Raw genomic sequence first — 264,545 nt, forward strand, 5'->3', positions numbered from 1 at the left:
CCTCATCTGGTACTAAACAAACATGATCTCAGAGTTCCAAAGGTTTCGTAATTTCTGTAATTCTAGCCTCCATCTAATATTGTTATATGCTTGTTTCTTTATTTCTAAATAAACCTAAACTCTGGTAACCCCCCAGCCCCACAAGATTCTAATCTCAAGTGTCCACCAATTACTGATGAATTTCTCCATAGCACTATCTATTTTCACTTTGGCATTTAAAACACATTTTGAGCTATATATTTCCTGCTTCCAGGGCAACTGGTGATAATCATATAATGTATAATAGGCAACAACAAAAGTTTGCATTATGAATTTAGCTTCCTTTGAGAGTTTTGAAGCTTGACCGAACAGATTACGAAGGGCTAAAATGATATGAAGTTACACAATAAGATAGTAGAATACTATAAGATATTTCAAGGCCAAACAGGAAGAAGGAAATCAATATTCAAACATCAAAATTCAGAGACAGGCATCAATACTGTTTATTACACGGCACTGTATAATACTGTAATTTAATATAACAATTTTCTCATGATATGTTGACTGGAAATGAATTCAGTGTCAGTTGATATGTATATGACTATTGATTGTGTCATTTATTAAACACTGCAGTATTTTTCACCTACCAAAACATTTCCTTTAAGACAAGAACCAAAATCCCTGCTAAATGTTTCTGTTCTCTGTAATTCTTAGAGTATAATAACTCTGTGAATGAGAGGCTATCAGCTCTACTGTACAAGGGAATGGAAAACAAGTGTGACTCGAATGTGTTCATTCCTGACACCATTAACTATGGGAGAAAGAGAAAGGACATTACATTGCCTGGTTCATGAAAATGCAAATTATTCTATCAGCCAGGTAAATGAAATGTGTAGACTGGCTGTCACCAAGAAATCAGAATGATTTTGTTCCAACCATTTGAAGGAATCTACTAGTACTTCTAAGAAGCCAATTACTAAAAAGAGAACATATTTTTAAAAGGTTTAATGATCGGAATCTATCTCCTAAAATTAAAAAACAACAACTCCATCATAATAATACTTGTATAGCACAGTAACTGTAAAATATTTTTGAGATAGACCTTCCTATCACGAAATCTAATTTCACAAATGAAAAGTTTTTTTATTTTACTTTCTCCTATACCAATCTCTGACAGTAAAATATTTTTTCTTAGCCTCTCTCTTCTCTTTCCCTATATTATGTTCATTCAATTTCTTTAAAATAAACCTCCCTTTATGAATGTACTGTTCCACTGCAGTAGATACCAAACATGATTTCCACCAATCACTTATCCGCTGACTTCTCATTTCTCCCTTTTAATTCTCTTTAACTGGTGCTGCTTGAAACAGAGGATGCTCGAAGAAAAGATGGACCACAAATAAATCAGCTAAGATCTCATCTGATCTGTGTGGAATGAAGATTGTCTGGATCAGATAAAGCAAATTGCTTATGCAAAGCAGTCACTACTTAAATTTAACTTAAGGTGTCCTCTTCTTAAGCACTGTTATTCTGCCATCTCCTTTTTCCCTTGGAATAGTTTGCTCTGTAAATATGAAGGCTTGTTTTGAATGAGGTACACATACCAGAAATCAAAACTGGAAGGATCTGGAATTCTGCAGAAGTTTAGCTCATTCCACAAGTGGATATAAAGTCCAGGATGTAATGTTCTGTGGACATAAGCCAAATAGATAACCAGGCACTCGAAGATACATTTTGTGAGCTGTAGCATTCTTATCACATGCTGACAGCAGATGTGTTGCTACTATATCTCTGTTGACAATTTACCAATGCCTGCTCAGGGCTCAACCTAATCTTGAAAACTGCCAGATAATTCAGCTGCTTTTCCTATTGCGTTTGGCCTATGTTCCTCAAAAGCAGAGTCCAAACAGCGACAAGGAGGCCAATCTCACTCGGCACCATTGTGATGCATAGGGTGTGTCCAAACCCTATAAATAATCACCGTCGTTGCTGGGCACAATACTAGTAAAGTCATGATGACAATGGTACCCAGAATGATTAAGACAATGGCCCAAATGTCCAGAATGTGCTTCGGAAGGGTGAGTTGGGTAGATTCCATGCTCTCCGAGCTACCCATCATCTTCTTGAGTTCTTCCCTAAGGCAAGGAAAAGGGAAGAAAAGTTATCAACTAGACAAAGAAACAAAGCAAAATCAAGTTAGGGTAAGTATGGTGCTCCACAGATTGCTGAGTTGCAACATCCACAATGCTCACCATTGACCGTGTTAATCCAAGGAAAGTTCAAATAAGCATATATTTATTTATTTAGCAATAGCGCTTAGACTTATATACCACTTCACAGTGCTTTACAGCCCTCTCTAAGTGGTTTGCAGAGTCAGCATATTGACCCCAACAATCTGGGTCCTCATTTTATCCACCCCGGAAAGATGGAAGGCCGAGTAAGCCTTGAGCCAGTGAGACTCAAACTACCAAACTGCTGGCAGTCGCCAGTCAGTGGAATTAGCCTGCAATCCTGCATTTTAACCACTGCCCCACCATGGCTCTTATAATCTAAATTTATATTTATATATCAAACTTCTTAACTGCCCATCTCCCTCATTGAGTCTTTTCTTTCCTCTACAGCAGATTCAGCAGTACTGGTGCTTCTTTTAAAGCAGAGAGAACATTTTCCAGAAATCTTACATACATTTTTCACCTCTATTTATATATCATGTAAGTGTTTATAGAAATAAATCATTAAAAGTAAAAAATATCCAGTTTGTGCCAGCAAGGTTATACGAGCCTAATGGAATAGATCACTTTGAGGATAGACACCTGCTCTTATACCATATGGAATTTGATGTAATTTGCTATTTGGCTTCCTAAAACATTTTTGTAAACCAGATGTTCTCAATATGTTGTTCTCCAAAAATGTTGGAATTCAAATTGCAGAATTTGGCCAGTATCACAGGTGGTATTCAGCAGGTTCTGACCAGTTCTGGAGAACTGGTTGCGGAAATTTTTAGTAGTTTGGAGAACCAGCAAATACCACCTCTGACGGGAGATTTTACAGTATCCTTCCCCTGTCAAGCCCACCAAGCCACGCCTACAGAACCGGTAGTAAAGTATGTTTGTTTGTTCATACCATTGGGAGATACAGTATTCAAGTCCAATGTATCCGGAAGTCAGAAGGTGAGCCTACATAAATATTAGAAGCTATACACAAATCCATGATCATCATTATCTTTCTGAACTACCTAACAAAGTTGTGTTCCTTGTATGGGGGATGGGATGCACATATGCTAAATAAACAATGAAATCCATTTGTACATTGTAAGATAAAACGGATGCTATTCATGTCAGAATGTCCACATTTTTCTCTTTTTATGGAGGCTGGCAATCATTTGTTGGATAGCATCAGGCAAGCTGACTGCGTAGAAGGATAGGATATATGACAGAATGACAGAAAACAGCCTTTAAAGTTGGATTGCTGTGTATATTCTCTTTTTTTTTTTCTTCCATTCAATTATGTCCCATTCTCAGAGACTGTCCAGACAAATCCAAGCAGGTTTTTCAGATGTGTTTGCCACTGCTTCCTTCTTAGGGCTGAGACAAAGTGACTGGTCTAAGGTCACCCAGTTGCCTTTATTCCTAAGGCAAGCCTAGAATTCCCGGTCCCCTGGTTTCTAGCATGATGCCTTAACCTGGCTCTCTATAGACTAAGCAACTAGTATATATATTCTCCTTTCAACAGGAGAATATTTGGGGGAGTGGAAAACCATGTACTCTGAATCTTTTCAATCAACTATGTTGTAAAAGTATTTATTATATGTAATTATCACTTTAATTAGCCCTTGGTTTTATAATCTAATAGAAGGAACATTGTCCTTTCAATCCACATACTGCTTTGTAACTAAGCAGCAAAGAGACAGCAGTTTTAACAATAAGGCCTTCAGGAACGGCTTAAACAGAGTTGTTGTTTGGGGGGGTGGAATAGGAGAAAAAAGGAATATTATGCAGGTTGACTCTTTTGAGTAATTTATAAAAATAACAAAGGCTGGATTAAAAAATAAATAAATTTAAAGAACATAGGAAAAGTGGAAATAGATAACTATCTACCCCTTCTTGCAGAGTTTCTCTTCCAATATTTTTTTTTGTGAACCAAGGAATGTTTACAAATACAGGCACAGTAATACATATACATCTTTTTTTGCATCTTTTTTTTTTTTGCTTGTGGTAGGGAGGATAAATATTTTTAGCCATGACCCACTGAAACAAAGGTTAATGCACAGCTATTAGTCAACTTGAAAGGATGAGAAGTGAGTACTGATTGGCTGGCGATCCTTTGGTTTCATCTGAGCTACAAAGGGCAAACTAGTGATCAGCAGTTTCATGTGACTCCTTGACTCAGAAACATATAGCTATGACTATGTCCATCTCCATATTTGAATAGATCTGCAAATTTTGCCTTAAACAGGCTTGAGAGGCACAGAAATGGTGGTCATCTTGAAAAGATCCACGAATAAGAAGCATTTTAGAACATCCAATCATTGTCTTATCAAGAGCCCAAACAATACTAGCCCTTCCTACTATCAGTCACCATATAGAAAATCGGCTTTGATCCTCTAGAATTGTAAACTGTGACACTACTCCTAGCTAGATGCAATAGTATGTGAGAATCACCTTGAGGGACAAAGGGAATAATCAGACAAGAGAAGAGGGATCCCCAGTGACTTAATATTCAGGGGATGAAATTCAGGAAGAAAATATCTCTCACCCATGGATCAAGCAGTTGAAAGTGGTGGAGATAAATTTGTATCTTCAGATTTGCAAGATTCTGTTAATGTAGCCTTACAAGAAAGTAGAATTAGCTCCTTTAGTCATGCTTCCTGTTTAGTTTACCTGGAAGGATTGACATTAAATCAGGGTGACATATCTTTGTAATACCTGGTTTATCTGTGTAAGGTCAGACCCTACAATTCTGAACAGCAAAACAAACACACAAACCCTTTAACTGATCTCAAACATATAAATGTAATTTTCTTGTCAACAATATAGAAATTTGTCATTTTCAGCTTCCAATATTTTCTTCCATTTCATAGATAATCTACAATTGTAGCCTTTCTAAGTCCTGACACTATTATTTATTTATTTAGGACCAGCCGGTGTTGGACAGAATGATACAGATAATCAGAGTTGGAAGGGACCTTGTAGGTCATCTAGTCCAGTGATCCCCAACCTTTTTTATGCCGCGGCCCGGTACCGGCATCAGCTGATGGTGCGCCCGGTACCCATCAGCTGGGCGCCACCATCTTTTTTGATGAAAAAGTGCTTCCGGTGACCTCACCGGAAGACTTTTCATCAAAAAAAAGATGGTGGCGCCAGCGCTCGGTGAGCTTTTCCGGGTAGAAATGGCTTTCTACCCGGAAAAGCTCACCGAAGCACTTTTTCATCAAAAAGATGGCGGCACCCAGCAACCAGCGGCCCGGTAGGACTTGTTCCACGGACCGGTACCGGTCCGCGGACCGGTGGTTGGGGACCCCTGATCTAGTCCAACCCCCCGCCCAAGTGGGAGACCCTATGAATGCACTCCAGTTTCCCTCAATAAAATATTGCTATCTTGAAGGGCCAAGGAAGTTGTCCCTGCCTCTGAAACACCATCTCTAAGATACCCATGGGGTTCCAAAAAGCCTGAAAGGTCAGCTTTGTTCCCAGGGCTGGGGTTACCGTATTTGTAGCCAACCGTCATAAATACGAACCAGTTGTCAAGCATCTGAATGTAAATCAACTGACCTTGGGGATGCTGCAACGGTCATAAGTATGAAAAATGGTCATAAGTCACTTTTTTCAATGCCATTGTAACTTTGAACAGTCACTAAATGAATTGTTTAAGTTGGCGACTACCTGTATGCAATGGACAGTTTCATGCTACATGATTAGTATTTAATGTTTTGCTTTGCTTTGCACTGGAATCTTCCATCAATTTAAATGGATTTAAATCTGATTGGCCCATAATTCCAACAAAAGGCATACAGTGAATAATTTTTGACTGAGATGTAATTGATTTAACAAATATGAAAGGAGACCTGGAGACAAATTCCTTTAAACCCCTCACTACTTTTAAGCTCTAAACTGATTAATTTGACACCACTTTTGCAATTTCTCCTCCAGACTCCGCAGGGGCCTGTTGTGACTTTGACGTCAGAATGAGCCGGTTAAGCTGGAGTCAGGATAAAGATTTTCTTAAGTAATCAAGATCAAAGATAACATTGTTACATCAAAGTTTGTGTGGATTCAAAGGCCAGCTATACCCATCTTCATGCCTCAAAAGGATGATTTGTTAAAACATAGGCATTTTGGAAGAAGCCTGTGAGCAACCCCCAAAATGAACAAACGTTCTACTTTACTTTCTCATGTTTAATAAGGAGCTATTTTTTCACATCTCAATTTATTAATTGACCATGTTAACAACCACCTAACCATTTGATATGATTTAACAAAGTCATTTTAACAACTATTAGGAATGCATAGATATTAGCATGTAAAGGCAGTTATGTTTAATCAGTTGCTCAGATTCATACATTTTGTAGTCCACCGCCCACAGTGTTTGCTACAGATTTGTCAAAAGTCACCCTGGAAATAAACTTAATTTGAATCCAAGTTTCTCTGCAAAGTCCTTGCAGGTGAAACAAGAGTATGGAAGCCTTGCTGCCCAATCTTTGTATATATGTGTATTTCTAGAACACACCTGTGCCCACTACTAGAATTTGAAAAGGGGGTGCACATGTGCTGAGTTATAGTTACAAAATTACTCAGAACTGGGAAAGTGGGTAAATTGATAGTAGCGAATCAGCAAGGAACAATAACTAAGTGGCAATTTGTTTAGTTATTTATTTAAGGAAATTTATATGACTGCCCAATTCACTCTCAGGACTTTGCGTGGCTTACAAAGATAAAAAACAACAAAAAGATACAAACAACAAAAAGCAACACCACCACCACCCCACACACACTGTCCTGGCAACATCAATCAAATAAGCCTCACTCAAATAAGTGTCAAATCTTATATCTTCAGGGAACGATGTTTCACAGGTAGGGAGCCACTATGGAGAACATCCTTCTTCTTGGTCCCAGTAGATATACCTTCTTAGGAGAGGGAAGCTGTAGCATTCCTTGCCTCCTTATTCTGGTGGGTTGGGTAGATGTGACCAGGAAAAGATGGTCCTTCAAATAACCTGGTCCCAAGCCATTTAGGGCTTTTAAAGATGGCAATCAACACTTTAACTGGACATTGAAACAGCCAGTTCAGCTCCTGCAGGAGAGATGACACAAGTGCACAGCTAGGCCTGCACAAAACCATACCAACGACTGCATTTTGAACCGAGTGAATTTTTCAGATACTTTGCAAAGGCAGTTGCATGTACAGTGGGTTGTAATCATCAAGGTGGGAGGTACTAAGGCGGGAATGGCTGTGAGCAGTGATTGTTCATCCAGGAAAGGGCATAACTGGTGCATAACCTACAGTTGCACAAAAGCCCTCTTGGACTCTCACCTGTTCCTTGAACAGGAGTCATGAATCCAGAAGAACCCCTAAAATATATATTGGATCTGTCTGCAATGGCATCCAAGACCAGAGATGGCAATTGTTCATGGACCAAAGAACCCCAAACCCAGAGCCATTTGACCTTGGGTTTAGTTTCAGTTTGTTGCTCCCGGTCCTGCCTTCAAGCATTACCTCTTCACTCCTGGGGGAAGGTTACAGCAAAATCCCATTGCCTCCCCACCCCACTAACCACCTTTCCAGCTCTGTTCTCCTGTGTAGGGCAACAAAAGAAGACCCAGCCAATCAGCTGACACCCGGGAGGCAGAGAATAGATGGGGGCAGAGCCAGCCAGAGATGGCATTTGCCGGTTCTCTGAACTACTCAAAATTTCCACTACCAGTTCTCCAGAACTGGTCAGAACCTGCCAAATACCACCTCTGCTCCTGAGCTGCTGCTACAATTTAGTGAGGGGTAAATGAATATAATCCAGTGCTAAAAAAAATTGGAACTACAAAATTAAAAATTCAAAAAAATAACCCATCGTTTCCTTCAAAGATATCTTGTTAATTGAATAGAAAAATGTGGGAGAGGATTGTAAAAGTTATAACTGTAGATACATGGATTTAAATTCCCTGAATTCTTCTAAATGGCCTTGTTGGGTGGGGAATTCCAAGAGGTCCAAGAAGAGCCTTGGTGGCGCAGTGGTTAGAGTGCTGTATGTATTCATCCACCTCTTTCTTTAGAGCTGACTATGCTACGGTTACTTGCTTTGACACAGGCAGCATGGTTGCCCAGTTCAGGTATTGTCCAAAGTAGCCCACTATATCTTAGAAAGAAGCAGCATAGAAGAAAGAGCAACAAACTCATACTGGAAGCTTCCAGTAGGAAATTAGAATCAAATTGCTGCCAAGCATCCTAATAATGAAGCAATTAGAAACACGTCTCTTTCTCTAGCAATTTTAACAAATGCTAGGAGAAAAAAAATGTCAATGCCAACACGACATTTAGCAGGAAGTAATTGCTATTTGTGCCTTAGCATATTTTAAACTAATGGATAGGGACATATTCCCGAATTTCTCTAATCACAAGGACAACACAATGCTACCATAAAGGTCCAAGTGAGAAAGGACCTTAAGGGCTTATCCTCATTATCAAAACTTCACAAAACAAATATTTTCTCCCCCTGCTTACCACTATAGCAATCCCTGGAAACTTATTCTCACCGTACAAATGAATAACCGAGACTGCAAAAGAATCCAAAATGGGCTGTGAAAGAAGTCAAAAGCTTAGATCTCCTTCCGAACCACGTAAAAAAAAATCATATAGCATGTTTTCTACAAATTTTATTTTGTCAAATCAATATATGTCCTCCAAGAGCACCAAGCATACACAAGATTAGAAGGGCCATTACATGTTCATCATTTTATGTGATACTTGTCATGCTCTTCCAGCCCTTACGTAAGACAAACTTTGGACAAAAGAATAAATGGGCACAAGTTTGACATCAGACTCAAAAGAAGGACAAAGAAATTTCAGAGTGATTCAACTCCCAGACCCTTCTATTGTGAATCTCAAAGTGACTATTTTGGGGGGGAAAGAGAGACTTTAACAGCATCACTGAAATTATTGAGCTTACATACATCAGAAGGTTTAAGGCTTCTCAAAGGCCTCATTGAACATGATGAGTTTTAATGTATTACAATAGATACTTATTCTGTAAGCCGCCTTGAGTCGCCATGGGCGAATAGGCGGCAATATAAATTCAATAAATAAATAAATGACATCTAAACTGATAAAGTACTTGTAATTTGTCTCACGTGTTATCTGCATAATCAACCTGTCCTTCCCTCTCTTCTCCTTCCCACACATCCTTCTAGTCACTGTATTTATCGGTATATAGGAAGTGAGGTGCAGCTCTCAAAAGTGTTTGTCCTGAATAAAATTTGTTAGTCAGAAAAATTGCGATCAGACTCCTCCTGATTTATGCTAACACAGCTCTCCTCCTTCAATGCCTCCCGAACCACATTTTCAATCATTCCACAGCTAAGTGCTATGAAGAGAGAGAGAAAAAGCACAGAATTGGCAAGTCATAACAAAAGACACCGAAGCAAAAATAACTGGATATATGTGTAGCGTGCACTAAGGGCTTTCAGGAAGAAGTCCCATCAAGAATGTTCTTTAGAAAGAGAAAACAAAGCAGCCGTAATGCAACATCCAAAGGGTGCATCAACATGTCATTTCACCTATATGCCTCAAGGCCTGTATGTGTCTCGAAGGATCCTGGAAATATAATAGCTTAGAAAGCTTGTTTAAAGGGAGCCAAATGAAATTACTGACAACCCTATCTGGGAAAACTGGTTGAAAACTCTCAAACCATAAAAGGGAACTTCTGAAAAGCGGACCAAATGGCAAAGATGGAGTTTCCCCTGGAACCGAAAAATAGAGAAATGGGTTCAATGGAAGAGAAATGTCAATAGTGCAAGCAGGAAAGGAAGTGCGAAAGCTGTAAAAACAAGAAATGGGGGTTGTTGTTTTTTAAGGATCCACCAAGCCGTCCAAAATTTACTGTAGTTCACCCTTAATGGCTAAGAACTACCATTCTCACACCAGTTCCTGCTTACCCCGACACTCCACAGCAATCCGAATCAAAGGGGAAAGAAAGCAATGCTCCCTACTGACTTACTTACCCAAGTTAGTAAACGGAGATAAACCGCCCGTGGGCTGCATCCACTTTCCTGGGAGGAAAACCCACGGACTTCGAGGGTAATATTCGCGCTCAGAACCGGCCTCTTCCCCCCCCACCTCCCTTCAAAAATCACCTGCCTGGCTCGTTGGGGTCAAAGGGGCAGGAAGCCCTTCGCGCACTTCAGCGGGAAGGTCGTTTTGCGTTCAGGCAGGAAGAGGCGACTTTCCAGGCGCTGGTAAAGTCTGCCGCCCGACGTGATGCTTCCCTTCTCAAGAAAGGAGTAAAAGAGCCGCAGAAGGGTTTTCTCGTCCGGCGTAAAAGTAGTAGAATAATTCTGTTTAGCTTGGCGGGCGGGCAGGCAGGCAGGCAGGCAGCCGTTCGTAGCCCTGGAAGAGCGAGCAGAATGAATTCCAAACCGCTCTCGCCCGTCCGTCTGTCTTCGTTTGTCTCATTGCCCACCAGGCCACCTAGTGGTGGATAAAGGCGTGAAGATGCCTCGACAGGCGCTTTAGTGGCAAAGGGAGGGAGCGGGGGCGGATTGGTGATGTGTCATCAAATTGGTGTCGACTCCTAGACAGATGTTTTTCAAAAGTGCACCCATCGCTACTGTAAATGAATCCGCCACCTTCTGCTGGCCGTCCGCTTTTTCCTTCCTTCCGCCTTTCCCAGCGTTAGACTCTCTTTTCCAGGGAGTCATGTCCTCAGTTAATTTCCTCAAGAAACAATGGAGGGAAACTGATCAAGGAGAGAAGCAACCTGGAATTAAGGAGATACTTTCTAACAGTGAGGACAATTAACCAGTGGAATAGCTTGCCTCCAGAAGTTGTAGGGCAGGGCGTCAAACTCGCAGCCCGTGGCCTGGATGCGTCACACTCTGGCCATGCCCGTGCCCAGATTAGCGAAGGGGGAAAAAGTGGTGATACATCACGTGATGATGCCGTGATGATGTGAGCTTGACATCCCTGTTGCAGGGGCTTCATCAATGGAGGTCTTTAAGAAGAGACTGGACAGCCTCCACTTGTCTGAAATTATTTAGGGTCTCCTGCTTGAGCAGGGGGTTGGACTAGATGACCTCTAAGGTTCCTTCCAACTTTATTCTGATGGGTCAGAAGTAGGATACTTTGGGCCTCAGATGGGAACTCTGGGTTGATTTGGTTAATGTTCTATACGTTGGGAGGTTTCAAATAAAAGCAAATTATTTATTAAATTAATATTTTGCATTCTGCTTCATTTTCTCTCTCTCTTCCTGACCGGTCATTATTTCCTATGACCTTCTTTAATGTAACTTTTATCAATTTAAAACACTAATGGTTAAGAAATAGCTTTTATTTAGATATTTATTCAATTAATTTGTGTATTGCTTCTCATATCAAAGCATAGTATGGGAAGCATTTCAAAGAAAAATATAATAACTGAACATGTTTACCAATAAAAGAGAATATTTGTAGTCTTTTGAATATTTGAACATCTTTAATACATTAAAAAACATCTTGAGAATCTTATTGCAAATTTCCCCAAAGGCTAATTTATTGATTTCTATTGAATTGCTTTAAAGAAACAGATTGTTTCACAATGAATGTATACATTTAACATCCAGTGACAACTTTGCTTACATAATTTAGAAAGTTCTCCATTTCCCACGTGACATATTTGTCTCATTACCATATTTTCAAAGACCTGTGTTTTGTCCATTGTTTTCCAATCATTAAGTTGTGTCCGATTCTTTGCAACCCCATGGACAACAGCATGCCTATCCTATCCTCCACTGTCTCCCGGAATCTGCTCAAACTCATGCCCAGTGTCGGTGATGCTATCTAACCATCTCATCCTCTGCCACCCCATTCTTATTTTCCCTTCAGGGTCTTTTGCAATGAGTCCTCTCTCCCATTAGGTGGCCAAAGTATTTGAATTTCAGCTTCAGTATTTGTTCTTCCAAAGAACACTCAGGGTTTATTTTCTTTAAGGTTTTTTTTTTTCCATAGAAAAGCAATTATCTGTATTGAATTGTACACTGCACATAGAAAGGCCCTGGAACCTGAGTATGTGTGGTGATTTTATTAAGACTGAAGTATGTTATCTGCTTGTAATGCCAGGAATCACTCCTACAACATATGAAAGAATAATAAAACGATTACAGGTTCTTTATCTGCAGGTTATTTAGCAACTTATCATAATAAAAGATCCCCCTCCTCCTCCTTTTACTGCCAAGGCTCTATGAAATTACATGCATAAAATGGAACAACTGAAAGGGGAAGCTTGTACTTTCCTGGAACCTGAAACTGCAGATGAAGTATAATGATTCATGCTTTCCAAAGCGTTTTGTTTGGCACCCAGAAAGCAAAAGAAAACCAAACATTCTGAAAAGATTATGCTTTTGCTATCATGATTTAATGTTTTATTCAAAACTTAGATCCCTGTATAGCAGTAAAGGTTTCAAATCATTATATTTAGTGGGCGTTCTTAAATAGCATTCTCTCAGATAGGGGAAGGTGGAAGATCCATGTTATAGCTTTATATTGCTCTTCTGTTACTGCCCTCATTAGAACAGCCTTTAAACAGTCTGGAAACTGGCTATTCCCCTGGCTAGAATGATGACAGAAACCCTTTGCTAGATTATCTGCCAATGGTTCTTCCTCCCAGCAAGAAAAATGAGTTTTCCTAAAGGGATTAAAGCGAAAAGCAGAAATAGCAACACCCAACTTTCACCCTGAGCCAAACATTGTCTCATCAGTAGATACTGGGATGAGACAAAGTTTAAAAGGAGCTTCTGAATTCATCTAGAAAGCATCACCCACCCACCCCAGCTCTGAGTCTTTGTTGAGAGGAACTTGCTTACGAACTCCAGAAACAATGAGTGAGTGACCCAGGAAAGATTGGCAACCAATATTATGTGGTTTGTTGTAAATAAGTCAAATAGTGGTTGGGTGGAAGATATCCTGTTCAGCCTCCACTCTATATCACACAGGCAGTAGAATATGATACTTGTCTTATTTCCTCGTCTATAGTGCAGTTTTTCAGAATAATCGTGATTTTTATTCAGTTTCTCCAAAGGGACGCTTTTAAAGCTTTCATCTCTTTGTTAGTTTCATAATCCCAAAAGACTAAGGAAGGCAGCCTTTCATTTAGTTCCAGTATGAGACAAATACATTGCAACAGCGTTTCTCACAACGTATTTTAAATTTGTACCAAATATGAATAGATTAGAAAAGGATAAATACTATTTAAATGCTTAGAACTCTGATGAGAAATTACTGGTTCTGACTGATAGCAAAAACAATTAAAACTCAGGAAGATAATGTATGTGTTTTTCTCAGAAATCAAGTCATATGGAAACCACTACAGTTACATCAACAAAAAGGAGATATACTAAACTGATTTCCAGTTATTCTTAAGCGAATTATTCTGAATAAAACTTTGGGACATGAATGAAACTGAAGTAATTATATATCGGATTCCCAGAAAGAAGATAAAAATCAACACTGAGCACTTTGCTAGAATGCGTCTATGATCTTAAACTGTTTATTTTGCTGAAATACCACAGAGGCACCATTCATTATGTCAAATAATAATAATAATAATGATTCAGTTGTGGGAAACTGGCTTTCTTTCTTATGGAATATTCCACCGTAACAACTACTTTCTCTTTGGAAAGTTCCATGAGATTAAAAGGTCCAAGAAAATTCTTTGATTTGGGGCTCTGTTGGGGAAAAAAATGTAACTATGGAACAATGGTAACAGTTCAGTTTTCAACAGCCCTGCTTACTATATACAAATTTGGGGAAGAGCAGCTGGGTCTGCAGGTGTGCAAAAAGAAAGAAAAGAAAAGAAAAGAAAAGAAAAGAGAAAGAAAAGAAAAGAAAAGAAAAGAAAAGAAAAGAGAAAGAAAGAAAGAAAGAAAGAAAGAAAGAAAGAAAGAAAGAAAGAAAGAAAGAAGAAAGAAAAGGTGCAATTCAGTGTCATTTGTGATTTCTCATATAGCAGGTATTATTTAAGAGGATAACATCAAATACAGCCTCTCTGGGTTATATGCTAAGCTGATTCTTTAGCAAATATTTTTTTCAGGAGATAATATTTTTTCTGATCAAACTCATACACTTTACTGTAGTTTCATGTAGAGTCCATCGTGTAGGAAAGAAGATGTCTTCGTATGGTTGCTTTTCTCTTTATAGGTGGCTAAAAAAAACCCACAACAAAAATAATTTATATTTGTTCCCTTGTAAAATATAACAACTACATTAAAAATATACACTGCTCAAAAAAATAAAGGGAACACTTAAACAACACAATGTAACTCCAAGTCAATCACACTTCTGTGAAATCAAACTGTCCATTTAGGTAGCAACACTGATTGACAATCAATTTCACATGCTGTTGTGCAAATGGAATAGACAACAGGTGGAAAGCAGAGGCAGTTAGCAAGACATCCCCAATAAAGGAGTGGTTCTGCAGGTGGTGACCACAGACCACTTCTCAGTTCCTATGCTTTCTGGCTGATGGTTTGGTCACTTTTGAATGCTGGCAGTGCTTTAACTCTAGTGGTAGCATGAGACGGAGTCTATAACCCACACAAGTGGCTCAGGTAGTGCAGCTCATCCAGGATGGCACATCAGTGCGAGCTGTGGCAAGGTTTGCTGTGTCTGTCAATGTAGTGTCCAGAGCATGGAGGCACTACCAGGAGACAGGCCAATACATCAGGAGATGTGGAGGAGGCCATAGGAGAGCAACAACCCAGCATCAGGACCATTACCTCTGTCTTTGTGCAAGGAGGGACAGGAGGAGCACTGCCAGAGCCCTGCAAAATGACCTCTAGCGGGCCACAAATGTGCATGTGGCTGCTCAAACAGTCAGAAACAGACTCCACGAGGGTGGTATGAGGGCCTGACGTCCACAGGTGGGAGTTGTGCTTACAGCCCAACACCGTGCAGGACGTTTGGCATTTGCCAGAGAACACCAAGATTGGCAAATTCGCCACTGGTGCCCTGTGCTCTTCACAGATGAAAGCAGGTTCACACTGAGCACATGTGACAGACGTGACAGGGTCTGGAGACGCCGTGGAGAACGTTCTGCTGCCTGCAACATCCCCCAGCATGACCGGTTTGGCAGTGGGTCAGTAATGGTGTGGGGTGACATTTCTTTAGGGGGCCGCACAGTCCTCCATGTGCTCGCCAGAGGTAGCCTGACTGCCATTAGGTATCAAGATGAGATCCTCAGACCCCTTGTGAGACCATATGCTGGTGCAGTTAGCCCTGGGTTCCTCCTAATGCAAGACAATGCTAGACCTCATATGGCTGGAATGTGTCAGCAGTTCCTGCAAGACGAAGGCATTGATGCTATGGACTGGCCCGCCTGTTCCCCAGACCTGAATCCAATTGAGCACATCTGGGACATCATGTCTCGCTCCATCCACCATGCACCACAGACTGTCCAGGAGTTGGGGGATGCTTTAGTCCAAGTGTGGGAGGAGATCCTTCAAGAGACCATCCGCCACCTCATCAGGAGCATGTCCAGGTGTTGTAGGGAGGTCATACAGGCAAGTGGAGGCCACACACACTACTGAGCCTCATTTTGATTTGTTGTAAGGACATTACATCAAAGTTGGATCAACCTGTAGTGTTTTTTTCCACTTTAATTTTGAGCGTAACTCCAAATCCAGACCTCCATGGGTTGCTAAATTTGATTTCCATTGATAATTTTTGTGTGATTTTGTCAGCACAGTCAACTATATAATGAACGAAGTATTTAATAAAAATATTTCATTCATTCAGATCTAGGATGTCTTATTTTTGTGTTCCCTTTATTTTTTTGAGCAGTGTGTTTTCCTGATGAAACTGAATCCTAAATTTCCTAATTTGGCAGTTTCCCAGAACTGTGGGTAGGGGTGGCTTGCCAGTGTTAGTGGGGGTGTATGCTGAATATAAGGTACTGACACAAACTACTATATACAAATAGGGACCAAAGGCCACATTCACTAGCACTGATATTACCTACAACTGCAATCAAGCAACCGAGCTCAGAAAACACCAAGAACACCACAGTTCATCCCTCAGCTACCTATGTTTTCTTCTGACAGCAGTGGAAGCCACAAGTCTTGAGCCACTGACAGCAGAGCATCAGGCTTATCCAGGGGTGGGTTTCTACTGGTTCTGTCCACTTCTTTAGAACCGGTAGCTCTGAAGAGTAGCAGACATAGAACCGGTTCTATGTCTGCTGATGTTTTTGCCCACCTGCCCACCTGGGCTCTTACCTGACTTTTATTTCCTGATTTTTTAAACTTCAGCTGCAGTTAAAAAAACAGGAAAAAAGGGCTTTTGGAAAGGCTGCTTCTCTGCACGCAGTATGCTGATGACGATTTACAGGCGGCAGCATGCAGGGAAGCACATCATAAATCACCAAACCTCGTAAATGACCGAACTGGTAGTTAACCCTGTCAGATCCCACCCCTGGGCTTATTCTAACCATTTTTTGGGTCGCTGTTGAAGAGAAGGTTAGATATATTTAATCCATTGATAGTAAAAGCAGGTTAGAGCATACATTTCTGGATTTCCCATTTAGCAATAGGAATGGTTAGGAATATGGCTGTGAATTAGTAAGTTATGTCTTAGGCAAACCATTTTTCTATTTTAATTCCTGGGCAAAATGGACATGATACAGAACTGTTATAACAACTAAAATATAGTAAATCTGTTTGAAAATATGAATATGATACTCTAGCATTGTTAAACAATTATTTTGCTATCAAATACATCAATTTCTGTTAGAAGAGAAATTGCTCTTAGAGATTATCTTCTTTTTTTGGAGGAAAAAAAGCAACACTTTTTAATTGGTTTGAAGCACAGCTTGCTTTTTATTTATTTTGCTTTTGAAAACATGAGTCAAAGACTATGGTAGACACACTACAGACGTTTTAATGTGACTTGTCAGGTAAGTCGTATGAAGGCAATATATTAATCTAACCACTGTGTAATGAAAAGGGCAACAATATTGCCTTTCTAATTTCCATTTCCTCAGCTTCCTCTCCTATATAATTTGAAACAAGACTACATCGTTGATCTAGTAATTGATGATATAATAAGCCAAGCAATTATCAAAACAGTTACACATTTTACTGTTATAAAACTATTTAAGAAATATATTTTCTGGCAGGGGCCTGATATTAACTTAAAGTCTTCTATTTGTACAGTTTTTAAAGAACTCTATCACTATAAAATAAGAATAGTGAACATTACAAATTACCATTAACCAATGCATTAACTGAGAGAGAAATACTACCAGGCTCAGCAAACAGCAGAAACACCGTAGAACCCCTCTTCTTTCAAATAATGCTTGCTGGGGATAGTTAGAACTTTTTAGAAAAAGTATTATTGGTAGTTTGATCAGACTCCACCCCCCCAAAAAAAACCCAGCATTAACTGTTAGTTCTATATGCTGTATAATTCTCACAGAGACAGTTCATTTAGTCTGTTGCTGTTGCTGTCTCCTGAAGATACTTCAAAATAATAATAATAATAATAATAATAATAATAATAATAATAATAATAATAATAATAATAATAATAATAATAATAATGACAAGAAGCACAAAACAAATGCAAACTGGATCAAACAGCTTGAGTCCTCAGTGAGAGTGCCCAAAATGGAAGATGTGAAAATAACAAAGGAAATGGTTCAAAGTCAGTCAAGAAGAATAAAGAACTGGAGCACACCTGGATCAGATGAGGGGCATGGCTTTTGGCTGGACACACTAACAAGCTTACATGAAAGACTTGCTGTCCAAATGAACCAAATTATAGAAATGAATTGGAAAGACTGTTAACAAGCCATTTTTAATTTAGATCTGCTCCGTGGAACAGAAAGGTGCTGCAAAAACTAATTCTAGAAAGAGAAAGACAAAGGAAATGATCAATGATATGTAAACGCAAATTACTGACAATAATTATGTCTGAATACTGACTCTGTGTTTCTTCCCAAACCCCAAAAACAATTGACTCACCTTTCCTAAGAGGTCTGAGGATGCAAGCATACTTCTTACTGGCATAATATCAAATCAAATTTATGGATACTTGAAAAGGAAAGATCTGCTCCCACTGGAACAGAAAGGGTGCTGCAAAAACTTAAGAGGAACAAAAGACCAGCTGCTGATTGACAAGCTAATTCTGAAGAATTTGAACAAAAGGCGAACCAACCTGTTCATGGCTTGGATAGACTACAAGAAAGTGTTCAATTCAGTCCCTCACAGCTGGATTAAGAAATGCCTGGAAATCTTTGGCATCAGCAGCAACATTAGAAAATTCATGAAAATTTCAATGAACCTCTGGAAAACAAAGCTAATGGAGAAGAACTGGGTGAAGTTGAAATTAAACGAGGCATCTTCCAGGGTGACTCCCTTTCACCCCTATTATTTATTCTAAACAATTTTATTTGGGTTTTCACAAAACAAAATGAAAAATAAAACATCTTTTTTAGTGAACAGCATGGTTCCAGGTTTTCACATCTCCATACAGATAAAATTTCAGTTAATATTCATCTTTCATATTCAATTTCTTATCTTATCATTACTTTATACATTCTCTATTTGTTTTTACTCAAATACCTCCCTCAAGCTTATTTTATAGTTTTCTCATTCATTTCCAAATCTATTTCATTTCCTTTTCAAAATTTCCATATCTTCACAACCATTGTACTTATACTTTTATCTGTCCTGTTTACAATTTCACTACATATCATTTCCCAAAAATTGCTGCCACATTTCAAATATTACAAAGCAAAACAAGGTCCCCTGTAATTACCATTTAAAGTGTGTCACCTACATATCTTATAATTTGTTCCATTTCAAATCCCACTAAACATTCTACTTTTAAATTGTCCCCTTAAACAATTATAACATTCATCGCCTAATAACTATATTATAACATAAATCCCTTTTCAATCAGATTCCGCATGGTACACCTATTATTTATTCTGTCAATGCTACCACTGACAACCATTTTTAAGAAGGTGAACTGTGGATACGAACTTGCAAAGAAAGGATTGGAAATTTCGCATTTGTTGTACGTGGATGATTTGAAGCTGTTTGGTAAAACAAAAAGTGAACTGAATTCACTAATTGAAAGCACAAAAGAATTTAGCCAGGACACTGGCATGCACTTTGGAATTGACAAATGTGCAACAATGGCAATCAAAGCAGGCAAGATCATAGAAGATGATGGAACAGAACTTGAAAAAGAAGAAATGATAAAGGCAGTGAAACCAGAAGGCCTACAAGTACTTAGGGATTTTAGAAGCCTCTGGTTTAATGCATAATAAAGTCAAGGAATCAACTTCAGCTAAGTCCATTTGAAGAATTCGCAAGATTTTAAAGTCCAAACTGAGTGGTGGAAACATCATAAAAGCACCTGGGCTATACCTGTGATTCGATACTCTGCAGGAATAATTGACAGGACCCAGATGGAGCTGGACAATTTGGACAGAAAAACAAGAAGCTTATGAGCAGGGGGCTGTAGTAGAAGACTTCTAAAGTGTCTTCCAGCTCTATTCTGATTGATTACAATAACCACCAGTCGGAAAATAGAATTTAGTCTGAGGTGTCTAGCACAGACTGGAGAAGATCAATTTATCAAATTGCCATAAGACGCGCTAATTTTAAATTTGGCAAGTCATTATCAAAGCGTTGATACAGGAAACACAACAGAACCTCAACGTTACATTTCTACACGTTCTCTTATTGACACCTGTCTGTCTGATCTCACTTTTGGAGAACTGGCGGAAATGACGACGCGCTGGTTACCGAGGCCCATGCCCGAGACGGAATGTTTCCGGGTCACGTGGCGGAAATCGGGAAAGTTGGGTGGGGCGGCGCGCCGGAGAGCTGGGGCCGGCTTCTGTTCTGCCAAGATGGCTTCTCTTCTTCAGTCGGACCGCGTCTCTTACCTGGTGCGCGGCGAAAAGGAGATCCGCATGCCGCTTTCGCAGCTGTATTTCTGTCGCTACTGCAGCGAGCTCCGTTCCCTCGAGTGTGTCTCGCATGAGGTAAATTGGCCGTGTTGGAGAGGCTGGGGAAATTTCATCGCAAGCCAGCGGTGTGGATTGGCTAACCCTTGCTGCCACTCTCAGTCCTAGCCCCACTTCATCCAATTGGCTAAGAGGGATTGTGTTGCCAACATTCCCCGTTTTTCTGGTTCCGAGCTCGAGAACGGAAGGCCGATTGGGGCGCGTGTCCCTCTGTCAGCGTCCCTTTGTGCTGCCTTGGCTGGGTTGAAAGGGAGTTAATTCTGGATAGGGAAGAGAGGAAGAGATTTTTAGGAAGGGTGGAGGGGAATCTTTTAGCATATGTATTTGAAATGACATTTCTTCCCATGAAGTTGCTGCTTTTCCTGTGTAAATTACCATCACTCCCTGTTCAGACATCATCATACTATGCTATGCCTCCCAGTTGGTTACTGTTGCATCTTGAAACAGTTTAAGCCACATCTTATTCTCTCCCACACCACGCAATATAATTTATATTTATATATTTATGTCCTGCCTGAGTCCAATTGGATTCCAGGTAATGTTGGTAATCAGGTACTGCTACCCATCTAACTATATGAAACTTGTATTTGCAAAAAATGCAATGGGCAGTTACGAGTGGACTACAGACTTGATTCATATTGTGGCGCCTGTAAGTTGCAACGTTCTTGGAGCCGTGTTTTGTTATATGCAGCAGAAAAAAAATGCCCCATTTCATTTTAATTTTAGATGTATTTATTTTTTAAAAAATGCAAAGCACAAAAAAGTATTTCGAAGAATTCTCCTGGCCCCCAGATATATTCTGGAGACATTTTTTTAAAATGAAAGTGATTGAGGACTCACTTCAGTTTTGAAGTATGCCCGCATGTCCAGAAAAGGATAGAAATACACAGAAACGATAGAATAGCCTGAAAGACTAGTAACATTGATTTTTGTGTGAGTATTCACAGTGGCTATCCTTTTGGAGGAATTCCCATGACATTTTCTCAGAATTCCAGATATGCTGTCCAGTTTGCCAAGCTAGGGGGCATTTGGAATTCAGCACTGTACTTTGTAATACTGAAAATCAATTTATTATACAACCTTATTCAATTACAATTTAGTATTAGTCTTTTGATCTGCAGAGAAGTGAGTGCACCAATAAAAACATGTAACTTTTGTTCAGATTTTATAGGGGGCTTCCAAATTTTAAACAAATTTTCCATTGATTAAAAAAAATAGTAAAGGAACTCTGTTGTTCGAATCATTCTAAAAATGTCCAAGGATGACACTTCTAGAATGTCATCTTCCTGAACCTAATTTTGACATTGTTTGGGTTGCAGTCCCAAGATTGTAAATAACTGTTTTTGACAGTTATTTTACTATTTACTAGTAAATAATATGATCATCCACGAGTAAATAATAATATTTACTCATGGATGATCACTTAAACATGAGCCAGCAGTGTGCAGCAGCAGCCAAAAAAGCTAATACAATCCTTGGTTGTATAAACAGAGGCATAGAAATCAAAATCATGTGAAGTATTACTTCCGTTTTATAAAGCCTTAGTAAGACGACACCTGGAATACTGTATCCAGTTTTGGTCGCCACATTACAAAAAAGATGTTGAGACTCTGGAAGAAGTGCAAAGAAGAGGAACTAAGATGATTAAAAGCCTGGAGATTAAAACATGAAGAACGGTTGCAGGATTTGGGTTTAACTAGTTTAGAGAAAAGAAGGACTAGGGCGATATGATAGCAGTATTCTAGCATTTGAGAGGTGGCCACAAAGAAGAGCGGGGTCACCTTATTTACCAAAACAGGACAAGGAACAATGGATGGAAACTAATCAAGGAGAGAGGCAAAACGGAATTAAGGAGAAACTTCCTAACAGTGAGGACAATTAACCAGTGGAACAGCTTGCCTCCAGAAGTTGTGGGTGCTTCATCATTGGAGGTTTTTAAGAAGCAGGGGGTTGGACTACAAGACCTCCAAGATCCTAGCTCTATTTTGATTGTTTGACCCAATTTTGTTCTGTATGAATATGAATGAAGAGGAATATTTTACTTTTTAAATAAAAAAGTAAAGAGGTTACTGTTACTGTATATGGCTTTGAATGTGAACCAATTTCCATTTTAAAACAGTCTACAACAGGGGTGTCGAACACACGGTCTGCGAGCCTGATGTAGCCTGCACAGGCCACACCTACCATGGTTCCGCAAGGGCATAAAACAATCATGATACAGCCCGCAATGTGATCGGGTTTGACACCCCTGGTCTATAAGCACTGAACAAGAAATATCTTAAGTCATTATGATTAAATGGTCTTAGTTTGAAGTATTCGTTTTTGAATGACTTACTTTACAGTTGTTCATTTCTGGAAAAAAAAACTAAAGAATAATTAAAAAAAACCCTAAAGAGTAATTAAAGAAGGTGACAAGCTATTGGAACCCAGTTGGATAGAAAATAAATTTTAAGAATTGGTTCATGACAGGACACATTCCAAATTTGGTCTTTGGCATCTCCTGTTCAAAATATTAATAGTTGAGAATGAGAAAAATATCTGCTAGAAAATTAATAGAATCGCTGCTGATTATAAGTTTCTTTTTCATCCCAGGTATAATGCCAATTTTAATTGTCGTTAATAATCTGGGGGATTGTAGTTTAATAAGGATGCTGAGTATTTTTCTGGTAGAGATCTAAATTTCCTCTCAATAATAATATCTAGAATAGAAAGAAATTATGCACAATTTTGGAGAACAATCTTTTCGTTTCATTTAATTGTAAGCCCTTCTGATTCACCTTATGTCTCCTGAGCATGACATTTGATGTTACATTTTAATATTTCATTTTAAAATGGGATAAATTTTCTCCACAAGCCTCAAGGTGTATATTTGGAAACTAGCCAGGAGAAGCAGAAGACTCACAACGTTTTTCTGATATTGGATCTTACCTCTACAATTAAAATGCCTATCTGATCTTTCAGAGCAAAATCTGAAGTAACGATCAATAATCAAATTAAAGTTTTATGTTTTATAAATCAGTTTTTAGGATATTGTCCTATCCCAGCTCCTAAAAATCCAAATGTCTTTTTTATTCCAAATATAAGAAGTAGCATTAGTTCAAGTATAGTGGTGAAGAATGATGACTTTTTAAAATTATTTTATAGGTGGATTCTCACTATTGTCCCAGCTGCTTGGAGAATATGCCTTCAGCTGAAGCCAAGCTCAAAAAAAATAGGTAAGGCTACATTCCATGTACACACCCTTTCTTTTCCTAAAGCTTTTCTTTTGTATTTTGCATAATCTCTTTATATTTAACCACATACTTATTAATTTGAAACCCTCTTTGAATTTAATAGTACAGGTAGTCCTTGATTTACAATCATAATTGAACCTAAAATTTCTGTTGCTAAGTGAGATATTTATTAAGTGAGTTTTGTCTTGTTTTACGACCTTTCTTGCCACAGTTGTTAAGTGAATCACTGCATTTGTTTAGCAACACAGTTGCCATACAGTTAATTGAATTTCAATTCCCCATTGACTTTGCTTGTCAGAAGATTACAAACTGTGATCACATGATGATGGGACACTGCAACTGTCATAAATACGAGTCAGTTACCAAGTGTCTGAATTTTGATCACGTGACCATGAGGATGCTGCAAAGGTCATAAGTGTGAAAAATTGACATAAATCACGTTTTTCAGTGTTGTTGAAACTTCAGAAGGTCACTAAATGAACTGTTGTAAGTTGAGGACTATCTGTATAGAATCTTAACAGATTGATTATTACAAAATCTGAAGATATATGCATGGCAAGGTTTTTGTATTTTTATAAAGGAAGAGATAACATTAATTTGCTTCCTGTTGATTGCTCCATGAATTTTTCTGAGCAAAAAATACTATTTTAAAACTTATTATTAGAAGCAATTTTTGAATTATATGTACATTTATAAATCAAGAAATTTGGCTCCAATTTATACACAGTTTTTAATTTCAAATCAATATGGTTTACATAACAATGAGCATTGTCTCTCTAAGAAGGAAAATATAATCAAATCCATTCAATTAAAAAGCTAATTACTGGTGTCTTCTTGCTTAGGTGTGCTAACTGTTTTGATTGTCCTTGCTGTATGCACACCCTTTCTACCCGAGCAACAAGCATTCCTGCTCCATTGCCTGATGATCCAGCTAAAACTACAATGAAAAAAGCTTATTATCTGGCCTGTGGATTTTGCCGCTGGACATCCAGGGATGTTGGCATGGCAGATAAATCAGTTGGTGAATATCATATCTAAAATAAATGGGACAAGGATGGCTTAAAAAACTCTACATGTTATGCAGAGTTATGGGTCAAAGGGGGAACACTGTTATATTATGCTAAAAACTGGTAATATACACAAAGGTTTACAGAATTTGAATGGAATTAAATTTATTGATTAATGGGGTCTTGTCACAAAAAGAATTGGGTTTTATAAATATGTGCTATGTCATTTCAGTTGATAATGGGGGTTCCCAGATATGTTGTTGAATAATTCTTATTGAAAATATTTAAACTTCATGTTGGATTGGATCAAAAGTTTATATTGTGCAATTTTTGCAGCAATTGGGAAATATTTTTCCTTGCAATGGACATTTAGAGATAGAACTATCCAGCATGAGTAATTGCTTTAAGAGCTTGATTATTATGGAAAAAAGTAATTCTCTTAGAAAATTTAGCATTATTTCATTCAGAAGATTGTAGAAGATATATATGTATAGTGTGAAGAGTGTGGACAAAACAGGCTTTTGTTGTCTCTCATAACACTAGAGCTTGATTCATCTGCTAACAATGAACAGTGGAAAATTTAGGACAAAAAAGCATGCAGTATAATTATGGACTTTATTTCTTCAAATATAATGACACTAATTTTGATGTCTTTTTTCATCTTTTCTTTTGAATGAAATAATGCTAAATTTTGTAAGAGAATTACTTTTTCCATAATAATTGTACCAAAGGAAGCAGAGGAATAGTAGAACAAAGCTAAAGAAAAACAATGGAGGTAGTTTCAATCATTTCAGCAATTATGTCTCTTAATGCTGGTCCTTTCCAATGGTTCCAAAATTAGCATATATCTCTAACATAAGAGATATAAGAATGGGAACCCTTATTAAAGGCAAGAAATTTGAAGGAAAAAAGAATTTGTCTGCCTTCCACTTTTATTTCAAGGTGGGTTGGTCTCCAATATGTGCAGAGAATATTATCAACTCAGAATCCCCTAGTTATCTGTATAGATGTCTGCGCCTTCTCCCCTCTCCCCACAGATATGTTTTGAAGATGAATATAAGAGAGTGGGATGTTTTGTAATGTTTCGTTCTGTAACATTGTACATTATTGTTACATACCATCTGCTGATTTTCCTTACGGAAGTCTTTTTCACTGTGTGCTATTTCCATAACAATAAAATTCCCTTGCAACAGGAAAATTTGCAAGGGAAAATGGAAGGTACAAAATAGATTTTTAGCACCTGTCTTTGGTTTGCTAACCGATCATTGATATTTTATATCCCTATGTTCAACAGTCAGTTACTAGACTAGAAACATAAGCTGCTTTCTGACTCATGATGTAGTGATGAAACACACAGTATTATGTCATTCTAAATAACAAATATTAGCCCCTTGATGGATTTAGCAAATGAGAGAAGCAGACAGTTGCTTTCTATATAGTTTATTTTTGACTAGAACATGTGTTTCATGATTATCTTCTTTTTAATTATGGATGTTATTTTTTGTTATATTGCAGCCAGTGGAGGTTGGCAGGAACCTGAAAATCCTTATACACAAAAGGTAACTAAAAAAAACATATCTAGTGATTAAGTTTGAGAGAATAAGTCTCAAGTGACTGAGAGTATTCACAGTCTTTCCCCAACTGATTTAGCAGTGCAATATAAATATTGGCCTCGGTATGAAGTGCACTGGTGGAAAAAGCATCAAGTCCATGTATTTTCCTATAGCTGCCCTGCTTTGAGACACTGCCTTCCTGCACTGATCTTATTAGCCCTGGAAATGCCAGCTATGATCTGTGCAGGGAAGATCACAGTCTTCCTGTATCATTTTTAGAAGAAGGAGGTTACCTTTTGTTTAGGTTAGTTTTTCTTCCCAGATCCATTGTCTTCCTACAAACAACTAGATAGCTTCTAGTCATCTAATATATGTAACGGGTTTTAGAAAGTAAAAGCTTATATCAGGGATGTCAAACTGCTGGCCTGCCGGCCGGATGCATCACACACAGATCATGCCCACTCCGGCTCTGCAAAGGGAAAAATCATTGCAATATGTCACATGACACGATTGAGTTTGACACCTGTGATTTAGATCAGCGGTCGCCAACTGGTAGGCCGTGAGAAAATTTTGGTGGGCCGCAGAGAAATCTCACCCCCAGAACCCCGCCAAAGCAATTAATCCAGGCTGCACAGAAACACAAGTCTGCTCAGCCCACATGGCCCACAGGAACCCTCCCCGCCTACTCATTCCTTACCCAGCAAACTTGCCTGCTAAATTGCTGTTTTTCCTTTTTCCGACCATTATCTGTTCTGATTTAGATTAGCTAGGAAGCAGGAAATGGTTGGATTTCTTGCTTTCTAGCTAGTCTTTAGATCTTTGGCTCTGCTTTTAAGTACAGCCGAACCTCCCTTAGGACTGAAGGTTTGCTTGCAAGCAAATTCAGTGCAGACTCATGGCAAGCAAATTTGAGAGACTGAGCTAGCTGATGGCAGATAGATAGATCACTGAATGATTCTGTGAGCAACTCAATCTGCCTGCTTTGCCTGATTTTGGGTAAAAGTTGCTCTTTTTTATAAATCAATATTTACATACATGGTGTGTTGTGAGTTAATTTTGTGAGTTTGCTTACAAGCAAATTTTATGTGACAGGCTGAGCTAGCCGATGGCAGATAGATAGATCACTGAACGATTCTGTGAGCAACTCAGTCTGCCTGCTTTGCCTGATTTTGGGTAAAAGTTGCTCTTTTTTATAAAAAATTCAATATATAAATATTTATAATATTTACATACAAGCCATGGCCAGCCAGTCACATGACCACCAAGCCACACCCACAAATTAGGCCATGCCCACAGAACCGGTTAGTGGTCCCTGGAATCTAAAATTATGAGTTTGGTGGTTCTTGAGGTCCAAAAGGTTGGCGACCCCTGACTTAGATGATTTCTGGTTTTCTCTGGTATGAGCCTGATTTGACTTTTGAGTACTGATTATCACTTAAGTAAAAGACCCATACAAAGGAAAGGCATCAGTAATTCAAAATTTTCTTTCAGTTTCTCTTTCTGATGCAGTTAGTAGGATGACCTTGGAATTAACAGATTAATTAAGCCAGACGACAAGGCTTGATACATAGAAACATGCTCCAGATCAGCTTAGTTCCTGTTCAGGCATAGACACAGCAGTAGTTAGTCCAAGAATGAAGACAAAACTGGTCTGTATGTAGCTTAGTCTATATAAGTATTGTGTGTGTGTGCACACACATGCGCATATCCTATTATTTCAATAAAATATTATGCATTTAAAAACAAAAACGTAAGCTACCACATGCCAGTGTTAAAATATATGTTGAAATATATATTTTGAGATTTTTTTTAACATGCAGAATTTTCACATGGATAGTTTTAACATTGCAGGTTTATTGAGGAATAAATGAATTTACTAGGAAATAATGAAAGTGAAATAAATCAGGAATGTATTGATTTGTCCCATTTCTCTATGTTCAGCCTTTACAAAAGAACAGTGATGTCCATTTAAATTGGTAAATATGTAGTAATATAGAGTAGTAGCGCAAATTAAACATAAAGAAAATAAATAGGGGAAGAAAGAGTTGCTACGGAAGAGAGAGAGTAAATTTTAAACTCCACTATGTTTATAAATGCAGTGAAAGGTTTTTTAAAAAATTTCAGAGTGAATTCAGGGTTAAAAAATCTTGTAAAGAATGTGCCTTCTCATGAATAGCTTAAAATGTTTTTTTTATATATATATATAGATTAATAAACTGGTGGAGTATTATCAACAGTTGGCTCAGAAGGAGAAGATGGAAAGAGATCGTAAAAAATTAGTTCGACGGCGACCGTACATGCCACTGGCTTTTTCGGTAAGCTAGAAAAACAGCATAGAAATTGTTGAGATCACACTTTAAAAATCAGATGTTTAACATTTTAAAATGCAGTGATACAATTGTTGTTGTAGCTGACATTTTTAAAACCGAAGCAAGAAAATTTAAAAAATAATAATTGGACCTTATCTGAAGTTTTCGTAGCTTATGTTTTACCTAGAGGTATCTGCAGGTAGTCCTCAACTTGCAATTCATTTAGTGGCTGTTTGACATTACAACGGCACTGAAAAATGTGACTTATGACCGCTTTTCACATTTATGACCATTGCACCATCCCCATGGTCTTGTGATCAAAATTAAGATGCTTGATAATTGACTGATATTTATGATAGTTGCAGTGTTCTGGAATCATGTGATTTGCTACCTTTTGACACGCAAAGTCAATGGGGAAGCCAGGTTCACTTAACAACTGTGGCAAGAAAGGTCATAAAACGGGGCAAAGTGTACTTAACTGTCTCACTTAGCAGCAGAAGTTGTGGCCTGAAATGTGGTCGTAAGTTGAAAACTATCTGTACGTGAAATAAATGTAGGCATTCATACTGTGAAATCGTAAAGTGACTTGGCTTGTATTTTACAGTGAAGGTTCAGATTTGGAAATGGGCCCCAATACCTTTGATTTTCAAATGCTGGATTACTATTATTCTGTATGCAACGATTTAGCTCATAGTCAGCACAAATGTAATGTCTGAGATATTTGTATTTAAATATGTATTTTGTTTTAATTTTCAGCTTTGCATTCAGTGTCAAATAAAAAGCTTATTTTTTTTTCTTGGCTAAATAATTTTGCATATGCTTTCTGCCTTTGGATAACTGTATAACCTGCTTGCCCTATGCATTGCTTTTGTCTTTATTGGTGCATTTTTTTTTATCTCCGTTGCTACCTGCCGCTAATTTGGGGGCCCTCCACAGCAACATACTATACATGTAGTGGTAAGTTCCTTTAGTTGGTTCCTTTAGCTGGATTCAGCTAGTCAAATTGTCATTGTTGCATTTGGGTGACTAACATGTTCATAATAGGAAAGTTCATATTCAGTCTGAATGAATTAATACACATTTGACTTTAGTAGTCATATAAATCAGTGTATTCCTTAATATTCTTTTTACATAAAACCAAAATTGTTCAGTGTAAGACCATATAAATGTACTGTGCGGTCACAGTACATTTGATGAACTTGAATGCTGTTAAGAACAGTTGGATAGATTTTGCTTGGACAAGTATGTTCTGGACTTCCACTGTCTATGATTCATTGACACATTTTAGTCCTCTTGAACTATAGACTGCCTATAAATACATTACTCCCTGTCTATAATTTTGCCACTTAAATATTTCTTTCCCTGTTAAAAATAATAAATCCTTTTAAATAGCAATCTTGTATAGAAATGTTAATATAAATTTTATCTGATATGCCATATAGATAAATGAAAATATTTTCCTTTCCTTTAAACTAAAATAATAAGCCACCCACCAAAAGTTTACAAAACAATAGGAGAGTTAGACAGGCAAAATAATATCCCAAAGTATTCAGCAATTTTATTTATGGTACAGGGCTAAACTTTCTATTCTTACCATGAAGATAACATGGACTGAACTATTAGGAGCAGCAGGGAGATAAGAGATAAGTTACCTGACTCAGTAACATTGCCATATAAACTGCTTTTAACATTGGATTCAGTGAACTATAGCAGTTACCATACTTCTCTGAGAAGTTGCCTGACCTCTTGTACATGTAGATATTTAGTTTCATTTTAGATTTCATTTTTTAGTACACTGGTCTGGCACTAATGGGAAAAGAACTATTTCAATTATTTTCTGTATGCAGAGGAATACTTTTGAATCTAGCCTACTTTTCCTTAGAAATTGGCAACCTTCAGTTTTGATATCTGTTGTCACAACTCAGAATGTCAATCAATTTGTTGGCAAGTACCTCAGCTAACTGTTGTTAACTCAAGTACAGTATAATGGTTTGATTTCATAACATTACAGTCATTATGTATTTTTCAACTCTAGATCTTCTTCAGGTCTATTGCAGTAGAACAGGGGTGTCAAACTCACATCGTCAAGGCATCATCACATAACACATCGGGACTGTTTCCCCCTTCGCTAAACCAGGTGGGGGCGGGGCCAGCACATGACGCATCTGGCCTGAGGGCTGCGAGTTTGACACCCCATGCAGTAGAGAGGGTATTTGGCCACAAAATACCCTCTGGAATTTCCTCCTAGAATTTAAACTATTTATGTTGTAAGTTTCCCAGTGTCATTGGATAGGAGATAGGCAGCAAATAAATTTAATAAATAAATATTTATGTTCTGAGCTAGAAGACTTAATCATCAAGTGGAACTTGAATGTAAGCACTAAATCAAAATACTTTTAAGTAGAATAAACGATGATTGAAAGGCTTGTTGCTTTTTTTTAGCTTTTGTGTGTTTGATTTCTGTTTATCAAATTATCAAAACTTTCTCTGAACAGAAAAAACTTCCAGATGTGCTTTTCTTGTAATTGATACATCTTGTTTTTAAGCTGCCCCAAACCCCAAGATTGTATGTTTTCATTTGCTGTCTCACCTCTTGTTATTGACAGGTAATCCTTGACTCATAACCATAATTGGAATCAGAATTTTGATTTTAAGTAATTGTGGTAGTAAGCTGAGGCACCACGTGATCAGATTCGTTTTTATTACTGTTTTTACAACAGTCATTGAATGAGTCACTGTGGTAGTTAAAGCAAACTCTGTGGTTGTAAGGGTGAAATCACTTTATCCAATGGACATATTTTTGCTGGAAAATGGCAAAAAGGTAGCAAAATGTGATAATATGACTGTGGGACACTGCAAGCTGATTGTAAATGTGAGCTGACTGCCAACCGCCTGAAATACATGACTGTGGAGATGGTGTGGCAATCAACTTCAAGGATGGGTCATACAGAACTTTTTTTTTCAGTTTCATTACTTTGAAGGGTTGTTAAGCAACCAGTTATAAATCAAGGATTACCTGTATCTCTTGTAGGACAAATATGGCCTTGGAACCAGGCTCCAACGTCAGAGGCCTGGGGCCCCTATCAGCGCCCTTACTGGACTTTCGTGAGTACTAGTTCTTTCATATCAGTGATTGATTAAAGTTACATTGCTTAATCCCGATTATAAAATGGAAATAGCCTCAGAATCAAGGATAATTCTGGGTCTTCCTTCTTTAGCTGATTAGTTAAATGCTGTATTTTCATTACCAGTGTGTGGACATCTAAGATGTACCTGCGATCTTGTCTAAAGTGTCATTTTATAAAAAAAAATACAACTCATGTTCTTACTTCTAAAATTTGCTATTATCTATATTAATTCAGTGTTAAAATGTAAATTAGGTTGAGTGCTACCGCTTGGTACTTCTATTCCAAGTGCTGCAATAAGATCTGAACATAAAGACTTGATCTCTAGCAGCTCTATACTGCTTCCTCTGAACCGACAATTTAGTACTGCTCAGGTTTTTATGGCTTCTTTTAAAAGCAATCGATCCATTCCCTTTGCCTTAGGCTGAAAGAAGGGGAAGACCACAAGGAGATAAAAATTGAACTAGCTCAGGCTGTGGAAGAAGTAGAACCTTTACCTGAGGATTATTACACAAGGCCAGTCAATCTAACAGAAGGTAACAGTTTAGCTTGTCTTTTCACATTTCTGTCCAAGATTATTGATTCAAATGGTCCCTGTTCTTATTATTCAAAATCATTAACTGAGATTGTGAATTTTCTGAACTTCCTGTGTTGTGAACAGTGACAACCTTAAAGCAGCGTCTCCTGCAGCCAGATTTTCAGCCCATTTGTGCTTCTCAACTTTACCCACGTCATAAGCACCTTCTGATCAAACGCTCACTGCGATGCAGGGTATGTAATCACTCTGAAAAACTATACAGCCATCACAGAAACTTTTTGACAAAATTAGAGATTATATGCAAATTCCAGAATTCCCTGTCCTGGAATTATTACAATTTTCTTTCAGCTTTGGCCCTTGGCTGATTTTGAATGTAATTGGTATGGGAATGCAGTTTTTGTGAATTCTTAGATTACAATAAATTTGTATTATTTCAATAGGAAAATATTGTTACTCTGTGTCTATACAATGAGGCAGTGTCCTTTATAAATGCATTTTATGAAACCCACTTGTAAATTTATACTGCCAAAAGTGATAACTGCATAGCTTCATCTTTCATGATATCAAATTCATCTTACTTTGTGTTGTGAGGTCACAAAGATGTAACTTTCCCTGTTTCATTTCAGTGGCTACTGATAATAGTGGTAAGGAGTAATGTGGAATACTGACAATTCCAGGCAATGCATGCTAAATAAATAGAATGAGATAGACACTAAGTGCTTTATAACTACAAGTATATTTATCATTGAGTTGAATTCTTTAGTTCTTATTTGAAGCATGAGAACTAATGACTTAAGGAAAGACTAAAAAAAAGACTTAAGTTCCAAAGATGTAAAGAATCTTACCCTGCAAGATACATTTAAAATATAATTTTGTATTATTTGTAGAATTTATTGCCAAAATGAATGTAAGTTTAAATGTTATGTTGGATACATTTGTGATGCAGAAGGCAATCTGTAGGTTTTCTGCATGGTGGTTATATTTCTATCAGTTCCTAGGCAAGGTATGTTTCCATCTCCCCCATATTATCTTGTCAAACGCTTGTGGCTAGCTGTGATAGGAAACAACATCCTGAACTAAATAAACTTCGACAGTTGTGTTGAAATGTGTCTATGAAGGGGGAGGTGATGTAGTGGATTACAATAATACAGCAGGTTCCCAGGAAGGAGGGACTACATTCCAATGGTTGAACAAGAGGGAGCACAGTTTGGAGCTGGATTGTGAGAAGAGGAAGAGATTTAGGATAGGGAATTCCTCCTTAAAATGTCCCAGGGTATTCCCATTAGATTGGAGTAACATAGGTTTGATTTGGCAAGATTCTGTCTATATGGTTATGCAAATAAAGAACTGAAGTTTGACTGCCTTTTTTTTACTTCATTCTTGGACTAGGTCTGACAAGAGAGCAGGTTCTTTTTAGGAAACAAAGTGTCTGAATAAAATCTTTCAGCATTTTTATAGGCTATTTCCATTGTTAAGGAAATGCTTTATGTTGATATGGATGAATGCCCTTGGTTTTTTTCTCCCGTGCTCATGTCCCTTCCTTCCTTCATATCCCTTCTGGAGAAACTGGGTTCTCTAGCAGTTTTGAGATAGGAGATAGGAGGAATCCATCCCAGTAGCAGTTTCCATTCTACTGTCAACAGCCACTCTTGGATACAGCCACTCTTGGCCCTTACCTTTTGGTTTAGTGAATTGAGTAAAATAAAATGATTCTGCAGTTACATTTATAATTCTTGAGCATAGCTTTACAAACTTCTTATTCTCTTTTTTTCTTTTGTTTGTAGAAATGTGAACACAATTTGAGTAAACCAGAGTTCAACCCCACATCAATAAAATTCAAAATTCAATTGGCTGCTGTGTAAGTATTTTGAAAACTGACTGCAAGAAAACAAAAGACTTCAAGCAAATTCTTGGGACAAATCTGTATCTAATGTATAAGGTTTCTTCTAGTAAATACAGGTTCTCACAATCCAAGTTCCAGCACACAGAAAAATAGTGTGCTAGTAGCAGACTTTCTATTTTAGCTTTTCTTGTGAATATAGACACAATAAATGTACGAAAATATAGTTTTTAAAATTCCAATTTTATTAAACAATGCAGTGCAATCAACTAGACATTATGTTAAATATTATGTTTTTCTTTGACAAAGGCTGTAATGTCCATATAATTTAAGTATGTGTGCTTCTAATAGTTTAGTTGGTTTCTGCTCTGGCAGATTGAAAATTAGTATTACTCATTGACAATACGAACTGGCAGGTAAGATTTATTCTACTTATCCTAGCCAGAAGATAAGATGACTTCTATCCCATGGAGGAAACTGCTTCCTTCAGTCTTTAACCTTGATTTCTAGAAAAAGCCAGCTTTCCTTTCAGCTCTACGGTAAGGGTTGAGAAAGAAAAAATAAATAAAAGGGATTGGGAAATGCCATACTTAGTTATTTTATTAGTGAGATGGGTGGCATATAAATTTAATAAATAGATTAATAAGTAGTGAAAAATTGGTGCTAACACCATGAAGTGTGGGTAATCAAGCTAAGTGATTCTGGCAAGAATAGCTGATCTGTGCTGAAAAGAGATCACACTTGAGATCAGTGATTGGGGGAAAGAGATTGGACAGAATTGTGGAGAATTCATCTCCAAAGCAGTGGAAGCAAGCACCGGTGTTAGTATTGAACACCTCTATAGTACAGCAAAATAATCTCCCCGTGTAGCCCATGATATCTATAGCTAGCACACACCTCCTATTGCCTGAGCAAGCCAGTCGTTAGATCTTAGTTGTACCCAATATTGAAACAGTTACTTGTAACACATCTTTCATGCCCAATGGAAAAGGGAAAAAGGATGACATAGGAAGACGCCATCCTGACATCATCAGATAAAGAATCTATAACAGCAAAGAGAGGGCTGCTTGTATGTTGAGATAAGTTCATGAAATGATGGAAGAATCCCCTATCCCACGAAGAGAGAGGCACATGTTTATTGATAGACTGAACAGTCTCCTCCTACAGGATATGCAAAGATAGAGAGGTTTAAGAAAGTGGTGGCTGATTTTGTTTATTATCCTATAAACTATCCAACATTGTTCTTCTATTTCATATGTGCTCATGTCAATAGCAAGGTTTTTCTGTTACTACAATGATTTACCTCAGAAAGAAGTTAAACTACCCTGCTGAAATAATTGTAGGAGACCCATGTTAAATATATGGTAGCGAAAAACCAGAAGGGAGAGGAAGATGCTTATTATTTGGAAAACAAGAAAACTCAAAACTTCTAATAGCACAATTGAGTGAAAGGTAGTTGAGCTCACATACATCAAAAGGTTTCATGGAACATAATGTTTTTTAACATCACAACACTGTATGTAAACCTGCATAAATGAACTGTCCCCCCCGCCCCTTCCCTCATCCTAATTTGAATCCTATATCACTTTACTAGCTCACATGTCATAAAACGTGTAAGTCTGAAAAGGTGCTACCAGACTTCTGATTTTCAGCTGAAATTAGTGCATGCTACTGAAGGGAGGGTATTTCTTTCATGGCGTAGGAAAATGTCTTCTAGTCCTGCCTACTAGTTGAAAGAAGTGAAATTAACTCTTTCCTGTGAGGTCCATATTTCTGTGAATAAAGAAAGGAAATTCACAGTAAGCCCAATTACTGTGTTGTATGAAAAAACAAACTGGAAGCTATACGTTACAACTTAAACAAGTTTAAAAAACTTGTTTCCCAATCATATATTTTGCCACTTTTAAAAATTCTTCAGTGTTGAGAATAATTTGAAAACTGCATAATTGAAAAATGAGGTATTTAAAATTATAAAGCATAGCAAAAAGACTAGAGACAATGCCATTCATATATTTCCTAATGGTGTTTTTATTTGTATTTATAGCAATTACATCCCAGAAGTGAGAATCATGTCTATTCCTAATCTGCGCTATATGAAGGTTAGTAATTGTTTACTTTAATCTTCTTTTGAGATGGACCTTCAAAGTATCATGAAGCCTGAATATGAGTGGCTGTTAAATCTTTTTTGTTCAAAATGTGAAAGAGGCCTGGAAAACTAACATGTTGTTTAGTAACATTGGTTCAGTGAAGGCATGACTCGTAACTCGTGGTTTCACAATCCACTGTTTTTAAATTGGATTCAAAAGTCTGTCAGGATGAAAAAATTGAAAAAGATGTCCATAAGGAATACATGACAACATAATGTTAGAAGTTTAATGTCTGCTTTTGAGAATTGTAAATCTTGAAGCATCTCCCTTTTTTTTTTTCCGTGTAGCAAAGATTAGGTATAGTGATAATGCCAAATCTTAAGGTGAAAACTTGGAGGTGTCAAACTTCTCTCCCAGAAGCCCTCTCGCTTTAGAAGCCATGGCCCCCTTTCCTAGCATCAGGGTAGTGCTTGTTAATTATTATGATCACCATGTGACTTCCTGAAATGCCTTTGCTTGATGCTCTTTTACTAATCTTGCAAGCTCTTTGGCTTCTGGTAAAAAGCAGAGAAAAAGATTGGGAGAAAAAATAGAAATAAAGGTGCTACTCTTTGGTAACATTGAGGTGTATAATTATGGAAAATAGCCATACCCTACTTTCCTTTGGAAAGCTAGATCATGATTATAAGTTATAATTTGAAAGGAAAATGGCTTTTTTAAAAAATAAAGTGAAACATTCAGTGGACAAGGATAGTAAACTATATAGTGCTGATATTATCATAAACACTATAGAAATCTCCCACTGGGGAAAAAATCCCTCAATATACATGTTTTTTAAAAAAAGAATCTACCAATATAAAAGCAACTGAGAGAAAGAGATGCCACTTTCTATCAGACAGGACTGTGTTTATAATAGAGACAATAACCAGAGATAGGAAATTAAAACCAGAATCCCCTCAAAATTTTTAATGCATTGATAACTAGGCATATACTTACGCTTCTTAAAGTAGTAATTCCTTGACTCAGATTCCTTCTTTTATCCTTACTGGAACTTTCAGTCTTAAATGTGAGGTTAGAAGTGAATCTTGACTTCCTCTAACCCAAGCCCACAATTTCTTGCTTCTTTCTCCCAGAGGTCTCTGGCAAAAAGACATTTTTTCTCTCTATCAAAGAGGAAAGAGTTTGTGGAGAGCAATTAGACTTTTGCTATTTGCTCCCAGTCCCAGCCATGACTCAGGAAGCACCTTCCATCAAGAAAAAGTCTGGTTGAAAAGTGTATGAACTGGTTGCCTGGGGTAATAAGATGAGTGAAGGTGAAACAGTAAATCTCCTAAAATTTTGTTATGCTGTAGGGTGGCTGCTTGCCATTTCTGATTTTTGTGTTTGATTTTAATTTGGTTGACTGAAAACCAATTTATAATTTTCCTTAATTCCAATATGAATTGAATATTTATAGTTTAGAAAAATGAGCGGGATAATGGCTCATGTTGCTATTTAGAAGGTTAGCACTCCCTAAAAGGGCATCATACAGGCAAAAATATAGAACCATATAGAACCTTCATGAATATTTTGTCTCATATATTTCATTCATAGGAAAGTCAAGTTCTTCTAACTCTAACCAATCCAGTGGAAAACCTTACCCATGTGACCTTAAAAGAATGTGAGGAAAATGATCCTGAGGATATTAACAGTACTGCAAAGGTACTATAGCTTCTTATCATCTTACATGTACAAGCTAATATATATACTCCAATACTATGCTAAAAATATATGAAATGAATATCTGCATAGTCCTTTTTCAGATTTAGAATGGCTTTCTGCCTTAACACAGCAATGTGTTATTTTTAAAAAAGGAGAGGAGGCTTTTGATACCCATGATTAGTATGTGAGAAGATCTTTTGGCTATGAGAAGTTTCCATGGTAGTTCAAATTTCATTAGCAGTTACAGTTGTTTTCATATTTGTTATGAAACCTTTGTTTTGGCTATATCTCTTTTCAGGTGGTGGTTCCTTCCAAGGAACTAATCTTGGCTGGCAAAGATGCAGCAGCAGAATATGACGACTTGGCAGAATCTCAAGATTTCCAGGATGACCCTGAGTAAGTTTGTTTGTCTGCTTTCATAGCTATAGACTTGCATTTACCAACTGTTGAAAATTGACCAATGCTTTCCTGACTTTTTCTAGCAGAAAATTAAAAAAAATATTGTTTCTCCTTGTAGCAGTAGATTCTAAATAGACTACATAAAATATTTCATAAAGTGCCAATGGCATGTTCTACACCCATCTGATACATATTCCGACATGTTCAGCAGGAAGGATGAACCTACTGCACCAGTGATTTCAGTTCTGGCAAACATCAGAATCAGATGCAGGCTTCATTTGAAATTAGTTTGGATACCTTCGAAAAGGAATTAAATAGATTTATGGAGGAGAGATCTATCACTGTTGACAATGCAGCTGAAAAACCTCCAGATTTAAATACAGGAGTGCCACTGGGTACTATCTGCCAGGGAGGTAGTATTTTGATAGAAGTTGCTAGGGAGCAAGTACTAAAGTTTTTTGTGAGCATCCCAAAGGCATTTGGGTGGCTACTGTTGGAAGCAAGATGATGGACTAAATTAATCTTTTCTCTAAGCCAGTCCCAGATTTGTTTTGTAGCCATTTCTTGAGTAATGTAACTACTTAGTCCCATTTCTCTCCCCCCCCTCCCCCCAATTTACTTACAATAACTCTTCTGGACAATTATTAGGTTAATTCTCTCTAAAGTAGCAAATGAAGTAAAACAATTAACTTGAGAAATTATGAATATTTTTAGAATTTTTATCTTTGGGAGTAAGGTGCCATGGTACAATAACTGCATTAATACATTTATTTACATATAAGTGTCAATGCTTTTGAACTTTGCAAGTTTATACTAAATATCCATCCCAAATAATTGAACTATTGAAACTAAAGAGAAATAACTAATGAATATTCTTTATATAACCTATGAGTTTTAAATTTGTTATAATAAAAAGCCTGTCAATTCATTGAAAATCAGTTACAATTTTTAAACATCTAGTAATTTCTTGTTAATTATCTGCACTGAAAGTTTGGATTTTTTTTCTCGTTCTAGAAAATACACAGGTAGTCCTCGATTTTCAGCAGTTTGTTTAGTGACCATTCAAAGTTAAAACAGCACTGGAAAAAGTTTACTTATGACTGTTTTGGCATCCCCATGGTCACATGATCAAAATTCAGATGCTTGGCAACTGACTCATATTTATGATTGCAGTGTCCCAAGGTCACCTTCTGCAATCTTCTGACAAGCAAAGTCAATGGGAAAACCAGATTCATTTTACAATTGTGTTGCTAACTTAACAACTGCAGTGATTCACTTAACAAATATGGCAAGAAAGGTCATAAAATGGGGCAAAATTCATTTAATGGAAATTTTGGGCTGAATTATGGTCATAAATCGAGGACCACCTGTATTATGTTCAGTAATCCTAACTGTGAGCACACTGGCAGATTAAAAATGAAAATATAAATCTACCCATACACATACTTAACACACATATTCACATACTATATACAAATACATACGCACATATATGTATAAATCATTGTCCATCTTGAATACATATCAGAAAGAGGAAGCTTGAGAGTTCACAGGGTTAATACTATATGGAACAAAACTGTGACTGAATCTGGATTCGGATACCACGAAGCCTCCTCCCAGAAGGTAATCAAACAGCTCATGAAGTGGATGTGTAGTATCCCAGACAATACTGTGGATCCCGGACAAGCATCGCTTATACTGTATGATGCTCATATATGAGGTTGAGAGTATTGCTAGGATTGTTCTTGCAGTATAAATTTGTACAGCTTTTATAGCTTTTAACTATTAAAGCAAGATATAGTATGTGGACTACATCTAGCTCTTCTTCCATTTATGGTAATTATTCTAGTGAAGGTTTTCCTGGTGAAAAGATGGGGGAGATGACATTATTTGCTCCTGAGAATTGAGAGATTCTGGAGCAGCATTGAAAGTTTGTAAGATCCAGGAAATTGAATTGGCAATTACTTACTTGAACAACAGACTATTTCAATATTATTGTTGTTGCTGTTACTATTGTTGTTATTATTATTATTTTCCCTGTTTTGTAGCATCATAGCTTTCCGGAAAGCTAACAAAGTTGGGATATTCATCAAAGTTACTCCACAGAAAGAAGAAGGGAAAGTTACTGTAAGCTTTAAGATGAGACATGAATTCAAAAATCTTGCCGCTCCAATCCGCCCCACAGAGGAAGGTGATCAAAGTTGTGAAGTCATTTGGCTCACCCATCATGTGGAGCTCAGCCTGGGCCCTCTGCTTCCCTGAAGTTTGTGTCTTAATTGGTTGCTAAATGATAGTTACCTGTTATACTGTGCTTTGAAAATGCATTCTGATAAAATGCTGGTTTTACAGAGATGCCTTGGAAAGTGAAATTTCAGTCAAAAAAGGTAGAGTTGAAACAGAAAAAAGACACTTTTTTTCTCCTTGCCTCCTCCTCTTCACATCCATTACATGAATTAGTGATTCTGTCACTATACCACATGCATAGTCAGTGACAGTACAGGCTTAGTGTGCATGTTTGTAGTTATCTTCTATCTTCCTTTAAAAAAAGTCACAACTAGTTCCTTGCAAAATCTTTTACTAGCTTTCCTTACACCAATTTAACCAAGCTAATATTGGACAAAATCTATTTCCTTCTCTGTACATTTTCTGATAACTGGATTACTACTTTTCTGAGTGTAGTAATTATTCAACTAGATTTTTCAGTAAAGCAATAATCAACACAGCAGCATGAAATGTCTTGCTTTCCCTATCTGTCAGGCATCTCAAATATTTACTGCTAAGGTTTTTTTGTACCATTTGTGGCATTTCATTGTCTTGTTATGGACAATTCCTGAAAGGAAGACATGAATCAATACGATATCATTGGAGGATTTAACTTCTTAGGTTGGAGAATGCTTATTTAAAGGAAATGCAATTTAGAATAGTTGTATTTGCTGATGTATTGCATTTATTGAAGCAAGAATCCAATTGGGACAAGCACAAGTGTTGTTGTTAAATTATTACTTTAGGAACAGGATACTGACCAAAGATAGCTCATTATGATTTTAATTACTTTTAATATATAAATTTGAACTTTTAAGACCTCTTGAAAAGTAGCGACCATCACTATTGTGCAATTTTGCACTGAAGGTGTAAAATCTTATTCTCCTGCTGAACAGATTTCATTAAGATTTATAATAGGCGGGTGAATAAATTATTATAAAGTATAATTTCCAAGTTTTGGGTTTTGAATTTTAATGATTTGAAATTTAATATTGTAGCACTGCATGCACATTGTATGTAATGGGAAAATGAAAAGATCTGATTGCAGACTGGTGGCCTTGGGCACTCATTACAGCGTGAATATTTATGTTTTAGTCCAAGATAGGAATGGAGAAGATGAATAGAAATGTATAATTGGAAGATGTACTTAAGGCCCCTGGAAATATATTTCTAATTTGTTAGAAAGTATATCTAAGTAGTTTTAATTTGTTTGGCACTATTTAAATAAAAGTTTCACCTTTGTATTTTGTGCAATTGATGTAAAAAGAAGTTTGATGTAGATACGTTGTGCAGCATGAATTTAAGACATCTAGGCAATATTTATTCAATGTGTAGAACAATATTAATGTCTGATGCTCTCAAATTTATACATTTAACTCCAATTAATCCATGATTTAACTCTCCACACTAATTAAAAGTCCAATAATAAGTTAATATTGTAATGAACTAATATATATTTAAGATTTCTTGTAAACACATATAAAGTTGGGACATACTTGAAAAATCTTTTCTCCTTTGAACCTCTCAGAATATAAGAATACTTGTACATATCTCACTTCACATATCTGTAAAAATATCTCACTGGAGGGATATTCTGCCTTTATCAGTATTAGGATAACTCTGTTGCCTTATTGTATAACTTAGTGAACTTCAAATAAATAAGCAGACAAAGCTGCTTTCGTGTATTTTACTTTATCATATTTAAGATTTTTCTGTCATATTTGTATGACTAGAAATAACCACGGTAACTTTTGGCAATGTTAGCATTACATGATTTGTAACACTGGACCAATAAATTACTTTTGCACATCTTTTACAAGGCATGCAAAAGTCCCAAATTTTGAATTAAAGATAGTCATCGACTTACGACTAGTTGAGCCTAAAATTTCTGTTGCAAAATGAAACATTTGTTAAGAGAGTTTTGCTCCATTTTATGACCTTTCTTGCCATAATTGTTAAGTGAATCACTGTTGTTAATTTAGTAACCAGGTTAAGTGACTCTGGCTTCCCCATTGACTTGGCTTTTTGGAAAGTCACAAAAGGGGATCACATGACCCTGAGACACTGCAGCCATCATAAATATAAACCAATTGCCAAGCATCTGAATTTTGATCACCTGACTATGGGAGTACTGCAATGGCTGTAAGTGTGAAAAACAGTCATAAGTCCCCTTTTCAGTGCCGTTATAATTTTGAACAATCACTAAATGAACTGTTGTAAGTTGAGGATTACCTGTACTCCATAAAAAGTGGGAACTTGTGCGTTTTTTAACATTCACAAATGTACATCTGATCAGTGCTTTTTCTATATAAAAGGTTAATTGAAACTATTATCTAACTTACATTACTATCTTTTAGTTTGTCACTTGTGAAACATTTATTGCACTCATGATGATTAGAGTAAGATTAGCTGAAAGCATTTAGCAAACACTATTTTAGTAAAATTATCTATGTTTCTCTGTGAAAATCTATTATGGTGATGTCTGTTGTGAAACACGTCTTGCAAGTAGAAATCCTTTAGCAAATTAGAACTGAAATTAAAATGCCATTCCAAATGCTTTATAGTGGCAGTCAGAAGGGTAAGACTGGCAATAGTGAGGAACTAAAAGATGCTATAGAACTAGAGTGTATGTACTATGAACACAAGGTAGCTGAGAATTGGGGCTCTATAACACAATGTGTTCTAGAGGGATAAGAGTCCCCTTAGAAGACCTAGCAAAGATCTTTAGAAGAGATGAGAGTCTTGGGAATGCTCTTAATTCAGAACCAACTAATATTCAGCAAACAGTACTATAGATAAATAAGCTCTCAACATATCCACGGTGGACTACAGAAACATTTAGAGTTCTTCCATAGAGTAATTTACAATATAAAACCATATATTTAAGACTCTATAACTAACTCCAAGATTCTCCAAATTGTTCATTTGCATTTGACATTTATTCTATTCCACCAAGATTATAGTTTTTTTTTAAACTTCAAAAATAGCTTCCTAATTATTTAAATTCATATCATTTCTCTTCCTGCCACCTGCCCATATGGTACAACGAAAAACCTTGAGATACTTGGCATACTGTCTGGTAACAAAAGTAGAATTCAAAATGCTGTGGATTGTGTTTTGTCCAAAAATTTTGTCTGCCAATATGTTATGTTCTAAATTTTAAAAGTGCCATTTATTTTAAAATGCTTAAATGTTCAACCTTAGAGCTGGAGGATAAATCAAGTTGTAAAAAATGATTAGTAAAAAATGGAGTACTGTAAAATGTTCTTTAATTGAAGAATTATACTAGGCAATAACATTGAAATCTAGTGTCTGATTCTAAGAAAACATTTGCTGAAAATAACATCTACAAAATATTTCTGAAAACCATTATGCACCTGGGCAGTGGAGGTGGGCAATCTGAGTAGAAATAAGTTGCCTGAATTGCCAAATCTGAATTTTATAGTTTTGTGCTTGGGACCATATTGATTTGTAATAGAATGTAATAGTTTCCATATACCAAGTAGACATTTTAAAAGAAAAATAATAGAAGTCATTTGATCTTTCACCACATTAACACATTATTCTTTTGTGAGAATATGATTACAGCTTTATAATGTTCAGGTAGACAGAGTACAAATGAAGAGCATCCATTAGGATTTCTGTCACAGGTTTTTTACACAGAAGTTGGTGTCTTGTGTTTTATGCATATTTTCAATTGGATCTCAAGTAAAAATCATAGAGATCTATACCTTGTTTCGCAATGAGTCAAGTATTTCATATGCTGCTTATTGTGCAGACAGCTGTGATTTCATGATTGGTTACTTGTGGGAGCAAAAATCGGGCAAAATCAAACAGATCTGTTCTGTATCCTAGATTTAACACAGCAGTGCCAAAAATTGTAGGCTCTAATCTGAATCCGTTTTTCTGCATTACAAGTTTGTCCAAAATATATTGAATTTGTGATTGTGATATTTTATTGCATGCAATTAAATGTCTTCCATGATACTATGGTATTTGAATGTTATATAAAAATATGAAATCAAAAGGATCTGTGTCTTGAATCCCCATTTCTGTGATACTAAATTTTACCAGGGATGTACTTCATGCTGGCAGACATTTCTTATTTGTGATTTCAGATAGATCCCTGATAAAATTGCTAGTAGGTAGTTCCTGACTTACAACCACAATTGAGCCCAACATTTCTGTTGCTAAGCGAAACATTTAAGTGAATTTTATGAGCTTTCTTGCCACAGTTATTAAGTGAATCACTGCACTTGTTAAGCTACTAACACAGTTAAATGAATCTGGCTTCCCCGTTGACTTTGCTTGTCAGGTTACAAAAGGTGATCACATGAACATGGGATACTGCAACCATCATAAATATGAGTCATTTGTAAAACTTCTGAATTTAGACCACGTGACCATGGGGATGCTGAAACAGGCATGTGAAAAATGGTCATGTCACTTTTTTCAGTGGCATTGTAACTTTGACTGATCACTAAATGAATTGTAAAGTTGAGGACTACCTATATTTAACTGCTTTCCATATTCTGGTTCTGATCAACTCTCTTCTACCTTCTTTCTCATATATCCATATTTTGAAGAGGAAATGTTTTAAGGGATGAAACTTATATTTAAAATAAATATTCTCCAAATGTTAGGAAAGAGAATGATACTGAAAGAGATTTAGAACTAGAGATTTGTAAAGAAAATATAGACCATGTTAATATGAACTGTTAAGCCAGCATTGTCACTGAAGACAAATGACCAAGCTGAAGTTACCTTACTGTGCAAAGACCTAGCTCTCTGGAAAAAGCTCTGGTTCTTGGAAATTGGAAGAGGACAACTAGCAGTGAAATGGATGGACTGTTACAGTGATGATAGCTGCACTGTTAGAAGACCTGAAAGACGAGAGATTAGGGACAGATTGTCATGCAGAAAATCTATGTGGTTTGTTGACTAAAAGTCAATACAAACTTGATGGCACAAAATCAATGTTAACATTCGAATGGTTGAGCACATTTACCCTACAGTATTCCATAATTTACTAAAACAACAACAAATTTGCTAAAAGGGAATAATAATAAAACAAGCAATGATTATTAGTCGTATTCAAACAATTTATATGCCTGTCCATCTTACAATAAGTGCCTTTGTGATTGGGTGGGGTGGTTTAAAACGAAAAAGACGAGTATGTTTTTTTCTGGAGTTTCACGCTCAGAAAAATATGAATAATAGACCCTTCGTATGAATTTACGCAGAAGCAAGCTGCACTTTACTCAGTGGGTCTTCTAGATAGCAGCCGAGTTATAATACTTGCGGAGTAGGCGGTGCTTTTTGAAGGCGAGCTGGGATTCACCCTGAAATACGATACTGCACTTACGTGTATCCTAACAGTCTAAGTTGTCACTAGTGCTGAAAAGTGCACCGGTCCTTTTTCTCTTTAAGTGTCTATTCCGATTCTCCCCCCCGTCCCACCCCAAGACCCTCTTAAAACCCTTGGTCTGCAACTACCATAAACTATAGTTAGCGAAAGTCGCCTCCTCTTCGCCCACGCTAACAGTTAAGTCAGCCCGCGCTTAGAGGTCAGGTCTGGGGAGGAACTTCCGTTTCAACCAGTCAAAAGGGAGCGGCCTCATCTAATAGGGCATGGAAAAAAAAAAGACACTCTCACCCGTTTCTTACAGTCATTGGTCAAGAAGCTTGGACTACGGAAAGGTACTTCCGGAGTGCGGAGCGTCTATTTCCGGGCCCGCTATTTTTTTTTTTTTTTTAATACTTTAAGCACAATAAAATGGCGACGTCTCTGGGATCCAACACGTACAATCGGCAGAACTGGGAGGATGCGGTAAAAACGTTGTCCTTTGTGTTTGGGTGCCTTGGCTTCGGTAGGAGGGAGAGGGTGGCTCTGAATCGGGCCGGTCCGTTGACATCGTCGTGCTTCGTAGCCGAAGAGGCTTCCATCCGTTGCTCGAGAAAGAGGGATGTTGGAAAGCGTGCCGAGGCCGGGGCTGCTGCCTGCTCTGAGCTTCCTGCGGCAGGATAGAGAAGCCAAAGGTGTCACACGGAGGGACGGAGGCGATTCCGTAACCTGATCAGTTTTCCCGGAGGAATGAAGCGTATGGCTTCCCTTTCTCTTAATTTAGGCAATCTTAGGGCATTTAGATCCTTCAGATCCTGTAGCTCTTCAACCGTGTATGATTGGAAGAGTTGTGTCATTTTCTGCTTGTTTGTTTTTTAATCCACAGCCCTTTTGGTGTACAACAGGGTTATGTTATCTTGGTCTTGGAATAATTACACTTTTTCCCTGTAGGATTTCCCTATTTTGTGCCAGACCTGTCTTGGAGAAAACCCCTATATCCGAATGGTATGTTGTTGTGAGGGAACGATATTTAAAATACACAATAAAGATAAAAGGAACTGAGCTGGGTGCATAAATGCAAGATCAAAGCAAGCAGAACTTCATTTCATAGTTCTTCATGTTTAGCTTGGCAAAAGATCTATATACTCACTATGTACTAGTGACCTTTTTCAAGTACATTAATGACGAGATATTGTGTATACAGTATATGTATCATTTTGGTACATTAAAAGCTAGCTCTAACTTTGAAAAGGATGACAAGCTAAAATTTATTGGAGATCAAGAAATAGATCTCTGAAAGGACCCTGATATCTAGACTCTTTTGGAAGATGAAGAGTGAAGATTTCTTGCATGTTATTATTTTGATTTTAGTAATGATTGGAGACTGGTATGCCTTGTCTTCTGTTCTTCCATCTGACAGATGGAAGTCATGTACAAAATACAAATGAGCTTCTTGGATAGTGAAAAAAAAACAAAGCTTGATTTTTGAAATATATTGTCTTGGAATAATTATCTATTGTAATATGTTCCTTCCTCCCTGTATTTTAGACCAAAGAAAAATATGGAAAAGAATGCAAGGTAGGTTTTCCATTTGAAAAAAACTTACATAATTGTAAAGAATGGCACACACAAAGTAGCTTGTGGCTCTGTAAATTGCAGTAATTTTGCTGTTATTTAGGAAATTGTATAAACTTGGACATCATCTTAAACTAACATTATTTGCTTGAACTTAGAATATCAAGTATAACTAGGATGTGTAAATCCAGCTACTTAGCACTATTATCAAACATAAATTAGCTGTTTTTCTTTAAACTTAAGTATCTTGGTTCTAAAGGTAAGCATTTAAATCATAAGGGTACTTATGGAATGTGGAATGTGTATGTGATTAAAAAAAAAACCCAGAGCAGCCTATCCAGAATCAATCTTTGAATAGTGTAAGTATGTTCTTTTTAGGAAAGGTGATATATCTTCAGTGTTTTATTTATCAAGTAAGACTGAATCTCTCAAAACAGATCTTTCAGACCACAGTATAATGGAAAATTAATAATGGAAAATTAGATCTATGTGAGTATGCCTAAATTGAGATACTGACTCAATCTAGGAATTTATTTGGGTGTGCAATATGTCAGCCAGCTAAAATTGCATAGAATATAGGCATAATAGAAATATTTTAAATAAAAATGCATTAAAATAGATTTTGGTTAGGATGATATACATTAATGTAATAATTGTTTCAGATCTGTGCCAGGCCGTTCACAGTTTTTCGTTGGTGCCCTGGTGTTCGTATGCGCTTTAAGAAGACTGAAGTGTGCCAAACATGCAGCAAGCTGAAGAATGTTTGTCAGACTTGCCTTCTTGACTTGGAATATGGTTTGTAGTTATCATTTTACATTGAATGAATGATTACAAAATTAGCACATTATTATTCCAGCGCACTAACAGTGAGTTGCTATTACTGGAGATCAGAGTCTGCATATCTGAAGTTCTGCAAGATGAAGAAGAATGACATAAGTAGCACTCATTTATCAGTTTAGAGAAATGAGTCTGGCATTCCCTGTCTTGAAATGACAGGCATTACTGATAGTACTTAATAGTGGAAATAAAAAAGGGTTTGTCATATAAAATACTAGGTAAAATCAATCCATATTCCACTGTTTTGAATAAATCAATACTGGAAGCTTTGACTGAAATCAGAAAAGGTAGCTTTAATGTTTTTCTCCCAACTTCAACCCACTAATAAAGGGTGGAGAGTCCAGAAAAATATGTAATAAATCTCCACATACAGTTCTTTTAATATCCTGGTCTCTGTATTCCTTTTCTCTTTGAAATACTACAATTAGTTTTGAAGTGCTGTTAGAAAATGGTTTAGGTTGAATATTTTTAGGGACATCTGTAACTGTAGATCGGATACATCAGTTTTGTTTTTCCAGTTTGCCCAAGGTTACTTTGTACAGTATTCCTGTCTGCTACAAAGCTTGACCATTTTTAAATGGTTATTACATCTTAAGGCATTTCTGTCTTAATACCATAGATATTTATGTGTGTTTCAGAATGATGTACAGCTGGTTCTCAACTTACAACCACAATTGAGCCCAAAATTTATGTTGCTAAATGAAAAATTTGTTAACTGAGTTTTGCTCTGTGTTACAACATTCCTTGTGATATTCGTTAAGTGAAACACCGTAGTTGTTAAATTAGTAACATGGTTGTTAAGTGAATCTGGCTTCCCCATTGACTTTGCTTGTCAGAAGGTTGTAAAAGGTGAACTTATGACCCTAGGACACTGCAACCGTCATAAATGTGAGTTAAATGTCAAGCAACCAAATGGAAATCACATGATCACGGGGATGCGGCAATGGACATAAGTGTGAAAATTGGTCATAAGCAATTTTTTTCACTGCCATTGTAACTTCCGTCCCTAAGTGAACTATTGTAAGTCGAGGACTACCTGTACTATGGTACCCATATTTGGCATCTTTTTCATCTTTGAATCTGAAGTTTTGCACAGCCCCAATATGATGTTACGTAGCTGAACATGAGTTAAAAGAGAATTGGAATATAGATATATTGAATAACATCTCAATGTCCCAGAGGGGAGAAATAATTTTGTAAAAAAATGGATGAAGGAAATTCATGTGATGGCTGTTATCTAAATATAGATATCCCTCATTTAACAATGCTAATTGGGACCAGAAACTCTATTATTAAGCAACACGATAATAAGTTGAAAAACCATGTGACTGTGCTGTTTTGTGACAGCAGTTTCAGCAATTCAGTGTTGTTGTTAAATGAGGATCATCCTTAAGTGAGGGTCTCATATGTGTGCAACTTCCAATTTTCTGTCAAATTCCTCATGCTTAGGAATCGCAATCATGTAACCATAGGGACTCTGCAACAGTTGTTAATATGGGGTCCAGTTATAACTACACTCATTCAGCATCATGATGTTAACTGTAGATTTCTACAGGACCTAAGATTTGAGTGCCATGGATATTTGTGGTACAGTAAAATCAAAGTTAATGTTGATTTTAAAAATAATTATGTTAGATAGGCCATATTGATAATATGGGATAGATACAAATCCAGGTTGTGTCAGAAAACACCTTTCTGGCTGTTAGCACAAGAATCTTATTGAAATTTGAAATAGAAAAAGAATGAGTGTAATAATGTATAATAAAGTAGACTAAATTTTGGCTATAAATGTACAGATTATGATTTATGGTGTCTGATTATTAGATTAGAGAACGAATAGTGTGATGTAACAGTGAAAGAGGTAAATTTATTATTTTGGAAAAATGTTTTTTGTTTTTGCTTTGTATCAATTGTGTGTTTTGTTCCTCAATATTAGGTTTACCTATTCAGGTTCGTGATGCTGGACTCTCACTTAAAGATGATATGCCCAAGTCTGATGTTAATAAAGAATATTACACCCAAAATATGGAAAGAGAGGTGAAGAAATTATTATTTTTTGTAGAGTAAATTAAATGAGCCCAATATTTGGACATGAACCTTCTTGGTATTATTGTATACCCCCCGAACCATGAGAGGGGTGGCATATAAATTGAATAAAGTAAATAACCACCCCTATCCGTCTGCTTTTCTAGATCATGAATTCAGATGGCACTCGACCTGTCGGCGCTCTTGGAAAGGCAACATCTACCAGTGACATGCTGCTAAAATTGGCTCGGACCACCCCTTACTACAAGCGCAATCGCCCTCATATTTGTTCATTCTGGGTGAAAGGAGAATGTAAAAGGGGAGAAGAGTGTCCTTACAGGTATAATTAAATGCAGAAATTCATTAATTTTACAATTTTAAGTTGCCTGACATGTGGGTGGCAAAAATGGAGGGATGGATGGATGAATGGATGGATGGAGGACAAATGGGAAGGAAGGAAGGTTTCAAGAGTTCAGGCAGTTACCTGAAAGAAAATAATGCGTATGCATCAACAAATCCAGAAATATCAAAATGGAAACATTGTTTATCGGATTTCTGTTCAAGGCAGAACATTCCCTTTTAATTTGCACTCACAACAATCTGTTGCAAAAGTGACTGTGGACTAAGGATCAAATAGAATCTGGGTTTCCTTGTTTCTATGGCAACACCATAATCATTCCACTGAGTCTCATGCTGTTACTGCTAAGACCGTAGTTGTAACATACTAAGTAATTGACTCTGATGACTGAGAAGCTCTTGAAATTGCAGCAATGGTGCTTTTTAAAAAAATCCAATAATTGCATATGATAAAATTTCCAATATTTGCATATTATGTAATAAATAATCTAGCTTCCTTTAAAATTATCTGGGTGTTATGTTGCCAAATTAGTGCCAAGGTTTAGAAGGCTAGATAAGTCAAATGAATTTAACCACTCTTAACCACATATCCTACCATATTGCTTTGGACTCTTTAGACATGAAAAACCTACAGATCCGGATGATCCCCTTGCAGATCAGAACATTAAAGATCGCTACTATGGTATAAATGATCCTGTGGCTGACAAGCTCCTCAAGCGAGCTTCTACCATGCCTCGTCTAGATCCCCCTGATGACAAGACCATTACAACCCTGTATGTCGGTGGTCTAGGCGATACTATCACGGAGTCTGATCTTAGGTATGTTTCTATTGTTTGCTTCATTTCTTGTCAGCATTGTAACTTTTTCTTTTTTGAGATTGTCAATAATAAGTGATTTTTCCAGGTTCAGTCAAAAATGTATCTACAGCAATATATATTAGCATCCATAATTTGCTTCTCAAGACTTGACTTTTAGCTTTATGTACATTTGACATCTATTATTATTATTTTAATGAAGTTCCACCCTTGACTTCTCCATATAATAAACTGGCACATCTCCGAGTCAACATAGAACATTGTTTTTTGAGAAGACATTTATCACGTTTATGTGTCTTGTTGCTCCAAAATAATTCAAGCCAACAGTGGCAATGAGAAGGGATGCCAAATGAAGGTTTTAAATAAGATAGCAGCTAAAGTTTTACCAGCATCTTACTATTTCGTTTACTAATGATTCTTTGGCAATATTAGCAAATTTTAAAGTATTCTTATTGATTCATCAGTATGTAATACTGTTTTATTAATCTGTTACTTTATGTTTACATTATATATGTATGGATGGATGGATGGATGGATGGATGGTATTCAGCTTTGTTCGGGTATTTTCCCACGTCATTATAGTTGTGCTTTTAAAGTTGTAGCAACGTTTCGGCAGAATCTCATCTGCCATCATCAGGCTTCTACAGAAGTTACAGAAGCCTGATGATGGCAGATGAGATTCTGCCGAAATGTTGCCACAACTTTAAAAGCACAACTATAATGACGTGGGAAAATACCCGAACAAAGCTGATTACCATACATACATACATACATACATACATACATACATACATATATATAAACAAATTATTTTAGATTGATTTTTTTCAGAATTTTAAATAGCATTAAATATATATAATTAATTGATGAACAATTTAGAGGCAAACTTTCTTTACTGGCTATATAAAAACCAATTTAGTTTTGTGTTACATCGTTGTGTGTGTGAGAGAGACCTTGTATTACAGTATCAGAATGTTTCTTCTTCAGGAATCACTTCTATCAGTTTGGTGAGATTCGGACAATAACAGTGGTCCAGAGGCAGCAGTGTGCATTTATCCAATTTGCTACCCGACAAGCCGCAGAAGTAGCAGCAGAAAAATCCTTCAACAAACTCATTGTGAACGGCCGCAGGCTTAATGTGAAGTGGGGCAGGTGAGTGAGTGGTCAGGAAAAAAGAGTGAAAGCAATACACATTTGTCTTCCACTCTTTCATCCAGTACAATTAACTTGGAAGTTAATTATTTGTAACTTATCAATTGATCATAATTATGGTATCTTTTCCTGGATTTCAGATCTCAAGCAGCCAGGGGGAAAGAAAAGGAACGAGAAGGGACTACAGAATCTGGTCTAAAACTGGAACCAGTTCCTGGTCTACCTGGAGGTAAGGCAATTCTCTTCTGCCGAAGCTGTTTATTATGACAGCCTTAGCAAAGGGAAAATACAGAGGTATTTGTTTTTCTTGATCTAACCTTGAAAGGCAGTTATGTCCCCAAAAGGGAATGAAACAAGTAGAACGTCTTGAGTTCTGTTTGATTGGCAATTGAATAATGAATTAGAACAAGTCTGTGAATGAAGGCCTGGATTATTATTTGAAGCCTATTAATTTAGTTCTTGGAAGGATAAAGAGCTAGAGTCATATTCAAATGCTTTTGACACCTCAATATTTAGTGCTTCTGAAACCTTTCAAGAGATACAGGTTGTTTATTCCAAATGGGCTTTCCATAACAACAGGTCTGTGAAGTAGTCTGTAAGGCTACAGTGCACTGCCTCTCCTATCTCCCAATCCATGTTGAATCTCTAGTAAATAATGAGGATGTTGTGAAGGTGTTCTCAAGGCTCTCTGAGTTTGGTTGTTTGCAGATATTTCATTACACAACCTCACACTGAGTGTGAGATTTCCTGGCAGGGCAAACTACTTATAAACAGACAGGAAAGCCCACATTTACTCACGCCGATGATGCTACGTAGTAGCAATAGCAGTTAGACTTATATACCACTTCGCAGAGCTTTACAGCCCTCTCTAAGTGATTTTAGTGTCAGCATATTGCCTCCCAACAATCTGGGTCCTCATTTTACCCACCTTGGAAGGGTGGAAGGCTGAGTCAACCCTGAACCTGGTGAGATTCGATCTGCCAAATTGCAGGCAGCCAGCAATCAGCAGGAGTAGCCTGCAGTACTGCATTCTAACCACTGCACCACTGTGGCTCTCAGGGTAGTAGGATACTGAAACATCTGCAACCAGCCAAGGCTCAGAGACTAGCAATAATTTCACAGTTCAACTCTGAGCTACAGCTATTCTCTTCTAGTGGAATGGAGACCCTGTTGTGAAAACAGATTGAAGTGACGCTTTCTCGACCTAATTTGTTCAGGCGTGTGGGTACTGTACTGTGGTCGCTGGGAAAAGTTTTACAACTAACTGAAATGTTATACCCTGCAGCTCTTCCACCTCCTCCTGCAGCAGAAGAGGAAGCGGCTTCTGCAAATTACTTCAATCTATCTCCCAGTGGCCCTCCAGCTGTTGTAAACATTGCCCTTCCGCCACCACCTGGCATCGCACCGCCACCACCACCAGGTAATTATTAATTCTGATCCTTGGAGAAGCAGATGCTTGATTACTGTTCTTTAAACAAATAGAATAGCATATTCCGTTGTCTGAACATCTCCAGAAATTGCGTGGGACAGTATTATCACTTTAAAAAGTCTTCGTTATTTCAGCGAGTTTTTGCTTTCTTCGTTTCCAGACTGCAAAAAGTCTCGTGATAAGAAAATAAGCCACCTGAATTATATATTTTCCTAGAAGATTTGTAGACTTTACTATATAAATCTATACAGGCTAGTCCTTGCTTTACAACCACTCATTTAGGGAGTGTTTAAACTTGCAGTAGCACTGAAAAAAGTGATTTGTGACCATTTTTCACAGTTACGACAGTTGCAGTATCCCCATGGTCACGTGATTAAAATTCAGATGCTGGGCAACTGATTCATACTTACGACGGCTGCACTGTCACGTGGCCATGCCATCACCTTTTGCAACTTTCTGACAAGTAAAGTCAAGCCGGATTCACTTAACAAACATGTCACTAACTTAAAAACTGCAGTGCTTCACTTAAACCAGGGGTGTCCAACCTTGGCAACTTTAAGACTTGTGGACTTCAACTCCCAGAATTCCTCAGCCAGCTTTCTGGGAGTTGAAGTCCACAAGTCTTAAAGTTGCCAAGGTTGGACACCCCTGACTTAAACTATGGCAAGAAAGGCCATAAAATGGGGCAAAACTCACTTAACAAATGTCACACTTAAGAACAGAAATTTGGGGCTCAATTGTGGTTGTAAGTCGAGGAGCCCCCCCTGTATATAATTGCCACCCTAATTCTTTTTTTTAAACAATACATTCGTGATACTTTGTTTTGAAATGACTATTATTTTGAATTTGCAAATTATAAACCATGAACAACTCTTCAGTGGTAGATTTGAAATAACGATAAAACTAAAAGTAAAAATGCAGCTAATTAACGATAGCTAAATCAAAATATATTAAGGGTAAATAAAAATATTAAGGCTCGGAATCCAATCATTCCTGTACATTCCAGAGAAACTGTTAAGTCTTGCCTTTATTTGCAAAAATCTTGCTTTTACATGGGAAACGAATCGTCCATAGATAATCTTTTTTGTTTTGTTTTATCCTGCAGGTTTTGGGCCACACATGTTTCATGCAATGGGACCTCCACCTCCTTTCATGAGGGCTCCGGGCCCCATACATTATCCTTCTCAAGATCCACAACGAATGGGTGCACATGCAGGAAAACACAACAATCCCTAACCCTGCTGACTCTCCTTTCTTATTTTTCTTTTGACAAAACATTTACATTTGTAGCATATCACACCCAATAAATCTCCCTTTTTTTCTGTGCACCCAGCACAGATTTAATCTTAATTGTGTTTTACAGCAACAAAAACCGATCCCTTGTATAATAACCAGAAATGTTAACTTTGGTGGTGGGGAGGGTGGTTTCTGTTAAAAAGAAAAAAGAAAAGAAGCAGCATAGCTATGAATTTTTTATTAAAAAAAACCACACAATTTTGCTCGAGTTACAAACACCATACATGTATTCCATTTTGCACACCCCTGGTAAGTCTTTTGGCTTATGGTTACTTTTAAGTCTGCCGATTGCCAGTCAGTCAACAGTAGAATTGACCCAAACCTGCTCAGGTCTTGGACACACCTTCACAGCTCAGTTACTCAATTATCACTGTTGAAATTAGATTCGGATTCCTCTTTGCACCGAGTTGGACTGGCATAATGGAGAAGACTCCTATGAAGATCATGCAGATGGTGTGCCACTTTGTATCAAAGCTGTTTCTGTCATTCATGATCTTGGCTGTAATGCCTGTCATCAAAATGTTGAGACAGCAGTTCTGCATGCTTGCTAATCCTCTGTTACAGAGGAAGCGACCCGGAGTGAAAGTTCCACGGCCTTCATTTGTTACTATAACTTGTCTGGTTTATTCCTGATTCAAATGTTTGATTACTGATGGTTGTTTTGGATACGTGTTTCATGATTTATTTTGTACCATCTTTCTTTGCCCTTGGTCTGTAACGTGTCTTAGTAAAGAAAACCATATTTTTTACCTATTCTCAAAGTTCATTGTTTTTGAAGAAAATATTCCTAATTGGTTTTCTCAGTGATGCTTAAACCTAGCCTTTAGTTTATTTATTTGTTAAATTAATTTGCTGCCCATCTTGCCACGGGGCTACTCTACCTGACTTACAATAATAAAAAGGAAGAAAATGAAAGGAATGTAAACAGAAGTAAAACAATAAAATAAACAAGAAACACAACTAGAATCATCATTTTAGCCATTGTCTTATCCACTGCAGGATGAAGGCCTCTTCTGCATGTTTCCAAGTAATACGGTCCTGAGCTTTCTTTTGCCAATTGGGCCCGCAATAATTGCTGATGTCGATCCATGAAAGCCAAAATGATGGATGGATGGAGAGCAGATTGCAAGGGGAGGAGAGGTGGAGTCTGCCATCAATCCAGCTCCACCTCCACTGTGGAAGGCCCCCATTGGGTTCCTAGACCAGCCGGCAGAGCCAGGCCTTCAGGCTCTTGCGGAAGGCTAACGGGAAGGGGTGTGTGTGCAAATGTTACTTTTTAAAAGTAAGATGTCCCAAAGACAGGTGCCGTAGCAGAGAAGGCTGTTCTGGATCTCGAGAGAGTTCTTTGCCCAACAGGATCTGAATAATACCTCTGCCAGCATGAGTAGGATAGGCTTTCCTAGTGGGACAATGCAGTTCAGGCATTAAGGCTTTAAAGCAGGGGTGTCCAACCTTGGCAAGTTTAAGACTTGTGGACTTCAACTCCCAGAGTTCCTCAGCCAGTGAGGAACTCTGGGAGTTGAAGTCCACAAGTCTTAAACTTGCCAAGGTTGGACACCCTGCTTTAAAGGCATAACACCTTGAACTGTATTCAGAAACAGTTTGATAGCCAGTGAAATTTGCAGAGCTGAGGTGTAATATGGGCCATCCTTAGGAGCCTCAAAGACTGCTTCCGCTGCTGTGCTTTGCATCAACTGGAGCTTCCGAATGGACTTCAATGCCTCTTACAGAGTGCGTTGTAATAGTCCAGGTGAGAAATGACCGCAGTTACATAATTGCAGCCGTCCAAAATGAATATATATTCTTCAGCGTTTGCTTCAAAATCCAGACTGGTGGAAAGATAGTAATAAACCTATCCCACCATGCATTTTGACTTTTAAGCCTGTTGACATAGCTGAAAGTCAAATTGTAGGGTTATAATATTCATGCTCTTTGGCAATTTCAGTTTCAAGGTTTTATAAAGGAGGTGAACATCGACAATTCAAAGAAATGAGTCTCAAGACAAGAAAAACAGTTGTAATAGGTGTGATTTTTTTTATTTTCTAGCAACTCTTACAACATTTGGCTTTGATCTAAAAAAAAATCTGGATATTTCATTAGACATAAACTAGATGTAAACATAAATCCACATTTGACCTATCATTTTTTCAAAACAACAATGTGAAATTCAGTTCATTTCAACCTGCTTTATTAAGTTTAATTTCAATTTAGATAGCTACCCATCTAATGAAATGGATCTGAGTGGCAATCAGCAGATCACAAAAGAAAAATAACACCTCAATAAATCTGTAAACAGCAGCAAGGTTAAAAAAAAAAACATTTTGCTATCATTAGAATCATTCTACAGGCTCTGTCACATATTCCAACCCTTATTCCTGATGGAATAGCCAAGACATGAAAGCTGTATGAAAGGCTACCAGTATTGAGGGCAAATCTAATTTCAAGCCACCATGAGAGAAAACCTCTTTTGTTGGATTTTGCCAGATGGCACTCTAAATGGGGGCCTGTAGCTTTGCCTCTTCTGCTGGATCTGATAGGACAGGTAAACACAATCAGAGAGAGGCTTTATATGCCCTGCATACTTTTATACTACGATACTATATTTTCTCATATATCCCTAGATATATGTTCGTTTTAAAAAGTTTTGGGTTTTTTGTTCTTTGGATTTAATGATTTTACTTTCTTGTTTTAAGCAATCATCCTACTATGAACTATATGGTTTATTACAGTTTGTAGTCAAAATGGCACCAGGCGGGAGCATTGAACAATAAGCAATAAGCCAAAGCTGCTATTTTTTACTTTCCTGATGTGAGAAGATTTGTTTTATTTTGTACTTAAAATTTTCTCTTCTGGTAATTATTTGTTAATAACTGGGCGTCAAGCAGGCATTGATCTTGGGATAAGAGATACAACTATGAGGCAGTCTCTACAGATCCTCTGATTCAGGCATAACCTGTATCCATCCTTGAGGTGCTCTGTTGAAGCTGGGTCTCTCGGAAAGTAGCATCACATCATTCATGGCATCTGCCAGAGGCACAACTACATCAAACCCAGGGAACGCGTCAATCAGTAATGGCCCACCAAATGGTGTAGGAGTCCTATAAGGAGGATGAGAAGTTCAAGACCGTTGGGAAACAAAGCATTAGGAAAACATAAGGGGGGGGGAATATTTGCTGCTGATATGACACAATCTGCAAGTGTCGAATGCAGATAGCCAGTAGCAAATTAAGCCACAATTTAGAAGTTCCTCATGATTTGCTAGTCAATATTTAAAATGTTCTGGCCGAGCAATTTTCATTGTACTGTTTTTGTATTACGGCTGCAAAAGTGATCAGGGGAATGTTCCATTTGAGTTTCTTTTCTTCAATAATTTTTAATGCCAGATTTGTTCTGTGAGCTTCTTATCAGCTTTGCAGATAAACCAGTGAACTGCTTGGTGTGAAATGCAAACACATTTCTTTCGAACTGTTTGTGTATACTGTATTACAGCCATTGTGTTTTCTGCAACGTACACTGGTGTGAAGGTATGGGTTTATGCACGTATGCTTGTATATGATCACAAAACAAATGAGGCGTTGTTCTCGACCAATAGTCAACCCAGAATAGTGAGTCTATTGTCAAAACCTTATTTTGACCCCATCCAGCGAAACAGTTATTTAATTCTGTAGTGAAATAACACAGGATGAACAATGGAGTATTTTCAATTCTGGGTTGAGTAAATACCATTTCAGGCATCTTTTGCTTCCTGATGTCATTTTTGCTACTCGAGGGATCTGACAGCTCACAAGATGCATTATCCTAAACTGCAGTAAATCATGGTTTATGCAGGTTGCTAACTTCTCAAATTGGTGACATTGGGCAGAAGATTTGTTTCCAAGCAAGCTCCAACCAATGAAACAGTTGCTGTAAAATTTCTAAGAAATATAAAGGCTGAAGCCATTTAAGCTATTTCCATTTTATATTACCAAATGCCTGCAAATGGAAGCTTGCAACTTTTGGCATCTTCTCACTTTCTGGAGAGTCTGAGCTTATTTTTCCTTTCTGTGAAATCTGTGGATTATTTTTGTTTTTACATTTTGTATAGGTAGGTGGATGCATCTGAGTGCAAAGAAAGGACATAGTAGAGCAGACCTGGGCATTTTATGGCCCTTGCATTATATCCAGTCCTTCAGCTGTCCCTATCCGGCCTGCGGTATTGGAGGAGGCAGCCTTATTGGGAGAGAGCAGGATATCCTCAGGGCAGATGGGGCAACAGTGGCAGCAGCCCTTCACAATAATCTCATTTCTTATGTGGTCCCTTGAGAAAATTAATTGCCCATCCTATGGTATAGATAAAGAAGACTATGGCCATCAAGTAATCTCCATTGTTTTTAAATTATGGTTCTGTGCATTTTACAGTGTTCTGCTCTGATTCAGGTTTAGAATGTGTCAGGTAGCCAGGATGATGCCTTCTTAGAAATCATAGCATAATAGCCCCGATGGAGTTTCCAAAATATTTGTTATTTACCATATATCTGGGTAATTTTGCGATAACATCAGAAAGGACTAATTAGGACAGCACAATATTCCATGTGCATATCCCAGGGTAAGCATTTCAAAATTTCACCTTGGTGTTCAGTGTGGTCTTCTAGAGCAGGGGTCTCCAACCTTGGCCACTTTAAGCCTGGTGGACTTCAACTCCCAGAATTCCCCAGCCAGCTGGCTGGGGAATTCTGGGAGTTGAAGTCCTCCAGGCTTAAAGTGGCCAAGGTTGGAGACCCCTATTCTAGAGTACTTCCTATCAGTCCAGGTCATGAATGTTCCTGAAAGCTCCTCTTCCTGCAAGGCTCACTGGCCATAAAGTCCTCTCAATGATTCAGAGCAGGGGAGGGATTCAAAAATCCCAGCAACCAGTTCACTGCCCGATTGCTGGGTGGGTGTGGCCATGGTAGGTGTGGCCTACTAGAACTTTCTATTTCCGCCTTCTGGTGGGCCTCCAGAGCCTGGGGGAGGCCATTTTCACCCTCCCAAAGGTCCAGAGGCCTCCCCTGGGCCTCTGGGAGGGCAAAAACAGCATTTCCCAGCCTCTGGAGGCCTACTGGAAGCCAGAAACAGGCCTGTTTTGCAACTTCCAGTTTCACCCTCTGAAGGGTCCAGAGGCCTCCCCTGAGCCTCTGGGAGGGGAAAAATGGCCTCCCCGTACTCTGGAGGCCCTCTGGAAGCCAGAAACAGGCCCGTTTCCGGACTTCCAAAAGGCCCATTTTTCCCCCTCAGAGCCTCCGTGCAGACCCTGCACTTACCTCCACTGAAAATGGGCCACATGGAGACTCCTGGGAAGGGAGGGGCAGGAGGGGCAGGGCCCGCTGGTCAGTTGAAATACCAGTTCAGCAAACCAGCTATAACTTTAACGTCCGGTTCGCATGAACCGGTCTGAACTGGTAGAATCCCATCCCTGATTCAGAGTGTTAATTGCTCTGGCTTCTGTGCTCAGCAGACTCTCAGAAAAACAAGGAATCTGCTCTTGTAAAATCCAGCAATCACAAAAAGTTAACATGTTGATGAGCTATACCCATAGCAGCCTTAACCAGTGTGGTCCATAGTAAAGGATACAAGTGAGTAGCTTCAGGAAGGATATCTTTTTTCTAACATGCTTTAAAGAGCTAATGTTTGAAAATATGCATATCAAGTCTTATAGGAAAGGGGTGAACAACCTGATTACCATCTATGGAGTTTATGCAAAAAACAAAAAACAAAAGAAACAGAGCAAGCCTTTTTACCTGTTGAAATTCCTAAGGTCCAAATTATTCACTTTTGTGGGCTCAGGCAAATGGTTTTCCACATCTACTTGATCAGCATTGCAGAAGAATCTCCCCCAGGGAGACTGATAACCTTTGGGGATTGCAGTTCGGTTAAATTTCTCTGGTGGAACTTCTTTTAGTGGTCCAGAATAGCCTGCAATATGGATTGTCCAATAAAACAACTGTTTTAAGTAATGTGACGCCAAAACTTCAATGAAGGGTTTCAATTTGCTTATTTCTGGAAAACGCTAGCACATGTGATCGAGAAAAATAGGTTTCATTGGTTTCAAGTTGTGGGAAATCTTCATCAGCAACATGTTCTGCTTCTAGAGTGCTTCTTCGGTTTCACTCTCCTTTAACCTTGTTATCAGTGACAGTTGTTGCAATTTGCAGTTTCTTGGGGACTTTGGCACTACAGTATGTATTTATGAATTCAACTTCAACTGCTACCAAAAAGTAGCTAATGGCTGTCATTCCTGTTGCACTTCTGCCCTTCATTCGTTGTCTCAAGTGGGTGAGTGTATCAGAAGGACAATCAGCCTTGGCTCCTTTATAATTAAAAGTAAGGCTTCATTTTTTAAAAAGTTACTCATCAATTTCCTAATCAATCACGATTTGTCAACTATGGATGGACAATCCTCTGCTCCATTTTGGTTTAAAAACACTCCCAGCTTATACTGGAGATGAATCAGAACAGGACTATGAGGATGATGAGGGCTATCCTTCAAAATTGTTGAGATAAAATGTTGGAAATGTAGTATCACTTTGTCAATCAAAGAAATTCTATGATGGGACAATAAGCAAGGAGTTGTTTGAGAACAGATGATAAGCAAAAACCGGGGACAATTTAGGAGTGTTTACAGTAGCCCTTATTGGGAGAAGGTGTGTGTGTGTGTATAAAATGACATTATTGGATCTTTCTCCATCAAAATCAACCTGCCTTCCTACTTATTCAGCAACAACGAGAACTGCATCAGATGAAAGTGTCAAGGAAATGGACAACTATCCGATCTGACTGGATGTTTTTGAGCACAGGTGACTGTCTATATTCCTTATCATCTACGATCAAGAGAAGGATGGTGTTCCATCAGTTGTCTTTCCAGGCTGATCACATTTAAGTAAGTCCCTTTTGCTGCTAATAAACAGTAGCTCATAATGTAAATAACACTGACCTCCCCATGATGGTACTATGAACAATGTGAACAATAAGGTAAAGATTATATACTTCAAGTGAGCCCTGTCATGAGTGTGTAGACATTTATGCTCCCTCCTCCACCACAGCTACTCACCTTTTATTTTTGATTTTATGGTGGACTAATCAATGTAGCATTTTCTAACATGCAGATATTATCAAGTTCTAAGTATTCTAAGTCAGCCAATGCGATATGTGGGAATTCCTATGAAAGCCTATGAACTAAGTCCAGCAAGCCTTTCTTCCTTGAGGCTAGGGACAGCTTGGAGTAGTGAAGAGCTTCTTACCTGGAGCAATTGCACTGGGGTTCAGGGCTTTGCTCATCCTCAAGACTTTGTCTGTTTTTTGTGGTACTTGGGGAGGCGCTCTCTTTCCAGAAGCCTCCATGTGATTTATGTCATTCTGATAGTTCTCTTTGCCCTCTGTGGAGTGAGCAAGCTAGCAGACAAAGGAGAACACGCATAAGAGGTAAATATTTTCTATTAGACAGAATACCCAATTAGGACCAGATTGTCTAGACCAGGGGTCTCCAACCTTGGCAACTTTAAGACTTGTGGAATTCAACTCACAGAATTCCCCAGAATGCCTTGAAGTCCACAAGTCTTAAAGTTGCCAAGGTTGGAGACCCCTGGTCTAGAAGCAACGGAAAAATGTAGGCAAGAGAAAAGAATTTTTCAGGCAATGTGATGAGTAAACTGCTTTTAAACCATTCTCCCCCATGTGGAAAGATAATTTCATCCATTGCCATTATACACAAACATTTCCCCTCCCAAAATCTGCTGTTAATCTTCCATTTATTATTCTCTTCCCATTGTCCCAGATTTGCCTTGAATTGCAAAAAATAAAAATGAAATGAAAAATCCCACAAGACTAACTCCACATACTTCCTGCTACTGAAACAATATTGCTAAAGGCTGAAAATATATTTATATATTGCAACCGTATGCTATCATGGCTTCTAGAGTGATTACATATTACCAAAACAAAAAAGTATGATCAAAAAGACACCGATTTGCATAAAATGTGCATATGTTTAAGTGTATAGACAGATGCAAATACAGACATAATTACTGTAATTTAAACATTTTGTATATCTCACCATACAGGAACATATGACTTGAATGCCTTGTGAGAATGCTATCCGTGTGCTTACAAATTTTCGAACTAACATAGAGTATTAAGAATGGGGAGGATGCCTAAAAATAGAGGACTGTCTATTGATAGCATTTGTAATAAAGGAGATTCATCTATGAAGTAGGTCAGGTAACACCATAATAGCTTCCTTCAAAGAGTCTTCCAGTGCATTATAGCCTGGTAATTGCTCAGCCTTACAAGAGTGGGCAATCCGAAGCACTCTTTTTTGGTATTTCTTCAAGCCCCTTGTGACTACAGTTGGTGAAATAAAAAGGTCTTGCTGTTCTGTGACAACTGTCACAAAAGCACTAAAATATATCAATTTTTTAAAAAGGGGAAATTACCAAAACTCCTTATTAAACCTATCGGTAGCCAGAGGGTTCATGTGACACCATGTTTCATGAAGCCACCATCCCCACGCCCAGTGATAAGTGTAGTCTTAGAAAGTTCTGCTACAACCATTGCCAGGGATTCCATAGGCAAAAAGAAATGCAGGAAATATAGGAGTGTATAACCCATGAAGTCTGACACCGTTAGAAGAAAGCTACAAACTAATTTCAGACAGTTGTTCGGTTTAACAAAATTTTCACCCGGGGAGTACTACATTCAGCATTTTATATTTATTTTTATAAAGGCAACTAAAAGACAGGACAATTAAGAAAAGGGATGATGGGTTAGAGTCAATTAGTTACTTATGCTAATGAAATTTTCTCCAGAAAGATGCTTCGGAACAAATCTGGAACAAGGCCTGGAATTTGCTACATATAAAAAATATACTCTGGTGTGAAATTGGGTTTTGCTTCAGGTATGTTCTAATGGATAAGTTTACACACGATTACTTTATTTCCATTAATACTGAAATACTACCTTGGAAAGTTCATTCAAACTCATTAGCTTTAAGCAAAAATGCCACCTATGCAAACAGAGAACTGCCACAGAGGGAAACTCTAAGGCTTCTAAGCCACTAAATTCCAGGCCAACTATATCAGTGGTCCCCAACCTTTTTTGTACCAGGGACCAGTTTCACGATTATTCATTCTTTGCAGCCCGGTACAAAATGATCCACGGACCGGTACCGGCATCAGCACGCACGACCAAGGCAAGGCGAGCTGAGCGACCGGCCAGCCAGCCGTCCCCCGCTTCTCCCCGCCACCTTCAACTCCTCCTTTGTACCTTCTCGTGGTTGATGGGCTTTTCGGGCTCTTTCTTAATCTCTTCCTGAGTAACGCGAGACTCTACCGCCATCGGGACGGCTCTTTGTTCGAAGCCACCCCCCTCTTCGACGAAACTAAGGCGCGAGGATTCCTTCAGCACCCAAACGCCGCTTTCCAACCGACGACCGACAAGCTCACCCGGAAGCACTTTCTCAAGCGCCGTCGAAACAAGATGGCAGTGCCCAAGCAAAGTAGGCCCTACTTTCATTCTTTGCGGCCCGGTACAAAATGATCCACAGACCGGTACTGGTCCAGGGCCCGGTGGTTGGGGACCCCTGAACTATATGATACTATCCCAGGTACAGATCAAATAACTAAACCTACCCTCCATCCTTTGGTTGTTTCCACTCCATTGTATTCTGGGTGTGAGCCTCCACTTGCCATGCAGGAGGCCTAGAAAGAGAAAGCAAAGAATTTCATATTTGGACAGGAAGAACCAGAGCGAAGACCTGAAAGCAGAAAGCATATGTCAGTTTGCTAATAATCTGAATAAAAGTTTGTCAATTAAACTTGCAAACTAGTAGAATGTATAATGCAGATATCTAAGTGGTCTGTGGGCATTCCCATAACATTAAGCTAATATTAATTTAGAATCCATATGGGAGATGGAATAATTTCTTCCAAGCATAGTATTTGTGTGCAGATGGATAGATGGATGGAGAATTAATCAGTAGCTAGTAATTTAAGCTTAATTATAATTCTTTATGCCAGAAGAATTTCTCAAGGAGTTTCTACTCTAATCTAATTGGATTTGCTCTATCTTAATAATCTATCAAGTAATTTTTTCTTCAAGCCAAGCAATGGTTATGGTTTGCGTTGGTCTGCCTCCTACAAATCTACTCCGGTTGCTTCAAGATGGGAAAGGTCCAAGCACTTGTGCTTAGAAACTTCACAATTATGATTAAATTACACTGTCTGAAGTGAAAATAAATGTTGATTTGTTCTGCTTTAAGTGGGACACCTGCATTGCCACTTCCTGTTTTTGTTCCCGACTGACATCCTGATAAGAATTTTTTCCTAGCATGCTAATATTTATTTATTTATTTTATTTTTATTTATTTGATTTGCCAATTGTTTACAAGATAATAAGTATAAGTGTATACATAGTTGTGAATACATGAAATGGGTACATATAAGAAAAATAAAAGAATAAGAGAAACAATAGGACAGGGACGGTAGGCACGTTGGTGCGCTTATGCACGCCCCCTATGACTTACAGCTCTGTAGCCTGTAGGATTCTCCAGCACAAAACGCTGCACTCTCTTCTGTCTTTGTTGATACAGCCTCGACCCCCTGTTTACGGACAGGGACAACTCCTCCATCATTAAGTCTTGAGGAGTGCTAACCTTCTTTCCCAAGTCTAACTCTGGAGCTGAAGACAAAAGAAATAATATATATTCAGATTAAGAAATATGGGTGCATTTGTTTCACCCGTTGCCATTCTTTGCACATTTAACAAAAAAAAATCCTGTAGTCAAAGTGTGTATAGGAATTAGACCTATCATAACTAGAGGGGGGAGTTGTTGCAACAAGAGACTTTCAACATAATTCTCTGCTTGTTTTCCTTGGTGTTTACTGGATGCTTGTTCTCTAGAAGGATCCTTGATTTTTGTAGCTGAGGATGTGGCCAACTAAAAACAAACACATGGGCACACCTCTTTCCAGATGAACAGGAACAAATATTCCTCAAGGCTCTCCTAGCGCTAGGCTTTGTAAAATCCAGGTAATCCTCGACTTACAACAGTTCATTCAGTGACAGTTCGAAGTTACAACAGCACTGAAAAAAAGTGACCGATGACCATTTTTCACACACATGACTGTGGCAGGTCATGTGATCAAAATGCTTGGCAACCGATTCATATTTATGATGGTTGGAGTGTCCTGGGGTCATGCGATCACCTCTTGTGACCCTCTGATAAGCAAAGACAATGGGGAAGCCAGATTCATCTAACAGCTGTGTTAGTTACTTAACCACTGCACTGACTCACTTAACAATTGTAGCAAGAAAGGTCGTAAAATGGGGCAAAGCTCATTTAACAAATTTCTCATTCAGCAATAGAAATTTTGGGCTCAGTTGTGGCGATAAGTCAAGGATTACCTGTAAAGGGATTATTGGAATCAGATATACGTTTCCCTGTATATCTGGCTGATACTCCATTTGTACTGGGGGCAATAGAAGAATGAGACAACAGAGAATGAGGTGGCTGGATGGAGTCACTGAAGCAGATGGTGTGAACTTAAATGGACTCCAGAAGATGGTAGAAGACAGAAAGGCCTGGACAAATATTGTCCATGGGGTCGTGATGAGTCAGACATGAACTAACATCAACAACAATAACAACTCCACTTGTTGACAGAGAAAGGACTTTTTATCGGCAGAAATGGCTTTGAAGGCACACTCTGGTGTGAACACATCTATCTCCACCCAATGTATATTGGCTAAGGCAGAACCATAACCAACAAGGGAAGAATCATCCTGTTTGTTGCTGGTAAGTACAAATCTCTCTTATCAACTGCCTTTTACAAGGGCATCTCTGAATATCTGCAATTAGGCCATCCTCAGGTCTATTGAAGATGGGCATTAATTCACAATTGCCTGAATTTCACAGCACATTCTACTCAGTAGAATATACTCATAAACAGGCATGTGATGTTAGGAAACCTTCACAGTTTCATCTGTGTTATTCACATCTTCAGCTTTGTAAAGGCCCACAGTGATCTAAAATGCTAGGGAAGCCTGTTATTTAGGAATAATCTAAAAAATTATGGCAGTCAAAGCTGATTTACCCTCTTCTCCATGAATCTCTTTCACAATGGCTTGAATTGGTTCATACTGCTCGCTTTTGAGGTACAAGCGCGGAAGGGGAAACATATTTCCAGCTGCAAGGAAAACAAGATTTGATCAGTCTTCACACACCCACTTACTTTTCCATTGCCTCCATTTGTTTCCAGTGCTAAAACTTACCAGCAAAAATTTAAATAGGTGTAGAAATTCGATAAATACATAAATAAAGCTTGCCAGCAAACTAATTCTACTGGGAAAAGAGATAACAGTTTCTAGGTGGAAATAAGGACTTTGCATATCTTTGGTATACTGTTTGATCTAATGCAGCTCAGAATTTAATTAGTCCTGCTAGCTGTTATCAGCTATCATTGTCAATGACATGTTTCTAATCTATCCTGGAAAATGAGCTACATTTTTTCTCTTTAAAGATAATATTTTACATTTTAACTTATTGAAAGACATCTACTTCTCAACCTGCTCTTCAACCTGCCCCACATAAATAGCTAATGGCCAGACCTCTCAACTTTGTGATCTGCACATTTGATAAGTAGCCCATCAATTCCATTACCCAGCTAATAAATCCAAATGTTGAATGATATATGGGCAAAAGTCAAATCTCTGCAGGACCAACTGTCCACCACTACCCAACCTGATATAGAACCATTAGTGCAGATTCTTTTACGGCAATTAGACAGCCAGTCATAGATACATTTTACTATAATGCCATGCAAACCACATTTTTAAAACTTATAAATGAGAGTATCAATGTCAAATGAAAAACAGAGTTTAAATCCCAGCGGAAAGCTAAATAATAATACAAAGTGATGCATTTAGCAATTGACCCTTTTCAAATTTCAAATGGAGAGACAAGGGACCAAAATGAGCCCACTATTAATGATATAATACCACAACTGGATTGTTACAATTGCCATAGTTCCTGGATTGTTCTTGGGTCAATAGCATCATAGTCACCAACAAAGACACTCTATTTCAAGCTGAGACTATTAAGAGAGAAGTAGCAGCATAATACTGCCTTGCATTCCAAGAAGGGTCTTATTGAAGTAGGTGATTGGCTCTCCTTGGCTTCCAGCTTCTGGGATCCTCCTATGGCAGCAGTCTGTTGCCAGGGCTATGAAAATACCGTATTTGCCGGCGTATAAGACGACTTTTTTGCCCTGAAAAACATGCCTCCAATTGGGGGGGTCGTCTTATATGCTGGGTCGTCTTATACGCCGGCAAATAGTAATTGGGAAGCACTGCGGCTGCCAGCGGCTGAGGCATTTTTGCACCGTGGAAGCGAATCCCGTGAAGCCGAAAGGAGCAGCCAGCCTTCTCCCAGCTCCCAAGGAAGCGAGGCTTGCACCGCCCGAGCTCCGCTGAGGTATCCGGCTGGGGATGTCAGGAGTTGTTACCGCTGGCGCGGCTCCGCGGCTCCAGTCCCGCGTTGCCTCGGGAAGGAAAGGCAAAACCAGGAGCCGCTGCTGCCATTGCAAAGCGCCGCCGCGGCTCTTCCTTTTTGCCTTTCCTTCCCGAGGCAACGGGACTGGAACCGCGCGGAGCTGCGCCAGCGGTAACAACTCCTGACAGCCCCAGCCGGATACCTCAGCGGAGCCCGGCGGTGCGAGCCTGTTTCCTTGGGAGCTGGGGAAAGGCTGGCTGCTCCTTTCGGCTTCACAGGATTCGTTTCCACGGTGCACAAAAGTGCCTCAAAAAAAAAAAAAAGTGCAAAAGTGGAAGGCGTGCGGAAGAGGGGGTGAGTATATAACAAACTATATTTTGAGTGGAAATGTTGGGGGGTCGTCTTATACGTCGGGTCGTCTTATACGCCGGCATATACGGTAGCTGTTATGCCAACAGGAGCTTGGAAGACAATAGAGGGATTCATTTTTAATTTCCCCCACAATTTCAATATTACCATAAGAACCAATCTCTAAGGCAGTTCACAAATCAAGTAATAAGATCAATAAGCATCAATAACATCACAATTCTAAGAAGAAGCAAAATTTAACATAGCCCACTGCTAATCAGAAAATAATACCATAGATGTTAATAGCTTGTCAAATAGCTTGTCAGAAAAAAATGATTTTGGGAGACAGTCAAATCTTGCGGAAGCTTATTTCACAGATTCAGTACAGCTTGCTTGCTTATTAATTAATTAATTAACTTTATTGGCTGCCTATCTTATCGCAGAATGAATCTGGGTGGCTTACAATCCTAAGCTAAAGAACAACATTGTTTTTAGTCTTTACCTCCACCTCCCAAATGAGAGTAGCAGCTTCTTGAAGAGAACAGCCAGATCAGTCAGAGTCAAATTGGAGGAGATGGTCTTTATAGTTTCACATTGAGTTATACTTGGGTACTACTCAAAGCCTCTGCAGAATTAGCAAAATAGATGTGATATTGCTGAACTTGTGTGTACCCTTAGGATTGTAAGCCACCCAGATTCATTCTGCGATAAGATAGGCAGCCAATAAAGTTAATTAATTAATTAATAAGCAAGCAAGCTGTACTGAATCTGTGAAATAAGCTTCCGCAAGATTTGACTGTCTCCCAAAATCATTTTTTTCTGACAAGCTATTTGACAAGCTATTAACATCTATGGTATTATTGGAATGTAGAGTGCTGCAGGTAAAGGTGAAGGTTTCCCTGTGCACTCATGACTGATACTAGGGCACGGTGCTCATCTCTGTTTCTTGGCCAAGGGAGCCAGCCAAGACATTTTCCGCAGTCATATGACCAGCATGTCCAAAGACATTTTGGAGATGCTGTCCAAAGACATTTTCCACAGTCATGTGGCCAGCATGGCTAAACACCAAAGACGCATGGAACACTGTTACCTTCCCAACGAAGTGATACCTATTAATCTACTCATGTTTGCATGCTTTAGAATTGCTAGGTGGGTAGGAGCTGGGGCAAGTAACAAGAGGTCACCCTGTTGTTCAGCACTTGGATTTCATATCCAGGCTGTCAGCTGTCCAAATGACAAGCTCAGCATCTTTAACCACCGAGAGCCTGCATTTTGCATCAATTTCAATTTCTGGGTGATCTTCAAAGGGTAGGCCTAGATATAAGTGATGAGAACTGCTATAGAGTAACTCCCACTCCCAAAAGGGCTGTTTCTGTGCACCAACAAAACTGAGCAAAGACCTTTTGGCTAGAGTTTCCACCTTCTGATGTAAGTGGAACTGCAAATCCAAGAGGACTTACAAATTGAAGACCTGCTGTCACAGAGCACACCAAAAATAGCAGAGTAGCCATAGAACCACCATATGGTTGCTAGGCAAATGTCAACTGCAAACTGATGAATGACTCTCTCAGTAGCCTCATGTAAGGGTTCAATTGTGTGGGAGAGATTACTTGAGGCCTGCAGCAAGCCTGAGTTGATTGATCGTTAGACTGATGGATTTTAAGCTGATACGCCACCAACTCTGCCATGATGGCTTATAGCAGGATTAAAAAATTCATGGTATGACAAACATAGCAACACTAAAACAAACATCCACAGTAAGTCTAAAATAACTTTAGCATTACAACCTTAAATTATCCAGGGTATGAATTTTAAAAACTCTAATCTCATAATAGATTAAAACAATTATAATCCTCTTCAGTAAATTTATCACACATATAACATAAAAGAAAAACCACACAATTAAGAATGAGCCAAGGAAGACAACATTAAACCATCCAAGGTCTTCTGGAGCGATACAGTTTTTAATACTTGTTTTGAGGCAAATCTGAAACAGAAAGGGAGGCTGTTCTATAATATTGGTGTCAACTCATAAAACATTTTGTATACATGTTTTATAGTTGACAGCAGAAAGAAGTGGGGGGGGGGTCAAAAAGCAGGCAGCAGTGTGGAATTGAAAGTACATTCCATTCATATTTTCTTCAAAGACTGATTAGATGACTGAAGCTTCTGTCACGCAAAAATCTAATTGGAGAGCATGATTGATGACTCTTAGCTATGGATGTTTTTCATTGGGTGATACACCCAGAGGGGTGGGGTGGGGGGAAAACAGGATCAAGGGTGACAATGAATTACATATCTCAGAGTTGGCTACACCCAGGTAAATGCTGGATGTAGAATGTTAACTTCAAATAAATCTTTTTTAGTTTTGGGAGTGTGGCTCGAGCCTCATGATTTAATTGGAGTAACTGCCGGAATCCTGACAATTGGACTGGTCAATTATAATTGGAGAATACAGTGTCAAGGTACCTTGGTGCCAAGTTATAAAGGGGCTTATAGGTCAAACTCAACATTCAAATTGCAGGTGATACCTATTACAGTGCTGGTCTTTAAGCACAAGGATCATATGCTTTAGGTGATTGACACCATCCACCACACAGTCTGCTCACTTTGTATCCATTGCAGTTTCCAATTGATCTTTAAAAGTAGCTCCACTTAGTGGTAGATGTATTTACTCCATTTAATCCACAACCATTGAAGGGGCCACTATGCAGTAGAATAGAATAGAATAACAGAGTTGGAAGGGACCTTGGAGGTCTTCTAGTCCGACCCGCTGCCTAGGCAGGAAACCCTACACCACTTCAGACAGATGGTTATCCAATCTCTTCTTAAAAACTTCCAGTGTTGGAGCTTTCACAACTTCTGGAGGCAAGTTGTTCCACTGATTAATTGTTCTGTCAGGAAATTTCTCCTTAATTCTAAGTTGCTTCTCTCCTTGATTAGTTTCCATCCATTGCTTCTTGTCTTGCCCTCTGGCGCTTTGGAGAATAGTTTGAGTCAGAGCTTTATCCCATATGCTTGGGCTTTTGCTTGAATCAGTCTTGACTCCTGACATTTGCCTGCACAAATCCATGTAGTTTTTTGGGAAGGCTTTTGGAGGTGATTTGCCTTTGCCTTCTTCCTAGGTCTGAGAAAGAGTAACTAGCCCCAAAACATCTAGTTCACTTAATGCCTAAGGTGGGACTCAAACCTACAGCCTTCTAGTTTGGTGCCTTCCCCACTACACCAAACTGGCTGCAATCCTATAGAATCTATTGAATATATAATTAAAAAGGAATAATTGTGTATTTTAATCAGTTTTCCCCATTCTAAATATATTTTCCTTAAAATAAATCCAGTTGACTTATTTCAGAAGAGTTCAGCCTTCTTGGGAATTTTCAATTCAATTTATATATAGAGAATCCCTTAACTGCAACATTAACGGCACATTAACTGAGCTACAGATGAAGCATTGGGATGAAATAAAATGCAAAATATTTCATTACATTTACTGACTAAATCTGTTATCTTCCCTCTTTGGATTTTCAATATAGAGTATAATTCATTAACTAACATCTCCCCGCCCCCCAGCTAACATATAACATAAGGCAAAGAATGCTAATTAACATTTCTTCAGTTGTTTAGTAAAATTACATCTTAATTGCCAATTAGAACAACTTAGTAAAAGCAGGGGTTGCACAAGGAGAATATGTAGAATTGCTGAACCAAATGTATTATTTCGTTTTCCATTCTCCCCAAATAATTCAGGACAATTTAGGCTGATTTTCTCTGGAGGTCAGAGCAGAACAGCATGTTTTCTTCTGAATTTAAAACAAAAGTTCTGAATCATGCATATTTGATCTGCAATTTGGCAAATCCAAACTGGTTTTTGTGAGAATAGAATGCTTTGAAGCCAGCTGATTCTATTAGTATTATCCAGAGGGGAAAAAGATTAAAGTGGACTTACAGTTATCCACTGACCAATATTGTTGCTATAGAATAACCTCTTCCTCCCAGAACTATAATGAAAGTTCAGTAATAACTGGCTTATATCCATAGGTTCTTCCTTAGACAAGAATGGAATTTGTGGTGATGGCCTTCAGCTGTAAACAAAGATACTTATTGTCAAAGCATAAGCTGAAGGTTAAGCTTTTTGAATGGGGCAGTTCTGTCAGGAACAGCTATACTTCTCAGCAAAAGGCTTCATATGGGACTCCATGTCTTCTTTCTGCCCAGAAAAGCCTTCCTTAAATCTGCCAGCACTATATTTAGCTGGTGACCTGAGAATATTGGAAATGCACTCCTGACCTTGGACTGTGAAGGATGCAGGCAACGTTTTCAGAAAGGATGAACTCACAGGGTTAGAAGAAGCAGGCAGGTTTAATCCTAAAATCACAAAAACTCTAGCTGAACTTCAGAAAAGTTGATCTTTCAATGAACAAAGGACTTTTCATCTACCTACCCACTTCAGCTGCTATTACTTGTGCACACACCGTCAGCCTAATCTAAAATATCACTCATGGGTGTCTATTCTTGGTCTTGTAGAATGCTTAGCAAAATTCTCTTGCACTTGTTTCTAGGTGTAGATTTTTGAGCCTGAATTTATGCCACCTATACTTCTTAACCTGTGTGTCAAAATTTACTAAGAATTGACATTCCTCATTGTGTTTTTTTTATTATTACTTTTTGAAATCCCCGTTAATTCTTTTTCTCCACTTGTTCCACTCTTCTTCCTTATTTATCCCATATTATTATCACCTATTATTATCAGATGGATGGTTTCTAAATTTTATATATGAATAAATAAATATTTATCTTTTATCTCATATGAATATTTGAACCATTTCCCAGTAGAAAGTAAGAAACAAAAGTCTTTGAATTTGCCTCATAGCTACCTAAATCCACGAGCCTGTTTTAAACAAAATAAAAAAATAGATATATTGGTTGGTTGGGGAAATTTTTTTTTTGTCTTGCAAGATCTCTAATTTTGAGAGTATAGTCTCACTCTGGCGTGTTTTGATTCAAGCCACACATTTCTTGCTTTGGTTAATCAAGCCAGTTTTTACCCTCAATTAAGAGCTAGAGTATCTGGTAGATTTCAATGGAAATAAATAAATGCATAATTGGGCAAGATTTTGGTCAGTCTGTATGTGTTTTGTTGCCACAAAAACCTGTATGGGTGTACCTGCAGGAGAGCTAAGAAACTACAAAACGTATTACTCTAAGCAAGCACTTCTGAGCTAAGCGAAGAACATAGTTCATAGTTTCAAATGACCATCAGCATGCTTCAAGCGCACACACTTCCCCTTCTGCTGCTTGGGGTGGGGGGCGTGCAACATTCTTCCAATAGCAACTGAAGTAATTTAATGCTGGAGTCAGAAAAGAACGCTAAGACTTCAAATACACACACACACACACACACACACACACACACACACCTATCTCGGAGGAAGTCTTCTGGAAAAATGGACTGCAGACGAAACTGAGCTATAATGGAGAACTGAGTTTTGTTTTTCCTTTCTTTAGTAATTTGAGTGAGAAACCATCAGTTTTAGATGAACGTAGGGAATCTTAATATAGACTCATCTGCTCTTTTGGACATGATATGTGTTTATCAATGGGGTCTCATCAAGATATGCCAGCAATCCCAAATTCTCTTCCTTACTGGCTTCTAGGTTTCAGATCATCTCCTAGCAGCCCTTTTCTAATGCTGGGTCTTACATTCTTAGAGTTGGGCAATTTGACATTCCCAGATCAAAGTCTTGCCGGCGGACAATTCTGCACCCAAAGGGTCACCCTTTGGCATGGAAAAGCAGACGTAATACATCTGCAGTAGGCTTTGGATAGGTCTTCCCATTCATGTACTGTGATAAATCCGGTCTTGTTCCCAGTACTAGCTGTTGAAATTCCTTGAATTGTTAAAGATCTACTTTTTAAACTCTACAAGAGTTTCTCTGTTCCCTCTGAGAGATACACCTGTTGGGCTGTCTAATCCTCAATAATATGTGTACTAAATAAAACTGGTTGTCCAAATGACTGGCATAATCTTCCACAGTTTTCTCATAGCAGCCACACCGCAAACAAATGCCTTGCAAAGCAAGGTGCAAGAGTTCTCCCTACCTGCTCAGGCTCTTATTCAGACCACAGCAGAGTCTCTGTTGTGAAGTCTTGACAGAGCGGAGGCTTCCCAGGTGAGGATTAGAGATTTTTCCCAGCACTTTTTCTCACCCAAGAGATTCTCCAAGTCAGTGCTTCCCAGCTGTCCCCAAGTCTTGCTCTTGTGACTTTTTTGATCTTGCCCCGCTGAGATGCCAAGTTTCTAATCCATGTTACATCAGACATTTATTTCTGGCTGAGAAAAGGGGTGTGTCCAGGCCAGAGCAGAACCTTTGGGAACTTAAATACCCGTAGTAGCAAGTGCTGAGGCCAAGTGAAGCACGGAGGGGAAAACCATCTGTCCTTTTATACAACTAATACCACTATGTTTCATCTGGCCGCAGGTTCTGTACCTTTCACAGTAAAGTGGCAGGTGCAGAAAGTATTAAGAAATTACCATGTTTCTCTCAAGATTTTTCTACTTGGCTTCCTAATGAGCCCAAAAGAAACACGATTTCATTCCTACCCTCAAATGCTTACCTCAGTTGAATATAGTTAAACATTTTAATACAAAAGGGTGCAGCCACAGAAGCATGTATAAATGCCACCAAATGTGGTTGGGCAGACAATGGCACAGAAAATTGGAGTTGCCACTTTCCTAACAAATACAGATCATTTTTTTTAAACTGCCTTTTTTCTTTTTGAATTTTCTTTTAAATAGAGATAATAAAGCACATATTCTTCTTCGTTTAGGTGAATTATAAACAAATATGAGAAAGTAGGAACAGCTCAGGAAAGCATGGATTCTGGCTTGTTTTCTTCTTTCCAAGCATTGGCTCCTCCCTTCTGGATATGAAGGTCTAAGAATTAATTGTATAGAGAGTTTTCTAAATTAAAGATGCTTCCTGTGTGCACGTGTGTGTGTGTGTGTGCAATTAGCTTCATGACATCTATTCCTCCTTATGTGAAATATCCTGGCAATAACTCTATATGTATTTGTGTATGCGCTTATCCATTTATGTGATGAGCCAAGCAAACTCAAGAAGGGGCAAACTAGAAAAACGATGAGATCCTGTTCCCAATTGGCTTTCCAAATAGATCTTTTTTAGAGGTTGTGTTTACTTGGTGTATTTTAAAATGCTTCACGGCCTTTGTAGGTCAGATTATTCCTAGGAGATGCTCCTACCAGAAGACATATTTTCTGCAAGCTGCATTGGTTACCAGAAGGCTCCAAGGGGCAATTCAAGGTGCTCATAACCATCTCCAGAGGCCTGAATGGCATAGGCCCACCAGACCTAGTAAAGAGGGATTGCAGTAATGGTGTGTGAGAAAAACCTTGGGAGATGGAGCAAAGAAATACTGCCTGAGGTACAGTCAGATGACATAAGATTTGTATATTCAGACTTGCAAGATTCTGTTAATGCAGCCTTACAGTAAAGTAAAATTAGCTCATCAGGTCATGTTTCTTGTCTGGTCTCCCTGGGAAGGTTGACACACGCTTAGGATCCCTTCTATTAAACAAGGCAATCTTGTTTAATAGAAGTCATGCCTTTCCAGTAGCATCACCTGCCTATGGAACAACATGTTCCCCTGTTAGCTTTTTGCAAGGCATTGAAGACCTGGCTGTTTCCTCAGACCTTTGGGTCAGTGGGAAGATGAGCTATGTGACTATTAATGGTGAGTAAGGTCAACTATTTATTCCTGGACGCTGAGGGGTTATGCTTGGTGGGTGTGCCTCAGTGGTGGGATTCAATTTTTTTTTACTACTGGTTCTGTGGGTGTGACAGGGGAAGGATACTATAAAATCTCCAGTCAGAGGTAGTATTTGCCGGTTCTCCAAACTACTCAAAATTTCCACTACCGATTCTCCAGAACTGGTCAGAACCTGTTGAATACCCACCTCTGGTCTGCCTGTTTTTAAAGGATGGTTTCTTTTCCCTTTGTGTGATTCCTGTTTTTCCATTTTCTTCTTATCATTTTGCTCTCACAGTCCAGGCAAGTAGGAACAGCTCAGGAAAGCATGGCTCTGGCCTATTTTCTTCTTTCCAAGCCTCAGCGCCCACCTTCTGGATATGAAGGTCTGAGAATTAATTGCATACAGAGTTTTCTAAATTAAAGATGCTTCCAGACTAGGCTTTGTGCCCCCCTCCCCCGTGTGTGTGTGTGTGTGTGTGTGTGTGTGCATGAGTGTGCAATTAGCTTCCATCATTCATGACATCTTAAGGAAGATCAAAGTGAGACGATCTTCCACTTTTATTCCTTCTATATGTTCCCATTGCTTCTTCCATTTTTATTTTTTACCACATAAAACTTGCTTGGAAGAAAAAATGTTTTGATTCATCCGATTGGAAGCTCTCCATCTGGAAAAAAACAACCATACTTTGAAAAAAAGTGTACAATTTTTATTCCCTACTTTGGAGCAGATTGCCAACATATGTTTTTACACCCTTCTCTTTGGAGATAATAACTACGAGATTGCACCAAATGCATTTGATTATTATTTTGTGCCAAAAATGAATGTGGGAAAGAAAAACTTTCAGCTGTTGTGAAGTACAGGCTTGCATATGGATTAGAGATAAACAGAGAGAATGTGTCTTTCGGGCTACATTCTCTGCTATTCCCATCACATGTTTGAACCCGACAGATCTGTTCTCCATTCTCTTCATAAGATTGATGTGGCTTCCGATCCTTAATCAGAAGCATTTGTACTATGCACTGTTAAAGTTGGTGCGAAATTACACAGTGAAAACATTTAGCTATTTATTATCTGAGTATTCTGTAGGTCAGGGTTTCTTAACCTTAGCCATGTTAAGATGTGGGACTTCAATTCCCGGAATTCCTCAGTGAGCTTCAAGTCCACACACCTCAAAATTACTAAAGTTGAGAAACTCTGCTATAGGATTAATTAAACCATGGCTTATTTGTTGCAATAGCTGGAACTCCATGATTCATCATAAAATGAGCGTACAGACTAGTTCTACAGAACTCAGTGCTTTAAAATACCATTTGTCAATTGTGGGTCAATACGTTATGTAAATACCACAATAGTATCAGATCTAAATCTAAATTCACACCATTTTAAAACATCTATCAGTGATTGTTCCCAAATCCAGGTTTAATCCAGGGAAAGGGAAAAAAAGAAAAAAGAAAACCAGCTAGATTCCAATTGGGAGTAGGGCTTGATCAGAGGTAGGGTCACTTTTCAAATTTCTGTGATTTTTCTATTATAAAAAAATACATTAAAAATACCTAAACTCTTCTGGGGATTAGATCGAAAATTTTCAATGCCTCTTATTTCTGCCAAATAGTGAAAGGGACATACACTATATGAAAAGTATTTCAGACTGATTGATTTACAGCTCAAACCCATTCCAAAGCCAATCCCACCTCCCCAGATTTATCTAGGTCTTGTTCTATAATGGATGCATTCAGGCGTGCAGTTTGCTTTTTTTACTGCTGCTCTTTGCATTATGTATTGCTTTCAGGAAGAGGTTTGGGGCCTGATTATAAATTCCCACCACAAACATCTATTTAAAAAATGCAAGCAAAGAGCAACAGGGGAAAAAAATATCAGCAGAAACAATAGAATATAAAAATTATGGAAACAACCATAGCTATCTGCTTAGAACGTAAAATAGAATAATAGGATTGCAAGAGACCTTGGAATCTTCTAGTCTAACCCTTTGCTCAATATATATCATTCTGGACAAATGGCTGTCCAGTATCTTCTTGAAAATGTCCAGTGATGAAGCACCTACAACTTCCAGAACAAAGTGTTCCACTGATTAATTGTTCTCATTGTTGTTTCTTCCTAGGCCTAGGTTGGATCTCTTTTTAATGATGTTGCACCTGTTATTTCTTGCTTTGCTCTCATGTGCTTTGGTGAATAAATCATTTCACACTGGTTTAAAAATACACCTAATGTTCTCCTGAAAGGCTACTAGGTAAAAATGTGTCCTATTTGACAAAAGTACATGTGGAAAAGGGCTGCAGGCTGAAGCAGGAGACATTCTCCTAATAGCTTTCACTCACTTCTTCCTGTGTTTCTCTACCTTGTGTGTAACCTGCCAGCTCATGCTAAACCCTTATCTAAGGTAAGGTAAAGGTTTCCCTTGTCCAGTCATGCCTGATTCTAGGGAGTAGTACTCATATCTGTTTCTTAGCTTAGCATCATTGTCTGAAAACTTTTTTGTGGTCATGTGGCCAGCATGACCTACCAAAGTGGTACCTATTTATCTACTCACACTTGCATGCTTTTGAACTGCTAGGTTGGCAGGAGCTGGACCAGGAATGGGAAATCACCCTGTCACATGGTACTTGGGTCTCAAACTGCCAAACTTCCCAGCATCTTAACTGTGCCCTCTTGTCTAAAAAAGCAGCCCAAATGACTGGTCACAGGCAGGGTGAAGGATTTGCAGGGAGCATGTGGACAGCCTGCAAGTTGGCTGTGGGTTGAAGCAGAAGGGAGCAATCAATAAGAGCTGAGAGCAAGTGGTAGCATTGGCAACAAGCCAGTTGCACCCAGAAGTACCCCATAGAGAACTCAAAAAGATATAGGAGCAGAAGAAATAACACTTGTCTTGCAGTACAACAAGGAGAATGTGTGACTACAGGATACTCCTGGATAGCAGAAAACCTGTCACTCATTCATTTGGAACAGGTTCAGCAACAAAATGTTAGAAGAATCTAGCTTTTATTTGTTGGTATATATTAATTGTAATTGCCACACATTAAATATATAAAATAATATGTCAAGGTTTTTTTTTAGATAGGTGTATTGTTCTTTTTAAAAAAATCTGCTAAAGATGGATGGAAAAACTACATTTTAAAAGAGCTCTACATTTGTGTCTAAAAAGAGCCCATGTAATGCTAATTTTACTTTTCCGAAGCTTTAACTAAAAACTATGTGGGCAGATGGGTGGACGTTTGAAACAATCAAGTTTTTATTTTGAGCTCTACCTTAGTAAAAGCACATAATATCTAATGCTAATTATTATTTTTATTTCATTACAGGGAATGATGATATTATAGGAAGTACGCAGAGACAAAAAAGAAACTTCCACGTTTCCATTTTATGGTTATGTTTGTGCAAGAAAATAGCAAGTATTAAATAAATAAATAAATAATAAATAATATATTTTATATATTATTCAGCTTAGTTTCCCAAGATGAGTGGTGATTACACTGTCTTCTCCTTAAGTTATATTGTGCTAAAATAATTATTGCCCAGTTAATTTTTTAAGCAAACCAAAGAGGGTTTTTGTGGTCTTGTTTGTTCTGTTGGAGGAAAGCAATATCTTGGAAAAATGGTCCTCCATTTAGTTTGGCAACAAAAGTAATAAAAATTGAGGTTCTCTTGTCACTGGTAGGTCAGCAGGAGAAGATGCTTAGTTAGCGTGTTTTTTCTCATCTGTGTTTCCTTTCTCATAATTAGGTCCCTTTCTTTCCATTTCTGTCATTCCTTGCAAATATGCAGCTATGGGTTATGTTGCCTTGGGTAGATGGCTCATTACTCAAACCAGTAGAGAGGCAATTATTTTTCAAAAGCTAAAGTACTTATATAAACAATGCAAACACACATTTAAAATTGTGATAATTTAAATAGAAGCTCAGTACAACTCACATTCTCTCTCTCTCTCTCTCTGTGTGTGTGTGTGTGTGTGTAAATCAGGACAAGATAACCTGTGTGTGTTCTGTTGTTGTTTAAAGGCTAATTGCATCTGATGGGTGATTTCAAGAGCTCTGTCCTTTCCTCATGGTCTAGGCAGTTCTTCAAAACCTTCTTGATCTTGGAATGGGCAGCCTTTCAAGTGATAATTTTTTCCAATGATGAGTGTCCTTTTCAAAGACAGGGCTGTCCTCTGTAAGGTTGAATCCAGGGAATCACAGTGATATCTAGTGACATCTTCTTCTTAGACATGTTATTCATCTATAGTAGACAAAAGATAAATAGCCAGTCCTAAAAGATGACTATTAGACCCCACAGCTACAGTTCTGGCATTGTTTTCCCAGCCCACCTTTTAAAGTGTGTGTGTGTGTGTGTGTGTGTGTGTGTCTAGATTAGTGGTGGGATTCAATTTTTTTTACTACTAGTTCTGTGGGTGTGGTGTGATGACCCAGGGTGGGATACAAAACAAACACAGTCACAGAAAACAGGTGAAGCCCCTTTTATTCCTTCACTTTGATTTCAAGCTCTGAATATTCTTGACAGAAGCCAAAAAAACTCCCACACAAACAGTTACAAGAAGAAGGGAAAAAGTAACACAAGCCAGGCAAGATAAGGGTTGGAGGACGTCCACAGATAACACACACTGGGAAGGATGCCAAACTCAGAGAGGAACCATAAACTAGAGATACTTCCACACTTTGTTTCCAGTGTTCACCCGTACACAGGTCCGTCCTCTTATCCATTTGTCACAACTGCAGCCCATGAAGAGGATCAAGGCTCTCTCCTCCCAAGGAGACCATATCTCTCCCTTATCCTCTCCTCCCTGCGTGCCCTAGGGTGGATAGGGGATGGGCCTGGGTACTCCTCTGACTGCTCAGCTGGCCTCTGCCCTTCCCCATCCTCCTCCACAACCTCCAGAGTCACACTTCCACTCCCTGTCACTGTTCCTCCTCTCCCTCAGAGTCAGTCTCCACCAGGGACATGACATGTGGCTTGGTGGGCATGGCAGGAGAAGGATATTGTAAAATGTCCAATCAAAGGTGGTATTTGCCGGTTCTTTGAACTACTCAAAATTTCCGCTACTGGTTCTCCAGATCTGGTCAGAACCTGCTGAATATCACCTCTGGTCTAGATACAAAGCAATGCAAGATTGCAAGTCAACCTGATGGTAGAAATATTCATATTGAGAACCCATGTTTTGAAAATGAATCTCAGTTCAATCTTCTCATCTGATTTTAAGTGGGTTAGAAAATACATACAGCACAACAATGCCATATAATTTTTCCCTTGCAGACTAAAATATCAGGGAAAACAATCACTTCAGAGTATTCTTATGTATTTCATGTTCAAACTCAATCACCAACTCCATTAGAGGAGCACAAGCAAGGCTATTCTATCATTTAGAATTGCTACCCTCTTGTTCTCATTGCTACCCTTTTGTTCTCATTTTCACTGAAGTTTCAGAGGCTGGGATAAAACCTACTAATTGGCATTTATCACCTAGTTTGATTGATCTGAACTTAAACAATTTTCCCACACAGAATACTATTGATGAATTGTACCTACTGAGTCATGTCTTAGACAATAAACCCAGCTGACAAATATTAAGCTTGGTAGATGCTACCCTCCATCCCCCTTCATCTGTAAAGCATTGCTGTCCCCACACACAGTTGTTGCATTGTGGTACTATGTGAATAAATATTGTGTAGCATTCACTTTATTTATATCACTATCAAATGTGTTCCTTCAGTGTTGAAACTGTGGGCGAAATTGGAGATGTTTGAGAGATCACTTGCGTTTATGATGTCTGTATGAGCCAAATGCCTAGTGGGAGGCCATGTCAACCTGTTCAGCTATTAAAATTAAATGTTTGTTGGTGATTCATTGCTCAGCTGTGTATGTGCATTGAAAATTAAGCAGCTCTGAACAGAATGCCTAATTAATTTTCCCTGTGGTCAGGGATATCAAGGGAGTCAAAAAAGTCAAGATGGTGACCCCAATTGTGCAATCAAAGTGCAACCCTCCCTTTTTCTATTTGCATTGTCCCTGAAGATGAATGGCAGGACAATCACAAATGTCCTGCTTTCTTTTTCCTATTATGTCAAGTGATGTGGACAGTAAATCTTTGAGAAATTGGCTATACGAATTCAGGGATGCTGCCTCTAGACTACCTGTGCCACTGCTGGGTTAGAACACACATAGCTCATTGGCACGGGGAAAAAATAATAGAAAAATATATTGATGGTAAAATAGGTTGTGTTGTGGCCATATGAGCAAATCATAGGACCCTCTTCCTACCTGGCTCCTTCCAGGTTTACATGGCTGCTAGAATGGAAGAATGTTTCATCAAGGGCTTCCTCCTTATAAATGAAGGGTCTCAGCAAGTCCTAAAGCCCGTTTCTTGAATATGTTCAATTACGAAGTTTGTGTAGTTATACTTTTCTTAATAGCAACGATACCAACAATGAGGAAAAAAAAAAGTGTGGGTGTCAGCTATTCAAGGTCCAAGTCACAAAACAGATTCCACAGTGATTACTGGAAGTTTATAGCAATAGCACTTAGATACCACTCTATAGTGCTTCACAGCACTCTCTAAGAGTGTCCCCAACAATCTGGGTCCTCGTTTCAGTGACCTTGAAAGAATGGAAGGCTGTGTTAACCTTGAGCCCTCAGGATTGAACTCCTGGCTGTGGGCAGAGTTAGCTTGCAATACAGCATTCTAACCACTGTGCCACTACGGCTCTTTTATTTTGTTGTTGCAGGCTTTATTTATAGAATTTGGAAGCCTGACAGAGATTTCCCCTCCCTCCCTATTTAAAACCAAGGTGAATCCAGGTAAGGCAATCTTGAGTTGCTTTCTCACTCCTTCGGTCTTTCCAGAACTAAGGTGGTGTTTTTGTAAGGGCTGTAGAATACCTTCCTCAAGGCCATCTCCCTACATCTCTACACTCTGTACATTATACAGAGGTCACCCCCACCTCTGGATGGCATTAGAGTACAAGACTGGATTAGCTGCATCTTCTGCCTGATCCGTTGGGGTTCTCCTTGTATTCTTATATGTACCATTATGATTTTACTGAGGGTTGGAAGATGGAAAGACAGAAACTCTGTAAAACAAAACTCCGTAGCGAATGATTTTGATTCAATTGCATTGAAAGGTCTCTGAACTGGACTTTATGATTCAAACATAAATTTTAAAAAGGGATATAAAGTTTGTTTAGTCCAGAAAAACACATGTGGCCGTCACAACGATATTTTGCACCTGATTTCTTTTTTCAGTTTTCTGGGGAGAGAAGAATTTGCTTTGGTACCAACTTTGGGATGGAAATGCTATTTATTTTAATTCAAATATTAAACTTGCTCGTGTAGAATCTTACTTGTCATGTATGGCCTAAGCATGTTGGGTTCCTGTAATTGCTTTGATTTGCTCCTTTCTTGCTTACTTGTTTTTCTTGCCTTCAAATCAATTTTGACTCCTGGCAATTGCCCTGAGAAATCTTTGCAATTTTCTTGACCAGGTGTTTCAGAAGTGGGTTGCCATTGTCTCCTTCTTAAGGCTGAGATACTGCAACTAGTCACCCAACCGGCTTTGTATCTAAGGCAGGACTAAAGCTCCTGGTCTCTCAGTTTCTAACCTGGTGCCTTGCCACTACATCAGATTGGCTATCTTATTTAGGGTTGAGTGTCTGACCTGCAAATCCCCAGATGATGCCAAGATAGCAGCAAAGCAATGTAGAAACTTCCAATTCATCCTGATTTTTGCAGCCGATCTATGTATTGCTATCATTACTATTTCTGTCTTCCACACGTTTAGTTGAATGACTGCCATTTTGAAGTTTCATTCTTGCCTTTCTTCGGAAGGGAATGGGTATGACTATGTGGGCAAACCCATAAAGACCACAACTAGACATAACAAAGGTGGGGGGTGTACTTCAGCATAACGAAGAGTTTAATTCCAAAATAATGCATGATTGATAACCAGGCTATATGGACTAATGTCTGATTTATTTTGGAGCTTTTATATAGGTGTATGGCATGGTGCTGATGCAAACAGTATCAGGTGAAGGGATACAGCAAGCCGTACATGTTCTCAGTGATACATTCAGAAATAAGATGACTCACAAGTTAAAAAAGAAGTGTGAATTTTCCCCAAAGTTCCTAAGTACATTGTTTTCGATATTTGTAGTACAATTTCACATTTGTCTCCTTGCACTAGGTCCTTTGGTTTTCAAAGGGTCTTCCTCCCAGCAAAGTGTATATAGGTAGACCTTGTTTACATACCACCACTGGGACTAGCAACTTGGCCATTAGGCAAAGTGAATAGTAAGTGGAACTGCAACTATGCTCACAACATCTTACTTTCTCTTTCTTTCGCTTTACAGATTTCCAAAGGTCAATCAATGCAAGGATTGATCATAAAGTTACTTTTTCATCACCGTCATTACTTGCGAAAGGTGGCTAAACAAGACAGTTTGCAAACTGAGGACTACCTATACATAATTGCAGTCTTAGTCAACTACATTTTTCCAACTGCTCATTTCTTCTGTGATCCTGGGGAATTTAGCCATGTCAGCATGTTATTATAAGGATAAAAATGCCTCCATCCCTTGGTGCATTGGTGCTGTGGAAGATAACCCTGGAAAAACTGTGGCATGAACTGAAACTGCATCTTTGCTGTATAGACAGATCTAAATCAAGAAACAATTCTTTTCGTGAAAACAGAGCGGTCAGTCCTGCCCTAGGGATTTCTAGCAGTTTCTTACAGCAGAAATTGAGTTCAGGTATGTGCAAGTAGGCATGGCCTTTTTCCTTTAGAGACATGAATATTGCAGAATAGAATCTTATATACCTATACGGGGGAGGGGGCTTCTGAGACAATATGTATAGGATTGCATGATAAATTAGCAGGGAAGGGAACATACAAATATTCAATGTGTCCTTAGCTTGCTTTGTAACGTACACGTGGGATATATTTCTGTGAAATAAGGCATGTCTGATAAATGAGCTGGTCCCATAATAGAAAATAAGCAAAGGGGTAAAGGTATACTATATACTATCAAACTGCATCGATCCACTTAACAATTTGGAAATAGTTATGGAGGTGCATTGTGTTGCAGAGTCATCGTAGCAAAAGTCACAGCTGCTATTTACACACAGAGTCTGAAGACGCAGAGAAAAATGTGACACTGTCAATATTTAGAAGCCTCGTGGCTGCCTTATCACCAATCCTTCACTTAAGGAAAAATGGGGCTTTGATCCTGGAATAAAATAGGAAGCTAGAATTCTTGAGGCTAGTTTCATGTTTTTCGTTTCCTGACCAAGCTTCGCTTTTCCTTCCATAAGCTGTGAACAGCAGCAGTGATTTCCTAGGTCAGGGAGAAAAAAACTGCCTTTATAGGTTCTCCATATCTCTTTTGAACACCTTCTCTAACACTTGACATGCAGCATTTCCTTCATCTTGCTTCCCAAGTGATGGGGACCAACCCTTCTCTCTGCCACAAGAGCTATAAAAAACAACGCTCAACTGTGTTGCTCTTATGCTTTGCATTCTAAGGGTCAGATTTATTTTCCTTGGGCTCTTAGGACAAAAACTTGCAATTGGCACCACAAAGCCCTAGAGGGCGCCATTGGCCTTTTTTTTATCGTCTTCCTTTCTGTTTCTCTAAACTAAGGACATGTTGGCTGATCTCCTAATGCTATCTGAGAATGACACCTTGATGTTCCATGTGTTCCCTGCCTTCTGGATGAAATAGATCACTTTGGCTTGACCATCGCAGCAGTGTCCCGGTGGCAGGGTTCAGTGTGCAATTCTCTCCTCTCCCATGCCATATCTCAGGAGAAAGTGCAGTAAGAGCAAAGTAAAAGAAACAAGCAGCGACAGAGTGCCAACTATTTTGTAGCGCTGGCTGCTTTTTGCATCTTTCTTTGAATTCTTCCACTCTGCTTAGTCAAGGTAGAAGATGGGTCTTTCCAGAACCTGCGTTTTGCTCTGTGATCACAATGCATCTGTTCTGTTGTCAGCAGTAATCTAAAAGATGATAGGAGGAAGTCTAAATGTGAGTTGGGCTGGCTGCTTCTACCATGGGCTGAGAAGAGTACGGGCACTAGGACTGAATGGCTTACATAAGACTTCCATGCAACAATGATATGTGCACATAAGAATCCTAGGCTTACCAAACCCCATGATTATTTACAAAAACCTTCCTCAACCATGTCCCTTTTAATATGAGGTGGCTGAGAACTGAAAGAGTTGAGATCTAACACGCCAGAAGGCAATATGATGCAGAAGAACCACAGAGATTGATGGTTGCTCTCTAGAACTTTCACAGCCTGACCTGGAAATGCCAGGACTGAATTTACTGCAAGATAAACATTTCTACTCTATCAATAATTCCTTCTCCTACATAGAATAGAATTCTATGTTGAATTAAAATTAAAATGGGTTTCTTTATTGGCCATGTGTGATTGGACACACATATTCATACTCCATATTTCTCAAAATGCTTGGCCTAGCAATTCCATTTTTTTTCCTGCTTCTTTTACTCTTTTACTTTCTTACTTTTACTCTGCATTTCATATAAACTTGAAGGGCCTTGAGTTTCAGAAGACTTCAGCAGCATGGCTAGGCCGGCTCAGTCCCAGTGTCCCACTTCTCCTCACCCCTAAAAGGAAAATGGCAAAATGTTCCTTATGGAGAAGTTATACTGCTGAAGCAGATGCAATACGAGGGCTATTTGGTAAGCTTGGCTGAGTTTATGCTGGTATGTTTCCAAGGTACCCACAGCTTGGAGCCTCCTCCATCTGATCTCCTACATAAGCTATGCATGATCAGAAGAAAACAAAGATGGGGGTGGCCCCGATTATTCATTTCTGGCTCAGCTTGAATTAATATCAAATAAATGTTCTCATCTTTAAAGGTTACAGGATAAAAATAGAAGGCGACTGCTGAATCGAGGGCAAGTTGGGGAAACACCCGATACAACCTGGTCCTTGCCAAGGCCAGCTGATGCTTTAGCTAGATGATACCCTATCACACAGCAGAGAAGCAAGAGAGAAAACGGGCAAGGCATAGGGAGTCAGAACTGAGAGGTAAGGGGAAACCATGGGAGGAGGATATTTTGCACACACACCGGGCTCACTTTACTCACATTGGCTAGACTCCAGATCACGGAATTCTTAAAGTTAACTCCATCTGAGACTATGGACACGAATACTGCAGAGCACCCTCCTATTCTATTCCTATGACTGGAGAAGGCAGGATAAGCAAGGGCCAAGCATGCGGTAAAATCTGTCTGAACTATTCTCTCCTTTGCCTTTTTCTCTTGACTTGTCCAAATTATTTTGTTCAATGGGAAGAGATCTATTCCCCCAGTCCCCTGGCTCTAGTCAGCCACTTCCATCCACACAAGGATGGGTGCTTCTACTCTGCAGGATTATGGTGAGGTGCAGCACAGAAATTGGGCACTCAAACTGGGCTCACACACCACACAACCACAAAGACACTGCTTTGTGGCTGAAAGTAATGAACGAAGCCAGTTATAGAGATTAATTGTAAGTCTGAAAAAAAGAAATGTGCATGTGTATGTATGTCCTACACTTCAGGAAGTCCTTCATTCTGGATGCCGAACAATAAAGGCAATGATGATATGAGGTGTGTTTTTCTTTGCTGCTTATCAGAGATAGATCAGAAGTTGCGTCGGGTCATACAGATGGTGTAAATAGATAGATGCTGATACCAGACACAGTACTATGCCTTGTAGATGTTGCTATGAGGCACAGACAGTACTGGGGGATAAAGCAAAGAGGAAAATTGGAAGGGAATTTAGCCTATTGGGTTTGTCTGCTTTTTACTCTGATAGGCAGTCCTTCTCGGTAGATTGCAAGGATAGGGACCTGAGATAGTTGATCCATATAGAACCGTCCACCTGCCTGGCTTATGTATATCTTGGTCCTTTTGTGTGTTTTAAAATAGATAACAGCCCCACACTTTTCCTTTCCTAGTGTGGAATGTTATTTTGAATGCAAATCTGTCCCGCCTAAGTAGGGATACTACTTCAGCCTTTGTTTCCTCACCTGTATGTCTAGGGGCTGAGACAGATATAGGTGAAAATACAAGTGACCCATGAAGTTTCTGATAGTGGCTGTGTTAGGGAATAATAGCTCTGTTGAGCTTCCCTACTCTTAGATAGAACTAACTTTGCTGGGATACTGCTCCTGACCCTTGTAGAGGTGGAGCTCACTTTTCCATCTATTGTTTCCAACCATTATGCAAGAAGCATCCAAAGGTAGCTTCCTCCAGGTGCTGAAAGAAGAGTTGGCAGAAGAGGCATTATTTGGGGCTTACAAACTAAGACATGCTGTGAATCTCCTCCCCAAAGGGAGATCTTGGATAGCTTGGATAGCGTCCCAGATACCTACTAAACTAGAAAGCAATAGAAGAGATCAGAAGACCTCTCTCCTGGTGACTTGCAGTACCAGAACCATTGCTCACTGGGCATTCGGAACCTGAAATCAGGGCAAGAGTTCTGAAGTCATTTGGGTACACTCTGGGAACAGGCCTCCATTGCTGCATGTTAACTGGAAACCCATGTGGATCCTCATTGTCACAATCCCAGACTGGCTGGCTTTGGTGGGGTTTCCAGAAGCCTTGGAAGTTTCTACATTTTATATTCCTACGTGGTGTCTTCTAATGTGGGTGCAGGAGTACTTGGGTTGTAGCTTGAATCAGTCCTTCATCCTCTTGTAATCCATCCTTCAATAGTCCAGAGAACAAAAAGGCCTTAAAAACAACCTTCTTTCATTTCATTTGGTTTATATAAAGTCAATCTGTATGTTTGGAGGAAAAGTATGCTGTGGAGATGAAGCACCAACAACAACTTCTGAATGGGCTTCTGGCTCGTATTTTTTTCTCCTGGTTTCTTCAAGCCTCAGGACGTTGGAATGGAAGCCAACTGAAGATTAGCTCTATCAAAGTAGAGCTAAATCCATTGTTTTATGTGAAACATGGGCTTAATTGTTTTAAGTAAAACATGGATTTAAGAGTCATCAAAGATTCTGTCAAGGGCTCTGTGTCCTCCTACAGGGTATTTCTCAGAGGGAACAAAAGCAGTCAGATGTGTCTTAATCTTCCCCAAGCAAAGAAATAATCATGTCTCCAGTCCAGCTGAGAAAGAGAAAGCAAAACCTGGGAAAGTCAAGCACGTCTCCCAAGAGAGAAGGAGGAAGCTAACAAAGATCCTGTGGAAACGGATGCCCTGCAGAAACAGAAGCTGAATCACACTTCTCCTTTGTATGAGAAATGTTTCTCATAAATTCTGTTCTTCGAAGTCTCCAAGAAGTGGCCAACTTGGAGAGAAGGTGTTATACATCTTCACAGATGAATGTCTTTCTTAATTAGGTTGGCAGGATTATGCATGTATGGACCTGCACAAAAATACTCTGGCAACAGTTTTCACAATCTTTTTTTGGTTCACATCTCTTGGCCCTTGCTTAAGAGGTACAGGATGCTTCTGATGGGAGGCTACCCCGTTTCAGCCTCAGGCTGCCATTCCAGCCTCGTGGACAAATATTGAAGCTGCGGATACTAGGTGACTTGACCCCAGAGCAGTCAGAGTCCACGGAGGCCTCTGAGTTGGTGGGGGACATGGAAGTGGAGCGCTTCACTGAGGACCATGTTGTCATCATGGGACTTTGGAGAGTGGGAGAAGAAGCATCCAGGTTTTTTGAACTGGTGTGTGAAATCCCACTGGTGTTTGCTGGCAATGAGAAGGCCTTGTGGCTATCCATGATTGTGGGTTCTGGATCCTTGCGTGATTCAAAATGAGTACCCATTATACTTGGGCCATTGTGGTTTGTTGAGACAACGAACTGGGGCGCTCCAGTTCTAGTAGGCAGCATGAAGCATTTGTTTCCATTCATCCTCCCTGCTTTTGGTGACTGTAGTGGGCTTGGAGATTTGATGCCTAGCAACCTGGGGCTATTGTTTGATGACGCACTGGCCTGTGGTGGGGCAGCTGAGACAGGGAGGGAGGCGCATCTGTAGCCATCCATTCTTGTCGGCTTGGGGGACTGAAGTGGGCTTGGAGAATGAGTACTCCTGTTCTTAGGGCTTCCACCAGTGGATGACACATTGGGGCAAGTGACAGGGGGCGTGAAGGGCCTGAAGTTTTCTACTCCAGAGAGTTTGGGAGAAGAGCTCTTTCTCCGGGCAGCATTTATGATATTTCTTGCCAACAGCACCTGCATCTGTCGGCTGGACTTTTGGTCAATCTCCTGTCGAAATGGGGACAGAGACCTTTCGCTCCAGGATGGAGACATGGGAGGAGGTGGAGTCATAACATGGGCTGCTCGAAAGGCTTCAACAAGTCCATCCTCAGATTCTGGAGTTTGAGCTGGGCTCATCCAGCCCTCTGTGCTGCTGGATGGTCGCCTTATCAGCTGTGGAGTCCATGTCGGGGAAGCAGGCAGGGATGCTTTTCTTTCCTGCAACAGGAAGAGGAATAATTTTTAGCATTATGTTCCTCTAGACCCTTCACATTGTGCTTACCTGCCGAAGGCAAGGTCTAGTGGTGCATCGTAAGAGGAACCGAGGTGCAGAGAACAGCATGCTCCCTGCATTTCTTTTCTGGCTATATCCATTCCTCCTCAGATGACTTTGGGTGATCTCCTTATACTCCCATTACTCCATAAAAATATCTTGATACCACTGCAAAAGTGCTCTTTATCTGAGAATAGTGTGATTGGAAAAGATTTTTCAACTCCTACCCTCAAAATGATGCTATAGAGCAAGGGTCGCCAACCTTTTGGACCTCAGGGACCACCAAACTCATAATTTTAGATCCCAGGGACCACTAACTGATTCTGTGGGTGTGGCCTAGTTTGTGGGTGTGGCTTGGTGGTCATGTGACTGGCTGGGCATGGCTTGTATGTAAATATTATAAATATTTATATAAATATTGAATTTTTTTATAAAAAAGAGCAACTTCTACCCAAAATCAGGCAAAGCAGGCAGATTGAGTTGCTCACAGAATCACAGATTCATTCAGAAACCTATCTATCTGCCATTGGCTAGCTCAGTCTGTCACATAAAATTTGCTTGCAAGCAAATTCATAAAATTTGCTAGCAAGCAAACTCACAAAATTAACTCACAACACACCACGTATGTAAATATTGATTTTTTTATATAAAAAAAGAGAGCAACTTTTATCCAAAATCAGGCAAAGTAGGCAGATTGAGTTGCTCACAGAATCATTCAGTGATCTATCTATCTGCCATCGGCTAACTCAGTCTCTCAAATTTGCTTGCCGTGAGTCTGAACTGAATTTGCTTGCAAGCAAACCTTCAGTCCTAAGGGAGCTTCGGCTGTGCTTAGCTAGAAAGCAAGAAATCCAACCATTTCCTGCTTCCTAGCTAATCTAAATCTCCCGGCACAGCAGAACAGATGATGGTTGGAAAAAGGAAAAATAGCAACTTAGCAGACAAGTTTGCCGGGTAAGGAGTAAGTGGGTGAGGAGGGTTCCCGCGGGCCATGTGGGCTGAGCAGCCTTGTATTTCTGCGCAGCCTGAATTAATAGCTTTGGGGGCGGGTGCTCTGGGGGTGAGATTTCTCTGCGGCCCACCAAAATTTTCTCACAGCCTCCAGTGGGCCGCGGCCCACCAGTTGGCGACCGCTGCTATAGAGCACTGGACACCAGAACACCTAGACACAAGAACAGTTTTTTCCTGAATGCCATCACTCTGCGAAACAAATAATTCCCTCAACACTGTCCAACTATTTACTAAGTCTGCATTACTATTATTATTAATCTTCTCATCATTCCTATTACCCATCTCCTCCCACTTGTGACTGCATGACTGTAACTTTATCGCTTGAATCCTTATGATTTATATGGATTGTTTCCTAGTATGATTTGATTGTTTATTGTACCCTATGATTATCATTAAGTGTTGTGCCTTATGATTCTTGACTCTTGACTTTCCGACTTCCTAACGGCTTCCCCATTGACTTTGCTTGTGGGAAGCTGGCAGGGAAGGTTGTGAATAGTGTTTAAGTGACAGTAGGACGGTGCAAAGGTCATAAGTACAACGTCTGGTAGTAATGCTACTTGTTCAGTGCTGTCATCAGTTCAAACATGTTTAATGTGAATGGTCATTAAACAAGGACCACTTGTATTTTATTTTATTTATTAAATTTTTATGCTGCCCATCTGCCCTATAAAGTGACGCTGGGTGCCAATACTTTGGAGGGGAGTTAAGTGATGCAGGATAGGGATCACAGCAATGGGGACAGCTAATTTCATGCTAATATAGTTTTCTGCCAGTTCAAAAATGGATGGATAGAAGTTCAACACAGAAGCCCCTCGTCTCTTTCTGCCTGTTTCCTCTCACTTGTCCTTTCTCTCTTAGATTTATACACCTTTTACACACATCTAGAGGGTCTGCAGCAGGAAAACCTCTGAACTTTGATCAGAGGCACTCATTGAAAATAAAGCCTCTTCATTGGAATCCAGCTAAAAAGAGCCCCATTAAGATTTATAGAAGTGTTACCTAATGAGCAGGGACAATGGTGGAAATAGGACACAGGAGCAGTTATGGCAAGATTTTTTCTGGAAGAAAGACCACTTTAGCCCTTCCTCAAGAACTGCCACTTTCCCTCCTTCCCTCTGGGAAACAACTTCTCTACTGGACCAAGATTTTAAGAGTTTCCATGGGCACCAGCACAAAGCAACTAAAAGTTCATCTCCACTCTGTTGCTGATAGCAACTGATCTCTTATCAGGTTAAAACTTACAGTTCCCTAATAGAATTTGCAAGAGGTGTTTGGTGAATGGGCAAAGCTGTATCCTGAATTCAATCCTGGGATTCCTTGCAGGGAAAATACAAAATTAAATCAAGAGTTTTAAAGAAAATCCTTGCCATTCAATTAACTGATATGGAACTAATAAAAGGCAGGGATAGTATTGGTTTACTGAAAGAGCTAGAAGTCCACCAAGGGTTGTTGGGCTTGTAGGAACATCTGAGATGTTGAGAAAACATTATAGGTGGACTTTTGCTAATTGCTGCTGTGTTGGCATTGTCAGTCACAATGCGGCTGCCCTTGGGAACATATATTTCAAAAGTTTGGCTTTATCAGCAATCTACTTGCCACTAACTGTACTTTGTCTTCTGTAAGATGCTCACTTTTTCCCGTGTATTTTTGCTGTTTTCTCTGGGTGAATGGGCACAGTTCCAAAGAAAGACTTGGGCTGAAATTATCAAAATTTTATTTTCTAGATTCCTAGGACATCTCATGAGATGCTTGGTCTCTTTGGAAATAAAGAAGGTGTGGGATCAAACTGCACCGAAGCATGTCATCCACCCACCTTTTTTTTTTTTTTTTGCAAAATAAAAATAATGCAGAAAATCAGCAGGGGAGATATCTATAGGTTCACTGGTGCTCTCAGATGTTGCTCTGTAGGGCAAGATTTACCGGTACTTCTGGAATCTAACCTGCCAACTCCTGTAAAGAATTTCGTGATTTTTCTGGAGGTTTTGTGGCTTCAAGTCAGGCCTGACAGCTGGCCACTGCCTGGACAAGTCCCTAAAGTTTCCTTTGCCATGCTTTGCAGAAGTCATTTGCTATTGCCTGTGAGTGAGAGAGACTGGCACACGGTCACCCAGGTGGCATTGGGTCTAAACCAGAGGTGGGATTCAAATAACTTAACAACCGGTTCTCTGCCCTAATGAATTCTTCCAACAACCAGTTCACCAAACTGCTCAGAAAGTTAACAACTGGTTTTCCCGAAGTGGTGCAAACTGGCTGAATCCCACCACTGGTCTAAACCCAAACTAGAACTCACAATTCCCTGAGGTAGTCCAGTGTCTTTAAGTGCTACACCAAACTGGTTCTGTTCTACAAGAGTGCTAATCTCTAAATCATGACATGTAATAATGTGGCTATGAAAACAAGAGGGCTTGTGTAAAAAAAAACTGAGCGTAGAAAGCAGGTGGAAGTAAGTAAATGAAACAGAATCTCTACAAAACACAGAATTTGCTATTGCCTGTGAGTGAGAGAGACTGGCACACGGTCGCCCAGGTGGCATTGGGTCAGAAAAAATAGAAAAAATTAGGATGTTCCACCCATTGCTTGAAATTTCTGAAGAAGTGAAATTCCTCTATCAGCAAAACAAGATGCTAAAAAGGATAGGAGAATGTAAGAAACAGAGGGGAAAGGAATGTCAGCAACTGATATTGAAAGCATGCTTCACTCAAACTCTGTGGTTTTCTAGTATTATTTCCTTCCTCTACAGTATCTTTCAACTCATGTTTTAGAATACAAAACCATGTCAATACAGGAATACATCCTGATGGTCTTCCTGAGTTACATGTTTCATCAATTTCCTGTCTTTCTCCCAAATGTGTATCTCATTGCTGAAATAGGCATGATAATAAAGACCGTAATGTATATATTAATGGGAAGGCTTAGCATAACAGTATTCTAGAAAAAGGATGCTGCCAGAAACAGAAGTAATTGAGATTCATTGAAGCATTCAAGCACAGGGGGCTGCAGCTACAGTAAGAAAAATAAAAACGTGCAGTACAGCACAGCACAAATCCCACTGTTGTGTAGCTGCAACTCAATTTCTGACAAAATGACTAGAAGTCATAGTATCTACATTTGACATGTTGCATGTTTTAATCAATCTTTCACCCTCACTGACTGCATCCGGGTTAGCATTAATGGAAGTGCTTCATGTTATCATTGGTGTTAAGCCAAGAGGTAGAGAGAGGGAACCTTTCTATTGACATTAATGCACAAAGGTAACCATCCACATACAACTTTTCTGAGGATAATTTCTCCAGCTATATTTCTATTGGTGGAATCCTAAAGTTGAAATTATATAGAGATTAACTGACTAGTTGGGCAATCTGGATTGCTCAGGGAAGGAAAATCTCTTGTATTAAATTCCTTCAATGGCTTGCTAATTCTTTTGTGCCAAGGATTATTGAACTTTAGTTCACTATTTGTACCTCCACACATACCCACATATACAGATACGTACAAACCCACACGCCTGAACTACTGTAAATCAGAAAATAACCATTAGGGGTGAATGCTGCTGTTTCCCTTGCTTCCAACATCCTATGGTCTAGGAAGCAAGCCTCTTCTCTGCCTCTCTCTCAACTGTTGCTGCAAAGTTTCAGGGGAGGAGAGGAAATTCAGTCCCTTGTTAAATGGAACATCCAGATAGGAAGCACCTGCCTCACAGAAAACATGCCTCTGTCAGTTTTCAGCAAAATATTTCATGTATTTTCAACGTTCAATATTATGTGAAATTCCTAAGCACTGGTTACACTGTAAAAACACACCATTAAAATTTCCCTTTCTACAGGGCAATTTGAATGGTCTTTGATTTAATTTGACGGCGATTAAACCAAAGAGAACCACTGTATGCTGCCTAAGGAGTATGAGAGTTGTAGTTTAACATATGTGGAGGGCTCCCCATTGAAGAAGACATCCATGTTGTTCTCAGCAGTACTAGTGATACATTTTTGAGTGCCGTTTTTAAGGCATAACTTGAACTCTATAATAAAAACCCCCGAAGTATCAATACTATACAGGTGGACCATTAAAAACGGGTGTCTAGTCCTGACACTCCATCATAACTATGATGTGGTATTTGATACAATGGGCACACTCTGAGTAGATCTATATCAGTTCTTTGTAAAATAGTTTTGTTTTCAGACTGAGAAGTTTCTTTCCTTAACCTTCCTCTTTATTATGTGTGAAGCCTACATACAAGAACTTATACCTTGTTTATTGATATCAAACTTCGTAGCCTTATAGGATATACCAGTTAAAGGATATTTGAGAATCTGGAGTTGGAAGGGACCTTATAGGTCATCTAGTCCAACCCCCCGCCCAAGCGGGAGATCCTACACCATTTCTGACAAATGGCAGTCCAATCTCTTCTTGAAGGTCTCAAGTGATGGCGCTCCCACAACTTTCGACAGCAAGCTGTTCCAGTAAGTGTAATTGAATATGTGGGTGATCTTGTGGGATAAAAGGAAGCGATGCTGCCTAGGAAACAATTATAAGAGAGACACAAGCCTCCAATGCAGGGGTCTCCAAACTTGGCAACTTTAAGACTTGTGGACTTCAACTCCCAGAAGTCTTAAAAGTTGCCAAGTTTGGAGACCTTTGCTCCAGTGGCTTAATGATCACAGGAAGAAAGGACCTGCAATAATTGTTCAGGCTGTTAAAAGTGAGGGTGTGAAGTTTGTACTTTCAGACTTGCAAGATTCTGATGATGTAGCCTTACAATAAAGTAGAATTTGCTCTGATTCTAGATTCAACATTTGTCCCTCCTTTCTTCTTTGAAGATATTTTGCTGAGTGAAGCAAAGAATAACTGGTGCCATTTCTCCCCTACTAAGTCTAAAATTTGATCACTTCAGGTGGATAAGCTTCCCTGCAGCTATTTCCCCATGTTCTCTTCCATAACTTGCCTAAAGCAAGCAATTCCCCTGGCTGCATCCTTCTCTTTAGTCTTTCATGGTTCCCCCCCTCCCTTGCTGCCTCTTTTGATGGCAAATAGCACTGATGGAATATCTAACCTGGCTTTCTTGAGCCTAGACACTCTAAAGATAAGTGGGTTTTCAACCTACATGATTTTCAACAGTGGCAGGGCTGGCTGGGAATTTGGAAAATGGTCAAGACATCTGGGCTGACGCCGAAAGTGAAACTGTCAAAGCGAGCCAAAGGACTTGAGTTTCCCAAACATTATTCTAGACCAACGTTTCTCAATCTTAGCAGCTTTGCAATGCAAACATGCTGGCTGGGGAATTCTGCAAATTAAATCCCACACTTCTTGAAGCTGCTGAGGTTGAGAAACATTGCTCTAGGCCTGTCTTCATGGGTTGAACTGTACCTTCCACATTCCTAGATATTATGGCCAAAATCTGTAAGGCATAAGCTTGAGGAAAACTACTAGACTTTATGATCTGGGAGGATGGGAATGAGAGTCCAAAAATTTTGGGAGGATTCACAATTGGTATTCAGTCCTCTAGGCATCCACCCTACATTTCCTAGGTAACTTCTCAATTCAACCTTTGTTCCACTACTTAAGTCAATAAGGTCATGAAGAAGATAAAAAAAAAATCTTCTTGGGTAAAGTGTTCACCTTAGAACTGTTCGCCAAGTTTGTTTTCCTTTGGTAGAGAGCTTTCCGCCAACTTTACATTTCAGTGAAGTAACACGTTTAATGCCCTCTCATTTTGAAATCTTTAGCTGTGGTGGAAAAACGTTCCTTTCCTTTCCTTTCCTTTCCTTTCCTTTCCTTTCCTTTCCTTTCCTTTCCTTTCCTTTCCTTCCCTTCCCTTCCCTTTCCCTTCCCTTTCCCTTCCCTTTCTCTCCCTTCCCCTCTCCTCTCCTCTCCTTCTCAAATAAATCATCTAAGTTCCATCCTCCTGGGGTCTGTTTTACCCATCTCCGCTTTGACTCTCAAGTTCAAAGGAGAAAAATTGCAGTTGCCAAGTTCCAGGCTTTCTTAGCCCTTTGATACTATTTCTCTAATATATGGTACATCGATGCTATTCATCAGCTTGCCCTGCATTAGCGCTTTACCGAGGCAGTTGTTTTATTTTTATTGCAGGGATAAATGAAGAAAAGGAAGAAAACCTGTTGCTACTCCTTGATTAACCAGGAGGTATATGGGATTCAATCAGGAATGCCTGCAAGGGAGAGTTGAAAAGGTCAAGACAGCAGCCATAACCACACAATCACATCCTGACCCTTTTGTGTGGATAGTATGATACACATAAAAAGGGCCAAGGCTGCAACCCTATAGTCATGGCTGTATTTTGATTATTTAAACCTACTTTTGACCATCTCTTAGCAAAGCCCCAGGACTCAGCATAACTATTTAAATAATATATAAGAACTGAAAGAAACCATTGTCCTGCAACACCTAGCTATTCCACTGCCTTTTCTGCAGTAATTCTCCTTCTACCTTTGGAACTATTCCACCTCTGAACATGTAGTGTGGAAGAGAACAGAAAATGCACTCAGTAATATTAGTTTCACATTTGGTAATGCCAATTTGTGTCTGATAAGACCCTTCACTGATCTTGCTTGCTTTACACAGGTAGTCCTCACCTTATGACAATTGATCCCCAAATTTCCATTTCCAATCAAGACAATTGTTAAGTGACTTTTGCCCCATTTTACAACCTTTCTTGTCAAATTGTTCAGTGAATCACTGCGGTTGTGAAGTGTATCTGGCTTCCCCATTGTCAGAAGTTTACAAAAGGTGATCACATGACCCCTGGGACACTGCAACCCTCATAAATTCATGACAGTTACCAAGAGCCTGAATTTTGATCAGATTTGATCATGGAAAGGTTGTAATGGTCGTTAAGTGAGAAAACCAGTCATAAGTCACTTTTCCCCCCAGTGCTGTTGTAACTTCAAACAGTCACTAAATAGATAGTGCTAAGTCGAAGACTATCTGTATTAGGCTTCTGCTAGAATTTGTCAAGCAGGAGAAAAAGGAAAAGAGGAAAAGTCAGAGACAGAATGTTAGGGATAACATGGTTACCTAACTTAGTTTGGGTAAAATAATATATATAGACTATGATTGTGTGTATCACTTTAAATGCAGACCATGTATTTTGGGTGCGGTTGTAAAATCACCATAAGAGGGAGCAAGAGAGCTCACTGTTTGCTGGCTTTTACTGGATTGCTGACAATGATGGATTAATGGTGATAACTGCGTGTTTTCCCTGCTATTGCTGAACAAAGAAAAGAGGTTTGATTTTCTTCATATCTCTACTGCAAAAAGAGATATATTACTGGACTGATTATTTGTAAGTTTACTGACCTCTTTTTCGACACTGGACTTTGCTAATGAATAATCCCCGGACGGACTGAACTTAGTGTATGATATATGGACTGTTTGACTATGCTAACAATCTTACTGGAATAAACTATTTAACTAGCACTGTGTATCTGTTTCACTGAGTGTAAACTACAACAATGTTTATCTCACATATCTGCCTGCCTGACTGACTACCATTGCATGTTCTGCTAGGGTGTATATCCCTAACACAGAGAATGAACTAGACTGGGAATCTCTGTAGGAGAAGAGAGCCAGTGTGGCAGTGGATTTAAGGTCTTGGACCAGGTTCTTGTTTTCCTTCAGCCACAAAAGCTTCCTGTGTGATTTTGGGCAAGTCTGTCAGAATATTCATGAAGTGGCAGAGACATGGTAACAAGATCAGCCAATGAGAGCTGAATTAGAAACTGAAACTTAAGGAGCCTGGGTGTGGCCCTGTAAGCTCAAAGTGCTGTGCTGAAAACTGAAACTACTACTATCTGCTCTGAGCTCTGAAGCTTGTGTTTTGCTTGTAACTCTCTACCATGTTGGAAGAAACTACTATTGGTATTGTACATTTTACTCATATATTATTATGTATATAAAGAAGTTAATGAATTCTGCTGAATCAGTCATCTGTATGTACTTTCTGGATTTGATTTGTGCAATAAACTCTAACAAAGTCTTCTTTCTTCACTCCAATCTACCTCATAGGACTGAAGTTATGGAGCAAAATGGGAGGAAGGAACACAGCCCAGGCTGCTTTATGCTCCTGACCAAAACGTAGGATAGGAATGTAAGAACAACTAGCATTATTTAGTGTGTTGTGTCAAGGCCTTGCAGTTTGCAACTTAATAAATCATGGAAGGAGGCTGATTGCAGAAATGAATTCTCAGTGCTGGATTTACTTAGAGACACCCATCACTCTTCAGGGTAACCCATCCTCTGCTCTGTAGAGTCAGCCTAAAAGGTCAGCCTGCAGTCAAAACAGGACTTTTGTTTTTATTGCAAACAAAATGCATAAATGCGGACTCACTCCACATAATTGCACAAAAATTTGAAGTTCTATATCCTTAAAAAAGGTTGAGAGATCCCACCCTCTTGGGCCCAGTTGTCTATCTGCCCTCAGAGATATTCTACATTGTGAAAATAGCCAGGCGTGCCACTTTGAAAAGACTGCAAGGGCTGATGTATCGACTTTGGATCTGTTGCACTGGACTACAGAGCTGTTCTGAAGGGTTCCCAGTGTGAGGAAATGAAGGAAAGATTGTGATGATAGTTGGAATTAAATATTAATTCCCTACATAACACAAGGGGATCTCTTACTTTTAAATAACAGAGGCATAACCTGATCACATTGTTCTGTGGTCTGCGTATCATCTCAGTGATACCAACAGCAATAGCACTTAGACTTCTATACTGCTTCACGGTGCTTTACAATCCTCTCTAAGTGGTTTACAGTCAACCTATTGCCCCCAACAATCTGGGTCCTCATTTTACCTACCATGGAAGGATGGAAGGCTGAGTCAACCTTGGGATACTTTTAGTCCCAAATATTCCATATTCAATTCAAATCCCAAAGAAAGATGAGTATGGATGTTAAATAAGAGATTAAGTGTTAAAATGTGAAAATCATTTTATTTGCCTTCTAGTTTCAATCTTTTTCAGGGAACAGCATGGTGTTCCTTTTCCCCTTCACTCCACAACAAGAAGGAAAATCAATCCTAATGACCAGGAAAAAAATGTCAGCATTGAAACCCCTTCCCTCCCACAAGACCTTAGTATTACTGGGAAATACTGTAGCACTGAGACTGTATAGAAGAAATACTGTACCACAGAGACTATATTTTACACATCCCTGATTTCTGTTAATAGCCATTGGTGCTGGAAAAAGGTTCTTCTGAGAGATAATTGCACTGTGAGTGGATTCTGCCAGTATAAAATGTTTCAAGCCAATTTATGAAACATCATTGTATTTCCCAGAGACTAAATCATGGTACTTGGCTACATGTATCTCTCGGCAGTTTAACTGCTTCGAGGCCTTTTGGGTCAGTGATAACAATGGTCTCTGTGTTCTCCTAAATCCCAGTATGAGGAGGATAAAATTGTCATCATGTTACTTATTGTAAGCTAATTGCAGCACATTTGCAGCCATTCCCTGATTTCATCAAAAGGATTTGGGGTGCGTGTGAGGAGGCTAAGGTGTGATTTTTGAAGTTGGTAAGCTGGGTTCTTCCACCAAGCACTTCTGTGCATTAAATGTTGTTATTAAATGCACCGTTGCGTATTAGGATGCTAAGAAATTAAAATGAGGTCTGTATTCTGGATTACGTTTATGATGCATGTATTTACCCCAAACATATTCAGTGTCCTGTTATCTAAGGGAGATAATGAAATTAGAGAGGAGAAATAAATGAAGCACAAAGGTAGCAGAGGCAGGAACAGGCATCAGGTAGAATTGTCTTTTGGCATCAGCAAAGAACAGAGAAGGTGAGCATGTCATATTGGAGGCTCTGGATGCAGAGAAGACAGAGGAAAAACACCCTTCAGAGCAAAGAAGTAAGGCAAAGAAGAAGCCAGAGATTGGATGTTCATAGAGTTTCTGAGCATGAGGGGAAAAAAGAAAGCATATCTTCCTGCTTCAGTCAAGCTTCTGCTAATAATCTTCTAAAGGCTCCTATCCTTGGACTATTTTTATATTCTTTTGTGGGCTAAATTCACGCACTGCCAAACAATTCCAATTGCACAAGTTCTATCAGCTTAGCCGAGATAAGCTGGCATTAGGCTAAATTGGTTTTTTTTCCAAAAAAAAAAAAAAAAGCCTGCTCACTTTTGTTAGTGGATAATGTAACTTGGCCTATTATGGTTTGAGAGGTGGTACTTTTATGCAAGATCTATTTGCACACACAACCCATGAAGCTGTCTTCATTTGGCTTTTTTTTCCTCCTCTTTTCTTTGCATACCACCAATCAGAAGCGAATGACGACGCATATCTTTTTGCCCAAACCCTGGCGCACTCTTTTAAAATCTATTTCTTATAGTAAAAAGAAGGTTTCCACACCTGAGGCTCAATCCCTGCATTCTTGGTGGAGTAAGATGGTCTTGGAGCTTGGAACACTCCTTTAGCTCTTGGAGACAAAATTTTGGAAGAGTAATCAAAAGGTGCCTCTGGGGATGTTTCAGCATTTGCTCTGATCTTCTGAAATGGAAACATGTTTCCAGGTAACGGAGCGAAGAGGCCAGGCAATGTTCTGCTTGGGCTGGGCTGGACAGGTGGGTACAACAGAGGAGAAGATGCCAAGGGCGAAGTAGAGGAAGAAGCCTGTCTCATATAACCCCCTTCAGGGACTACTGATCTCATGGGCTCTTTGACTGGGGAACGAACAAACAAGGGAGACTGAAGCTGGTAAGGCTGTTGCTTGGAGATGCCCTTTTTGGAGAGCTGGCTTTCTGTCAAATTGCTGTTGTAGAAAGATACAGGAGGACCTTTTGGAGATCTTGAGGGACTTTTGAGGGTAGGTTGGAATGCCACAGGGGAGAGATGAGTTTCTGAAGTATACTTCCAGGATGGAGGAAGAGACATAGTAGGTGAAGGTGATCTTGCTATATCTGGATGTGACGGGGCTTCAATGACGTACTTCTGCATTCTTGATTGCCTCTTGGCAAACAGTTCTGCCCCCTTTCCTTTTGCCTCTGATAGGCTCTGGTTGGAGCTTATTTTAGGTTTAGGCTGTATTTTTGGTGATCTTAAACACGAAGACCACTCTGGTGGAGGATTTCCAAGGGATTGAGTGGGTCCATGTGATGATCTATCTTCAGTTAGAAAGTTAGAGGCATCGGCACCCAATGCAAACGATTCGTCTTCAGGAACTGCTCCTCCTTGTCCTTTCTGCTTCTTTTTATTATCTGAGGTCTGTACTAAATTCAAAAGATCTGGATTAGGACCCACTTTTGGCTTCTCAACAAAGGTGAACATGGACTTCTTAGGTGTTCTGCGGGCTGCAGATTCCTCCAGAATGCCTGTTTTATCTGGAGGCGGTGCTTTGTCCTCTCTGAATTGAGGTCCTGGGCTGCTGTCTTTGGACCTAATTTCAGGCGGGACCAGGATTTTCTGTTCTTGACTAGGATACAGTGCTGAGTAAGCTGGAGGTGACCTGACCCTCGTCACCGGAGGAGGGCTGGAAAATGTTTCTGCATAGGTGGGCGGTGGAGGAATCTCCGCCACTGGACTCTTCTCTGCTGACGAGAGGATTTTAGCTAGTGATTGAGTGCCAAAAGGTCTTGCAGTTCGGTTCTTCACTGGCTGGGGCTTAGACAAAGTCAGGCGCACTTCACAGTACTGCCTATGGTTTTGTGCGCTGGCTTCATTAAAACATACATCGGTGGCTTTTCCGGTGTCAGCGGTGGGAAAAATGTTCTCATTTTCAGTGACTAACTCATCCTGTTCCATGTAGGGCACCTCTCCATTTTCCTTTCTGTCAATGACTGGTTCATTCAGTGTCTTGTTGAAGACAATATTATTCTCCCTATCAATGACAGCTGCGTACAGATCTTTGTCAGGGATATTGTTGTTTTTCTCACTACCTATGGGTAGATATGGTTCTTTATCGAGAACATTATTTTCCTGATCCATATGCAGAAGATACAGTTCTTTTTCAAGAATGGTATCTTTTTTCTCAATGTTAGGGGTAGCCTCATCCTCAGTCTTAGCTGGGATGTTTTCTGTATTGCCCATAATTGGTCCTTGCTCAACCATAGGCATTTTTCCAAACTCAGTGAGAGGCTCATGTATTCCATTGGTTGAAGTTGTCATATTCTCTTTAAGGTATACACTGAGTGGGATCTGCTGAAATTCTTCCTCTGGAATATCTTTGGAGGATGTTGTGTTTGTTGAATAAAGAATCATGTCACTCTTTTCCTTATTCCAAGGAAGGCTCTGTGCATTGTCTAGGGGATGTTCCACACCCAGTTCCTCCTCGTATTTTTCCATGGTGACTTTTTGCCCCCAGCGTCCAAAATTCTTGAGGCAGAATGAAGCGTTCAGCTTCTTGTTCGGTTTCGGAGTCTGCTTCAGATGCGATTCCTCCCCATGGCTCAGAGTGCAAGGTTGAGTGACAGCTTTGGGGTCTTTCTCCGCAGCTCCTCGTTCTGTGTTGGTTGGCTTTGGGGCTCCTAAGGTGAATGCATTCACTCGCTGCTTGCGTCTGTGAAACAGCAGGACTCCTTTGGAATTGGAACTTGGGGGATTGGTCAACTGAGCAACAATTCTTTGGCTCCTCTCTTTGGCTTCCTTCAGCTCTGTTTCAGACAAGCTTGCACTTCTTGAGATATCTGAGGAAGAAGAAACATACAGAGTACAAAGTTATACATGGGTATGGAATCCCGGAAGTGCACCCAAGCTCACTTTCCATCTATTTTTAAAAGAAAGAACTCTAACATGATTCATTAACATGATTAATATTTCCTCCTATTTGTGTGCTGCATTAGACATCTTATTTGTAATTCATTCAAAAGGCTGAACCATCCGAGAAGGCAGAAAACATACCAATGGATCAGTAGCCAGAGAACCTATGTTCAGATGCTAAACCAGAGAAGCACAGGTTGAAATCCTAACCCTTGCCAGTGTTTGCATGTTACTCTGTGAAAAGTCACTGGTGCTGATGCTACCTCTTCATATATAGGTTGCCCTCATGTACGACCACAACTGAGCCCAACATTTCTGTTTTTAAGTGAGACACTTATTAAGTGGGTTTTGCCCCATTTTATTATCTTTCTTGCCACTGCTGTTTAAGTCCATCATTGCAGTTGATAAGTTAGTAACCCAGTTGTTAAGTGAATCTGGCTTCCCCATTGACTTTGCTTGTCAGAAGGTCACAAAAGGGGATCCCATCAGTGGTGGGATTCAAAAATTTTTACTATCGGTTCTGTGGGCATGGCTTGGTGGGCATGGCAGGGGAAGGATACTGTAAAATCTCCAGTCAGAGGTGGTATTTGCCAGTTCTCCGAACTACTCAAAATTTCTGCAACTGGTTCTTCAGAATTGGTCAGAACCTGCTAAATACCACCTCTGGATCCCATGACCCTGAGATACTTCAACCATCATAAATATGAACCAGTTGCTAAGCACCTGAATTTTGATCATATAATCAGGGGGATGCTACAAAGGTTGTAATTGTGAAAAAGGTCACCAGTCACTTTTTTCTGTGCCATTGTAACTTTGAACGGTCACTAAACAAACTGTTGTAAGTCAAGGACTACCTGTATGAGTTACCTAGTTAGCAGCAATAAAATAATGTTAGCAGCAAAGCTATCCAGATGTATTGTTTTGTATCCTTCAAAAAAAACCAACAAGTTACACGCAAACTGGTAGCATCCTCATGCGCTAAAGGTCCTTCACAATCAACTGTCTTCTAGACAGATTCAGGTCCAGAATCCCTCAAATGTGCACCCTCGTGGGCATCAGGATTTGTAATGAGTACTTATAATTCCAACACATCTGTAGTGTATTAATTCAGAAAGGTAATTTTAATTCAGAAAGAATTAAAGGTACCTTTGATTCAGAAAGAATGCAGAGATAGATTGATTCAGAAGCCTGGTTTCCATGGTCAACCAGAAGTGAATGTGGAGTTTTGTCTATCAAGAAGTATGAAGGAAATTAAATCACTCTCTGTTTTGTTAACAAGCATTAGATAGGCTATCCCATGGTCTGTGTCTTATCCCAATAGTAAGTTGTTTTGTTTTTCTATTATTTATGGTATTTACTATTTCAGAGAAGTTGACTGAATAAATAGATATACTTGAAGTTAGGCCTTCTATAAATTTAATAAAAACTGATCTTTTGAACATTTCTCTCTTACACCTCCTACCTAAATATATCAATTCATATTTTAGCATGGTATATTATATATTGAAAGCTTTTACAAATCATACCAATAGTCTAAATAAAAATACACTGTATCTCTCTGCTCAGTTTATTATATAAGAACTAATACTGAATGGGCAACTGCAAATTTCTCTTCATCTATAGACTTGGACTGGAGAGTCCTTCAAATAGTGCAATAAAATAGTCACCCTAATATTGATACTGGTGTCATCCTTTCCCAAACAGGTGCCCTTCGGATATGTTGGGTCTGCAGATTTCATGACTTTGAATGGCAAAGCCTTCTTGGCTAAAGGTAAAGGAAGTTGATGCTCAAGACAGACAGAGGTCACCTGGTGGAAGGGAACTGATGTAGGTTGGAAAGGAAATCATATTGCTCACTTCCACCACCCTTTTAGTAAGCAAAGGCCAAACTAGTACTATCAAATTGGTATGTGTCAAATAGTTGGGCGCATCCCTACCCTTGGGTGAAGATGGTGAATTGCTAACAACAGGAAGCAAGAGAGTAGGTAAGCAACGAGAGACAACAGTTAGCAATAACAGTGAAAAGACATCAAGAGCTCTTCTTTCCTCCCTTCCATTTTCACAGGGATCAACTTAAAAGCAGGGTACTGCACATGTTTCACAGATTCCAAAAATATTTAATCACATAAAGCCTGCAAACTGTAATTAGAACAATTATATAAACATATTTGTGTATGGCATGAATAGAGTGCCTGAAATAGATTGCCTAAAATAAAACCAATGTACATTAGTCTTCCTCACTGAGGGTGTTTATCATAATCAAAGCAAATTGACATCAGTCTGGAGCTGAGATAGGAACCTATATCAGTGCTGCTCAGCCTCAGCAATTTAAAGATGTGTGAACTTGAGCTGCCAGAATTCCCCAGCCGGCATGCTAATCTATATCAATCACATCCCTACAGATTGTAAATTATACTGAACTGAAGGAATTTGCCACCTGTATGGCACCTTTTCAATTTGCCACCTGCACGGCACCTGATTTCATTTTCTACAACAATTTACATGGGCTTCAGTGCTCCTGCTCTAATGGAATGTGTATGTGATTGCTGTTAAAGGTTTTATAACACCTTGCTTTAGAATAGGAAAAAAAAAATCTAGACTTTCTACTCTTTTCTATACAGGACCTGTTTTTTTGCGAATGGAATACAAATGTCACAAGAGAAAGTTGTAGCCTTCTTTGTATGCCATTTTGCTTTGCAATTGTAAATGATTGCATGCAAAAGGAATTTATTGAAAGACTTCAAAGTTTCAAGTTGCAGTTCATTGGGTTTCAAACACCCTGTACAAACACGCTCTAAGCAGGAAATTGGCCCGCTCTAAACTGTCTCACAGAATTCCCTCTGCAGAGGCCAAACGAAGTACAAAGTGCTTGGTTATAATAAAAAAAAAATAGGAAAATAAACCATTGCTTCTACATTGCTAGAAGCTCACTTCTAATACAATTGATGCACAGGGCTGATCTAATAATTTTGCTTGAATTTAACACAAGATGGCAGCGCCTGAAAACAAATCTGTACAGATTGGGGCCTTTTAATGTACTTTCCTACAAGCACTGATTCAAACCCAATTAGTCAAGCCACTTCCTAGAATAGAGCCTACTTAGCATCTCCTAAAACCCTGATACTTAGGTCATTTGCCTGCCCTCCCTAAGCTAGGTACCTAGGGGAAGTGGGAAGTTGACAAGCTTTTCAAAAGATCTGTCTATGGGTCATGGCAAAAGTTGCTATTAACAAAGGATGTGAAAGGACACTGAATGCATTTTCTGTGGGTGAGCCATTTCCTATGAGCCGTTTTCCTAAAATGGCCATGATTTAGCACCACTTGCAAGAGGAAATATCAGAAACAAGGAATGGTTATAAAAAGCTTACCACCAAACTGCTGCCATTCTTGCTGGGGAAGATGGTCTCCCAAGCACACAATTCTCTTAAGTTCCTCATTCTGATCTCAGTTTCCCAAGTGGGTCAGGACCAGATCACCTCTTATTGTTTTTAAAAACCATTAAGAGTCCAATGAAGGTTCTTTGAACAAATCAAAGAGAGCCATGCACTTTAACTAATCACCATAATTAAGTAATCCATGTTACAACCTGCCTTCTGAAGTGATACTTAATTAAACGATTCTGGTTGTGGTTATGATAGTCCTAAACTTGAAGACTTAATAACAAGCCTTCCTAGCCAAATGATACTCCAACATTTACCCCATGCCTTCAGGTATATGAGTACATCTTACGTTCAATTTTCTACTTGGATATACTAGAACTATAAGAACCCAACTAAGAAACCATGAAAGATGATTAAGAAATCAGTCACAAAAGATGATGAAAAAGAGAAAAGAATTTTGGAAGTGAGAAGTAGGTGTGGTAGCAGAAGTAGGGTGAACAAAGAGGAATCAAAATGATGAAAAGGAAGCAGAGAAGGATCCTGGGAAGAAAGTCAGGTAAATAGCAGCTCACCTGTAGTTATTTTATGAGTCATAGGCTAGTTTGATTGTTTTTATCCCTGTTGGTTTGCATTGTTTTACTGGCTGTACACTGCCCAGAATTGTTTTAGATGGGCAGCTGTACAAATGTCTTAAATTAATAAATACATTTACCTCTTAATTATTAAAAGGATAACAAGGAGAGAATGCAGTAGAGATTGCCTGAAAATTGATGACACCTGTTCCAAGAAACTTGCCATTGATGAAAAATAAGGGGGTATCAAAGATGAGGATTCAAATGCAGGAAAGAAGGGTGGGATTAAGAAAGCTGTTCTAGACCCTATCAAGTGGAAGTTCTGCACTTTGGTTGTATTAGCTTGACTTCCAAATCTGCACAGGTATTTCAAAGGGCTACAGTCATATTCATACACAAAATGAACCTAAGAGGCATGGGAATGTGTTGTTGAGAGTAAAATACTTTTCATGTTGTTTTCACATGACTTTATGATCTTTCTGAATAAGATGCAGAAGCCAAGTGGTCTTGAATAACAGGCCTCCCTCTTACCAATGCTATGATGGAGGGGCAAGGACCTAGCTGTCTAACATGAGAAATCCTTCCGTGGCTGCTTTCCAAAGGCTTTTCCTGTTAGAATTGGCTTCCTCTTGTCCTTATTTCACCTACACTAAGACTAGAGGATGGCTGCCTTGTGGCTGGGATAATCGGTCCATGTTAAGGACTGCAAATATATTGTCCTTTCTTACTGATCATCATGTCTGTCCTTTTAGATTGTCCTTTTAGACTGTCCTTTTTAGATGGTCATTATCAGGAGAATTTGGGAGTCCATATGAAAGCTTGTAAGAAAGCGGTACAATTCTTACAGTAATCTCTTCTGTTATTTTGAATTGGTTAATGCAATTATTATTTTAGCACCCCTTCACAATAATTAAGATTAAATACGTTGTGAAGCATGATCATCTACTGTAAGAGCCTCGGTGGCGCATTGGTTAGAATGCAGTACTGCAGGCTACTTCTGCTATCTGCCGGCTGCCTGCAATTTGGCAGATCGAATCTCACCAGGCTCAAGGTTGACTCAGCCTTCCATCCTTCCAAGGTGGGTAAAATGAGGACCCAGATTGTTGGGGGCAATAGGCTGACTCTGTAAAACTGCTTTGAGAGGGCTGTATGACATCAATATAATATAATTCAGCTATTTCTGCCAATGTTTCCCTTCAGATCTGTTAATTCATATTATGTTCTCCCCCCTTCCCCCTCTCCGCTTAGCATTGCAATGACCAAGAAGCTGGCATTCAGGTCCCTTCCAGATCATGATTTTACTGTGTAATGGTCCTTTCCTAATTTACTGAATTTTACAGTAGGTCCAAAGAACTAACATCTTTTCATTTCTAACTTTTTCCAATCCTTCTTCCCCCCAATCCCAATCCAAAAATACTTGAGGAGGAAAAGAATGAGAAGCCTAATGCCTTTTAATAGGAAAGCACTAGGAGCTGTCTGCCAGGAAGCATTTTTACTTGGAAATATTTTTCTAAGGAAAAAGTAGCAGACTTCATGTTCCCCAAAAGGCCTTACAGAAGGAAAAGAAAATAACTTGTCCCTTGCAAAAGAGCCAAAATATTAGGTGGTCCTTTAGGGTCTTTCAATAGGGTTAACTTCAATGAGTGCCTCTGAGCTATTGGCAGTTTGAAATTAAGGACAAAGTGACAAATTCCCTTACCTATTTATTAATCCATTTTTAATTGTACTTTAATGACACATAGCAAAGAAAGCAACAAGGAATTAAACATACCATGCAAGGCTTATTATGAGTTATTAAGGGTTTTTTTCCAACTTAACCACAATTATGTATTAGGTCCTGACTGATTTTTAAAATGAACTAAGAGGAAATGTGTAAATAAAACTAAGTTATATGATCAAAACGAAGTCTACCCAAGTGCTCAAGAAGAGTTACATCTCTGCATCTCTGAGCTGTTTATATAGACCAAGATCAAACTATGTGGCTCTATTCCAGGGGATGCTGAACTTCCTGCTACTGTGTTTCTCACAAAATAAGGCCGGGCCTTATTTTTTTTTTGACCCCCCAAAAAATGGCTAGGCATCCTCAGGCGGGTGGGCAGCGCGACGGCTTGGATGTTGACCTCGGCGTTGGTGGGGCACTTTGTATCGGGAGATCTTCCACCACCATTGCTTTCCCTTCTCCCTGTGCTGCCGTGGTGTTTAGAGCAATGCCGCGGCATTTGGCACAGCCACGCGCGGCCAGCCAGGGCTCCTCCCTGCAACCGGAGCCCAGCGGAGACACTTGGCTTCAGGTGCTCCTGTCACCACCTTCCCTTTGCCTTCGAAGGCAAAGCCAATTCTTTTAAAAACGATGCCCTACTACCGGTATGACAAAACCTCCCCTGCCTGAGAGGGCAGCCCAACCCCATGTGGGGAGGCGAATCTCCCGGGGCCGCAGTGCAGGATCAGCCCACCCCAGAGAAGCGCCCAGCTGCCATCCCTGCCTGGCACTGGGCAGAGTGCGAAGAGCTTCACCTGGGGCGCCCAGTGCAGCTGACAGGCGGCCCCTCCTGCTCAGCAGCGGAGCTCTCGCCAAGGCAGTGAGTACCTTCCCGCTGGGCCTTCCATTCATCCTGCCAGGGCTGCGCCAGAGCTGTGTGGGCTGGGCAGAGCCGGGAAAGCGATCTGCGGGTGTGTGCCCGCCTGCCAAATGAAAGAGCTGGGCCGACCCGAGCTTGGCTTCCTTCCCAAGTCCCTCCAGCCCGAACCTGAAGGGGCCACCAGGAGAGGCTGCTTGAGGCAGTGATAGCGCCCACCCATCCATGGACAGGGAGGCAAGGCGACGGCCTGCACTGCGTCCTCCTCTGAGCTGAGCCCTGCTGAGCGAGCACCTCTGCCTGATGCCCGTGCCGCTGCAGCGTTTGGAGCTGCCAGTGCATTTGGAGATGTGTGGGAATGGGGACAGGCTGGGCGAGGGGTGGAAAGGACGGGTGGCTTCGGGCTCTCCCTGCTGGACCCGCCAGCCAGGGAAGCAATGCTGCCGTCGCCTCGCCTCCCTGTCCACGGATGGGTGGGTGCTATCACTGCCTCAGGTGGCCTTTCCCAGTGGCCCCTTTGGGGTCGGGCTGGAGGGACTTGGGAAGCCAAGCTCGGGGCGGCCCAGCTCTTTCGCTTGGCAGGTGGGTGCGCACCCGCAGCTCACTTTCCTGGCTCTGCCCAGCCCACATGGCTCTGGTGCGGCCCTGGCGGGATGAGCAGAGGGCCCGGCAGGGAGGCGCTTGCTGCCTTGCTGAGAGCTCCGCAGCCGGGCAGGAGGACCTGCCTGTCAGCTGCTTTGGGCGCCTCAGGCGAAGCTCTTCATGCTCTGCCTGGCGCCAGGCAGGGATGGCGGCTGGGCACTTCTCCCGAGGTGGGCCGATCCTGCACTGCGGCCCCGGGAGATTCGCCTCCCCACATGGGGGGAGGCAAAGGAAGGCGGCGACAGGAGCGCCTGAAGCCGAGTGTCTCCGCCGGGCTCCAGTTGCAGGGAGGAGCCCTGGCTGGCAGCATGTGGCTGTGCCAAACGCCGTGGCACTGCTCTAAACGCTGCGGCAGCACAGGGAGAAGGGAAAGCAACGGTGGCAGAAGGTCTCCCGATACGAAGTGCCCCACCAACACCAAAGTCAACGCAGGCAGAACCATATCCGGGTATGCAACAAAAGTACTTCCTAATGGCAAGCCCCCCCCCATTCCCCCCCATTTTGCATGTTTAATATAGGCCTTAATTTGGGGGGGGGGCTTAATTTGATTTTATGCCTATAAAACATGCTGGGACTTGCTATTGGGGGAGGCCGTATTGTTGGAGAAACACGGTAGGTCCCATAATATATTGCACTGCACCTTTTACGTTATTACAGTTCTGTCATTCACTCTTATTTCTGAAAATGGTGTTATTGTATTTTCATAAATGTGATATTCCAATATTGCTATTTCAATACATAACACAAAAGAACACAATAACAATAATTTTCCATATTTAAGGCCTCTGTTCAGAGGTTCAGCGGGTTCTGACCGGTTCTGGAGAACTGGTAGCGGAAATTTTGAGTAGTTCAGAGAACTGGCAAATCCCACCTCTTTTACAGTATCCTTCCCCTGCCATGCCCATCAAGCCACACCCACAGAACCAGTAGTAAAAAAATTTGAATCCCACCACTGCCTGTATTACATAAGAACTTCCCACATGCAGCAGGTAACATAAAGGAAAAAACCTGGAGTCACTTAGTTGACTTTTTCTTAATGTATGAGGCAATTATTTAGACTGGAGATAAGCATTCTTTTTGTTGCACACTGCAGTAACTCATGCCACTGGCATTTAATAATAATAAAAAATCCAATTCAATTATTATTAATCACCTTGATAGCAATGTATCATACATTGAGGCCAGAAGTGGTATTCAGTAGGTTCTGACCAGTTCTGGAGAACCGGTAGTGGAAATTTTGAGTAGTTCAGAGAACTGGCAAATCCCACCTCTGACTGGAGATTTTACAGTATCCTTCCCTTGCCACGCCCACCAAGCCACACCCACAGAACCTGTAGTAAAAAATTTTTGAATCCCACCACTGATTGAGGCCCTAAGTCATAGAGTTGATCACTGCCCAGAGAACGTCCTAGAGCAGGGGTGTCAAATTCGTGGCCTGCAGACCGGATGCATCACACACTGGCCATGCTCACCCTCAGTTTAGCAAAGGGGGGGGGAGTCATGATACGTCACGTGACGACAATGCCACGAGTTTGACACCCCTATCCTAGAGGGAGATGGGAAGTCTAGAAACACGAAATATAAATATAAAATAAACACATTTAGAAATATAAATAAATACATAAATTGTAAAACTGGGGATTTCCAAACGTTGAATGAGTTGGTAATGTTCCAATGTTGGTAACATTGAAATGTCTTTCCCTGGAGAACAGAGACACTTTGTGATGGCTCCCTTACTGTGGTTAACATCCACCCCCCTTGTTTTGTATGCTTTTTTATAGTAATCGTGATTGTTTTTTTATGCATTTGCTGTTTTTTAATTAAGTGTTGTACGCAGCAAGAATCATTTCATGTGAGATGGGTTATACAAATAGGGTAAGTAAAACAAATAGAAATAAATTGTTGCTGCAGTCTAGTAGCTGGAGCAGCTTCCCTGTGCCTGGCCTTCTCACCAGATATGGCGAGACTCTAGAATTCAACAATCCAGTCAGTATGCTAAGCATTATTATACTCCCATAACATCTGGCTGGCAACAAGCTGGGCAAGGGCTAAGCATAGCAAATTTCTACAGTGCTTTAACATTCAACTTAGCAAGTGTATTAAGAGGAAATACAACAGTTGAAATTAATAATAATAATAATATTATTATTATTATTATTATTATTATTATTATTATTATTATTATTATTATTATTATTATTATTATTATTTACCTTTTTTGTCAACTTGCTGGTAATTCCTATTATTATTTCACCACACATTTTCACATTAGTTCTTTCAGCAACCAGTAATGGAGGAGATAAAGGATTTGGGGAGACCTGGAAATCCTATTTCTAACAAGAATACAACCACACTTGAGTTGTATTATTTTTTTCATCCTGAGAGATTTCTTGAGTAAAACCCCAAGTGTGGGAGTATCAGCTCCCAATGGAAACTATTTACTGTTTCCTTTTCGTTCTTTTCCTGATTAAAAATCACCCAGTCCTTGTGGCGCTTTCTCATACACATAAGATAGCAAGGAATATTTTTTTTTTTTTTTTGGTCCCAAAGGAGAAAAAGAAAAATGGAAGCAATTCCACGCACATGGGTATTGATGCGTTGTTGTTCAAAGGGCAGATGAAGATCAGGAAACAATAAAAAAAAATTAAACAGCTTCCTGTTGTTCCTCCTTCCTCATCCCTGGTGCTCTTTTGTCCTACACGGCCACTTTACAAGGAAATAAACCTGAGAACAATAACCACTGAGTTTATTTTCTTTACTTATTAATCAAAGTTACATTTTACTGAAAGTGACTCTTGGAACAATCGGATAAAAAGCAACGAATAAAAACAAAAATATAACAATCCATATTTAATAAATCTCATAAAAGCAAAAGATACAAACCACAGGAGACAGAGGATAAAAATGGCTACCTCAGCAATGGAGCCAAATCTGAGCCAATCTTCTGTTCCCTGGGAGTCCCAGGCCTGATAACATAACCAGATCTTGATGGCCTTCCAGAATATCTAAAGGATGAGCTAATCTAATTTCAAGGGGAAGAATATTCCATAAGGCAGGTACCATGGCAGAAAAGGCACGTCTCCTGGGACCGATCAAGTGAAAGTCACTAGTTGATGGCACCCACAACATGCCTACTCTACTAGATCTAATGGGATGGGTTGCTATAACTGGGCAGTTACATTTTTGAAAGTTCTGTCTTAAGGTCCAGATTCCACAAGCAACCTGGTTCCCATCTGTATTGCAAAATACGTATAAAATAAGCTATAAATACATAAACATTTGGGCAATACCAAAACAAGCATGGGCATTATTTGTTGCTGATTTGCCAAGGCCATTGTTAGAGAAAAAGATAGTGAAAGGAAGGATGGCTTGTCAATCCATTTTATCTTTTTGAAACAGGAGAGAAAACCACAAAACACAATCAAAACAAGATTTTCAGGAGAGGGCTATATTATATTGGTTTTCTACAGAGTAGTCGTTTCCCATAAGTCTTCACTGCATTATGTTTTATGCAGCAGGAAACAGACTTATTGAATCCAGCATACTAGAGTAGCTTCTTCTGGAAGCATTAACATTTTGTAGCAAATTAGAAATTCAGTCGAAACAAATGATGATTGGCTGCACTTAAAAAGGTAGCTTGCTTCAATTATGGTCTTTTTTTTTGCAACTAACTTACATCTGGATACTACAACACAAGAGAGGGAGCTGAAAAGTTCCACGCCATAATAACTGAATGATTTATAGTAATGAATAAATGCCTATTTATGCATTCCACCAGATATTCATTTTTATTCACCCAAAGTACTGTTCAAAGTAGTTTGAGATGCTCTTACAAAAGTCAATTGACTTAGTATATGCATATTGGATAATTAGAGAAGAGCCAAAAGGTTGTTCAGTGCTGCATGTTGCTCCTTAAATCAACATTTCCCCACCAATTAGTTTATAAATAATGAAACATCATCATATAAGACATAAAAACAAACATGGATAATATAAAACCAAATGTGAAGATTCATGCACCTGAGATTCACTGTTACAATGTATATAATTGTATCAGATATACCTACTTATTTTCGTCATTACCAAAGGCCTTTAGAAACATTTGTCTGAAATATACAGGGTCTCCAGTTTGAGCAGAGGGTTAGACTAGAAGACCTTCAGGGTCCTTTCCAGCTCTGTAATTCTGTTAAAATCAAGAGTTCTCTTACATCGTTCAAGCTATACCATACTATCTTTTGCCTTGATTGGGCAAATGATTCATACGGTTTCATGAAGGTTTCCTCCCCCACTTCTGACATGGGTCCACAAACAAAAAAGAAAAGAAAAAGAAAACCACCCTAGAAACTTTTGCGAAGCATTCACCTACTATTGAACTACAGTATGCCTTTTCTTTTGCATCTTAGAAAGAGATTTGTCTCTTAAGACAATCAGTTCCCAAACATTTCAGTGACTAATGAAAATAGAGCCAATCCAAGGTTGTTGTGTTTTTTTCCAAAACAATCTAGTTTTACAGTAAATAGAACTCAAATACTTGTGGTCTACTAAGCTTACATTTCGATCTTCTGCTTATTCCGAGATTCATCAGGGCTCAAGACCTTAATCATACAGAACAAGGATCCCCAAACTTGGCAACTTTAAGACTTGTGGACTTCAATTCCCAGAATTCTCCAGCCAGCTGGGAGTTGAAGTCCACAAGTCTTAAAGTTGCCAAGTTTGGAGACTTCTGATACAGAAGAATAGCAGCATATATCAAGAAAATCCCTGGAAGAAAGCCACCATTTGAGCATAGAACAGTGGTAGGCAGACACTCAGACCTTATATCACGAACTCTTTTCAGAAGGACATATGAGCCATGGTGGCACAGTAGCTAGAATGTAGTATTGCAGGCTAAATCTGCATTCCCAGTGTCAGGAGTTTGATCCTGACCGACTCAAGGTTGACTCAGCCTTCCATCCTAAAGAGGTTAGTTAAAACAAGGACCCAGATTGTTGGGGGCAATATGCTGACTCTGTAAACTGCTCAGAGAGGGCTGTAGAGCACTATAAAGCTATATATAAGTCTAAGTGTTATTGCTATATAAAATGTTGCATATTTTCTATTGATTTATTTAAATCTTCATGGTTTTTAGATAAGACAAAATCCATTCTCTTTAATGAATACATATATCTGGAATTTAAATAAGTGCCTAAGAAAAGTCCACAGAGTTTTACCTATTATTCTGTGTGCTACAAAAAAAAAATACTCATCAGGGTAAATCTAGCAGTTTGAAAGCATGTAAAAATGCAAGTAGAATAATAGGGACCGCTTTGGTGGGAAGGTAACAGCATTCCATACACCTTTGGTGTTTAGTCATGTCATCCAAATGACCACGGAGACATCTTTGGACAGCACTGGCTCTTTGACTTTGTAACAGTGATGAGCACCACTCCCTACAGCTGGAAATGACTGCACGTATGTGCGAGAGGAACCTTTACTTTACTATTTCATTGGTTTTTGAGGAATCTGCATATATCACTCCTGTTGGATTAGATAGAATGGAAGAAGCTCTGGCAAGGTGAGGACCATGTGCAGAGATCTCGGCAGGGATAAATCTATGGTAGCTGGTGTTTCCAGTCAACATTAAGCATGTAATGGGACATTTTGGATGTGGGACAACAGCTGGAATATTGCCTTGAATCCTCTGGACACAGATGTGCTCCTTACTCAAGAGTCTCCAGGATTGACCCTTCAGGCTGGCAGACTTTGGAATTTGTGCAATATCTATCTCTTTATTCACCCCACCTCTAATTTAGGAATGCTTTCTAAATAAATAATATCCCTCAACACTATCCAACTATTTACAAGTCTGAATTACTATTAATCTTCTCATCACTCCTTATCACCCATTCCCTCCCACTTGTGACTGTATGGCTGTAACTTTGTCATTTGTATCCTTATGATTTATATTGACTGTTTCCTAGTATGATTTGATTGCTTATTGTACCCTATGACTATTATTAAGTGTTGTACCTGATGATTCTTGACTCTTGATGAATGTATCTTTTCTTTTATGTACACCGAAAAAAGCATTTGCACCAAGACAAATTCCTCCTGTGTCCAATCACACTTGGTCAATAAAGAATTCTATTTTATCTATTCTATCCAAAGAATCAACTAGTTAAAATATGGCCTCCTCACATTATTGAAACTTCAAAAAAGTTGTTTGTTAATTATTTTTTTAAGTGTACCAAGCAACAGAGAGAGCTAGGAACTTTTCCTCCCACAATATGTAACAATAATAGCCCCCAAATGCAAAGGAGTGGAAAACCTGATGACAACATACTGATGATGAAAATAAGCCCATGATGCTCAACTCACACTGCTGGCATTTTTGGAGGTCTTTAAACATCATAGTAGCAGGTAGGACTGCTCAGCTAATGAGGAATGGCACCTAAGCTGCTAAGGATAGTTACAGTGCAAATTATAATAATAAAATGGTAAATTCAGACTTGAATCAGCAAGGCAATGAAATACAAACTATTCTGTTTATTTTGAAATGTTTATTATTTCAGGTTTATTTTACTTGGCTACAGCACTAAAAAATGTTTTCTCATCTGACCAGAGAGGCTGACCTTGGCTTGAGAAGGGCCAGTGGAGGCCTGGATTCCATCCTCCAGTGGTTCATCCTTTAAAGTGCTTGTATTCTTAAAATGCAAAAGAATGTTCACTGCAGAATGCTGGAGTTGTTAAGAACCAAACCACAGGGGCCAAAAGATTGGGAATGTTATGCCTTGAAAGATAAACTGTTCTAAAAACACACCCGACATTTTTTCCCTCCAAAGTTCCTTGACAAATTATGCTCTTACAAGAACCATTTTCTGAATCTCTTGAAATTATTCTTACTTAGGAAAACTTATAACCTGTTACTATTCTTTTTTCTTTTTTTGTATGTCATGTGCTTCAGAACTTTTCTCATAACCATATGTAAGACACAGTAGGCTCTTTCCATGCAAGCTTCTGGAATGAATTAGAAGGAACTGAACTCAACACTTACTTAAAGAGACTCAATAAATTATGGGAGTCCTTCCTGATAGCTTTAAAAGACTCTTTTATTGGACTTTGAATTGTTTCTTACTCAGCCGAGTTACCATTCTTTGAAATCTATACCATCTCACTTGACATGGAAATACCTGGCCCATAGAATCGCCAAGAGTCAGATACAGCTGAATGAATATCATCATCATCACCACCACCACCACCACCACCTCACTTAGGTTGAGCAAGTTTTGAAAGTGACCAAACATATAAGAACACTTTTATAGGATTGAGCACTTTGATCTTCCATCTTTGTAGACAGTTACTTGATGCATTGATGGATATATCACTGATCTGATATAATTAGCTGTATTAATTTAATAAGAATACATATGTAGACAAAGCATTCTTATCAACGTGAATGAAAGTGGCTTTTCTTCTCCACTCCACAGAGTAGGAGCCTTTGTCTATGAAAGAGAACTGTGACGAAGGTTAAAATGAACTGCTTCCCCAAATATGTGCACAGCCTTTTTGTTGACATAGTGTAGTTCAGAAATTTTTGCAACTTGCTCCCAAGAAAGATTGTTCCCAAGCTATGTCACATCATGTAACACTGCTTTGTGTGCAGTAACAGAGATCCATAGATATATAGATATCAGCCATGATGGCACAATGGTTAGAATGCAGTACTGCAAATTACTTCTGCTGACTGCCAGCTGACTGCAATTTGGCAGTTCGATTCTCACTGGCTCAAGCATTCCATCCTTCTGAGGTGGGTAAATAAGGAATCTATCTAGAAGGACTCCCATAAACTACTGAGTCTCTTTAAAATGATTGTTGGGGTAATATGCTGACTCTAAACCACTTAGAGAGGGCTGGGAGGGGACATATGAAATAAAACCTTTCAGAAATGGAAAGTGCACATTCCTGATCACGTTATTAGGCAAGCAATAGATGTCCCTGCATACTGTGAATTGGTAGGTGACTTTATTTGAGGAAGAATTTTCAGGGGTAACCCTCCAACTATGAAATTCACCTACTTTGCTGAATTTCAGACATTTTTTTAATGCCAGGCATTTAACTTATTACCCAAACTTCATTTCCTTGTTACATCTCTAGGAGATGTCTCCTAAAGCTGCTTTTTTAAAGTATTGGTTGTTTCTAATACTTTTGTCTCTTTTTCTTTGCTTTTTAAAATTCCCTTGATTTTATGGATTTCTATTTATATATGCCAGCTATACAGCAGAATAATTTTCAAGCTGAACAAATGAATATCCTTGTATTTAGATCCATCTAAAACTCCTATGACTTTTTAATAGTTTGTGTTTCTAAGTAATCAAGCTTCATCTACACCTCTGCTCTGATCCCAATCATACCATAAATTTCAAACTGAAAGTTATATTTCTGTGACAAAGGAAACAGATCCAGACACTCATTCCCTCTTAGGAGTTGATAACTGATCTCCTGTTGGTAGCAGATAGAGAGCTGCATGTAATTCTCTCATAATTTTATTCCACACTATTATGTTTCATTAAGGTGCTGTTTGTGCTAATGACTTGCCTTAGAAGATTTTGCTTATCATACCTAATAAGCTCTGAATGCTCTGCTCATTATCTGTAACAACTTGGAAACAATTTATATGGGCTTGCATCTCTTCCATTTTAATTTCCCTCCTTCAGGTTTACTTCTGATTCACTGAATAGCATGTAGTTCAGGTATTCCTCAGGAGAAAGAAAGGAAAAGGAATGGATAAGGGAAGATGATACTGTATGTGGTGCAAAGAATGAATGAGTCCATTGATTTTTGGAAAATAAATGAGAGGGTGGAGATCTTTCATTTACGTAGTTTGGGTGATGATGTCTAAAAGTTGTAATCATGATTCTGTAATAGCTCCCACTCTGCTGACACACAGTATTGACTCAAAATAGGATCATAACTCCTACACCAAGCCACTTTTGAAGGGGCCCCCCATTTACTCCTATTAACTTAGTATAATTGGCCACTTAATCAGCCTGATTGGGATATGTATAGTAGGCAGACCTCCAAAACATCCAGTAGTTTTGAGTTTAATATTAATAGTTTAATATTCCTGTCCTCCTGTGCTCATTTTTCAGCACTATAAATAGAATGGAAAAATGCTGAGAAAATTGCTTATACAGGAATGTCCATTTTAGCACATTGTTTACTGCCTTCTTAATCCTGAGCTGCTTCACTTTGTTCATGCAAATGGAGAATGGTAGAGACTTGTCTCTTGGTTTTCCTGTGAACGGCAGAGCATCAGACTGTTTGCAATCACTAATTACCTGGAAGATAGTAACATCAATTTAAGAAGCTTTTTTTGTGCCTTCTCTGTTGAAGGTATAATTATGTTAGCAGGTCTGGGAAATGTTGTTGTTTCCACATGTGTTTTCTACCAGAAAAATAGAGTGAAAAGAAGGGATGTGGTTTTCTGTATCTGCTGGAGTTGAGAGTGGGGTTTCTCTTTTTTGTTATAAGGCTGAATTCCTGAATAGTTTCTTCTCCCAAAAAGCACTTTGCTGAAATATTGGTTAATGAATGGTGTTCCTCATTCCAATGTCACAGGCCGTACCATGTCACCACTCCAGAAGTAATGGATGGCTACAGATTGTAAGTAGTCCACACGTGCCTCTGCCATGGGCTCTTCTACTTTGACAAGTTTGTTAATATCTTTTCGTAGACATTTGACTTATAATGAGTCTTCAGGGAGGAGGTCAAATGTCCAAATCACCAAACTTCAGGCAATGATACAGGGTAATGTTGCAGTTCTGATTCCCCAGATATGTTGCTTTGTGGATTTGCTTCAGTGTTCTATCTGTTCAACATTTTGTTGGGTATGAACATGCCTTCTCTCTCCGAGCATTTAGAAACCACTGCTACTACTGACTTTAATATTAACCATCTCCCTTAGATGTGATATCAGCTTCTTTGCCAATGCAGGTGATATCTTGGGTTTGATTGGTTCCATCCATTCTTTCTGATTATTTCTGTATCAGGATTTTTGGCACCTTATTACGTATGCTCTTCAAGAAAGACCTGGAACTCAAAGTTATTTTGCCTATAGAGAGAATATGAAGATGATAGAGGATAGGATAGGATAGGATAGGATAGGATAGGATAGGATAGGATAGGATAGGATAAGATAGATAGATAGATAGATAGATAGATAGATAGATAGATAGATAGATAGATAGATAGATAGATAGATGATAGATCTTCATATTACTTCAGGGAGGAAGGAAATAGACTTCTACAACTTAAAAAAATTGTAGTTCAGGATTGAAATGAGTAGTCCTTGGTGCTCTCTAAGCTTGATTGTTTTCTTGCAGATGTTTCATTACCCAAACTAGGAAAAATCATAAGTAATACTAGCACTGATTCTAGATTCCACAAATTTACAGATAATGGTTAGCTCTGTGATGTGAATGAATGCTGTTAATATACCCTTTAGTCAAGTCAGATTAAATAAAGGCGAATGCATTGCTCAGGTTGTAAAAGAGGCGTATGATAAAAAATCTGCCATTGTCCAAGAATGAGTAATAAATGGAGAGTTCTATCATTTCTTCTGTATTCCCATTGTGAAGGGATATGTTTTGCCTGTAAATCAACAGACAAAACTGGTATTGCTGGCCTTCTGTCTCTTGTCAATGCAAAATAAATTTCTTCCTAAAATTAACTGACAACACAGGTGATTTTATTTCTTGTACCATCACACTGAGTTTTTACTATTAAAACAGGTTTTGTTTTTTTAAATAAGTGATATTTAAGTACCCTCTGCTCTGCATTCCTATTTTATTTTTAATTTCATTTTATACTGGTTCATCTTTTTCTCCAATCCTTTAAATATTTATTCACGTTTCCCAATTTTAGGATGACAATCACTTTAGCTTTTACCTCTTCTAAACAAAGGACAATGAATAACTGCATGTTACAATATCTATGACAGGGCACACAAAAAGGAGCTGCTAATAAAACGTGTCTGGAGGATTGTTTTGAAGCTGGGGTTAAGCAAGGTTAAGAAAGCTGCTTCTCTGTCTGAAGAGAAGGAAATTTGTGAGGTATTTGGGAAAAATAGCAGCAATTATTCATGCAATCTGTTACAGGAAGAAAGATAGAATAACTGAGGATCAATGGGCATTTTGTCTGGGGCTTTGTAATATATCTTTTGAATTAGATACTATATGTTATACTATGACACCAGGAAATAGGACAATGATCAGAGACAGGAAGTAGATTAAGGTTCAAAATGTGTAAGTCTCTGAAAGTGTTTTCACCACCAATCATGTTACAGAAGCTCTCTGTATCCTTGTCCAATCTTGCTGCTGCTTGTTCACTTCCTAAACCTCTACAAATGTTAAATTTCAATCTCTCTAGTCCTAGCAAGAATGTCCATTGGGAACAGAGGTTAAAACTTCTAACTCAGCTACAGTATACTTGGAATGCAATATAGATTGTGCACCCCTGGGTAAGCAATTCAATATGCATTGAACCGGGAGAACCTAAAAAAAACCCTACAACCTTTCTGTTTAGTTCTACATTATCCAGCCAGCAATTCAGAATTGTGTCAAATCACTCTGACAAATCTTCGTGGCACACATAAATGTGCACACACTTTTTACATGCTTTTAAAATAAAAAAAATGGATAGAAAACTGAAAAAAAATAGTAATGTGCACAGAGCGTTGTCAGATTATACATCCAGGGCATTCAAGAATAAATGCAAAAAATGTTGGAAATGTCATCAGACACCTGGCTCATATTACCATATGTGGTGGACTTGTGCGGATGCTAAAAAATACTGGACTAAAATCCACATGTGGTTGGAAAAAATGACAAAAAAACATACAGACTTGAAACCAGAGATATTTTTATTGGGAATTTTACCTGAAATATATAGTAAAGACTTGAAATATCTGATTGTAAATGTATTAACAGCGGCTAGGATTGTATTTGCCAAAAACTGGAAAAATGAGAAAACACCATCACAGGAGGAAATCATTAAGAAAATATTGGAATGTGCTGAAATGGGTAGATTGACATTTGAAATTAGAGAACAAGAGGATAAACAATTTTATAAAATTTGGGATCTATTCTACCAATGGTTAGACGATAAAATACAGTAATGAAATATGTAGACTTTTAGAAAATAATAAATATATAAAGATGTACTTCTTTTTTATTATATCTACAAAATGATTTTAGGATAGATTTGGGATGATAATATGAACTGTTATAAAACAAACTAAGTAAATTATAATTATCTTGTAAAACATGAATGAATAAAAGTATAGTCAAATGATTGATTAATAATGATACTAAGGTATTTAATTTTTGACTGAAAATACGAGATTATATGCAATGTAATTGTAATTGAAGACTACAAAATGGAAGCACAAAACAATTTGTAAACCAACCGGCACACTGTATGTATACATATGGAAGATGGCTTGATGTTTTTATGTTTTGTTTGTTTATGTTTGTTTTTAAAAACCAATAAAAACTTTTTTAAAAAAAGATTATACGTCCAGGGCTTATTCAAATAAAATGAGTGTTTGTTCACAGTTTCCTAAAAAGTAATGAAACCACTAAGAGCTAGTGGTTGCCTGCCTATAATATTTATCACTTGACAAGTTTCCTGGATCTCCAAATGTCACAATCACAGCTCCAGTAACATCCTGAAACATAGAGCTTAGCACTTTCTTTCTTATTTGCCAAAGTACTTTGTGACAAGGACACTTACTCCTCCGCCCCCGCCCCCCGAAGCCGAGTGGGAAGAGAAGGGATAACACTGTTGATATTCAAATAATTCAAAGATGAGTGTGTCTCTTGGTTTGTGTTTTTACTCAGCTCGAGGCAATCTTAGTCGGTTTTGTTTTAATGTAATTTTTGTTTGTGTTTGTCTACCAATAAGAGTTTCTCAGTCAGATGGGCAGCCATACAAATTGGTTAATATGGTGACTGAAAAGGTCATAAAAACATTACAGTTAATCTTCTATATACTATAAGTAGTCCTCACTGAACAATGACAATTGGGCCTGTAATTTTGGTCATTAGTCATTGTGACTGTTAAGTGGGTTGCTATGTGACTTGACTAGATTTTACAACCATTTTTATGTGATCATAAAGTGAGTTACCATGGTCATTAAGTGGATCACATGGCTGTTAAGCAAACCATGTGGTTGTTACATGACTCCAATTGATACATGATTCACCCAAATGGGCTCTTTTTTTGCCAGAAAATGGAAACCAGCAAAAGACCAGAAACCAGCAAAAAAAAAAACAAACATTGCAAATCATGGTGAACTGACTACTGAATGCTACAGCCAGTTATAAATGTGATCTGATTGCCAAACATCTGACATGTGATCATGTGATCATGGAGGCTAGGTACAGAAGCAATAACTCAGAAGACAGATCATAATTTTGTTTGAGTCTGATATACCTTTGGTCATTAAGCAAGGATTTCCTGTACATCAACACCTTCCAAACTAATAAGAGTTATTATTCCAAAACAATAAACTTTAGCTCTTGTTAATGCACCTTCCATCAGATATTTCAGACTTAAGCTCTCACTAACTCAGCTAGCATTGTGTACTTGTTGAAGATGAGCAGATTAGTAACTCAACACCTGTCAAGCTGTTGTTCTGAGCTATCTAGATTGTGTTGCACCTAAGTTAAAGAAATAAAAGAATGTACTGAACAAACACAATAGCCACAAGAAAACTCTATCTTAAATATTTTTGTGCTCTACAAGAAAACCCAACCTTACTACCAACTTATCTACAGTATACAAATATTCATTATGTAACAACATACCCATCTATATATATCTGAACTAGCTTGACATAGTTCTGTAGTATGTTCCAATTAATATTGTTGAGATGGTCAGACTACAACTTTAGAGTACCCTGGAGAAAACAGTTTATCTTGACCTTTTTCAGTCAGGTTTCAGGCCAAGACATTGTACTGAGATAGGATTGGTCATGCTCGTTGAGGATCTCTAGTGTTGGAACTAGAGAGAATGGAGATCGTGCAGCTGTCTTGGTGCTTCTTGATCTGTCAACAGCTTTTTATATCACTGATCATGGTACCCTTTTGCTTCACCCATGAGGACTAGTAATAATGATTTATGAGTTAGCATGCTTCAGGTCTCAACTATTCAACAATGCCATCTAATAGGATTCAAAAAAAAACAAAAACCTTGCTCTCTGGAATGGCTACTTCCCAGAACTCTTTATTGCCTTTGCCCTTACCTTACTTAAAAAAACTCTTAAAGTATCTTTTCCCCCAAGAAAGCTAGCTTGGCTTAGAGATCCCTCATGGGAATGTTGTTATATCAGGGAAAGTTTATTTTGCTATTCTAAATGTTAATTATTATTCTTTGCTGTATTTGTTTTGATTTGTTCTTAATATTGTACATCAACAAGATTTGTCATGGAGCTTGGTGCCTATACAAAATCTACCCATCTACCCATCTACTTATCTGTCTTATCTGCCTATCATCCATCCAGCCTGCCATCCAACAAGTAATAATTAATCACAATTAATCACAAAGGTATAGATAAAGTCAAGAAAACAGAATATGAAAACACTGCTTTTCATGTCTCGCTTAATCTGTACTTCAACTAACCCTTTTGAAGAATAACTTATTCTAATGGTGTTCAGTTGGTGATAACTGAAATCCAGTAAACAGCGGGATTATATGAAGAATCCTTTAAAAGCAAACAAGATGAGGAAACAGCCAACAGCCATGTGTCCTGGAGTGAAGTACTATACACATTATCTAAATAACAATTTATGATATTTTTTCTCTTTATATAAGGTTTCATGAGGATTCAAATAGTAATGTAAACAAGTGTTTCCACTTAACTGAACAAAGCCTTCAGATATTATCAAATATATCATTCCCTGAAAAATCATTTTCACTAAGACCACCAATGTAGCATTTATTACATCATATTGAACAAGGATTTTACCCAATGATTTTTAAGTACTGCAATTTAAACATCATTGTCTGAAATATAATTTTGAAACCATACAATTTTTTTAAAAAAGTTATTATCTTGTTTCTGTATCAACTGATAAGTATTATTCAGTTGGGCAAAACGTATTTCTTACTGAACCTGGCATCTGGACTTCAAAAGTCAGGACAAATGCTTGTTGTACATGGGGCTGGATGTAGACTTGAGATCCTTCTGGATTCAGCACTGAAGCTATACAGCATCTAACATTAATGGCAAGGAGTGTCTTTTATCAGCTAATGGCCCAACTGCACCCTTACTGTGAAAGTTAATCTCTACAACAGATAAAATAATCAACCCAATACTAGTTCAGACCATTTTCAAATCAAGGAACAGATGGAAACTGTATAACCCACTCAAAAGAGAACTGGTTTTTACTGTGTAAAATGAGTAGGGGAAAGATGTATAAGTCGTTTGAACAATGACTATATAATATAGTCCATGCAATTCTTGGTAATGCTGTCTTAATTTATATAATAATAAAATATAATAAATACATAATATACAATACATAATATAATAAATACATAATATAATATCAGTGGTGGGGTGCTACCGGTTCTGCCTGGCTCTATAGAACTGGTAGCTCTGAAGAGTAGCAAACACTGAACCGGTTCTGTGTTTGCTGCTGTTTGGCCCACCTGCCCACCCGGGCTCTTACCTGTCCTTTATTTCCTGCTTTTTCAACCTCAGCTGCTTTGCGTGGCACAGCTGCGGTTGAAAAAACAGGGAAAAAGTGGCTTTTCAAATGCTGCGCACCTGCACGCAGCGCTTTTCAGCTGTCCAGACGGCACAGCTTAAGGTTTTTTTAGATGCCTGTGCACACAAAATGCGCAAGCGTGTGCTAAACATAGTCACCGAACCGGTAGTAACACCGCTTGAATTCCACCCCTGTATAATATAATATAACTATGTGCCTGATTATTCTACTAAAATAAGCCTAATCCCTGAAGAAAAGAGACTTTAGTGATTCACCTGCTAACAATCTTAGGGTTAAATTATATTCACTTATTATAGTCCTTGAAAATGGCAGTTGCCTCAGAATGAGGCAACAAACATAGTTTGTTGGAAGATCTTACAGAAAGTTCATGCTGAAAAACTTCACTGGTTGCCAACTGCTTTATGAACCAAAATTCTATTGCTCCCAGTGATGGGGAAAGCCTTACATGACGTAGAGCACAATACTAATAGAAGCATCTATTTTTGCCTTCTTTACATTTTTAGCACATCAATGGGCCACTTTTTGTGGTTCTAATGCAGGTATACTTGACATCCATGATTAATTCTGTTTTCTCTGTGTGAAGGTCTATACTGGGGAACAGACTGTCTCTGGAGATGAGGCAAGCCCCCTCCATATCACACTTTAGAACAAGTTCAAAAAATATGTTTGTACCCCAAGCTTGTCCTTGTTTTAATGGTCATGACATATTCATTAGTAAAAAGTATGGTTTACACTGTGTTTAAGAGCTTGTTTTAACATTATATTTGCTATTTTATTATATTTCTATAAGCTGACTTGAATTGTTAAGGAGGCAAGTGCCACCCATGTACTTTAAGTAAAATAAAGAAATGAAAATGACATGTTTGAAATATATATTTCGAAATGTGAATGGTTATCTCAGATGCCAAATCTATCATACCCGTATTGACAATTTCCTGGTTATTTAGCCTGTAAATCAAGGCATGCCTCAAACTTAACTTTACTAATTATTAACTTCAATTATATAATGTGTCATTCCAGATCAACTTCCAGATGCAATAAAATATTAATAACCATGAACCAAAGGTGGACAATCTGATGTTGAGTGCTACTGTGTGATGTTGAGGAAAAAAAATCCTTAAACATTGTTAAAATCTCATAAAGAAAACTCATGAGATTTCAATGATTTTGCCTGTAATTTCTTCCAAAATCTAATGAGAAAGAAATTGAAATCATACTAGCCTGACAACCTCAAAAGTTTGTATGATTTCAACTTTCTTTGTTGAAATTATGCAAGCTCTCACACGAGAATCCTGAAACCATGTGAGGTTTGGTATCTTTTGTGAGATTTCAAGTGTTTTTTTTTTCTGGTCCTTTAAAAAGGCTATACAATAATTATGAACATCTCTAGGCATTTAGGAGTCTTTCAGATGTCTAAAAGCCTACAGGTGCCATATGAGTGATCTCTGATGTAAACTATCAACTATGGCACTTGGAAGTCAAAGCCACCGGTGAAAGACAAAAGCTAAGAGCCATAGATGGAGTTGTACAGACACAAGAGAACTGTTTCCTAAAGAGTACATCCTTCATTGTTACTGAGAGTTACCAAACCAGTTTGTTTTCAACATGGTCATACTGCCTTTCTCCTGAGAAATTCTTGATAATGCATGTTTATTGACTTTCAATTACATTTATATACCTTCCAGATTTCATAGTGGTATACGGAGGACTTTTTACTCATAACTATGTTAAACTCTTATGCATCCATCTTTGGGCTGGTATATTGATATGAAATTGTCAATCACTATCCTCGCTCTAATGCTTCTGTTCCTACCCATAGCCGGTTATCGGACTTATCTTCATGATGAAAGAGACAAAGATACTTGGAAGCTGTTCTTGGGCAGTGTCAGAATAAGAGGGAAAAACACTACTTTAATAATTGGTGCTACTGACATACTGTAATAGCCTGTCATCAGTGACAGATCAAATAATGTCAAATTAATGGAGACAAGGTAAGGAAAAGCTTGTTGTCTAAGAACACTCATGTTGTGGTTAGGTGCATACAATATAGGGATACTGTAGATTACAGCTGTAGTCATACCTTGCTGTCCCAATTTTACCTTAATAATTATCCTATGAAGTACTGTAGATTAAATGAGGGATAGGAATAGACTAAACTCAACTGGTTTGTCTCTGCCAGGGGAAGATTTGAACGTGAATCATCTCAGTTCCAACCAAGCCCAACACATAATCATGTCTATAATATTGTGCCTACTATTTTTTTAAAAAATTCCCTCAATTCTTTTTGGGACTTTCCAATTGCTCCCATGATAAAATCAAATGGAGCACTGAAATGGAGTTTAAGCAGGCTTCTCTATGTCTTGAATTTGGACTTCTTTATTTTCATTCCAGATACTGTGAGATTGAAAGGGAGAAAAAAATGGAGCTGGCAATATAAGTAGATCATTAATTGAAGCCTTTGATAAGAGGTGCTTAGAAGACAATTCTAGGCAAGACTGTTATCCAAATTCCATTCCAGTAACATGACTGTATCTGGTGTGAGTTACTGCTTTATTCAGGCTAGCTCTATTGTGTTAGAATGTTATCTAGTATGATTGAATGAGCTCATGGCAGAATGTCTGCACCTTAACAAACAAACAAAATTAGGTGGGTTGGTGTGGATTGAAACAGCTATGCAACCATGTTGTAGGTGAGACCCATCCATCTTGTCTTTTGACGTGCTTGCAAGGAGTTCATCAATCTGCCAAGGAATGTATTTAAATGACTTGATATAAAATAATAACACCTTCTAAAACTTGAGGAGGAGAGCATGACATTTTCTTTGAAATGTTTTGAGTTCTGACAATAAGAAATGAAAAGTGGGGGGCGGAGAATGGTGAGAGGAAGGTTGGCAAAACAACCCACTGGTTCTTTGCCTTAGCAACAGTTGAATAGTTGCTATCTCTCCCTCTCCCTGAGGCAAGGGATACATTTTCCTATGTTCTACTTTTATTTTATCTTGAATATCATAGAGTTTGACAATGGGCAGATGAAGGTTGTTTCCATTGAGATGAATGCTCATTGACTTACTTGAAAAAGAGGGGGGGAGGGAGGGAGAGGAGTGAGTGAGTGAGTGAGTGAGTGAAAAGAAAGAGAGAGAGAGGGAGAGAGAGAGGGAGAGAGAGAGGCCCAAATGTCATAGTTCGCTTGTTACAGAGACTGGGTTCAATAAATTTCAAATCGTACATAGCTCCAAAATATTAGCTGTTTTGGTACTTTGCTTTTATTCTCGGTTGCAGGAAACTATAGAGCAAGGAAGAAGAACTTGACCCAAATATGCAAGCACTGTTACAACTGAACAAAAAAGACCAAAACATTTTTAAATCCAAAGCAACAAGATAGCATTTGGAAGTGACTCAGGCACACACCTCCCTAATTCACAAGAGTATAAGAAGGGGGGGTGGGGGAGGAGGTACAGCACAATTAGGCTTGCAAGATTCTATTATTATAGCCCACCTCAATACAAGTAGTTTTAGTCTTCCTGTGGTTATTTGGTCTGCTATACTAGTACAGCTGATAGAAGCAGAACAATGAGTAATAGGAATAAAAAGCATATACTTTCATGATCCTTTTGCTTTTTGAGAAAGTCATGCCTTCGAGAAATTCAACAGATAACCAAGAACTACAAAGATGGGTAAAAAAAAAAAATACAATCATGCAACAGGAAAAAAACAACACGAAACACCTTCCATCACCAAGAAAGGAAAAGATTACAATATCTGTGGAACATTGGAATGAAATTGATTGCTAGGGTTGGCAAGGGAATATTCTTGTCATTTGGCCAAGGCCAATGTCAGTTCCTATAACCTCACAAAATAAGACATTACCTTAGCCTGAACAGATATGAATCATTAAAAACCATTCATTCTTTAAAAGGTTGGGTGAAACTACAGTATTGTAGGGCTGCAGATGATGCCATCAGCTAGTAAACCCCAGACATTCAGGCAACACAACCAGACAACCATTTAAGGTCCCAAAGATGCTTTTTCAAAAGGCAACTGGACTTTCAGAATCAGAATAGAGTTGGAACAGACCTTGGAGGTCTTCTAATCTAGCCCCCTGCCCAAGCAGGAGATTTCCTAAGGTCTTTCAAATGTCTTTCTTAAAGACCTTTGGGACAAGCATGACCTGGATGATTGAGAATCTCCATAAACATCCATTTAATTGTTTAATATGCTTTACACTCTCTTATCATGCAGCCCTGTTCTACTTTTTTAAAAAAATAAATTTTATTGATTTTACAATTAAAACAAACCAACAACACATACATAAATGAAAGAGAGAAAAAGAAGGGAGAAGAAAATAGAAAGAAAAAAATAGAAAACAATTAAAAACATTCTCATCTTCAACAGTTTATAAGACCTCTTTTCTATCCTTATTTTATGCCATATACACACACACCTAATCCTTACATATATCTGTGTATCACTACTATGGATTTATCCTATCCTCTTTTGCCTTTTAGTGTGAAGTCTATCTTTGGTCTATCCATTTGTACCAGCAGTTCCAGCTGTTGTAGTATATTGAAGTGTCTTTATTTTTTAATGCCAAAGTTAATTTGTCCATTTCTGCACAACTTGAAATTTTTTGAATGATCATCTCCTCTGATGGAACATGAGGCTGCTTCTAACATTGTGCAAAAGCCAATCTGGCCACTGTCAAAATGTGTTTTATTATATATTTCTCTTTTTTTGATATTTGTTTATCAAAGATCCCTAACAGAAAGGACTCTGGTTTGAATTCGATCCTTTCTCTTGTCATTTCTTCCAGCCAATTTCTAATTTTCTGCCAATATTTTTGAGCTTCTGTACAGGACCACCACATATGGAAAAAAGTTCCCTCTTTTTTTTTGCATTTCCAGCAATTCGGACTCATATTGGGGTGCATCTTCGCTAATCTCGAAGGAGGAAGATGCCATCTATAAAACATTTTATAGGCGTTTTCTTTGTATGCTACTGATTTTGTAATTTTATTATTTCTACCCCAGACCTTTTCCCATTCTGTTATGGTGATGCTACGTCCTATATTCCTACTCCAGGCTATAATGTTCCCTTTTAAAATTTCTTCTTCTAATTCTACTTCTAATAAATAATTATAAAATTTTGTTATATTTTTTTTTGCCTGATCCTAATAAAATTTTATCTAATTGCTGGAGTTTATTGTTAATTCCAAATTCTTTCTTGTCCTGTTTATATCTTTGAATTTGAAGATATGCCCACTGATCAATTTTTAGTCCCCGCTCTTGAAGTTCTTGCCGCAAATTCAAATTTCCTTGTGTATCCAATAGATCCTTATATTTAATCATTTTAGTGATATCCAGATTATTTGGGTGAATCATCGCCTCCATTGTTGAAATCCAAATTGGTATTTTTAAATAGTGTTTTTCCCGTATTTTCCAATTAGTTAATAATGAGTCTCTGATTAGGTGTCTGTGAAAATATTTCTGGCTAGTTTTCCCTAGCCCTGTTCTACTTTTGTAATGAGAGGTGTTATCCTTACAGATTCAAGGTTGTACAACTGCACCCACCAATCTATAATTGGTGGATTCCCTTCCTTCATTTCCCCTCCCTCTGACATCACCTGCCTGTGGGAAAGTGTCCACCAATGGGTTTTCTTCATGTGTGTGGAGAAATTGAGTAAGTGTAGAAAGATGCCTGGTGTAAAGGGTTTAGTTAATTTTCAAGATGTCTAATACTGAGATCCCCAAACTTGGCCACATTAAGACTTGTGGATAGCTGGCTGGACAATTCTGGGAGTTGAAGTCCACAAGTCTTAAAGTGGCCAAATTTGGGGACCTCTAGTCTAATACGTCAGAGGCCAAGAGAAGAGGGTTGTTGTGAGGAACATCAGGGGCACTCCTTCCTCCCATTTCTATCCTCCCTGCTAGGCTCATTGGGCTAGCAGGAATGGGCAGAGGAACAAGGTGAAATAGAGATCAGTAATAAGAAAACTCCACCCTAAATGAATGCGGCTACAGGTGTCGGTAGAGAGTGATCGCGGCTTATAGAACCCAGATGTAGGCTGTGGAGTAGGCAAAATGGGAGTGCTGCTATCCTCCACACCAAAGTAATAAAAAGAATAACTGTCCAACTAGTAGTAACTCTTGTTAGCAGAAGTGGCAGAAAATCTATAATGTGCCAATTGTGACAGAAGCACAATCACCGTCACGATGCTGGGAAAACCCTGCTCTCTTTCCTGGTTTAAGTCAGAACTTCTGAGTAGCACACTTTCAGGACTGCGCTATTGGGGGAAGTGGGAAAGCACCACTTTTAAACTGGACCATCTGAAGATGACTTTAAGTTGCCTCTGCTGGGAAGGGACAAAGGCAAAGGCCCTGAGGTTATGCGATATAAAACAGGTGTTCAGAGGTATGCTTATGCCATGTTTAGGAGATGTGAGCAAGAGCCCAACTGCTTGATCATCAGTGGTTACATAACTGTGTCAGCTCCTAAGGTTTCAGGTTGCTCAAAACCAGTAACTTTGCCCCCAAACATTTTGTTCCAAGCAAGCAGTGCATTTTTTTTTCAAGTGTAGTTTCTTCTATCAAAATGTTACAAGGTAAAGAAGCTATTCGTTAAATGTTAAACAGGAGAGTTTTATTTCCTCTTTTGGAAAATTCATTTCAGAACGAATTACACAGAATGGTGGCGAGTTCTCCTTCTACTGAAAGTCTTTAAGAGCAGGCCGGACAGCTGTCAGTCAGAGAGATGCTTTAAACTGGATCCCTACACTAAGCAGGGAGTGAGAACCCGAGAGTCTAAATAGCCCCTTTGAATGCTAGGATTCTGTGAAATTTGATGCTGTGGAAGACATTATCTCCGGAAGAACATTTCCCCACAGCCTGCCATTTGACGCTACACAGAGAATAGAACTTTTTTATTTAAAAAGGACACGAATAAAACAAATATCTTGTTTTAAAAATGGCAACTCTTCTTTTTGTCTATGATCAAAAGGCAGGTGCTCATGTCACTAGAGGAACAAGCACAAAGCATCTACTTGATAGCACACACACACACACTAGAGCAGAGATTTGAAATGTTCAGCTTTAAATGGTACTCATCCCCACCCTAAGACTGGATCACAGTCTCTCCCAAATGATTCTGATCTGCTTGTGGGACGACTGGGGACTGACACCTCCCAGTCATATTGCATTCACTCACCATGACTTAAGTGTAGCCTTAAAATGCACCTTTGACTCCTTGTAAACTCACAATCATAGCTCAGATTAAGAGGCATGGCTGTATTTGATAATTAATGTACGTCACAGGTCTTGCTGAGTTGGTACCATGATGAAAAGAATGCTTTGGAGCAGGGGTGTCAAACTCACCTTGTCGTCTTGTGACATATCATGACTTTTTCCCCCTTTGCTGAAATGGGGTGGGCGTGGCCAGCATGTGACGCATCCAGCCCATGGGCTGCGAATTTGACACCCCTGCTTTGGAGGCTGCTCTGCTTTTGGTAATATTTCCAAAACACTATTCTCACAATAGAACCATAAAAGCCAGAGGATTTTGCACTCTGGAGAATTTGCACATGAATGCACCAAAGAACATGTAAAAATTGACAATACTCTCATGTTTATATCAGAATGAAAGCCCTACTCATATATATTTGCATCCTAGTATTTGAGTTATGGCATCACGATGGATGCCTTTATCACTTACCCTCCCCCTGTGGATACTTATGTCACAAGTTCATTGGATGCTAGGAGGCACAGTAAAGTTAGCAACTGGCAAGCTTAAAGTAGACAACAGTGATAATGGCTGGCTTACTTTCTCTCTGTTTAGCTATTGGTTAGCTTGTGTATTAAGTAATGGTCTATTGAAGCTGTTTGGGAGCTCTGAACAAAACTCTGTTGAATATATTGTTGTTAAATTGTTGAAGAAAGAATGGTAAAAATTAGTGTTGAATTTCAAGGGCATCCACAATTATTTGCAAATCAGTGGTATTGCAGAACTTTATGTTTCCTGTCTTAAAATGGCAGGAAATCAGTCTGCCGATGTGGGTCAATTGTCCCACTGATATTTCATGGTGTGATTTAAAATTCTACTGCAAAGCAGTAGAAAATGATTTGGAGACTATATATTGTGTCCTGTTCCAGGATCACAGGGTGCTTTCGCTTACCACAGACAGTGAACAGGTGACCTCCCTATCCATTCTATTCCAATTTCAGAGGTACTATCATTTCTCAAAATAGACTCAATGAAACCAGCACATTTTATCTTCCACTGGAACATTCACGTCAATGCCAAAAAAGCAGGCCAGAACACCACAGGAGCCATTGTGGCGCAGTGGTTAAAATAGAATATTGCAGGCTAATTCTGCTGGCTGCCAGTGGTTCGGTAGTCTCACCGGCTCAAGGTTGACTCAGACTTCCATCCCTCCGAGGTCAGTCAAATGAGGACCCGGATTATTGAGGGGCAATATGCTGACTCTGGAAACCACTTAGAGAAGGTTGCAAAACACTGTGAAGGTTGTAAAAAACACTGTATTGCTACTGCTATTAATCTAAGCAAACCTTGTGACCCTATTTGTCTCAAACATTTATCCTATGGTGTTTTTTTTTTCTTTTTGGCGAGAAAATAAATCTGATTGTATTGACTTGTTATCTTAGAACTACTTTTATCATGCTTGGAAGTTGATACAAATAAGTACTCAATGCTCACTACTACTACAACTAGGTTTGGGGAAATGATAGAAATGGAAACAGTTCAAAAGACTGAAAATCAAGCCCACCAGGAACGTTTTCCATTTTGCTAAAGCTTCCACCGATTTATGTGGATGTGATTTATACTAGGACAAAGGCATTTCAGGTGCCATTTCCTTGGACTGTCAAGAACCCTACTAAGTTTTTAAACTTTTCAATAGGCCTTTCTCCAAACTGTTGTTATTCTGCTGGGTTTTGTGAGGTTTTGCCTCTGTCTTCTTTGACTTAATTTAGTCAATTGTCTCTCAACAATTAATTCAGTTAATTGTTTCTTAACATTCCCAAATGGCAGCAGAGCAAAAGTGCCTCAGAAACCTATAGAAAGCTACAGGGGTGGCTCAAAGATCCTCATGTTGTAGATAGTTTCTATTGAGAATCAAATCCAATAGTCATTTTAAACTGATACACAAAAGCTAGAAAACCCCCACAGCTCTTTAAAACTTTTGCAGACTGCAGCCTCTTTTGTGTTTATTTTTGGAGCAAATATTCAATATTCAATGTTGTGGTCCACACGGATCTAATTATTTACATATTCTTCTTGTTAGTTTCCCAATGCGGCACACAGTCTAGAATAGGAAGAGGACATTGTCGTCTCCCAGATGTTGCTGCACTACGACTTCCAGCATCCATCACTATTGCTCATTGCTATTGCTGGGCAATTAAAATTTGTGTTCAGACTTCCAAATGCTGGTCAGAAGGTCACCTTCTAATGGACTCTCATTCTGGCTGTGAATTTTCTGAGCAAATTCTGTGTTGTCAAAGCTACATCAGGAATTTCAAGCAGCCCTTTATGTGGAGGATTTCATGTTTGGTATATAAAAATCCTCAGAAAAAAATAAGTTGGATTGATTGATTTTCTTCAAATGGATAAATGGTGACAGAAAGTTTAAGGCTAAAGAATCTTCCTGTGAGTTTCTCGATGAAAAGACCAATGAGGCTCTCTCAATCTTTTCTCGCAGTGCTCAGCACTGGGACTGCCTTGAATATATTCTGGGCCTGGAAGGGACAGCAGGCTGATGCCCTTGGAAAAGTCAGAGGGGAAAAGACCCAGTTCAGTGTGAGCCAGTCGAGCACCTTGGAAGTTGTTTTTTTTTTACCTAAAGGGGTTTCTTTCTGGACAAGCAGACCTTTTTAGCACAGAAGGTGATGACGAAAGTAAGTATTCTGGAACAAGACAAATAACTAAGGGAGGGGAGGGATGTCAACAAGCTCTTGCCTATTAAGATTATACCTGCATTTCTCACATTTGTGTTAGCAGTACCCTTAGGCTAAAATAGGTGGCTGTGTGTAGGAAGGACACATGGCAAGAAGAGGTCCAAATAGCCTTCCTTTTAGACATTTATTTTCTAGTCAAAACTGAGTTAAATAATTTGATGGTGTTCTAATATTCCAATGGATCTAGGCATCACAGAATACTTTGGTCAAGTGAATCTAGCATCGTCGGGTATGGATTCATCAAGGTTTATTGACTGACATTTCCTACATATGCTCCTGTCTTTCTCTGCCAGAGGGAAGTTGAACTACAAGGGCAAAAGTAGCCCTGAATGACAAACCGAAGGAGAGGCAGCAAGATCACGGATGACCAAGGGCAACCCTAACTTATACGGCCAGTGATATGACTTGCAAGGCAAGATATTCTGATGGAATTAGAACGAGGCGCACAAAGGACACCAAATGCTGCAAACCTCGGTGTTTGAGACACTTGTTGGGGTGGCGGCACCCTCAACGACACTCAGCTGTGCTGGTTCCTTCCCCCTAAACTGCATTCACAAGACCTGGTGAATGTCATATGACTGACTGGGAACCACGATAGAGTTGATTCCTAAAGAGGGGGGTCAGGTTCCACAGAGGATCGTGCACACAAGGGGGTTATTTCTATTTAGGTGCCATGAATCTCCTCTCCCAGTCCAGAGAAGTCCGGGAAAAGCCTACTTGGTCCATGTTTCTCTGGCACCTTAAATCCGAGGTAGAACTGACAGTCTGAGATGGGCGTGCCCCGCAAGGGGTGGGGGGCTGCAGGGGAGATTTTCCTGCCCTGCGGGGGTTCCTTTGCGGTGCCCCACTGAAAATCCACGCAGGCCACACGCGAGGAGAGCCCCATGTTCCCGTTTCTCTCCCGAGAGAGAAAGCCACTTTCTCTCACCAGGTCTTGTGAAAGCCGCCGCTGCCTTTGGTTCGATTCCCCGCCCTCCCCTCACAACTTCTCTCAAGGAGGTGAGCGACTCTTCTTCCCTGGCGCGACCCCGCCAAGAATAATCCCGAAAAACCGCAAGGAAAACCGGCCCGGCCCAGCCCAGCCCGGCCTTCAGCTTCTGGCTATCCGTTTCCTCCTGTCTCTGGAAGGGTGGGGGCAGGCGAGGGGGCGGACGGACGCGGACGCCAACATCCCGAGCCGACAGGTTTCCCGCGCCAACAAAGTTCGGGTCGCTTGCTTTGCCCCGCCAGAAGTGGGAGCAAGAAAAGCCGCCGTGGCTGGGAGACCGGAAGGGTTCGGCTAGTAGGGGGGAGGACACGCCGCAGAGCCGGCGGCTGTCGGGGCAACAGGTAGCCCTGACTCGCCTCGGACTTTTTGTTTTTAGCCCAGTCCCCCCCGCGCCCTTTCTCTCTCCTGGCCAGGCTGTTGCCCCACAGGCACCAACCCCCCCGCTCCCCTCTTTCCCTCTTACCGTGTGTCTCCCCTTTCCACTGGTGGGCTTCTATCCTCGACCCCCTTTGCAAGCGTCGGGCTCCGATCCTTCACACACACTCTCTCTCTCGCCAAGGGAGCTGCTCTCCTCTCCAGCCTCTCTGCTGCGGGGTTTGCACGGCAGCGCGGTTTCTTTTTGCCTGCTCCCCGGCTGCTCCAAAAGCGGATCGGGTGTCCGTCCGGCTTTATGCAGAGCAACTGGCCGCGTCTGTCAAATCTGAGCTGAGGACCCGGGGTGCGAGGTGTGTGTGTGTGTGTGTGTGAGAGAGAGAGAGAGAGAGAGACAGCAACACCCCCAGCCTGGCGTTCCTTGGACGCCCCGGCGCGAGCCAGTGGGAGGCTTCGTTTTGCCTCAGCCGCCCTAAGAGCGGTGAGAACAGAGGCAGGACCAGCGCGCCTTGCTCAGCTTGGCTGACTCACCGAAGGCTGCCTGCGCTTTTCCTCCTCCCGCTCCCCCCCCCCCCACTTCTTCATTTATTTATTTGTTTCCTTTGACCCAGCAGGCTCGCCGTTGACGGATTTCTTTCCCATCCGAGAGTCGCCCGGGCATTCCCTTCTGCGGGATGGGATCCGAATGGGACCCCCTCGGCCAGCCGGTGGGCCGGTGAGCCTGTCCACGCGCGAGCGCTTGTACCCCGCGCTACCCTTCGCAGAGGCTCGGTAGATAGAGAGTCGAGCGTGCGTTTTGCAAGCCAAGCCATAAACGCGCCTCGGCTGTTAGGAAATCGAGGCACACCCTCCTCTACTTCTGGCCCGGCCGCGCCAACGTTTTACGGCGATCGGGGTTTTCACACAGAGCGCCAAGTCGTCCCTCTTCCGATTGACACTGCGTTTGAAAGGGGGGGGGAGCGGTATTGACCTGAGGAAGCAAGAAAGTTCACGTGGTGGGTTTTGGCTGATAAACAAACGGCTGTCCCGCTTTCACACGTTGCAAGGAATTTACCCGATTTGGACTATTTGGATACCAAATTCCAGCTTTCTCCCTAGTGGGGCTGAAACTTTATGGGGAGGAGCTAAGTTTCACACCCTTGGTGTCGTGCAGGAAATGTAAAATGTTTCTCACAAATTGTATTTTTGTGACATTTGTTAAGAATGATCTATAGTAATTCTTGAACGTGTTTAGTTAAATTTTATTATTTGGGGAAAACTACATGCAAAGGACCCACTTTCCATCTTCCGTTTTAAAACCTGTCATCTTGCATTGCCTATGGATCATATAGCATTTCTCCAGATATATCAGTCTGATATTTTCAATTTTGATATTTTTGATAAGTGATGAGGGGTTACCAAAATTATGTCCATGGCAAATCTGGAGCAGTTTCCTTTTTTAAACATACAAACAGCTCCCTAACAGTAATTTTTATCTTAACTTAAAGATAAGCTTCCCTTAACTTAGAAGAGCAAAATATCAGCCATCAGCTGGTAAAGGACACACCTTCTAGGAGAGTTATTTTTATCTCCCACAGTCATCCTCTCTTTATATTATCACCAATCCATTGATGTCTGGTTTTTTTTCCTGAGGTTTTTATCATATTCTCATCCTTAAAAAAAAAAAAAAAAAGTCCTGCAGCTTCTTTGCGCACTACCACCAAGAAGATATGCCATTCAAATAACAGTTCTCCAAAACACTAGACTACCAACACCCCTATATTCCTCAGCTAGTACAATTTGTGGCTGTTACGTGTATTGGGCTCTAATTTCCTGAACTGATCCAGTGGTAGCCATGGAGCTCTTTTAACTCGTCTCTCTCTTCTTGATTACCCATCTATTTCCAAATTAGTCTGTCTTATTTCAAAACCTAAATGGTCTCCAATTACAGGTCTTTTTTGAGAGTTGTACTGTATCTGTGTTTACCATTAATGATGTTGACTGTGCAAAGTTATTCTACAGGATTTTGCTTCACATGTCTCTCATTTCTATGTCTCTCTTTGCTCTGGTTTTTGGACTTCACTTGATTTTTTAAAAAGATTTGGGACAAGTTGTGTTTAATTTGGAAAACAGATCACTTTTTCTAGAAAGTCTGCCAACCTGCACTCTTAGACTTCGCCCAGAATCCTGGAGCAGATTTCCCTGCTTTTCTTGCTGATAGTCTAAACGGTCAAAACATAAAACATATGGACAATGACTAGAAAAACTGGTTTTTTTTTCCTTTTGTTTTTAAAAAGCTATAACTCAAGGGTGGGAAATTCAAGGCAACTGAAAAGAAATATTTTTTTCATGTAATGCATAACTCCCTAATAATATCATTCAGCTTTCCAGCTAGAGTTTTAAAAGGGAATTAACAAATGCATAAATGTTAAGATTATATACTGTATTATACCAATAGCACTTAATGAGAACACCAGGCAAAGGAGAAGGGAAAGAAAAGAAAAACGGAATAAAAGTAATCCCAGCGTTACCAATGACAGCTTTAAAATGATTCTACCAATTGGGGAAGTCCACTAATCGATGATCGGTTTAAAGTCCACTCACAACAATGTGTGAACCACTTCTTATTCAAGAGAAGGGATGGGAATATGGCTATTAGACTAGCTAAGGCCATTTTTAAGACCCCTTGAGAGGTGGAATATCCATTTTCTTTGCTAAGGTTTTCCATGCTACATTGGGGAGTATTACAGGAGCCCTACATTAGGATCCTGCCTTACCTTCAATATCTTACCTTATATCTCTTAGTATCACTTGTTAGCAACACAATTGGGATTATGCAAGTGGCATTGGTCTTGCTGATGGGCTGTTGTAAAGCTCATGGAAACAAAACGTTCAATTTGGTTGGCTTTTGGCTTTGTTCAGAGCTTTTTGTACTTGTTGTGTTCTAATAGTACTACTACAGAAATGTGTGGTTGTTGGGGTTTTTTTTGTATCTACGGCTTAGAATGTAGTTCTTTTCTTGGAATTAAATGCTCCTATCTCCTATAGTTCCATGGTACATTTGAGCAAATAGTTTATATCTTTGTACTCTAAAAGTAAATCAAAGAAAGCTGGGGAGGATCATCCAACACAAGAACAGATAATTACATCTTCATATAAAAGCCATGCTAGGTCTAATTTGTAAACTAATAAGGTGTCCAGGTGACTTTGACTTAACTTTGAAGATCATATTACACAGGCAAATTAATAGTATCAGATATTAATTTAACAATCCAAGGACAAAACAAATGTTCATGGTAATTCAGAACCCCTTTCAATTTCTGCATTTTAGAAACATGTGACCAAAATATGCCATATACTGTACACAACACAACACATTGAAAATAGTACCCTGAGTCTTATGTTATTTATCCTCTTAACATGAAGGATGTTAAGACACCAAACCCTTGTTGTGAGGTCAACATGTTTTTTTTATTTTTCACCTACCTCCCTTAAAGACAAATGTCTAGCTTTCTGCCTACTATCCACACCACAGGTTTCCAGTAGCCAAGATGTAGCTATACAAAACATAGTAACAATTTGTAAGCAACACTATATTTTATGGAGAAAGTGTAAGAATTTGCCTTGAGTTGCTGGTACAAAATAGCAATCTTGGAATCACTTTATATTCAACTATATTTCAGTTTTCTGGATAATAGCAAAAACCAATGATGATAATATAATCACTGTGTCCTTTTTTGTCACACTCACACTTTTCTACATTTCATTTCCTTCTGAACTTAATAATCACTTTTATCTGCAGATGATACCAGAAAATGATTCATGTATTTGATATTGTGGATTTCACTCCATAAAACCATATATATATATATTCAGGAGATCTCATAATTTGCTACTCTATTGTTTCCTTGTAACACTAGCAGCTCTTTCTGATACAGGAAGTTCTCAACTTATGACCACAACCAAGCCCCAAATTTCCACTGCTACGCAAGACATTAAGTGAGTTTTACCCCATTTTACAATCTTGCCACAGTTGTTAGGTGAATCTGGCTTTCCATTGGCTTCAGGACACTGCAACTGTCATTAATACATGCCAGTTTAGTGGTAGTGTTCTACCAGTTCGGCCCGGTTCAGGCGAACCTGTAGTAAAAAATGCTACCATTCAGCTGAACCAGTAGTGAAAAAACAGCAGGGACTTCCCTGAGGCCCAGAAGGCAAAAAGGGGTGCGCAGGGGGCGGTGCTACGTGACCCCCCCCCATGCCCCTTTTTGCCTCCTGGGCCTCAGGGAAGCCTGGGCGAAGCAGTAAGACAGTGAGGGGGGTCCCGGCACAGCTGATCATTGGAAGAGCTGATCGTAGCGAGGGGAAAAAAAAAGAAGCCATGCCCACCCAGTCACATGGCCACTCCCACCTAGCTACCTCCACAGAACCGGTAGTAAAAAATATTTGCATTCCACCCCTGTGCCAGTTGCCAAGCAGTCTAATTTTGATCATGTGACCGTGGGTATGCTGCAACAGTTATGTGAAAAACAGTCATAAGTCACTTTTTTCAGTGCCGCTGTAACTTTGAACGGTCACTGAATGGTTGTTAAGTCAAGAACTATTGATAACATGTTCAGGCCAAACCTGATATATTATTGACCAGATAGAATTAGAAACTGCAGCCCGTCCTTCCTTCGCTCCCCCTCTAATACAGCCATATGCAAATTCACAACACTAGTCACTTGTCTGTATTTTCAGTCATATTATAGAATTCACTTCCAGTAAATCCTGTGGGGACTTTTTTTTTAAAAAAAAATGTAATTGTTATTTAACCTATTAAAGTCCAAACAACCCAATACTTGCCTTCTCCCCAAGAAAGGAGAGTCCTTTTGATTTGAAGCTGCATTGAAAGTGGCAAGAACTTACAAATTAGTGGCAAAGGTTTCATAACGATTAGCTAATGATAGAAAATGATACTGAAGAGATCAGCTTAATTTGTCTGCCAAACTACCTTTGCAGATGGGTTCAAGAAAGTCTCATTGACTCCAATGGAACTGAGGGCTAGTTTTTTTCTTAATAAAGGTATTGAGGAACAGGGAGGGATAATAATAACAACAACAACAATAACAACAACAGAAATTGAGGGACAGTTTTTTTTCCAGCACCTGCCAAGAATGCATGGATGGAGAGAAAAAAGGGCTACATATCTTAGACCTGCCTCTAATATCCTTGCCTCTTTAGGCTGCACTTTTACTGATTACTGATCAGCAAATGTTTATCTTATCTCTCTTCTTGCAGGTGAAGCGGGATTAAATGATTAAAAAGTGAGCTCATACTTACTTGCTTTCCTAGGTTCATCAGCCAGAGAAAGCAGAACTCGTTTCACTTTCACCACTTTCCATTCTTGACTTTGATGGTCCCTGTTGTTAATCCCAGAATCCATCCCATCAGAAACAGGCCACGGCGAGTCTCCTTTCTCATTGGACCACGGCCTCTTGTCATTGCTTTTGTGGGGGAGGACATTCCCATTAGCTCTCCAAGGTTCCTTCTGGAGGTTTTCTCTGGCTGACTCTTTCCTTTCCTGCTCTCCATGGCTACTATCATTTCCCGTTCCTTGCAGCCTTGCCAAACAGCTTTTGCCTTCTGCAGGGTCAGCCTTGGAATTCTTAATAATGTGAGGATTTGGGTCAACTCTGCTGGGGCCTGCACAGTTGGGCTGAGGTTGGAGACAGGAGGGCCGTAGGGTTGTTTTTAGCATTTTGTCTCTTACTGGGTAATATTCAGTGCTTGGCAGAGCTTATTCTTCATCAGAAGAAATTCTCTTTCAACTCTTCTCGGGTATTGCCTGGGAAGGCAGAAAAGCAAATTATATCCTTCAGTCCAATAAGCCTTTGACAAGCCTGACCACAAAGCATTTCTTAAATGCAGGGACAGAGTAAGATGGCACCAAGAACACATGATGCATTTCTTCTTTTAAAAAGGAATTGTGGAATTAAAGTGATGGAAAACAGACTTTCATTCCTTTGCAGCATTTAAATTGTTCAGAGGAACAAAGGAGAGATTCTGATAGAACTTTCCTTGTCATGTTTAGGTTTAAGATAGTTTCCAAATAAATGCATTTTATAAGAAAAAAAGTTTTTTAAAAAATACTGTTTAATACACAGACACACAGATACCTCTCCCATCTTATTAATAACAAAAGATGTGTCTACATTATTTTACATAGTTATTCAATCTATGAATTTAAAGTAATATCTTATATTAGCAGGTGATTTTGCATTAAGGAAAATTTTGCTGATTTTCCTTTTTCACATCCATTCCTCCCCCATAAGCCCTAAAGAACAATAGGGCTTAAATTAATCATGGTTGATTGTTCTCAGGGAAATGAACTCCTAATTAAAATAATCTCAATCAATTCAGATGGTTGAAATCAGTGTCAACTTTTTAGTAGGAGAAACCACCCATGGTTCTATTTGCGAGTTATGAAATTTGTATATCCTTCACTGTACTGCAGTGTTTTCCATCTTCCAGATGGAAGCTATTTCAGTAAAGCTAAAGCATGACTAATTTAGTCTCAATCTAAGTCATTACATTATATTTACAAATATAAATATACACATACATTCATTTCACAATAACTGATTAGAAAAGAAAGGATTCAAAGATTTGATATCTCAGATTTGTCATAGTTATAGAAGCTTAGAATATTATTACCTAATGTTCTATAATCAGCTAGGTTAGCACTTTCTCAGTGATAGCATTTAGCTTGTTATATTCCAACTACTTCAAGATTTGGTGCAGAAGAACAGCAATATAAGAATGGAATGCCTATATGACTTGTCAATTTTTCCACTAGGGACAGAGGTGAGGGAGAATATGCCTAAAGCAGTTTGGATTATATTCTGTCTATGGTATTTTGCTGAACAGGACAGGAAATACCCTGGATCTTTTACTGTGTCCACTAAAAGACAAAAATGAAGAACATTCATGTTAAGGGTATGTTTTAACTAAACTCTCCTCTCTCTTTTGCAAAATAGCTACGCTGTACATGTAGTAAGAGCTTTGTAGACTTGCATCACATGTTAAGTTTATATAGAATGATATTGCCTTTTGAATAAGTGTGGCACCAAACTATATCATGTGGGAGTTGTCAAGTTCCTTGAGGTCAGTGTTACTCAACCTTGGCAACATTAAGATGTGTGGACTTTGATTCTCACAATTCCCCAGCCACACATCTTAAAGTTGCCAAGGTTGTCTTCTTTAGACTGCAGACTAAACCAATCAGGTATCTTCTATTAATTTGGGGAATAGAAATTCCAATGTCTTTAGCAGATATTGTAAGATATAACAAGTAATGGATGTAGTAAGAAAGATAAAGTGAGCATAGGACAGAATTCAAATCAATATCTGTAGTAATGCAGTGGTAACATTCTTTTACTGCAAATTGGAGAGAAAATGTCTAACTCTGCTTCTCCAAGACTTGTGAAATTTTTCTAAGAAGAAGAAAAATTGATAAAGTACTCAAAGGACCTCTATTGATGACTCATGTTTAATGCTAAATTCCATAGATTCTAAATTAGCAGCTTTAATTTCACTTAACTGGGAGCTCCTTCTGTTTCTTTGACAATTCACATCACTGAGTTTGTATTCAAAGAAGTTTAGATGCCAGAAAAAAAAATATGGGACTGACCTGATAAATTGTGCCAAGTCACTCTAGCAGGAGATTAAAAAAAAAACACAAAGCTAATAAAGCCAGTGCTGCAAACAAGGAAAGTTAATGATTAAAAATCCTAGGTATCTTATGAAAGCTGCTTTGATTTACTTTGGTCATATCATGTCTGCTAATTCATTGGAGAAGGCAATGATGTTGGTGGATCAAGAAGAAGGGGCAAGCAAAGAACTCGCTGGTTTGATACCATCAAAGCTGATACACCCAACAACTGAAAGAAGCTGCGTTTGACATGGTAGCATGGAGAGCACTTGCTCTTATAAAGAGTCAGACACGACTAAAAAGTTAAAATAACCACAATCTTCTAAAAGCTTCTTCTAAAGCAATCTTCTAAATGTTATACAAATTAAGTTGGGCTTTTACTAGTGTGGATAGAAATCACGTGATGGCCTTATGTAATATATGCATGGGAAAAAATAGGGTAGGGTAGTGGTGTTATCATAACAACCAGTAATTTATCAATAATTTTAGCTAACTTTTGGCTAATTGACAATTTTTCTGAGCATATTTGACCTCTAATCTTTTGAATAACCAGCCATTTTTATCCATTTCATTGTAAAACCTTACATGGGTATGTCTGTTTCTGTTTCTGAAGTTTATTTTTAAATATATTTGCAGAGTACCTTTTGCTTCCAAACTTGTAAAAAGATTGTTTTACAAGAAGCTGCTAGTTTTAAAATGTCATCTGATCAGGGTGCCCAGTGCCCAGAAAAAATATTGAAAAAAGAAAAAAATACTAGAAAAAATATTGATCGGTGACACTGGCAATATTCTAACATGGCAATCCCGAATAGTCAAACTATCTATGAGCTGCACTGAATATGAAGCTCTTTATCAATCAATCAATCAATCATCAATCACTCAACCAATCAACCAATCAGGATAGAGCTGGAAGGGACCTTGGACCTCCTCAAGCAGAAGACCCTATACCATGATACCTATACCCTATATACTATACTTATGACGGACCTCTGTATGTTATGTGTGTATTGTACCTTTGAGGTTCTAATTCATGGAGACTACTTGGACAAGTCCTCAGAGTTTTCTTGGCAAGATTTTTTTTTCAAAAGTGGTTTGCTATTACTTGCTTCCCAGACCTGAGACCTTGTGACTGGCCCAAGGTCACCCAGCTGGTGCTATGCTTAAAGTGGGACTAGAACACCTGGTCACCTGGTTTCTAGCCTGGTGCCTTAACCACAATGCCAAACTAGTTGCCACCAGCATATCATGGCTCCGTGGGAAATGATTTATGAATTACCTGGGCTGACCTTCCAATGGGAGACAACTTGTGGATTGTAATTTTTTGAAATTACATACTGAATTATAAATACCCTGAAAATGCTACAATATACACAATTTTAATTTTGAATTTTAATTATTTTACTCTTCTTTTTAACTATTTTTGTTGTAATCATTATATATAGCTTTTATGTTTTATGTATTTTTTGTTCACCACCCAGAATTGCTTTATGAGGGAGATGGATAGATAGATGATAGATAGGTAGATGGGTAGATAGATAGAGTTTTTATAAAATCTTATTTGCAATATAAGTTGTGTTAAATGCAAATACAAGTTTGGAGATGGGAGATATTAGTTTGCCTATTAACATCACCCTGTCACCAAATAAATTTATTAATCAATTAAATGTTTCATCTTTCCCTTTACTGTTAAATGATCCCAGGGTGATCACATATTTGTGCAATCATTTTAAAACCCAGCACAAAACGCAACAATTAGTCAATGTAAACATAAGCCAGCCAAAGCTGCTTTATAACTATTCAAGCTCTGTTGCCTAGGCCCAATGCTTAATTCAAGGCCTCTCTGTATTCCAGTTTTCCACTTAAAATTTGAACAAACATCACACAGATGTTTGCCCAGCAGGGATTTCTTCATCTGATTTAAAGCCTACAGGAAATCTGTTAGCGTTGAGCAGTTCCATTTTTCATCTTCAAGCAGAAGGCTATGCATCTTGATCTATTCATAAATGCTCACCCTAGCTTCTGTAATAGTGCTGTTCTATAGCCCAGAAAGTCTTCCAAAGCATTAAATTTCCTTCCCAGACTGCACATCTGCAATAACAAAGAGCAACTGCAAATCTTTAATCATGTCCCCACCTGTACCTCACCCTGGCACCCTGGAACACTCTTTTCCTGCCATGTCTGCATGACATTGCTTTTATCTTGTTCCCAGCCTATGAATGAAACACACTTAAACTATTCTTAACTATAGCTGTATTAAAGTAGCATTTTCCTCTTATTCTAATCCCACTCAAGTGCAATCTTAAAACACGTTCATGTCCTTAGACTTTGTCACCCATCTCTCTGGAGAGAAATCAGGTAACTGGCAGTGATTGGGAACGGACATCTTGGAGGAAGGATGAAGATTGACAACGAGGACAGTACAGTTCAGGCCAAGAGAGTTTTCTGTCAAGCCAGCTTTGCTGATCTTGTCGCTTTGAAAAGCAGAAGTGGGTTGAAATGGGGAAGCAGAAAGGTTCCCCCAAAGTCATTCATCTTAAGTTGAATGTCCCTATTGGCTGATCTCTCGTTTTTCCCAAAAAGAAACCCATGGAATAAACTCAATGCCAGTGGCAATTTGTGCCTCATGAACTTGCTTGATCACCGAGATTGAATTGGGAATCCTCTTTCCACTTAATTAAAAGCAGGGTTTCCAGCCACCTCATGCCCTATGTGACCATCAGAGGTGGTTCTGACCAGTTCTGGAGAACCAGTAAATTTTGAATAGTCCGGAGAACCGCCAAATACCACCTCTGACTGGAGATTTTACGGTATCCTTCCCCTGCCACATCCACCAAGCCACGCTCACAGAACCGGTAGTAAAAAAAATTGAATCCAACCACTGGTGACTATGTTCCAAGACAGAAAAATAATGTGAAAAGTATTGCTGTGCAAGTGTCCATATCATGCACATGCGCTGCTGAGTGATACACAGCACCTAAAGCGGCTACCATATGTCAGCTGTGTCAATGGTGTCCTCTATTCCTCTGAACTACTTATTGAGCATTTGCTTTGGCTTCTACAATAGCATCTCTCCTTTAAAAAGGTTCTATAGGCAAAGGTCTAAAGCAGGGGTGTCAAACTTGCATTATCACAGCGTCATCACGTGCTGTGTCATGACTTTTTCCTCCTTTGCTAAACCGGGCATGGGTGTGGCCAGCACGTGATACATCCAGCCCATGGGCCGTGAGTTTGACAACCCTGGTCTAAAGCATGACCTCTCATCGATGGGGTCCCCAGCTCTCTGCTAATAGTTTGGCACAAAATATGCAATTTCGTAGGTCAGTGGATACCAAGGAACTTTGAGAGCTTGTCATGGTGGTCTATAAGCTGGCTGCCATGAAGTAGATTAATATAACCATTTAATAGAAGGCAAATGGTGTTTTTGCCTCTTAGTGCTCCTAAGAGTCTTCTTACTACCTTAGCTTACTGTTGTCCTTATCCTTGGCAGAGGTGTGTGTGTGTGTGTGTGTGTGTGTGTGTGTGTGTGAGAGAGAGAGAGAGAGAGAGAGAGAGAGAGGTGGGGGAACTAAACAAGATCCACCTACTCTGGAGGCCAGAAGAATTCTGGAAAATGAAAATGTTATTAGAATTTGGGGTTGTTTTTTTTTGTGCTCTGCTAATTTCCCATTTAGAAATGCATAGAAAGGAGTAAGGCAAGGAACCAAAACAAGCATTGGGACTACAGAGGTGCCTACAAGCACCAAACTGTCTAATTCTAGATTACAAATTAGAACTGCAACAAGGACCTCAGGCAAGGGCACTTTCTTAATTCAGAGAATTGCAGGGCAATTACATACGTCCCTTTTTTTTTTTAAAACAAACTTTATTGATTACAAAACCAAAATATCAAACAAACACAACACACAGAAGAAGAAAGAAAAGAAACAGAAAAAAAGAAAATGATTAAAAAAATAACAATTCCACTATCGACAGTCTATGGTTCCTTGTTTGTTGTCAATATTGGTGATACATTTACAAATATATCTTATTGCGAATATATAATTATGATTTACATTTTACGTTATTTACTAATATATTTTCTATTTTTGTTTTATCCAGTCATACCAGCATTCCCAGCTTCTATAATATTCTGATGTTTCTTTTTCCTTAAGTGCTAAGGTTAACTTGTCCATCTCTGCACAGGCTGTTATCTTCTGTATAACCATCTCCTCTGTTGGAATATCTGCTTGTTTCCAACACTGTGCAAAGGTTATTCTGGCTGCAGTAAGAATATGCAGTATTATATATTTGACATTTTTAGGAATTTGTCTATTAAATATCCCCAATAGGAAGAATTCTGGTTTTAATTCAATTTGCTCCGCCGTTATTTCCTCTAACCACTTTTTTATTCTAGGCCAGTATCTTTGGGCTTCAGTGCAGGACCACCTCATGTGAAAGAATGTTCCCTGTTTCTTTTTACATTTCCAGCAATTCGGATTCATGTTAGGAGACATTTTCGCTATTCTCAAGGGTGAGAGATGCCACCTATAAAACATTTTATACATACATCCTTCTTTAATCTCCCGAGTTACTGCATATTGATGTTGCATTATATTCGGGCAAAGTATGAATAGATCCTCTTCCAAAAGGAATATGGAAGATATAACTTCTCACTTCCTACACATTCATTCCTTGGCAGGCACCAAATGGAAAGCAAAAGAGCTGTTGAAAAGTTTCTTATCTAGATATCTCCCTCTGATGGAGAAAGTGAGTGCTCCAGTAGATTGTTCACCCATAAATATTTAAACCCATAAAGGACAGGCTGTAATCCCAAAAATGGGCTTTAGCTTAAGGTACTACTAGTGCTTTCTGTGCTTTGCAGCTAAACCTTGTGGAAAAAAATGGCATTAAAAAGCAACTTTCTGTTATAGCTATTGATGTAGAAGAATCTAAGAGGCAATGGTTAGGGAGCAGCTCCTGGAGGAAAGTATTAAATGTACAAGGAGCTTTCACAGTACGCCAGGAACAACTTTCTTCCCCTCCTTAATTCCACGTCTCTCTTCAAAATGTCTGGAAGAAGGAGTAGGACATTTACGCTTGTTAAAGCTGCAAATGATCTAACCAAAGATGTAGGAGTTTAGGAAGACACCGTTTGCAATAGGAACAGATGGGCTAATTTTGCCTTCTCCCTGTATAGTCAAAATACAGGAAATAACAGAGAACAAATGCTGAAGTCTGAACTGTATCTCAGATCTACCTTTTAAACATAAAACCATAAAGTAAATACATTTTAAAAATAGGGAACATGATATCGTTGTCTGCAGCAAGAATTCTACCAGGCGGAAGACAATCCCAACCTATATGGTATTATGAAGGACAATTAATTAAAAAGGTGTCATGTACAGAAGTAATGGAAGTGGGAGAAACAGCAATGCTTCCTCTAAGCTTGTCACAGGGAAGAGGGTGTAGATTTATTTTCCATAACTTCTGAAGATAGGGCAAGAACTGGTGAGTGGAAGCCATCCAAACTTGAAATAAGGAGGAGTGTCCTGACCTTTGAAGCTATTAAGCAGTAGAACAGCTTGTTTCCTGGAGTTGTGTAGTATGTTTCACGATGAGAGGTGTTATGAACTAACATAAACGTATTTAATAAAGTTTAACAACCTTAATAGAAAAGCAGGCTCGTAATCCTGCACTTTTGATTGGTCCGTGAATAGCAAGCTGGGATTGGTCCTTACGGAGCAATCTGATTGGCTATTAGCGGAACGTCTCTCATTGGGTACAATTTAAACGTTTCAACGGAAGTCATTGGTTAATGGGACAGCAGCCAGCCCTATAAAAGAGGTGTTGCTGCCCAGGGTTTTTGCTCTGTTCCTGATCGTTAATAAAGAGTTGAAGTTCACTGTTCACAGCCTCGTCTCCGTTCCTTGCGCCCATGCTCAGAACTTAACACTGGCGACGAGGATGGGATGCGGAGACATCAGAGCTGACTGAGCACTACAGAGCAACGAACAGAGCACGTGGCTGAAGAAGCACCAACAACGGCAAGATGTCCGGCGGTGCCATACCACCCGCTCCATTTGACCCGGCTAACGAAGACTGGGACTCTTACATGGATCGGTTCCAGATGTTTCTGGAGACCAACAACTTAAAAGACGCTACGACCGGCAAGAAGCGAGCAATATTTCTAACCCATTGTGGGCCTGCCGTTTTTAAGATGGCAAAAGCACTCGCCAAACCGGCTGAGGTGAAGTCAATGGATTGGGATACCCTCGTGCCCATCCTACGAGCCCACTATGCACCCGCCGTGCCAACACTGGTTCGAAGACACAAATTTTACCAGAGGGACCAACGGAAAGGTGAGAGTGTAGCAGATTTCATCGCTGACCTCCGGAACCTGGGTGGCCTCTGTGGGTTTTCAAACCTCGAGGAAGCTTTGCGAGACCGCATAGTTCTGGGATTAGATGACGACACGGTGCAGAGCAAGATCATGGCAAAGGGGGACATCGATCTTGCCGATGCCATCACAGACGCTACTGCAGCAGAAGCAACCAGGAAGTCGGCCGCCCGAATGCGCCGCACCAACCCACCGCTCCGTAAACTCGCGAATGATACCTCGCCTCATCCAGAGAGGCCCTTAATGACGGCTCACCATGAGGACCTCGAATCCACATCAGATAGTGAAGAAGAAGAGGTCAACCGGCTCCGGTCCGAATGCGACCAACGAGAACAACGAACCCAAAGATTACCACGCCAATGTGCTGGTTGCGGGGCAAACCACCCGTGATCAGATTGCAAATTCCTCGACGCGCTCTGCCGTTCCTGTGGGAAAAGAGGCCACATCGCAAAGGTCTGTAGAAGCAAGCAAGGACCCAGCTCAATCCAGAGGGAGAATAACTACCGCCAGACCACAGGGAATCATCCTGTGAGCCGGGATCACCTGAACCACCAATGGAACAACCACTCCTACAGAAATAAAGCACCTGCCACTTCAACGAGACGAGAAGAGACACACCAAACCATTACCATCGGCCACGCTTCATCCTTAGATGCAAGAAAGATCCGAGTAAGGGTCACCATCGAGAACCAACCTTGCGTGATGGAAGTCGACTCAGGGTCGTCCCTCTCGATGGTTTCCTGGAAGACCCTCAAACAGCTAATCCCTTCCATCCGTCGTCAGGATCTCAGCCCCCAAAGAATCATACTCAAAGATTACCAGGGCAACAGAATTCCAGTCGTCGGCTCCAGCCTAGTCCAAGTCTTCTTCAAAAATCGTACCGCATCACTACCACTGACTGTCGTCGATCGCGACCGGCCTAGTTTGTTAGGCCTACAATGGTTCGCCCCGCTCGGAATAGAGGTAGCCGGCATTCACCGAGCCGAGACCGACAACTGGGAGGAGTCTCTCGTCCAAGAATTCCAGGACGTGTTTTCAGAAGAGCTAGGCAAGTACAAGGGGACCCCAATATCGTTTAGCCTTAATCCCGAAGTAACTCCCATCCGCCTTAAGCCTCATCGGGTGCCATTTGCACTCAAACCAAAGATCGATGAGCAGCTCGATAAATTAATAGCCCAGGGTGTTTTAGAACCAACTGACCACGCCCGTTGGGAAACCCCAATAGTAACACCCATCAAACCGGATGGGTCGTTAAGAATTTGTGGGGATTACCGGGCCACTTTGAACCACGCACTTCAGCAGAGTGCTTACCCGGTGCCGGTGGTTCAACATCTTCTCCACTCCCTGGGTGGCGGGAAGGTATTCGCCAAATTGGATTTAGCGCAGGCATACCAACAGTTACCCGTAGATGCGGAAACTGCGGAAGCACAAACTATCGTTACGCACAGAGGCGCCTTTAAGTGCAATAGACTCCAATTCAGAGTGAGTGTAGCCCCGCGAATTTTTCAAAGCCTGATGGAGAGACTTTTACAAGGCATAAAAGGAGTTGTGCCATATTTTGATGATGTGTTAATTGCCGCCCCGAATAGAGAAGTTTTAGAAAGGCGTCTAAGAATGGTTCTCCAAAAATTCAAAGACGCCGGCCTCAAGGTTAAAAAAAATAAATGTCAACTGTGTACTGAAAGGGTGGAGTTCCTTGGATACCTTATCGATAGTCAAGGAATCCATCCCTCTGATAACAAGCTAAAAGCAATAAAAAAAGCCCCGACACCTAAGAATAGAACAGACCTCCAAGCCTTCCTGGGGCTCATCAACTTTTACAACATCTTTTTGCCCCAGAAGGCGACCGTAGCTGAGCCCCTACACAGACTTCTCGACAAAGGAGCAACCTGGGTCTGGGGACATCGAGAGGAACGCGCTTTCCGACAAGTGAAAGACTTACTAACTTCTGACGCTGTATTAATGCAGTATAATGAGACTTTACCTTTGACTATTACATGTGACGCTTCACCGTTTGGAGTAGGAGCAGTTTTAAGTCATGTATTACCAAACGGAAATGAAGCACCTATTGCATTTTTCTCACATACATTATCAAGGGCCGAAAGGAACTATAGCCAACTTGATAAAGAGGCTCTTGTTGTTGTATCATCTGTAAAGCGTTTTCATGAATACGTGTATGGACGACCATTTACTATAATTACGGATCACAAGCCATTGCTTGGTATTATAGCGGGAGACAAACCAACCCCCTATATATTATCACCAAGAATGACTCGCTGGTCAGAGTTCCTAGCTGCCTACAATTATCTACTGCAACATCGCCCGGGGAAAGCCATTCCCCACGCTGACGCTTTAAGCCGTTCCCCACTTCCGGAAGCCGTCAACGACCCAGCTCCAACCCTCACAACACTCCAAATTGAAACGCTACACTCGCCGCCGCTCACGGCAAGAGACATCGCCATCGAGACTAAGCGGGATCCTGTCTTAGCACGAGTTCTCAGCTGGGTCGAACGAGATGGCCACTCGACCAACTCCACGACAACTTCGTGCCGTTCAAAAACCAGCAGACAGAACTTTTCTTCCAGAAGGGCTGCATTCTCTGGGGAGATAGAGTCGTCGTCCCAGAGAGGCTACAACAAACAGTTTTAGAAGTACTGCATGATGGACATCCGGGCATTGTGCGTATGAAGGCGCTCGCACGGAGCTACGCATGGTGGCCAGGCATCGACAAACAAATCGAAGCCTGGGTAACCACGTGCCGGAAGTGCCAAGACGTCAGCAATGCCCCACCTAAAGCGGCGCCAACCGAGTGGGAAACCCCTCGGGGTCCGTGGTCCCGCATCCACATTGATTTTGCGGGACCCACCAAAGGACACATTTTTCTACTAACAGTGGATGCCTATTCCAACTGGCTAGAAATACATAAAATGAAGACAACCACAACTGAGTCAGTCATTAACAAACTGAACAAATTGTTCGTAACGCATGGACTACCAGACGTTTTAGTTTCTGATAACGGGCCCCAGTTCACTGCTCTGCTTTTTGAACAGTACCTAGCAGACCGGGGCATCCGCCATGTGCTAACCTCGCCGGCACACCCTGCAGCCAACAGAAGGGCGGAGCAAATGGTACAATTCGTCAAAAAAAAAACCAAAACACTACAAAAAATGGATTCTGGAGACATCGACGACAAGCTGAACCGGATCCTGCTTCTTCAACACATCACCCCACACCGTCACGAATAAAATGCCTGCCGAACTGTTAATGGGATGAAAACTTCGCTCCCACCTCGACCGTCTACATCCTTCTTATTCACCAGAAAAACCCTTCGGGTCTAGCGGGAAGTGCCGCGAATTCAAGGTAGGCGACTTGGTGTTTGCTAAAAATTTCTCCGGCGACCCATTGTGGGTCCCTGCAACCATTACCCAACCCACCGGCCCCAGATCCTACCACCTACAGACTAATGACGGGAGAACTTGGAAACGCCATATAGATCAGCTTCGCTCCAGATTGCCACCCATTTCCCACGACTCCCCTTATTCGCAAACTGAGGGGGGAGGGGATATCGAGGGGCCCGAAAACGGAATAGATAATGATGTAATCAGGGAAACCCAGCATCCAACCCCACGAAGCGCGCCAACTGAAGAAGAGTCAGGGAGCAGGGTAGCTTCGCTGCGGGGAAATACCACGAGGGAGGCAAGCCCACGGAACCCGGAAGTAACTCTTGGGGACTGGGATAACAACAATGGCAGCCACGCCGAGTCCTCCCGTACCGAAATGGAACCAACTGTACCAGAAAGACTTGAAAGCGTTCCACCGGAATCAGACTGCAGACAGAAACCGGTGGAACAGTGAAAATCAAACAGGCAGGTGAAACAACCTGCATATCTACAGGTTGATATATCTACGACTATATCACCACATCCCTCAAACGGAACCTAGGGGGGAGGGGTGTTATGAACTAACATAAACGTATTTAATAAAGTTTAACAACCTTAATAGAAAAGCAGGCTCGTAATCCTGCACTTTTGATTGGTCCGTGAATAGCAAGCTGGGATTGGTCCTTACGGAGCAATCTGATTGTCTATTAGCGGAACGTCTCTCATTGGGTACAATTTAAACGTTTCAACGGAAGTCATTGGTTAATGGGACAGCAGCCAGCCCTATAAAAGAGCTGTTGCTGCCCAGGGTTTTTGCTCTGTTCCTGATCGTTAATAAAGAGTTGAAGTTCACTGTTCACAGCCTCATCTCCGTTCCTTGCGCCCATGCTCAGAACTTAACAAGAGGTTTTCAAGCCAAGGTTGGGCAACCATGTGTCTGGAATAGCCCAAGGGTTCCTGCTCTGGGCAGCTCTGAATTCAGCTAGAAGATCTCTAAGCTGCCTTCCAACTCTATGATTGAAATGCTCCACCTTAATTGTGAGTGATAACTTAAGGGAGACATTATGCTAAGCATTATTTTTATTTATTTGATTACTATAGCTGCCCATCTCAGACAAGTGACTCAACCAAGTGAATACAGATTTTTAGAGAATGGGTGGATTGTGGGTGCCGTTATTTTCTAATGATAAGTCACATTCTTGAAAAATGTGTCAGAATATTTTCTACAGGCAAATGCTGCTCCAATTATTAATAGGACTGTAATGTGTCAGCATTGCAGACAATGAAAGACAAGACAATGAAAGACTAAAAAGAAAAAGAAACGTTTACTGAACTTATTGCATCCTCCAATAATGTCAGCATAATATTAAAATAATATTAAAGTTATTTTCACTAATTATCCACCAGTCAAGGTTTATAAAATTGCTTAGATGGGAGATAGTTTGCTGAATATTATCCATAACAAGTGTGGGTATAGTCCCAAATCATGAAAAATATTATTTTATTGGAAAAATACCAGAAATGCATGGTCTACATTGCTCTTCTCCTACACTGAGCATTGACCAAAATTTAAAATGGCGAGGAAGATAGATAATTATGGCTTCTCATTATCTTGGGCTTCTAACTCATACCCCCCAAAAATCCCTGTCATGTCATCACATTTGTAGAAGTGGATTGATTCCTACTTGTAAAAGAAGGGCTAGAAAGATGGGAGGCCTTGTGTTATGTTATTGGTTTAATGACACAAGGGCTTAGTTTACTCCCTGCATGGAACTGTACCAGAGGTGGCATTCAGCAGGTTCTGACCAGTTCTGGAGAACCAGTAGCGGAAAATTTGAGTAGTTCAGAGAACTGGCAAATACCACCTCTGACTGGCCCCGTCCCCATCTATTCTCTGCCTTCCGAGTCCCAGCCGATCGGTTGGGTCTTCTTTTGTTGCCCTGCACAGAAGAATGGAGCTGGAAAGTGGGATGGGGGGTGAATGGGATTTTGCAGTAACCTTCCCCCAGAAGTGGGGAGGGAATGAGGATTTTACAGTATCCTTCCCCACTCCCACCAAGCTACACCCACCAAGCCACACCATGCCCACCAAGTCACACCCACAGAACCAGTAGTAAATTTTTTTGAATCCTACCACTGAACTGTACCAGTAGTGGGATTCAAATTTTTTTGACTACCAGTTCTGTGGGTGTGGCATGGCGGCCGTGGCAGGGGAAGGGTACTGTAAAATCTCCAGTCAGAGTTGGGATTTGCCGGTTCTCCAAACTCCTCAAAATTTCTGCCACCGGTTCTCCAGAACTGGTCAGAACCTGCTGAATACCCACCTCTGAACTGTACCCATATCTAAGAATACCCACAGGAAAATCTCCCCCAGCCAAAGATTTGATTGTTGTTAGATGAAGACTTAAGAAAATTAGAAGTTAAGTGGAAATGAAATGGGTGACATTTGACTATCTTTGTACGTGCCCGATGTCACTTCAAAAGGCAGAGTCATTTCAGCCATCATGTGAGTGACATGCGGCCAATGTGAAGTGATACAAGAACTGATCTCTGAGATGCCTTTTCAGGTGTAGCTTTGAAGGAGATCTGGAGGGCAGCCAGAGCTGACAGGCTTCCTTGTGCCTGATGTTTTCCATCTGGTGTAGCACAACAGCAGTTCCTCTATTGAGCCTTACTAAAAAATTCCTGACTTTCTGGTACAATCTCCCTTACATTAGATTTCGCTTTAAAAGAAATAAAGTATAGAAAGTTTCTACAATGAGAACTCTTGGGTAGAGGTAGTAAAAGTGTCAGCAGCATCCAGAAAACTGATCTATTCATTTCCTCAAGAACTTTCAGGAACTGCTTGGTAGCTTCTGTCCTAAGATTTGATGGGATTAACACACTTCATTGGAAAAAGAGAAAACGCATCACTGAAAATGAGAATGAAAGAGGGTGTATATGGCTATGCCAATTTATAGGTATAAATATAAGTCCAGGAATAATTACAATAGAAACACTATACGGTACACCTTCAAATTACTATTGTTGTCAGTTCCCAAAAATCTGGTTCCTTCAGTCCTTCTGATTTGGCAGCCTTAAAAATCTGATAAATTACTATATTATTGTTATTATTTTCCTAAGTTCTCCTTTGATGAAAGGACTTAAAATTGTCCTCTCTGCAACCCTTGAAGAGAATTGAGGTCAACCAGAGGCAATCAGCCCTCATTCATTTATTGACCATTTCCTAGTAATGGTCCTAGTATGATTTGATTGCTTATTGTACCCTATGACTATTATTAAGTGTTGTACCTTATGATTTTTGACTCTTGATGAAGGTATCTTTTCTTTTATGTACACTGAGTGAAAGTATTAAGCACCAAGACAAATTCCTTGCGTGTCCAATCATACTTGACCAATAAAGAATTCTATTCTATTCCAGCTGACTAAATAAGGGAGTCTCATATCAGAGTGCTGCCTCTCCAACCCTACCCTTGCCTTGCCACTATTTTGGTTTTGTGGCCGAAAAGTTTTTTTGGGGAAAAACATCCTGAAGTTTGGCAAAAATATCTGGCCTCTAGAGAAACTTAGAGGGAGAGACCCAAGGAGATTGGATTTCCTGTCCTGGAAACTGGCCTGGTTCGTATCTGGCTGAACTTCAACTCCTGAAAATGGCAAACTTAGAAGCTCTTCTACTTGAGTTGTGCTGCTAAGTTGAGAGAAAATTGCCTCAGCTGGGTGGGGTGCCAATGTAATGGCACCAATCTCTCTGCAGAGGGGTCTTCAAGTCAGGAGCTGAAAGTAATCCATGATTTCCTCACTCTTATAAACTTGTAATGCTGTGAACAATGTGAGAAAATTAGTGCTTGCTCCAAGGTGCTGCAGAACCTCTAGCAATAAAAAAAACCCTCATGCCATCTCAGCACCAAAGAGGGAAGAAAACAGAATAGAGACCTGCTTTTCAAGCATTGGAGGAGTTTTGTTCAGAGGGCTGTGATCATCAGCCTTGCAAGTCCTGAAGTTCAAAAACTGGGAGAAGAGATAAAAATTTTCTGTGATAGGAAAATAGAGCTCAATATTGAAATTCGCCACCAGCACCTAGCTAGACGGTGGTTGAACTACTGTACATTGCTGGCCATAATCAGCCCAGCTGCTGACATCATGGGAACAGGAAGTTCCAAAGTAGCTTTCGAACAATTGCAAAATCCTTGTGTGGAAGAATTTAAGGCGTGCCTATTGTCCAAGTATTACTTGTTGATGGGCAGGGGCAGGAGGACCCCCATCTTGCTTTCCATTGTACTTTGTCGTTTGGTCAGAATTGAACTGGGTTGCTCTTAAAATGGAGAGAAGTTCCAAATATAGCTCTGCCCTCTAACAGCCCTCCTGATGTTCAACTATTCTCTCTCAAGGAGCATACTTGGTCGTCTTTATGCTCGAAAGGAACCTACACTATAAAGCAGAAGTCTCTCAACTTGGCAACTTTAAGACTTGTAGACTTCAGCTCCCTATCTTCTTGGGTGTTAGCTATTCCTGCCAGCTTAGTATCATCTGCAAATTTGGTAAGTTCCCCTTCTATTCCTTCATATAAGTCATTAATGAAGATATTGAAGAGTACTGGGCCGAAGACGGAACCTTGTGGCACCCCACTCCATGTAGACTTAGACCCATTGAGTATGGTTTGCCAGCCAGTTCGAGTCCATCTAGTGGTGGTGCTATCTATTCCACTTTTTTCTAGCTTACTAAGAAGTAGGTTGTGGTCTACTTTGTCGAATACCTTGCTGAAATCTAAATATATTATGTCCACAGTATTTTGCTGGTCTACTAATTTAGTCACTGTGTTGAAGAATAAAATAAGATTGGTTTGGCATGATTTGTTTTTAACAAACCCATGCTGACTGCTAGTTATTACCTTACTTGTTTCTAGATGTTGGCAGATCTGTTTTTTAATTATCTTTTCCAGTATCTTCCCAGGTATTGATGTTAGGCTGATTGGTCTATAGTTTCCTGGGTCTGTTTTTTTTTTCCTTTTTTGAAGATAGGAACCACATCAGCTCTTTTCCAGTCCTCTAATAGTTCCCCGGTGCTCCAGGATTTTTGAAAGATATGGTGCAGTGGTTCTGAGACGACCTCTGCCAGCTCCTTTAAAACTCTGGGATGTAATCCATCAGGCCCCGGTGATTTGTTTTTATCAAGATCAGACAGGTATTCTCTTACTATTTTTTTGCTTATTTTAACTTTTATTTCTGATATGTCTTTTACAGTTATGTTTTTGGTGGGTTGAGCTATAGTTTCTTTTTGCGTGAAGATGGATGCAAAGAATGAGTTAAGCAGTTCTGCTTTCTCTCTGTTGCCTGTTACTTCCTTGCCATCTTCTCTCTTTAGTGGACCGACTGTTTCCTTGATTTTTTTCTTGTTATTTATATGTTGGAAGAAACTTTTTTTAATTATCTTTAACTTTTGTTGCAAGTCTTTGTTCGTTCTGAGCCTTTGCTATCCTGGCTTCGTCTTTGCAAATTCTGGCTATCTGCTGATATTCTGCCTTAGTTGTATGTCCTTCTTTCCATTTTTTGTACTTGTCCTTTTTTTCTTTCAATTTGCCAGAGAGATCTTTGTGCAGCCATGCTGGTTTCTTCTTGGATTTCTTGGAAACAACGTTGCTCAGGCTAAAGAGTAAAGTAGCAAGAGTAAATTCACATATGGGTTAGTCTTAAAGGCATCCTGGTTATCTTTTTATTTGCCAAATTTTAATCCTAACCCTTTCAGATGAGGAGAAGTCTTCAAGGAGCTGTAGCTTGTACTGCAAACCATTTCCCCCCCTCTCTGGGAAAAGAGACACAATCCCTTGATTTGGAGAAACCCCCTCTGCTTTTTTTTCCCCTTGTAAAAACGATGAGAGGAAATAAACTCATTCCAAGAAAATGGAAAAATGAATAAGCTATTTCTACCAAGTTTATGTACTTGTAGTAATAGTATTGTGGTTAATAGTTAGCTCATATGTGCCCAAGTTATGTTGTTCCCACTAAACTACTGGCCTAAGAAGTTAAAAAGATGAAAATGATTCTAGTTATCTTAATCAGATCCAGAACTAAGACTGAGTCAATTATATTTTTGATTGAATCTTCTACTTCCTCTACATAGATTGTGGTTTATTCAAGAAAGACTACATGGACAGTTCTACATCTGATCCTACTATCCCAGCTAAAACACCTCAGTGTTTCCCAATCACAAAGAAACCGGAATTCTTGTGGGCAAGATAGATTTAATGAGCTATTGTCTGTTTCACCCTAATTCTTCCTAGTCACCCGTTATTTAAACTTCAGCTGAGTGTCTCTGCCATATGGAGCTTTGTATCGCCTATAAAGGAGTAGGTTTAGCTGTCCCAAACCAATATGGTGGCATTGTGAATGGAACCCTCTGGAGTGGAAATATAAGCTCTCTGAATAACCTAAAATAGATAGCTGCTCAAAAGATTTTAATTATTTAAACATAAAGATATTTCCAATGGATTTTCTCTACAAGTGGATATTTATTCAGTTTTATTTATTGTTAGTGGAAAGGACCAAAAATAAAACCATGAATGCGGCCTATGTAAACCACTTAAATTGAAGTCATGGAAAGTAGGTATATAACTGTTGAACTGATATTACTTTAGTTTACCTCCCTCTTGTTAGTTGTTATGTTTCTTGGAGTCTCATAAATAATTAAGTATACGCACATATATACACACGCATACACACTGGGCATGGATTCATGCTCTATGGTTACTGGTTTTTTTTTAAAAAAAATAGAAAGCTCCAGATGTCATTCCAAAATCTACTCTTTCCAATCACACTGTCTCCAATTTGTTTATTGCTTTTGCATAGCCCCAGCTCAGCAACAGAGAAGATCAGGGGTGCCAGCAACAGCTGCAGGGGGACGGGGCAAAGGGTGCACCGTGAAAGGAAGTTGAGGGGACTGTGATGGTGTCTGGCTTGTGTTGCATTAGCCCTAAATGCCCTGGATTTCATTAAGCTTGCATGCTTATCCAGTAATGTGATCTGAGGAAGTATTCAGTGTTGCTTTTAAAACTTGGAGAAAGAGGGAACAGAACAGCAGAGATTATTTTAAAATGAAATATTACTTTTCTTCTCCTACACACGCTCTTATTGCCTCGCTCCAGGTGTCTTTCCAAACTTTCTGAACATTCGAGTCCCCTTTCTACTTGTCTACCCCATTTCTTTTCACTTTTTAACATAAGTTTAGCGTTACTGTAATTTCTTATAAAATCAGAAAATGCACTGGAAAGGAAAGGTCTCTGGAACACAACACAAAGGAAACCGTGGGTAAGAGAGTAAGATAGCTAGATTTATTAAATTCCACTTACAACCTCCAGCACCTTGCCAAACATGTGGTCCTCACACCCACTTCCAGAACGGACAAGCTAGCTGAGCCCAACCCTTGATTGGCTTTTTACCAATGGGTGGGTTAGCCAGAGAGTGGGAGAAAAATCCCCATCCACCAGAGAAGTCATGACATGGAGATTTGCAGGCCATAACTTTTTTTAAAATCAAAACATTAATCACCCAACCTGCTATTGCAAACTATATCAGCCTTCCAAAATTTGGTGCATTCTAGAGGCATTGGACTCTTGCTATCATGCTCCACACAAACTACCAGATCTGCTTCTTCTCTGGACATGCAACTAATTCCAAGATAAGAAAGTTGGAAATCTGGTAGAAATCAATTTGAAATGGGCTTTAATGCTATTATGATAAAAATATGTTTAGTGTTTAAGAAACAGGATACATAAACACATAAACTTAAACATTAACAACAACACTGTAATGATGGAAACACTATAACTATTGCCAAAATGAAGAGGTAAATTAATTAATTGAGAGAAATTAAATCCAATTCATCTGCCGAACACCAGATTGTGGAAGGCCAAAGAAAATATGAAGAGACAATGAAGTTTGCTTACCTGTTTTTGCTGGTCATTGTGAACAAATCTAAACATACAAGTTTAGCATTATCTTCAAAGCAATTAAATATATTCTGAAGATAATGCAAAACCTGGATGGCTTAAGGAACTTTATGGCTTGGTATATCTATCTTCTGATGGATTGGCTATAGTCTTAGGTTTTTTCTAGAAATCATATACGTATTTAGAATGGAAATAGGATAGTGTGAAATGCATTAATAGGGCCACAGAGTAGCATGACCTTTGTGGCTGTCCATAAGGAACATAAGCCTTGAAAGAAAGATCTCATCCAGTACTATTACATTTCAAAGAAGCGTGCTGGTTTTAAAATAATTACACATTGTTTCCTCTGACAGACAGATGCAGAGGTTGTGCCATTGGTGATGACTGATATGAAAATATTTATGCCTTCAGAAAAAAAAGCTTGGGAAATGCCTGAACATGTTCTTCACTTTGGGGAAAAACAGGAAAAGCTCATTGTAATTTGTCCAGGCCATTTAGTCTCTAGGAACATTTCTGAAATGGGTAGTAGATATCACTCCACAAACGTTCACTGAATGGATAGGCAAGATTTTGGTGAAGGCCTCATTGTACCCATGTGACTCAACTCTTGCATTGGGTAGAGTACAATGTCTGAGTCACTAAATCAACAAAGTTATTGCTGCCCATATCAACCTTGCTGGTGGATGGACTATGGAATTGAACAAACTAATTCTTTTGATGGACAACTATGCAAGGATGAAATTTCCTCTTAAGTACACACAACCCTATTGATTGCACCAGACCTAAAAAATCCATTAACATAGTATTCTGAAATATTATCAACCTGCATTAAAGATGGAAACACCATAGTATGATGTTATTGCTCTTTTTTAAAAGACAAGTTCTAGAATTGTGTGAGTGTGTGTAGTACTTTTGCTACACAGTACTACAGGACTCATTATTCTTTCTGTGTCACTTTTCACTAGAGGGAGCTGGAATTTTGGTGAAATTTCATAAATTCAAATTTCTTGTTTTCAGTTAATCCTGAAATGCTACTAGATGTGCTGGACAGATGCTTGGAACTGGTATAGGCTGGGTAACAACAAATTAATTGAATTTCAATCCAGACATGGCTGTGGTTGTTGTTTCATTTGTCAAAATATTGAGGTGGTGTCTCATCTGTCCTCGATTAAAATACAATTGCTCTCAAAGAATTTCCCAGCATTTCTGAAACCATTCTTGGCTTTCAGCACCCAGCTAGTATCTACAGCACAAGCCACATTTGCTCAGCCATGGGTGGTGTATCTATATTATTCCAGTTTGGGTAAAATTACCTTTGTCATTGTTACCCATGTCTTGGAGATTTCCATTATGGTTGCTCACACAGTCAGCCAGAAATTTAGACTGGATTTGGCATACTATGGTCTTAAGAGAAATTTGAGATATTTGTTTAGAAATTAGTTTATGTATGTGACTTTGAAACACTCTCAAATTAATCTACTTCACAAAGACCAAGGCAGTTACAGTTAAATTTTTGGACTTTGTTCTAGGATCCCAAGTCAAACCCCGCATTTAACCAACAGTTTCAATAGAATAAAATACATGTAACTCAGGGTTGAACTGTGGAGTTCTAGGTATTCTCTGGGCTTGGTTGTTTCCTTGAGGATGTTTTGTTGGCCAAGTAGGTAATGTCATGACTGCAAGTAAATGTGGAGTTTGCTGCCTGCTGGTTTTAGTGGAGGTGTGGCTTCCTTCTTGATGGTTCCTTGACCAGACACATAGATAAACAACATTTATATACCATTCAAAAGAAATTTTTTTAAAAAAAACTAGGAAGGAAAGAAAAATACTAGGATATACCAGTCTCTAACAGCTAATAATCAGATAAACAGAAATCAACACCAGGCAAATAGTCAGGTGGAAAACAATCTCTAATGAAGGAACCATCAAGGACTGCTCCTCTCCCTCCCTCCCCCCAAAAATTCTGTCAAGTCAAGGTATTATATATAACTTGCAGTGAAGATGTTACCTAGTTGAGCAATGAAATGTCTGGAAGCAAACAACCAAGCGTAGATACTACTAAGAAATCTACACTCAAAAGTGTATTGGATGCCTTTTGCGCAATTATTTTCTCTCAGCTTAACTGAACATGCAAGGCTGAAGGGATCTATCACAGAGAAACATGCAGGAAGAAATGTGGATTCCATTCTGAGGTTCATTGGACAGAAAGTGGAACGAAGAAAGAAAATTAAATTTTATATATGCTAATTTCTTTCTTATAAAATGTGATAGAGATACATTGAATAAATAAGATATTAAAATAGAACGGGAGGTGGGGCTTTGTGCCTTTGAGTCAATGTTGGCTCTTGGTGGCTGCCTGGACTAACCATGTTTAAATAAATACAGCGTATCTCTAGAGAGGAAATGAGAGGTAATTCCAGCTCTGTTAAGTTCTGTTCAAAACTGAATTGAGTGAAGCAGAGATGGCCTTTAAGGAAAAATGAGAAGACCAGAAAAGAAGAAAAACAGATCAAAAGTACTAGATGGTTTTCACATCATTCAAACAATAGAACTAATTTATTTGATCTGGAGGCATTTGTCTCCACCACTGATTGCACACCACATTCAAGGTAGCACTTCAAAGGCAAACTTATTTTGTCTATCATAGAGCTGGAAGGAATTAAATTAGTTGGATTAATCCATGGTTCAGCAGTAAAACACTGGAAAATTTGTATTAGGAATGAATGAATGAATAATGAATGAATGAATAATTAATGCATGGGTGGATGGAGTATAATTTTAGAATTGGAAATATTTCTCTTTGGAATCATCTGTACCATTTGTATTTTTATTAATATGGTTATGGGGGAAAATAAAGCCAAACAACAACAAAGAAAATTCCAGAAAATTGCTGCTTTGTAGAGTTTCTGACATGGTAGATTTAATCTTTCTTTGTGGCTATTCCCATTCCTAGATTTCATTTTTCCACCCCATCTTTTTTTATTCAGTTCTTTTCTGCCAACAGCTACTGCAGTTTGCTGACACGTCAGACAAGTCAAAGGAAGCTGTTGGTTTAACAGTGACCAGAACAGGCCTTTTATCAGGATGACACATGTCAGCACCTTCAACTGTCCCAAAGGGGGAAGGGATGCTTCCAGGCCATTCCCAAGCACTCTTTAAACCATCTTGAGTTTGGAAAAAGAGGAGAAGGAGGAAGAGGAAATTAAGGAGAATGGTGAAGTTGGGTTGATAGTCTACATCCACATCCTCTCTTTTTTTCATAGAAAATACCTCAATTAATCCACTAGTACTTAATTTTGCTCTTTATAGAATGATTTATAATACAACCCAACCCAGTGGTTAATCATGGTAATAACTATTTGCAAAATTAGTGAGCCCGGTGGACCACACCAGTGCCTTTCAACCATTTATCTTGTATTAAATGTAGTAGAACGAATTTTGTGCATAGTGGCATGAACCTGAATTCAGGCCTGCATCTCATACTAAAGATTGTCCTCTCTTTTTTTTTTCTTATTTAAACATAAAACACACTTCATGCATGAGTATGCACACGCACACACACTTACATGACATTCCATCCGGTAATAGATTCCAGACAACTGTGCTGAGTGATTCCAACAAACCATGGGATATTTCCCAATTTTATTCCATTGCCTTCACCTAATGAGAGTCAATCCAGGTGAGAAAGGTGAAGGGAAAAATAATAATCTGTTTCATGCTACTGATGTAGCATTGTCCGTGAAGAAGGCATCTCCAACCCTTGCCCAATATAGCATGAGGCTGAAGAGATAAAGAAATACAGTTCTCCATCTGTCTCCCTCCAGTAACCTTCTAGAAGCACACCAAACATCTGTCTGCCATTTAACGTCTTCACTTTCCCCCCAGTCAAGTTCCAGCTTGCTATCCTAAGAAAAGTTTGCCCTCTAGTTTCTGTTCTGCCCTCTTACCTTCAGCAGTAAAATGATGCTTCCTGGGCTGCTGCTATGCCTGCAAGCAGAAACGTTCTTCTTCATCCACCTCTGTCTGAATCTCAGAGTAACTGGGTCTCCTTTCTTCTTTCTCGCTCCCTCCTAGTTGTTTGAGCTGGAGCAGAGGAAGGAAGAGTGGGGGGGAGGGAGGTGAGAGGAGAGGGAGGAGAAGGGCCGAGCTGAAACTTTAAACAGCACAGAGGCCCTTTTCTTTTGCAGCATATGGTATATTTCGCCCATACTGAAGACATTAGCCATTTATATTTTGAAAGGGCTTACTTCAAAAGTGTACATGAAACCCATGCTTAGCTTTCTGAAAACACACTCTGGGAAGGGTTAGGATCTCTGGCAAAGCCAAACAGAGAAGAGAAAACTGGCCAGCCCTGAGATGCTTTGAACGCTAACAGAAACATTTCTTCTTTTGAATTCCAGGGCTGCATGTGTTCAGTTTTATAACAAGCTTTGGAGGATGATCCATGTTAACAAGTTTCCTTATTGCTCATTTGGCCCAGAATCTCAGTTCCAGATGCTTTCCAACAAGGGCTGGTTCTCACTATAGATTTCTGGTTCTAAGAAGGGGGTCCTATTTTCCACTCCCCACCTCACTAAGTCCATGGAACTGATGGTGTTCCAATCAGCTGTACATATCTCCAGAGCTGTGGGAGGGGTGTGTGTCAAAACCCGGACTCAAACAGACATGATGCAGTGGCAAAGATAAGAAATGGAAACATCTGGCAATAATTTAAATATATGAATATTTGCCTTGAATCCCGAACCCCTTCAAAGCCTACCCTTTACTCCTGCTCTGGCCAAAGAAACTATTTGTAAGAGTCTAACAATGTCCACCATATTCAATTCCTAAACAGCTCTATTTTTTTTAAGCAACAGATTCTTAAGGGCCTTTTCATACTATTGCTAGCTACTCATTCCTGAGTTAGCAGAAACATAACATTTGTTCTCATGCTCCGTGGCTGATTCCAACCCTGCCTCAGTTCTCAGTCACTGTAAATCACCCAATTTCCCTCTGTCATAATATTTGATCAAGATTTTAGATGCTTTAAGGGTGCTCTTGAATGTTATCAGAAAATTGAGAAAACACTATTGTATCACTGATACGGTAAAGCTAAAAACAAGTTAAGCCTCTTTCATTCATCGGGACAAGAGAGAAAAAATGTCATAGAACAAGGCAGGAAAAAAGATGTTTCGAAGGCATGTTTTCCTCAGTGGTTAGATTCAAATAGGGAAAGAACTTAAACACCCATATTGTAACAGCGAGGTGTGTGCATTTCTAATGTTAATACATATATATTTCCTTGGTCCTTTATTTCAGCTTTGTATGCATATGTACCTTTGAGGCATTGTTGACTCCTGGCATATGCCTGGACTGGTCCCTGCAGTTTTCTTGGCAGGATTTTGGTTTCAATATCCAAGACAAAATTTGCTGATCTTTGGAAGACAGGTGTGATCCAGGTGTAGAATTTACCAGACCATCAGGAAAAGCCGATTGATAGAAATCAACCAAAACAAATGATCTAAGCTGCAACATAATGTCCTGTATTAGCAACAGCCCAAGTGGTTCAACCCATAGGACAGAATCAGATCCTTGTAGAGTTAGGATGGGCTAACTAATTCAGGTTATTGACTCCATCCCACCAGTGAAGGCAGGCATCCAAATGAAGGCATTCCAGACAGAGGGTTTGATGAGCTTTCACTTAAATACATTCTGCAAAGGGGACCCCATCATCTCTGGGTAATTGGATCCACCACTATCAAATTGCTTTTACTGTTTACAGCTCACAATTTATCAATTGTACATATGGGAAGTATTAAGGGAGAGGATCAAGCTACATGTTGCATGAATGCATGAGTTACAGGGTGCAGCAGCAAGCCCCGTATTTGTTTATTTAAACTTTTAATAAATATCAGCAGTATATTGCAAATGGATGCTATTGCAAAAGGAGACACATAGACACCGGCACCCTTCTTAAACACTCATATAGGTTGGTTGGAATTTTAGGAATAAAATTCCCACAGTAAGGAAGGTTTCTTTAAAAAAAAACCTTTGCTCTGCAGGCGTGCTCTTGAAAGCTTAAAAAATTAGGATCAGCTGCACAGTAACATAATAAACAGAATATGTAGTTAGTCCTGAGTTTCAAATTTGTATGGTAATGGATAAATCCACAGCTGTCAACTCAGAACATATGGGCACTAAATCATTCAAAAAAGAGAATTCAACCACAAGCAAATAATTCAAACGACAGGCAAAACTTATGGTATTAAAGAGCAGCTTAGCCACAGACTAGCAATTGTCATCAGAAAATGTGGTTTCAGTGTAGACTTGATTTCCTTTTATGAATAGGGAAACTTGCATGAATGATTGGGGCATTAGACTTGGATCAGGTTCAAATTCAGTCTTGATTGTGGAAGCGCAGTGGGAGACTCTAGGTCAGTTACTCTCCCACAGCCCAAGCTATCGCCGAGAGTTATGGTTGAGAAAAATGGCAGAAAAGAGTATATATCATCTTGAGCTCCTGAAGAAAAGACATGATGTATAAATCTTAACAGACCAAATAACAAGGCACATAGAAATTGTCAAGTGAGGAGTTAATGTATTTCAGTTTCACTTAACAATGGACATCTTCCCGTGTTTCTCACAACTGCATACATATTAGAGATGTAAATGTATCCCCTGTGCTGATGCACTTCCAAATCTACTTTATCTACCACTGATGTCAAGAAATCCCAAAAGCTATCCTTCAGTTTGCTAATGTATCTGCCAAGATAAGGGGGAAGGCAGTTCATAAGTTAGACAGGTTGAAACAAAAACAGCCCTCCTCATCCTCACTACTAAAGATAGATTAAAGTGAATACCAAGATGTTAAGGGTTTTCCTCCTGTGACTTTAACAGATAAAATCAAACTATATGTTCCTTATAACTTTAATTCCATGCCAAGGAAAGCTTCTGCAAAAAGCAGCTGGCTTATTCAAAAAGCTGGTAACTACCAAGAAATTTGCTGACTTATTTTCAGAAGGCTTTGCTGGGTGCCAACCTTGATTGACCATGCCATCATGAACTTTGTGAGCTGCCCAGAGTTTGGTCCAAGATGGGTGGCAATTAATAAATAAGCAAATCAGTTAACCAGGAACCTTTTGGAGTTCTATCTTCAACCCTAAGAAAGTTGTGGAGCTGAATACAGGTTCTCTGTATTAACTGTGGACTCTATTATGCTTGCACTTAATTCCTATTTCAAGTAATACATGTTTGTCTGAAGTGACAATTGTGGTTGGGAGCTGTGAGGCCAGTCAAGTGCTACTTTTTTAAAAAAGAGCTATGAAATAATAGCACGTGACAAGATGTTCTGGCAGTGTTGCCTTTATGGGAAGGGGAGCAGAAAGGCCAGGAGCTAAAAAAAAGGGGGGAGGGGAGGACGCAAGAGTTTCTGCCATTGAGAAATCAGCTCATCTACCTGCTCTCTCAAACTTCAGCTTATCAGGAAAAAAATTGTTGTTGAAAGGAATTTTCAATACTCAGCAGCAAGAGACAGAAATAAATAAGTTCAGGTTTCAACCTTGGTTGACATTGTGCGATAACAGAGGTGTGGAGTTGGTCTTGAATTGGTGCATAATCCTTGGGTGCAGGAGTCCAATGGAACAGTAAAGACAGAGCAGAAGGATAATTCTACACCAACATTTCCATCTCCTAAACATTCCCCTCCAAAGCAATTTTTGGAGTAGCCCATCATTAATCTTATACTGCTGTCCCAAAACCACAAGCTGAGTTTGCTAGCATTTCCTCCCTGGAGATTACTCACTAATCCCACCACAGGGTTATGCGCCCTGTCTGTCTTTGCCTTGCCCACTTGCCAACCATGTAAAGCTGAAAAATTTTAGGGAGCAAAATCTTGTGTGTTGAGTTTTAAGATTGTGGGCAGCTGAGCTGGAAGAAAATCAGTTCAAGGATGATGCCAGTGTGCCCAAATCTGAAGCAAAAGTGCTCAAAGGGTCTTCAAAATATTGAAATGTCCATATTTTTCATATTTTACCAGTGAGACATTCCTGTGTTCTATCCAGGACAAACAGGCTGTATCCATTAATACAGATCTGACATTTTAAAAAGCACATATGCACACAAAAACAATATTCAAAACCTCCAGGGAAAGCACTGAAAGTACACTACAGGTTTCCATATGAGCATTTATTCTATAATTTCTCCACCCAACTCATTCACAGAATTTTATGAAGAATCCAGATGTCATTATTAACTGTATTTGATTGGTACCACTAGAAACCATCAAGAAAATGCCCTTGCTCTTAATATGAAAGCAAACAACAACTAGAGATAAGGACAAGCTATGATCCATTAAGAAATTCATTTAGCTCTCTTCTACTTTGAACTGAACTGAACCAGAGTAGATATACTGCAAAATAAATCTATTGTGACAGTGTGCAATCAGCAACAATTCTTCTGGGGAAAGGTGCTGTTGAGTTTGTCAAAGTGTGAATCACCTGCATTTTGGTGTCATTAGATCACATTTATTACACTCCCAGTCATCCCTCAGCCATGTTTAGATACCTCAGGATAATATTTTCGGCATATAAGATGAGGTGAGTTGGTAGAGGAACTTATGAAAAGTTAAGATGTAATAAATATTTTATCAGACAACTCTTTGTTATTAACATTTTTTTAAACTTTCGGTCAACAAGTGTCCTTAATATGCTGAAGTTTCTGAATGATTTAGGACCCGGGTGTCAAACTTGATCGCATCACGGGCTGGATCATGATGTATTGTGACATTTTTGCCTTTGTGGAGCTGGGGTGGGCGTGGCCTGCATGTGATGTATCCAGTCCATGGGCTGCCAGTTTGACAGCCCTGATTTAGGAGGTGGTGCCAATTAAATTCCTAAATAATTCCCTGTGCTTAGAACTACAATTCCCAGTGCTATTCCAAGCAGATGCATATAGCAGGTTTGTCATGAGCCAACACAGGTTGGTTGGAAAAAACCCCTGTAAATCAGGGGTGTCAAACTTGCGTTCCGTGGGCTGGATGCATCATGTGCTGGCCACGCCCCACCCCCAGTTTAGCGAAGGGGGTAAAAAGTCATGATACGTCACATGATGACAATGTGATGCAACGAGTTTGACACCTCTACTGTAGATCTTTTTCTGATAATTTTTCCAGAAAGTGCCTTCCAAACAGTGTTTGCCATTCAGCTAGTCAGTGTAGTAGGAGCAGAATTTTGTAGGGCGTATATTCATGGTCATTGACTAATTGCAAACCAAATAAAGAGAAAATTCTTTCTAAAGTGATTGCCAAGGACAACTGCATCACTACCCAAAAGCTGCCTGCATAACATTCATGCATATGGCTAGACACACCACATTCACCATGGAGGCTACTCAAAGGCAATGTTTAAAGTAGCTGATGTCTGTAAATGTGATTATCATCCAATACAGATGCTTGCTTTGTCTCTGCATGTCTCAAGTCTTCTGATGAATGTTAATAGCACTCCACTGGATGCAAGACAGCACTTCAGATATCCTCCAAATGTTTTGAGTGCTAATGATCAGTGTTCCTACACTTGGCTCCTGGTTCTAATGTGGTTTACATATTTTAAAAAAAAGAGCTGGGTGGTCTCCCACTCAAGTTGTATTCATACATATTGTACTGTGATCATGCAATTTGGAAAGATGGGTTGCCTTTGATTAACAGCGCTTTAATCTTGAAGCTTAAACATTGCTGCAGGCCCGGAATGAAGTTAGATTGACAAGGTGAAAGTGGGGGGATTCCTGGCATCATCATCATTATAGAATGTGTTGCAAAATAAAATTAAAAAGCAGCAATGTGACATGGTTTTCTAAATAGAAAGAGTTATAGAACTTGAAGGCACAGCTTTCTGGTTGTCCAATGTATTTTGTTAAAAGGAATTGCATCCGATAGAAACAATATTGCTATTAGGCTGCCAGTTGTAAGATTTGTCTGAAGGTACATGATAGAAATGCATTTCATAAAATGAAGCAAAAACAGATCAGAACAATGCTGTAACCAAAGCTTAGATATATGTCAACCACTCACATTTTTAATATATTAAAATTGCTCACATAGAAGATGTGACTTCCTGGTATTGTTTCTTTCTTTTAGGTTGATTTAGATCATTTGTTCCAGGGAAGCTGACCCAATTAGCACAAAAAAGATCACATAATACATTGAAAGAAGTTTGTTTCAGTTCTGTGCCTTTCCATCTGTATTGATAGCCAGTTAAATGCAGTTTATTTATATTAAATCGCCTAAGCAGTGCTTCTCACAAAGATAGATTTAGGCTGCTGTGATGTTTCTTTTTTCTTTCTGACTGAAGCCAGGTCTTTGCCATAAAAATACTAATAAGTTGTTCAGCATTTGTAGACCCTATGTAACCCAATTTATAAAACTCTTGAGCTTTTTTGGGAGAAAAAAAAAATTCACTGTCAGGTAAGGTTCTCGTTCAGAGTATGTATTAGAATTCAGGGGTGACAAAATGGCGGCCTGTGGTCTGGATGTGTCATACGGAGGCATCAGTGGGATCCTACCTGTTCCACTACCAGTTCGGTGATCATGTGTGCGTGCGCGTGCACACCTAACATGAGCACACCTAACACGCATTCACCTAACACGCATGCACCTAACACGTGTGCACCTAATGCAGGCCCGCAGCTTTCCACACCACAATCAGCTGAGAGGATAAAGAAGAGAAAAGTGCAGCGGCCGATGGGAGGACTGATCCTGTGCTTTTCTTTTCTATCTCCTCTCAGCTGATCATGGGAGGCTTTTTTCCCGCCTCTCAGCTTGTCAGAGGCTTTTTTTTTTTTTACTACCGGTTTGGTCAAACCAGGCCAAACCGGTAGCATACCACTATTGCACGCGGGCCACATCCACCCCAGCTCCACAAAGGGGAAAAACATCATGATACGTCAGCTTATGACAGCAATGTGACACTGTGAGTTTGACACACATGTATAAGATGCTGCCGTTGCAAAGAGTTGTGGGTTTGCATTTTAGATTCCTCCATCGGCTGCTTGCAGCAGTCTCATTCATACTTCAAGATGCTCTGGTTGTCTAATTGGCCTTGCATATGGAACCAAGAGCCTTTTTCAGAAAGCCAGTATAGAGAGTCCTTGACTTACGACCACAATTGAGCCCAGTTGTTGTCGCTAACTGAGACATTTGTTGAGAGAGTTTTGCCTCATTCTACCACCTTTCTTCCCACACTTGTTAAGTATATCACTGCAGTTGTTAAGTTAGTAAATCATGGTTCTTAAGTGAATTGACTTTGCTTGCCAGAAGGTCACAAAAGGTGATCACATGACCTTTGGACACTGCAACTGTCATAAATATGAGTCAGTTGCCAAGAGTCTGGATTTTGATCATGTGACCATGGACACAGTTGTGTGAAAAATAGCCAGAAGTCACTTTTTTCAACGTTGTTGTAACTTCAAACGAGCCCTAAACAAACGGTTGTAAGTCGAGGACTATATGTAATGATTTTCAGTGCAGCAGCTTTTGCACTGGTGGCTGCAAACTCATTGGCTGCAAACTCATTAGCTTTCAATAGGTTTCCAAGTATAACTTTGAGTGTATGGTCCCACAAGATTCATAGCCCTGCCCTATTGAGGTTTGTAAGTCAAAACTAGCACTTTAAGTTATACTTGGAAATCTATTTATTTGAGTGCAGAGTTATAGGTTTCTCAGATTGGAAAATGAAAGGGGTTGGGTGCTAAAAGCCCTGCTTCTCTATTGTTGCTCCAACCCGGAGAAATACTTGATTTGTAGTCCTGGGATGCAGATAGTTCAGAGGTGGTATTCAGCAGGTTCTGATCAGTTCTGGAGAGCTAGTAGCGGAAATTTTGAGTAGTTCAGAGAACCAGCAAATATCACACCTGACTAGCCCCGCCCCCACCTATTCTCTGCCTCCCGAGTCCCAGCTGATCGGCTGGATCTTCTTCGGTTGCCCTGCAGAGGAGAAAGGAGCTGGAAAGCAGGTTAGTGGGGTGGGGAGAGAATGAGATTTTGCAGTAACCTTCCCCTGCCTCACCCACCAAGCCACGCCCACAGAACTGGTAGTAAAACATTTTTAATCCCGCCACTGAGATAGTCCTCACACTAGTTACCTTTTAGAAAGCAGGGAAAGATGGCTTTTTGAACTGGCCCTTGGAGACTAACACACTTAGCTTCCAATCCAGTCAGCAAGCGGCTGTTTTAAATTTTACCTATTTTGTTTTATAGTTGTTGTGATATTTGTTTCATTGTTTTATCATTTGATTTTTGGACCTCTAGATCAGGCATCAAACTCACAGCATCATGGTGTCGTCACGCGACATATCAGGACTTTCTCCCCTTTGCTAAACCAGGAGGGGGCGGGGCCAGCACGTGACACATCTGGCCCATGGGCCATGAGTTTGATACCCCTGCTCTAGATTGCTATAATTGGAACAATATAGAAATAATGGAAACAAGCAGATGTGCTATTGTGCAATTTAAACTTTCCTCACAAGATGACCTGACTATACATGTCACTGCTGCCAATGTGCTAAGACCACCAGCTCAATCATTAATCAGAATAAAGCTGGAAAGGATCTTGGAGGTCATCTAGTCCAACCCACTGCTCAAGCAGGAGACTCTAACATTTCAGATAGGTGGCTGTTCAGTCTTTTCTTGAAAACCTTCAGTGACGAAGCCCATACAACTTCCGGAGGCAAGTTGTTCCACTGTTTAATTGTTCTAACTGTCAGAAAAAATTATCCTTAGTTGTAAATTACTTCTCTCCTTGATTAGTTTCCATCCATTGCTTCTTGTCCTGCCCTCAGGTGCTTTGGAGAATAGCTTGACTCCCTCTTCTTTGTGGCAGGCCCTCAAATGCTGGAATACTGTTATCAGGGGTGGGATTCAATTTTTTTAACAACCAGTTCTGTGGGCATGGCTTAGTTGGTGGCTGTGGCTTGATGGTCATGTGACTGGGTGGGCATGGCCAACTCGACATCACTCATGTCAAGGGGTGCTTCTCCTCACCTGGCTTCTCATGACAGTGGGGATGCTGCAACAGTCATAAGTGTGAAAAATGGTCATAAGTCACTTTTTTCAGTGCCATTGTAACTTTGAATGGTCACTAAATGAACTGTTGTAAGTCAAGGATTACCTGTACAAAAATACAAAAAGCTTCTTTGCTTACAAAAAGCTGCCCTAAATACCAATCATTAGATTAAAAATACCTGCAAGCCAGAGTTACAAATCAGACAGGGTGCCAGAGCACCTTGAGGAATGAAAATAGTTAAAATGCAGTGATAACTATCAGCAGCCAACTCTTGCTCATAAAGTGAAACCCTTTAGCAGGCAGGTCATTTAAGCTCTTCAGAAAGAGCACACCCAGGAGAAGCAATCCTTAGATCCATTTGTACCACTTAAAGATACCAGCTGGTCTCACTCACCTCACAAGATATCGTAAGGAAGTCATCCAGATTTAAGGAAAGGTCACATGCTCCCCAGAAAGGCAGTAAAAAAAATCAGTGCCAAGCTCGCATCCTGCCTCTTCAAAGTACACTCCAAAGTACAGTGCCAGATACCACTAAAGCAGTGAGGGAAGACCCCCTCCCACATAGAAAAAAAAACATGAGGCAGAAAAAAAAATCAAACAACACAAATAATTAAGTCAAAACAGTAGCTGTTGCTTGTTGAAGCTGAATAGAGAAAATTATCCCATCAATAAACACAGGATTAAACGTCACCAAGCACAGAATTAACCTTCACCAAAAATCAGTTTTAGACCAAAACTCAGAAAGGGTATGTAAACTCATATTGGAATGTCAATCTTTCTAGCCAGCCAAGAAGCCTTGCTGAATGTCACTCATCTTGGTTCCCTGTTATTAAAAGCTTCTTTCTGACAGCTCTGCTTCCTTATTCAATTATTTCTTCAAAGTGATGATTGTCCAGGGAAGTATTTCCTCCCAACAGCAGTGTAAAAATCTTAAAACAACCCTTCCCCTTTAAGAAAGTCAAGCTCCAGAAGCTCTGGAGACAGGAAGTCTAGCTGTACTGACAAGAATGTAATAAGGGTGGAAAAAAAACAAAAGGAGATTACTTCTAACTACCAGTTCTCCGAATTGCTTTAGACTGTTAACAAGGGGTTCTATAGAACCGGTAGAATCCCACCCCTGCCTCTAGTCCTTCTTTTTTCTAGGTTGGCCATACCCAATTCCTGCAGCCATTTCTCATATGTTTTTGTCTCCAGACCCTTAATCATCTTAGTTGCTTTCTTTGCACTTTTTCCAAATATTTTCCAAAAGTTTTTTCCAAAGCTCCTTTCCTGCATTATCTATATTGTCTTGGTAATATATGCTGTTCACAATATTTTCTCCAGACAGGAAAATCATCATCCAGAGGGCACATCCATCTGTATTTGTATTTCTTTCCTTACGTCTAGCTTTTATTAAAGATGTGAAACAGCAAGAAAAACATTTAAATATTACAGATTTGAAAATAGATGAGAAAATACAAATTTCAGAATATGCACATACAGGCACACATTCATTAAATGATAAAAAAAAACAACATTCTTTTTCTTTCTTTCTGAATACTATGTTTCTCATAAAAGATATTCAATTTAGGAACATGAAATTGACAAACATAAGGCTCTGGTTTATATCTAGAAGAATATCGAATTTGGAGAAGGTTGAATTAAATTTGGCCAAAGCTTGACGGTTTAAAAAGTGACATGGGGCCAGGAGGTCTGGTTAGTGACCAGATTTGGAAAAGAGAAAGAAATATTTACTTACATCGGGTCCATTTACATTTCTGTTCTGTTTAAACAGTCAGTAGGTTTCAGGCAAATGACATTACATAAAAGCCAAAATGTAACAATGTCGGGAGGTTGTGTGTTTGGGGTTTGCTGTTTCAACTATCACTCCACCGTGTGAATTTGGAAAAACTTCTGCTTCTTAATTTCTGAATAGCTGAGAAAAAACAGGTCCTGCACAGCTGCAATTCAACATGAACCAGAAAGTTATCCCATTTGGGTAGTTGCTGGAGCTCCAATGTGTCACTATTCTTAGCCCTTCTAATCGGTTTCTCACTACAGTCCTTTACAAAAATCCCAATGAATAAAGTACCTGCTCCTTTCTTAGCCTCTGGTCTCTTGCGGGCAATCCCAACTCTGCATAATTTATGTTCCGTCTGATTTTTTTTTTCACCCATCGCTTCCTAAACTTCCCTTCAGTCTCCCTTTTGTTTCTTCTACTGTAAAAATATGAATAGTTTATAGCACAAAATGGAATCTAAATATGTGCAGTGGAATGAGTTCCTAAGGTGAAATGATAGTTGTCTCAACTCTCTTCTCCTAGAAATCCACTGACCGTCATCTTGCCTTACTATCACTGCTTCACTTCACATTTATTGTAGCCACCTATAGCAATAGCAATAGCACTTAGACTTATATACTACTCCGTTGTGCTTTACAGCACTCTGGGCAGTTTACAAACGTCAGCATATTGCCCCCAACAATCTGGGTCTTCATTTTACTGATTTCGCAAGGATGGAAGGCTGAGTCAACCTTGAGTGGTGAGGATCAAACTCCTGGCTGTGTGCATAGTTAGCCTGCAATACTCCATTCTATCCACCAGGGCTCCTATCTTCCAAGATGAAAACAGCTAGCGTCCTGTTTTCTAACCCAGAGGTCTGACGTAATTAGGGATCCCATGGCCTGTGCACTTTCATGGAGGAGGAGGTAAAATTCTATAGTGACATTTTTTGACACTACAGCATGAGGTATTGTTGTGGTTTGCCAGCAGCAGGTGCGGACAGCTGAGGTCTCGGAGAGCAAGGACTCAGATGAGCGGGCTGCATGTGATGCAGGGATGGGACCAGGACTATCAGAATGCGGCCTTCGGAGATTGTGGAGGCTGGCAGCAGTGATACAGAGGACCCGAGGAGCCTGTGCCCAGTGCGCATGCGTGCAGGGCTGCTCGAAGGAAAGAACAGCTGCAGCAGCATGAGCAACTAGGGAGTAAGGCTGCAAGGTAATGTCCCACTGCTTAAGAAATAAAAGCCAGCCTGAGAGACCAGGATTCTTTGCAGGAAGCAAAGAAGTTCTTGCACTTCAAGCCTTGTGGAAGTTCAGACTATCCTGGTTTGTGTTTAGAGACTTTTTGTTTTGAATATTTACTGGCAATTTAATCTAGTGTTCTTGGCAGCCTTGCACTTGGCAAGGCTCGTTCTTATCAGAGACAATTAGTTTTAATAGCCTTTTAACTGTGAATGAATGGAATTCACAGAGAAGCATGAAAAGATTTTGCTTTTATCTCTGTTTGGTGTTTGTTTCCTTGGAATAAGGTTTGGGTCAGAACAGGTATGTGATTAGGAAAATGAGAGCTCCCCTTGTCCTTTCTTTAAAATCAAACTTTTATTTTTTGAAAAAAAGGAAAAGCGAGAGCTTAAAAATTCCTTCTTAACTTTAAATAACCACTTACAGTTGCCAATCAGTGCTGGAAGCATTAAAAATATAAGGCTGATCACAGCATGTCAAAAAAAAATCTTCTATTTAAAAAAAATCAGAGTATAAAACTGAAATAGCTACATACCTTGTAAAATAAAAACAATCTTATGGAATATATCTAGTTCAAACTTAGTACAGTTTCTGTTACATAGAAGTAAATGGATTGTTGCAGCAATTATTTCCTACTTGCTTATCTTGGATTTCCCAGATTGCAGGAGATTTCAACTTTTACTTTCACATTCGGGAGCAATGCTTTTACTCCTCTCCCTAACTTCTCCCTTGTTGAAAGATAACAGCTTTTCATCTATAGAATGGGAGAAGGTGGGAGATCTCCTGTTGTTACATACTGGATCTTTATCTTACATAGGATCCTTACCTTACATAGGGCTCATCCACAATCCTCTCTGTCCCTGCTTTGACCCAGTCCAATTGTTGATTGTTAAAGACTTTTCCTCATGTTTGGCAAGATGATGCTGAGACAACGTGATCCGGCTGAGAGCTGAAGTTTTCTACCAGAAATATGCATTAAAACATCCTATTCTTGGTTCTATGTCACGTGAAAGGACCCTGATGAAGGTTTATTTATTTAGGGAATTTATGTTGTTGCCTATTCACACGTGGTTTACAGAATATAAAACCCCATATAAAAATAATAAAGCCAATAAGAATCACATAATAAATTAATATACTAAAATCAGCCCCCCCGCCTTGGCGACAACACCTCACAAGAGCCATTTAATGGGCTCTCTGGGTTCCCCAGGTCTGCTGGCAGAACCAGCTCTTCAGCGCCTTCCAGAAGAGTGTTAGAGTGGGGGCCATTCTAATCTCTGTGGGGATGATGTTCTAGAGAGAAGGGGCCACCACAGAGAAGGCCCTTCTTCTGGGTCCCACCAGGTGTATCTCCCTGGGGGATGATTGGTGTTTGGTGGTCTTCAGGGTTCTGATTGGCCTATTCTCATCCAGCCCTGGGCTGCTGTACTTTTGCAGCTATTTCTTTTCTGGCTGCCTAGAGAACAGTAGAGTTACTGGTGGTAGCAGTGGTGGTATTCAATTTTTTTTTACTATCGGTTCTGTGGGCGTAGCTTGGTGGGCACGGTGTGGCTGGGTAGGCGTGGTGTGGCTTGATGGGTGTGGCTTGGTGGGTGTGGCAGGGGAAGGATACTATAATCCCCATTTCCACCCCACTCTAGGGGAAGGATACTGTAAAATCCCCATTCCCTCCCCACCCCACTAACCTGCTTTCCAGCTCCGTTCTCCAGTGCAGGGCAACAAAAGAAGATCCAGCCAATCAGCTGGGACTCTGATCAGCTGGGACTCAGGAGGCAGCGAATAGATGGGGGTGGGACCAACCAGAGATGGTATTTACCGGTTCTCTGAACTACTCAAAATTTCCGCTACCAGTTTTCCAGAACCTGTCAGAACTGGCTGGATACCACCTCTGTGGTGTAGCTGTATTCCCACCCCCCCACCTTCCACTTTGGCCTGTATACTTGGTTGCTTCCTTCTAGAAGGTCATTTCCATGAGATCCATAGGAATGTTGACCTTATGAAGCAAGGAAGCTGATGATTCCCATATGAACAAAAGAGTGCCTGTAGTTCTCTGCTCTTCTATTGCAAAGGCAGACTCTCTGAAATCCCAAATGAAAACAACAAAGTTCTCTTAAAGAGAAAATTGCTGATTATTTACCATTGTGGCTTTATTTGCTTGATCTCTTCATGCTCCTGCTCCTTCATGATCCTTCATGCTTTCTGCTTCCTGTGCCAAAAACATGGCTGGCTTTTGGGTCACTGAGGAGAGAAAGGTGGGTGAATGAGCCATTAATGGGCAAGTTTAAGTCCATGTTGCATTCTCTATAGAGCAATGATGATTGGCTTTGTTTAAGTAATCTTCCTATATTATCTAGGAATTTTGGAACTCCAAGCTAATTGCTAATCTGGCAATTGGGGAGAGCAATTGTTCCTGCAGTCCATGTTCTACAACAGGGGTGTCAAACTCAAGGCCCGCAGGCTGGATTTGACCTTTGGGGTGCTTAGATCTGGCCCATGGGGCCACCCTGGAAATAGCAAAGGACCAGCCTGCCATGCCTCTGCCAGCGAAAATGGAAGCCACATGCAGACCCCCCAAAAAACTCTGTTTTCAATGGCAGAGGGCTGCAGGAGGCCGTTGCGGGCAAAAATGGATGAGCTGGCCACCCCCGGCCCTGGCCCCCAAGATCAAACCCAACCCTGATATGACCCTCAATGAAATCGAGTTTGACACCCCTGGTCTACAAGATGCGTTAAGATAATAATTGGTGGGAACTCTTCTATATTTATATTTGCAAAATAATGCCTTTATTAAAAGGAAGATTCCATAATCATGAAACAACATATTAAGCTCATTGTGCTTATTGTGCTCATTGTAAGCCTTTGTACTTAAAAACATAATAAATTAGAAGTAAAGCACTTTACCATACAGCTATAAACACTTTGCTGAGCTTCAGATATTATTATGGATTTAGAAGTTAACACTCCACCCAATTTGCACTGCTGTTTGGACTGGTAAAGTGGGTAGGAATGTGCCTACGCAAAAACTGAAGGAATATAGCTACCTTAGCATTTCATAAAGATGCACCTGACACTGTTCTTAATGCAGGAATGCATTTCATTAGGAAGACATAATGGATGGATATGGAACAGTTGACTTTTTACCTGCAGAATTACTATTGCAAGTTGAGAAGTTTGTTTCTAGATCGTCCCAAATATGCTTTTTCAAGACGCAGTTGGACTTTCTGGTTTTTCTTTGAAGACATTTCACTTCTTATCCAAGAAGTTTCTTCAGCTCTGACTGGATGGTGGGGAATGGAAGGATTTATACTCCTTGCAGACAGCTGGTCATTTGCATCCTTTTAGGGAGTTGTTAAGGTCACTTGGAGGTTTATCTGTGTCATCAGGGTCACCTGAGCCTCTTGAAAAAGCACCTTTGGGACAACCGATCATTCACATTCTGTGCTAAGCTATTGTTAGCTGTGTTTGGATTTCATACTAAGCCATAAACCACAATGGTTGTATTCATACGTTGCATTAAGTGAAAACCAGAAAAACACATTGTTTGTACAATGTATTAAACCAGATTTTTTGTAAAATAATTCGTGGCTGAATATTATATGTGAACCAGACCACTATGACTCATTCAACAGCCATAAATAAAACAAAGCATGGAAATATATGAAGCCAATGGTGAGGTACAGAATAAAAAGAGAGAAAAGGCATTTGGCCTAATTCTGTATGTCTTCCACAGTCTTTTGAAATACAGCAGGGGAAAATATAGAATGGAGCTACCGTACAGCTATAAAAATCCAAAAGGTCACTTGGTGGGCAGCTGCATCTCAACAATACAGCTGTTTCGGTATAGCTATTTCCATATCCTTCTGCACAAGAGCACACAATAGATACAAACTCAAAGTAAACCGCACCAAACTTGATTGCAAGAAATACGACTTCAGCAATAGAGTGGTCAATGTCTGGAATACTCTACTCGACTCTGTAGTTTCTTCCCCAAACCCCAAAAACTTTAACCTTAGACTGTCTACTATTGACCTCACCCCTTTCCTAAGAGGTCTGTAGGGGGCGTGCATAAAGCGCACCAACGTGCCTACCGTCCCTGTCCTATTGTTTCTCTTATTCTTTTATTTTTCTTATATGTACCCATTTCATGTATTCACAACTATGTATACACTTATACTTATTATCTTGTAAACAATTGGCAAATCAAATAAATAAAATAAAAATAAATAAATAAATAAATAAATAAATAAATAAACTTCAGTTCCCGCATGGTTGGCTAGGGAATTTTGGGAATTGAAGTCTGTAATTTGTAAAGTTGCCAAGATTGGACAACCCTATTCTAGAGGCAGCCTGGACATTTGTAGTGTTGATCTAGTAGTCCTATTATGACACTTTCATAATTTGGTGTTGTTGTTTTTCATTCCATAGTAAATATTTCATTTTGGTTTCTAACACACACTGAACTAAAGCAATAAAGTCATTAGTTTTGGTTTTTGCCTAACCATAGTAATTTGCAAATCATGACTTATGAGTTAACACAGTATATGAACCAGGCCACAATGAGCTGTGCCACAAATTAAAACAAACTTTAACTTGGTGTCATTGTGAACTGGGACATTTATTCAACTGAGTGTTTGAATCATAAAGGTCCTAAGTAAAAGTATAGCATTATAGGTGAATCCAGCCAGTTACGATTTATTTTGTGATCCTAAGTTTTAGCAAATCATGTGAACACAGCCAACCTTTATCTGTTAGAAATTTGATTCACATTCACTATTATACTTATTTTAAATCACCACATATTGATGTCTATTAAGGAAAAAACCAAACTGAAGTATTTCCTTTTAAAAACATATAAGTGCTGAAGTCTCCTTCTCCTTCTCCCTCTCTTCCTCCCTCTCTCTCTCTCTTTGTCTCTTCCCCTGCCTCCTTTCAGTCTGAAATTCCTGATCAGGCCCCACACCTGTTTTATATATATTGTAAGACATTCCATGACCTTGTTTGCTCACCACAAGGATGATAGTTAACTATAGAAAATGTGTGCTGATAGCTGTTGGCACTTCCCTGTAACTAAACAACAATTCAGCATGTTTTTTTAATACAGGGGCACACACATATACACACAGTTTCTAGCCTTGACTAACTAGATAACATAAACAAGGTTTGTGATGATTTTTTATATTTTACCCAGTTAATTCAGCTTGGAATAAGTTTGGGTACTACTTTAAGGCAAGTAAAGACAAAACTCAATTGTAGATTATACCAGTTGTGGGAAACATCTAATGAGCACATCATGGTGGGCTCATACCAAAACAAGCTCCTTTGTGGCTTAGGCAAAACTAACAAATGTACAATGGAAAGGTGGACAGTGCTATTATGTGTAACCATGACCCAAAGTAAGTGTGATATCTCCAGAGTAGTATCATAGGCTGTCAAAAGGAAAATCAAATGCTGTCTGGATAGATGCTAAATATTCAAGTTTGGAAATATATGAATGATGTTGAATGATGTTGGCTGCTAATTTAGCCTCCATTTGCTCATAGCTGTCAATCAAAACTGCTAACAAGCTATAAAGCTTTCTCTCCAGAGGCATGCTGTTGGTGATCCTGGAGCACACATCACCAGTGTCTCCCTGAAGGTATAAAATTCTCTTTTCTCTTTTCAAGTCATGGAATCGAATAGGCATCCCCACATTTTCTGGCCATGAACACTCTGTAAAATATGTATAGTGTGATGAGATGTTTTTTTAATCCCAACTATGATGGTGTCAGCATTCCAAGTAATATACCCATAAAAAGTAAAACTCCGAGGCAGGAAGATTCCTCAAAGAACAATTTATTGGATTATTGGCACAACTGGTGAAAACTGACTCTGAAAGTTCCCGCGGTTTTCACCTGATTAAAAAGTAAAAGTTCTCCCCTCCCCCAAGTCATCAGTCACATTGCCCACAATAGAGGTGCTGGACAGTTGCATGGTTACTCTACTCCACAGCCACCTGTTGGAATGTCCTTGGTTCCCACAGGAAAACTTTTTGTTTTGATTACAAAACCCCAGCTAGCTATTTTCCCTCTCCCTGTCTCTTCTTCTTCCTTGTGGCAACCTGAAGCCTCAAAGATGGCCTCAGACAGATTCGCTTCATGGTTGACAGATGGTTCATGGAATAATCCAATATTCTTGTATTATAAGATACAAAACATGGCTACATACACTCATTATGCATTCCTGCTGTATCCCTTCCACTCTGCTGAGCTAAAGAGTTTCAGATTTAAACATGGTTCCTCCAATCATTTTTCACTTTCCTGATCTGCCTATTTTTCAGCTGCAAAGTCATGTCTTAAATCTTAAGAGCGTGCATATTTCAAATATGGTCGCTCCTGAAATTTTTTTATAAGTGCAGTTGTATTTTAGATCCTTCCCCTCATGACTCCTAACACTGATTTCATCTTTTTAATAGCTGCTGTCCTCTGACTTGATGTTTTTACTGAGCAATCAGCCACAATTACTAAATCTCATTCCTAGTCAATCAACATAAGCTGAGACCACACAAGGTGTATGTGAAAATAGACAGATTCCTCCCCACCCGCCCGACTTGCATCGCTGTATGCTTATGTCAAACTGCAGCTTTCATTTTTCACACAAATTGGAAAGATCTTTTTTGGAACGCTTTGTAATCCATGTTTTAATTTTTATCATCCAGATTAATCTGGTGTCATTTACACATTTGGCCATGGTCCTTACCACAAAATCATCTTGAAAAACTTAATCCTGAGTTCTGTTTCTAGATGAAAAGAAAGGAGGGAGAAAGGGAAAGAAGGAAGAAACTCATCTCCTAGAATTTTTTTTCCTGCTTTAGCTCTTGTCTCTTTCCTTGGAGTACAGAACTGGCTTATTAATTCAGAATTATTAAACTAAACATATCAATTAAATTACTGTTCCGTTGCAAGGAAGAGCCAACATATATCATCGCACATTTTATGAAGTACCATCCTTGAAGTGGGCAAACAGGGCCACTAAAACTTTAAGGAAAACACAAACCAATGCTGCTTTGCACATATTTAGAGCAATTTGGATGGACAGAGGTTTCCTGTTGCATAAAACAAACAATGTTTGAGTCCTATAGAGAAGATGATTAAATCAGATTTGAGGCTGATCTTCATGGCCAGACTGCCCAGCCATGAGTATAGGCCACTAGCCATTTCTTGAAAAAAATAAACACATGTTATCATCCTCTATTTGCATAGTCCACAAGGAAGGTCAGCCTCCTCCGCCTATCATTTCCTGCTATGTGACAAAAGTAATGTTTTCCAACTGTATTCAGCTGGCTACTGTGCATTGTGGCAGGAAAACCCTTTCTCTTCCACTCACTAGCCACTGCCTTTTTAAAATTGCATCAGCAGTACAGCAAAAGTATCTCTCCTGTCCTGTCCTGTTATATCCTATCCCAGGGGTCCCAAACTTGGCAACTTTAAGACTTCTGGACTTCAACTCTCAGGTGCTGGCTGAGGAATTCTGGAAGTTGAAGTCCACAAGTCTTAAAGTTGCCAAGTTTGGAGACCTCTGTCTGTCCTATCCTATCCTAACCTATCCTATCCTATCTCATCCTTTGAAACCGGCAAGCATTCTGCCCATTTCTCTTTTTAGGACAATTGACAATAATAATCGTAAAACTTTGCTTGGCAACACACCTTTATTGATCCAGGACATGATGACCTACATTCCTTTCTGTTTGCATTCAGTAGTCAGCTGAGTTGCTGGAAAGCAACAACTGTAACCAAATGTGCAAGAGAATGCTTAGATGATTGGTGAGCTAGAAGGGCACTGTGGGTTTACTGCAATTAAAATTAATTACTAGCGTTTAAAGCTACATTGGACAGGAAAAAAATCTAGACAATTCAGTCTTCTTTCCTTCCTTCCCTTCCTTTCCTCCCTCCATCCCTCCCTCCTTCCTCAGATGGTAAACAATCAAATAAAGAAAAGTCAGTAAGTGTGTCAATGGGGAAAGATGGGGGTCAGAGATGATACTCAGCAGGTTCTGAAATAGATTGAAGAAAGCTTTTTCTTTAGTTTCTGTTTCAATAAATAGTGTTTATCCAGAGGTGGTATTCAGCAGGTTCTGACCAGTTCTAGAGAACCGGTAGCGGAAATTTTGAGTAATTCGGAGAACCAGCAAATCCCACCTCTGACTGGAGATTTTACAGTATCCTTTCCCCTGCCACACTCACCAAGCCACGCCCACTGAACCGGTAGTAAAAAAAAATGGAATCCCACCACTAATGGGGGTGCTCATTAAAAAAGACTATTGAGGAAGCCACCTGCCCTTCATGACTCATCCAGGGACAAGAAAGTAATCTGGTTTGGAAGGATAGGAAGAGCAAATAAATAAATTAATCCCCGATCAGAAGCCATGGAAAATGCAATCTAGACAGAACTATCCCCCATTGTGATGGTCAAAGCAGAGGAAGCAGTTGAAATCCAGGAAAGGATTTCTTACACTGGTTTCATTTCCAGCTATTTGACACCCAAGAGTCAAGCAGCATAAAACTGACGAGTGGGAAAACTCTCTAACATACCCACAAAGTAATGAAACTTAGTGCAATTCTTAACTATCCTTTTCATGCTTCTCTGGCGAATAGACACCTTTGGAAGAGCTGTATGCCAATTTCTTACTTAGAAGATCTTTCTTCTTGCAAATTCCTTGCAAGGAAAACTGATGTAAATATTCCAGCTGTTAATATTTGAATTAGAAGCAGGGAATGCTACAGTTCTAAGTTAATTTTTTTAAAAAATAAATAAATCCTGGAATAAGGCAATGAAGAATTGTTATTTTGCTTACAGAATCACCAGAAGTTGAGCTTGACTTGAAAAAACCTTTACTACTACTAGTAGTAGAAACCCCACTACTTATATAATTTGAATTGTCTTCTGCATTTTAGACCCATTGTCCAATATCTCGCAAAGGTTTTGTGACTTCTCAAGTTCTCATAGCTTCAGTATTTGGTTTTCATATACTCTTGGAAGTTTCTCCTTTCCCATTTCCAGGAGTTAAACAAAGAACAAGGCAAACTAAGCAATTAGGCTGGGTCCTCCTATAAATGACAAGCTAAAGGTCGAGGTTCTGCAATTGATTTACATTACAAAAAGGCAGGGAATAGGTGGCTATTAAGATAAACTTCCTAACCATAAGCACACATGGCAAAGGGTGTGATTGTCTAGGCAAACTGTCAGCAGGATTTCCTCCTTTGGAGATCTCAGAGGTGAGTACCGATAGATGTGGTCTTAGTTACAGCAGAACGTGTCTGGCTGAACCAGGGTGGACTAAAAGCCTTTTCAAAGCCACTTGTGAGTTCACTTCACCTTATCTCTGTACTCCAACCCTTGGCTTTGGCTGCATTAGTGGAAGTCTGCAGAACTGGCAGGAAAAGCCCAGACAGCCAAGTTTAAACAGGGAACGGTGGGAATTTGGACAGAATGTAAGGAAATGGTAGGGTGTATGCTGACTGATCAGCTGATTGGGGAAACCGGAGGGGGAGTGTAAAAGAAAGATTTCTGTAAGGACACCCACCCCATTAGCTACAGTGTGAACTTGATTAAAAGGCGTTATCTTTCAGACCATTTTATGTTTGCCTTGAAGAAAAATAGCCTGTCAGAGGAAACTATCTGATAAACTATCCTTTGGTATTGTGAGGAACAAGAAATGCCTACACTCAGCCAGCTGCCCGATCACATCAGGGTTCACATATTTCTAGAATGAGGCTCTTTGGTCTGACCCTGAAATATAAAACAGTGGCACACTATGCTGGGACTGGGTCTCAGTTGTTCAGGGATTGCTTCATGGTGGTACAAATTCTGCTCATTGAGTCTCATCCTTGTTCTCATAGTAGACATTAAAATATAAACCCAAGCACCAAGAATTTTTTTTGCCAATAAAATCACTAAGATTTTTTTAATGCCACTTATAAGTCATTTTTTTAGGTATAACCACAAAACAGATCAGAAATCCTGCAATACATCAGGTTATAGGCATATACACATGTTGTTCAGTCGCTAAGTCATATGTCTGAACTCTTTGCAGCCTAGTGGACCATAAAGCACCAGGCCCCTTGTCCTCCACTGTCCCCCTGGGTTTGCCCAAATTCATGTTCATTGTTTCAATGACACTATCTAACCATCTTATCCTCTGCCATCCCCTTCTCCTTTTGTCTTCTGTCTTCCCCAACATCAGGGTCTTTCCCAATGAGTCTTCTCTTCTCATTAGGTGGCCAATGTGTTTGAGCTTCAGCTTCAGTATCTGTCCTTCCAAAGGACAGTCAGGGTTGATTTCCTTTAGGATAGACTCATTTGATTTCCTTGCCATCAAAGGGACTCTCCAACATCTTCTTCAGCACCATAATTAGAAAGCATTGATTCTTTGGCACTCAGTCTTCTTTTTGATCCAACTCTCACAGCCATACTGGGAAAACCAATTGGAAGGGACATTGGATGTCTTCTAGTCCAATCCCTTGCTTAGCTAGGAAACCCTACACCACTTCAGACAAATGGCTGTCCAATCTCTTCTTAAAAACTTCCAGTGTTGGAGCATCCACAACGTCTGGAGATAAGTCGATCCACTGATTAATTGTTCTAACTGTCAGGAAATTTCTTCTTAGTTCTAAGTTGCTTCTCTTCTTGATAAGTTTCCACCCATTGCTTCTTGTCCTGTCCTCAGATGCTTTGGAAAAATAAGTTGACTCCCTCTTCTTTCTGGCAGCCCGTGAGATATCGGGACACTGCTTTCATGTCACCCCTAGTCCTTCTTTTCATTAAACTAGACATAACCAGTTCCAGCAACCTTTCTTTATAGGTTTTAATCTCCAGTCCCCCAATTATCTTTGTTGCTCTTCTCCGCACTCTTTCTAGAGTCTCAACATCTTTTTTACATCGTGGTGACCAAAACTGGACCATATGGACCTTTATTGGCAAGGTGAGGTTCTACTTTTTAATGTTGTTTAGGTTTGCCATAGTTTTCCTCCTAAGGAGCAAGCATCTTTTAATCTTATGGCTTCAGTCACCATCTGCAATGATCTTGAAGCCCATAAAAATAAAATGTCACTGCTTCCTTGTCTTGCCCTTCTATTTGCCAGGAAGTGATGGGACTGGATTAAAACATCTTCGTTGTTTTAATGTTGAGTTTCGAGCCAACTTTTGCACTCTTCTTCTTTGACGCTTATCAAGATGCTCTTTAGTTCCTCTTCACTTACACACATGGCGTACACACAGGCATATACACACACACACACAAATCCAGTTTTTAAAAATGTTCTAGATTGTTTCATGATGCCAAATTTACTCTGCTAGACAATGTGCTGCTATAGCAGACTTTTGAATGCACAAGTGCCTAATAACGTTTTCCTTATTCATGCAGTATATTCCCATGCATGGTTCTCTTTTCCCTTCAGAGGCCTCATCACATTTCATAGCTAGGAAAACTGGACAGCAGATTCCGGACTCTGAAGAGCATGCTCTCTTTAATCAAGCAACATGATGAAGTCCATGGAAACTGAGTTGTGTCATGCTTTTGAGTAATAGTAATACATTTGCTATTTTGTGAATATTGGCTTATGGTACCATCATCATTTCACTGTTTTTCACATGGACAGTCCGAGTACCTTAAAAATGAATGTCCCTCATTATAGTAGGCTGCACACAATGTATCTCTTGGCTGGTACCTTAAAGCTGTTGTGGCCACAATAATAAAATGACAATACTGCAACATGATTGATATCAGGGGTGTCAAACTGAATTTCTTCGAGGCCCGTATCAGCACTGTAGTTCTCCACAGGTTGCTGGGCTGGGGGGGAGAGAGAGATGGGGCAGATGCCTCCTGCTGCACCCTGATGGCCAAAAAAGGGGTGTGAGGGGGCCTTTGCTACTTCCAGGCTGGCCCTTCGGATGGATGCAGCCCATGGGCCTTGAGTTTGACACCTCTAATCTATATGGTGAAAAACCAAATTGCCTTTCTATGAGCCATTTGCCTCAGTTGGGGGAACTGACTGGTGAAGGAAAAGTCAATTGAATAGTCAGTGAAGGAAAGTATAACCAGATCACTTTCTTGGGGATCCAACTGCCTGTCTGCCTGTCCATCCATCCATTTTCTATCATCTATCATCTACAGTATCTTGCATCTGAAAGGGTAATTATCAAGACTCTAGAATTGGAAAGTAGATCCATTAAAATAAATCAAACTTCTATTAGTTTCAACAGGTTTATTCACATAGGACAAAAACCAAGATTCAATTCTTAACAGGGCAAGTTCTTGCAGATTTCTTATGAAGAAGCTGATTATAGTAGTCTAAAATATCTGGTCAGTTTACATTGATTGTAGAATAAGCAAATTCAGACTCCATTCATCTCCAGAGTGCCGTCTTTGCTTGTTCTTTCTTTTTCTTTTCTTTTTTTGCCTTGCAGCCTCTCTGACGCAGATCATGGCTTTTCTTACCCTGGTTAAACCAGCCTAGCTTCCCTTGGGCAGAGGCAGGAAGAAAGCTTTTTTGTTCACTTCAACACATGGGCCTATGACACTGAATACGCTGCTCCCCCAACACTATTTTTTAATTGATGCCCCCCTGTCTATGTGCAGTCTGGGCTTACCCTGATGTCTCACCATTTGCCCCAACATTAACCTCCTGTTTTTATAAATGATTGGCTTCCTCCATTCAGCAAGCACATTGGAGTGAAGGAAGCGCATTAATCTCTGTGTCAGAAAAAAAATGTGCATTTTGCTTTGTGTGCACAGTTCTGGGGAGGGGAAGGAAAGAACCTGAGGAATAGGCTTTGAAACCGAAGATGTTTGGCCTAGGATTGATGATAAAGGATGGCTATTGGACATGACAACCATAAAAATGCATGTTTATGATTGATGGCCAACTTAAAACCTATAGATGCAGTCATGAGGAGGGTATGGAAGGGGTGATGATGATGAGCCTTTTCTCCCAGTTCATTCTCCAAGTCTCAGATGTTCCCTCGGATGCTACTATTTGCTCGGCAAAATAGAGTCTATGGGGAGTCTATTCTGAGAATAAAATGAGAAATAGCAGGACATTTTCAAATTGGCTTGGGATGTTGGATTTGGAGGATTGAAGGCAGCATGGGAATACCCACTGGAATATGAGAGTATAATGAACCGTCTGTACGAACTGGTCTACGAGAGCAAACTGGAAGGGAGAGCAAGATTTCATTGTGCTCTGAAGAATAAAGGGCTTGTCCTGATCCCAGATGCAGACAGGAAGCCAGGGCAGATATTTAAGGTGAAATGGCATATTGTCAGAATGTCAAGAGAGTTTAATGATTTGGGTGGCAGTTATGAATAAAGGCCAAAATACAATGGATAGCTGAAAAGATTTCTATAGTGCTTCATAACATAATGGATTCCCTTACATTTTATTGTTTCCAAAAAAACAAAGTAGCAATCCATATTTCATAATCAGAAAATTCAGAGTATTTGCCTTTGTATGGCAATAGTAATTTATGCCCTAAGTTCATCCATAGAACATGTGGTAGCCCTACCAGATAAATCAGAAGATCAGCCTTTTCATCTGATACCTTGGCATCACTTATATCCAGGATTGAAAAACATGGATAGAACATGCAATCTTGATAAGCTGATGCCTGTGACCCACATACATACTTTAAAATATTGGGCATGGTATCCTCAAAGTTCTCTTCAAAAGTTGCTACTATTTTACAAAATTTAATGAAATGGAGAAATGCTGAACACATTGACGCCAATCATATTAACTGTATTTATTAATAATTTTAATTAACTTAAAATTAAGATTTAATTTTCTCATTTTTTGAAAATATATTATTTAAAAGCCACATGCAGCTTTTGGCCCCTAAACACTACAGACCTTCGGTCTAGATCAAGGGTCTTCAAACTTTGCAAGTTTACGACTTGTGGACTTCAACTCCCAGAATTCCTGAGTTAACATGGCTGGAGGAGGAATTCTGGGAGCTGAAGTCCAAAAGTCTTAAAGCTGTCAAGTTTGAAGACCCCTGGTAGATCAATAGAGTATTTGAGGTTCAGTAGCAATCAAGAAACAGGACAGTTGAAAAAATATTTGAGTGAAGAAGCAAGCTGGTCCTCGGATCTGTTACATAAAAACATCATATTCTAATTTATACCTTCCTGAAACAGCATTGAATGTGAGTGAATAATTTGTTCAACAATAAGAATAGATTCTACTTGGACCCGGTGGACAAAATTGGCACCTATTTCTTTCTATGGGGAATTCTGAATTTGATTTATCTGGTACAAAATATCATTAGATTATTTTTTTCTACAACATTAAGATAACACATCAATTTACAACATGTGGAAGTTAACTGCTAGGGGCAAGTGTAGGAAAACTGATAGACTGATAGATTATATTGGATCTAGAAAGAGATGGTGGACTTTTAGAAATCTCAGAGCTCAAGAGATTTACCCTACAAGTATCCGGTGAAGCTTTCACCTCACAATCAGGAGGCTGTGAGTGCGATTCTAGGTAGAGGCTAATATTTGGAATAGACTCTCCTGCTCAAGCAGGGCATTGGACTAGATGACCTCCAAGGTTCCTTCCAGCTATGTCTCTTCTATGTCTATCCATTTACAAAAATGTGTTAAACTTTCATGATTATGCCAAATGCATCACCAGGAGAACGTTTTGTAAGACAGCATACTTCAAGAAGGGAAACAATGTTTGCTGTCAGTAACAAAACAAAAATCTTTTCTTTGCTTTATTGCTATTTTTACAGCAAAATTGTCTATGGAGTATACCAAAAATGAAGTAATTCTCTGAGCTTCCTGCAGATTAAATCTTTTTGTTTGAGAAGAAAGAGACAATGTGTTAGTTAAGAATACTTATCTAATTTTTTTTCTGTTCTAGAAAGATGAATGCCAGCTGTATCAAGGTTGAATGAAAAGTAATGCCTCTTATGTTATAAGTCATCAATACATAATATTACTGATGTGGTGGAAACAGTGATATTTTTCTTTAGCATCCGTTTTTCATTTCACTTGGTGGGAATGCTGCAGGCAAGAGTTGTGTTGCTTTTGTTGATGAAATGGTTGCATGATGAGTATTTATCAGTATGCTATAAGCAATGTGCTACGATTGAATATTTCACTGAAATTCATTGCTGAATACAGATTGTTTATGATGATGATACACACATAAGAATACTGTATGTCCCTGTGCCAAAAAAGAATAAAGATGGTAAACCAGGAATAACTGATTTGTGTGATCAAGAATGAAATGAAGAGCTTACGACAGCAACCAGTAAGTTTCACACAAGGCCGATGATTTTATTAAAGACATTCAGTGTATCTCTCCAAAAGAAATTGCTGTCAAGCTTGGCATACTAAAACAATGTGTGGATCACATTTTAAAAATTATTTAATATTGAAGGTTTGTCCAAGATAGTTTTCTTGCATGCTGCCAAGAGATATGAAAGCTTCAAGAGTTGAAATATGCTAGCAATTTTCTCATGCTACAAGAATGGTGGTAAGGAATTTCTTCATAATAGTGTGACAACTAATGAAACATAAGCTCATCATTATGACCCAAGAATGAAGCATCAGTTCATGGGATAGTATCACAAATCTTTATATATAGTTAGAAAAAATGTCAAAATACAGGGCTTGGGAGGAAAACTTAATGGTTTCAGTTTTTTGAGGTGCAGACATTGTTTTTCATGTGGATTTCCTTGAATCCAGTGCTACTATCTACTCAAAGCACTATACTCCTACACTCAAATTATTTGTGTGTCCTACTTAAAAACTCTAAGTAGCTTATAATAGTGTGTGTGTGTAAATATATATATATATATATATATATATATATATATATATATATATATATATATATATATATATATATATATATATATATGTGTGGATCTTTGGTTATTGGGTTTTCTCCGCGTAAGATTCAAAGTATCTAGGCAACGTTCGGAGGTCCCACTCGCCATCTTCAGGCTGGTGCTTTCGGCTTAGTGCCAGTGCAAGCAGTGTGTGACCGGAGCTGCAAGACCCAGGATACCACAACAAAAGAACTCACAAGCCCATCACACAACCCATTACCCAAGCCGTTAAAACACAAGAGGCTAACGACCCAGGAGATGACAGCACAAGATCCAGGATATCTCTACAACAAAAGGCCATTACACAGCCCATTATACCAACATCAACTCCATCAACCAATCAAGAGGCTGCAGCACAGCCAACCAGCCCAGCACACCATCCCCCACCACTTGTATATATAGAGAGATGGCAGCTCCGGTCATCACACTGCTTGCACTGGCACTAAGCCGAAAGCACCAGCCTGAAGATGGCGAGTGGGACCTCACATACAAATACCAGAGAACCTCAGAAAACTATATATATATATATATATATATATATATATATATATATATATATATATATATATATATATATATATTTCTTAAGTTTGGGTACTTACATGTATGGTGTTCGGCTTGGTTGTATTTTCCCACGTCATTGTAGTTCTTTTAAAGTTGTAGCAACGTTTCAGCAGAATCTCATCTGCCATCATCAGGCTTCTGTATTGTGTCTGTCTGATATGCATATCTATACAGAAGCCTGATGATGGCAGATGAGATTTGCTGAAACGCTGCTACAACTTTAAAAGAACAACTACAATGACGTGGGAAAATACTCCGAACAAAGCTGAATGCCATACATGTAATACGCAAAAACTTAAGAAAACATACATACATATGCATATATATATATGCATATATATATATATATATATATATATATATATATATATATATATATATATATATATATATATATATAATATATATATATATATATATATATATATATATATATATATATATATATATATATGCATATATATATATATATATATATATTTTCTTAAGTTTTTCGGGTACTTACATGTATGGCCTTCAGCTTTGTTCGGTATTTTCCTGATTGTGTCTGGACACAATACAGAAGCCTGATGATGGCAGATGAGATTCTGCTGAAACATTGCTACAACTTTAAAAGCACCACTACTATGACGTGGGAAAATACCCGAACAAAGCTGAAGGCTATATATATATAGAAAGAAAACATACATACATATGCATATATATATATGCATATATATATATATATATATATATATATATATATATATATATATATATATATATATATATACACATATACATATACATATACATATACATATACATATATATAATTATATATAATATATATAATTATATATAATTTTATATATATATAATTTTATATATATTATATATTTATAAAAAATTAAATATATATATTTAAATAGTCTTTAAATATAACATGGATTCTAAGATCACTTTCCCCAAAGCTTTTTATATTTTGCTTTCCATTTCCTTGGGCACAAAAACTGATTTTGGATTGATTTTGGAACATATGTGAGTTTTAGTTTTTAGTTTGAAGAAGAGTGATAGGAGGAAAAATGCAGAAATGCCCATCACTAGGTTAAATTAAAAGCGCAAATGAAGTGCAGTTCTCCCTTGAAATGAACAGTGCAATTTTTTGCACCAACATAAAGAAGTCAGAAATCTTATTTGAATTCTTTAAAAATTCATAAAGCTACCTTAAATAGGAGGGAGATATCAAAGTCTTGGCTAAAAGAATTGATGACCAATAACAAGAAACAGCTGAAAACCTGTTTCCAACATTCCTCCTCCTCTATTGCCCTGGGGGTCATTTCACTTAAAAAAAAAAATCCCTGATGGCTGAGAAATTGGAGGCTGCGTGCAATGAAATAGAAGGGACTATTACAAGTGCCAGCCTAGAGGTTCCAGTCAAGTTTGAACATTTGGAGGAGTAAAGGAAGGGAAAAACACTCTTTCTGTCCCCAAATAGAATACTTGAGCAGCTGCAGAGCAAAACCTCAGAGACTCCCCGAGTTTCCTCTTACTGAGAAAATATGGCATTTCGACACATGTGCTGCCCATGTGCTCATGTAAAGATGCGATATACCCTAAGCCATTCATGCAAAAAAAATATTATGTCTTGAGTAACTGCAGTTTGGCTCAAAGCAGTCTCATAGGTGATGCTTTCAAAGCAGAAAGAATGCAGGATTTCATTTTCATGTTACGTTGAGTGGCAGTACAAATGAGAACGTATCCTTGACTGTAATTCTCTGGAACACTAGTACGTAAGTACTGCATTTTGAGACATTCAGCATAATACCCTGTTTATTGTGTATAATTTAAACCTTGTCAACTACCATGGCAGCTATAACAATACGTCAACATGTTAGAGTTTTAACCGGAATTAGAATGGGTGGTTCATGAATCGTTATATATACGGGTGGATGGGAGTGCATCTATTTGGACTATGAGGATTCAGCTGCAAAACTCTGCATGGCAGCTGCATGGCAGCAGAGAGATACTAAAAGCAGAGGTAGGTAGGATGGAGGAGTGGATCCTGGGACATGTACCAGTTGCTTAGAATGGGAATTCCAGTAAGATTACAGGACAATTTACACTTGCAGAATGTTATTCTCCTACACAATTATTCAAGATGTAGGAGCACCATACTTTCCTTTGTCTGATTATTTCTAAAGCGATTGACAATGAACAGCACAATCCCATGTAATTCACTTACTTAGGAGCCAGCAATTGAATGGCCTATTTCTGAAAATGCGGGGATAGAGTTATACTGAAAAAACAAATTTATAACAGCTGAAAAAAAAGCAAGCCAGAACTAATCAAAGGTGGAACTCTATGATTAAAACAGAAAGGAAGTTGCCTAAGAAATAAAAACAATCTTCACTTTGCACTGAAAAAAATGGATTGCTTTACAGCCACTAGCTCATTTTCGCCACTGAAGAAATGTAACCAATTCTCAAAATTGAAGAAATAGAATAGATTTTCCTGCAAGACAGTTAATAGCTGATTTTCTGAAAAGGAAGGCCCTCAAATATTTTGTCCTGGACATGACTGTAATTGGAGGCTCAGTGGTTTGAAGTATAGTCATTCTATCTCTTGATCCAGACAAAATAATCTTGACAATAACAACTCAGATAAAAGGAGACACGTAAAAGGGGGGAAATGGATGAAGCATAATTTTTTATTTTCATTCAGAGTTAATTAGCATTCAGTCCCAGTACAAAGTCACTGAGACCAGAGGTGATTGTCACCTGCATACAAACAATATAGTATCCATAATTTAAAAAGAGAGATTGGTTTTTTAAGCCGATCAGATTTATTCTGAACCAGAAGGGCAGGAACCTATTACTCAGTAACTCATTAGAAAAGTTACTGCTAGAGAAAAAAAAAAACACCAAGAGATACTTTCTCAGTGCTATCGGTGGAAATAAACAGTATATTTTGCTTTGATGAGATGAAAAAATATTTTAATTGGCTGAAGTAGAGAACAAAAACAAATAGTTATAATTTGCCTTTCACTTCCACCTCACTTTTCAGAGATGCATAATGAGATGCATTAGTTTGGAATCACTGGCTTATGGGAACTTGCTTATATATTTCAGTCCAAATCTGTTAGACCTAATATGAGTAAAACTCTAGGAATACCATAAAATTAGATATTTTAGGTGGAAACCATCAGCCTTGAGTCCAGTTTGAACTGTTATTTGATGGGAATGTCCTTAGATTTTTGTTAAGTGTTTTTTTAGCAGGGCAGGGCATGCATGTCCTTGAAGACTATGGGATAAACACAGTGATGGGATTCATTTTTTTTTATTACTGGTTCTGGGGGTGTGGCTTGGTGGGCATAGCAGGGGAATGATACTGTAAAATCTCCAGTCAGAGGTGGTATTTGTTGGTTCTCCGAATTACTCAAAATTTCTGCTACCGGTTCTCCAGAACTGGTCAGAACCTGCTGAATATCACCTCTGGATAAACACTATTTATTGAAACAGAAACTAAAGAAAAAGCTTTTTTCAATCTATTTCCAGCTTCAGTTCTCATTTTGAGAAACATGGCTTTACAGAACATTAGGTCCAGTGGTGGAATTCAATTTTTTTTTTACTATCGGTTCTATGGGTATGGCTTGGTGGGCGTGGCAGGGGAAGGATACTGTAAAATCTCCAGTCAGAGGTGGTATTTGCCGGTCCTCTGAACTACTCAAAATTTCTGCTACCGGTTCTCCAGAACTGGTCAGAATCTGCTGAATACCACCTCTGATTAGGTCCCATTTCCCATTCCAATTGGAAAGTATTCAATCCCTCCTCTCAGGTTGTTGTTGTGACAGAAAGAAGGAGTATTAGATGTGTTTGTTGCCTTGAGGTATTAAATATCGGCAGTAGCCTAACAATAACTCATGCCATTACTTCTGGTGTTGTTCTGTTTCTCTGAAAAGATTAAACTGGAAATGAAGAGCAACAACATAGAGATCCTCTCTCTCTCATTCATTCAGCCACAGATTTCTGGAGTTTCCAAGGAACCTATGAAAAAGCTCCACTATTTCTAGGTCCCTCGTACTAGAAAAAAGCATCATCTGTTCAATTTCTGTTTCTTGTCCAAAATGCATGAATTTATTTAGTCTTAGGGAGGGCCTTTCCACAGTTATGACAAATGGACCAGCCACCACCATCTGTCAAAAAGCAGCAGGAATGTTTCCAAACTGATTTGATCACTGAAACAACACTTATTATTTCAGTTTTCCCCTTTTCGTGATGTTGGAGGGGGGGAGGAACAGTTGCTCTGTGAAATGAAAAAGAATATCATTATTGCTGACATTTTAGCCATGCTGGATGAAGCAACCAGGACTGGATATTTCAAGAGATCTGCTTAACTGCAACACTCCCTTAAATAATATATATTTTAGCTGCCAGTGATATGGTGACTTCTCCCTTGCTAATCCACTTGAGTTGGGCTTACGTTCATCTCAGTGGATTCTGGATACTGCTTTAACTTAATTTAGCTCATCACAACATGAAACAGGACTCACTGTGTTGCTCCAAATGAGATTTTGTTTCAGACATGTTTTTGGAGAATGCTTAAAGGTCTTTTTATTAATACTTGCAATTGAAGTGACAAGAAGAATTAAGTAAGAATTTTCTGTGGTAACAAAAAGAATTTGCTTATATTAAGACAATATTTGATGTCTGCAAAATAGTAGGCAAACTTCAAACCAGCAAGATAGGTGAAAAAAAGATAAAATTAGATCATGTATAAGGACAAAAATACCTGATCTATTAAAAGAGCAAAAGTGCAGCTACATTTTTGCTTTCTTTAATCCTGATTTTTAGCATTGATATGTGAGAGCTCAGTTTTATGGACCTGTTGAGAAAGTTCAACCCACTATATGCTTAGTAAAGATCTCTCATATTACTTTTGTTTGTTTGTTTGTCAAACATGTACAAAATAACAAGTATAGGTACGAAAATCAACATGAACAAAGGAAGTAAATACAGATAAATGGGGAAAGAAAGACAGGGACGGTTAGGCATGCTGGTGCGCTTATGCACGCCCCCTTTATGGACCTTTTAGGAATAGGGTGAGAGGTCCACAGTAGACAATTTGAGATTGAAGCTGGGAAGGTTTGAGGCTGTAACATCGGAGTCAGGTAGAGCATTCCAGGCATTGACCACTCTGTTGCTGAAGTCATATTTTCTGCAATCGAGTTGAAGCAGTTTACGTTGAGTTTGTATCGATTGTTTGCCCGTGTATTATTGTGATTGAAGTACTTTTGAATGAAGGAGGCAACCCATGGCTTTCATGTTCACTTGACAGATTGTAGATGTAGATGTAGACATGGAGGAAGGGTGGCATAAAGCAGCAACATTCAAGAGATCTCTCCTACTCCTTCTCATCCCCCTGCTCATACTTAGCAATCTGTCAGCTGGGTTACAAACATAGGTTTAGTTCTGATTCAAAAAGAGTTTGACTGACACATCTCAGGTACAGAGAACAGGATTTGTATGCACCACTAAGGGCACTTCCACTTCATTTACTTCTTACCCCTCCTCTGTGCCAGCAACCTGAACACATGACTAGGGGCATTCTGAAAGAGTACTAAAACCTTAATTTCAGATTAGTCCAGTCAACAGAAAGGAGGTGTGGAAGAGAAGCTTCATAGAACTGGAGCTTCAGTGTTGTTTTCTCCCTGGTTATCTGACATCCTCCACCAGGACCATTATCCAACAGTAAATTTCTGCTGCTTCATAGCAATTTCTTTTCTTCTGTTCCTTCTCTGTTCCTGCTGAGGTCTTTGGTCAGCTTCCCAAGTACTAGGCTTCGATCTTCACTACCTCATCAAGCCAGAGTTTTTCCTTCTCCTTTAAATATGCAGTGTCAGATAGATAGGCCCTCATGACAGTCACCAAGGCCAACTACCTTGGCTATGGACCATCCTTGGTCCTCTTAGATCAATGTACCCCTATTCTTGGTGATACCTAATAGCGGCTGCGTTAGGAGTCAAGTCAGGGATGCATAGAAATGTGTTCAGAGTATTTTGCACCACCATAAAATCCCAGGAGGGTTGTACTCTTAGGAAAACACAACGGTTTCCATAGCAACCCAAAGAGCTTCCTTTGGTTGCCTAGCAATAGCCTCACTAGCATAGCAGTACTTACTATAAGGAAAGAGCTAGGTCCAGCCCCCAAATATCACATCTTCCCTTCAAACAGCCCCCTTTTAATGCTGGAAAACTGGTCCATCAATAGGCCACAGACATTCATTATTTATCTGCACTGATAGCAGGGGTGGGATTCTACCTGGTCGGACTGATTCTATAAAACCTGTTGTTACGATTTTGTGCAGTTTGGAGAACCAGCAAATTGTGCCACTGGCTGGACCCGCCCCTCCCTTCCCACTTATACACTTACCTGGCATGCACGCTATCCAACTTGCCTGCCTTGTGCCTTCACCTAATTTTTGGTAAGTTGCTATTTTTCCTTTTTTCCCCCCGACCATCAGCTCTTCTGACTATCAGCTATGATATTTAGATTAGCTAGAAAGCAGCAAATAGTTGGATCTGCCTGCCTGTTTTGCCTGATTTTGGGTAAAAGTTGCTCCTTTTTTAATAAAAAGTTCAATATTTACATAAATATTTACAATATTAATATACAAGCCATGCCCACCCAGTCACCTGACCACCAAGGTATGCTCAGTCAGAAAGCCACGCCCATTCAGTCACATGACCACTAAGCCACACCCACAAATTAGGCCACACCCACAGAACCAGTTGTTAAGAAATTTGAATTCCTGAGTGATAGGATGTGCATATGCAAATAAGGATCTCTACACACCCTGCAGGTTGTGTTTTTTTTTATATCAATTTTAAAGAGCCACTCTCTACTCTAAAAATCTAGCTGCTACATTTTTTCTTCCATTAATATATGGTGAGCTATTCTTACTCCTCATACATGCACACATGTGATTCATGTGCATACTGAACTTCAGTCACGCACACTCACTTACCAAGGTCACTCTTTGCATCTCTGAAAGGCTTAGCAGATAGCTTCTATTGTGGAACAAGACTTCCTATTCCTTGCTGTTACAAGCTGTGGTAATTATACAACCTTTTGTATAATAGCCATGAGAGGAATGTAAGGTAGCTCATGTCACTCTTTATCCGATGTAAATTTCTTATGAAAACAGTAGGAAATAATGTATAGGCATGTAGCCGCTTATGCACTTGGGTCTACTTGTGGGATGAGAAATGATGTTTCTTATTCATCCACTGGCTGTCTCCTGCTGTCTCTGGTTCATTGTCTAGTTCTTTGTGCTCATGTAAGTAAATATGTAGCATTGAGGAGGTATGCTTTGAGTGCTCTTTATCTTCCACTCAGTGGCAAAGATATAGAGAGTGCTAAACCTTTCCTTCCATCTAGCAGAATACTGGATTTTTTTTCAGCCCAGATAAGGTAGCTCTGATGTATGCAATCTGGACATAGTGAAATAAACCCGTGTTGCTGAAGGTGACAAAGCTCTGAATAGTTCACAATTGAAATCATAATTTGATCTCATACCATGCTAAGACATCATTTGCTTAACCACATCTGCCTAAAGAAGAAATCCATGATTGGATTCACACAATTTGCTATGCCATGATGCTAAGCCCAAGCCAAAGAAATCACACTATGGCCATATTTGCATGATATGTGACTTATTTGCTAGCGAATAGGTATGCTCCCATGAAATAAAATCAAATAACAAAAAAAATCTTCAAGAATGTCAATAGAAATTGGATTCTGAGGCCTTCTCTGCCAATCAAAGGATATTACTGAACTTTGAAGACTAAAGAATTAGCTATTTCTGTATAACTCTAGATAGAATCCCTACCTATGAGAAGATATTAAAGGAGTAGAAAAATTCAGAAGGGTTTTGATAGAAGACAATAATATCTTACCTTTACCCTTAAAATTATATGAATAAAGCAGGTGGAACCATTGACCAATAAAAGCCTCATCTGGAAATACTCTGGATCTACATTCTGAAGATTGCTCTTCTCAATTTTATTTTTGATCTGGGATTTCATAACTAATCAGATATGTAAGTTAACTTCATTTCTTCAAGTCACTCATGCATATTATTCACAATATTTCTTTCAACATTCTAAAGTCATGATATTTAATAATACACTAGAGGTATGGCTTATTAAGCTTTTTGGAGCTGCAAATAAGCTATATGCATTCTTGATGAATTATGCACAGTTTAAAAACAGCGGGGAAAACCCCAAATATAAGAAACAGTCCAGAGTTTTTCACTACAGGAAAAAAAAGACTAACCATCCATTATTAGATTATGCAAATAACAACAAAGGATTCAGAGAGAAGTGAGGGGAAAGCTGGCGAGAGAATGGCTCTGGTCAGCAAGATAAGCATGATGCACAATTATCTAACTGTGGTCAGCAGCTTCATCTTTGTATTGTATGTATGGCAAGAACAGTGCTTTGCACAGAGGGATTTGAAAAAGAACAAAGAATCGGCTTTGGCATAATGGATAGATCTTATGCTGTAGGATCACAAAGGTAGCCCTGAATATTAAGGCATGTGAAAAAAATGCTTGCATGTAATTTATAAACAATGAAAATTGGAAGCGACACATAGATTTTAGGGAAGCTGTGAGGGGGATTTTAGGGAAGTGACACATAGATTTTAGGAAGTTTCTAAATCCAGAGATCAAATGGAGATTATTACAAAATTGTTGAATAGATATGGCTACCTAAACAATTTGGAAAGGATTCTGATGTCAGAACTCCAATAAATCCACCCCCATTCAAATCATAAGTCTCTAGCCGCATCTCAGAGAAAAGAAAATTGATTTATTAGAAGTGGACATTATCAGCAATCCAATTGGGCAGACCTCCTGCCTTTTGCAGAGGTCATGTACAATAATGCTGTTCACAATAGTACGGGACTAACCCCCTTCAAAGTAGTGAGCAGCATCGACTTCGTCCCAATGCCTGAGTGTCCAAGGGATCCCCCCATCTCAGTCAGCCTGACTGATTGGATGTCAATGCTGAAAGCAACTTGGGAGAATGTAAAAAAGGTGCTGGCAAAAGCAGCACAAAGCTATAAGAAACAGGCAGACAAACACCGGGCCCCACAAAGGCTATTCCAGATGGGGGAGAAGGTGTACCTCTCCACCAAATACTTGAGGTTAAGGCTCCCTAGTAAGAAGTTGGGGCCAAAGTTCATGGGACCTTTCCCCATAGTAAAGGTCATCAACCCAGTCACAATGCAACTGAAATTGCTCCGGCTGTTAGGGAAAATATACCCGGTATTCCATGGTAGCCTCTTAAAACCCATGGTGGGATCAACCCTGAAGCCATCACCTCATGAAACCCCAGACTCCATGGTCATAAGGGACCAAACCCATTATGAGGTGCAGCAAATCCTCAATTCGAGGCGGCACAGGAGACAATTCCAATATTTAATCAAGTGGAGGCGCTACCCTTTATCAGAGGCACTAAGGGTACGTGGTCATCCATCGTCTCAGTGTAGATGAGAATATCATTCAAATAGACAAGGATCCCCTTATAAAGAAGTTCATGTAGTATCTCGTTTATTATTTGCATGAACGCCACCGTGGCTCCCTGTCTGGCTGCTAAAAAGACCAAAGGGGTATCTTTTTAGTTGACATCCGAATTGTGGAATTTTCTCTTCGCTGGTAAGTGAAGAGTAGGTCTTCTCAGATCTGTACAAAATATATTGTTGTACAGATCTGTACAACAAAGAACATGCTTCTTTCATGCAGGTAGTCTCAAATTTCTTCCTAGGCTAGAAAAGCTTCCTGTCCTCTTGAGAAACTTCGAAGTAATTGCCATAAATTATACATAGCATCAATCTGACAATATATTTCTAAATGGAAATCCTCATTCCAGATCAATTTCTGTAAACTGAAACGAAGTACTTAAATACGCTAAATAATTGAATTTCAAAAAAAAATTTTTTTTGAGTTTGTGAATATTGTGTTGATAGGCACCATCTATGTTAACTTGACTGTTAGCCAAAAGAATAGTGGGATATATTCTGTCCTCTTCTGTGGTTTTCTTATTAACGGACTCTGAAAAAATTCAAAATCAGAATTTGTTATTAAATGTGTTAGTCAGGAAAAAGTGCTACCAGGCTCCTTCTGTGTTTTTGTTGCTGTTGGCTAACACTGAAAAGAACCAGGCATATATAGCAATAGCAACAGCATTTAGATGTATATACTGCTTCACAGTGCTTTACAGCACTCTCTAAGCAGTTTACAGGGTCAGTATATTGCCCCCAACAATCTGGGTCCTCATTTTACCGACATCGGAAGGATGGAAGGCTGAGTCAACCTTGAGCCATTTGGAATTGAACTCCTGGAGTGAGCCTTACTGCATTCTAACCACAGCACCACCACGGCTCTTATAGAAAAAAAGATTTCCTAAAGAGTGACTTGAACAACCATATATAGCATATCAAAATAGCCCATTGGCAATTCCCATGCAGGATGCAGGATGAAAAGAAACACAGGTTGAGTCAGGGTGCATTTGTGAATACTTGGAAAAGAAGAAACCTGATCAGAAAAGCCATTGCGGGAAGTGTGCGCAGGGGAAATATTCTGTTGCTGTTTGCTACTGAGCTCAGACTGGGCCAGACAGCAAGTAGTTCAGTCTGTTTACAGAAAAACTTAAGTATACCAAAAATACATTCCCCCATTTCCTGTTCATTGTAGAAAGCCAAATGTTGAGCGAGACAGAGGAGCACAATTTCTCTATAAATCAAACAAATGAACTTCCAAATTGTTATTTAGTAATACAGAGTTTGTCAGATCTGAGAACCGGAGGGTGGCAAGTTTCCAGACTGAATTTCCCACTACACAGTTTAATTTACATGTTGTGGACTTGTATCGTTTATTTTGCCATCTCAGAGTGCAGGTTATGGAGCAATAATCATCCCATAACAACTTTTGGAAAGTGTCAGAGATAGACATCTGCAATTCATGTAGGTAAAATGTTGAGTTAATCCTGGTTGAAATCCTCATTCATTCAACAGATTCCATATTCAGTGGCAGATATGTCTAAATAGATCCAGAGTACCTAGAAACAGATTTTATACTTTATCTTTTAATGAACTTCATATTTTCATTGCAACTGTGCTCACTGAGGAAAGAAGTTAATACTATAACAAGCTTTTTTCCAAATCAGAAAATACAAAATGTAGCCATGAGTCTGTTATTAACTTTTGCACAAATCCTCAATTTTGATATCCTGCTTGAATAAAAATGAAAATAGTGCCTCCATCTTTTCCTTTTTAATTCAGGGCTCATTTTATGCCAGCCCACTGTGCTTTAAATTCTAGCTGAAAAGCCTGGCTACGTTAGAGTTCTTTAGTTAAAGATTACTCATTGATTTGTCCCAGTTTTGTTAATGTGGCCATCTGTCAGAGCCTTTAAAAGTGCTACAACTTATATTTAACAAAATCCATAATTTCCTGCATTCTGCCCCACACAAAGCTGAACTGGAGAGGTGTTAAATTCTGTGAAATATGGAACCTCAGCCAGCTATGAAGTTTGGCATTGGGAAGAACTGTTGTTTTCTGCCTAAGACATCATCAGGAATTAATGCGAGGAATTAAAGCAATGTGGAAACCACCTTGTTGTTGTTTTTTCAGATTTAAGAAAATTGGTAGGACTGCAAGGTGAAACTTTCTAATCTCTAAAGCCTTCTGTTGCCAAACATCCTCTATACCACACCCACGCAAACAACTAGTCCAGCAACAACCATTTCTCACTCCTGCTCCTTTCTCATTGTTGGTAAGTCTCATTCTGAAGGATTTGAGTCATATTTAGGTCTCTGGCCCATTAAAATGGGATCATTCCCAGAAAAAGCTCTACTAACGCAAGGAAATGGGGGGATGGAGAAACTATGCTCTGTACCACCAGCCGCATTACTACCACCACAGTTGCCAGGGAGGGAAATGAGAATGGAAGCATCTTCCCCAAATAGTCTTTTCATCCCATATGGAAAATGTTGCAGACATCAGGTCAGATAGGAGAATTTCTCTCAGTGTTTCAAATATAGCAATTAGGGAATAGTGAGGTTTGAAGCAAAAAGGTAGGGTATCTCTAGGGTGGAGAGGATGTCCAAAAAGTGAAGATGATATCAGCTTTGCTTTTTTTTCACACCCACCCACACATTGAAGATGCTCTTCCAACATTTTTTCTTGCCTTGTCTGGGGATGATCTACTGACTGCCGGCTGCCTGCAATTTGACAGTTCAAATCTCACTAGATATACAAGTCTAAATGCTATGCTATTGCTATTTTACATATTAGGTGTGTGCAGTCTGCTCTGGCAAAAAGGAAAAGTGGTTAAACTTTGTCCCTGCTGCTTCCCTATATCAAATCATCTCTCCTCTGCTTTCTCGGGTCTTTGCAATATGCTCCTTTGAAATCCTAAGATGATAACTGTTCTTTGGGAATGGAAAAAAGTGATTGATAAATAAAGGTAAGTATCTGTTTCCAAACACCACTGTCTGCTTCCCCCCGATTCAAAGTATCACTTCCAAGAAAAGTTTTAAAGCTCTCTGAACTTTCTTCCAACGTGGAGATGTAGAGGAGCACCTCCTGGAGACCTCTGGGACAGGCATGCTAGTTAGATCTTTGAAGGGAACAATAGTTCATATGTTCCCCAGCTGCTTGGGACTCTTTCCATGGTTGGGGATGATCAGTACAGATTGTTAGAATTGTTTAAGTCTGGTCATTTAGCAAATTATATTTATTCTGGCTTGCTCTGAGCAATTCAGTTCATGGAGGTCTTCCTGTGTGGAGAAACGAATATCTGGAAGGGAGGTATATGCATACACCATAATGTGGTATATACGCTAGTGAGTTGATGTGATCATGATGCTGGGAATTCACATCACTGACTTCAATTATCATTCTGTGAGAGAACTGGGCCTCTTTTATCTTTTTCCCATTGAAGATGAAGAGATCCAAGAAATAAACAAACAGGATGAATTGAATTTAGTGGCCTTTACTGAACATGCCAAAGAAATAACATGCTCCAAAAGAAAGTATTATACATGTAAATTAACAGGTACTCATGGACAACTAACTTCACACATTTGCACAAATACCTATGCGCATGTGTCAATCCCACTAGGTCAGGTGTGTCACTAGGTACAGATACTTACCTTTATTTATCAATCACTAGGTCAGGTGTGTCAAACTTAAGGCCTGCGAGCCAGATCCAGCCTGCAGGGTGCTTAAATCTGGCCCATGGGGCCGGCTAGAAATAGCAAAGGAACCGACCCATGGTGCCTTTGCTAGCAAAAATGGGCCATGAGGGGCATTCACGGCCTCCCGGTGTCCCATTTTCGGTCTGGACAGCCTCCTGCAGCACTCTGTCAGCCAAAATGGGACAAGTTCCCCATTTTGGCCAGAGGGTGCTGTAGCAGGCTTCTGCCCCGTCTCCCCACTCCCTCTGCCACAGCTGGCCCACTGAGGAGAACTACAATGCTGATGTGATGACCCAGGGCTTGACACAAAAATAACCAAGTCACAAAAATAGAAGAAAGTCCCTTTAATGCCTCCAACTTGGCCCCAATGTCCAATTATCCTCAGCTGGATATCAAACTCTTAAAGAAAACAGTTTACGGAGGGAGTAAATGCAGTCCGCACCCAAAGTAAAATTAATTCGAAATAAAGAACTCAACACAAACCACACTGAGGGAATTACTACGGCAGGCAAGGATGATTAATTGCAGACTTCTACCAGATAATGTAGCAACCACAGTTGGGAGGAATCCAAAACACAGATAAGCTCCAACAAGAATAATATACTCCTTGCTTCCAGCAACTTTGCCATGCGCAGTTTTTCCTTTTAAACAGTCATCCCAGCTGCAGCCCATGAAGGGGATCAGGGCCACTTCCTCCCCCGTAGACCACGCCACTCACATTTCTCCCTTATCCACTCCTCCCTGCGTGCCCTAGGATGAAGAGGGGATGGGCCTGGGTCTTCCTCTGAATGCCCATCCAGCCTGTGCCCCCCAGTTTCCTCCACAACCACGGAAACCACACTCCCACTCCCTATCAGCTGTTCCATCTCTCCCTTGGAGTCAGACTCCAACTGGGGCATGACAGCTGATCTGGTCTTCGAAGAAATCCAGTTTGACACCCCTGCACTAGACAGACCAGGAAATCAACTCCACAGTTGATTAGTATATTTATTGAATCTGGCTATAATAATAACTCTTTGCAAGTCTCATTGTGTTATACCACCTCATCCTTCTTAGAGCTTAGTGAACTAGGGAAGCATCTGTCTGAGCCACTTCTAAATCCTCCTTACTTTTACAGTATGAGAAGAAGACTGGTCTTTTCTGCTGGGTATACTCCAAATATGCTAAAAGTTCAATTTTTCAAGAATTCAAGAATTTCCCGCTAGCATGGCCCGGGGGAATTTTGCAAACTGTAGTTCAAATACACTGAAATACACTCCTCAGTGGATTAAAGGCAACAAAAATGCTTAGGAAATGGTGGCTCAAAACCCAGCTAGAGGGTGAATCAGTGAACCACCATCTGATTCATACTGCTATTCTAAAGAGCTGATGACAATGCAAATAATGCAATCCGTTTCTAAAAGCTATGAAGTATTCTACTACCCCTAAGTGATTTTGGTGAAACTTGACTGCACAATGAAACTGATGACAGATAAAGAAAAAAATCAAGTCTTCACAGTAGGTCAACTCAAGGCCCACATGGCATAATTTTCACTGGAGCTGTGGTAGAAAAAGAAATAATCTGTTCAGCTCTTACATTATGTGGCAGATATTCACAATGAAAGCATCTTTACCACCCAAGCACATAGTTGCTTTGGGGAATTAACTTTGATTAGTATGTGAAATATTTCAGAGGAGAAACTCAGGGCAAGGTCTGGAGCTGAAAAGGGCTGATTCACCACTCTATCAAATAAAACTTAAAGGGGGAAATGTTTTACTTAGTCCAGTCATATTTTAGCCAAATGTTGGGCTTTAGTCATCTATCTGATGGGCCCTACTAGCCCTGATCCTGAATTTAGATCCCACTATTCCTCGAGATTCAAGAGTCAAAAGATTCCTATCTTTTTCCCATGGATCTGTGTTATCCAAAATATCTCAATTCAGATATAAGCATTTTCTGTATGATGAACTACAGCTGCTCCTTCATCCTCCCATTTCTGGAAATAACTTTCAGCAAACCTAGACAGCTGTGAACAGGCTGGTTCAACTAATTCTTTCTCCCAGCCCCTCTCCCTCTACTGATGCTTTGAAAAACTGAACATCTGGACGCTGGAACCTTTCCAGACCTCTTATGACTAGCAGTGAATCTTCCAATGCTGTGCTTAAGCAACAGTCCCATCAATTACTACTCTAAGCTCTGTAGAAGCATGCATGCATGTGTATGAACAACTGTCTACATTCCAGAACATTCAAAAAATGTTTCCCTCTCCATTTACAGACATACCATCGATTTTGTGTTCTAAGGAGTAAGATAGAAGAACTTCAAACAAGACATCTGTCCAGCTTTCTGTCTCTGGAACAAGCTGGGCTATGTTCTCTCAAGCAAAACCAAGAAAGGCAATTTGACTTTTGGCTTGAGATAGGAAAAATTAATCATTCTGTTTCCTGGCCACATTTGTGCCTTTAGTTTCAGGCATATTCTGTGAGAGTTCTAAATTAAAATATTCACCACAGCACAGCCATATCTTTTACACTCCCACCACTGATAGTTCTTTGCCCTCTTCTTCTTCTTCTTCTTGGAACGTGCTATAGTCAGACTAGCCAGCAAATGTTGGCAGCCCCACTGAATCTTTATCAGGCCTCTCCTGAGATCTTAATGTGGAAGATCTTCATTGTCTCAGGCCTCCTAAGCCAATATCATTTCTCTTGGACTACATAATCCATGTGGGAGGTCTGCAAAGGAGAGGCAGTCTTCACCAATATAATAGCTAAACAAAGCAGCCAATTGTATTTATGTGGTATCAGCTTATGTGCTTTCACTATGAAAGCCATTTTAATAGCCAAATTTATATACACTTTAAAATACAGGTGTCAAACTTGTTGCGTCACATTATCGTCATGTGATGTATCACAATATTTTTTTCCCTTCGTGGAGCTGGGGTGGGTGTGGCCTACACATGACACATCTGCCCCATGGGCCCCCAGTGTGATGTCCCTGCTTTAAAGCATTTTCTCCCTTCAGTCTTACAGTATTATTGAATGTTAATTGTCATAGTGTTGCTCTTTCTCCATTTGAAATTCCATAAAAAGGCACTAAATTTGTGTCTAAATATAACCTGGCTGCCAACAAAGCAGAATGTTTGTATTATAACTTGATTGAGAAGATGTAGGTCCAGTGGGGAGTCAAGTGAAAGGCAGCAAAAGCCCCTGAATTAGTCAAAATGATATAAAAATAGGCAATATGGCACTTAATCAAGCTGTTGGAGGTCCCAATCCAATGGTTCTTACTCTTCATGGTTTATTGACCACAAAGAGGTGGTACCATGTAGATAAGAGACTTAAGGATTCACTCTTGGTCTATCACTTTGTTTGCTCTTTGTCCAAGAGATTACTACTCTGAGGTCATTCCTTCTGTTTTTTCTTCCCCGATTCCCATACATGGAGCACATGCTTTTGGAGTTTCCTCTGAATGCGATATAGTTAGTTAGATGCTGGCTTTGCCTATCTAGGCAAGTGCATTTTGGTAAATTTCCTTTCTGTTATCATTATAAAACCTTCCTTGTGAATTCTTGCCCAACTTAGATTCCTGCTCTCAGGAACTCACACATATACCCTTAGAACACTTCCATTTTCAAAACTACCAAACAAAGAAAATGATAAAAAGTACACTCATGTTCAGTTAAACCCCTAAACTGAAGAAGCAGTAATGCTCTCACTGAGGATAGAATGAGTGAGAGAGAACTTGGTTCTGTTTTTCAGGTCAAACAGATGTTCTGTGCAGCACAGGATTAGCGTTCTCTGAAGAATGCTAATCCTGGTTTTCAAATACCAGATAACAGATAATCAGAGTTGGAAGGGACCTGGTAGGTCATCTAGTCCACCCCCCCCAAGTGGAAGACCCTACACCATTTCTGACTGGTGGCAGTCCAATCTCTTCGTGAAAGTCTCAAGTGATGTCGCTCCCACAACTTCCGAGGGCAAGCTGTTCCATTGGTTGATTGTTCTCACTGTCAGAAAGTTTCTCCTTATTTCCAGGTTAAATATCTCCTTGTTCAGTTTCCATCCATTATTCCTTGCCTAGCCTACAGGCACTTTAGAAAATAGCTTGACCCCTTCCTCCCTGTGGCAGCCCCTCAAATATTGGAAGACTGCTATAATGTCTCCCCTGGTCCTTCTCTTTACTAGACTAGCCAAGCCCAGTTCCTGTAACCGTTCTTCATATGTTTTAGTCTCCAATCCCCTAATCATCCTGGTTGCTCTTCTCTGTACTTTTTCTAGAGTCTCAACATCTTTTTTGTGATGTGGTGAACAGAACTGGATGCAGTACTCTAGGTGTGGTCTTACTAAGGCTTTATAGAGTGGCATTAATATCATAAGTCCACTGCTTCTCTAAATGCTTTCTTTTTAAAATCAATGTTAAAAGAGAGGTTGAGCTCACCCATCAAAGAATGTTAAACCCATATATAATATGACTTGCCTGAGAGTTGACAAGCAGCTCGGAAAACACTGGTCAGACATAACATGTGAATATCTCTGCAAAGGTATTAGCATGCAGTGCAAATTAGCGAGAACAATTAATCAGTGGGATGGCTTGCCTTCAGAAATTGTAGGAGCTCCATCACTGGAGGCTTTTAAGAAGCGACTGGACAGCCGCTTGCCTGAAATGATCTAGGGTCTTCTGCTTGGACCAGAAGACCCCCAAGCTCCCTTTCAACCTACATTATTCTATGTTTTAAAACTCTGGGTCAAGGTTCTCCAACAGCCCAAGCAAGAATGGCTTTAGGGCAGGGCCCAGCAAAAGAAGGAGAGAGGACGGGTTTAGCAGCCAACTATAGCAAATAGGAACATAATCATCAAGGTCATCTAGGAAATTTTTGGATTGTGCCCATGGCAGACATACTGTTGCAGGGCGAAGGGAAGCACCATTATAAAACTGGAATAATTAAAAATGACTTTAAACCACCTCAGCTATAGGTTGGGAATCTCATGCAGCCGTATCTGCATACAAATTGTTACTAGGATGTATTGTCTTCAGGTTAGTGAGTAAGAACCCTTGGAATATGAATTTTGAGCCTGTTATGGAGCCCCTTAACTGCTATGCCATCCAGCCTACTTTAAACACTTGTTAATCAGAACATAATGGGGTGTTTTGTCGAAAGCTTTGCTAATATCAAAATATATTACGGCATTCCTACAAGCTGCAAAGGAAGTTATCCAATCAAATAATGAGATAAGATTAGTCTAGCAAGATTTGTTCTTGACAAATCTATGCTGACTTTGGCTATCAGGACATTATTTTCAAGGCACTTACAGATAGATTACTTTATAAACTGTTCTGGAAACTTTCCAGGTATTGATGCCAGACTGATTATTCTGAAATTCCCTGGATTTGCCTTTCCCCCTTTTGAAAATAGATTTAACATTTGCCCTCCTTCTTTTCTTCTCTCTTCCTTTTATGGAACACATCTAAAGAAGCCCTTAGCATCTTTTACCAATTTTTTTCTGAGCTTTAGCTTTTCTGATATTCACTATTCCTATTTCATGAAACTTTCATGAATCTTTCTACTTTCTTTTTGGTTTCGAGACCTTCGTATTTTTTTTTATAAGGCTACTTTGTTTTCTTCTATTCCCCTCACTTATTTTATTGGAATTATTTGCATTTGTGCTTTTACTATCACCTTTGTAAGAAATTCTTCTGATTAATTTCTCCTGCTGTGGAATTACACTCAGCATTGTTCTGAGCTTATTAAAATCCATTTATTAAAGTCCATTGTATGCATCTGACTACCATCAGCTCTAGTTTAAACAACTCCAGCATTTTTTTATTTTCTCCCAATATTCCCACTATTTTCACTTGTTTCACCAAGTCATCCCTTAACTATAACTGATTATCTTGTGCTTTTTCCTATTAGCTGAAGGAAGACATTGCCAGTAATGCAACTTTAGTGGTGGAACCAAACTTGGCAGAATTTATCCTTCAATAGATATTGGGGAAATTAGGATCCATTATCACATGTCTCTTGGAGAAATTTGTTTCTTTGTAGAAAGCATCATCCATACCATTCCCTTACTTGGGCAAAGAATAGTAGATGCCTCCAATAGTATTGCTTTAATATGTTCTCTCCTCTTAGTGCAATATTAGACTATTTCTAATATTGTCAAATTGGATTTCCAAAGAGATCAGGAAATATTTAACATACGCTATTGTTTCTGTATCATTCAATTTCTGTATCTATAATAGGAATCATCTCATAGGTTTCCATTATACCTATTGTTTCATACTTGTCTTCCTGCACAGGTCTCATTGTAACAACTACATTACTACTTATTTTGGGGATCTCAGTCCATCATCCAGATATATAAATCACGATGCCCAAATCTCTCATGAGAAGACCACCTAAATTGCCAGATTCTTGAGCTTTCTTCCTAGATATTTGAAGCCATCACAGTATGGTTGTATTTATGCAGTATCATTTCTTCTGTTATGTCTCACCTGTAGCCACAAGTGAGAGTCCAAATGTCCCACAGCAACAAACACGAACAAATGAATATCAGACACCACAGAGTTAACTCTTCTCTGTAACCGACTTTGGCAGCTCTCCCAGAAACTGTCTTTGAAACAAGATAACGAGTCACTAGATGATTCAGAGCCAAAAGGGCAAACAGAAGACTTTTTCCACACTGTGAGGTAATTAACAAGTTGATCCGGACAAGGCTCCAGAGTTAACACGCCTCCTTATATTTCCTGAAGGGGCGTGTCAGTCTCTTAATCAATCTTTGATTCGACGTCTCCTTCCAGTTTGTGCTTGATGTTTCTGCTTACGTCTGTTCCTTGCATCAAACCAAGATTCTTCGCTTTGATCTTCATCTAAGGTCTCTGGCACGTTCTCCTGATTCTCTGCTGACACAGGTGTAATTAACGAGGAAGGTACAGGAGAGGATGAGGACTCCTAAACCTCCAGCAAAGCAGGTTCAAACCCCAATGCCCTATCTTCCTCCTCCTCCTGACTCCCATTTATGTCACTTAACAAGGCAGGCTCAAAACTTAATGCCAGGTCTTCCTCATCACTCGAGCCTATGTCTTCTGACAGAGCAGGCTCGATCCTCTGAGTCACAACATCTCCTCACAGGGATTAGTAGGAAAGGATAACTGTCAGTGAATTTTTGGAATTTGATTTATTACATCCTTGATCCTTGCTCTTAGCAGAAAGCACACTTCAGAAAGCTTATGTATCCAGTTGGTGCACATTGGTTTCCATTCCTCGTGGAATGAGTCACTAACTATTGCATCTTGCAAGGCACAATTCCAAGCCCTCTGCTCTTCAAGGTCCCACCAACCTGGTTCCTACTCTGCAGTGTCTCTTTTCTCTCCCTGTATCTCTACCTGAAACTCAGAGGCTGTTTCTTCTCTCAGAACCTGAAGTGGTCTATATGTTACAATGATATAGAACCCTTCCTATGTATCTTAATATTGGTCATCATTCTTGTCCACTGGTTTGCTACTTTGAGTCTTTTCCTTATGGAGAAAGGCTTCCTCTGTCCATTTTGGTTGTAACGCATGTTGACTTTATTATCATAAACTTCTCATAGCGGAAGTGTAGTCATTCACTGCTCCAATCTATAGACTTTACTTCAAGGTCCAATTCGAGTTTGCATTGGCTGCAGACATATACCAGATGGTCTTCAGGCAGGAATTCAAACATATTTTAAGCACTGAAGGTCACAACTGCAGATTATTTTCTGTTTAGCTTCATTTTTGTTTCTTAAGACTCCTTCAGTAGACGGAATGTTTGCCGGATTTCTTGTTTCCTTTTCTGTTTCTCAGGTCAGCCAAATACACAAATTGTTTGGGACTTTTCACTAAATATCCCTGGCCCCCCCACCCATTGGCAAACTCCAGTTTTACTTTTTCTTTTCAAGAAATACTTAATGGGGCTCAATTTAGACAATTTGTTAAAGATTAAAGATTACATGCTGGTTTGTATCCATTTTATGCTCAGTAACATGGAAGAGAAAGAATAATACAAGCTGTTTGAAAGAGTAATAAGAATGTCTACATTGGATTAAAGTTAGTTTTATTTCTTTTTCTTTGGGCTTATAAAAATACTCCTGTGTTGGACAGCAAATCAACATCTCAATTGTTAATGGCAAAATATTTAAGAATAAGATTACCATTAACCATCTTATTCAGGCCTCAAAATGGTGACAGGAGGATAATTGAATAATTGAATCTGAGACCAAATAAAATAAAATAAGTACCCCCAAACATCACTGTGATCATGGTGCCATAGGTTTAGAAATGGGAATAAATAAAATGGATAGTGCAAACTTTCTCAACTAATTGAAAAATCTAAAATGTTTTTGAGTTCAAACTAATGATAGGTTGATATATGGAAGAAACCAAAGCAAATCTACAAAAACATGAAAGAGCAATAATTTATCCCTGAAAAGGTACATTGGGTATTTAAAAAAACATAGAACAAAAATATACTTAGTAATATTATCAAACTAAAAATAACATAGTCTGAGATTTGGATAATGCTTAATCAGTGATATATTCAAGAAGACGACTGGTTCAAAAACTAATGAGATATATAAAATATGTAAGTTACATGAGAAAGATATTTATTTATTGAACTATGTGACTGTAAGATTTTCCTTGTGTGTAGAGTTTACTTTGACGTAAATAAATGGCAACAGTTAGGTTACTCAGTTACCTAATGAGATCAGTGGTTATTTTTCCGGATATTATTTGTTTATTTCTTCTATTCCCTTAAAATTTATTGTGAAATAACACACAGAACAGCTAGTTAATGCTGAATTGGTTTGGTTAGGAAATTAGAAAAATACCCTCTACAGATTGATAGAACTTTTTTCCTTTAGGATTCTATTTTCTTAAAATTTGCTCCTTGAGAGCACAGAGCACCTCTGCTAAGGGAAAAGATCCTCGGTTCAAAAGTTAGCATTTCCTGACAGAGGCGAAAAAAAATTCTGCCTGAGATTCTGAAGAGCTGCTGTCAATCATTGCAGGCAAACTGATTAAATCAGTTCTTCTCAATCTTGAATGTGAGAATTGTAGGAGTTGAAGTCGATACATCTAAATTTGCTAAGTTTGAGAAACACAAGATTAGATGAGCCAATGGTCACTTGACAAGACATATTGCCATAGAAGAGAAGAGAAGAGAAGAGAAGAGAAGAGAAGAGAAGAGAAGAGAAGAGAAGAGAAGCATTGGAAGGGATCTTGGAGGTCTTCTAGTCTAACCCCCTACCTAGGCAGGAAACCCTACATCACTTCAGACAAATGGTTATCAAATATCTTTTTTAAAACTTCCAGTGTTGGGGAATTCACAACTTCTGGAGGCAAGTTGTTCCACTGACCGAAGTTATTCTAACTGTCAGGAAATTTCTCCTTAGTTTTCGGTTGTTTCTCTCCTTAATTAGTTTCCACCCATTGCTTCTTGTCCTGCCCTCAGGTGCTTTGGGAGAATAGCTTGACTCCCTCTTCTTTGTGGTAGCCCCTGAGATATTGGAACATTGCTATCATGTCCCCTCTAGTCCTTCTTTGCATCAAACTAGACATGTTCAGTTCCTACAACCGTTCTTCATATGTTTCAGCCTCCAGTCCCCTAATCATCTTTGTTGCTCTTCTCTGCATTCTTTCTAGAGTATCAACATCTTTTTTACATCATGGCATGCATGCACAGTGCATGCACAGTGAGGAGGAAGTAGAAATCTGCTTGCATGGCCTTGGAAGTCATATTCTGATATCAACAAGATTTCAAGGAGGCAGAAATCCAAGGCCATTTCTGAAGTCTTGGGGACCTGCCGCCTGTTATAGTTGACTGTACTGATTAGGTGACCAACTACCCTGCTTATGATCTGTGTGGGTGTTTTCATACATAAGATTTAGGCTTGGATTCCTAGTGAATCATTCCTGTTCCACCATGTATCCAATTTGTCTATTTGCAAAGACAAATTTGAGTAGAAAAGACAGCCATCTTCTGTAATTCAAAAATGCCTTTGAGTCCCAGGTTCACTGAAAGATCACTTCTAAGCCTTGAAATCTGAGCCTCCTTCATCTTCCATAAATGAAACCAATTCCACAGTACAAGTTAAAATCTCCAAGTACAACAAGCTGACTGTGCTGAAACACACTACAGAATACTTCAGGCTTGACAAGACTTTGGAAACATGCAAGTCAATTTGGAACATGCTGTAGGATCATATTTACCTGCTGAGCTAGTTGTGAGTGTCAAACTCAATGACACTTTTCAGCGGCACGCAGCAGCCTGGTTTTTAACATCAGATGTTTTATAATGCTCCACAAGTGGCTTCAGCCAAAAACGTAAGGCTCCATTTCAAATGAAGTAATAGGGTCTGTACTTTAGGACTTCAGAGTCCTAAAACTCTAAAAGAACATGTGGTAACAACAGCAGCAACAACAAAAACAAGACATACCCTTAGAATTCAAGCCACATTCAAACAAGATCCAAGTCACTTAAGTATCTGAGGCACTCCATTCTTCAAATATATTATATTCTTGCTACTACTGTTCAGCATATGTTTGAGTTTTCTTTCCAACTTATATATCTTTAGCTAAGCTGAATAATTTTTATTTAAAAACTCTCAGATAAAGGACAGAAATTCCTAGCACTCCAAGACAGTCTTAGAAGTTCCTACTAAATGCCAAAACCTGTTCTAATGCATCATTATCATTAACATCACAGGATTAGGATTCTGCCAGCAGATTTCTGGTCCAATGTTATTCTATTTTAAATAACAGTATAAAAGCATACTGGACAAGAAGAACCTATACTGCATTAAATGTTGTCCAACTGGATGGGTAGGAGAGAGGAATGCAGCTCATGTCTGTCCTTGTCATACAGTTTATATGGAAAACACCATCAGAATCTGCTCATATTCAGGAAGAATCACAAACATATGTAAACATCTTCTTGAGCTTAGCAATACTAACCAGATTGACTTGCACATGGTTGCTATGCCACTGGATCTATGAGAATATGGGAGGTCTCATGAAAAAGTCACATACCTTCCAGTTCTCATAAATTCTTGACTGTGACAGAACAAAGTTTGTGACTCTTACCTCCATCATGGTAGATGAACAGGACAGCTGTGAAAGCAAAAATTAAACCCGTTTAGATTCTTATGGATGTTTTGACATGTATATTTATGGTTTTCTGGAGTGTCTTGGAAAGGAAAAACTCATTCCCGTCCAAAATTACATGCACTGTTTAAATAAAATTAAGGTTGACTGTTTGTAATATTGTATTACATGGGGAACAAAATATCCATAGAAAATAACATACAAGTTGTTTTGGAACAATTGTTTTCCATTTGTATTGAGATAATCATTGAAAAAAGAAAACCACATGCAAAAACTACAGTATGTTAGTGAAAAAGAAAAACATTAGTGGAAAGGGGGAGGTAGTTCTCTTAGGAAATCATCCAAACACCTGCTGAAATTAAAGGAAAACTTAAATAGCGGTTAGATCATCACTCTAATGGCGATGTTTTAGATATTCAAACAGATTTTCATGCCTGTGGTTTGCATTAAAAATGCTGAGGGCTCTAGTCCAGAAATCTGATTGTTTCTTTTTGGCTAAATTGTTTTCATTTGGCTAGAGGTGATTGAATCATGCAATGAGAAGTTTTGCAGATATTCTTCTTGGTTTAATAAGCTATGTCCTATTGTGTAGTGTTTGCTGTATTATTACAAATCAGCTGCAATTGGGCTTCCGGTTTGAGCTTCTTTGGCGACAGACTGAAATCTGTGATTGTGCGCAGTTTCGATCTGGAGCGCCCCAAGCCGGCTGGTTTTGGGGCTAAGCCACCCCGTAGAGATGGTGAAGAGGGGGGAGACTGCCAGCAGGGTCGAGGAGTGTTGCATCTCTCCTCCCTAGCTGTCCATTACTCCATTTCCCAAAGAACTCGACTGGAAAAGAATGTGCAGGAGGACAATGAGAAGAGACAGTTTTGGCTGACTTGGTTGAACTGAAAAAGCAACAATATAAGGTACCCTGGAATTTGAATTATAAAGAACAACATTTTTCCCAAAGAAGACTTTAAAGCGGCGAATGAGAGAGGGAAGGAAAAGGATTTGTTTTTTTTTTCTTTTCTTCCCTATATTGACAACTAAGAGATTTAAGCAAGAAACTGGAAAAAATCCACTTTGACATTAACAGGTATTAAAGCTGAAAATAAAATGTCAAAGGGATAATAAAGATTTCTGGTTTCTCAAAAACTTTTAAAAGAAGGAAAAAAACTAAAGGGTGGGATCTGACAAAATGGAGGAGACCACCTGGAAGTGAAAGGAATTAACAGTGAAACTTTAACAAGATTCCTAAAAGATACATTTTAACTGAAACTTTGTAACAAGATAAGAGAACCCCAGGAAGAGAAAGTGGAAAAAAGAAGCAAGTTTTGGATTATTTGGATTACTTGGTGATTTTTGGATTTTTGGCTATTGGATCTAAAGGACTAAAATTAATCGTTTGGTTGTTTAAAAGTTTTTTAAAATGGTATCATTCTTGGAAGAATTGGGAATGGAACTTAAAAAACATAAAGAAGATGCACAAGAAGGAAGAGGTTCTTTTAGCTTCGAATTTCAATTTTTAGAAATGGAGATCCTGAACTATGAGAAACAACAAGAAATGCCTGTAGAAGAAGAAGGGCAGGACAAAGAAGAAGCCATCTTCAATGACCAAGTATTTCTATGTGGGGAAAAGAAAGGAAAGGGGGGAAAGAGAGTGAAAAATTTAAGGTTTGAACAAACAACCTCCCAAAGGAAGAAACAGAAGAGAGGATTACAGAAGAGAGAGTCAGAATTAGAGAGAGAATGGGTCAAAAAGGGAAGGGAGAAGAAGAGGGGGAAGAGGGAAAGGAAAAGAAATTATAAAGGACAGAAACAGGACATAGAGAAACAAGAAAAACATACAAGAATTAAGGGTATAAGCTTATTTAGAAGACACAGAGATAATGGGTGAAAACTTAATTGAAAGGGGGATTCTGCAAGGGTACATAAGATAGTATTGTTATATTAGAAATAGAAATGAACTTTGAAAATATGAAACAAGTATGATTACAATGATAGATAAAATACTCATTGTAATGTAATGGAATGTTTAATAAATATATGAAATAAAGAGAATGAGATAATGAAATTAGGAAAGGAGGGGAACATTTTAATTATTATAAATGTTATAAAAATTTAAGTGAAGAGGAATATGAAAGAAACATGAAAAAAATATGGAAATATTATAAGTGTTCCTAGAAGTATGATACCCTATTGAAAAGAAATGTTAAAGATGTCAAAGATTATAACTAACATTAATGATAGAGTTGAATTGGAATAGAATAAGTATTTTATTTATTATTGTTATATATATAATTCAGCTCTGTTCAGGTATTTTCCCACATCATTGTAGTTGTGCTTTTAAAGTTGTAGCAACATTTCGGCAGAATCTCATCTGCCATCATCAGGCTTCTGGCAGATGAGATTCTGCCAAAACGTTGCTACAACTTTAAAAGCACAACTACAATGACTTGGGAAAATACCCGAACAGAGCTGAATGCCATACATGTAAGTACCCACGAAAACTTAAGAATATATATAATATATATATATATATATATATATATATATATATATATATATATATATATATATATATATGTATGTATGTATGTATGTATGTATGTATGTATGTATACCGTGTTTCTCATATAATAAGGCCGAGTCTTTTTTTTTTTTTGAGCCCCGAAAAAATGGCTAGGCCATCTTTTCAGGGGGTGACTTAATTCCCCACCTTGCATCTTCGGGCAGGTGGCAATGGCTTGGATGTTGACCTTGGCGTTGGTGGGGCACTTCATATCGGGGTCAACACAGGCAGCACCGTATCTGGGTGTGCAACAAAAGTACTTCCTAACAGCAAGCCCCCCCACCATTCCCACCATTTCGCATGTTTTAATATAGGCCTTAATTTGGGGGGGGGAGGGGCTTAATTTCATTTCATGCCTATAAAACATGCTGGGACTTCCTATTGGGGGAGGCCATTTTGTTGGAGAAACAGGGTATATATATTCTTTTTAAGAACTTAGTGCGTATTTTAAGAATGTACCAAGCAGAATTCGACTGGAAGTTATGTGTTATATTGAATGTTATAATTGTAAAGGCATAAATTGAAGTTTAAATAAGAGTTGAATGGATAAAAATTAAAAGATACAAAGGTGTCATAATCCAATTAGTAACTACAGGGAAAATTTTTGTTTAATGAGAAAAGAAAATATGAAATCAAAACAGGACAGACAAAAGTATAAATATAATGACTAGAAAGATATTGAAACTTAGAAAAAGATATATATAATTGAATTTAGGAAGGAATGAGATAATTAAAAGTAAGATTGAGAAAACTAAGGGAAGGGAAAAATTATTGAGAAAATGTTAAAATAGTAATAAGATATGGAATAGAACACAAAGATGAATATGAAATTGAATTTATGTTTGTATGGAGAAGTGATAACCTGGGACCATGCTATTCTCAAAAAAAGAAATTTTACTTGTATTATGTTTTGTGAAAACCCAAATAATTTTTTTATTAAAAAAAAACAAATCAGCAGTAATCAAGTGATTATGATTGGGTTTTGGTAAAGGGCTCAGGAAAAATCCATCTTCTGCTGTACGAGTAGGCACGCTATCAACAAATAGAAATGTCATACTAGTACAGTGTGTATATACATACACACACTCACATACACACACACACATATACTATAAATTGATAATGTCCACTGCATATAAAGAAAACTTGTACAAAATATTTTATAGATGGCACTTCCTCCCAGCAAGATTAGCTAGAATGTTTAAGAATATGTCAGCCAAGTGTTGGAAGTGCAATCAAATCCCGGGTTTGTATTACCACATGTGGTGGACATGTCCGAAAGCAAAAAAATACTGCACTAAAATACAAGCCTGATTAGAAAAAAATGATAAAGGAACATATAGATTTAAAACTGGAAGTTTTTCTGTTGGGCATCATACCAGACAAATACAGTAAAAGTAATACATATTTAATAATACATGTATTAACAGTGGCCAGAATAGTGTTTGCACAACATTGGAAGGGCGAGGAGATCTCCACAGAAAAAAAGATAATAACAAAAATTTTAGAATGTGAAGAAATGAATAAATTAACATTTGAAATTAAAGAAAAGGAAGACACTAAATACTTTGAGGTATCGGATCTGTTTTATCGATGGTTAAGCGAGAAAAAGAGGAGTTAGAACATTGAAAACTACAAGAGAAAGATTAATTTTAATATAAGGATTGATCACTGTAACTTATTAATTTTAATTAATTTTGATTAGTACTAATAATATGTATCAATATTATCAGGAAAAAGCACTCTTATTACAAGATTACTATTAGAGAATACTATTATTATTTACTACGATGAATATTACTCAAAAGAATTGTAACCAGACAACACACGGTTTATATGGATTTTGAACATATTGCTGTTTCTATTTATATTAATAAAAAATATTTTTAAAAAATTAAGGACAATCTCTCTCAGTTTGATTGCTATATTCACTTTTCCTTCAAAAGTAGGACTTTTTCTTCAAGAGGTGCCCTGCTTGGCTCAAATTGCTGAGCCAGGTGATGAATGTAGCTATTCCTGCCAACTACCCTGTTGGAATGCTTGGGCAGCAGTGTCTTGGTGTGTGTGTGTGTGTGTGTGTGTGTGTGTGTAGACTCTTACTGTTATTACAGATGGAGTTAGAATTCAGACCATAGCCTTACTTTGTGCTCTATATTTCATAGTAAGCTGTATTCCCCACCTGGAAGCAAGCAAGCAATGCAAGAGTGCCAAGAAAAATGAGGCAAGGGGTAGTCATGGAAAACTTCTCGATCACATGGCACCGAATTTATGTGAGTTCTAATTTTCAGTGGGTAAATTACTATTAGGGAAGGGGGAAGATTGCAAACTCATTCCATGTTTCCCTTGTGAGCATCTGTCCCCCTACCATCTTGCCACCATTCACTATTGTTCCCTTTCAAAACTAAAACTGCAGTGACTTAATAGTGATATTCCAGACCAAGTTCACAAAGTAGTGAAAGCACACAGTCAGTCAGGATCTCATTATATGGGGATATTGTTGATACCCAGAACCTTCCGTTATGTCCTCTTTGAACATGATAAAAAGAAAACAAAACCTAATTCCGTACTAACCATAGGTTATCATTTATGTTGCAGCAATCACTGGTGAGTCTTTAGCAACCAACTCTGCTGTTCCAGACACCTCCAGTTATTAAGGTCCATATATAAAACAGGACTATAGAGACAAGTTAGAACTGCAGGTGGTGCGCCAACAGCCCTACTGCCTAGCAACAGCCATCCCTAAACTTCATAGCAGGATTGGTGATCAGAGTTTCCCATGGTGCTATTGTTGGAGAAATTCAGTCTCTGTGATCTGGAAGTAGGGTCCATGGCCTTAGGAATTCATAGCCTTTACAAGAACCAAAGATTTACCTCAGACGATGACAGGCCTGAACCACAGTGGAGTGGGAGGTGATATGTCCTCTATCTTCACTCTAAACCTGGTATTGGTGTGGGATCAAGCTTGGATCACTTGTCTGGATCTCTGTAAGGTCAGAGGACCATTAAAATGATCCTTCCAGGTAACTTCAGGTGATTCTGAGGTGATTCTGAGAGCTTCCTGAGATTACTCAGAGAGTTTCTCAGTGATATATAATCATTATGTAACTTATTGTAATTTCTTTTGATTGTGTGAGCTGCTCAGAGTTCTTGAGAGTCATATACCCAACAATGTGAAATCACAGCTGCAGGTCTTTAGCTGGTGTTGGCCTTCATAAGCATCAAATTCTTCCCAAAAACCTAGGATGTAATTTGTTTATTTACAAAATTTATTGCCACCTCCCTACCATTATAGCATAAGGTAACTCTGGGAGGCTTACAGTCATAAAATTATATCCACATTAAAACATAAGTAAATTAAAACCAATATTAATGGCAGTAATAATAATGCATTGGTGTAGTATAGATAGGATCCAATGTGTGGCCTTTTGTAATTGACAGGTGGAAATTTTGTCAATGCACAGATTTTCTAAGTGCTGTCCAAATTTTTTGGGTATGGCACCCAGTGTGCTAATAATTTTATTTTTTCTTGGTCACACAAAAGCCAGCTGCTCTGTTCAGACTTACTTGGACTCTGTTATGGATAAAACAGTGAAACAATGTGGCAACAGTTTTAACAAGTTTGATAGATTCTTTGCAGTGAAAGATACTGCTATATCCTGAGGTCTGGATGCCAGTTGGGCAATCTAGTGAGGTGCTGAGGCTTGCAAGTTGTAATGTAACTTGGGCTTTTTTTTTCTTGTGGAGCCTGAGGAAGTACATCAGATTTTATTTATTTATTTAAAACATTTTAATACATATCCAGCTTATATCAGCTCTGGGTGGCTCCCAATCAAGAATTAATATCATTATTAAAATAATATGCACACCATATTAAAATGATGAAAACCAAGATCCTCTGCAGCATGACTCCTCCCACTTCTAAATGATCTCCTTCAACATGTTGCTTCCCATCTTGCGGGAAGTCATCAAGACTAAGGTTCCACCCCCACAAGAATTGCAGAACATCTGGATCAGAAAGGTCTTCTCTCTATAGTTGCCCCAATGCTATGGAACATTTTCTTTTGCAACAGCTCCCGAACTGTTTTATTGTGTTGGGATTTAAATGGAGAAGCAGGCTTTTGTAGGTTTATTTTATGGCGTCACCATGTTGCGTATAGTGACTATGGGCCCAAAATATTGTTGACTGTAACTCGAGACGATACAAGGGAATATTGGGTGGCTTTTGCCTCTCTTTGGACACCTTCTAAAACATTTCCTTCCTATTTAAAGTAATGGATTTATCTACACCTATCACTCCAATTTATAGCGACCCAGAAGTTGACATAAGATGTGCTGCTATATTTTAAATAACTAAATTAAATACCAGTTACATTGAAAATGGTTGATTCAGTTCTCTAGCTCGTGAGTTCCTGCTAGCCCATTCCTTCTGGGGGTTTCCCAACTTTGAAAAGCACCAGATCTGGCCTATATCTAGCCAGAAATATACTGTATTTGAGAACTTACACCTAGGTTTTTTAGGGCCGTGTTGATGAGTCATTCCATGTTTGCTTATAATATAATTAAGCTTTGGTGTTGGGAAGCTCCCACTGGCGCAATGAGAGATGGTGAGTCAGTAGATGTTGAGATCATTTTTCAAACTCACCATCCAAGATCACAGCCCTGAAAACCCAGTTAAGGAAAAGGCCTAAATTACATTGCTATTTTGTTTTTACAGCCAGATTTTACATTTTTTTTTCCACCTCTACAGAACATTGACATCTTCACATGAACATAATATATGTCCCCCTACCAATGGTCCCCAAGGATCGGGTAGCAAGAAGGGCAGGGGGAGAAATCTGCCCTCATGCCTGCCTTCTGATGTGTCACCTGCTTCTTTCTGGCTGCTTCACATCGCAAACCTGTTGCAGCATGTACAATGGAGCCCAGCCTTAAAATAACACAGAGTACAGGTCACTTTATTTCCCATTACAGAATTAGAAGACAGCTGCAAGTCTCATTGACAGATCAGAGCTTCTCCAGAGTTCCGGCTGCTTGAGTTCAGACTCTCCTTTCTTTGCCATGTGAAAGTTGCCATGTGACAGGGAAAAGGGAGGGAAGGAAAAGCCACTTTTGCTGTCAGCTACTCCTCGAGCCTCTTAATCCAGCCTAAGGTCTACCTGTCTGCAATTGTATAAAGGATGCCCTTAAAAGGCAGACTGTGTGAGACATTGTCTGAGACTGAGGAATGCTCTCAAATGATGACCAAGTCATCTGAGACAAAATGCCTCAACCGGGAATATGTATGTGGGTTTTTGCAATTATTTCAGGTTGTTTCCAGGATTCATACTCCTGGATAATAAGGTGGTCTAAATAAAAGACAAGTGATAAAAGGTCTCCTGTTTGAGCAGGGGGGTTGGAGTAGAAGACCTCCAAGGTCCCTTCCAACTCTATTATTCTATGTTCTGTGTTCTAAAAGTTCTAAATATTATATATATTTGCAAAAGAAGGACAGAATAGGTTTTCATGATTCTAACTCTTTTCTAGGAAATAAAGGACAAAATGGATTTTAGCATTCCTCTGCCAGCTATTTAAAATGCACGCCAGCATTGTCATCCTCGCCAGCTATTCAGTTGTGTCCTACCCTCGGCAACTCTATGGATGAGCACTTTCCATGCCCCTCTGTCTCGCACTGCCTCCTTCAGATCTGCTATGGTCATCCTGGTGTCATCCTTTTTGGTGCACAGCCAAGGGTACAAGCATGGCCCCTTCTCCTTTTCCTGCTGATCAGCCCCAGCGTGATTTATTGTAAAACTTTTCCTTAAAAAAATACTTTTGTGATATGTATGGAGTTCAAAAATCTTGGTTTCTTTTCCCGTCCTTTCACCCTCTTCCCCTGCAGAAAATAGCTGCAATGAGCTGGATGCAGGTAATTAGAAACTATAGTAGTGAAAAATTTATATTTTATTTTATTTATTTTAATTTATGAAATTTATTTGTTGCCAATCTCATATCTGACTCCAATTATAGTTACTTGAACAAAAGCAGCAAAAAGCAAAAAAATGAAACACACACAAATAAACACATACACAAATTGCAAAAAAAAAAAAAAATCTTGGTGCTCCCTCAAATATCTCCCTCCAAATCTTAATATTCTATATTACATTTTAAGGATATCTAATCCAATTCACATTCAGAGTGGCAAAACGGTGTATTTCTCTCTAGGTCTGTGAAATGGTATGTGGGAATGACTTTGGGAGACAGGAGGAAGGGCTGCAGACTAAACGATGGTGAAACCATAGGTAGCAGAGTCTGCAGAAGGAATGGGAGGTGGCAATTGTCTCAAAAAGAACCTAATTTCTTGGGTGTGGTGAGACAGATATACTTTCAGACTGGTGTAACCTTACAATAAAGCTAGTACTTCTGTGTATGTTTCTTGTCTGGATTACTTTGCAAGGTTGAAAGTCAATGATTACATGGAATCAAAGGCATGGTCTTTTGTTGGACTAATGGAGTACTGTGATTGTATTTAGATCTAGAAAGGCAAATCATTGAGAATATAACCCATCATTTGGCAGAATTGGGGCTTCCTGGCTTTGAGGCAGTTTAGTTTTGCTGATGGACCTTCCGCATAGGTTGTGCTTTTTTCCAAGTAAAGCAAAGGAGAAATTGTTCTCTCCTTTGCTGCAAGGCCTTTCAGAGTTAAATGAGCATGCATGAGTCCAGGCCCAGTGCCTATTTCAACACGTGGTTTCAATAAGCTGTCCTGCGAACAACAATAGCTTCTTATGCAAAGAACATATGGTTCACTTCAACGCAAGGAAATGGCAGGTGGAATGGGAAGAGAGAGATGCTGAAGGGTGTGGTGTGAGAAGAAGAGAGAAGGGAGAGAGTTGTTGTTTTCTTTCTTTCCTTCCCATACATTACATAACCCTATAGAAAAATACATTAGTTTTAATTGCTCTTTAACTTTGCAATGAATCCCATTGCAGCAGGTCAAAGTAAAAAAAACTGTAACCATGAGCCAACTTCAGGCCTTTAAAATAGGATTCTGAAAAACCCTAGAATCAATTATTGCTGAAGCAACAAAAACAATAAGAGACTTGCATATCTACCTACCAGAAATTCATGGGTGAAATCAGCATGTGAATTAATTTATTTGGATAAAAATTGTCCCTTTAGATCAGAGGTCTCCAAATTTGGCAACTTTAAGACTTGTAGACTTCAACTCCCAGAATTCCTCAGCCAGCTGAGGAATTCTGGGAGTTGAAGTCCACAAGTCTTAAAGTTGCCAAGTTTGGGGACCCCTGCTTTAGACTATAACTCCAATCCCTCATTATCAGAGAGGCATCAGCTAATTGCTAAACAATCCTATTTATTGTTTTCTTAGACTGCAGTGGTTCCACTGTCACCAAGTAGTTGCCTGGCCAACAATGATAACGATAACATAATATTATTTCATATGTCAGAATCTCAGCTAGTGGTGGAGAGAGAGAGAGAGAGAGAGAGAGAGAGAGAGAGAGAGAGAGAGAGAGAGAGAGAGAGAGAGAGACCTTCAGGTTTTGCTACCATTGCTGAGTTAAAAAGTTGTAAGTGGACAAAAAGTGTAGTGGCATAAACTTTGCTGTCCCCATTGTCAAGGCTTATCTTGTCTTTATTGCTTCTGTTTCAACCCAGTGCAGTCATCTGTCTGCCTTCTTTTAGATCATCTGATATTCCTCCTTGGTGAGAAATACTTTGAGAAATACTTTGTACATCTCAAGAAGGCCCTTGAATTCGCTCAGAAGAAGCAGGGAAAGTATCATTTCAATTTAGACACAGCTAAGGAGACTTGAAACTTGTCTCATTGCCTAGGGAGAAGACAAAATACAGTGTCATGGGGACCCAGCAGAAAAAGATGTTGCCAGGACATGTTTGAGCCATGGTTAGGAGCAGTATAAATAAGGTCACATTTTTCTTTGATAGCTATGAGAAAGAGACCAGCATTACTCCGTCTAGGTTGATTGCAATAGCTATTTATCACTGGCACAACTACCTTCATGTCTAAAAATCTAAAGTATGAAAAGTTTGCAATATTGCTTTAGGGTAGTCAACTCTAGGGAAAACATGATATCTCCTACTTAATAGTTTGTTACAGTGGAATGTGCATTGTGCACTCCATGTGCACAGTTTCATCTGGTGCCCAGAATGTAATTTAAGACTTCAAGGGTGGATGGGGATTTTCAGACAGTTGTAAACATCAGTCCCAGTTAATAGCTCTGAATGGCTCTTAAGCATCTTAGTGTCAACATTCTCCTTCCTTGTTGATTTTTTATTTATTTATTTCCATAGTAGAAAGAAGAGAGATGGGATAGTATTCCCAGGGAGGCTAAACGATGCAGCTCAACCACATCAAGATATGAAAGCCTTTCTTTGTGTTCCTCAAAGAAATCAAAAGAGATAAGAAGGCATATTTGTTTTAATAGAGTTTTTTCTTTGTTTGTTTCAGTTTATTGAAAAGATTCTCTATTCTATTAAGGAAAAGGTTAAAACATATTCAATCCAAGTCAATATATAAAATAACTATATATTCACCAGTGCATATGAAAATTTCATGTATGTCTTTTTACAAAATTAGAAATACTCAGAAACATATTTTAGAAATATACACCATGTTAGGAAACTTCCATTCAAAAATTGGGTACATTCAATAAAACTGCAAACAAAAATACTTGCATTGGTAGAAATGTGCCCTCCAAAGAGCATAAATTTTAAACTTTTGTTTAAAAAAATAATGTCTGCCACACTAGACAAAGAAAAAAAATGAAAGAATTAACTTTCATCAAGAATTGATGAAATTGACCCATCCACCTTTTCAATTCCATGGCTACCACTCAATGAATAATTTCTACAGAATAGAAGACCCTGTAGAACTTCCTAAGTAGAGTTTATGCACAAATTCAATACTGGTTTGAGTTCATCCATCTCCCAGTTCTGCAGTTTGGTGGGTTGAGTAGCTAATGTAATCCCTCTTCAAATTTTCAGTAAACCACCTTTGAGAATATGGATTAAAAATTAATTATAATTAATTATAATTAATTATTGAATTAATTGAAAATTAATTAAAAAGTTTACAAAGCCAAGATGAAAACTGTATCTGATTTAAGTATAAATGTTAAATAACAAGGGTGAAGGTTCATTTTCCAAGTTTGTGGGTTGGTTTCCAAACATTTCATTACCAGACTAGGTAACATCTTCAGTGGAGTTTAGAGGGTGTCAGTGTTCTTCTGTTTATGAGGGCTTCAGGTGTGGGTGTGTCAAGTGAAGGTCTTGTGATGGGTCAGCTGTGAGTGTCGGTGAGTCTTGTGCTGAGTCTTGTGATAAGGAGATTGCCGCAGGGCAGGGTCATTGGGAGGTGAACTGATGGTGGGAGGGGTTGCATGGATTGGTTGAGGGTCGGTGCTCTCTCTGGTTGGCTGTGTGGTTGATTTGGATTCTGAGGAGTTCATAGGCTGGTCGTAGGTCAATGTGTCTGTTGATAGAATTGCTTGTAGAGTCGATATTATACAACACTTAATTAAAATAATTAAATGCCATCAGTATGATTACTGCCTACTTGATCATTTCCCTTTCTTTGTTGTGAAAATTATTATACAATGCTAGTTTTTGAAGACTCTGGTGTCACTTGCAAGGATTTTATAGCTACCTTAGGACTTGGTGGCACAGACTATCCAACCTTATGATCTTGAAGTTATACAGTACAAAGGAAAATCTGCTTGCTTAAATTTTTAACATTTGGGAGTAAACAATTCTCAAAAGTAAATCTCAAAAGTAGTTAATTATTTATTAAATGTATATGTTAATCTTGAATAGGTATATGATAACTAGGACTGTGAAGAAATATTTATTTTTATGGTGTTTGGTTGAAACATGGATTTGGAGTATATTTTATTGACAGTAAGAGTGTTTTGTCAGGATTAGGAAACTCCTTGTCAGATTCACAGTATAAAGCAAATAAAAATCACAACCAAATGAGCTAATTCTACTTTATTGTAAAGATACATTGATGGAATCTTGCAAGTCTGAAAGCACATCTTTCCCCACCCTTGTCCTTGGTCTATTTACTGCTAGAGAAACTAGACAGAGTCTCTTCTGAACTTCTTACTCCACCCATTATCCAGTCACAGGCTATGCTGCCTCTTATCGGATTATTTTCTTGGCAGCATCTTTTGGTCCTATCTCCTAAGGCAGGGGTGTCAAACTCACATCGTCAAGGTGGCAGCACATGACGTATCGGGAGTTTTTCCCCCTTCGCTAATCTGGGCATGGGCGTGGCCAGTGTGTGATGCATCCGGCCCATGGGCCGGGAGTTTGACAGCCCTGTCCTAGGGTCTTCCCCATGTACCATCACACTCCTTGATAGAGTGTTTGGAGAATGCTCTGAGATCTGAGTCTACCCATTAAAGTTTGAAATAAAGAAAAATCTGCATGGGATTACTGTGGTGAAGATTCCAGGGCTGCTAGATTTAGGATGAATTAGATTCTTCTATTTATCACTAGAAAATCTACGATTATGAAGGAACTGAAGGGGCAGAAGAGCAGCGCTCAGGAAGTGGCCAGCCTCTCCTGCCTACGCATAGTTTCTAACACAAAAACATCAGTTAAGTGAAACAATCAAGCAGCTTATAATTAAGCAGTGCTCAAGAATTGGCTTCCATGTGTTTAATATCTCTCCTACCATAATTAAACCAAATCCTTAACTGAGAGAAAATGAACCACAGAAGCAGCACTATGTGATTCATCCAGCATCAAATCAAGCGCTATATTATTAGCCGAACCAGGAAAAAAAAGAGGGGGGTGCCTTGAAGTAAACAGAGCAATGACAAAGCCTTCTGAGCAGTCCTGGTAATTAGTGGTAGAAATGGAAGTGGACGAAGAAAATATGCAACAAAATGTTTCAGAATTGCATGTTCATGTAGACAATCACAGAGACATGCCCTTCTCCACATAATGTGAAACAAGATTTTTTTTTTTTTGTTTTGCAGTTTTTCTCCTATAAACTCCCTACCTAAATATGCATTATTTTCTTGCTTTCTTCAGTCCTGCAAACAATGGTTAAAAAAAACAAAACACTAGTCAAATCCTGCTTTCTGAAAACACCCCGTGGAACTGCTTCCCATTCAGCACTGCAAAGCCCTCTGTGTATCTCTCCCACCCCACCAGGTGGGACATCCTTCTGCTGGCTTTTGTGGAGGCTGCAACTGAGCTGCCACACTATGAAGCTGGGGCAATGGTGCACACATATACTGCTCCTATTCCATCTGAGAAGCTTTCATCAGAAGCTGAAATGCTTACGGGCAACCATCCCATGGTTGAACTTTTTCCCCCCTCCAAGCAGTAAAGTATTTTCACTTCCCAAACTCTGGACTGGTCTCACCCCTGCCTGGGGAGAAATGACATCCTGTTTGTCCTGTTGCTGAAGCAACCAGCTCTTTTTGTTCCTACCTCTTTCTCAAAGCTTACTTCCTGGTTTTAGACAGTGGTTTCCCCTGACTGCTCAGTCCCAGTTCTGACCCTATTCCCAACAACCACCTTTGACAGACTACTCAAAAAAAAAAAATGAGACAGGGAGTCCACCGTACCTCTCTCTAAAGCAGGCTTATTTGGGAAGGAAAATCCCTGGGCTGGCCATCTCTTCAACTTCTCTTTAATGTTGGCCTTGCTGTCATCACATCCATCCATCTGCCAGCATCATATCCCTGATTTGTCCTTTTTTTCTGAAACCAGAGAGAAAACTTGCATGGAAGAATAAGCAAAGTATGCTGTACTAGAGCAAGTATGTCATAAGCATCACCAATAAATAAGAAAAGCCTACTTATAAGGTTATTCAATCATAACAAATCATGTTTAAGGAACAACACTAGAGGTGATCATAGCATAATTGATACTTACAGGTTACCAAAATTGTAGCAGTCAAGATTTAATTCAGATTAAGGACACTAGTTTCCATGCCAGCATTAAACGTATTGATAAAACTGAACTGGAAATAAACATGGTTTTTTTTTTCTGGATCTTGTTCTCCTTTGATGTTACTTAAAAATCTGGAAGAGCACAGAATGATGTTCAAGACCAACTAAAGTACATAGGAAAAAAACATGGATCATTGTGCTAAAAACTGTTTACATTTGCACCAACAGCTGTCCAAAGTGTTCAGAGGCTTAAAGGATTCTATTTCGAAGTTCACTACCTGTAAATCAGCATAGCAAGGCTACTCATTTGCATAGTTGGGGGGGCAGTCTGAAAAATGGAGCAGAAACAACCATTGATGCTTTCAAAATGCAGCACATTTTGTGTTGCTGGCAGAACAAGTATTTTGTTTCTGATGCAGTTTAAAGAGGCCCAGTGGGCAAGATTGGGGAAAGCTGGCTGGATCAGAGACAAGATTTACAGGTCTTGGACAAAGAAGAGGTATAATGGAATTAAAATGACATAATAATACTTGGTTATATAAGAACTAATGCCTGCATTTAATTAGGTTCAATATTGTATATGGTCATTGCTTACCATTGCTTATAGCTTTCTTGGTTTAAAAGCCTACTGTTTGCACTGAAAACAGATGCTGGTGAGAACTGATGCGACCCCCATTCCCCCTATGAAATCTCTCATTTCATTGTCTTTCAATATGTGCCTTTATTGATTGATTTATTTATTTATTTGTATTTATATTCCTCTGCCCAGGAAGAACCTTCTGCATGTAAAATAATAGTTCAAACAACAAAACTATGGGTGTATAAAAGTTTGAAATAAATGGTATTTGAGAGAATATCTAACAATAACTGCTTACGGGAGCCTTATTGTCTTCATTCCATATATGATGGGACACTTACACCAAGAGCGAATAAAAAAAGATCACATCCATCCTGCAGCCCTAGAGGTTTGTTTTTCTTTTCTTTCTATCACCTAAAACAGAACTTTCCTTCTTACAGCTGAAGAGCAAAAGAAAATGGAAGAAAATGCTGTTTTTTTGCTACTTATGGCAATGAAATGTCTCCTTAGCTTCCACAATGTGGCCAGTTTTATATTCAGTATATTAAGCCAACTTTCAGTAATATGATGCCTTCCAGATGTATTGGAACGACAACCTTCAATATGTCCAACTAGCATTATTCCATAAACATCTGGAGATTACCTGGTGAGGGAATTATGTAGATTTTAATCATGCTCCAGACATTTCAATGATTTTATATTGCATGCTGCCCAGAGTCATGTCTCTGAGATGCCCAGCCAAATTAATTAATTAAACAGAAACTAGTAATCATAATGAGCACTGCAACTAAGATATATCAGGAAATCCATCCTTCACAAGCTGCCCCTAAACTGTAAAAATTATAAGGAAAATAAGAGAATTTATTTATTTTTATTTATTTATTTGTTTTGTCAAGCAATTATAAGATAACAGGTATAAGTATATACATAGTTATGAATACATGAAATGGGTACATATAAGAAAAATAAAAGAAACAGTAGGACAGGGAATGTAGGCATGGCGGTGTGCTTATGCACACCCCCTACAGACATCTTAAGAAAGGGGTGAGGTTAATAGTAGACAGGCTAAGGTTAAAGTTTTTGGGGTTTGGGGAAGAAACCACAGAGTCAGGTAGAGTATTCCAGACATTGACCACTCTGTTGCTGAAGTCGTATTTCCTGCAATCAAGCTTGGTGTGGTTTACCTTGAGTTTGTATCTATTGTGTGCTCTTGTGTTGTTATGGTTGAAGCTGAAGTATTCATTGAAGTATTTAGCAAAGCTTTCAACATAAAGAAGGTATACAGGTGTTAAATGGAAATAGAATGACACAATTACTTTCCAGGCTCCTGAAATAGGGTGCCTTTCCTATACGTAGACTACCAATATTGTAACCATCTGTAAATATCTAGGGACAATTGGGCTGGCTGTCAGTTCCTCCTTCTATTTCCATTTCCTGAGCTCTTTACTGGAATTGTGCTGGCTGCCGATTTGTCATTCTCTTCTATTCCAGCTGTGGTCTGTAGGCTTCAGACCGCAGAACTCACACAAACCAGCCAGTAAGAAGGTCTGGGAAGGAGTTAGCAGAGAAACAACAGCAATAGTAACTGGAGTAGAGGATGTGAATGTTGCACAAGCCTGGATTAAATTCCTGTGATTTTACTCAGAGGAAAACATAGTCAGGCACACTTCTGGAACAGCAGGAATCCAATTCTACTTTATGGTCCTACATTGGAATAACATTAACACTTTTCTATTATGCATTTTTGCATTTTTGTATGCAATACATTTTCCAGCAAGAGATAAAAATTCCATTTATTCTGGTTTATATACTCAAACAACCATGCCACCCGCCTAATTAAAAAAAAAAAGTGTGTTCCTGGAACTTGCCTATCCCAACATGGACTTGCCAAGTTTTCTGGCTGCTTGGCCAGTTTCATTTTCTCCCAATCTCAGTTTTAGCAAATGGTTTCCACACCAAACCACAAATGCTGCAGAAGCTTACAGTATGCATTTGCTCCTTCATTCACTGCTCCCCTATTTTCCATCAAGGCATGAAGCCCTCTATTTGATTATCTTTCAGGCAGGTGTGAGGGGAAAGTAAGCCTGAGTCCAAACATCTTCTCTTTCCAACCTGCCCCATGAAAGAATGTACCACAGGCTCTATTTCCAGTAGTGCTTACAACCACTAGGAACTGGGCAGAAGTTACATTAAACAGAACCTTCTCTTTAAGAAACCAGCTTATAACGAATCTTCACTTTGAGGTAAGCTTTATACACCATATAGTTTGCTTTACATGTCTTATTAAAGGAACCACAGCTGTTTACATTCACGCAATAACATAATTAGCCCAAATCAAACAAACCGCATGATAACTTTTTGTGCGCTACACGAACTAGGTCTGTGTCTCTTTCTATCTCTACCTTTTAATGCTGTGCCGTTTCATTCTGGTGAGAGTTTCCCTAAAATGTGCTTTCACCTTAGAGGTTTTCCAGCTGCAGGCAGAATCCTGGCACTCGTAAGAGATAACTTTTGGTGATGATACATGGCATCATAAAGGGCTTTACAGTTGTGCATCCTTTTGACATAACATCATACCAGGCCAGAAAGATGATACGACAAAGCAGAAATGGCACTTCAGAACTGGCAATATAATGCTGCCTGGTACTGGAAAGGGGGTCTCTTCTTTTCTCAAAAGAGATTTCTGGTTGGCTTTCCCCCACCCACCCATCCAAGATCCTGGGATCCTATCATAGCAATATGCTAGGATGATTAGGAAAACAACAAGCACAAAGGCATAATTGTGCATGATATGTTCAGAAAGTCACAGAAGTTTGCTATGATGGTAGATGCAAAACCACTAGGAAAAACTATCAATATGTTGCATTCCATTTGGGGGAAGGATATGCTGACAAACAGAGGGGGGCTTTTATTACACTGCTTTTTTTCCATCCCCTGCCCCAAGGATACTGGTGCTAAAAGACTAGGATGGGGTAGGGAAACTTGGCTCCTACATTTGTATATTAAACAGTCCCATTCAAGTCAAAAATTGATTTCCCCCACAACTGAAAAACCAGTAGGCCAGGGATGGGGAACCTTTTATGGCTCACTCAGGAATTCTGGGAGTTGAAGTCCATAAGTGATAAAAGAGCCAAGTTTCCCTACCCCTGGACTAGGATAAGATTGCTCCCTAATCAGCAAGCATGGACCAGCTAATAGTTTATAGTTAATAGAATAGAATAGAATTCTTTATTGGCCAAGTGTGATTGGGCACACAAGGAATTTGTCTTGATGCAAATGCTCTCAGTATACATAAAAGAAAAGTTACATTCACCAAGAGTCAAGAATCATAAGGTACAACAATTAAAGATAGTCATAGGGTACAATAAGCAATCAAATCATACTAGGAAACAGTCAATATAGATCGTAAGGATACAAGCAACAAAGTTACAGTCATACAGTCACAAGTGAGAGGGGATGGGTGATAAGGAGTGATGAGAAGATTAATAGCAATAGTAGTGCAGACTTTGTAATCGTTGAACCATGTTGAGGGAATTATTTGTTTAGCAAAGTGATGGCTTTCAGGGGAAAACTGTCCTTGTGTCTAGTTGTTTTGATGTCCAGTGCTCAATGGCATCGTTTTGAGGGAAGGAATTGAAACAGTTTATGTCTGGGATGTGAGGGGTCTATAAATATTTTCACAGCCCTCTTTTTGATTTGTGCAGTATACCGGTCTTCGATTGAAGGCAGGTTGGTAGTAATTGTTTTTTCTGCAGTCCTAATTATCCTCTGAAGTCTGTGTCTGTCCTTTTGGGTTGCAGAACCAAACCGGACAGTTATAGAGGTGCAGATGATAGACTCAATAATTCCTCAATAATTAATAGACAGAAAAGACAAGTGCCGAGTGGTTGGGGTTTCACTGAGAATTCTAGTGTCTCTCTGTGTGTTGTGCATGCCCACATGTGTGCTCACATGCACGTGCATACCTTCAAGTCACTCTTGACTCTGGGTGACTCCCAGAACAAGTTTCTGCAGTTTGCTTGGCAAGATTTTGGAAGTGGATTGCCACTGCCTGCTTCCTAGGGCTAAGGGAGAGCGACTGGCTCAAGGTCATCTAGCTGATTTTATGCCTAAAGTGGATCTAGAACTCACAGTCTTCTAGCCTGATGCCTTAATCATAGCAAACTGTCTCCTGCGAATTCCATAGCATTATAAAGGTGTATGATAGTTATTCTCACTATAGCCTAATTTGTACATGTTCTGAGATGAAGTGGCAGTGTTTTTAAAACCGGAGTCAGATGATCAGGAGATGGAGATTCTAATCCAAAGCTAAATTTAATCCAGTATTGGGAAACCAAATTTATACTTATTTTAAGTTTCCTATGCTTAACTTGCTGGTTCCCCCCCCCTTTTTATTAGTTTATAATATAAAATATAACAATACAAAAGCAAATAATAGGAAAAGTGGGGGAGGGGAAAGGGAAGACAAAAGTGTTGAGAAGAAGAGAAAAAGAAAGAAAAGGCATTGACTTCCGACTCTCTTTGGTGCAGTAGAATAAGAAATAACATCGAACCTCAACTTTTTATTTTTACAGAATAGTATAAACTAGCCATTTCTATAACAACCAATTTATCTAATCAATAAAACCTGAAATCAAAGTTTCGATTTTTTCCACCTCAAGCACAAAGTCCAGAAGTGGAACTAGAAACAAAAGCACTTGTGTTTTTCCTTCTTCTATTAAAGCAGGCAATTTAGCCATCTCTGCAAACTCCACCAACTTTTGCAAGCATTCATCCATTGTAGGGATGAAAGCATCCTTCCATTTTTGTGCATAAAGTAATCTTGTTGCCATCAAACATATATAACAGCAAAGTTCCAAATTCCCCCCCACCCCCAAGTCTTTTCCCATTAAAATCCAAGAGAAAAGTTTCTGCTTTTATTTTTATATTCACTTTGAGAAACTTCTCATATTAGAATATGACTCCTACTCCAGTATTTCTTCCTATGCTTAACTTGCTTGTAAAGACAGCTTTTGTTTTGGGTTGTTTTTTTAAGCATGCTATAAAAGGAACCAACCTGTTCTTGTATAGATCAAGAAATAGGCGAATAGATATCATGTCAGATGTCCTTATTTATATTTACTTGATCAAGTGGAAATATGCAGTATTCCTAGGTCATGACTGAAAGTCAGTATGACATTTGGTGTGTTCAGGGTGCAATAGAGTATAACGAAATGTATACGTTTCTCTTGAGTTCAGAGATTCATATGGCTTAACCTTCGAAGCAGGAACAAGAGAACTTCTGACTTGTGTCAGGACTGGTTTCTCATAAGACAGAGTGAGGTGACTGCCTCAGGCATCAGACTTTCATTGTTATGATACCACAGCAAGTGGTGGAGTTGTTTACTCCCTAATTGTAGTATTTTTACAATGGAAAATGGAAAGGAGTTCTTGTATGTTGTGTCTCCTGTTCCAAAATCATTTGGTTAGCTTTGAATACTGCATACCTTGATTTAGCTTAGTAAAGGATAGAAGTTGTTGCTTTGCTTCAACACGTGATGTCTTGGATTAGCCCTGGCTCAGAATGAGAAATCCCAAAGTCCATGGCAGATGGAGAAAAAGACCAAGACAATTGTTTTCAGCCTGGGAATTTACTAGTTATGGAACCTGCAAAATAAACCCAGTCTTATGACCGAGATATTAAAAGCGTGATAGACCAACTGAAGCTCCAGCAAGATTTAGAGACAGATTCCAAACATTGCTCCCAAGTTGGAGGCTGACCCATGGTGGTTTGAAAAGAATGGGCTTAAACTGAGAAACATGCCAAGAATAACACCCTAGGTTTCAAAGTTGGGGCAGGGGGAAGTGTGGGATCCCTGTGGCCCAGAAACCTTTAAACTTTCCACCAGTCCTGTTTTTGTGTGTATGTAGGGTCTTGTCCTATTATTCTGGATTAATTCACGTGGCCCCACTTGAGTCCTTTCACCTAGCAGAAACTTCCCCTTAGAGCCACCGTGTTTATATAGCTAACCTTCCAAAGAAAATACAACCCCTATGTATAGATCTCGCATATGATGGAAAACTGTTCTCTGTGGAATGTTTATTTTTCCTTGCACCTCTACTCGGTGGTGTTCTCAGCCAGAGAAAAGCCATTTCTTTGACTCCATTAATGCCAGATGTCTCCTTCCCTTCTGTCCAGTCTTGTGTGTAGCACACAAGGCCCTTCTGTTGCAGGGAGGCAAAAGGTTTGCCAAAGTGAACACAAATCTGTCCTTCGGCTCCCATCGGCCTCCCAAAGGCACTATTTGATATCTATTTCCTTTCCAGGATCAGGAAATGTTTGGATAATCCTCCCAGTTTCTCCTCTGATCCCAACCAAATGCAAAGAGACAATCCAATAAGGCAAAGCAAGTAGGAATCCTGGTCCCTGCACAACTAGTCATCTAACCTGTCACCCACAGAACAGGACAGGGCAGAACAAAGGTAACAATAGCAATAGCAATTAGACTTGTATACTGCTTTATAGTGCTTTACTTTATTGTCATTGTACCTTGTACAACAAAATCAAACACCATCTTCAGTGCACATCATGACCATGACCATGACCATGAACATAAACACACACATCCTTCACCCTCCACACATTGAACCGAAAACCCATGACACCGCACTAACAATGCACTGTACAGCAGAATTCAAAAGAGCTACTGCCCTGGGATAGAAGCTGCTTTTCAGCCTATTTGTCCTTGTTTTTATTATCCTGTACTATCTGCCAGATGGTAATAGTTAAAAAAAAAAAAAAAAAGAAGGGTTCCCAGGATGAGATGGATCTTTGAGAATGTTTTGAACTTTCTTAAGGCAGTGGGAGTTATAAAGCTCTTCCAAAGAGGGGAGAGAGCAACCAATGATCTTCTGGGCAATGACATTAACCCTCTGGAGTGCTTTGCTATCTGCCACTGTGCAATTGGCAAACCATACAGAGGTGCAGTATGTTAAAATACTCTCTATGGTGCAGCGGTAGAAGGTCACCAGCAGTTTTTCATTCAGTTGTTGTTGTTTTCTGAAAAGTCTCAGGTAGTATAATCTCTGCTGGGCCCTTTTGACCAGTGCTGCAATGTGAGCACTCCAGGTCAGGTCCTCTGTTATGGTAACACCCAGAAACTTAAAATTGGCCACTTGCTCCACTCAGTCTCCATTGATAAGCAAGGGCTGGATGTCTGATCTGTTCCTTCTATAGTCCACTATAAGCTCCTTGGTTTTATTGGTGTTGAGGACCAAGTTATTGTCTCCACACCACGAAAGCAACCGGTCCACCTCATCTTGATAAGCAGACTCATCCCCCCCAGAGATAAGTCCCACCACTGTTGTATCATCTGCAAATTACAGCCCTCTCTAACCAGTTCATAGAGTCAGCATATTGACCCCAACAATCTGGGTCCTCTTTTTACCGACCTCAGAAGGATGGAAGGCTGAGTCAACCTTGAGCTGGTCAGAATCAAACTGCCGAACTGCTGGCAGTCGGCAATCAGCAGAATTAGCCTGCACTACTGCATTCTAACCGCTGTGCCATCCCAGTAAAGAAGTCATCCTTGTAAATGAAAAGCACTTAAAAAAACCTGAGGAGGCAGGCAGGGCATTAAAGAGGATGTGTGTATGGGCATGGGTGTGGTAGCTTAGTAACAGATAATGGTACTGAATTTACCAATAGAAAATTTGAAGCCATGTTATAGAAAGCTGGCATTGAACATAAGCATTCTGCTCCTTATAGACCACAACATAACTCATATATTGAACATAGAGGACAAACATCACAGGCTATGGCTAGGACTATGATTTCGAATTCTGGTTTATTTTGGGGTGAAGCAATAATGTGTGCTAACCATGTTTTGAATAATGTAGTGAGTTCAATGATTGGTGAATTACCATTTACTCATTGGAATGGAAAAAAGCCAGATCTCATTTACATACATTTGGAACCCCAGCATGGGTTCATATTCCCACACAAGTAAGGCGAAAGAGGCAACATAGAGTGAGACAATTATATTTTGTAGGTTATGAAGCTAATCATAGATCATTTAGATTTTGGGAGCCAGGTACTACTAATGTATATTGCAGTGCAAGTGCTAAATTTCTGGAGCATGTTGGCTGGAGAAAGCTTGAACAGGAATATAATAAGGTACAGGATAGTGTTGTTGTTGAGACTCCATTGTTTACCGATAATCCTAAGGATAATAATATTGATGATAAGATAGTGGAGGAATCCTCAATGGAGGAATCATCAATAGAAGAACCTTCTATGACTGTAGAAGATGAGGATTTGATAGGGGAGGTAAAGGAAGAGGACATGCCAACAACATGTACTGAGTTGCCTAGGAGGTCAACTAGGGAAAGATGTCCACCTGACAGATTTCAAGCAAGCATTGTATGTCAGGTTAATACAGAACCTTCTAATTTCAATGAAATAAAACTGTATCCTACAAAGGATCAGGTAGCTTGGCAGGAAGCTTTGAATAGGGAGTTAAAATCATTAAAGGATTTAGAGGTGTATGAGGATGTAAAGTTACCACCAGGTGAGTGTGCAATAAGTTGCAAATGGGTGTATAAGATAAAGACTGATGTAGATGGGACTATTAAAGCAAGATTAGTTGCTCAAGATTTGCTCAGTCAGATAAGAACTATGATGAAGTGTTTGCACCTAGTCTGAGAGCAAATACATTGAGAGCAGCATTAGTTTGGGCAGCTAAGAATAAATGTAAAATAAACCATGTAGATGTTGAAACTGTGTATCTACATGCAACTTTACAACATACTATCTATATGAAAAAGCCATTAGATTTTAAAGGTTGATGGGAAAACTGATTATTGGAAATTAAAGAAAAGTCTTTATGGTCTAAAGCAATCCAGTTATGAATGGAATAAATGTATTGTAAGGGAATTAGTTTCAATAGGTTTTGAAGCTGGTATAGCTGATCCTTGTTTGTTCTGAAGAGAAAAAGATGGTTTAATTTCTCTATTACTGTTATTTATGGATGACATAGCAATTATAACTGAAACTGAACAAGAAGCAAATGATATTGTTTATAGATTACAGAAAAAGTTCAGGATTAGAAATTTAGGGGAGATTAAGCATTATTTGGGCCTTGATATAGTGAAAACGAATAAAGGTTTTAAAATTTTGCAAGCCAAGATTAGCCAGTTATTAAAATGCTATAACATGGAGCATTGTAAATCTGCTAAGACACCAATGAGTAAGGAACTTACACATAGTGATATCAAAAGTCCTATGTTTGATAAGGAAATATATCAATCCTTAATTGGTAGTCTATCATATCTGAGTAATTGGTCTAGACCAGATATATCTTACAGTGTAAACCAATTGGCTAGGTATAACGCGGAACTAAATGAAAGGCATTGGCAAGCAGCTAAGCGAATAATTAGGTTTTTAAAACACACAATCCATTATTCTTTATATTTAGAACCAAGTAATGAATTAGCGTTAACTGCATATGATGATGCAAGTTTTGCTACTGATATAATGACTCATGTCAATATCAGGTATAGTGGTAATGTTGGGTAATGCTTTAATAGGATGGAAGTCTATTAGGCAACAACATATTAGTTTATCCACTATGGAAGCGGAATTCTCATGTTTATCATTAATGTGTACAGAATTGATATATTATAAACAATTGTTCAAGGATATTGGAATTACTGTATGTGATCCATTTATTGTTTATGAAGACTATCAATCTGCAATTAGTATGGCTACTAATTTAGCTGTTAAAACAAGGTCTAAACATTTGAGATATTTGAATATTAGACAGTGCGTTCAAAATCAATTAATTCAATTAGAATACTGCATGACTGAACATAATATTGCAGATCATTTCACGAAAGCTCAAGATGCAATTAAGCATAAAGAGTGTTGTGACAATTATGGTTTAAAGATGTAATGTATTATATATTGACCAACCCAAAGGGGACAATGTTAGGAATCTGTCCAACAATTAGTTGGGTTGGCAATATATAAACCAAAAATGTATGTTTTGTAGCTTTAAGACAAAATCACTGGATTGAGCCCGATTGGTTGATTGTATTACGAATTGTCATAAAAGGGAGCTAGAGATCATGGCTTGCTCTCTCTAACATTCTGTATCTCTGACATTCTGTATCTCTGACATTCTGTATCTCTGACATTCTGTTGCTATCTCAGTTTCTCTGCTGTGCTTATACTTTGATATTTTTGTTTATTGTAAATTACAAAGGCAACCGGTAAGAAGACTTTGTAATTGGATATTATTTGGACTGTTAAACGTATATGACCTGGACTGTTTATTGGACTGTGCTATTTCTTAAAGTAAACTTTAACTCAATTTAGTGTATCTGTGTATGACTGAATAATTATTCATAACTACTCTCATTAACATTTCCATGTGCATATCCTTGTTACTCAAGGGTTATTCTGTATATATCATAACAATCTGTATCTAACTCATAGAATTGTTACAAATTCAGAAGATGTTGTCTGCCATTTCTAATCTTCTTGGTTTTGCTCTTCCCCTAGAAAAAAAAACATTACAGAGGAAAAAACAGAATATCTACGACTTGAATTCTATTGGTAGCATTAGACCTCCAACAGGGAGCCCCCAGGCAGGATATTGTAGGACACTCACTATATAAATGGATTTTAAACTGATAACATCTACATTCAGCTGGTTCTGACCAGTTCTGGAGAACCGGTAGTGGAAATTTTGAGTAGTTTAGAGAACCGGCAAATGCCATCTCCAAATGGCCCCATCCCCATCTATTCTCTCCCTCCTGAGTCCCAGCTGATCGGCTGGGTCTTCTTTTGTTGCCTGGCACAGGAGAACGGAGCTGGAAAGCATGTTAGTGGGATGGGGAGGGAATGGAGATTTTGCAGTAACCTTCCCCTGCCATGCTCACCAAGCCAAGCCACACCCACCAAGCCAAGCCATGCCCACCAAGCCAAGCCACACCCACCAAGCCACACCCACAGAACCGGTAGTAAAAATATTTGAATCCCATCACTGATCTACACATTAAGACTGAAAGGAAGAGTTCAATGAGTTATGGACTTTTTTTTTTTCCAGAAGAGATACATTGGATTCAGATTCCAAAATCTGAATCCTAAATATTTTGAGAGTCCTTTTAAACAGGTAAATGCTACATCTGAGTAGGAAAACAATCTCAGAATAACAATTCTAAGGAGATCAAAGTCATAGATTTTGGGCTAAATTTATTTTGCTATTATACGCTATTATATTTATTTTGCCCTTAAGTTACCACTATTCCTTTAGTGACCATTGAAAAAAATGGCTTACAGCCAATCCTTGCACTTATGACCATCGCAACATCCCCATGGTTATGTGATCAAGATTCAAATGCTTGGTAAGCAGCATCAATTTATGATGGTTGCAGCATCCCAGGGTCACATGATTGTCATTTGTCTCCTTCCCAGCTGGCTTCCAACAAAGAAAACAATAAGTGTTGTGGTTAGCTGGCAGCAGGTGTGGACAGCTGAGGAGACCGAGGACTCAGATGAGGGGCCAGGACCATTAGGGAATGGACTGCTGACTTCAGAGATTGTGGGGGCTGGCAGCAGCAATGAGGAGGTTCCCGAGGAGCTTGTGTCAAGTGCCTGTGCGTGCAGGATTGCTCGTAGGAAAGAGCACCTACAACAGCATGGTTGACTTAGGAGTAAGGCTGCAAGGTAATGGCCCCTCCTTCAAGAAGATAAAAGCCAGCTGTGAAACTAACATTCTTTGCAGAAGACAAAGTTGTTTTGAAACTCCAGGCTCATGGACATTCCAGTATCCTGAGTTTGTATTTGAAGATTCTTGTATTGCAAATTATTTCTTGTCTGTTATCTTTTGGCAAGTCTCCCACAGTTTGGCAACCCTTGTGCTTATCACAGCTAATTATTTTGCAGAAGCATTACAAGGTTTCTGTTCCCTTTGGATCGTGTTTGATTTATTTTGCAGAAGCATTACAAGGTTTCTGTTCCCTTTGGATTGTGTTTGATTTGTTGGAATAGGCATGGGTCAGAACAATAGGGGAAACTGGATTTGCTTAACAACCATATAATTCACTTAAGAACTGCAGTGATTCTGCAGTGAATCACTTCACAGCTGTACCAAAAAAGACATAACATTGGGTGCATCTTGTTTAGCAACTGCCTTGTTTAGCAATGGAAATTGAATTGTGGTTGTAAGTTGAGGACTAACTATATAAGCAGAATAGAGGCTTTGTTCAGAAGTTGAATCAAAGGCATCTTACAGGGGAAAAATATTGCTTAATATTGGAGTAATGGAACCTTTTGATTTCTGAGTCATTGCTATTCTGATGTGGTTTTCAGATACAAGTGTTACTCTGGTATGCACAGCAGTGGCAAGGTTATTTCTTCTGTGTTGGTTACATAAACTAGTTCTTCAGTTCCACACATTGTGTTGTAATTGAAGAAATTGACAAGTGTGAAAGTTGACATATGTTTCAGCATCTGTCTTTATTTCATGGATTAATTAATGTAGGTACCAGTGAGTCATGTTTGAGTGCTAGTGACTGAAGGGGCAAATGCTTGGCATTTGGTTACAATAACAGCACATTGCACTTCTGAGGTATTAGAGTAATTTATTTGATCACATCTACCAACTTAATCTCCTTTTTTTTTTTTTACTTCTCTTGTCCTGGCCAAGCACAATTATATTTTTTTCTAGTGCAAACTCACTTCATCTCTCAAAATGATCATTGGGATAAGATAAGGAATGAAAAAAAAACAGTTCAGTTTTACTTTAAGAAATAGTGATAAGTTCTTAATGTTAATTAATCTTGGTGGGGATGAAAGGAGAGATTTCTTTTTCTTTTATCTTTTTCTCTCCCCCCCCCACTTTTTTCCCCCTTTTTAATGAATTCCTTTATTCTATAGCTTTACTTGCATATTATAATCTTAATAAAACCGTTAGGGGAAAAAATCATTGTCTAATGTCAGAATTTATTGAGCCCAGTACTGATTAGTTGGTTCTTGCTACAGTTCATAATATGTTTAGTAACATGGAGCCATAATTTAATGCTCTCTATCTCATTTCTCTTGTTTTTTTCTCAGTGTCCAGATTCCATAGCCATATTTTAGTAAGGAAATACCATTGCTTTAATTGCTGTAATCTTTGTTGCTGCTGAACTGCTCTTATCTTTGTTATCTTGTCTAAATTTGGCATTGCCTTCTTCCCTAGGATTAACATTAACATGGACACGGATATTTCACTTGCCATTTTTATTTGTTTTTAATAAGTATTATATTTGCTCTATTTTGACTGTGACTATCTTCTGTATATTTGCAATTATTAGTGTATTGACCTTCAGGTTTGATTCTAGTTGTCTCTGTTCCAATCCTGGCATCTTAATAATAGTTTCCTATTATAAATTAAGTAAATATGAGGGCAATATGTATCCTAGAGTCATTCCCTTCCCTTATCTGAATGTTTTTCTCCAAATTCAGGTAGAAGTTACTCAGGAGAATAACCTTATTGAGATAAAACTGTTAACAATACACCAAAACTATTAATAATACACCCATATTCTGGCATGATTTATGTTATCAAAGATCTTGCCAATGTCAATGAAGCTGGATCTTCTATCTGTACTTTCCTGCTCCCACTGTGATCCATCTTATATTAATTACCCAATCTTGCGTTTCTCTGCCTTTTCTGAATTCTCTATGTTCCATTAGGATTTATCTCTCCATCGGTTCATTGTTCTATTAATTGTAAAATCTTAAGAGACTACTGCTCTTTTAGGATGATCCCCTCCAAAAAAAATAGGCACACCTCTACAGCTATGCAAGAATGTACCTTGCTTTCTGAATCTAGTTCAGTGGATTAATTTTTAAATTCTTTCCAGCAATAGAATCTTGTGAATCATGTTTTTTTCCTTCCTTTCCATTCATGCTGCCATTTCACAGAAGGAGAAGGAGGAGGGGAGGAGGAGGAGAAAGAAGGAAGCAAGGAAGGGAAGAGAAGGAGGAGGAGAAGGAGGAGGAGAAGAGGAGGAGGAGGAGGAGGAGGAGGAGGAGGAGGAGGAGGAGGAAGCTCATAACTGATTGCACACTTCTGTAGGAATGCAGGTTGGAAAATAAACTGTGTACTTATCAATAGCTGCATAATCACTCAGATTGTTAGTGACTGCAGTAGTAACTGCTAGAAACAACGAGTTAAAGAGTACACTGAGCCAAGTTTAGGGACAACTGCCCTACATATTAGATTGCCCAATATATTAGATTGAAATTATAATGAATAATACAGTCCCATGAAGAGCTTGTTGTAACATTTACTTGTAATCTAGTGGTTTTCAATCCATATTCCAAGGGAGTCTGATATTCTTCCAAAAGAGGAACAGTTGCAGACAACCTTTCTTGGAGGTTGGACAGTCACTGGTCTGATATGATATAGGATCTCCTGCTTGAGCAGGGGCTGAGCTAGAAGATCTCCAAGGTCCCTTCCAGTTCTATTCTGATTCTGATTCTGGTTGTGAGGAAGAGAATGCATGTGCACTGGGCATACCAGAGGTGGTATTCAGCAAGTTCTAACCAGTTCTAGAGAACCGGTAGTGGAAATTTTAAGTAGTTCAGAGAACCGGTGGTAACCTTCCCCTAGGAATGGGGAGGGAATGTGTCAGGGTTCCAGCAACACTCCATTCCACTCAATGACTCTGAGACAGACATCTCTTGAAGGTTCCTTTTATTTTGGATAGTAAACTGGCACAACTGTGGAATCCCAAATCTGAAAGTTCCGGGCTTCCTTACAGTAAGTAAAAACCTACAAAATCCATGCCCTGCACCCATCATCAAATCACATGGCCCAATTACCATCCGTCCCCAGTTAAGACTTTCTCTCCTTTATGCACAACACAACCTGACCTTGAATCAGAAAAAAAATGTTATTATGTCTAACTAGATATACTCCAATATATTTCCCCCCTCCCACTTTCCCAGGCTGAGATGTGGGAGCATGGGAGCATCTGGTCCCATTATGGCTTCCAAAGCTGACAGAATGGAGATTTTACAGTATCCTTCCCCTGCCACGCCCACCAAGCCACACCCATCAAGTCATGCCCACCAAGCCATGCCCACAGTAGTAAAACAAATTGAATCCCACCACTGGGGCATACGGGCAGGTGAACTTACTGCCATTATAGGATGATGACAAGGATCATGAGTTTGGCTAGTGCTCTGCCTTGACTTATAGTGACCTCAAGAATTCATCTGATACTGCAGATGTGGAGGAGTCCTTTGAGAAGCAAGTTCCAATCAAAAAGAGTTTTCTGAAATGGGAGCCTTCCCTTAGTAATTTCCCAGCCTTACTAATCAAGACCTCATCGGTCTCCTTTTTTGGATAAAAAAGTTGAGAGGGATAAAAAAGGAGTGGGAAAACATGTGAGAGCATAATCGGAGGATGATAAAGCAGCATTCCAACAATTAAGCAAGAGGATTGCACAACCAAAATCTGGTCTCAAAGCACACTCGAGTCACACTCCTAGAGTCAAATGGAAGAGGTAGCATGTAACTGACTACTATGATTTAAGATAAACAACACAATCTACATGAAAAGTGAAAAAACAAAAATAACCTACATCCATTTTTTGGAACATTAGATGTACATTTTTGGCATTATTGGGTTGGCCTTCTCTGGGTGAATTAGACATTCTCCCAAATTAGCATGGCCACAGGTCTAACATCTGACATCTGATTGGGAAGATGTTACAGTTTCAAATACAGTTAGCACAACTTAGTTTTAGAGGTTCTTGCAAACAATGGTCTCTTAGATACTCAGACCTCAGCCACATGGGACTATATAGGTGATGACCAGCACCTTGAGTTGCACGCAGAAACATATACCATTAGCCAATGCAGTTCTTACAGCAGGAGTGTAATTTTTCAATATCAGGTACACATGCAGGGTTTTAAACCAATTATAGTTCATAACGATAAAGTTTCAGAGATCCAATTTGCAAAGTGCACACAGCAAAGCTCACCTTTGTTAAACTTTCAGGAATTTAGCATGTAATAGCCCTGGGCAGGTGAGCCTAGAAAACATATGTCACCTACATAGGAATGATGATAGAAATGTCAACTGAATGGTATTAGCAAGCAAGCTGGGGCAATCTCTACTTCTTCCTCCTTCATTGGGTGTGAGAGAGTCAAAAGGCCATGTTCTGGATGGCTGATTCTCTTCCGCTTGGAAGGCAGCAATGCTTGCTGTTGTTCCAGCTGCTGGCCCTGAGCTGGCAACATTTTGCCTAGTCTGTGGGTTTTCCACAGAGGCAAAGATTGTTGTTGGCGACAGCCTGGAACAAGTTAACTCTTGCATTTCCAAAGCCACCTAGCCCAACCCACTTCCAGAGAACTGCAAAGCAGCCTGCCTTTGTGTTAGAGTAACTTTGTGCATCCTTCCAACACAGACAAGGAGTCATTGAGTACACTCCCGACCCAAAGAGGCTGATTGATTGCATGCTTATTAAAGCCATCTAAAACCTTGCATATGAAATAAAATAATAAACTAAAAGTGGTGCTTTGGGGGGAAAATAAAGCAAAGGCCAAACTTTGCATTTCATCTAACGCTTCCAAAATAAATGTCTTTTTTCAAATCTGAAGGGAGATCATTTGGATTGGAAGGGTCACCCCTTTGCTATAGAAATGTCTTACAGGTAGAGAAAACCCTGACTGCCATCTAAGAAATGATCTGGTTTTGGCAGCTCATATATAGTATATTTTACTGATTTGAAATGCCAGCAGGTATGTGGTGAACTAGATGGATAATTCCAGAGTCTGTCTATATGTTATATTGAAGCATAAAGACATAAAATCTTAACATAATTTGTGTTTGAAGTGAAATAGCTGAAAAAAGGCAGGTCAATTCTTTTGCTAGCCCAATAGTAGTAGCTCAATCCACACTCTCCTACTGGAAGGAATGGCACAAAACCATATCCTTATTAGGGCCTGCTATATATGAATTGCAAAACTTCAGATGTCCACTACAGGGCAGCAAAAGACAAAAGAGTTCAGTTGCTGTTTGCTGCCATCTATAATTTTGCAGCCCAAATATGGTTTTCTAATGTATCTATCAGAATGACCCTATCTCCAATTTAAACGTGTTTCAAATGTAAAATGATAAAAGCAAAATCTGCCTGGGGGTGGTGAGGTGGGAAGCAATATGATATTTTTTCTAATTACTTGAGCCATCCATTTCAAACTTAATTACTAATTGCTTGCCTGCTAGCCCACACATTCAGTTGCCTAGTGAAATTCACCTAACTTCCCTTTGCCAGGATCAGAACACAATATTGTTTTTTCTGGGAATGTGAGTTTTTTCTCTCTCTCTATTTGCAGCAAGATAGAAAAACTATCATTCCATCTTGATCCTCTTTATTGTCTCCTCTTTAGATTCCAACTATAAAGCTTTAACTAAACTGAACTTCATTTTTCACGCAGACAGGTTAAAATAAACCTCTTTAGAACCCGGGTCTGGTATTCATTAGGCTCATTCTTAATTTCCTCAAGTATTTTCCATCAGCTTCAGTCTGTTGGGGGTGAAGTGGAAAGTCAAGCTCACTTCTAACGTTTCATCTAAAGAAGACCTTCATTTGAGTGTAACACCATAACATTCCACAGTCCTCTGGTTCAGTTTACATTCTGGTAGCCTTTAGGCCACATCACAAGGGAATCTGTACAACCCCTGGCGCCTGATGCAAAGCTTATCAGCTGGTGCACAAAGAGGGGCAGACCTAAGTTCCTCTCCAGCCAATTCTTTAATAAAACATACCACCAGACACATCACACTCTCAATTCTCTATCATCTGTCTGTCTGTCTGTCATCTATCCATCCATATTTATCTATCTATTTACCATCTGTCATCTATCTATTTATCATCTTGTTCTTTTCTTTTATTTCTATTTTCTTTCTTTTCTCTTTTCTTTTGCTTTCTTGCAGGGTTATCATCATTAGGCTCATCAAGAAACCAAGTATGGAACCCTGATGTCGTATATGTTTAGCTCACTAAGAAGAGAGCCACACTTTCTCCTTTGCTTTCTCACCGGTATGCACCACCCACCGTTTCTTAAGCCAAGCAACAATGAAGTTATCCTCTCACAGTTCATTGCAAATGCACCCTCCATTTATGTTTGAATGCCGGTTTTGGTGTGAAATCATCTTGAGCCCTTCGAAGCAGCACTTTCTTCCAATCTAGTGACAGATTCACTTCTGCCTGGCTAGCACACCTGGCACATTCCCTGCCCACTTGTTCCTTTCTTATTGTTGGCCCTACAGAGGATCAAAGAAGCAACCTGTTCTCTTTGCTTTGATCATCTGAACAACAATGGTACAATTAGGGGGGAAAGAAAGGGCTTGCGCTCGTCTCAAAGAATGATACCTGGGAAAAGAACGTGAAGCCATACATCTGTGCAAACATTTGGGAAAGCAAATGAAAGCCATGAGGACTAGTAAGGAAGGATCCATCCAACAAAAGGAATTGGCAGACCCTGGGAAGCCAGCACATACAAGGTCAAGCCAGTGAGTCCCACTTTCTCATCACAGATGAGAAGGACAAGGACTTGTGGTGGTTGTAGCCTGGATTGAGCACCGGTACAACTCCGTTATCAAACCGTTATAATCCAGATTGGGTTATTTTGAAGTTGGCTTCTGGAACACAAGAGCAATGCAGGAGTAGCATAGTAAACAAGTGCAGGAGACAAGCAGATTAGCATTGGAACATTGACATATCCTTATATATACACACTTACTACTTCATATCTTTGGTGAATATATCTACAAATACCAGCTGGTATTTCTAAACATGCCCACTATTTCTGACCAAAGGTAAAAGTCCTCCCATATTCTGAATTGATTTGAGACATGGGACCTACCCAGGGTAGAGAAAACCGCACAAAGCCCTCTAAGAAACCACTCCATTCCATCTTGTCCCCTTTGGAGGAAAGCTTGTTAAGAAATCGTGCTTATTTTTCTCCAACTTCCCACTCCCCTCCCGAATTCATAACAAATATAGCAATGGGAAGGAGAGAGAGGAAATACGATTTACACAGTTATGAAGACTATGTTGGCAGCATTCCTCCCTAATCAGAAACTGGTTCCGGTACCTCAGACATCAGTCGCAAAAAAAGGAGACAGCTCTGACCAGAGTTAATTGGAGGTATTTCTAATCTCCAGCCATCTCTCTCTCAGATCCTGCAGCACCGGACATGAAAAGAGTCTAGAAGGACCTGAAGGGTTTTGTGCAAAGGGTCCCGGTAATTGAGTTAAAATGGGAAGGGAACCAAGAGGAGTTTCCTGCTACCTCTGGGCTCCTGCAATCCAGGGTGGACATGGCAGACTTTTGCAGATAGCTGCAAAAATGCCATGCCCCCCCCCCCAAAGGATTTTATGCCGCTAGCTTGAATTAAGTCATCCTAGACTGTAACAATTTGAAGGCATATTCCCCTTGGTGCTATAAACCCCTGTCAAGGGCCATTCATCGGAATGGGAGGAATCCAAGTCTAGAATTTTTGGGAAGGCAGCCATGAGAGTTAAATTAGTGCAAAGTCAGTCCTTGTTTTCCATATAAATAGGATCCAATGCGGGGACTTGGGGTGGGGTGAAAGCAGCTTTTGATTTTGGAAGGGAAATACATTTTCACGTGCCCCATCTGCAGCCCTCAGCGGGTCAAGGCAGAAACAGATGGAATGCATTCCTGCTGCCCATGAGGATTAACTCTCTGGTCGTGGAAAAATAAAAACAACCCAGACACTCTCAGAGCCTATTGTTGCTCACAGCCATCAGAATGTTTCATTGTTGGTTTTGCTCTGTTGTGAGTTTTCATTGTGATTTAAACTGTATTTTTCAAAAGCCAAGACGAAGCCCTGAAAGCAAAAGATAATATAAAAATGTAAGGATGCTATATTATGTCTGCATATTTTCAGAGCTTAAGATATTGTTTCCAACTCGGCTCTTTTTTAAAGACATTTTCTGGTTGCTTAAAATTCATTATTCTTGTCGACAAGACTCGTTCCCCCTCCAGTGGTGCAGCTAGGTAATATTCAGAGGTGGTATTCAGCAGGTCCTGACCAGTTCTGGAGAACCAGTAGTGGAATTTTTGAGTAGTTCGGAGAAACGGCAAATACCACCTCTGACTGGCCCCGCCTCCATCTATTCTCTGCCTCCTGAATCGTAGCTAATTGGCTGGGTCTTCTTTTGTTGCCTTACACAGGAAAACAGAGCTGGAAAGCAGGTTATTGGGGTGGGGAGGGAATGGGATTTTGCAATAACCTTCCCCCAGGAGTGGGGAATCAGTGGAGGTTTTACAGATAACAGATAATCAGAGTTGGAAGGGACTTTGTAGGTCATCTAGTCCAACCCCCCGCTCAAGCGGGAGACCCTACACCATTTCTGACAAATGGCAGTCCAATCTCTTCTTGAAAGTCTCAAGTGATGGCGCTCCCACAACTTCCGAGGGCAAGGTGTTCCATTGGTTGATTGTTCTGTCAGAAATTTTCTCCTTATTTCCAGGTTAAGTCTCTCCTTGTTCAGTTTCCATCCATTATTTCTTATCTGGCCTACAGGTGCTTTAGAAAATAGCTTGACCCCTTCCTCCCTGTGGCAGCCCCTCAAATATGGAAGACCGCTATCATGTCTCGCCTGGTCCTTCTCTTTACTAGACTAGCCAAGCCCAGTTCCTGCAACTGTTCATTGTATGTTTTAGTCTCCAGTCCTCTAATCATCCTGGTTGTTCTTCTCTGTACTTTTTCTAGAGTCTCAACATCTTTTTTATAATGTAGTGACCAAAGCTGGATGCAGTACTGTAGGTGTGGTCTTACTAAGGCTTTGTAGAGTGGTATTAGTACCTCACTTGATCTTGATTGTGAAGTTATCTGCTCACAGTTGATTGCAAACGCACTCTCCATTTATGTTTGAATGCCAGTTTTGGTCTGAAACCATCTTGAGACCTTCGAAGCAGCACTTCCCCTGCCACGCCCACCAAGCCACGCCCACAGAACCTGTAGTAAAAAAAATCGAACCCCACCACTGGTAATATTAGATCCTGAACTTCATCTCTATTGCCATAATTGTATTGCTCACCGTTCACCTTTCCTCCTACTAGCTCCCACAAGGAACAACCTGCGATGTTCTATCAGGATTGTACATTGCTATGATTAAAAGGTGGGTGGGTGGGTGGGAAATAACTGTTTGTCAGCCTTCAGAAAGAAAAATGTATGCTGAGTATGCCCTGTAATGGTTTGGAAAGAAACACATATAAGTAGATCTTCCTCTCAGCCTTGGGAAGGAGTACCTATTGGAATTGGACAACTGTACAAAGCCTGCTTAGGAGTACCAGCACCCAGAATTTGACCCTTGGCCACACAGCTTTATTGATCCAGGACATGATGACTTTCCTTTCTGTTTGCATTCAGTGCTCACCAACAGCAGAATTGTTGGAAGGCAACCTGTAAGCCAAAATATGTTGGGGAACACTTAGATCAGGGGTCTCCAACCTTGGTAACTTTAAGACACATGCAGAGGGTTTGCTACTGACCGCCTCCTGCAATCCTGCACTCTCTGTGTGTGTTAAATAGCTGACACGCGGCAATCTGTTATGCTGCACGAAGCAGCTGAGCTTCAAAACCAGGAAATAAAGGTCAGAATGGAGCCAGGAGGGCAGGCAGGTCCAGCAGCTGATCGTCGGAGTGAATTGATTCACTCATAGATGTTCCTTGGAGCTACAGGTTCGGCTGAACCAGGCTGAACCGGTAGAATACCATCCCTGGTGTGGGCTCTTTCTAACTGAAATCAATGTTCTATAAAAATGTAAAATTAGACTCTTTTACACAGAGCTCTGGCAACCTTTCCAACCTGTGCTATGTATTTAAGGAATCGGTGAGACCTAAGATAGGCTTTGGAAGGTTAGACATCTCACTTCTCAGCACTTAGGTACTGTAACCCATCTCTTTTAGACAAAATGGCCATGGAGGGAAATCTCTAGCAGAGGGGAGGCACCATATTTGCAGGAGTCTGGTGACCAGGAGCTGGATTGACTCCATTCCCTGACTGTAACATCAATCACATCATCAATGCTGGATTCTGTCCAGAGCAACAGTTATGGGAAATTGTTTTAAATGCAATAGCTAAAGATGATCTCAGCTGTGGGTTGGGGTGAAATAAAGGAAAGGTCATGAGGTCATATCATATAAAAAATAGTACTGCATTTAAAGTGATAAGAGGATGAACCCATTATGATATTTTGTTGCAGGATCCATTAGTGATGTTCCTTGGCCAATTGGCAGCTTCTAAGATCCCGAAAATAAATTTTGCTTCAGATTAAGTTCTGGAGAAGACCAGAGAAAGACAAGTTAAGTAATCCAAGTTGCTCATTGAAATCACTGCTTTGTGAATAGAACAGGAGGTTTTATTAGAGGAAGGATATCTGTTACACAACAAACAAGGGAAGAAAAAACCAAAACACATTAGCTGAAACTGTATCCCTGTTACAAGATCTGGGAACTCTATTTGTGTCCTTGTCATCTGACCTCTTTGGAGAATACATTCCAGCAGGAACAAGTCACAAGCACCAAAACACTCCAAATGGCTTCCTGGTAGCTGCATAGCAGGAGTTCTGTGGTAAACACAAAGAACCAAATCTGGCATCTGGAGGCACGCTAACTTAGTAGGACTCACTTTGGGGGCGCGTTCTCTGAAGCTGCAATATTAGAAGCCTGTAACTTGCATTGCGCTGTTCTCTCTTTTAAAATGTTGCTGCCAAGTTAGCAGAGAGGTCTATTTTGGTGATGCTGCAAATAGCTTACGAATCCACCCTGTGCTTGCTATATCAGCGTGAAAACTGAAAGATAGGTCAGCTAAAGTTAGATTTCTAGTCCCTATGCAACAACAACAAAAAAAACCACTATGATGACTTAAATGTAGAAATATATAGATTACAATCTGTACAATGCCATAATCCCGCAACTGTCTTTTCTTCATTTATGCCCAATTTTCCAATAAATTCCTTATAGCACTTTGTCTGCTAGCTCTAAATTACCGAAATAGATGGGGGATGCTTTATGTCAGCTTCACCATAGAAGAAAATGAAATCAAAAGCCCCAGCATGCCCAGGGTTCAACCATATTAAAGTCACTACTTATTTACCAATGTGTTCAACGGTGGCATAATCCTAAGATCATGGGAAGTGATTGTTCTGCTGGTGAGGCCACATCTGGACTACAAAAAAGATGTTGAGGAAAGAATGCAAAGAACAACAAAGTTGATTGGATTTGGAGTGTTATGAAGAATACTAAAAGATATGATAAGACTAAAGAAGGGAAGGCTAAGGGGACACATGATAGCAATCTTCCATCAGTTGAAGCTTTGTCATAAGGAAGAAGGTATGGATTTATTTTCTGTAGTGAAAGACAAGAAAAAACAGATGTATTTCAAAGCATAAATAGAATCAATAAGAACAGTGATTTAAAATGTCATACCCGGACAAGAGCTGAGTATTTTTTTTTAATTAGAATCAGAGAATCAGTTCATCTACTCTAAAAAAAAATAACAAACACCAACATTTGCACCCTGTGTTGTTAACACACTTACCAATTCACCTGATTCCTGCTTATGGAGGACAATCCACACTCACATTAACATGCAAGAAATCAATATAGGGGCAAACCTATTTATTCTTTCCTGCTTACTGGCTAAACAAGCTACACAGATACTGCTCTGTGCTGGTTTCTCTCAGATATACAGAAAATCAAACGGGGACATTTTTCCCCCTTACAACATGATTGAGCAGTTTATGATGCATACAGAAAGATTGCATGATATTCATGTATTTGTTGGCTGATATAATTGATGTGCCTCCTATTCTAAATGGTACCTAGCAGTTTTCAATCTCTGATCTGTTTCGCATCAGGAAAAAAAAATCACAATCCTTGGTCAAGATTCCTGAATGATGATTTCCTTTGAGTCAAGCCTCCCACCTTCATTCATTGGTATATACATTGTTTTACAGTATCTCCACGGGCTCAAAACAAACCAATTGAGGTGATGCTATTGATAGACTTGAGGGTGTTCATTATTAATTGTCCTTCTCTCTGTTACTGTTTCTACACAGTATCTCTAGATTTTAATTCAAACAATGGTTTGCCTCAGCAGCTACTCAAAATAAACATATACCAATGGCTGAAATGTGTAAGTAGCCATCATCACAGTTAAATGCCTTCCTAGAGAAAGTAGAATAAATTTACATGCCATTTCTAGCCTCATGAAACAGCAGTAATTCCCTTGCCAGAGCTACTTATCAGTGGTCATCAGTGCATATTTTGTCTCCATTTTCCACAAAAAAGGACAGTGCAAATTAGTTGACCAATATGCTGGACGAATTGGAAAGGCTTATTCGTCAGTTCAATCGCATCTCTGCTTTAAACATACCTTAACTGTTCAGGAGCATAATGTTCCTTCTATAGACTTGGAAAGAATCCCATGATTTCCCCACCTTTGTTGGAGCAGTGTGTGTGACTTGACAGAGCCTTTGGACTCTGTCTTTTCTACCTCACTAATTAGAAAAGCAATCATTTTTCAAGTTGCAATTATTGCTTGTCTCCAAAGTAAGAATATCCTTCCTTTCTTCCTTTGAGCTGGAATAGCAGGGAAATCTGTTAGGTCTGGTGTCAATTCCCGAAACGGCAAGCCACTGGCAAGCCAACTCGGGGTTGCAATTAGGGGAGGTGATATACTCTTGGTGCTGGATATTCAGAACATGACATCTGGAGGATTGTGTTTCTTCTTTGACTAAGCCAGGAATTAGCGGTGAAACAGTGGTATAAGGAACCACTTGTGCCGGCACAGGAGGCATGCTGCGGGTCCTGTCAGCCCAGAGGTGGTATTCAGCAGGTTCTGACCAGTTCTGGAGAACCGGTAGTGGAAATTTTGAGTAGTTTGGAGAACCGGCAAATACCACCTCTGACTGGAGGTTTTACAGTATCCTTCCCCTGCCATGCCCATCAAACCATGCCCACAGAACTGGTAGTAAAAAAATTTGAATCCCACCACTGCGTCAGCCCAATTATTCTGGCTGATGGGGTCCAGGAGAAGGGCCTTCTCTGTTGTTGCTTCTGCCCACTGAAGCAACTTCCACGCCCTCCCCCATGTGAAGTTGGCCCCAACCCATAAGGGCCTAAAGATGTGGTTTCGCTAGTTGGCTTGGGGCCCCAGTGGAGGAACAGCGCAATGGATGTGGTTGATTAACAACAGATCCCAGATCTCTCCCTACTCTGCCACCCCTCCATGTGTCCTTGGTTTTAATGTTCCATTTTAACTTTAAATTTTTTAGCTTATATGGAACTGTAAGTCACCTAGAGTTATAGTAAGATAGGCAGCCAATAAATTTTATAAATAAAATAAAAATACCAGTTTCATGGCATCATCATAATTTTATCACTTTACAAAAAGAAGTAAATCATATGGTTTTTATTAGCTGCTACTGATAAGAATGTATATTATGTCTTATTTACATTTGATTTCTAATTTCCAGTTGACCTCATGCAGGGACAGCCAAAGGGCTGGATGTGGCTCAGAGCTACAAAATGTCCAGGTCTGAAATACTGACATGTTTTTTGTGAAGAAAATTTATGATACTGAATTGTTCTTAAGCCAGCCACAAGCCAATTTTACAATATATTCCCTGTTGCAGTGGAAGAAAATATTTTGTTCTCTCTGCAGAAACCAAGTCACAGAAAGTGTATCCTTGTCAATGATTGCATGTGGAATTCAAGACCTTTAAAAGACACCCTAAATCAGGGCTTATGCAGTGCCTGTACTATAAGTGTCACACTGTAATAAAACTTTTTCTATTACCTCATGATTAAATTTAGATGGAAAATGAGCTTGCGGGTAATATAATTCCTTTCAAGTAGTTGCCTGTATGTATTTTGTATGTGTCTTGTGAGAACATGGAACACCATAAAAATTACCCTCCCCCCAAAAAAAGTAAATACAAAAGCTATCTTATAGCCATTAAGAAGGGAAAATGTTCTCTACAAACTCTTTGATGAAATTTGATTTTCAAAAACAGGCTTCTAACCCATTCCTGCCAAAGATACAATAGTTTGGCTCCTGTGTGTGCCCAGTTTTGATAGCCAAATGTTAAGTCTTGCCCTCAAATAACATTATCTTTCTATATTGTTACCCAATTCGTGGCTCACATGCAAACCTTTAGATTAAGTTTGGGAACTTGAAATTGACTAAGCAAAACTATCAAGCTTGCATTAGTGACAGTTGCTTCCAAGTCAGATGAACATCTTTCACTTCATTTTACTTCCTCTGAATACAAAATGTCAGGTTTTATAAATTGGGAACATATTAATCTGAATTCCCACGAGGGACGAAAAGACCAAATCTTTGTGTGAGGCTCCAGCAGTAGTGAAAACCTGCTAAATCCAAGAACAAAGATGTTGGGAAATCTCCAGAATTAGTGAAGCAGCAGAGCTCCAGCAGAGATGGCCTGAGCTAAAACAAGCAGGCACACATATACTTGGAAGCAGATATCTCACTCTCCTCTAGCCAGGAGGCACTATAAAACCAGAAACATAGGTAATTCTTCTTACAGTCTCATTTAGTGACCGTTCAAAATTACAACGGCACTGAAAAAACTTTATCACATCGCATCCTCATGGTCATATGGTCAAAACTCAGACTCTTGGCAACTGACTCATATTTGTGACGGTTGCAGTGTCCTGGGGTCAATATGATCACCTTTTGTGACCTTCTGACAAGCAGTCAATGGGGAAGCCAGATTCACTTAACAGCGTCACTAACTTAACAGCTGCAGAGATTCACTTACAGCCGTGGCCAGAAAGGTTGGAAACTGGGGCAAAATTTGCTTAACGATTGTCTCCACAGAAATTTGGGGCCCAACTGTGGTTGTTAAATCGAGGACTGCCTGTACACTTTTTCGTATTGGTTGCTAGAATGTTATCTCTTCTCCAGTAAAAGTAGCTGTTGGTATCATCATGAGCAGATCCATCTAATTCTTCTCACACCCTTCAACTATCCAATTGCTATAACCAGCCTCAGCGTGTTAGCTGTACCATGCACATATAAACTTCATTGCCCTTCCTGATCCAATGATTTGAGACATTCAATGTTCTGTTTCCTTTACCAGCCACATCCATGACCTGCAGCAACCACAATCCAGGTCTTCGTATCTACTCCAAGTGATGAACTACTCCTACTTTGCTAATATTTGGATCTTTGAATATGAGGGGCCTTCATGGTATTGTCCTCACTGGAGAGAAGCCTCAGATCCAAGTAAAAGTCAGTTGATATGTAGAATAACAATATCTACATTACCTGAATGCTGATGAAATGCAATAGGGAGTGCAATGATGCCATTTATGTGTTCTTGGCTGCTATAATTATCTGGCTAAAAGCACTGCAACCACGCAGGGAATCATTTCACTCAGAACAATTTCTACACTCCAGACAAAAGCTAAAGCCAATCAGCTTTATTTCAATCAGTTTTTCATGTCTCCAAAAATGAAGACAAATGCAACTATTGTAGGAACTTCATTTTTATTTGCCATTTGCCAAGATGCTGCCACCTTCTGGGAAATCACCTTGTTATCAGGGAATACATTGATGTTGGTGCCATCACATTTCTTTTTCTTTCCAGTTTATATCTGAAATTTGATCTGCAGAGGATTTCTTCCCAAAGTTTTTTAAGAGGGTTATCTTAAAATTCATGGTTATTTTGTGTAAATGGTCTTCACAAAATGACGGTTTATGATCTGTCACAAATATATTTAGAACCACACATTCCAAACCACTGGTCAAACCAAACCAGTCATCAAACCAACCCAAATAAAAGCCAAATGCAGTACAGACCCCAAAGATGGAAAAATGGTGAGTTACCTAATTCTTTCATTGATTGGGAATCATTTGGGCCATTATATTCCCCGAGACAAGTTTCTTTATGGAGGCCTCCTGATGCCTTTATGGAGATTTCCATGTTATTGTTTGGCAACAATACATGAAAGTTTGCCCCTTATTTTATTCTAGTAGAATTCTTTAGTTTCCTTATT

The 264,545-nt window shown here is 39.4% G+C and overlaps 5 protein-coding genes and 1 long non-coding RNA gene across 16 annotated transcripts; 2 read left to right on the plus strand and 4 right to left on the minus strand.

Moving 5' to 3' along the window:
- Nucleotides 1-458: 458 nt before the first annotated feature.
- Nucleotides 459-10,921, minus strand: SMIM3 (small integral membrane protein 3). Of its 8 annotated transcripts, none has more exons than XM_087955158.1 (3): nucleotides 10,320-10,921; nucleotides 9,492-9,550; nucleotides 459-2,114 (listed from the first exon to the last, which is right to left on the minus strand). In XM_087955158.1, exon 3 carries the CDS (start codon nucleotides 2,096-2,098, stop codon nucleotides 1,907-1,909), a length of 192 nt encoding a protein of 63 aa, XP_087811284.1. In that variant the 5' UTR covers nucleotides 2,099-2,114; nucleotides 9,492-9,550; nucleotides 10,320-10,921; the 3' UTR covers nucleotides 459-1,906. The 8 variants fall into 8 exon arrangements, with proteins under 8 accessions (XP_087811284.1, XP_087811283.1, XP_087811282.1 ...); XM_087955157.1 differs by having other exon boundaries at nucleotides 10,324-10,714; XM_087955156.1 differs by lacking the exon at nucleotides 9,492-9,550 and adding an exon at nucleotides 7,101-7,269 and having other exon boundaries at nucleotides 10,320-10,598.
- Nucleotides 10,922-18,596: 7,675 nt separating this feature from the next.
- Nucleotides 18,597-44,275, plus strand: DCTN4 (dynactin subunit 4). 2 transcript variants are annotated; one of them, XM_087955162.1, is made up of 14 exons: nucleotides 18,597-20,212; nucleotides 23,339-23,409; nucleotides 24,270-24,448; nucleotides 25,950-25,993; nucleotides 28,195-28,302; nucleotides 29,233-29,253; nucleotides 31,328-31,401; nucleotides 31,845-31,957; nucleotides 32,083-32,192; nucleotides 33,744-33,817; nucleotides 35,844-35,898; nucleotides 37,480-37,587; nucleotides 37,886-37,983; nucleotides 40,035-44,275. In XM_087955162.1, exons 1-14 carry the CDS (start codon nucleotides 19,952-19,954, stop codon nucleotides 40,246-40,248), a joined length of 1,530 nt encoding a protein of 509 aa, XP_087811288.1. In that variant the 5' UTR covers nucleotides 18,597-19,951; the 3' UTR covers nucleotides 40,249-44,275. The 2 variants fall into 2 exon arrangements, with proteins under 2 accessions (XP_087811288.1, XP_026541939.2); XM_026686154.2 differs by lacking the exon at nucleotides 29,233-29,253.
- Nucleotides 34,022-45,751, minus strand: LOC148132091 (uncharacterized). Its single transcript, XR_015747577.1, has 4 exons — nucleotides 45,614-45,751; nucleotides 45,013-45,131; nucleotides 36,883-37,176; nucleotides 34,022-35,572 (listed from the first exon to the last, which is right to left on the minus strand). It is a non-coding gene; the product is annotated as an uncharacterized LOC148132091 (long non-coding RNA).
- A 187-nt stretch (nucleotides 45,752-45,938) lies between these two features.
- Nucleotides 45,939-56,038, plus strand: RBM22 (RNA binding motif protein 22). The gene is made up of 11 exons (XM_087955163.1): nucleotides 45,939-46,078; nucleotides 46,544-46,597; nucleotides 47,141-47,170; nucleotides 47,830-47,962; nucleotides 49,941-50,041; nucleotides 50,197-50,369; nucleotides 51,004-51,204; nucleotides 52,189-52,353; nucleotides 52,494-52,582; nucleotides 53,639-53,773; nucleotides 54,888-56,038. The coding sequence occupies exons 1-11, from the start codon at nucleotides 46,025-46,027 to the stop codon at nucleotides 55,016-55,018; spliced, it is 1,266 nt and encodes a 421-aa protein (XP_087811289.1). The 5' UTR covers nucleotides 45,939-46,024; the 3' UTR covers nucleotides 55,019-56,038.
- A 1,060-nt stretch (nucleotides 56,039-57,098) lies between these two features.
- MYOZ3 (myozenin 3) lies at nucleotides 57,099-75,208 on the minus strand. 3 transcript variants are annotated; one of them, XM_087955166.1, is made up of 8 exons: nucleotides 75,027-75,208; nucleotides 73,722-73,815; nucleotides 67,183-67,275; nucleotides 65,613-65,767; nucleotides 64,720-64,788; nucleotides 62,335-62,485; nucleotides 60,835-61,009; nucleotides 57,099-58,176 (listed from the first exon to the last, which is right to left on the minus strand). In XM_087955166.1, the coding sequence occupies exons 3-8, from the start codon at nucleotides 67,265-67,267 to the stop codon at nucleotides 58,005-58,007; spliced, it is 807 nt and encodes a 268-aa protein (XP_087811292.1). In that variant the 5' UTR covers nucleotides 67,268-67,275; nucleotides 73,722-73,815; nucleotides 75,027-75,208; the 3' UTR covers nucleotides 57,099-58,004. The 3 variants fall into 3 exon arrangements, with proteins under 3 accessions (XP_087811292.1, XP_087811291.1, XP_087811293.1); XM_087955165.1 differs by lacking the exon at nucleotides 73,722-73,815; XM_087955167.1 differs by lacking the exons at nucleotides 73,722-73,815; nucleotides 75,027-75,208 and adding an exon at nucleotides 72,874-73,099.
- A 9,450-nt stretch (nucleotides 75,209-84,658) lies between these two features.
- SYNPO (synaptopodin) lies at nucleotides 84,659-168,646 on the minus strand. Its single transcript, XM_026685087.2, has 4 exons — nucleotides 168,509-168,646; nucleotides 144,493-144,997; nucleotides 102,585-104,854; nucleotides 84,659-91,152 (listed from the first exon to the last, which is right to left on the minus strand). The coding sequence occupies exons 2-4, from the start codon at nucleotides 144,908-144,910 to the stop codon at nucleotides 90,160-90,162; spliced, it is 3,681 nt and encodes a 1,226-aa protein (XP_026540872.2). The 5' UTR covers nucleotides 144,911-144,997; nucleotides 168,509-168,646; the 3' UTR covers nucleotides 84,659-90,159.
- Nucleotides 168,647-264,545: the final 95,899 nt, after the last annotated feature.

The sequence above is a fragment of the Notechis scutatus genome, chromosome 2 (assembly GCF_049901735.1).
Source record: "Notechis scutatus isolate UNSWTSFEM ecotype Mainland chromosome 2, rNotScu1.2, whole genome shotgun sequence".
NCBI classification, from domain to species: domain Eukaryota; kingdom Metazoa; phylum Chordata; class Lepidosauria; order Squamata; family Elapidae; genus Notechis; species Notechis scutatus.

What these genes read in the sequence shown, in the direction of transcription:
- SMIM3 (XM_087955158.1), bottom strand. Translation starts at nt 2,098, where the DNA reads ATGATGGGTAGCTCGGAGAGCATGGAATCTACCCAACTCACCCTTCCG.
- DCTN4 (XM_087955162.1), top strand. Translation starts at nt 19,952, where the DNA reads ATGACGACGCGCTGGTTACCGAGGCCCATGCCCGAGACGGAATGTTTC. An exon ending in AAAATCCTTATACACAAAAG is followed by an intron (nt 25,994 to 28,194) that starts GTAACTAAAAAA and finishes ATATATATATAG; the next exon opens with ATTAATAAACTGGTGGAGTA. An exon ending in ATATTAACAGTACTGCAAAG is followed by an intron (nt 37,588 to 37,885) that starts GTACTATAGCTT and finishes ATCTCTTTTCAG; the next exon opens with GTGGTGGTTCCTTCCAAGGA.
- RBM22 (XM_087955163.1), top strand. Translation starts at nt 46,025, where the DNA reads ATGGCGACGTCTCTGGGATCCAACACGTACAATCGGCAGAACTGGGAG. An exon ending in CCTTCTTGACTTGGAATATG is followed by an intron (nt 47,963 to 49,940) that starts GTTTGTAGTTAT and finishes CCTCAATATTAG; the next exon opens with GTTTACCTATTCAGGTTCGT. An exon ending in CGCACCGCCACCACCACCAG is followed by an intron (nt 53,774 to 54,887) that starts GTAATTATTAAT and finishes TTTATCCTGCAG; the next exon opens with GTTTTGGGCCACACATGTTT.
- MYOZ3 (XM_087955165.1), bottom strand. Translation starts at nt 67,267, where the DNA reads ATGTTTCCCCTTCCGCGCTTGTACCTCAAAAGCGAGCAGTATGAACCA. An exon ending in ATCCTACAGGCTACAGAGCT is followed by an intron (nt 64,789 to 65,612) that starts GTAAGTCATAGG and finishes TTCTCTTTCTAG; the next exon opens with GCCTCCTGCATGGCAAGTGG. An exon ending in GACCTTAGGAATTTCAACAG is followed by an intron (nt 58,177 to 60,834) that starts GTAAAAAGGCTT and finishes TCCTCCTTATAG; the next exon opens with GACTCCTACACCATTTGGTG.
- SYNPO (XM_026685087.2), bottom strand. Translation starts at nt 144,910, where the DNA reads ATGCTAAAAACAACCCTACGGCCCTCCTGTCTCCAACCTCAGCCCAAC. An exon ending in TGATGAACCTAGGAAAGCAA is followed by an intron (nt 104,855 to 144,492) that starts GTAAGTATGAGC and finishes CTTCTTCCTCAG; the next exon opens with ATATCTCAAGAAGTGCAAGC. An exon ending in ATGCAGGGATTGAGCCTCAG is followed by an intron (nt 91,153 to 102,584) that starts GTGTGGAAACCT and finishes TTCCTGTTGCAG; the next exon opens with GAAAGAAAAGCATCCCTGCC.